General features: G+C 39.0%; 2 long non-coding RNA genes across 3 annotated transcripts; one reads left to right on the forward strand and one right to left on the reverse strand.

Moving 5' to 3' along the window:
- The first annotated feature begins 26719 nt into the window (after nt 1–26719).
- Nucleotides 26720–226330, forward strand: LOC101095820. Of its 2 annotated transcripts, XR_006596421.1 has the most exons (5): nt 26720–27454; nt 39616–39902; nt 202302–202349; nt 213706–213848; nt 225755–226330. It is a non-coding gene; the product is annotated as an uncharacterized LOC101095820 (long non-coding RNA). The 2 variants fall into 2 exon arrangements; XR_006596420.1 differs by lacking the exons at nt 202302–202349; nt 213706–213848; nt 225755–226330 and adding exons at nt 115453–115639; nt 115721–117260 and having other exon boundaries at nt 26729–27454.
- On the reverse strand, nt 98777–134293 carry LOC109498779. Its single transcript, XR_002155679.3, has 4 exons — nt 134108–134293; nt 116611–116670; nt 101084–101196; nt 98777–99385 (listed from the first exon to the last, which is right to left on the reverse strand). It is a non-coding gene; the product is annotated as an uncharacterized LOC109498779 (long non-coding RNA).
- Nucleotides 226331–288358: the final 62028 nt, after the last annotated feature.

Below are 288358 nucleotides of genomic sequence, written 5' to 3' on the forward strand. Positions count from 1 at the left end.
TTGTATCTATGTTAGTTTCTCTGTGCTCATGGGAAAAATAGAGAAATATCACTTCAAAACCTGATGGAGGGCGCCTGGGTGGCTCAGTCGGTTGAGCATCCGACTTCAGCTCAGGTCATGATCTCATGGTTCGTGAGTTCGAGCCCCGTCTTGGGCTCTGTGCTGACAGCTCGGAGCCTGGAGCCTACTTCGGATTCTGTGTCTCCCTCTCTCTCTGCCCCTTTCCTGCTCATGCTCTGTCTCTCTCTGTCTCTCAAAAATGAATAAACGTTTAAAAAAATTAAAAAATAAAAAACCTGATGGAAAAGGAAATTAAATTCTTAGCCCTGAGGCCAGTGAAATTGTGTACTGTCATCTTCACCATCCCAGAAAGATCCAAACACTTTAGGAAACAGGATCACAGCTGAAGTGATGATTTTTTATTTACCTTCCTTCTTGTGACAGACTGCAATGCATCAATTTATTCCTGCACTTTCTGTGCATCTTTGCCTTTTGTGATACAGTACTTTGCTCCATTCTGAGAGCCCCTTCCACAAGTAATGTCTGCCAGGGGATACATAATACTGTACAAAATGGAACAAGTTATAGAAACAGGTCATATAAAATTTCAGAACCTTGTTGAGGTGGAGAAGTCACTAAATTGGAGACACCATGACTCTGAAATCCAAGGGTTCCAGAGTGTTGATGAAACTGGGGTTATGCTTTGTATAGTATATGATGGTGGCTGGGGATTGGCTGCTAAGTGAACCTATTCTTTATGTTTAAGGTAATAGCCACAGTACTATCACCTAACACTAAATAAAAAGAAGTAGGATATGCTGGCACACTTGGGTGGCTCAGTCAGTTGAGTGGCTGACTTCAACTCAGGTCATGATCTCCTAGTCTGTGAGTCAGAGCCCCGTGTTGGGCTGTGCGCTGACAGTGGGGAGCCTGCTTGGGATTCTCTCTCTCTCCCTTTCTCTCTGCCCCTCCCCCACTCATGCTTTCTCTCTCAAAGTAAATAAAGGTTTTTGTTTTTTTTTTTTAAAAAGAAGTAACATGTGCCACATTTAGAGATGACGGTGTCATCCCTGGTTGTGGCTAACTCAGTGATAGTGTTAGAAACAGAGTTTGGTAAGAAGGAAAGGAAATTATGGAATAATGGAGTGTTTTCCCCCAGCTACTCCCCAGTGAAAACTTAGAGCATATTCTTGGCTAAATGGTTCAACCTTATGAATTTCTTCAAAGGAATTTACAGTTTAAGTACATGAAAAAAATTCCAATGACTTAATTAAAAAAATGAGAGTTCTTCCACCCCACAAAGGAAGGGAGATCTTCTAATACCAAAATAAAAAACAGAAACAAAAATAAGCCCTCTCTAGAAATGACCTCAGTGGACAGCTTGGCATAAATAATAGTTAAGTGGTTGCCAAACACCTATGACATGTCTTAGTAACTTTTAATTATTATAAGGATCTTCCATATATTCTAGGCTTTATAAGCTGAACTCCAAACAATATAAACTAAGAGGAAAAAATAATCCTGTTGCATAACACAAGGGTTATACTTTCTAACATCTTTCAATGTCAGTGTGGTTCAGGTTACTTGAGTTTTAGCTAAATCTGTATAAGAATGACTTTCTAAAAAATTAATGTGGAAATTAGCTATATTTTAAGTCAAAAAAGCAAGTTTCCAAAACCTGCCTTAACCTATGAAGATTTGAGCTGTCTGAGATAGTAGGAGATGAGGAGAGGCTGAATGGTTTGCTCTGAGACCTGTGAAAAAGAGGAAAGATCCAAATCTCAAAGCAGTACACTTTTGGGCATTAAATTTTTTTTTAAAAGTTTATTTATTTATTTTGAGAGAGAGAGAGAGAGAGGGATTGAAAACACATGCGTTGAGTGTGGGTGCAGGGGAGGGGCAGGGAGAGGGGGAGAGAGAATTCGAAGCAGGCTCTGTGCTGTCAGTGCAAAGCCTGATATGGGGCTTCAACCCACAAACTGTGAGATCATGACCTGACCCAAAATCAGGAGTCAGAGACTAAACTGGCTGAACCAATGAGGCACCCCCACTTTTGCACATTCTGATAGGATCTTTCAGTGCAGTACAAAGAAGGATTTTCTATTAGGATATTTAGAAAATCTAAGAGATGGATCTATTCAGCTCTTCAACATTTGAAAAACCCCGTTTCCTCCCACAAATGATGTAGTCTTCTGTAGGCAAAACATTTTGAGAAAATGTTTCTGTGTATGAACTTTCAAAGCTATTTTCTGAGCTGTTAAGCATTTTTGTTTTGTATTGAGCACTTTGTTATAAAGAGTAAATCGCTTGGAAAATAGATGATTCCTTTTCATCGTCTTACTTTTAGTGTGAATGGAAAAGATGGCTTTCAGCTTTCACTAGTTAGGCATTAATAGTGTCACTCTTCCTGGCTTTTTCTCTCACCCATTTTCTTTATTTATCTATGGGGAGGGTTTGTTTCATTGCATGATTTATGTCTTTCTGTAGAAACCGTTTCTGTTGAAACTGACAGGAATGAAACCTTCTAAAGCTTTACTGTGTTCTCCTCTAGGAACTGCTGGTGGGTAAAATAACATTTTATTCTCCAAATATAAAACCAGCTTTGGTAGGTGGGGATAGGGTCATACCGTCTCTAGCAGGAAATCACTTGCAAAGCCAACTTAATCTTAGAACCATGAGGGTGAAAGAATCTTCAAGTGTCTCCTAATCTGTCTCCTATGTTCTGGTAGGACACTGTGTAAGCAGCCTCCCCCACCCCCAACCCATTTAGTCTTATTTTACTTCTTCTTGTCTCCTTTTCTCCTTTCTTCTCCTTATCGGGGTCTTCCTATTCTCTTCTTCCATTTTGTTGCCCCTTCCCATCTCCCCATGGAACTTTTCAGGCTCTTTCCAGATCACTCCCGAGTTAGTTCAAGGGAGAGGCCCCCAGCTCAGAGGTCACAAGATTTATACTTGGAGCAGGTAGGAATAAGTCCAAAGGAGTCTATGGGTTGACCCATACTCTGGTCAATTCCAATTCAAGAACCAAATCTCATGCACTTATACAGGTGTCTTAAGGAAATCACAGTTTGTGGTATGAATGAGGATCAGGCTGGGACCCAAGTCATCTTTGGAAGAAACTCACCTGGCCACCCTGACCACCCCTGACATTTCTGGGTCCGTATTTCTATTAGTTCACTTACTCAGAAGGTGGTCACATGAGCCCTCAGGGGTTTGTTCTTTCTTTATTGACTCAACTGTTTCTATCTTAGTGCTGCCAAATACAGCACCACTAGAAATTAGCACTTTATTTATTTATTTATTTTTTGAAATTTATTGTCAAATTGGTTTCCATACAACACCAAGTGCTCATCCCAATGGAATTAGCACTTTAAAAACCTTTTTTTTTTAATTGTTAGTGGTCACTGAGGAGTAATTTCTTAGAGATTTTCTCTCTTAGAATAATATTTCTTGTACACAAACACACTACAGTGATTCCTCTTTATGGGGGATGGACTCATCCTCCTAGATTCTGGGAGTGTTGCCAGAAGACAGCCTTCAGACTTCAGCATCCTGTGGAAATGACCCATGGATGTTCTTGGGGGAAGGCTGTTCTTGAGGGTAGGATGTTATTGGGGGTAGGCTGTTCTTGGGGGAGGATGTTCTTGGGTGGAGGCTGTTCTTGGGGGTAGGCTATTCTTGTGGGGAGGCTGTTCTTGGGGGGAGGCTATTCTTGGGGGTAGGCTGTTCTTGGGGGTAGCCTGTTCTATTGACCAGTTTCTAAGGGAATAGAAGGCTGGGCATACTTGCTGCAATGAAAGCCAGTCCTGAAAGGTCATCCCAGCTCCATTGTATCCCTAGGGTGTGGCTGAGGCCTTTGTTGAGGCTGCATCATAGCTCAGTTACTCTCTGCTCAGTTCTGCTCCCTTCCCCTCCCTTCCTCAGGGGTTGAATCCAAGAGCTTTCACTAATAAACTTAATGTATAATAATCTCTGTTTCAGAGCCTGCTTCCAGGGGAGCCAATTGTAAAAATTCTCCTTTTCTAGTGTTACTGGGAAGACAATTACAAACAAAAACTAAAAAACTAAAAAAATTCTCTCATAAGTTGCTAATGTAACAATACTTTACACATCTTCTTTGGTTGGGCCACAAAAATGAATAGGTAGGAGGATCCCAAACAACTGGGTAGAGGAAGAGATTTAAACTTTCTCACCAAAGGGGTGCCTGTGTGGCTCAGTTTTTATAGCTCAGAGCCTATAGCCTGTTTTGGATTCTCTGTCTCCCTCTCTGTCAGCCCCTACCCCCTCACGCTTTGTCTGTCTCTCTCTCAAAAATAAATAAAACATTAAAAAATTTTAACTTTCTCACCAAAAAGAGGTTTATGGAATGGATCCAACACCAAGATAGCAACATTGGAGGCAGCTACCTGCAGGACTGAGGGCACAGCCTATAAAGATTGCCTCAGTTTGAATTCTTGCTCTGCCATTTACTAACTGTGTCTATGTGTCACATTCCCCTCATTGTAACATGAGGATAATAGTACTTACCCTATGTTGTTGGAGACTGAATATACAAATTGGCCAATATACAGTGGCCAAATCATATATAAAAATAGAACTGTGACCCACTATCCATAGCAATCGGTCCAGGAAACCAACCCATTATCTACTGGAAACAGCCCAGGAAGCCAGCCTACTATCTATAGGTCAGACTTATGGGAAATCAGACCACTCTTTCTAGAAAATAATGCCGTAGGCCAAACAACAAGCCCTGTAACAACTGGCTCAAAACAGCCAGGACTTGATTAATAACTGATAGCTTCCCTAGTTTTTGTCTGTTTCCAGCTTAGGACCACCCAGAGAAAGCCAAACGTACTTCCTAGCCAATCCCATAGGATGCCCTGAGTCCAGTTAGTTTTCCTACAGCCTCCTCATGCCAACAGCCTCCAGTAATGGCACATTTGAGGCTTTCCTCTTTCCCACACCTCTGCCTTTGAGTCTCCACAAAATGCAAGTGATGGTGGCTGATCTCTTGCCACATATAGCAAGCTCTGAAAAAATAACTTCTGCTTGTTCCCATTTTGGTGGTCTTTCTTTACGTCACAGGTTTGACACCGGCTTTGTACCGCAGTGCCCACAGTGGCCCTTTGTGTCCTGCTGTTGGAGGCTTGTTGAGTCCATGAGGACGCAGTGTCAGTCCTGAGTCTGAACTCTGCTGTGTTGAGTTCCTTGACTATTTTTTCTCAGTTTGGAACTGGGTTTTGTTCTAGGTTCCCATTTTTGGGGGCATCATTGGTGGAGACAGGCCTTTCCTTTTCTTTTTTTTCATGTTATTTATTTATTTATTTTTTGAGAGAGAGAGAGAGAGAGAGAGAGAGAGCACATGAGTTGGAGGGGGGCAGAGAGAGGAGAGAGAGAATCCTAAGCAGTCCCTGTGCTGTCAGTGCAGAGCCTGACACAGGGCTTGATTTCACAAACTGTGAGATCCTGACCTGAGCTGAAATCAAGAGTCAAAGGCTTAACCAACTGGGCCACCCAGGCGCTGCCCACCCCCCGGCCATTAGTTTGCATCACTTTTTGCTGTCTTTTGCATTGCTGTTTTGTGTGTACTATCTCAAAGTCATAAAAAAAAAAAAAAAGAGTCATGGAGTAGAATACAGACATAGTAGAATACAGACATAAGCTTGTTTGTTTGAATCTTTGAATCTACCTCAAAGACTTTGCAGGTCTAACTGTACTAGCATCTCTTCGGGCAAACTTTGCTGTGAGTCACCAATAAAACTGGATGAAGTTTTCCTTACATGTTAGTTTTCTGTCCATAGAGCTTGGCTTTCATGAAGAGAGCATTGTCTGGTTTTCCACCAGGGGTGGAAGGGGGTAGGAATGGGGGTGCTGATGGTCAGGTCTGCTTTCAGAGGCAGCCAACCTAAGGTTGGGAAACTGAGGCACACAGTGCACAAGCATTAGATTCCTGCTGACCATTGTCACATTTCTTGAGGTTGTCTACGTCTAAATTCTCTCCTCTACCAGGAAAAATGCCTACATTTTATATGTACTCTTATTACAATCCTAATTCTCGTGCCTGTCTTTCGAAATGGCATAACTTCACGAAGGCTAATTCGGACCTTCAGTGGCCACTCAGGGTAACATTTGATTTGAACAAAATTGTTCATTTGAAAGATACCTTAGAAAAGAAAGAGAAAAAGATTTCATAGGCCAAATGGGCAGGGTTTTCTGACTGGTAGGCCGTTGCCTACAAACAAAATTCTGAGTCAAAAATTGCTTGATTAAAAGATTCTTTGACCAATGCTAACAAGCAGTTGGGCAAATGTTAACAAGAACAAGCTAGACTAATTCCTCTGGCAAACTCTCTCCCTCCTGTTCTTCCATTGCCTCCATCTATCCAGCTCTCCATCTTCCCCCTTATTCTTCTGATGAGAAATCTCTCTTTCTAAGTCTTTTGTTGATGCTTTTGCAACACAAGGATGCTAGGCTCCTTGTGTGACTTTGTGGTTCCTCATGCAGTGTAAATATTACTCCTGACTGAGAACACAAAAGAATTTTCAGTCAGCCAATTAACCTCTTATAAGATACTATTACTCCTTACAACTCTACCACTCAATTTCTGCCACTCTCCTGCACCTACCAGAGGAGGGGGAGCCTCATGATTGTCTTGCCTCAGTTAGGGAACTCAATGTACCTCCCTCAGATTTTCTAGAAACTCTTTTTGAAAATACTAACCTAATATCATTTGCTGATGAATCATACCTCAAAATGAAACCAAGCAGGATGTACAGTCACTAATCGAAGACTTCAGTCCTTGATCTGCAGTAAAATTGGTCCATATGAAATAACTTATTGCACTCACTAGAGCTTGTCAACTAGCCAAAGACCAGAGAGTCAACATATGTACTGATAGCAAGTGTGCTGTTGAAGTAGTAAATGACTTTGAGATGCTTTGGAAACAAAGAGCATTTCTCATCTCTGCTGGAACCCCCAATAAAAATAGATAGTAAGGTGAAGAACTTTTAGATGCACCCCTATTTCCTAGAGAGTTGGCTATTATAAAGGTTGAGACCTATGTAAAAAGATAATATGGAAGCTAATGGAAATGTTCTAGAAGATCACTATACCAAACAAGCTGCTGTAACCAAAGTTATGATCCTGTTTAAACCTTCAAAGGATAAATCTCTTGAGGGATTCAAAGTAGTCATTATAGATATCAACATTTAGTCCCTGATTTTGAAAGAAAAAGATTAGAAAAAATCTGGTTGTACCCTTCACTCAGATAATCTCTGGTGTTCTCAAGATAGCTGCTTAGTAGCACCAAATGGCTTTAAATGGATATTAGCTAAGTTTCTCCACTAAACAACTCATCACAGAACAGACAAATTGGTTAGTATCTTCAATCAACATTGATAGGGAAACTCTAAAAAAGATGCCATAGAGTATTTTTGGGTCATGTGTCACCTGTTGACAGCATAATCCTGGAAAAACTGCAAACATAGGACATAGTTAGGAACCAAAACCTCAAGGTGCCTTGAACACTTTCAGATGGATTTTATCCAGCTTATACTCACCATGGGATTCAGATATGTTTTAGTTATTATATGCCTATTTTCAGAAAGGGTTGAATCATAATCTTGACAAAAAGTTATAGCCCTTACAATCGTTAAAAAACTGCTGGGTTTTAAGTTTCCAAGCTAAGACTTCCTACTTTCATATCAAGTGATTGAGGCACACACTTTATGGGAACCATCATAAAAGAACTCTGTAAGGCATTAACCCTTGCTCAAAAACTACACTGTCCTGTGGCACCTGGGTGGCTCAGTCCATTGAGCGTCTGACTCTTGATTTCAGCTCAGGTCATGATCTCATGGTTAGTGAGTTTGAGCCCTGCATTGGGCTCTGCACTGACAATGCAGAGCCTGCTTGGGATTCTCTCTCTCTGCCCCTCCCCTGCTTGTGTGTTTGCTCTCTCTCTCAAAATAAATAAATACACTTATAAAAAAACCCTACACCTACCACTTACAGTCTCAATCTGGAAAGACTGAAAGGACCAATGGTGTCCTTAAAATCAGTGAATTTTCAGAAACTCTTTAGCTCCTTGGCCAAAAGTATTCCCACCAGTCCTTATGGCCATGCAGTCCACTCTCTCAGGGACACATTTGTTATCCACCTATGAATTAGTAACTGGAAAGTCTGTGCATTTAGGATTTCATCTCCATCACTAGGCTCTGCCCTGCTGCATGCAGATATGGCAAAATATTACAAAGGATTCATGCACGATACCAGGTTCTATCACCAACAGTTTAAAGCCGCCTTTCCCACAACACTTTCCTAAATAATCTCTTCATGATTTTTAACCAGGAGATTTCAACTATTGGAAGAGACCTCAGAGAAAAACTGCTTTTGAAACTTGCTGGAAGGGACCCTATCAACATTAACAATGAAGACAGCAGTGAAACTCCAGGGAGTTAATCCTTGGGTCCATGTTTCACAACTAAAACAGAAATTCAGAATTCCACACAATTGGAACGTTACTCCAATAGGGTAAGTCAAACTGAGGATTGTAGAAACAGTTGATCTTCAGAGGTAGACAGCTGACCCAAGACCTTCAGAACAAGCAGATGACAATTTATATTGGGAAGATTCTGCCCAAGATGTTGGACCAAGACCTCTATCTAATTCCTGTTTTATCTGCTTACTTATAATAATTCTCATTTTATATAGATCCTTGTTCTTTTCCACTCATAATGACCCTTTTTTTTTCTTCCCTCTTTATTATAATTGTTAGGTCAGGACATATTCATATCAACACCATTCTTAGATTATCCAAACAATAACCACTGCCCTCAATCTTATTGACTCCTGGACATGCTATCCATCATCAGACCCTGTGATAAAAACCTCTGGACAATTCTGGTTTCATCAAATGAGACCATAGTGATTTTTAGCTGATCGCATTTCCACTTGTATCTTCATGGACAACTGACCTTAAATTAACAGTAACTTTGATATACTCATATATGTCAGATAAAGAAACCATAATTACAATCTATTGGTCAGACCCTAGGTAATTCTAACTTTGAATACAACAAACTTCACCAGGCAATGGGCCAAATACCACCTAGAAGAGACTAACAGAGATCCAAGTATGTAATCCAACTAATGGAAGGTCTTGGTTCCAAGCTCATGTCATGAATGACTCATTTTTTCCCCTGTATATCCATGAACTCCTACTCTATAGTACTTCCTTATGGCCAGGACATCTGGTCTTGTTTGCCTTTAGACTAGCACCTCATACACTTTAGGAATAGTATTCTGAGACTTGTTAGAGATCTAAATTCTAGAAGTTACCAAGTTTGGATTCTGACCTGAGCTTCAAAATGAGGTCACTCTTGATTATTCAGGCATACTACATTGGGGAATTACTCACTCCTTGTTTATGTAAATAATCAGAGCAGTGTTCCCATTGGTGGGAATCACACAAAGACTGTAGGAAACCTGTTGCTAACTCTGGCAGAAGTTATTAAGGACACTGTCTCTGCCCTAGATAGAATACAGATCAGTCTCAACACAATGGCATATGTCATGATGAGTGATTGCATTGCTCTAGATTTCTTGTTGACTAGTCATGGTGGTGTCTGTGACATTGCTAATACTTCTTGTACTTGGGAAACAGGCAAGGTAGAACAGGATGTACATAGTAATATACATTGAGGAGAAAGTTATTTGACTTTCTATGTCCTATGGGAATTGTTTTCTTGGCCTGGATTGAGCAATTGGGATTCCTGGTTTTGAAGCAGCTTATATGGATTATTAATTGTTCTTGCTTTTGTCATAGTGGTCATGATGCTGTTTCACTGCATTCTATCCAGATTCTTAAATGTTTTTATGCAGCTTCTCTCTCACAGATGATCACCATGATATAACAACAAAAAGGTCAAGAAGATCTTGCAATACAGTTGACTGTGAAGGCAAATAGATAGTTTGAGTAATAAAGAGATTGGTGGTGACAGAGGGGTTACCAGGAGTAGGTATGATTCCAGTTTAGTTTCACTAAGTGGCCCTGAAATTTCTTTTCACTTTCTGTCATATTGCTGTGCTATTATATTGGTAGAAGTGGGTTTCTGATTTTGTTACCTATGATCTGTGTAGCTTAATCTAAGCCAGAAAATCTGGCTTAATTAGAAATGTGGGCTGTGCATAGACACTACTGGCAATGGGAGAGGATGACTATGGTGGCTGACTTGGGGTTCTGGTAGACTGGCCTTGGTTTTACATTATCATGGATCCTAGAAAAATAGACAGTGGCATCAGAGTGTTCCTACAAGGTCCCAGGATAGGCCTCTATTGTCTTCTTAATTTCCCTAGATCCTGAGGTCCTTAGTTCTGATAACTGGGACCCTGCATCACCAAGGAGGATAAAATTTAGTGACATCTTGGAGTTCAGGATCCTGTTCTGGGCTTCAGAGTATGTCTGGTGACTTGGAGCTATACTTGGACTTATTTTTCAGAAACTACTCATCAGAAAACAGGAGCCTTCTTACCATGAGCCTGGCCTATTGCCAATAATCTTGTTCAATGTTACTTACTCCTAGGTAACTACCCCTTGGATTTGGCATCTCTATTTTGGTAAAAAAGGAAGAAGACCTAGTGAACCTAGTTGCACACTGGTTGGAGAATATAACATCTTACACAACCAACCCAATAGCAGGCCAGCTAGCATCGAGGTTAGACTCTGAAATGAAGGCATTAGGACTTGGCTTTCAGTCTGTGTAGTCAACAAGGTAGCTCTTGGGGAAAGGGAGACCAATCCTTCACTGAAACGAGATTAACTGGTGCTGAAAAAAACAACTCTAAGAGTATGTAAACACTTACTAGTTGAAGAAAGAGAGTGTAGGAACACATTTCTAATGAACAGGGATTGGAAGGAGATACTTAGAAGTAGCTTCAAAGGGTGACATTTTGGCTTGAAAATTGAGGAATCAGGGTGGGGTTTGACAGTGAAGAGGCTAGGTTCTAAGATGTAGCCAAATGTCTTTAAGAACCACCATCCATTGGGAATGAGCCTTTCCTCAGAGAGGCCTACAGGAGTGTCCAGTGATGTAGAATCAGCTTGTAGTGATTCCATAAAAGAAAGTTTTGTGGTGGGGAGCCGGGGTGGCTCAGTCAGATAAGTGACCAAATTCGGCTCAGGTCATGATCTCTGGGCTCATGAGTTTGAGCCCTGCATTGGGCTCTCTGCTGTCAGTGCAAAGCCTGCTTCAGATCCTCTGTCTCCCTCTCTGTTTGCCCCTCCCCCACTGTCCGTTTGTCTCTCACTCTCTCTCTCTCTCTCAAAAAAAAAAACATTTAAAAAGAAAAGAAAGCTTTGTAGCAAATTAGAAGAGACATTTTAAGAGAAAAGAAACTGCTAGTGACAGCTGATAGCAAAGTTGGAGACAGAAGGACTATTTCATATAACCGGTGACTCTAAGTCATCAAGAATGCCAAAGAGTAGCATGCAGAACATTGGGAAAGTATATAAACTCTATACTACATTTGTTTATATTTATTTAGAAAGATATTTTGGAATCAGGTGTATATACATCAGGGTTCTCCAGAGAAACAGAACCAGTAGAAACAGAACCACACACAGTGCGCACGTGCGCATGCACACACACACACACACACACACACACACACACACACACCATTCATTCATTCATTCATTCATTCATTTATTCCAGGAATTGGTTTACATGGTTATGGAGACCAAGAAATCCCACCATCTGCCATCTGCAACTGGAGAACAAGGAAATTTGGTGTGTAATTCACTCTGAGTCCAAAGGCTTGAGGACTGGAGGTGCTGATGGTGTTGAAGTCCTGGAATCTGAAGGCCTGAGAACCAGGAGCTCTGACATCAGGGGGCAGAAGAAATTGAGGTCCCAGTTCAAGAAGAGAAGAAGGAATTCTCCCTTTCTTCATCTTTTTGTTCCATTTATGTCTCCAATGATTGGATGATGCCTACCCATATTGGCGAGGACAGATCTCTGTACTCAATCTACTGATTGAAATGCTAGGCTCTTCCATAAACACCCTCACAGGAATGCCCAGTATTTTATCAGCTACCTGGGCACTTAGGCCAGTCAACATGACCCATAAGATTCACCATCACAAAGTGGTTTATAACAAATATGTGCTGAACAAGATATGTTAAATGGGCTATTACAAAGATTCAGTAGAGCTGCTTATTATATCTTTCAAAGCAAGCTAGCTGTCACATTGTCACAAGCAATTCAGTGTAAGCCATCCTATGAGGACTCAAAATGATGTGGTCCTGGTGTTTAGTTCTTTGATTGTCAGGAAGGAATAGTCAGGGGCACCTGGGTGGCTCAGTCGATCAAGTGTCCAACTCTCAGTTTCGGCTCAGGTCATGATTTTGTAGTTTTGTGAGTTTGAGCCCCATGTCCGGCTCTGAGCTGACAGCACAGAGCCTGCTTAGGATTCTTTCTCTTCTCTCTCTGTGCTTTTTAATCACCATTGGATGGCAGAATTGTGAGATTATACTCCTTCAGAAGTCCTAGATGGATAATACTCTGTGTCGTAAACAGTTGAGTTGGATGTAGCCAAATGTCATGGTTAGAAAACTCCAAGTTTTTTGTTTTTTTCTTTTCATGAATGAGCACAGATTTTATTTTACTTATTCTATTTTATTTTTATAAAATAAAGAAGTAGGAGGTTTTCCAAACCAAAACAAATGGGATAATGAATTCTAAGTTTTTATAGAAGATAGCATGGTCATGATATCATTAGGCTTTCCAATTTAAACAGAAGAAAAAAAGGCATATAAATTTAGGTAATATTAGTTTTTGGTGAATCCTTCAGTTTAGAGTGATTGTATTATATACCCCTCAGCAACCAAAGAGACTCATAATGTGGGATATTTAGGCAAAGGATTAGATGACATCTACAAAAACCTCAGATTTTGATTTTGAATAGTTGATCTTGAATAATAACCTTCAGAGAGCAATTAGTTAGCAGGGTCAGGTGTATATTATAGCCACCCCTGGTCAGTGGCATTAAAGTGCCATAATTCACGAGAAAAGTATTTATTTTCCTTTCCATTTTTAAAAAACACAGGCATTTGTACTGATGCTTTAACATCTGAAACAAAATAAAAATCATAAAAGCTAAACGGATTGCCTACTTAAGGGAATCTTCATGAATAAAAGGGTTTCTCTTTAAAAAAAGGTCATAGACTATACTCTTCATGTTGAAACTGTTAGACTAATTTTAAGGATTGGGTTCTACCATTAAAAATGGTTATTTAATAATTTTTAAGAAAGGTACTCTTTCTTTGGTGTTCTATTATAATGATTATTAAATTAAAGAATAATAAAACCGTATATAAGCTAGAATATTTGACAAGCTCCAATTGCTTCTCACCCTAACTTCTATTTTTGACTTTTACTATCCCTTTTGTTATTTACCATCATATTTCCATATAGCATATTTATATCACTATTTGTTGACCTCCCCCTCCCTAATTTCTACTTGTTAGGTAAGTACTTAGTACTTTTTTTTTTTTAATTTTTTTTTCAACGTTTATTTATTTTTGGGACAGAGAGAGACAGAGCATGAACGGGGGAGGGGCAGAGAGAGAGGGAGACACAGAATCGGAAACAGGCTCCAGGCTCTGAGCCATCAGCCCAGAGCCTGACGCGGGGCTCGAACTCACGGACCGTGAGATCGTGACCTGGCTGAAGTCGGACGGTTAACCGACTGCGCCACCCAGGCGCCCCAGTACTTAGTACTTTTATACTCCCCTACACATATAATACCCCATGCTACTAATATTATCACATATGACAAATATTTAAGTTTATTTTATTACGACTTTGTACATATCCATAGATGAGCATGTAGTGTACTACAATTTCATTTACTTTAAAAACATGTTTATTTATTTTTTTGAGAGAGAGAATATGTGTACAAGCAGGCCGGGGAGGGTCAGAGAGACAAGAAGAGAGAGAATCCCAAGCAGCCTCTGTGCTGTGCAGAGCCTGACTTGGGGCTCAATCCCATGAACCATGAGATCATGACCTGAGGTGAAATCAAGAGTCTGATGCTGAACCGACTGAGCCACCCAGGTACCCCTCATTTACTTTTTTGTACAGCTTTAGGTTTTCATGTATTAGATATAGCATTTATTATCAAATTTCGAGCTTTTTTATTGACCTATTTAGTTTAGTCCCAAACTGCATCTGTCAGAACTATAAATTTCATCACAATACACTCTAACACACAGGTCATGTTTTCTTTTTTCTTCTCTTTTCTTTTCTTTTCTTTTCTTTTCTTTTCTTTTCTTTTCTTTTCTTTTCCTTTCTTTTCTTTTCCTTTCTTTTCTCCCTTCCCTTCCCTTCCCTTCCCTTCCCTTCCCTTCCCTTCCCTTCCCTTCCCTTCCCTTCCCTTCCCTTCCCTTCCCTTCCCTTCCCTTCCCTTCCCTTCTTCTTTCTTTCCCTCCCTCCATTCCTCTGTCCCTTCTTCCCTCTCCCTCTAGCTACCCCCACCTTCTCTCTCTCTCTCTTCCCCCCACCCCCATCCCCACTTGGTAACTTTCTGTAGCCCTGAGATCTGCCACAATCTGGATAGATTGTCTCCAAGAGGATTTTTGAATATTGGTTTTCCTTTTACTATCATCTTGGAAATTCTTTTTGCCTCTTTCCTGTGTTGAATTACATGACTTCCTCTTTCTTAGTTTACTCCCATACTTGGTCAAGCACATTCTCTAGAAACTTCTAGATAAAGGATTCACATCACATTAATTTCTTGAGATTCTGAATGTTTGAACATGTTTTCATTCCACTATTATATTTCAGTGGTTTCAACTATGTATTAATCTGTTCAGGATGCCATAACAGAATACCACAAACGTAGTGGTTTAAACAGCATTTATTTTATCACAGTTCTGGAGGCTAGAAGTCCAAGATCAAGGTTCCAGCTGATTCTGTTTTTGGTGAGAACTCTTCCTGGTGTAGATAGCTGCCTCCTTGCTGTGTCCTCATAAGGCCTTTCTTTGGTAAGTATGGAAAGGGAGAAAGAGAGCTCTCTAGTGTCTCTTCTTGTAAGGACACTAATCCGATCAGATCAGGTCCCACCCTTGTGACCTCATTTAAAAGCGGCTCTATCTCTAACAGTCACAATGGGGATAAGAGCTTCAATGTATGAATTAAAAAAAATTTTTTTAACACTTATTTATTTATTATTGAGAGACAGAGACAGAGCATGAGCAGGGGAGGGGCAGACGCAGAATCTGAAGCGGGCTCCAGGCTCTGAGCTGTCAGCACAGAGCCCGACGTGGGACTCGAACCTACAAACCACGAGATCATGACCTGAGCCAAAATCATACGCTTAACCGACTGAGCCACCCAGGTGCCCCATTCAGTGTATGAATTTTGATGGTTCACAAACATTCAGTCCACAGCAAACTATATATATGTTTTTTCTACATTAGGAATACTTTTTCCTAAAAAATTTGAGGGCAATTTTCCACTATCTTCTAGCTTCCAGTGTTGTTGAGAAATCTGAAATCATTTTCATTACTGAACTCTTTTGTCTTTCTGGAAACTTTTAAGATCTTCTCTTTACCCCTAGGCTTCTGAAATTGCACGATGATGTGTTTTGTGTGTTTTCTCATTCACTGTGTTGGGCACTTAGTAGATATTTTCAATTGAGAAGTTCATACTCTTAAGTTCTGGAATATTAAAACACTTTTTCTTAGGTAATTTCTTCTCTATTTCTTTCTTAAAATGAGCTTCTATTTCTCTGATTTAGACCTGATCTGTTCATTTTCTTACTAAATTTTATTTCCCATATCATTTTCTTTTTATTCCCAATCTGTCTATTGAGTTTTTGTATCTGTGTATATAGCCCTGAGGCAAGGCAGTGTAGGTATATTGATTTTCCTACTATAGAAAGGCAACTACTTCTGATTATATTTAATAAGAATGAGAAAAAAATTACTAAGTGCATGCTACTTGTCAGCGGCTATGTTAATTTGCTTCAGTGATGATATTGATTTGCAGTAGTGATTGGCTTTTACTATTTGCTACTATTTGTGATAATCTGTAGCCATCTTTGTGCTCTATCTGGCTGTTGCATTGGGCAAATACAAGTGTTAAGCGGTGTGTTAAGAATATCATCCCCTGGTAGCTGAAGTAGTCAAATTCATAGAAACAGAAAGTAAGATGGTGGTTGCCAGGAGCTGGGGGTAAGGAGAAATGGGGAATTGTTTAATGGGTATAGAGTTTAAGTTTTGCAAGATGAAAAGTTTCTGGGGATCTTTTACACAAGAATGTGAATACCCTTAACACTACTGAACTATATACTTAAAGATGAGTAAATTTTATGTTATTTTTTTTTTTACCACATTTTTTAAAAAGTAAAAAAAAAAAGGTGGGGTGGAGGGAGGAGCCTGGGTGCTCAGTGGTTGAGCCTTCAACTTTGTCTCAGGTCATGATCTTGTATTCATGGGTTCATGTCAGCCCCTGTGCTGACAGCTCAGAGCCTGGAGCCTGCTTCAGATTCTATGTGTGTGTGTGTGTGTGTGTCTCTCTCTCTGCCTGTCCCCTGCTCACACTTTGTCTCTCTCTCAAAAATAAATAAACATTAAAAAAAAGTATGAAAACAACAACAACAAAAAAAGTAAAAAAAAAACCACCATGAATTATCATCTCTGCATTTCTCAATTATTTGATGGTGTCTTGGAAACGGCTGAGGCAGTTCCAAAGGCTTCCATTCTGCCCTGCCCACACAAATAGCCCATACTTCAAAGGCCAGGGAACTAAGGTGGAGATTCTAACAGTTATTAAATATATCTATTCCCACTCTACATTCTGCAATTAGGGGATAACCATAGATAGAGTGGGTCTCTCTGGTCCCATTTGGACCCACGGGGTGATCCACTGGGCCAAGACTCCATTTATCTCTTGACCTTGTTAAGATTCCACTCTGCTGGTGAATCACAGTGGTATATTGGATCTCTGGAGAATAGGGTCACTTCAGAGCCAGTATCTACTAACTCCAGAAGATCTGGTGTTTCACCTTCCCCAGTGTCCAGCTTAACTGGCTGTCGGCATCTCTGGGAAAACCTTGAAGGATGATTTATGAATAGATATCTGTGACTGTATTGCAGGATCCTCTCCCAAAGTTCTTGCTCAATCAAAGAGTTCTGGATCTGTGAACTTATTTAGGTGTGGGAACTAGTTAAGAGACCGTGAACCCCTTACTGCAGCAATTTGAGTTAGGTGTCTGCCTAGCAGACCTGGAATTTTTCCACATGTAAATGCCAAGTGGCATCCTTTGTAGACTTTATTTCTGGAGATTTCGTGTTCAATTAGATGATCTTACAGAGTCCTGTGAGTCTAAACCTTCTGATAACAACTTGGTCCTTATGGCTGATTGCAATTGTGCCCACCTTGTTCTTGCTGGTGAGGACTACCACCTGTGCTCTCTGTTCGCCGATCTCATCATTTCCACTGAAACCAGGGGGTGTAGTTCCCTTGCTGCATCTCCCCTGTTGTTGGTAGAGGACAGCCATCACAGAGATTTTCCAAGATGTTGGTTACCACTCTTCCTCACAAATAAATATCTTCCCTTCTCATTTATAAATATCTTAATTTCTTAATGTCTTAGTGGAGGGAGCATCCTCAGTTCCTTCTAGAGGGTGAGATTAAGTTAGGGGTGGCTGAGTAGGTGGGTTAAAATAGATCTGGTCCAACATTTCCATCTCATTGAAATTTTGGATTCCTTCTTCCATAGCAAGCCAGAGAATTTGGGGGATTTTAACCTTATCAACTGCTTGTCACTGTTGAGTCTAGGCTTCAATGAACCGGTCCAGTAGGGTGTTAACACTACTCCTGGGTGCTGAAGCCAATTCATTTAATTCTAATTCCTGCACAAGTGTACCCATGTCAATAAATTGGTCCAATCAAGCTTTATGTTTCAGTTTCTCTGGTATCACACTCTTCAAATCACTTGCATGTGTGCTTTTCAGAATCCTGAGATAGACATTTCACTCCTTTGGCTTGGCTCTATTAGTATTGAACTCCCATCATGAACTTGGAGGCAAGAAAATGTTAATGGGCTGGATCCCATTAACCTTGGAGAATAAGCATCCATTAAAATTTTTTTTAAATATTTTATTTATTTTTGAGAGAGAGAGGGAGAGAGAGAATGAGTGGGGGAGGGGTAGAAAGAGAGGGAGACACAGAATCCGAGGCAGGCCTCAGGCTCTGTGCTGTCAGCCAGAGCTCGACATGGGGCTCCAACTCATGAACCATGAGATCATGACCTGGGCCAAAGTCATACACTCAACTGACTGAGCCACCCAGGTGCCCCTATAAGCACCCATTTTTAAAGCACGTGTTCCAGATACAGTCACTGAAAACTTTTTCTCTCTTAGAAGGTTGCATCCCACAAATGGAAAGTGGGGGAGGGGTTGGCTTTACTGTTAAGGAAGGTTCAGAAAGATCTGGGGTTCAAAGCTTTCAGCCTCATTTCTAACTACTCAAACCACCCCTTCCCATATCTCAGGTTCTCACTTCTTTACCACCAGCCAATACCCCTGTGTTGGTGAAGAGATATGGCGGAGCTGATCATTTAGTAAGTTTTATAACTTACACCTCCTAAAATTAGGCCTGCTCTTGGTCCTCAGCCACATCTTCTATATGACTGTAAGATAAAGGACTCCTCAAATTCTGCTGTAGAATCTTCCCAATTTTCCACTGGTGTTTTGAGTTGGACAGTCACAATTTCTTGTTTTCTGTATATATGTTCTCCAGGGCCACCAGGATCCAGCTGGCTCTCCAGTCTTTATAACCCCCCTCCTCCAAATTTGATAAGCACTTATTATTGTCATAGCAGTGATATGTCCTAGAATTAGTTTTTTTCTCAGTAACTTGCCTGTAGTACCTCCCATGCCTTGTAATAATTTGAGTAATTGTGTTGTCAACCATGCCAGGGATTACTTGAATCCCATTTTGTCTTAACAGAAAAGTTATCTGTGAACTTTTCAGATCACAGAATTCTATTCTAAAGTCTTTTTCCTAGGTCCACTCCAGGCACCAATTACTACATCAGTCGGGGTCCTGTCAGAAAACAAATGGTATGCTCAAAGTAGTTATTTTGAAGAGGATTTGATAAGGGACTGTTTATAAAAGTGTAGGTGAGGTTTAAGGAAACCATAGAGGATAAAGTGGTACTGTGGATTAGTAATTGTGGGGAGCCAATACCACTCTGGTCTGAGGAGGCAAGGGGCAGAAGTGGTTACTGGGACTGGAGAAAGAAGCTCTGTGGAGAAAGCTTCCAGATAGAGGCTTTGATGTTTGGGAGGAGGAGGCAGGCAAGTCAAAGCAAACTGGAAGGGAGGGAAATGAGGGGGAAGGGAGAGAATAAATCCCTCAAGTTCTTTCCTCTCACCTCAGATCTCTCCTCGGTGTCTTCCATTGGCCAGATGCAACTGGAAGCCAGCGAGCAAAGGACCCCATTGATGTAGCGTCTTCAGTAAACCTCCTTCTGGTAAACAATGCTGGGAGAAAGGTTGACAGTACATATAAGAAGGCAAATAGCAGGCATTCAGCATAGGCATTAACTGTAACATAGTCTAAATACTGGCCTGCCTAGCAGGAATCAGCCTAGTTTCTCTCAGATCTGTGATACGTACATGCTATTCTGTATTATCTGGTTTAATGAATGTGTATAAACTTTACGAAGAATTTTCTATTTAAGTTGATGTATGTCTCTTGAAGAAAGTCCTATTAGAAAGTAGGGGTCCCATTTCTTAAGAGTTCCATAAAGCCTCATTTATTGCTCTTAATATAGAAATAATTTCCAATGTAAAAATAATCTTTTACTCTTTGAAATATTTAAAAAATCACAATGAAAAGGCATTTTACTTCAATTTAATAACCCAGGGGCTTCTTAGCATTCAATAACAAAAATTCAACTGAACAAATTTTAAAGATCTAATTGGATTTCTTAATTGATTCATGAATTGGGCAGTATTCCATCTGGCAAGTAGAAGAGAGCTCCAAAGGGCTACAGAGAAGGAAAGATTTTTAAAGGTAGAGAGGAAGTAATCAGTAATCAGGCGATGGGGATAGAGAGAAGAGACAAGTTTTAAAGATATTAAAATGCTTTGATCGTTAGGCCTTTAGGACTGGACTGAGGGAAGCGAGCTGGAATGGTGCCCAGCTTCTCCCTTGGGAGAGCAGTTGTATGGTAGTAGTTTAACCAAGAGAGGGATTGCTGCAGGTGTTGGAGGACTGGGTTGAGAGATACTCAGTTCTGTGTAAACTGAGTTTAGAGGTACTTCTGAGACACTCAGGTAGTGATGTAGAGACAGGCTTTGGAACATGGTGGGGAGGACTTTGGGAATTCAGGAGTAAGTTCCAACCTGAAGATGAAGATTTGGGTTTGGGGTTGTTCCCATGACGTGGATAGAGGTGGTGATAATTCTAATTTTCTTTAGAAATGTTCTAGCAATAAGACAAACCAGAAAAATCATGCATCTCAGGAGAGGGGAGATAATGTTCTACTTCTGCTGAGGAGACAAAAGGGGTTGGAAGAGTAGACTTTGATAGGTTACGAGGGGCATGGTCAACTGGCTCACAGTTTTTGTCTTGGGCTGGCTCAGATGGTGGTTCCTGAATAAATGAAGTCTCAGGGGGCACTGAGCTGCCCCCCACCGGGTTCAGTGTGACTCATTCTCTGTGACAGCTGGGTATTAGGAAGTGCTGGCCACCTGCCTCCCTCAAGGGCTGTAATTAGCTCAGGCTTTTCTGCCTTTTGTCATGTTAAATGGTGCCTGCCTCTGCTTAACTTTCAGGAGGTTTGCACTTAATCCGGGAGAGAAAAGAGTGACTCACTCCCCCTTTCCAGGCTGCTCTTAGAGAACTCAAGCTTTCTTCAGTAGACCCCAAGGGAACCTCTCCAGGATCAGTAGGAAATTTATCTTTATTCCTTTCAAACTAGTTCCCATTTCCTGGTGAGAAGCAGCCCTCTGCCTGCTTAATGCTTGATTTGGAGGGGTCCTGTATGGATTTCTCCTGTTAGCTAGGGCTCTTCCTTCCCCGTGTAGTATACAGGTCTCTCAGAGCTTGGTAAGTAGCTGAGCTTCACATCTTTCAAACTCACCGATTGTTTGATAGCCTGTTTATATCCATCCACCCTCCAAATGCTCCCACGGTAATGGCCATGGAGGAATGGAATGAGAAGAGAATCTGTCTGCAGAACAAACGTCCATTTCAGTGACCACTCAAGGTCACCAGAAGGTTCGCTTCCCAAGGGCTTTGGGACTTCTCTTTCCATGGATGTACACTTTGGTCTCTGAGTTGATTTACTAGAAAAGCCTTCACCAGATGTGATGCTGAAAGGCCATCTGCTCTAAGGTTTAACGTGCTGTATGCCTTCCGGGAACAGAATTTGTGATCTGTAACAATACTCTGTTTGAGGTCACCTTCAGCTACCCTGGTTGTCCTAACAGAGCAGCAGAACAGTGAAAACAATAACTTTGTCCCTTAGGAGGTGATCTAAAATAGTTTTAAAGGACATTTACAGTTAAAAAGTTTTAACCTGGACAGCTTTCCTAAGGAGCTTTTTAAGATGCCATGGAAAGAAATGAGTGGGGAATCCAGAACTTTCCTTTTTTTAGCTTCTTGGAGCAAGAAGATGGGGATCTACCCTTCAGGCCTTTCATTGTTTCCCTGTAGCTCAGAAGGGCTGGCATTTCCGCTAGTGGAGTGTTGCTATGATAGAACTTTCCAGAGGAAGCTCCTGTTGTATCTTTACATGCAAGAAGTAGAATTTCCTATGTTTTCTTATACCCAAAATTCCTCAATATTTTCTCTGAAATGACTGCCAGCACCAGCAGATGTGATAGAAGTGGATTTTCCTTTGTGGTCAGAAGCTCTGGTTCATGATTCATCCCTATGTTTTTGGATATTAAAAGCAGACTTGAGTTTAATAAAATATCTTAAATAACCATGGAAATTTACCAAAGATGTAAATTAGGGGTGTGATTATATCTTAAATTATAGGTCTCTGTTTAAAAAAAAAAAAGTTTCTCTTGTGAGACTGTTGCAGGATTTTTTATCTCAATACCCGGGATTCACTGTCTCGCTGCTTCGAAGAATGAAGAGGTGGACACAGAATGCGCAGCAGGCAAAAGTTTATTAGAGTACCAGATCAGAAAGTAAGAACAGTATGAAAACTCTCTTTACAGAAAAGGGACATTCGAAAGTGAATGTCCGTGGACTATAGGCAAGGGTCCTTGTTTTATAAGGTTCTGGTCAGCACCCTCTTCTGTTCCCCCTTGTTGCCTCTCAGGTTCTCCCCTTATTGGCCGGATAATTCTAGGTGCTGGGTTGTACATTCCTGATTGGTTCGACTCCCCTGTTTGAGGAGTCAGACTGGTCATACTATCTTATGTATAATGTAAGTTTTAGGGTTTACTTGTTTTAGTTAGATATTTTGATTTTCAAATTCCTGAGGGGAATGTGAGGGCAAGTAGGCGGTGTCTGTTACATTCTTAAGAGGGACCTTACCCCTGAGGGTCAAATGCTCCTCCCAGCATTGTTTCAAAATATGTGTTTTTTTTCCACCCAGGACCTCAGATCCTAACCTTTCCCTCTCTGCCTATTTTATCCTATCTTTCCCTATTATAAGACCCCCTAATAGGGCTTAATTATTTGAAATTTGATTTGCACACATTCAGATATATCTAACATACAAAGAGTTACTTCAGTTTTGATACATATCTTGTTAAAAGATCAAGTATGTACTTTTAAGCCAAAAAAAACAAAAACAAAAAAAAGAGAAAGAAAGAAAGAAAGAAAGAAAGAAAGAAAGAAAGAAAGAAAGAAAGAAAGAAAGAAAGAAAGAAAGAAAGAAAGAAAAAGAAAAGTGGTCCATCTATTTGTTGATTCTAAGGGCATCGATTATCCAAATATTAACTTCATTGTTTTATGCCCAATCCTTTGATATCTAAGACACATTTTATGCCAACCAATTTGTTAGCTAACAAGTTGTAAATGAAATTACTTTTCCAATAAAAGTTAAAACTATGATGTTTTTTTTTGTAAGCAGTCTTAAAGATCCAACTTACCATGTCGGGTTGACTTAACAGGAGGCAGCTGAAGCAAAGCACTAGGTGTATTCGCCGTGCTCTGCACTGGGTGAGGGCGAATGCCTGGCAGGGTCCCACCAATATCTGTGTGTCAGTCACACACATGGAAAGAACTGAGTTACAGGAAGGCACCCGGCAGGACAAAGATCGTGGTTGCCTTTCCCATCTCATGACAGTCACTTCTCTGCAACTAAATGGGGAATAAGGAAAGTGTTGAGTTTGTGGCTTGATCTGCTGTTTGGTAAGAGTTGGTGGAAGATTGCTTCGTGTGTTTTGGCTCTCCACATGGTTGTGTGACTTGATATGCAGGTTTGTTGCTCTCAGGAGCTATCAGAGTATGTTCCACATTTTTCCTTTTCCTGCCTCACAGGGCAAGCTTCCATGTGAAGACTCCCTTCTAGCAGGTGTCCTTTAGATATGACTTCATCTCCCCATGGAGGGAGACTTTATATTTGTCTTGGAGTTCCCATTCGAGTCCTAGAAAAACTCTGAAAGGAGTCTAAAGCTAATGGAAATCTCTTCTCTTGAGAAGTTTTGGTTATAAGAAGTCATCTAGGACAATAAGTAGAAGAGACATTGATTACATCGAAAAAATATAGTCTGATTAAAAAAAATTTTTTTGACATTTTATTTTTGAGACAGAGAGACAGAGTATGAGTGGGGGAGGGGCAGAGAGAGAGAGGGAGACACAGAATACAAACCAGGCTCCAGGCTCTGAGCTGTCAGCACAGACCCCCGTGCAGGTTTTGAACTCGTGAACCCTGAGATCATGACCTGGGCCAAAGTCAGACGCTTAACAGACTGAGCCACTCAGACACCCCTACAGTCTGATTTATTGATGAAGAAGAGAGAACTTTGACTTGAGTATTCGGCGAGGTTAAAAAAAAAAAGTACTCAGTGTAGCCAGTATTGTAAAAAGAAATAGAATAAATAATATTTGATAAATTGGGCAATAAATTGGGCGTGTTTATCAGGAGCTAAAATGTTGATTGGCACTGTGTAACTATATAGATGAAATTGTTGGTGGCATTTAAATATTTTGCAGCTGTGTGTATGTGTGACTGAGTGTGCAGGCACACGTGTCTGTGTGTGCATGGTGCATATGGTGGGTAGAATTGAGCATATAGGTTAAAAAAAAGCCATTGGGTTTTCTCCCTTAGAAACTGTGGATGTGATGAAGAACTGATTTATTTTTCACTTTTCAGTGGTGGTGCACAAATTTTCTTCAAACATGATCCAGTTTCTACTTGCTATTCTTATAAAGAATTAAGGTTTAATTCCTAATCTTAGGTGGTGGGTAAGTGGGTCATTAACCCTGCTGTTGAATGGAGTCAGACTCACCAGCAGCCCCTTGACAGGTTTTCTCCCTTACAGCCCCTTTGATGTCCTGAACTGACAGTGTGCTGTGTGTGTTCAGGACTCACATTTTGCAATGTAGTGACACCTGATCATTTATTGAAGGTGAGAGTATTCTCATGAAGGTAGTGGTGTTTGAAAGTCTAAGGAAGCCGAGATCAGTCCTAGGAGCCCTCTGGAATTAGTGCCGCTCATTTATGGTGTGAATAGAATCCAGCTGCACGAAGGCACTGACTGTGGGCTGCAAAGTGAAGGGTGGTGATGGGACCAAAGACAACAGTCAGACCCAGCAATGCGCAGGAACCTAAGAGAGAAAAGCAGAGTTTTGAAAGAAATTATTAACCTACTGAAAGCAAAAAGGAAAAGCCTCCACAAATGGTAGCTTCCTGGGGCATGTGGGAGGTGAAACAATGGGCACAGCTCCCTGCTTTCCGCAGGGTCAAGGCTGTCCCTTGGCAGACTGGTGGTGGGGATGACGATGAACCAGGTCTGGGGCCACCTGCCTGTACGAGCCTCCTGCCTCTTTGGAGAACTTTGAATCCTTGGGGGTCTCAGGCTGCTTGTGGGGTGCCCAGGGTTCTGTTGATATGTACCAATATTGGGACAAGATTCATGCTCCAACATTTCCTCCTTCAAACGCAAAATTTACTAATCTAAAGACATCTCTGTTTTGAAAGTCTGCAAACTGCTCTAGGATGGGGCAACCAGTAAGTTAATTCTTCTAATATGTTAATTACCTCACCATTTACATTCTTTCCACAAACACACTATCTCAGCACAGTCAAAAGGCATGCTTCATTTTATAAAGACTTGAGAATAACTCTTCCAGCAACATGGAGCTGGAGGAGATGTTGGAGATAGGTCAAATCCAATCCTCCCATTTTATAATCAAGGCAAGAGAGACTCTTGAATTGAAACCACCCTATAGAGTCATACAACCATTTACTGTCTGGGCAGAAACCAAATCCTGGCCTCTTGACTCTGCATCATATGTGGTGAGAATCAGAGCCACAATAGCATACAAGCAAGGGATTTTTGTGGTTTTTTGTTAGCGTATGGGTACTTTCCAAATCACCGAGCCCCTGCTACGTGTAGGACGCTGTGCTTGGAGCTGGTAATAAAAGAGGGGTAAGATTTTGATCCCAATTTAAAAATTTTTTTTTTCAACGTTTATTTATTTTTGGGATAGAGAGAGACAGAGCATGAACGGGGGAGGGGCAGAGAGAGAGGGAGACACAGAATTGGAAACAGGCTCCAGGCTCTGAGCCTCAGCCCAGAGCCCGATGCGGGGCTTGAACTCACAGACCGCGAGATCGTGACCTGGCTGAAGTCGGACACTTAACCGACTGCGCCACCCAGGCGCCCCAGATTTTGATCCCAATTTAGAGGAGAGACAGTAGAATATACTTAAGAAATCATTCACATGATATAGAATATATCTTAAGAAATATATACTTAAGAAATCATTCACATGAAATAGATCTAGGGAATAGATCTATTTTGATGTGTGGAGCAAAGAATTACTCCTGAAAAACTGGGTCTCATACTGTTGCATCCACACGACTCCTGAAACAGAATGCTACGGGCACCAGTGACAGTCACAACAAAGTTTATTACAATGAGAGGCAAGGCCGACTGATCGGGACCAACACTCTTGATAAGAGTGCGGCCCCGAACAGCCGGGGTACAGAGTTTTTATAACCGATCACATCGTTTTATCATCACCTGGGAACAGAACAAAGGAACAGGTTCCAGATGAGTTAGAAACAGTTGCCTAATGAGGTGTTTACTTTAGACTTTCTGCCTCTAAGTTGCAACCAGTGGATCTCCTTGACCCTGCCTCTGATGCTCTTTTCTTTGAACTTTTGTTTCCTTAATTGGTGAAGCCTAATTTACAAGGGTATGAGGCATAGTTTACCAGAGCAAAGCAAGGCTGTTAACTCTTAACCTTCAGTGTCAACACAAAGCTGTTATTTTTCAAGCTAAGCATTAGCCCTACACTACAATTTAACCCTTACAATACAACTCATATTTCCCTTAATTTTCGTTACCTCTGCATTTTACAAGTCAAATGTTATAAATTCAAGGGTCCACAAAGTGTGCTTGTTGCCTCTTTTTTTTTTCTCCCTGAGGGTGATAATGAACTAATTTAAATAATTCTAAACCCTGACACTCCGAAGAAAATTGAAGGGCCTGTACCTGGAATACAGGTATCTCTAAGATTCAGGTTGTCCCAAAACTTAAGGAGGAATAGAATTGGTAAAATCGGGTTTTAGGCTTGACTGCAGAATAGGAACACTTGAGAAGTAAAAGGAAAATGAAGAAAATGCCAATTGAGCTGGAGGAAGAAAAGAATTTCCTTGGGAGAAAGACTGAAATCTTAGAGATCAGGCAAGACAGATCTGAAATATGTGGGCTCTGTGTTCCTTTTGGGACTGGACTTGGGAAGGGGGGATCTTATGATGATTAATAGATTGTTGAGTTGTTTGAGGAGCATGCCAGCTAAGTATGAAGATGATGGGAACACAAGGCTCAAATGGAAAGTGGACATTAAAAGTCTTTAAAATATGTGGAATGGACGCCGAGGGTGGGGGAAGAGAATTTCAGGTCATATCCGGATGCATGCAGGGACCACCTTGCAAATTTCCCTATTTTGCTACCTTGGAGGAGGTCGTTCGGAGGATGTGACCTTTGCTTGACCCATGGGCTGGACCCATGCAGCCAGAGGCTCCTCCCACCTCCTGGGCCCTTGGAAAGTACATTCTGCCCGCCGCCCCCACCCACAGCTGTTTGCAAACAGCCCTCAGAGAGTAATGTGTTATTGAAATCACCTGGGCGCTACACGTGACTGAACCCAGTTAAGGCCTCTATATAAACTCCTAAGAAGGCAGTAGGGGGTTGGGTGGAGATTTAGTTAGCTTGTGGCTGCCCAAGTGATCCTCACAGGTAAGTTCTCCCGTTTGTCACCTGCCACTTACCAATCTGGCATGTTCGGGCTCTTTCCTCAGTTTCTCCCTGCCTTCTGACGGAGGTGGGGGCGGGGGCAGTTTCACGTTTCGCCAGGGAAGCACCTCAAGTTTTGAATCCACATGTTTGAAGACAGGAGTGTCTTCCACGTCCTTGCGGGGGGGTTACGGTGTGCACAGGTGAATTAGATTTCCGAGAACGAGGACGTGGAATATCACGATTACTTTTGTGATGGCATATTTCTCCTAATGTGATTCTGGGTTGTTGTAAATACTGGGTTTTGAGAAGATGGTTCAGTTAGGAGTAACTATGGTAGGGGCTGGTCATCTGTGTTTTCTACATTTTTTTTGGTGCCTGGGGCTCTAAGGGTTGGCGTCGTTATCTTTTCCTGTTTACCCTGACTTTTTGGGCGAGTAGTTGAAGGGAGAGATCTGGGTTTTGTGAATTCAGCTTGGGAGGTGAGGAGGGAGCCCATTCTGTGAAAGTTAGGCTGTGGCTATGAAAGCAGGAGCCTGACTCTACCCGGGCCTTGTGGTGAGATTCTCTAAGACTAAGCGGAACAAGTTTGGGGATTAATTTTTTTTCAGCTGCACTCTACAGGAGGATTTTATTTCCAGAGTCCACTTTCTCTCTGGATATTTACTATTTGAGGGAGTTCTTATTGTCTAAATTTGGTGCCTGTTTATATTGCTGCTGAAGGATTTGGGGATTTAAGCATGTCCTCTGTGCCCCTTGACCACTGTCTTGGGAAGCTGTGTTAGTGCGGCGGGGCATAATTTGAGATGAGAAATAGGGAATGAATTTTGGTTCAGGGTGCAGTTTGGCCTTGAAGTTAATGTAATATATATTCAGTGTTGGCCATCTCGGAGCCTTTAGGTACGAAAATCTTGTCCGCATGAGCCCAAAGGAGATACATAAGGAGCAGTAATAGGTGTAGGCAGAGAGGTCTCATGAAAGCGGAAGCAAAACTGTCCTGGGGCACCTGGGTGGCTCAGTTAAGCGTCAAACTTCGGCTCAGGTCCTGATCTCGCGGTTTGTGGGTTCAAGCCCTGCATCAGAGCCTGGAGCCTGCCTCAGATTCTGTGTCTCCCTCTCCGCCCCCCCCCCCCCATTCTCTTTCTCTCTCTCTCTCTCTCTCTCTCTGTCAAAAAAAAAAAAAAAAACAACCCATAAAACTGCCCTGATATCCTGTGGGTTTTCTTCCTTGAGAGAGCCAGGTATCTAATTCATGTGGACCTGGCTGTTCAGTGATGAGGTTTTTGCGGGGATTGTGGGGTTCGTGGCATCCAGAGCCGACAGCAGAGAAAGAATTCTTGAAGACGTCTTCGGTGCAAAATGGCGATTTTATTAAAGCATGGGGACAGGACCCTCGGGCAGAAAGACCTGCCCCGGGACTATGGGGAGAGACTGATTATATACTGTGGACTTGGGGGAGGTAAGGTCCAAGGGAAGTTTCCAGAGGGATTTCCATATGCTAAAGAAGACTCCCAGGATACTGGAGGCCTAGCTGTTGTCAAGCTAAGGTTGTTTTTCCCTCTAACAGAGCATTAGCATTAAGACAGCAGCGAGTTCCTGGAGAAACTTTTGCTCTGCCAGCCTCAAGTAGCTGTCGATGGGCTGCAGGTTATAAGGAAATTCAATTTTATCTGCCATTTCCTTCTGCCTTTTTTTTCCCCACATAACCAGCTCTGTGGGAAAAGGTTAAAGGGTGTGTGTGTGTGTGTGTGTGCGCGCGCGCGCGCACGACAGAGGAGACGACAGAGGAGTGAGGAGACGACAGAGGAGTGAGGAGACGACAGAGGAGTGAGGAGACGACAGAGGAGTGAGGAGACGACAGAGGAGTGAGGAGACGACAGAGGAGTGAGGAGACGACAGAGGAGTGAGGAGACGACAGAGGAGTGAGGAGACGACAGAGGAGTGAGGAGACGACAGAGGAGTGAGGAGACAGAATATGGTGCTGCTAAGGAGGTGTTGGTGGTGAAGGGAAGGCTTCTTTGTTATTATTTTTGGATGTTGTGAAGGGAATTTCTCCCCCATGATTTCTGCTTTCAGGGAGGGGCTAACCTATCTGCCTCTCTGTCAGGAGAGGGTTAAGTGTGTCAGAGGTCACTGCTCCTGCATGGCATGGTTTCTTGTCCCCTCTTCTTAGAACACCTTCCCTTCAGGCACTGTGTTTCTTAGCTTCACAATTTGGTTTCTCTGCTCTGGGTTTCACCTGATTCTTTTTAACTTCTTGTTAAGTCAGTAGGTAATCTAGTCAGGTCAGGCCTCCTCTAGGGCCATCACGGATTGTTCAGAGGTGATTATTAAAACTGGTAATTTGCGGGGCACCTGGGTGGGTCAGTTGGTTAAGCGTCTGATTTTGGCTCAGGTCACGATATCACAGTTTATGAGTTTGAGCCCTGCGTCGGGCTCTGTGCTCACAGCACAGCTTGGAGCCTGGAGCCTGCTTCAGATTCTGTGTCTCCCTCTTTCTTCCCTTCCCCTGTTTGTGCATGCTCTCTCTCTCTCCAACAAACATTAACAAAATATGCCAAAAGAAAGGGCATATTCTCTGATCTTTGCCCAAGAAAGCCCCCACTGTTATGTTTTTAATTAAAATTTAAAATTTTTCTGTAGTAAAATTAATCTTTTCCTTAGGCCTTCTAGATTTTGTATTCTGTTAAGTGTTTTCCACCTTGACATATCTACAAGTGTTGGTGTGTGCATATGTATTGTATGTATATATACCTATATAGATATCCTACATATATTCTCTACATTCATTTCATTCTTTGGTCTACCTTCTATTGTTGTCAGGAATATTCTGTTTGCTTTCTCAAATTTGCCTAGCTACATTGTCTCATGCACCAAAAAACTGCAAAAAATAAGAATTTGTAGAGTTGATTGGGCAGCAGTATGGAGAATGGATTGGAGGGATGCAGAAGGGACATGAATGGGGATTAAAAAATCAGGGCTGTAGTGATGCAGCAGCAACAGAAGAAAAGGGGAGCTTGGAGGTATGGTCACGTGGTAACCTGGCCTGACTTAGTGACCGTTGGGTGTGAGCATGTGGGACAAGCAGCAGCAATGGTGGGTGGAGGTTGGCAAAACTGGAAGTTTTTGGATGGGCACCTATATGCTGAGACTTTGGGGGGTGGGATACTGGGAGCGAGGGGAGTACACTGACCTTTGTACAATTCTACCCACAAGCTCCACTGTCCATCTGTTTCTATCCCCGTCTCAACAAGAAAGTCCAAGAAAAACCCACTTTAGTTTCAAGTAACTATTGTCTTGGAGGTAGAAGTTGTAATTAGCAGTGATTGAAGCTGGAGAAAAGCAAGTGGTCTAGTCTCTAATCACCCGAAGTACAGCATGCGGTGTGTTTCTGCAATTTCTGTGTTAGCCACTGGGTGGCGAGCTCGGTTCACAGAAACCCACATCAGCGCAACAGAAGTTTCTTGTTCTTTACCGTTGACAAAAAGACTCTGTTGTAGCAGCCAGCATTGGCTGCTATAGAAATGAGAGGATAGAAACTTACAAAAAATTCTTTTTATTGAATAATCAATTTGAGCATTTACTGCTTTATGTGTGCCTTACAAAAGCTTATTGCTTTTTTTTTTTTTTATTCTCTGTTCCTCCAGGACACTTGATTTGAGAAAGCAATCAATAAAGATTAGTTTAGACAACCAGCTGCCACAATGACATAGTGATAAAATTCTGTTCCTTAATGAGACAAGATGTTTTTTATTCCAAGACCATACATATCTAATGTACCCCTTGGTCCTTGCTATGGAACGAATTGTGTTTCTCCCCTATCCCCGTCAATGTAACTATATTTGGCGGTAGAGCTTTTAGGAAGTAATTAAGGTCATAAGGGTAGGGTCCCAATCCTATACTACTCTTGGTCTTAAGATAATTGAATGTTTCAGGATTTTTATAATCAGTAATATTAGGGAGTTGAAGTTTTAAGATAGACAAATAGTATATTTTTCTCATTTTTTTCCCCCAACAGTCTTAAACAAAACAACCCCCCCAAAACTTTTATATATATTTTACATATGTTTGTTAAATTTTCATGTAAGAAATGATTGGGTTCTCACTTGCATTAGAGAAAATTTGACAATCTATGCAAAATTCCTTTCCCAATTTTCTCCTATGTTTGCTAAAATCACTTAACTGGGGAGAAGACCATTGAATCTGCAGTTTAGAATGAGACCCAAGAGTACATATTTCTGGAAAGTTAAAGTATTGCCTTAAATCCATCCCAAGGTGTCAAAGATGGTTTCTTTTATATGCATATCTTTCAGGAAAGCAGAGTCTAAGTGGTAGTAATAAAGAAAAGGGGAAAGGTGAGGAAAAGTGTAGAGGACGAAGGCGAGAAAATAAGACAAACTTTGCCCTTTGGGAACTAACAAGGTTCAGACCTGATCGGTAGACTCCGGATTTTGTGTTTGGTCACTTACAAAAAGCATACCCTCAAACCTGGACCATCCACGTTTTAACTTTAGATCAGAATTTGAGGTCAAGTTCTACACTTAAGCTTTTGGACAAGGTGCTTGCTGATCCTTCTTCCTGATCTGTAAGACTAGCTAATGTCTACTCATGGAGTTGCCCGGAACCCTAAGTACAAGGATGCCTACAAAGCCTCTAGGCTTGTGTGGTTGAGTTTGTGCTTGGGATTAGTTGGTGGGGGTTTGACATCATAGGAGTATAGCCTTTGGAAGGCAGACAGTCTGGCCTAAATCCAGCTTGGCTGCTGACGAGCTAGTCTGTTTGAACGATCTGCGTTATAAATTTCTTCATTTGCAAGCTGAACATCATAATACTTGCTGTTGTGAGGATAAGACCTGTTATTTGTGGTGAGGGCTGCTTAGTAGGGGTGCAAGCAGCAGCAGCTGAGAACTGTCCCCCATTATGCTTGGACCCTGTACTTGGTGCTTGGGGGAAGAAACCCTGGATAGATGGTGCAGAAGCTCTCTTCTGCTCAGGCCTCTGCACTTGCTTTCATACTGTCCTCCTCTGACTTAGACCTGATCACGCATTCTTGTGTTCCTTTGTCTATATCTAATGCAACATCTCTCAGTTTTTCAAGACCCAGGAGTCCTTTTGATAATTTTTTTTTTTAAGGACAACCTTCTTATTTTCAGACTTTGATTTACTTCCCCTCTGTCCAAACCCTACTCCCATCTAGGCATTACCTTTCAGGGGAAAATTTCCCATCTGGGAGGCTTACCATTGCCCAATGCAGAACTTCCTAGTCCTGGGCCAGGGCACTTGGGGCCTCTGGTGGCCTGTAGGGGTGGCAAGAAAATGATCCCCCCCTCCCAAAAGCCCCCACCCCCCGGAGCTGGGTGCTGGGTAGGGAACAATCCATCCCCCTTATTTCCAGGTGAAGTCTCCTATTAATCCTACCAGTTCCCTTTCAAACATCCATTCTCTAGGGGCCCTTTGCTAACTATTGCCCTTGAGGTTGGCAGAATTCCAAGGTGACCTCTAGTGACCCGTACTCTTGTATAATCTACTCCTGGAGTGTGGGCAAACCTGTGACTATGATAAGGTATTGCTCCGGCGACCGCATTACATGGTACTTTTATACGGCAATGGGGTAGGGATTTTGCAAATGTAATTAAGGTCCCTAATTAGTTGATTTTTGAGTTAATCAAAAGGGAGATTATCTTGGGTGGGCCTGGCCTGATGAGGTAGCCTTTAAAAGTGACAAGTAGCAGGCATTCTCCTGCCAGCTTTGGAGAAGCCAACAACTGTGCTGTGAACTGCTGAAGCAGTGAAGAAATAGCCAGGATGGTGCAAGAAAATGTAGAGAGAGGAATGTGCAGCATTTTCAGGAGGAAGCAGCCAACTACTTCAGAGAAGTGAGTTGAGACCAGGGCTGAGAAACCCACATTTTATTACCTGGCGAGCAGGTGGTCAGGGTGTATTTGGTGGAACGACGTGGATAAAATCAGGTTGTGGGGATGTGAATAGTGAATGCAAGACCATGAGTAGATCAAGTGCAGGTGCATCTTCCAAGTAGCTCTGCTAGGGAAGGAGAGGAAGGGGGGCAGTAGTAGTGGGGGCCCTAGGATGACCACAACATGGTTTTCATAATGGGACATGCTGAGAAATGTCGATGCTACTGGGAAGGACAAAACCGTGAGAAAGCAGAGAGAAGGGCACTTCATGGCATGATGTTCCCAAGGAGGTAATCCCGAACAAAGACGGAGACCTTTTTCTGTGGGTAGGAGTGGGCTAGCTCTTCCCCTGTGCTTGGAAGGAAAGCTGTATTAGGTTTAGGGGCAGATGAGTTTGAAAGGGGGAGTGATTGGTTGGGCAGGATAGGAAGAAGCATTTTTACTGATGATCTCTACTTTCTCTGAAGTAGGAAGCAAAGTCATCCACCCATGAGATGGTGACTGTTTGGTTTGTGGAGAGCAGGGAATTAAAAATAAAAATCTTTAAAATTTCATGATCGGGGCGCCTGGGTGGCTCAGTCGGTTAAGCATACGATTTTGGCTCAGGTCATGATCTCATAGTCTGTAGGTTCGATCCCTGCCTTGGGCTCTGTGCTGATAGCTCAGAGCCTAGAGCCTGCTTCAGATTTCCCTTGCTCTCTGCCCATCTCTCCCCCCTCCCCCCCACTCAAAAACAAACATAAAAAATTTTTTTTAAATTTCATTATAACACATACAGAAAAGTGCATAAGTCCTAACTATACTGACCAATAACTTATTAGAGTGTGAATTCAACGATGTAACCACCACCCATTTAAAGACCTAGCGTATTACAGCAGCCCAGAAGCCCTTCCCATGCCCCTACTAAGCAACAAATGCTGCTTCCTAAAGGAACTACCAATTGACATCTAACACCAGATGAATTTTGCCTTTTTTTTTTTTTTTTTTTTTTTGGTACTTTATCTGACTGGAATTATATGGTATCTGTTGTTTGACACGTGATTTCTTGTACTCAACATTGTGTTTGTAAGATACATCCATGTTGTTGGATACTGAAGTAATTAATTTGCATTGCCATCTAGTATTCCGTTTACAAATATATCACAATTTGTCTTTTCTAATGTTGATAGACATTTGGATTATCTTCACTACCACAAATACAGACTACATACCTTTTGGTGTACATTTAATGCTTTTGTGTTTTAATAGAAATATAGGAGTGGAATTATTGTATATTATACATGTGTTCAGCTTTCAAAAATACTGCCTGGGGGGAGGTGCATGAGTGGTTCAGTCTGTTGAGCATCTGACTCTTGGTTTTGGCTCAAGTTATGATCTCACTAATTGTGAGTTTGAGCCCCACACTGGGCTCTGCACTGACAGTGTGGAGCCTGCTTGGGATTCCCTTTTTCCCCACTCCCTCTGTCCCTATCCTGCTTGTTTGCTTTCTCTCCCTCAAAATAAATAAAACTAAAAAAAAAAAAAAAACCTGCCTGGTGAGGAAAGATCTAGCAGCATTCCTGCAATCATTTTTCTGCCTTTAGTGGGGATGCCTGGGAAAGAAAGAAAAGAGAAAAAAAGACCCAGGTAAATGCTCTCGTAAACATGCTAATGAAAGACTTGCAAATACACTGATGGTATTTACTCTTGTGAGAATTCTTATCTAGGGAATGCTTTTTAGCAGTATGTCATTGAATAGTTTAGATTGCTTTTTGCAAATAAACCTGGTATATGTGTCCTTAATGGGATAGGATTTCCAAGAAAATAGTACCTAAGCTATTGAATCATCAGAATATAAAATACTGATGTTCCACAACTGAAATAGCTCCCGTTTGTGATGGCCTTCTGCGCTGCTCTCAGCCTCCTAACATGACAAGGAAGAATGTGGACAGTGGTGTTGGTGATCACCAATCTGTTCTTGCTTTGCTTGTGTCTCACAATTACCCTTCTCCTTGGCAATTATCTGTTGTTACAGAGGAAGCTCTCTGATTCTTCTAAATATGATTGGACTGTCAGATTCTTTGTGTTTTCTCACTACCAAACAATATTCTACGTGATTGCTCCAATTTATCCTTCCAGTAGCATGCAGGACCGTTCTAATTGCTTCCATTCTTGGTAACACTTGGCAATGCCAGTCTTTTTATTTTAGACAATCTGGAGTGTGTGTAGTTTCTTTGACTTTGTTTATTCTTTCTCAAAGTTGCCTCAACTAATACTTTGATTTCCATCTAAATTATAAAAGCAGCTTATCAATTTCCATGACAAATCTGCCTAAATTTTGATTGAGATAGTATTAAATCTATGCACAAATGTGGAAGAAAGGCCCCTGTTTCCACTACTTAGTGTTGTAAGTTGAATTGTGTTCCTCCAAAAGTTAGGTTGGAGTCCTAACCCCAATACTTATGAATATGATCTTATTTAGAAATGAATCTTTGCAGATGTAATTAACTTACAATGAGGTCAGATTTGATCAGGGTGGGCCTTAAATTCATTGACTGATATCCTTTTAAGGATCCCATAATCTTCAGATTTCTTTCTTATCAGATATATATTCAATAATGACTATAAATTCCTTTCTAAGTACAGATTTAGCCATGTTACATATTTTTACAATATGTTTATACCTTCATTTTCATTTGCTGATTTCCTATGTCTTGGACTCATGGGTGATTTTGAAATACATTGTTTAATTTTAAAAATAAGGATAGTTTCTAGTTGTATTTCTGTAGTTGAGTCCTCATTGAATTTCATTGTGATCAGAGAACATATCTTAAGTGGTTCTTTGGAATTTATTGAGACTTGCTCTGTGGTCTGACATGTGGTTTATCTTGGTAAATATTCTATATATACTTGGAATGAATGTGTCTTTGTGGTTCCTAGGGTTGGTGTTCTATATAAGTAGATCACTTTGTTTTTCAAGTTTCTTTTTTTTCTGTTTAATGGATTTTTTTTTTCCTTTGGTCTGCTTATTCTATCAACTATTCAGAAAGGTATGTTAAACTCTTCCAGTATCACTGTGAGTTTGTGTATTTTTCCTTTTTATTTTATTTTATAGAGTGTGTATGAGCAGGGGAGAGGGGCAGAAGGAGAGAGAGACAGAGACAGAGAAGGAACTTTAAGCAGGCTCTACACTCAGCATGGAGCCCTATGTGGGGCCTGATCCTATAACCCTGGTATCATGACCTGAGCTGAAATCAAGAGTCAGAGGCTGAACCAACACCAAGGCATCCCTATCTGTCCTTCTGATTTTGTTAACACTTATTTCATTTTTAGGTTATATTGGTAAATGTATATACGTTTAAAATTGTTCTAACTTTGTGACAAAATGGTACTTCTATCATTATGAAATGTCCCTCCTCATCTTAGAATAATGCTTCTTGCCAAAAAGTTTACTTTGTGTGATATTAGTATAGGTACACAAACTCTTTTGGTTAGTGTTTTGTATAGTGTATCTTTTTTCAGTTTTTTACTTCAGGCCTTTTGTATTTAAGGCATGTCTTCTGTAAAAAATACAGAATTGGGGTGCCTCGGTGGCTCAGTCGGTTGAGCATCTGACTTCGGCTCAGGTCATGATCTCACAACTTGTGAGTTTGTGCCCTGCGTCGGGCTCTGTGCTGATAGCTCAGAGCCTAGAGCCTGCTTTCGGATTCTGTGTCTCCCTCTCTCTCTGCCCCTAACCCACTCGCATTCTGTCTCCGTCTCTCTCAAAAATAAATAAACATTAATAAAATTTAAAACAAATACAGAATTGAGTTTAATTCTTTGTTTTTCAAATCTATCAATGTTTGCCTCTTAATTGGACTATTTAGTCAGGCTAATTTATTGTAATTACTTAAATATTTGTCTTTAAATCTATTATAGTCTTTTATATTTTTCCAATCCCTTTTAAGTTTTTTTCTCTTTCAATTGCTCTTCCTCTTTTGTAGATCTGGTGCTAAGTTCTCTGTTTTTGATGATGGATTTATTGAATTTTTACCTTTGAAAGGTATTTTTATTGTATATAGAATTTTAAAGTACTTTGAGGATATTATTCCATTATCTGCTGGCTTTCATTATTTCTTTTGAAAAGTTTTTGCAAGTCTTTGTATTTTGAAAGTAATCTTTAATGTTTTTATATTGGCTGCTTTAAAAATGTTTTTTTTTTTTAAACCTTTGATTTTTAGCAGTTTTAGTTCTGTAAATAGGTACATCTTACTCTGATGTACCCCAATAAGATCTTCCTGGTATTTATCCTATTTGGTATTTGTAATATCTTTTGAATCTGTGGTTTGATGTCTTTTATTTTTAGAAAATTTGTAGCAGTATCACTCTAAATATTGCTTTATTCCCATTCTCTCCCCCCCCCCCCCCCAGGAGCCTAATTACATGTGTTATGTATTTTTTGTACTCCTTTGGTCTTAAACTGTTGAGATTTTTTCTTTTTTTTTTTCTGATTCATTTCAGATATTTCTTTTTTAAAACGTGTGTGTGTGTGTGTGTGTGTGTGTGTGTGTGTGTGTGTCAGTTTTAAGTTCACAGCAAAATTGAGCGGAAGGCAGATTTCCCATATATCCCTTTGCCCCTACGAATGCATGGCCTCCTCCATTATCAACAACCTGAACTAGAGTGGTACATTTGTTACACTGATGTATCTACAATGACACATCATTATGTGACACACTTAAAGTCTATAGTTTACTTTAGGGTTCACTCTTGGTGTTGTATGGGTTTAGACAAATGTATGACATCTGTGCATCTTCTAGTATCATGCAAAGTATTTTCACTGCCCTAAAAATCCTGTGTTTTACCTATTTACCCTCTAACCCCATCCCATTCCCTAGCAACCACTCATCTTTTTACTTTCTCCATAGTTTTGCCTCTTCTGGAATGTCATATAGTTGGTATAATATGTATGGAGACTTCTCAGATTGTTTTTCATTTTGGCAACTATGCATTTAAGTTACCTGCATGTTTTTTTTTCATGGCTTGATAGCTAATTTCTTCCTAGCACTGAATATTCCATTGTCTGGGTGTGCCACGTTTTATCTGTTTACCTACTGGAAAACATTTTGTGGCTTCTAAGTTTTGGCAACTATGAAGAAAGCTGCTGTAAACGTACATGTGCATGTTTTTATGTGCATATAAGTCTTCAATTCCTTTGAGTAAATATCAAGGAGCACAATTACTGGGTTGTATGGTAAGAGTATGTTTGATTTTGTAAGAAACCACCAAACTGTCTTCTAAAGTGGCTGTACAATTTTGCTTTCCCACCTGTTGCTCCACGCCCTTGCCAGCACTTGATGTCATTGTTCCAGATTTTGGCCACTCTAATGAGTGTGTAGTCCTACCTCATTGTTTTAATTTGCATTTCTCTGATGATCTATGTAGAGTATCTTTTCATATGCTTATTTGCCATCTGTCTATATATATATATATATATATATACACACACACACATTTTTTTTTTTTTTTTTTTTTTTTTTTGCTGAGGTGCTGTTAAGCTCTTTGGCCCATTTTTAATTGAAGTTGTTTTTATTGCGTTTTAAAAATTCTTCGTATATTTTAATGTTCATTTTTGAGAGAGACTGAGTGTGAGCAGGGGAGGGGCAGAGAGGAAGACACAATCCGAAGCAGGCTCCGGGATCCCACCCATCAGCACAGAGCCCAACGCAGGGCTTGAACCCACAAACCATAAGATCATGACCTGAGCCGAAGTTGGATGCTTAACTTACTGAGCCCTCATGTACCCCTATCAGAAATGTCTTTTATAAATATTTTCTTCCGGTCTATGGTCTGTCTTCTCATTTCCTTGCTGGTGTCTTGCATGGAGCATAAGTTTTTAATTTTAATGAAGTCCAGCTCATCAGTTATTTTTCATGGATCATGGCTTTGGTGTTGTATCTAAGTCCTTATTCCCGTATCTGAGATCCTCTAGGTTTTCTCCTATTTTGTCTTCTACGAGTTTTATAGTTTTGCATTTAACATGTAGACATAGGATCCATTTTGAGTGAATTTTTGTGAAAAGTATATAAAGTCTATGCTTAGATTTATTTATTTGTATGTGGATATTTAGTTGTTCCAGCACCATTTGTTGAAAAGACTTTGTTGGGGCTGAATGATGAGCAGGGTCAAGTATGCACGTACGGGCTGTGGGTACTGAGACTGGCATGGGTGGGACCTGCATCCCAGTGAATGGCTTGGGTGGTGTTTTCTGTTCTCTTCCCTGTGCAGCTGTAGCTGGGCCTTGACTGACCCAGCCCGACTGTGGCTTCAGCTTTGGAAGAGTTACAGGAAGGTCTAGAAGAGGTGAAAGTGCTGCTGGAAAAGGCCCCTAGAAAAAGAGTACTTGATGCTCTTATGGCTGAAAAATCCAAGATTGAGGCAAAAATCAAGAACAAGATCCAGCAGAAATGAGAGAAAAGCAGAACTTCTTGACTATGAAAAGCCAGATGCTATGATTGCCCCTATTACAATGGGCTACACAGTGAAAATCAGTAATTACCAATGGGATCAGTCAGGTAAGTTTGTGAAAATCTACATTACCTTAACGGGAGTTCATCAAATCCCCACTGAGAATGTGTAGGTGCATTTCACAGAGAGGTCATCTGATCTCTTGGTAAAGAAACTAAATGGGAAGAGCTTTACTCCATGATTGTGAACAATCTCTTAAAACCCATCTCTGGGGGCGCCTGGGTGGCGCAGTCGGTTAAGCGTCCGACTTCAGCCAGGTCACGATCTCGCGGTCCGTGGGTTCGAGCCCCGCGTCGGGCTCTGGGCTGATGGCTCAGAGCCTGGAGCCTGTTTACGATTCTGTGTCTCCTTCTCTCTCTGCCCCTCTCCTGTTCATGCTCTGTCTCTCTCTGTCCCAAAAATAAATAAAGGTTGAAAAAAAAAAAAACAAAACAAACCCATCTCTGGAAGGCAGTTCAAAAAAAAGTTAAGAAAGAAAGCTGAAAACATGTGGTGGGACTACCTGACTCAGGTTGAAAAAGAATGTAAAGAAAAAGAAAAGCCCTGCTATGACACTGAAAACAGATCCTAGTGAGGGATTGATGAATGTTCTAAAGAAACTTACGAAGATGGAGATATGAAGTGAACCATTACTAAAGACTGGGTGGAATCAAGAGAAAAACAAGCCAAAGGAGACACAGAATTTTGAGACTTGAAAGTCATTTTGGGGACTGTGATGTGGAAATACTGACCCTTCCAGTGAGGAACTGTTAGTGAGCTGCAGAGATAAATTTGACAGATAACTACTTACATAGCCTTCTTCTAAGTAAAGGCAATGAATTCTTCCATTTCCTACTGGAGGATTTATTTAAATATGCTTATTAAACACTTCCCCCAAAGGTGATTTCCTTAGTAATCTGGGCATTTCGTTCAAAGAAGGATACTGTGTTCTTGTGTGAAATGTAAAAAAGCAAGTCTTGCCTAATAATAATGCCACATTGTGTGTGTTTTTGTTCAACTAAGAGGTAGAAAACAAAAGTTCTTGTTTGCCTGTAAGTTCCTGACATCACCACCCACCAATGTAAGAATAAGTAAAAATAAAGCCTGGATTTTTGCATAAAAAAACACAAAACTTTTTTTTTTTCCCCCACTGTATTGCCTTTGCTACTTTGTTAAAATATCAGTTAAATATATTTCTGTGGGCCTATATCAGGGCTCTCTATTCTGTTACTTATTTTTTAAAGTTATTTTGTTAATGCCACGCTTACTTGGTTACTGTAGCTTTATAGTAAATTTTGACATTGGGTAATGTCAGTCCTTCAGCTTTGTTCTTTTTCATTATTGTTTTGACTCTTCTGGATCTTTTATCTCTCCATAAACTTTAAAATCAGCCTGTCCACAAAATGCTGAAATTTTGTTTGGGATGATGTTGCATCTATAGACAAAGTTGGGAAGAACTGATGATACTGAGTCTTCATATCCACTGGATATTTTCTTTTGAATTATCTTCTTGACCTTATTCTATTTTAGGTTGACTAATTCTGTGTTTTTCAGTTTCTAAATTTCTATTTTTTTTTTTTAAATCCTCTTCAGCTGTGAAATTTTCCATTTTGCTTTTTTATATTGAATGCATCAGCCAGGGCTATTTTAAATTTTATGTCTGATAAGTTCAGTGTCTGGATTTCCTATGAGTCTGTTTTGTTGTCTTAATTTTCACCAAAATTTCACCACCCTTAATTTTCAGGTAATTCTTATCTTTTTGATGCCTTTTAATTTTAGATTAAATGTTATATATAGTATATAAAAAATAATAATGAGCAGATGAGGCTCTGGACTGTGTTCTCTTTCTCCAGTGATGATTTACTTTTGCTCCCGGAGGACAGTGAGATCAGGGACTGATTACCTCAACTTAGATACTGAGATATGTCAAAGCTAAGCATCAGTCTTTGTGAGGACAGGCTTCTATTGACTCTCTCAGAAGAGGGAGGTATCTTCACTTACCCTCAAGAGTAAATGGCCTGAATGTGCTCATTTCTGAATCATTTACCTTTGACTTAATACTATTCATGGGGCACTTGGGTGGCTCAGTTGGGTAAGCGCCCAACTCTTTAGTTTCAGCTTGGGTCATGATCTCATGGTTGGTGGGTTCAAGCCCTGCATTGGGCTTCTGCTGATGTTGCAGAGTCTGCTTGGGATTCTCTCTCTCCCTCTCTGCCCCTCCCCTACTCTATCTCCATCTCAAAAATGAATAAATATACTACTCAAAAAGTGGTTTAGGTCTAGTTGACCTTAACCAATTAACTGTGGCAAAGGTAAGGGGACCACTGTCCCCAATTGTGAAATCACAGTTGGATTTCATCCCTGGAAGTGGGCTGACTCCACTTTTCCAACTATTGCATGGTAGAAAGGATCAGGGAGAGAACTACAGTTTGTTACACATGCTGAACCGTAAAGACCATTAAACCAAGAGGTGGGAAATCTGAGTTCTAGGCTTGACTTTACTAGTGATTTTAATACATAGGCTTAGATGAGGTATATGGTCTTTAAACTTGAAAGTTTCAGTAAAGTGAAGGAGTAGGATTCTGTTCCATACAGATATGCCTCTATTTTTAGTGTGGGCCAAATGGGATCTCATTTCACTTCAGAGGAATAGCCTACTTGTTATTTGAACTTCTGTATAAGATTTCACTTGATTAAAGAGCTTCTCAGCTAAAGAAATGTTGAAAAACTATCTTTAGTTTTATTCTTTTATAGATGAAAGTTAATAGTCCAAGTGTATTTTTTACCTGTTCTTAAGTTTTTAAAACAAACTTTAATTACAGCCCTATTTAATCTCCTTATAAAAAGACAATGACCACAAATTACATTTTAAGGGGAAACATATAAAACCAGAAACTTTATGATGCTACAATGTAATACGTCCAGGTTTTCCAGGAACATGACATTATAAATGTGTACTCTCATGAAATATAATGAGTGATTAAAATCTTTACATCCTACAATTATAAAACATTAGCACTTAGTTGATTTGAAGGGGTGTGGTAGGTAGAATTCTAATATGGCTCCCAAGATTCCTGGACCCTGTTGTACATACAACTTCTCTCAACTGTTGAATCAAGCACTAATGTTGGTGGTGCTTACAGAGATTTTCCAAATGTAACTAAGGTAGGTCACAAATTAAATGACGTTAAAATGGATAGTTTATTAGGTGGAGCTGATGTAATCACATTGCCCATTTAGTGAGCTTAAGAAAATTTTTTTTAATGCTTATTTATTTTTGAGACCATGCGAGAGAGTGCAAGTGGTGGAGGAGCAGACAGACACAGAATCTGAAGCGGGCTCCAAGCTCTGAGTTATCCAAGCTCCAAGCACAGAGCCCGATGCGGGGCTTGAACTCACAAACTGTGAGATCATGACCTGAGTTGAAATCAGATGCCTAACGACTGAGTCATTCAGGCACCCCATTTTAGTGAGCTTTTAAAATCTGAGCCTATAGGTTAGAGACTGAGGAAGTCAAAGATTTGAAGCATGAGGGAGATTCGTTGTGCAATAACTTCTTTATTGCTAACTTGAAGGTATGAGGGACTACGTGGCAAGGAATGCAGGTGGATTGTAGGAGCTGAGAATAGCTTCTGGCTGACAGCCAGCAAGGAAACCAGGACTTCAGTCTTAGAACCACAAGAAACTGAATTCTGTCACAACCATGTGGGCTTGAAAGATGTTATCAGCCTGGTAGGGCTGCCATAACAGGATGCCACAGACTGGGTGTCTTAAATGACAGAAAAGTATTTCCTTATGGTTCTGGAAATGATGATGTTGGCAGGGTTAGTTTCTGGTGAGGTCTCTTTTCCTGGCCTGCAGATGGCTGCCTTCTCATTGTTTCTTCATATGGGCATTTGGGATAGTGAGGGGCGGAGGGCAGAGAGCAACTGAGAGGTTCCTGTTGCCTCTTCCTCTTAGAAGAACACCAGCCCTATCAGATGAGGACTGTACCCTATGATAGCATTTAAGCTTAATTACCTCCCTAAAGTTTCATTCTTCAAATACAGTCACACCGGGGGTGAGAACTTCAATGTAGGAATTCTTTGGGGACAAAGTTGAGTCTATAACAGAGGAAGACTCTGACCTCTAGGTTAGAAAAAAAACAGTCCAGGCTGACATCTTGGTCTCAGCCTAGTGACACTATGAGCTTTGCTAGGCCTGGACTTGTAGCTTCCAGAAATGGTGAGGTAGTAAACCTGTGTTTAAAGTCACTGAGTTTGTGGAGGGGCGCCTGGGTGGCTCAGTCGGTTTAAGCGTCTGACTTCAGCTCAGGTTATGATCTCGTGATCCGTGAGTTTGAGCCCCATGTCGGGCTCTGTGCTGACTGCTCAGAGCCTGGAGCCTGTTTCAGATTCTGTGTCTTCCTCTGTCTCTGACCCTCCCCTGTTCATGCTCTGTGTCTCTCTGTCTCAAAAATAAATAAACGTTAAAAAAAAATTAAAAAAAAATAAAGTCACTGAGTTTGTGGTAATTTGTTATAAAGCAATAGAAAACTGGGGCACCCAGGTGGCTGAGGCAGTTAAGCATCCGACTTTTGCTTTAGGCTCAGGTCATGATCTCGGAGTGTGGTGAGTTTGAGCTCCACACTAGGCTCTGTGTTGACAGCAAGGAGCCTGCTTGGGATTCTCTCTCTCCCTCTCTCTCTCTGTCCCTCTCCCACTTGTGCCATCTCTGTCTCTCTGAAAATAAATAAAACTAGGGGCACCTAGAAATTCTAGGCTAATCTCATTTTATTTATGAAGAAAACTGTACCTAAAGAAGTGCAGAGTAAAGCAATTGTGGAAGTTTACTCTGCCAGTTAGAGCTGGTGGGAGACCGGCACTTCCCAGGAAGCTCAGTTTAGACCTCTTTCCACTCTAGTGTTTACTTCTTGACCTCCTGCTGATATAGCCAGTGAGGCTTTATTCTAAAAAAAATAACACTTTTGCCTCAAACTTCCTTTGTTGTGTCTCCCAGAACTATGTACAGGTCACTAATCAGGATTTCTGTTCTGTGTCTTTGGTAATCCCTTTTATCACTTCACTCCCGACTTCTAGAAAGGTCTTCCTTCTGGTTCACTTATGTTCAGGGTTTATGTAAATATGGTGTGAAGACCATCTCTATTTGATGCACCTTTGGTGCTTGCTAAAGGTGCCAAGTCCTGACCCTGTTCCCGAGAGATTTGGCTTCAGTAGGTGTCGTGGATGCACAGACACAGTTACATCCTTTGTGCTGCAGCGTGTGCCCTTCCCTACTTGTTGGCTCTTCAGAGGAGAGTGAAAACATCTGTTCATCATTCTATGCATAATAAGCCATAGCATAATTTTGATTACCTCATTCCCACAAGACGCCGGTGAGATGGATTTATCTTATCATTGGAGAGTGTCCAATGTTAGGAACCTTCTATTCTTCCCTCAGCATTCAGCTTGTTCTTCCCAGGCTGTCACCATCCCCTCTTTCCCTTTGTTCTGCTTGCTGTCACCAAACCCATTACCGCCAAAAAAAAAAAAAGAACGATTATTAGGAACCCTCTAGCTGATCCCCCATGATTAAAGGTCTTCAGGGTTTTCATATAGATGGTTTGCTTTTGGAGTGCTGGTAATATCAGTAGATTTGTGTTATAGACTGTAATCAAGGTTTAGACTTGATGTCTTTCTTGGGTGCTGGGGGGAAAAGACAGTACAATATTTTGTTAGAAATGAAAGTTACTACTATCCCCTGTTCCCCACTCCAACCTTAAGGTGGTTGCTTCTGAGTCCCTGGTGTGAGTGATAGGAAACTTCTGCTTTCCTTATGTGGTTCTCCGGTCATCTAGGTGTGATTGCTCTTAATACTTATATTCCCTTTTGTCAGGGTGCTTACTGTCTATTTGAGCAGATGGTCACACAAAGTTCATTGGCCCATTCTACATATTCTGCAAGAGATTTATGATTCTTGGGGATCTGAACGCCGTAATATGCTTTGGAGTAAATGAGCAGGAGGATTATTCTATGGGATATTCTTTAGGTAAAGATACACACATTTAAAATGGCCAAGTCCTTAGAAAATAACTTTTAATATTGAATGGTAGGGTAGGATTATGATCTGGGTGAAACTTAAAAATATCTAATCTGTAAGCCAGCCTTATGGGGCATAGAATAATTCATTTCTGTTTACAGCTGCATCCAAAAGTGGATAGTCTGGACTGGCTGATAAGTTACAAGGTCTTCTTTTCACTGTGGGCATAGTTGTCCCAGACTGTCTGTTCACATGGTTGACCTTTGGAGATAAAGGGTCAAGAAGAATTCAGTGGATTAAGGTATTTGCAAATTCTAGTGATGTTCTGAAACGCCAGGAAATAAAAAAATATACTGCAGGCTCTCAGTTGCTCTGTGGTGCAAACTTACTGCAACCCGAACCTCTGCCAACTTAAATCTGTTATGCCACAGGCCATCAAAAGTGCCTTTACCAGGAGACTGGCCAGGTTAGCTGGGGTTCCAGCCATTGAGTGGAACAAAGGGGAGAATGAAGTCTATTCCTGAGAATGTACTCTTGTTTGACCAGTGTTTCTAGATCTTTTTTTCAAGAGAAGTAAACAATCTGATTTTTGTGAGATTTATTGGTTTTAACTGTTTGCAACTAATCTGATTTTTAGAAATACTGGGTACCCATCAAAATACATCTGTGAGCAGGCTTTGCACTTTTAGGCCTCCAATGTGCAATCCAATTACTCTAGTTCTTCATAAAAGTAAAGAAAGTATCTGGAGAAGGTGTCCTGCCTTGAGAGAGATTCAGTGACAACTTAGAAACTATGTCTCATCACCTGAGTTTATTTTTATTAGCTCTATGGAAATGGCTTCAGCTGGTTTGAGCTAGAGTGTCATTAAGTCAGTTAAAAAACAAAATCCTCTACTCCTCCCCTCTCCCCAAACTATAGGCCTTTTATCTTATTAATCATTTCTCAAATGTATGTTACTGTGGTGGATGCTGTGATGTACCAACCATATCCCTGTTCTGGACTGAAGCACTCATTCCCCTAGCTGCCAGGAGTGCTGGCTTGTCACAGCTCACAGCTGCATCTCTTTGGGGGTTTCAGGCTGAAGGTAGATGCTTCACCAAAAGTGACACCTTCTCCTGTAGGTGGGGGACAGGGGCAGCAGACTGAATTCAGTGACTGGTCAATGCAGGGGTACAAAGGCCTGGACAACTTGTTGCAACTTGGGATAAGTCTGAAAGTCCAACCCGGGTCTAGAGCTCCTCACAGGATTGGCAAGGCCTCTGGTGAGAAGTTTTGTATGTCGGAACTGATGATAGGAGATGCTGTTACAGAACTGTCCTTGACGGGGGCTAGGTGGGCCCTGCTTAACCATCTGAAACAAGATGAGGGCCATTATTGTAAGGAGCAGTGGGGTTGGAGCGGTAGTGAGGTGGGCCTGAACTTCAGAGAGCTATGGAGATGGTTTCTAGCACACAGTGTTATTGGGGTCCAAGTAGATGATGACGATTAACAAGAGCATTACAGACTTGATACTATTAAGAGAAATTAGGGATGGATGATCAAGAGGCTGATCCCAATTAACCAAATAAAATGTCACTATCCTTACCCAATTTTTGGACTGAGTCAAGTCTCAGACACAGAAGCCATTGCCTGAAGGTGATTCCCCTGAGGGAAAATGTTGAAGTGCTATGACAAGTGTAAACGTTAAGGAATTTCTCCATTCTCTTTCATAGGGATGATGGCTGTTTACTCAGGTAACCCAATACTGGGGAAACCCCAGAAAAACCCTAGGAAATATTTGAAACTAATTAAAAATGAAAATACAACACATTGGAAGATGCAGCTGATGTCATGTATAGAGGGAATGTTTTAGCTTTAAATGTTTACATTTGAAAATTAGAAAGGTTCTATTGGAATGGACATACTTGGAAGTTGGTAGCACTCTCCTGTTGTTTCTTGGCCTATGGTTAAGAGCTGTCATGTGGGGGAAGCCTAAAAAACTGTCCTACGTCTTGGCCAAGAGAGTAAATAAAAACACAATATTACAACCTAGAGTTGTTTCTGATATTAATGCCTTTCTCCAAACTTAAAAAAGGCAGAAATGGTCTTCATCAAATCCTCATTTAGTTCACCAGTCTTGTTTTTTAATTAATTTTTTTTAACATTTATTTATTTTTGAGACAGCATGAATGGGGGAGGGGCAGAGAGAGAGGGAGACACAGAATCAGAAGCAGGCTCCAGGCTCTGAGCCATCAGCCCAGAGCCCGACGCGGGGCTCGAACTCTCAGACCGCGAGATTGTGACCTGAGCTGAAGTCGGATGCTTAACCGACTGAGCCACCCAGGTGCCCCTAGTTCACCAGTCTTGACAATGAAATGGTTTCTGGCAGATGATCATGGACTACTGCAGATACAATCAAGTAGTAGCATCAGTTGTGGTGGCTTTGCCAGACATACTTCTTGCTAGAGCAGATTAACACAGCCTCAGAACTATGTATGCAGCCATCAATATGGTGAATGTCTTTTCATCCTTATCAAGAAAAGGATCAGAATCAGTTTTCACTCATGTGGACTAGATAACAGTATATATTTGTGATCTTGCCACAGGACTATGCTAACTCTCCTTCCATCTGTTATAATGCAGTATGAAGGGACTTAGGCTATCTGGACACCATGCAGAACTTCACATCGGTTCCTTATGTTAATAAGTTTATTAGGCAGAATGGGAAATGGGTAGCAAGTACATGGGAAGGCACATGAATTCCAGGGGTGGAGATAAACCCTATTTGTTGACACTGGGGAATGAAGTCAATATGCAAAGAGAAGTGTAGAAAAGCAGAACCAAAAGGAAGAATAAAGTAGAGGAAGAGGAGGGCTGTGGAGGAAAGAAACATGAGTATGCCTTGTCTACTCTTGGACTTTCTAATCGTGTGAGTCATTGAGTCAGTTTGGTCTAGAGCTTGATTGAGTTGAAGTTTTCTCACCTGCAACCATTGATGCTCATGACAGTCTGAAGAAATTCATTTTCGTAGAATTAAAATGAAGACACATTCTGGTATTTTTTTCTTTAGGGTATGTATCTTAGAGACTTTACAGCATTTTCAAATGATGTGGACCCATATCCCTTTCTCTCCATTTCACCCTGTTACTGAGAAGAGAAAATGAAGCAATCTCCTTTATACAGATCTCATGCTTTCTCATGCTTTCATTTTTATAGACTAGGAGAAATCTCAGTAGAAAACTGGCTCTGATACCTAATTGTTAGAATAATTGGCTCTGAAATAATTTTTGCTAACAGTTTAGTAAGCATTATCCTATATATAAAAATTATGGCCTAAGCAATTGAGCAAATCAACTTATTGAATTACATAGGAGTATGCACAGTTTATTTTAGAGGGTTCATCAGCAAGACCTTTTTTTTTTTTTTTTAATTTCTTTGGTGGCAGGAGTAGAATTTAGTGATTAATCACAGGTAAAACCCAGTGTTCATCTCAAAAGTGCCCTCTTAATACCCATCACCCATTTAGCCCATGCCCCCACCCACCTCCCCTCCACCAACAGTCTGTCCTCTGTAGTTGTCTCTTATGGTTTACCTTCTTCTGTTTTTATTTTATTTTTCCTTCCCTTCCCCTATGTTCATCTATGTTGTGTTTAAGTTACACATATGAATAGAAATCATACGGTATTTGTCTTTCTTTAATTGATTTATTTCACTTAGCATTGATACTAGTTTCATCCATGTTGCAAATGGCAAGATTTCATTCTTTTTGATCACTGAGTAATATTCCATTGTGTGTGTGTGTGTGTGTGTGTGTGTGTGTATTATATATAATATATATACATTATATACCATTTTTTCTGTATCCATTCATCAGGTGAGACATGTGGGCTTTTTCCATACTTTGGCTATTGTTTACAGTACTGCTGTAAACATTGGGGTGCATGTTCCCTTTTGAATCAGCATTTTTGTATCCTTTGGATAAATACCTAGGAGTGCAATTGTTGGTCGTAGGGTAGGTCTATTTTTAATTTTTTGAGGAACCTCCATACTGTTTTCCAGAGTAGCTGCACCAGTTTGCTTTCCCACCAACAGTGCAAAAGGGTTCTCTTTTCTCTGCATCCTTGCCAACATTTGTTTCCTGAGTTGCTAATTTTAGCCATTGACAGATGTCAGGTGGTCTCTCACTGTGGTTTTGATTTGTATTTCCCTGATGATGAGTGGTATTGAGCATCTTTTCATGTGTCTGTTCGCCATCTGAGTGTTGTCTTTGGAAAAGTGTGTATTAATGTCTTCTGCCCATATCTTCACTGGATCATTTGTTTTTTTAGGTGTTGAGTTTGATAAGTTCTTTATAGATTTTGGATACTAACCCTTTATCTGATACGTTGTTAGCAAATATCTTCTCCCATTCCATCCATTGCCTTGTAGTTTTGTTGATTGTTTCCTTTGCAGTACAGAAGCCTTTTATCTTGATGAGGTTCCAGTAGTTCATCTTTGCTTTTGTTTCCCTTGCTTCTGGAGACACATCTAGTAAGAAGTTCCTGTGGCTGAGGTCGAAGAGGTTGCTGCCTGTTTTCTCCTGTAGGATTTTGGTGGTTTCCTGTCTCACAATTAGGTCTTTCATCCATTTTGAGTTTCCTTTTCTGTATGGGGTAAGAAAGTGGTCCAATTTCATTCTTCTGTTTGCTGCTGTCCAGTTTTTCCAACGCCATTTTCTGAAGAGACTGTCTTTATTCCATTGGATATTCTTTTCTCCTTTGTCAAAGATTAGTTGGCCATACATTTGTGGGTCCATTTCTGGGTTCTCTATTCTGTTCCATTGGTCTATGTGTCTGTTTTTGTGCCACTTTGCTGTCTTTTTTTTTTTTTCAACGTTTTTATTTATTTTTGGGACAGAGAGAGACAGAGCATGAATGGGGGAGGGCAGAGAGAGAGGGAGACACAGAATCGGAAACAGGCTCCAGGCTCTGAGCCATCAGCCCAGAGCCTGACGCGGGGCTCGAACTCCCGGACCGCGAGATCGTGACCTGGCTGAAGTTGGACGCTTAACCGACTGCGCCACCCAGGCGCCCCGATGTGCCACTTTGCTGTCTTGATGGTTAAAACTTTGTAATACAGCTTGAATTCTGGAATTGTGATACTTCCAGCTTTGGTTTTCTTTTTCAACATTACTTTGGCTCTTAGGGGTCTTTTATGGTTCCATACAAATTTTAGCATTGTTCTAGCCCTGTGAAGAATGCTGGTGTTATTTTGATTAGGGATGGCATTTAATGTGTAGATTGCTTTGGGTAGTATACACATTTTAATGATATTCTTCCAATCCATGAGATATTTTTCCATTCTTAAAGTTAGATGCATTATGAATACTGTATAGAAATTTATTTCTCTTTTGTTGAAAAGAGCACTTGGTAATACTTGCTTTAAACGTTTTCTGGGTTAATATTATTGTGGCTAATCTCTAAGGCAATAACCAGTTAGCAGTAACAGTGAGAAAAAGATTCTGTTCACAATAGTAATAAAAGGGAGAAAAAGTCTATGAATAACAATAAAATGAAATGTGGGAATCTCTATGGAGTAAATTATAAAACTCAACTGAGATATAATAGAATTGTGACAATGTAGATATAAAATGTTCTTGAAGGGAAGCAGGATTTATGTGAAAATGTCAATTCTTTCCAAATTTCAGTTTTAATGTAATAAAAATTCCAACAGGATGTTTTTTCCTTGAAAATTGCCAAAATATCTTTTTAACATCATGTGGAAGAACATACATATGAGAAGAACAGCACTAAAAAATGCTGGAAAAAAATATAATGAGGCAGAAGCAACCTTCCCTGGATTCTACTGAAAATGTTAGCATCTCTTATAAAACTATAGCAATTAGATCTGCATGGTACTGGTAGATAAATGAATCAATAGATAATTTAGAAAAATAACTTGATGCAAATAAGATTTAATGCCTGAAAAGGAGGCAAAACAAATCAATAATAAAGGGTAGGATTATTAATTACATCTAAAATTAGAAAATGTTTTCAAGTTTTCTGTTACTAAATGACCATCTATTTTCTGATGGATTAAAACACTAAATGTCAACAAAACATGAAAATGATCGAAATATAGATGAATGTTATCTGATCCAGGGATGGGAAAGGATTTGTTAGCCTAGAGGCAATGAAAGAGAAGACTAAATAGACTTGACTTCTCACATAAAAATGATCTTAAAAAGCCCACATTTTTTCTACTTAAAAATATAAAACAAAACAATACACAGTAAAAGGCATGCAACACATCGGGAAAGCATTTTTAACAAAAAAACCTAAGGTAATATATTTGGCATACAGAGATATATATTAAGACTAAAACTTAGAAAAGGAGGAAAAGAAACTTTTCTAAGAAACATAAAACAAAAAAAAACCCTTTAGGGCACCTGGGTGACTCAGTCGGTTAAGCATCCGACTTCAGCTCAGGTTACAATCTCACTGTCCGTGAGTTTGAGCCCCGTGTCAGGCTCTGGGCTGATGGCTCAGAGCCTGGAGCCTGCTTCTGATTCTGTGTCTCCCTCTGTCTGCCCTTCTCCCGTTCATGCTCTGTCTCAAAAATAAATAAACCTTAAAAAAAAAACATATTAAAAAAACCCTTTAATTTCAAAAAGAATGAAATTAATACAAAAAGAATGAGGTACTGTTTTATGTGTACACAGTCAACTCTTGAACAACATGAGTTTGAACTGTGAGGGTCCACTTACATGTGGATTTTTTTTGGATAAATACAGCACAGTACTGTCAATGTATTTTTCTCATGATTTCCTTACCATTTTCTCTTCTTTTACTTTATTGTAAAACTATAGTGTATAATATATACACAAAATAGGTGTTAATCAGTTATGTTATCAGTATTATGGTCAACAGTAGGCTGTTAGTCATTACTTTTTTTTTTTAATGTTTTTCTTACAGTGGGAGAGGGAGAGGGAAAGCTGGGGAGGGGCAGAGGGAGAGGGAGAGGGAAAGCTGGGGAGGGGCAGAGGGAGAGGGAGAGGGAAAGCTGGGGAGGGGCAGAGGGAGAGGGAGACAGAATCCTGAAGTAGGCTCCAGGCTCTGAGCTTTCAGCACAGAGCCCAACATGGGGCTCAAACTCACAAACCGTGAGATCATGACATAAGCTGAAGTTGAACGCTTACCCGACTGAGCCACCCAGGTGCCAGTGTCATTAACATTATTATTATTATTTATTTATTTATTTTTTACAGAATAAAAAGTTATGCATAGATTTTCGACTGCATGGAGGGTTGGTACCCCTAACTCTGGCATTGTTCAACTCTAGTTATCAAACAGCAAATGTCTAATGCTTGAGCACACTTGCTCTGAGTATAAATTTGTAATTAACTTCCTATATTAGATTATATATATGGAAAGCCCCCAAACTACTAATATTGTGTGACTTGGCACCTTGAGTTCTCAGAATCTTTCCTAAGGAAATGATCCAAAGTGCAGAAGAATTATGTGCATGCAGTGAAACAATTTTAATATCCAATGAATGGGAAATAACTAAGGTAAATTGTTTTGCGTTCATATCGTGAGATGATTGGCCATTTAAATTACGCTTATAAAGAAGTTTTATTGCTTGTGTTACAATGAAATGTGAATAAATTAATATGCATATTTAAATACATTAGATAATTTCAGTGATACAATCATGGAAATGCACCAGAACTTTAGCTCTGGTAATCTTTTGATAGTTGGATTAGGAATGAATTACAAAAATTCTTCTTTCTGTATAGACCATGGGTACTTGATTGAAAAATAAGCTTTAAATAAAATTTTTTTAAGCTATAAACTCATCAGGTATCTATAGCATGGGACTATCTGGAGCTTTCTGTTTGGAGGTCTGGGGTTCTATGACTCCATCGTAGATTTAAGGGGCTTTTTGTTTTAAACCCCAAAATACCAGCAATAAAAACCAATTTCTGGAGGCATGGTTGAAATGGAGAGGGCTTTAAGAATTGAAGTGGGGTGTGGAGGTGAGAAGAGATGGCCTGAGCTGAGGAAGTGGATGGGATAGAAGGAAGAGTGGTAAGTGCAAGTGGGTGCACCTGCCTTGTGCTGCCTCTCAGCACTTTGGAGATCAAGGATCCCAGGGAAAGAAGGCTGGCCTGAAAGGGAAGTTGATATATACGAGATCCATACAGTAAGGAAGGTATAACTCTTGAGCTAAATTTTATGCTTGGTGAACAGAAAGTGGACTCAGAAATATTTTTAGGCTAGGGTTATCCCCAAGTTGATGGGAATGATGCTCACTAGTAATGACACTCCTCTACTCTTTTCTTATAATCACTGCAAATCCTTGCATGGGCTTTAGAATGGGCCATGCTGAGGTAGGGCATACTCCTCCGGGGAGAAGACTGGTGGGCAATAGGGCAGTAGGGTGGGTATTTAACTTCACTGATGTGTGGAAAAGAGGTGTCCCTTAAGTTGGGAAGAAAGGTCTCATTGCAGATACACATTTCATTACTTAAAAATCACTTATTTCTGGGACACAAAATTATAAAAAACACCAGATAACTTGTGAAAAGCAATAGATTCAACATACGTACATAATGGGATAATTCAAATAATAATATATGAAGGTGTGGAATAGAAACAAAATATCCTTTCCCATTTCACGCACCGTCTCTCTAAAGGTTACCACTTAGCCTTTTGTCCATCCTATCAGAAAAAATTTTATGCATATACTAGTATGTTTATGCATTTATTCAATAAGTATTCATTGAATGATTTCTCTGTACCAGGCATCACTTTATTTTTATTGAGTATAGTTGACATGCAATGTTACGTTAGTTGCTGGTGTAAGACTCAGTAATTTGACAAGTTTATATATCCTATGTTCACCACAAGTATAGTTACTGTCTGTCTCATTACGTTGCTATTAAAATACCATTGACTGTTTTCCTTATGCTCTACTTTTTATTCTCGTGACTTATTCCAAAACTGGGAAGACCATATTTCCCTTTCCCCTTCACCCATTTTGCCCAAACTCTCAACTCCCTCCCCTCTGGCAACCATCAGTCTGTTCTCTGTAGTTCTGATTCTGCCTTTTTTTTTTTATGTTTATTTATTTTTGAGACCAAGACCGAGCATGAACAGGGGAGGGTCAGAGAGAGAGAGAGGGAGACACAGAATCCGAAGCAGGTTCCAGGCTCTGAGCCGTCAGCACAGAGCCTGACATGGGGCTTGAACTCCCGGACCGTGATATCTTGAGCTGAAGTCAGATGATTAACCGACTGAGCCACCCAGGTGCCCCTGCCTTTTGTTTGTTTATTCATTTTTTATATTCCGTTTGTGAGTAGAATCTTATGGTATTTGTTTTTCTCAGTCTGACTTATTTCACTTAGCATAATGTTCCCTAGGTCCATCAAAGTTGTCTCAAGTGGCACAATCATCCTTTTTTTATAGCTGTGTAATATTCCGTTGTTTATAAACCACAATTTCTTTACCCATTTGCCCATTTTTTTAAAAGTTTATTTATTTTGAGAGAGAGGGAGAGTGCGTGCACAAGCAGGGGAGGGCAGAGAGAGGAGAGAGAGAATCCAAAGAAATCTGTGCTCACAGTATGGAGCCTGATATGGGTCTGGAATTCCTAAATTGTGAGATCGTGACCTGAGCCTTAATCAAGTCTAATGTTTAACTGACTGAGCCACCCAGGTGTCCTATCCATTTGTCTATTGATGAACATTTAAATTACTTCTGTGTTTTGGTTACTGTATATAATGCTGCTGCAATAAACATAAGGGTGAATGCACCTTTTTGAGTTAGTGTTTTAGTTTTCCCTGGGTAAATAACAAATAGTGGAATTATTGCATCTTATGGTATTTTTATTTTTAATTTTTTGAGGAACCTCCATACTGTTTTCCACAGTGGTTGTACCAATTAAACTCCCACCAACAGTGTACGGAAGTTTGTTTTCTTCATCTCCTTGTTAACACTTGTTTCTCTTCTTCTTGATTTTAGCCATTCTAACAGGTATAACGTGATATCTCATTGTGGTTTTGATTTGCATTTCCCTGACGATTAGTGATGTTGAGCATCTTTTCATGTGTCTCTTACCATCTGTATGTCTTTGGAAAAATGTCTACTTAGGTCTTCTGCCTGTTTTAAAATTGGATTGTTTGCTTTTTTGGTGTTGAGTTATATGCTTTTTTTTTTTTAAGTTTATTTTTTTTTAACGTTTATTTATTTTTGGGACAGAGAGAGACAGAGCATGAGTGGGGGAGGGGCAGAGAGAGAGGGAGACACAGAATCCGAAACAGGCTCCAGGCTCTGAGCCATCAGCCCAGAGCCTGACGTGGGGCTCGAACTCACAGACCGCGAGATCGTGACCTGGCTGAAGTCAGACGCTTAACCGACTGCGCCACCCAGGCGCCCCTAAAGTTTATTTATTTTTAAGAGAGAGTGAATGAGTTGGGGAGGTGCAGAGAGAGAGGGAGACAGAGGATCTGAAACGGGCTCAGTGCTGACAGCAGAGAGCCCAAAGTGGGGCTCAAACTCCCCAACTTTGAGATCGTGACCTGAGCCAAAGTCGGATGCTTAACTGACTAAGCCATTGAGGTACCCTTGTATGATTTCTTCATATATTTTGGATATTAAACCCTTATTGGGTATATCATTTTCAAATATCTTCCATTCATCAGATTGTCTTTTATTTTTTTGGGTGGTTTACTTTGCTGTGCAAAAGCAGTTGATTTTGATGTAGTCCCAATAGTTTATTTTTGCTTTTGTTTCCCTTGCCTTAGGAGTTGTATCTAGAAATATGTTGCTATGGCTGATGTAAGAGAAAATCGTGCCTATGTTATCTTTTAGGATTTTTAGGTTTCAGGTCTCATGTTTAGGTCTTTAATCCATTTTCAGTATGTGTGTGTATGGTGTTAGAAGGTAGTCCAGTTTCGTTTTTTCAGATAGATCCATCCAGTTTTCCCAGCACCATTTACTGAAAAGACCATCTTTTCCCCATTGTATATTCTTGCCTCCTTTGTCCTAGATTGACCATATAAATGTGTTTATTTCTGAGGTCTTTATCCTGTTCTACTGAACTATGTGCCTATTTTTGTACCAGTACCATACTGTTCTGCTTCCTACAGCTTTGTAGTATATCTTGAAATCTGCAATTGTGATACCTCCATCTTTATTCTTTCTCAGGATTGTTTTGGCTATTCAGGGTCTTCTGTGGTTCCATACAAATTTTAGTCCTATTTATTCTAGTTTTGCAAAACATGCTGCTGCTATTTTGATAGGGATTGCATTGAATCTATAGTAGCTTTGGGTAATATGGGCATTTTGATCATATTCTTCCAATGCATGAACACGGACTATCTTTCCATTTGTGTCCTCTTCAATTTCTTTCATCAGTATTTTTTTTTGAACTTTATTTCAAGAGAGAAAGAGAGCATGAGTCGGGGAGGGGAAGGGAGAGAGGAAGACACAGAATCCGACGCCATCTCCAGGCTCTGAGCTGTCAGCACAGACCCCACCACAGCCCGACATGGGGCTTGAACTCACTAGCCATGAGATCATGACCTGAGCCGAAGTCAGACGCCCAACCGACTGAGGGTAGGTCTATTTTGAATTTTTTGAGGAACCTCCATACTTTTTCCAGAGTGGCTGAACCAGCTTGCATTCCCACCAGCAGTGCAAAAGTTCCTCTCTTTCTGTGCATCCTCACCAGCATCTGTTGTTTCCTGAGTTATTAATTTTAGCTATTCTGACAGGTGTGAGATTTGTATCTGCCTGATGATGAGTGATGTTGAGCATTTTTTCATGTGTCTGTTAGCCATCTGGATGTCTTCTTTGGAAAATGTCTATTCATATCTTCTGCCCATTTCTTCATTGTATTATTTGTTTTTCTGGGTGTTAATTTTGAGAAGTTCTTTATAGATTTTGGATACTAACTCTTTATCCAATGTCATTTGCAAATATCTTCTCCTATTTTGTTAGTTGCATTGTAGTTTTGCTGATTGTTTCCCTCACTGTGCAGAAGCTTTTCATCTTGATGAGGTCCCAATAGTTCATTTTTGCTTTTATTTCCTTTGCCTCCAGAGACATGTCAGGTAAGAAGTTGCCATGGCTCCGTGGGTTCGAGCCCCGCGTCGGGCTCTGGGCTGATGGCTCAGAGCCTGGAGCCTGTTTCCGATTCTGTGTCTCCCTCTCTCTCTGCCCCTCCCCCGTTCATGCTCTGTCTCTCTCTGTCCCAAAAATAAATAAACGTTGAAAAAAAAAATTAAGAAAAAAAAAAAAAAAAAAAAAGAAGTTGCCATGGCTGAGGTCACAGGTTGCTGCTTGTTTTCTCCTCTAGGATTTTGATGGTTTCCTCACATTTAGGTCTTCATCCACTTTGAGTTTATTTTGTTTATGGTATAAGAAAGTAGTCCAGTTTCATTCTGCATGTCACTCTATTTTCCCAACACCATTTGCTGAAAAGACTGTCTTTTTTCCACTGGGTGTTTTTTCTGCTTCCTCCAAGATTAGTTGGCTATACATTTGTGGGTCCCATTCTGGGTTCTCTATTCTCTTCCATTGACGTATGTCTGTTTTTGTGCCAATACCATACTGTCTTGATGATTAAAACTTTGTAATACAGCTTGAAGTCTGGAATTGTGATTCCAGCTCCAGCTTTGGTTTTCTTTTTCAGCATTGCTTTGAATATTCAGGGTCTTTCCTGGTTTCATAAAAATTTCAGGATTGTTTATTTTAGCTCTGTGAAGAATGCTGGTGTTATTTTGGGAGATTGCATTGAATGTATAGATTGCTTTGGGTAGTATTGGTAGTATTGACATTTTAACAATATTTATTCTTGCAGTCCATGAGCATGGAATGTTTTTCCATTTCGTTGTGTCTTCTTCAATGTCTTTCATAAGTTTTCTATAGTTTCCAGCATACATATCTTTTCTCTCCTTGGTTAGGTTTACTCCTAGGTTATCTTATGGTTTTTGGTGCTACTGTAAATGGGATCAATTCCTTGATTTCTCTTTCTACTGCTTCATTATTGGTGTATAGTAATGCAACCAATTTCTGTACATTGATTTTTATATCCTGCAACTTTGCTGAACTCATGTACTACTTCTAGCAGTTTTTTGGTGGACTCTTTAGGGTTGGTTTTTTTTTTAATGTAGAGTATCAGGTCATCTGTTAAGAGTGGAAGTTTGACTTCTTCTTTGCCAATTTGTTTGCCTTTTATCTCTTTTTGTTGTCTGATTGCTGAGGCTAGGATTTCCAGTACTATGTTGGACAGTAGTGGTGACAGTGGACATCCCTGTCATGTTTCTGACCTTTGGGGGAGAGCTCTTAGTTTTTTCCCATTGAGGATGATATTAGCTGTGAGCCTTTCATATATGGGTTTTATGATGTTGAGATATGTTCCTTCTACCCCTACTTTCTTAAGGGTTTTTATCAAGAAAGAGTGCTTTATTTTGTCCAATGCTTTTTCTTCATCTATATTGACAGGATCATATGGTTCTTATCCTTTCTTTTATTAATATGGTATATCACATTGATTTTGCAAATGTTGAACCAGCCATGCAGCCCAGGAATAAATCCTACTTGATCATGGTGAATAATTCTTTTAGTGTATTGTTGAATTTGATTTGCTAGTATATTGTTGAAAATTTTTGCATCCAGGTTCATCTGGAATATTCTGTAACTCTCCTTTTTAGGGGGTTCTTCATCTGGTTTTGGAATCAAGGTAATGCCTCATAGAGTAAGTTTAAAAGCTTTCCTTCCATTTCTCTTTTTTGGAACAGCTTCAGAAGAATAGGTATTAACTGTGCTTTAAAGGTCTGGTAGAATTCCCCTGGGAAGCCATCTGGCCTAGAGCTCTTATTTGTTAGGAGATTTTTGATAACTGATTCAATTTCTTTGCTGGTTATGGGTCTACTCAAAGTTTCTATTCCTGTTTGGGTTTTGGTAGTGTGTGTCTAGGAATTTGTCCATTTCTTCCAGATTGTCCACTTTGTTGACATATACTGTTTTCATAGTATTGTCTAATAATTGTATTTCTGTGGTGTTGGTTGTGCTCTTCCATTAATGATTTTATCTATTTGGGTCCTCTCTCTTTTTGAGAAGTCTGGCCAGGGGTTTATCAATTTTGATTATTCTTTCACAAAACCAGCTTTTAGTTTCATTTATCTGTTTTACTGTTTTTGTTTTTTGTTTTTTTTTGTTTATCATTTACTTCTCATTTGTTTATTTTTAGACAGACAGCGAGTGGGGGAGGGGCAGAGAGAGAGGGAGACACATAATCTGAAACAGGCTCAAGGCTCTGAGCTGTCAGCACAGAGCCCGAAGTGGGGCTTGAACCCACGAACTGTGAGATCATGACCTGAGCCACCCAGGTGCCCTGTACTACTCTAATTTTTATTTCCCTTTTCTGCTGGTTTTGGGCTTGACATGTGACTCCTTTTCTAGCTCCTTTAGGTTGTAAGGTTACATGTGTATATGGAACCTTTTTTGTTTCTTGAGATAGGCCTGAATCCCAGAGATAGCCTTGTATCCCAAAGGGTTTAGACTGTCCGGTTTTCATTTTGTTGGCTTTCATGTTTTCTTTCTTTTTTTTTTTTTAATTTCTTCTTTAATTTCCTTGTTAACCCATCCATTTTTCAGTAATAGGTTCTTTAACCTCCATCTTTGAGGGCTTTCCAAATTTTTTCTTGTGGCTGATTTCAAGTTTTGTAGTGTTGTAATCTGAAAATATGCATGCTATGATCTTGATCGTTTTATGCCTGTTGGAGGCTGATTTGTGGTCCCATATGTGATTTATTCTGGAGAATGTTCCATGTGAACTTGAAGGATCTGTATTCTGCTTTAGGATGAAATGTTCTGACTATATCCTTTAAGTCCATCTGGTCCAGTGTGTCATTCAAAGCCATTGTTTCCTTGTTGATTTTCTGTTTAGGTAATCTGTCCATTGTTGTAAGTGGAGTATTAAGGTCTCCTACTATAATGGTATTATTATCAATGAATTTGTTTGTGATTGATTTATATGCATCTTGGTTGGGGGCATAAATATTTTTAATTGTTAGATCTTCTTGATGGATAGACTCTTTAATTATGATATAATGTCTTCCTTTGTCTCTTGTTAAGGTCTTTGTTTTAAAATCTAGCTTGTCTGATATAGGTATGGGCACTCTGGCTTTCTTTTGACCTCTATTAGCATGATAGATGGTTCTCCATCCCCTCACTTTCAGTGAATCTCCTGTAGGCAGCAAATAGATGGATCTTGTTGTGTTTTTTGTTTTTGTTCTTTTTTTAAATCCATTCTGTTATCCTGTGTCTTTTGATTGGAGCATGTAGTCCATTTACATTCAGTGTGATTTTTGAAATATGAGAATTTAGTGGCATTGTGTTACCTGTAGAGTTGGAATTTCTGGTGATGTTCTCTGGTCCTTTGTAGTCTTTGCTGCTTTCTACTCAAAGGGTTCCCCCCCCTCCATTAAAATTTCTTGCAGGGTCTGATTAGTGGTCACAAACTCCTTTAGTTTTTGTTTGTCTGGGAAAGTCTTAATCTCTCCTGTTCTGATGACAGCCTCCCTGGATAAAGAATTCTTGGCTGCGTATTTTCTATTTAGCACATTGAATATTTCCTGTCACTCCCTTCTGGCCTGCCAAGTTTCCATGGACAGGTCTGCTATTAACCTTATGTGTCTACCTTTGTAGGTTAAGGACCTTTTGTTCCTAGCTGCTTTCAGAATTCTCTTTATCTTTGTATTCTGCAAGTTTCACTATGATATGTTGTCATGTTGACCTGTTTTTGTTGATTTTGAAGGGAGTTCTTTGTGCCTCTTGGACTGGGATGATTCTTTCCTTCCCCCAGGTTAGGGAGGTTCTCAGCTATAATTTTATCAAATAAACCTTGTGACCTTTTTTCTGGCTCTTCACCTGGGACTCCTATGATACAGATACTGTTTTGTTTCATGGAGTCACTTAGTTCTCTAAGTCTCCCCTTGTGATCTAGTAATTTACTTTCCCTCTTTTTTCCATAATTACCATATATTATTTTCCATAATTTAATTTTCTATTTCACCTATTCTCTTTTCTGCTTCTTCAGTCCTTGCAGTCACTATATCTAGCTTATTTTGCGTCTCAGTTACATTTTAAAATTCATCCTGACCAGCTCTTTGATCTCTGGTGTCTTCTATGCTTTTTGTTCAAGCTCACGTAGTAGTATTATGACTGTTACTCTGAATTCTTGTTCAGATATATTGTTTATATCTGTTTTGGGCAAGTCCCTGGCTGTGATTTATTCCTGACCTTTCTTTTGGGGAGAATTGCTGTGTCTTGTCATTTTGGCTCAGTTTCTGTCTTTTGTATATTTTAAAAGCTTGTTATGCGTCCTGCATCTGAGAGTACTTCTGTATTAAAAAGGGGTCATCCACTGTCTAGGGCCTGGCACTTCAAGAAGTGTTTCTGGTATATGCTGTTAAACCTTGCTGTTGCATTTTGGCTGTTCTTTCCCACCGGTCAGTCCTCTACAGAGCTCCTCCTTGCTTGCAGTAGTGAAGTGTTTGGACCTAAGTGTGCTGTGCTGTGGTTTGATTTGTTTGTTGAAGTAACACTGGAAAAAAGGAAAAAGGGGTGAACTCTGATCTCATAAAAAGAGGGACAGAAAGGGGACAAAAGAAAAGCAAATAGAGAATCATAAAACTATAAGACTTATTCCAAGGAAAAAGGAGAATAAAGAAAAACAAGGAAGAGAAAAAAAGAATAAAAAGAATAAAAAAGCCTGATTCAGAAAGAAAAAAAAAGATAAAAGATAAAATGAAATGACAAAAAAACAAATCAGAAACTATGAGCCTGATTCCACAAGAAAGGAAAAAAAAGAAAAAAGAGTTGTCCGTTTGTGTCTGGGTGGTGCTGGCTGTGCTGGTCTGGGAAAGAGGCTGGCTGTGTAGGCTCAGAGGCAGTCTTGCCCTAGTAAATAAGCATTTGCCAGGGATACAGGGGCAGGGTTTGGTGTATGTATGTCCTGCCCCCTTGGGGCCCACTGTGCTGTTTTCTGGAGTCTCACTTTGCTGGTGTGGGGGGAATAATGGCATCACTCCAATCTCTCATCCCCAGACTGGGGATCTGAACCCCAGCTGTTCAGGCAGTCCTCGTAGAATAGCAAGCGCTGTCAGTTCACCCTGTGGCACAACTATCCTGCACCGTCTCATTGGTGCACATGGCTAGGATTTAAAATCTAAGATCTTAAAGGACCTGCCACTTGCTACATGGCTGGGATTCAAAACCCACCCTTAAAAGACCCTGCATGGCGTGGATCCACTCACCTCCTCTGGATAGAGCCTCTCCACCCTGTTGATGAAGGCCTTTAGCTGGTGCCTGTGGTCTTTTGTCCTTGGGGAGAAAATAAACTCCCTTCCAAAAGTACTCCAGAAAGGGGATTGTTCTCTCCTAGTGTATCCCGGAGATTGCTATACCACACTATGCACTCCCTCCCCCTCCCCAGGAGTGTGCTTCTCTGGAGAAAGTTGGGTATTTCCAGAATCCCCAAGTTTGACCTCCACACGCTGTTCATAAAAACTGGGACACCCAGTACTTATTGCTCTCCAGTTTGTTGTCCAGAGAGGTTTCCCTCTGCTAACTCAGTGCCCCACTATCTTAACCCCCAACGCCCCCTCCCCTGCCCCGCTCTTTCTCCCTTTTGTCTCTCCATGGAAGGAGTTTACTTCCCTCCAGGGGTCCTTGGTTTTTTTCTCCCCCAACTCACATCCATGCACCTCACTCCTGCCAACCTGTCTCCCTCCAACTATGGAGAACCTTCTGCCACTCCACAGATCAATTTCCTGGGTGTTCCAAGTAATCTGACCTCAATCCAGCTGTGTTTGAGGGATGTGGGAAGTCCAGGATCCCCCTCCTTCTCTGCCATCTTAACTACTTCAAGCATTTATACTCAATTTTCTTTACTTTTGTCCTTTCTATACTTTGTTTTCTTAACTGAGCTTTTCATAGGAACTATTTTTATCTTAGGCTTCTTCCTTGAGAGACTACTTCACAGAAGGGGTCTTTTTATTAGCATTTTCATGGGATAGAAATAATCCACACTCTGTGTCCACTAACTTCTCTCCAAACCTCCTTTCACATCAATTTTTCCCATCTAGTTGCTTACAAGTCCCTTACCATCTGGCCAAACCATCAGCTATTTCCCATGAATTGGGAATTTTCATACCTCAGACCATCTTCCAATCTTGACCAGTATGGTAACATGATCCTGGAAATTCTGATTTACTCATATATTTCAGAGCTCTCTGTAAATCAGGGAAAAATACTTTCTTCATCAACTTAACATAGGGACCTCCTTATGAGGTCATAAGGGTGTGTTAATGGCAACATGGCAGAGCAGTGTGAGTAAGTACACTAGGAATGGAAAGCAAACTCCTATATTTTATGCCTTAACATCTATTCGAATTCAATCCCATTTATGCTTCTTACTTTTGATTATAGAATCCTACTGGGTGCTCTACTCTTTATGGCTTAGGGGATTAGCTAATACCTAACTCAGGAGGGGTCATTCTAGTCGCATATTAATTTGATGTCCCATGGTCAAGCACTGATTCTCTCCCAAGGTCTGGTAGCTACTCAAAAGTTTTAATCAAAAGCATACTTACTTGATAAAACTCTATGGGATTTTGCTGTGATTGTTCTACTGGTACTTGCTACAATCTTCACACAGTGTCCTGGTGGACTATGCACATTTGAAAACTGTTGAATTTGCTAGGCCAAAAGTTCATTTGCTCTGCAACTGGATGGCTAGAGAGCCTTCTCTTGCTCTGAGCCCACTCATTGATGACTCAATAAGTGTAGGCCATCCAAATATGGTATATATTTTACATATAATACAAGTGGGACACAAAAATTGATCAGTGATGCATTGGTGAGATTAACATACAGCAATTTGTCTTATATATTAGAGATGATAGCCTAGTATGGCTCAGACCATTGGACTCCTAGGAACTTAGCCCCTGAATTGGATTTATTTCTCATCTGCTGGCATGCATGTATCTGGGTACCTGATACTTCTCACCAGGTCCAATCAGCATGAGATCATCAGTGTACTAGACCATCGGAATGTCATGTGGGATTGTGAAGCAATTTTAGAGGATGAAATAGCACTGTGTCAGTTTTGAAAATTAGGTTAAAGGGGCTTTGATCTATCATTATGAAGAGACCACATTTGGAACAGGATCTCCAATTAAAGTCCTCACCTGTTTTAGTTTGCAGTGATTCAGTGCTGTCTTCCAAGATCCAATGGTCTTCTGGCATAGACCAGGTGGTGAGTCAAATGGCTAATATAAATCACCAATTCTGTATTTCTAAGTTATTCCTGATAACATTAAACTCATAATTTTTCATAAGGAGATATATATGGTATTACTTTTGATAGTATTTTGATAAGGATTGGGGACCAGGGGCTTCCACTTTGCCTTTTTTAGCATAATAATTCTTACTCAATGGGTCAGGAAGCTAATGTGGATGTTCTGTCAGTTACTGAGTATATCTATTCAACAATATGCCTAGAAACTAGAAAAATATCTCTGTGATAGGTCCAGCATTCCATTGGACTATGTGGGGACTTGTCATAACTGTATTTGCTACATGACTTCCATGAACTCCTACCATGATCTCAGTATTGCACTAAGTAAGTTCTAGGTTCACAGGGTTAGCCTTTGGTCAGAACCAGTGGATAGGAAGACTCAGCTTCATAAAGGTGTCAGTAATGACCCATATATAGGTGACCGTACTGATGGTTAAAGGTTCTCCATTGCAGTGCCAGTAAATCCTGTTGGTTCAATTGTCTATCAACATGGAAAAATGGATTTTGACCCTTAGCTAACATAATGCACAAAAGCAAATTCCAGGTGAATTCATAGATCTTGACATGAAAGGTAAAACAATAATGTTCTTAGAAAAAATAGAATTTTTATAATCTGAGCAGAGGATATCTAGGACAGACTTCTGAGTGGTACACAAATACAGATACAGAAAGGGCCAAGCATAAAGGAAAAATTGATAATTGGGCCATATTAAAATGAAGTGAGTGTTTAAAAGAAGGATTTAGAAAGTGAAAGGGAAAGCCTCAAATGGGACTCATGTCCACAATGAGAACACCTACAAATGAATAAGAAAAAGAAAAAATAACCAACAGAAAATGAGTAAAGATGTGAACTCAAAAGAGCATGTCTAACTTCGAAGAAACACATGAAATGTTGGTCAAATTCACTAGCCATTACAGAAATGCAAATTAAAATCACAATGTAATACACACATATACATGTCAGAATGACTAAATTGGAAGAGACTAAGGATCAAATGTTAAGGATGTGGGGCAATTTGAATTGTCATAAAAATTTTTTTTAATGTTTATTGAGACACACACACACACACACAGACACACAATTATTGAGAGATAGTGTAAGTAGGGGAGGGGCAGAGAGAAGGGGAGACACAGAATCTGAAGCAGGCTACAGGCTCTGAGCTGTCAGCATACAGCTCGATGTGGGTCTCGAACTTGCAAACCATAAGATCGTGACTTGAGCCAAAGTCACTCAACCGACTGAGTCACCCAGGTCCCCCAATTGTACTTCTGATAGGACTGTAAATTGGTATGACTACTTTGGAAATTGTTTGATAGTATCTACTAACATTGAATATAAACATACTTTATGGTCCAGTAGTTGCCATGTAACCTCCAAAATGCATGTATGTTTTCATCAAAAGACATGAAAATATTAGTAATAAAAATAAATAAAAATAATGAAAACTGGTGAGCAGATAACATCCCAGTGAATTCTTAGAGTGGAACACTAACTCCCATTGATCCATCCATGTCCTCATTTCATCCCGTTACATTTTCATCATGTTTTTTTAAAAAAATGTTTAGGGGCGCCTGGGTGGCGCAGTCGGTTAAGCGTCCGACTTCAGCCAGGTCACGATCTCACGGTCCGTGAGTTCGAGCCCCACGTCGGGCTCTGGGCTGATGGCTCAGAGCCTGGAGCCTGTTTCCGATTCTGTGTCTCCCTCTCTCTCTGTCCCTCCCCTGTTCATGCTCTGTCTCTCTCTGTCCCAAAAATAAATAAATAAACGTTGAAAAAAAATTAAAAAAAAATGTTTATTTTTGTGTGAGAGAGAGAGCATGCATGGCAGAGAGAGGGAGAGAGAATCCCAAGCAGGCTCTGTGCTGTCAGTGCAGAGCTCTACATGGGGCTCAAACCCACAAACTGAGATCATTACCTGAGCCAAAATCAAGAGTTGGATGCTCAACTGACTGAACCACCCAGGCCACCCCTGTTTTCATCACACTTCAAATTTCTTATTTTGACCTGTTCTCTCCATATAGCAATACTCTCTTAGAGTGGAAATTAAAAAACCAAACAAACCAAAAAAGAACAAGAACTGAGAATGCTAAATAGTTGCCTAAAGTTTCCTGCTGGATTCTACACAGAACTTCCAGATATTTGCTCTTCATCTGATCTTTCAGAAGGATAGTTTCTTTCTCTGCTTTGCTATATTCCTTCTTATAGTCTTCATGCTAGTTGTTGTTAACTGTCAAATGTGCTGACTTTTTTCATATTTCACTTTATGTTGACAGATAGAGATGGCACTTGCCCCCAGTCTGTGCATGTGACTTAATGGTTAAATTCCCCTCAAGGATCTAATAGATAATCATGTATATGTTCTCCTTTACCATGAAGGTATCCAAAACCCACTGCTCTGGTGTTTGATACTTTGCACCATGCACCATACATGATATGCTGCAAGTCCCAGAGTATACAAGTACCACCACCAAATTTCTTGTTTGTACCCATTCTTTCCTGCTCTCTCCCTTGACACGAGCATGGAGTGTAGCCAGTAGAACTTTGAAAAACTTATGTTCACGACTATCACTCTATAGCATGTATTCATAAGCTTTCTACTTTGTGGCTTTAGAATGATCATTTTTTAGCCTTTTTTCTCTATCATGAGTCGTAGCAGGTAGTTTTCCTTGGGGCACCATTTTTATAATCACTTTACGAATGTTGCTTCATCTAGAAGGTGAACAGCGAACTATAAAGCTATTTTGAGATGTGGGAGCTTGGCTGTCAGCTGTGCTCACTCATTATTTAAATGACTCATTTCAGTTCACCTATTTTACAAAGCATGCAATACAAATTTGTGCTTCAGTAAACTTTTAAGTTTTAGAATTTCAAGAGTTTACTTGTTTGGATGTTGACATATTAATTAGATTTTTCCTTAGTGATCTATCACTCAAATCTACAGTGGTACTTAGTGGAATTCTAAGATCATTCATGAATAAAATGGACAGGTACTTTGAAGTATAGGAGACCAAATGAAGACTAGATCCTTGGTAGAAAATTATAACCATAATTTCTCTCAGGATCTGGTTTACTTACGTTCCATGCAATTTCTTTGATTCACCTTTGTTAAGTGCTATGTCTTTAAAGCTGTTTTCCATCTCTGCTTAGACGAAGGATCAGCATGTTTGCTGTTCTTCACTTTTAGAGCTTGATCTCAGGCCTCAGAGGAGACTTGGTCTACATGATCTCCTATTCTGACATACTTTGTAAGGGAAAATATGGCCGGACCTAGGAGTAGCTATGAAATAAAGTATGTCTTCATTGCCCTCAAATGTGTTTATGGTGCCAGGCACTGTTTCTTTCCCTTCCCATCTTTTTCAGTAAGTACAACTTATCATGAGATAACTCTACCAGGAGTACTGAGCCATTTTGATGGTTGAGTATTAAGGGAAGAGCACAGTGATCATCTGCTAATGGAACTGATGTTAAAGGGGTTGATTCTAGCTTGCTAGGTTGCAGTTTATGAAATAAAATGGTTAACATGATCAGAGCACTTCTGCTTTTTAATTTATAGATACATTATTAAAAGAAACTTCTGAAAAATGGTAAGTACATTAAGATTTTCAGGGGCCCCTGGGTGGCTTAGTTGGTTAAGTGTCTGACTTGAGCTCAGGTCATAATCTCATGGCTTGTGAGTTCAAGCCCCGCGTCAGGCTCTGTGCTGACAGCTTGGAGTCAGGAGTCTGCTTTAGATTCTGTGTCTCCCTCTCTATCTGCCCCTCCCCTGCTTGAGCTCTGTCTCATAAACAAACATTAAAAAAAATTAAAAAAAATTACCAATTCACCATGCCTTAAGCCAGATGTTGGCAAACTTTTTCTATGAAAATCCAGATAATATACATTTTAGTCTTTACGTGTCATATAGTCTCTGCCAAAACTACTCTGCAGAGGTAGCATGAAAGCAACCGTAGACCGTATGTAAACAAATGGATGTGACAGAGTTCCAATAAAACTTTATTTACAAAACACGTTGTAGTTTGCCAACCCTTCCTTTAAGCCCAAGGTTACCTATTTCCTTGGGTTCTAGTTTTATTTCTCCCAAGTTGTTCTAGTTTCTCTAAAGAGAAATAGTATAAGAAAACACAGTAAGTATTCCATAGCATAGGGATGTAATGAAACATAACATTGTGAAACTTTAGGCCTTTTAAAAAGTTATTCTGGTATTGAGTCTAAATCTTAACTTTTGAATGAAAGTTATTTCTATGACTACATTTCAAGTCCCTGTATATGACTTCTGGAACTGAAGACAGTACATTCTCAAGGGAGGACAGATGCCCCCAAATTGTACTCACCATCTGGTCAAACACAGTGGGAACCAATTGTCTTTGAGGGCAAGGTGTGAACACCTGTTCTTCTTACAGATTGAGGATTTACTGTTTCAGGTCTACAAAGGTGTATTTGCCTACAGCTATGCAGTTAAGCCTATTTTTATAGCTTGAGCAAATACATCCAGTTGGGCTATGGTCGGTTGATTTATGACTCAAGAATGCTAAATTCCCATGTTGGAATCTGACCAAAAGTTACATTGTTCTGTACACTGCCTGCTGCTTCCTACACAGATAATTACCAGAGGCTAATTTACAGATGCCAGTGGGAACGGAAATAGAGTGAATGGCTGCCCACAGAGCTAGGAATTGGATTTTATCAGGAGTCATGGAGAAGCACGTTTGTTCTCCGAGAAGAAAATAAGTCCAGAAAAGTGACTAGTTAAGAAATAAGACAGCAAACTGAATTATCCAAAGGGCAGTGCAGTATTTAAGCATTGCTTTGGAGTTAGACAACCTGAATTTAAATCCTTACTGTTCCACTTCATAGGTGAAATCTTGGCTGAGTTACTTAAATTCATTACATCTCAATTCCTCACTCACTTGCAACATCAATGTAATAGTAGAATCTGTTTCAAAGGTGTGAGGATTAAATAAAATAAATACATATAGAACATTTAGGTCACTATCTGAAGCATGGTAAATTATCAATAAATGTTATCAATTATATTCTAATTAATGTCTCCCATCTAGTGTTTATTCTGTCTAATATGAATAAACATTTTTATCTTATTTACTCATGGAGATTTCAAGAGTAATTGAATGCTTGCCTTTTTACAATAGAAAACTGAGATCCATGAATTTAAGCAAATTGCCCAAAATTAGAGATTGATGGAACCAGAATTAAAATCCACCCACTGATCCTCTTGATAATATAGAATTTTGCAAATTTGAGCTTCTCCAGAGGGTGCACTGATCATTTTTGCCTCAGTTTAGTTCATATGCTAATCCACCAATCTTAGCATCAAAATCAAATGTATAAATGGAGTAACCTTTGGCAAATTATATCCCTCTCAGTTTTTCTTTTATAAAATGAGCAGGATGGTATATAGAGACAATCCCTATGATTTTTTCCAATTCTGGAATTCTAAATCTAAAGGTTTTATAGAGAAACTCATCACTTAGGTGAACAGCTAGAGTCATGGAAATAGGTAGCTATGGCTAACCAAAGGCATCATCTTCATGAGGGCACTGATAATGAGAATTCAAGATGGACTCAGGATAGCAACTATCACCAAGACTGAGGTTTCTTACACCTGCAGAAGGTCCTTGCTATTGTATTTGATGGCCAGCACAGACTACCCTGGAATTTGCATCATGCTGCCCTAAGGGATGGATGAGGAATTTTAGAACTTTAGAACTTTATGTATATAATGAATTGACTATGTAGACAGTAAAGCATGTAAATAAGTGCTTTTAAAAAAGTGAATAATTAAGCAGATTTATTTTTATCTTAGTTTAAGAACCTATGTGACATAATTTCTAACAATGAAAATGATGTGACTTAGAATTCACTTTACACACAAAGTCCACTTATTTTGCTAGTTACATCTCTCTGTGTTCAGGGAATTTAAACAGCACTACTTCATGTTTTAGGAGGAATTTAGTGATGGAGCTGTGAGGCCAACCCAGTTTCCTAAATTCCAATGTGATTCTCAAATCACTACATTAAGATAATCTTTTTAAAAATAGCATGGGGAGGGGTGCCTGGGTGGCTCAGTCTGTTAAGCACCTGACTTCAGTTCAGGTCATGATCTCACGGTTTGTGGGTTCAAGCCCCTCATTGGGCTCTGTGCTGACAGTTCAGAACCTGGAGCCCCCTTAGGATTCTGTGTCTCCCTTTCTCTGTCTGCTCCTGCCCTGCTCACACACACTCTCTCTCACTCTCTCTCTCAAAAATAAATCAACAATAAAAAGTTTTTAAAATAGCATGGGGAAAACAACACAAGTATTTAGAAAGACTCTTACAGAGCTGTTCAGAATTGTTAGAGCTGGATATTCATGAATTTAAATGATAACTGTATAATCTAATATGTAAGTAATGTTGCTGCTACTTATAAGAGCCACCTGGGTGGCTCAGGTCTGACTTTGGCTCAGATGATGATCTCGTGGTTTATGAGTTTGAGCCCCACCTCAAGCTGTGTGCTGACCGCTTAGAGCCTGGCGCCTGCTTTGGATTCTGTGTCTCCTTCTCTGTCTGCCCCTCCCCCACTTGCACTCTTTCTCTCAAAAATGAATAAATATTGAATTTCATAATCAAAGTTTGGGATAAACATATTCCTTGATACACTTCAACACATTTTTGATAGATTTATATTTTCTGAGTAATTATCTCAAAAGAAAGGCAATTATAACATGGCATACATTATTCTATAAAATAAGGTGTGTAAGTAACCTGAATTAGGCAGTTGATACCCAAGTTATGATTGTCTATATTGGAGCTTGTCACATTTAGGAAATCAGACTTGTATTTGATTTTGTTCCTTGCCCTTTTATTGTGTGACCTTCAGTAGAGTACTTGACCCATCTAAGCCTCAGTTTCCCTATTGTGAAATACAGGTGGTAACTGTGCCTCTTTCATAGGTGGTGTTGAAAGAATTGACATAATTACGTGGAATCTGTTAAGCGCACTGTTTACCAAGTGTTTTGTGTCTTTAATGGCTGCTTAGCTTTTGGAGAAAGCTCTAGAGCTCCCTGTTTCCAGCTGCCTTTGTGTAGGGAGGGGAGGGGGCTCTGTAGCCTATTTCTGCCCACTCTGTTTGTGACAGCCAGAAGCCAGGGAGCAGTGAGCAGGGGATTGTCATAAGTATGCAGGTATAGTGAGTCCTTAAATTCACTAATCAAAAATTTTCAAGTTTGTACCTTGAAATGAGATGCCGTTTATTTGCTTTTCATTAGGTGTAGAATTTACTTCTTGCCTTTGGTGGATATTTTCAACCATCTCCATTTACCCATCTCTTTTTAATTACTCTGAATCTCTGACTAATCTCAGTAGAGATATGTATTAGAAAATTAAATCTGATGGAAATGATTTACCTTTTTGGAATTCAAGCTATAGAGAATTCCTTATAGATTTTTAACCTTCTGGAAGAAAAACTAATATGAACCACTGATTAGAAGCTCAATGTATTTTTGTCTATTTATATAAAGAAAGATAACTGTTTTTGAAACTTTTCTGCTTTGGAAATTTGGATTCAATAATTATGTATTCAATTAACTTACCTACTATGACAGGGATAAATTACTGTTTTAATTTTTATAGAGAACTTGAGATAAACTTGTAGTCCTTGGGAATTCATTTAAATGTGTCATTTCATTATATGGCGGTGAAACTCCATTTTGGTAGTAGATGAGAACATCTCTCATTCATCCTCAGAATTGGCAAAAATGTACGTAAGACAAATATAAGGTGATAAAAAGAAAATTATTTCAAGTTATTTGAAATAGATGTGAAAACTGTTTATAGTTAATATATACAACACAACTGAGTTAATATGTATGGGAAGTTAGAACAACGTCTGACGTATAATATGTGCTTAATATATTCTAGGTGATACTGTTGTTAAAGCAGAATATAATTAAAAATAGTAGAATAAGTAAAGGGTTTTTTTAAAATGTGGGTAACATACTTTTAATTTGACTATTTTTTTACGTTTATTTGTTTAGTTTGAGAGAGAGCAAAAGCAGGAGAGGGGCAGAAAGTGAAGGAGAGAGAAAGAATCCCAAGCAGGGTCAGCACTGTCCTCCCAGAGCCTGACGCGGGTCTTGAATTCCCAAACTGTGAGATTGTGACCTGAGCTGAAGTCAAGAGTTGGATGCTTAACCGACTGAGCCACCCAGAAGGGCCCCTCAGCTTGTTCTTTGATAACACTTAGCAACAGGTGCTATTAGAATAAAAAAAAATTAGGGTCCTAATTTACTGAGTGCAAGTGCTGGCATACTTACAGGGTTTGATATTTTTTTTTCATTTGATTAAGGAAATGAGCATGTATCTTCTATCTTTCAGAGAATTAATAAGCCATGGGGACCTCAAAGGACAGCAAGTACATTCTGCTCGCCAATATAATAGGTTATTTATTAAGTGTAATTGTAGTTGACAGACTTATTGAATCCATACATCAGGAATGTTTTCCATGTTTAAGAATTTTGACTTTCTATCTAGTACATGGTTAATATAAAATAGTTTCTTTTCCTAACACAATGTTATGCTTGGCATTAATATGCAGGGAAGCGACAAACCTTGTAGTAGTGATTCTTAACATTTAGATAATGCTTCAGAGTCTACAAAGTGCCATCAGCCCTGTTACCCATTTTCATGAGACAGGCTGTATGATTTCCATTTTAGCTGTGATTCAGAGAAGTTGCTCACCCGGGATCACTCCAGAGGCAAAACCCTGAGATGATGGCTCTTTCTACCTCATTCATTACAACATAATGGCAGTCACTGTGCCTTTGTTTGGATGCGTGACTGCCACACCTAAAAATAAGTAACAGCTTCAAATAGTCTCATCTCATTCTGTGATTTTTACCTAATGTATATATGTATTTTTTCTGTACTTACCAGTTGAAACCACAGGGCAAATACTTCTGAGGATGGAAGAATGAAAGCTTAGTGGAATAAAGAGCAGTGCCCACTACCTCCCCCTCCCCCCTTTAAAGAATGTGATTGCTCTCCTGTAGCTATATACATTGGCATCCATGTAGATTTTATTTTTTAAACTTCTCACACAGGCAAGTCAGGAGATCTGTTCTTGGCCTCTTAGCAGTGAATTAGGCCCTTAGTTCATTTACTCTAAGAGTCTGATGCTAGAATTGTCACCTGTGTTGAGGACAGTCATTCAGTCAGTTGGTACACTGAAAAGCTTGCTCTCCCCTTCTTCCACTAGCTATGGTTGCACTCTCAATTTTGCAGAAAATCAAGCCAAAGTACAGGAAGTTTGGTAGAATTGTTGAAGATGAGTGGCAGAGTCCAGAAAAACTTAGTGATCTTATTACTTTTCTCTAATATAAGCCACAGCTCAGGAAAGCAGAGTCTCTGAGTCAAGAAGTTCTAGAAATTCTTTATTTTGCATAGCTTCCTCCACCCTTTTCACAATAGGTGGGTCCTTCTAGAGGCTCAATGTTTTTTCCTTATTTCTTTGACACTACTTCCTAACTCCTTATACTATATTAAAGTCTTTTATTCATATTTGCCATTGACTTGATTTAAAAAAAATAGATCAATTGTTTGGTAGAATTTACCCCATTTTGGTTTCTTCTTCTCTTTGTGGTGTCTTTTTTGGTGTGTGTGTGTGCTAAAACCAGGATCTTTGTGGTATCATTTAACTTTATCTGTTGTCCTTTGTATTTTCTTTTTTTTTTTTAATTTTTTTTTAGTGTTTATTTTTGAGACACAGACAGAGCATGAATGGGGGAGGGGCAGAGAGAGAGGGAGACACAGAATCGGAAGCAGGCTCCAGGCTCTGAGCCATCAGCCCAGAGCCCGACGCGGGGCTCGAACTCACAAACCGTGAGATCGTGACCGGAGCTGAAGTCGGACGCTCAACCGACTGAGCCACCCAGGCGCCCCTGTATTTTCTTTTTTAATTGAGGGGGGGAATCTTAGATGGGCTCCACGCTCAGAATGGAGCTTGATCCCACCACCCTGGGATCATGACCTGAGCTGAAATCAAGAGTTGGACCCTCAACTGAGCCACCCAGGCACCCCGTCCCTTGTGTTTTCTAATAGGAGTTAGAAAGGATTAGAAAGGATTGATAAGATTCAAGTTTAGCTTTTTGCGCAAGAATACTACATAGGTGGTTCTGTGTGCTTCCAATTGCATTGTATCAGTAGCCACATGATGTCTGGCTATTCCTGTTTGAACCTTTATTCAGCCTGAGTCAGCAAGTAGCTAGCTGACACTTTGGACTTCACCATTTGCTACCCACATGCCAGCTGAAGTGAGGCATGAGCCATGGTAACCAGAGATTTCAAGTGAAATCTCCACTGCCAAATGTGCTTTCAAAAAGGATTTGAGGAGCCTTAAATGAAAGAGGAACCAGATAATTAGGATGGCAAAATATTATAGAGGATGGAGAGAGGGAAAAAAAAATGATTGGAAGTCACAGTGGGTCATGAAGATTGAAAAGCAGATGGAAGCTGAGGAGTCAGCTTATGACAAGGAAGCTACTTGTGTTCTTCAGCAAATGAGCATGCCTCTAAGTCTCCTGTTGAGATGATCCCAGAGGCTTATCTGCTTCCTCAGCTGTTGGTTTTAATTCCACAAACCTTTACTGAAAGCCTAGATATTCAGAGAATCTACTAGGTTTCATGGGCCACTTATGAAGATGAACAAGGCAGTTTCTATCCCTTAAGATGCCCATAATTTACTGACATGACACATACAAAGTTGCTTTAATCTAGGTTGGATGGTGTCAAGTGCTGTAAGAGATGTGCCTATGTCAAAGCTATGGGAGGTAAGTGGAAGGAATTATTAATTTCTGACAGCTAGGGTAAGGAATTCCTCAGAGGATATGGCATTTGAATTGGATTTGAAGAAGATAAATGGGTTTCACTGGGTAGAAGAGAAAGGGAATTGTAGTCTGCAGAAATCACTTGAACAAGATCCAGAAGTATTTAAAATTTTTTTTTTAATGTTTGTTTATTTTTGAGACAGAGACAGAGCATGAACGGGGGAGGGGCAGAGAGAGAGGGAGACACAGAATTGGAAGCAGGCTCCAGGCTCTGAGCCATCAGCCCAGAGCCGGATGTGGGGCTCGAACTCACGGACCGCGAGATCGTGACCTGAGCTGAAGTCGGACGCTTAACCGACTGAGCCACCCAGGCGCCCCTGCAGAAGTATTTTAAAGTGTACAGCGTTTTCAAGGAATAGCAGGAGTTTCAGTCTTAAGAAACACACATTGCATATCAGGACAGGCATAATCTCATTTTATTGTGCTTTGTGGGTGGATGTTTTTACAAATTGAAGGTTTGTGGCAGCCCTGTGTTGAGCAAGTCTATTGGTGCCATTCTTCCAACGGCATTTTCTCACTTGGCGTCTCTGGATCACATTTTGGTAATTATCACAGTATTTCAAACTTTTTCATTATTATATTAGGGTGATCTGTGCTCAGTGATTTTTTTTAAAATTTTTTGTAACACTTATTTATTTTTGAGAGACAGAGATAGAGTACGAGTGGGAGCAGGGTAGAGGGAGAGGGAGACACAGAATCCAAAGCAGGCTCCAGACTGAGTTGTCAGCACAGAACCTGATGTGGAGCTTGAACTCATGAACTATGAAATCATGACCTCAGCTGAAGTCGGATGCTTAACCGACTGAGCTACCCAGGGGCCCCTGTGCTCAGTGATTTTTGATGTCACTATTGTAATTGTTTTGGGGCACCATGAACCATGCCCATATAAGATGGCGAACTTAATTGGTAAGTATTGTGTGTGTTCTGATTGCTCCATTGTTCCCCCACCTGTCTCCTCTTTGGGCCTCCCTGTTCCCTGAGACACTATAATACTGTAATAATGCCAATTAATAACCCTACAATGGCTTTTAAAGGAAAAGTCACATGTCTCTCACTTAAACTTTAAAAAAACCAAACTATTTAAAATTTTTTTCTTTATAGCTCTACACCCAACATGGGGCTTGAACTCAGAATCCTGAGACCAAGAGTAACATACTTTGCCAACTGAGCCAGCTAGGTGCCCCACATCTCTCACTTTAAATCAAAAGCTAGAGGGGCGCCTGGGTGGCGTAGTTGGTTAAGCGTCCGACTTCAGCCAGGTCACGATCTCGCGGTCCGTGAGTTCGAGCCCCGTGTCGGGCTCTGGGCTGATGGCTCAGAGCCTGGAGCCTGTTTCCGATTCTGTGTCTCCCTCTCTCTCTGCCCCTCCCCCATTCATGCTCTGTCTCTCTCTGTCCCAAAAATAAACGTTGAAAAAAAAAATTTTAAATCAAAAGCTAGAAATTATTAAGCTTAGAGGGGAAGGCAAGTGAAAAGCCTAGATAGGCTGAAAGCTAGGCCTCTTGCACCAGGCCAACCTATGACTGAATGAAAAGCTTTCTTTTCCTTTCTCGTTTCATCTCTTCTCTCTCTTCTTTCCTTCCTTTCTCTTTTTTTTTTTTTTTTTTTTTAGTTTAAATTTTAGTTAACATGCAGTGCAATGTTGGTTTCAGGAGTAGAATTCAGTGATTCATCACTTAGCATATAACACCCAGTGCTTATCACAACAAGTGCCCTCCTTAATACCCACCACCCATGTACCCCCCCCCCCCCAGTTCTCTGTCCTTAAGAGTCTCTTGTGGTTTGTTTCCCTTTCTTCTCTTCCCCCATCTTCCCATATGTTCATCTATTTTGTTTCTTAAATTCCACATATGAGTGAAATTATAAGGTGTTTGTCTTTCTCTAACTGATTTTTGCCTGGCATAGTACATTCCAGCTCCGTCCACATTGTTGCAAATGGCAAGATTCATTCTTTTGTATGGCTGAGTAATATTCCATTGTATATATGTTGTAAACCACATCTTTTGTTGTTTTTGAGAGAGAGAATGTGCAAGCATGAGTGAGGGAGGCACAGAGGGTGAGAGGGAGAGAGAGAATTCTAAGCAGGCTCCATGCCCAGTGCACACCCCAACTTGGGGGTTGATCCCATGATCGTGAGATCATGACCTGAGCCAAAATCAAAAGTCGGACGCTTAACCCACTGAACCACCCAGTCACCCCATTGATTTTCATTTTAGAAAGAGCACTCTGATCGCTGAGATTGGACTCAATGGAAGTGAGAGTGGAAGTGGTGAGGCCAGGGAGGAAGTTATTATAAGTGATGATTGGTGCTGTGGGTCAGGGAGGTGGTGATGGAAGAGGTAAAAAGTGGTTAACATCTAGATGTGTTTTGAAGGTAGAGCTAGTTGGACTTGTTAATGGAGTAGGTGTGGTAGTGATGGGGTGAATGAGATGTCTGAGGCCAAAGCACATGAATAAAGGTGATACCATTTGTTGCGAGGATGGAAACTAATGGCAGATGGGAGAAGTCTGGTGGTAGGAAGCTCGGGTATGTGGCAGGGATTTGAAAATTTAGGACTGGAATGCAGGAGAACAGTCAAGTCTAGAGAGCTGGGTTTCCCAGTAATCTCCCAAGAGATCAGAATACTTGAGGATTGTCTTCTAAAAAAGAATTGGAAGATTAGCCATGGGATGAAAAGTACCCAGGTGGAAATGTACATAAAAGCCTTGGCAGAAAAAAAGACAAAGGGCATTTTCCACTCTGCAGTCACTCCTATTCCTACAACAGGAGTGCTGCCTGCAGGAATTAGGCAAAAGAATCCTGGTGCTGCCTGTTCAGTGCTTTCTGAAAGACTGAATGAGGAAACCACAGCAAGTAGGGAGATGGAACCAGCACTGAGGGAGATTCCAGTTCGACTGAAATAGAGATGGGAAGGAGTTTCTGGCCAGTTACGGGATTCAATGCATGCGGTGATGTCCCAGAAAACACTTGCAGGTTGTACCTAGAAGCACATGCCCCTAAGAGCCTTTTTGTTGTGGGAAAGGAATAAAGAATTGTTATAAACCAGGTAATTGGGTTTTGCAGATCAGGTGTCTAAGTGGAGTCTCTTCATGTAATATGTGATATTGTTAATATTTTGGATCAACTAAACTTTTTATAATTTCTAAAAAAAAAATACTGTTTTTCATGTTTCCCATGCACACACACGTGCCACCTATGAAACTGATTTCCTGAGGGAATTCATAATAAATTGCAGGAATTACAATGTTATACACCATAAAGGATATCTGAAGTCTAAGGCTGGATGATAGTATATAGAGAAAAGGGCTGAAAATAAAAATATCAGTGATGGCCACAATTATAAGTTGATAGAGCACAAACTAGAGACCGGATATGAGTAAGAGCAAATATTGTAGGAATTGTACCAGTAAAGTTTGACATTAAAATTAGAGTCCTGGGGCCACCTGGGTGGCTCAGTCAGCTGAGTGACTCTTGATTTTGGCTCAGGTCATGATCCCAGGGTTGCAGGATCAGGTCCCATGTTGGGCTCTGTGCAGATTCTCTCTCTCCCTCTCTCTCTGCCCCCTCTTCCATTTGCACTCTCTCTAAAATTAAAAAAAATATAGTCCTGGAGTTAGCTGAAATTACTGTGGTGATCATTTTGCCATACATAAAAATACTGAATCATTATGTTGCATACCTGAAACTTAAGTAATACCATATGTCAATTACAGTGCAATAAAAAAAGACAAGTACTTAATGAACTTTATTCCCCTTTCTTCTTTACATTTCATTGTTTCTCTTTCCCTCAAAATGCCTTAAATAATGAATAGAATATAAAAATAAGGAAAAAAATAAAATTATAATCCTCAACTTTTTATTCTTAACAAACTTCTTTATTTTGATGTGTCTTAGGCACCTTAAATTCAAAATCAAAATGAAAATGTTAACAATTTCATCAATACCCCCAATCCTATTCCTCATCTTAGATGGCGCCAGGCAGTTGCTTGTGGCACAAACCCAGTGGTCAACCTTATTTCCTTTCCTATCTCCCACATTCTGTCTGTCACCAGTGCAGGTGCTTTTCCCTCCAAATACTTCTCCTCAGCCTACTCTCTTCTTCTCTTCTTCTGTCACCCCTCCAGTCCAAGCCATCCACTTAAGCTAATGCATCAGGTGCCTAACTGGTTCAGGGCATCATTCTCAAAAACCAGGGACCATTTGGCAATGTCTGAAGACAGTTGTGATTGTCACAACTGGGGACAGGGGTGCCACTGGAATTTGGTAGGTAGAGACCTGGGATACTGGTAATCATTTTACAATGCACAGGGCAGCCCCACAACAAAGAATTATCTGGCTCAAATTGTCAGCGATGCCACTGTTGAGAAAGCATGGGAAGGAGACCTCCACTCTTACCTTCTGCCTTTTCTCCTGATAAAATTTCTCCAAAGCAGTATGTGTAATCTCAAAAATAAATATATATGCTTATTGTTATATTAAAATGAGACCTTTCTGTCCATCACTGAAACCCAAAATGGACAACCATTTTATACCCAAATGACAAATCCTATTTAAAAAGCCTGATATTCCAGTTAATTAATGATTGTTTCAGTAGTTAACATTAGGAAAACATTGGCTATCTTACATTAGTAAGAAATTTTCTCTGCATTAATTTCTCTATAGTGTGGCTGTGTACCTGCCCTTGTTAATTTCTTTTATAGCCATGATGTTTTCTACATTTAAGAATATGCTCACTATCAGGTACCTGGGTGGCTCAGTCGGTTAAGCATCTGACTTCAGCTCAGGTCATGATCTCACAGTTTTTGGGTTCGAGTCCTGCATTGGGCTCTGTGCTGACAGCTCAGAACTGGGAGCTTGCTTCAGATTCTGTCTCTTTCTCTCTCTCTGTCTCTCTTGATTTCTCAAAAATAAACATTAAAAAAAATGCTCACTACTAGAACCTGCATATATGATATTCTGTGTATAGTAATTAATCAATGTAAAAATCCCAGCAAAACAGTAAATGCCAAGGAAATAAAAACAGTAGAAACAATATCACACTCACTATACAAATTGACACGATGGAGGGAACAATAAATGAAATAACCACTGTTACAGACTACTGCTGAAACCAGCTATACACAAATACTCCAAAAGGAGCATTGAAAATAACACAGCAAGTTGTATCATTGTAAAGTTAACGGCATCATGGCTCTCCTCTTCTGATGAGATGTATGTGCTCCAGCTCCCAGTAGATGGGGGAAAAAATGACTCTTCATCTGAGGTAGGATTTCAGATGGAAGTCCAAATATAGTTTCTCGTAACTGAATTGGACATAGTAGGGTATGATCATATTAAATTTATGTTGATTTTATATTAAACAATATAACAGTGAACCTAATCATGCCATGTCTGCTTAACATCCTTCAGTGGTTTTCTTTATCCTTTGTATCAAGCTTAAATTCTTGAATGCAGCTTAGAAAGCTATGCAAGGTCTGATCTCAACACATGCCCTTTCCTCCCTCTTTAGAATTTGACCTTTTTGAACTTCTTTCAGATCCTTTTACGTGTAATGCTCTTTCATCCTTTAATCTCTGCTACTTTGCATGTGCTGTTTGTTCTGTCTGGAACATTCTTCTCCATCCCACCCCTCTACTTCCCTGGCATGCTTTTCTAATTCCCTTACCCCACTTACTTTCAGAGTTAGAGTGGGAACTGTTGTGTTGGAAGTGTTGAAAATTCTAAATATTTAAGTGAGTCTCATTGAAGTTTCCAAGAAGATACAACCTCCCTCCCCCCCCCCCCCAAATTGACAAAAACCAAACAGAACTATTAGAAGCAAGGTAATTAGTATTTTATCAGTATTTGTGTGTGCTGTGCGCCATTACTACTGATTTTTGACCAGGATGCAGTATTCCTCCTCTGTTATCCGCTGACCTTCATAGGACAACTGTACTATGCTGGTGTACACCTGAATTGAGGCCCCACAAACTATCGTTAATAGAAAATTAAAAGGAATCGATAAGAAAGCAGAGGAATGCACCACTGGGAAGGTAGAATCCAGAATAGACTTTAAGCCCTTGAGCATTCCCTGTGATATTCTTGATCATTCTCTAATATTTCCATAAAATTACCTAGGTATTATCACTTTCTTTGTAGGATACTACATACCATAGTTTGAGTCTAGTTATGCTGTTATCATCTCCAAGGTGTATCATTTTAAAAACCAGCTTTGCCAAGGTTGAATATAATTTTCATCCTGAGGATAATGCTTTGACCTTCTCTTTGTAAGAGAAAATGTAAAAATCATCTTAATGCTTAGTGATGGGGAGACTGTGTGCCGACTCTCCCTGTGATATCAGGAAGTCCATTTTGGCTCAGTTTGAATTCTGGTTTCCAACAGGGCTGTGCCCTTGCTCTGTAAGTCCTCGGAAGTTTTAGCTGATACTATTAGGGAGTAAAATATCATAATTTATCAAACTGTCAATGAATGCTTTCCTTAAATATAAGAGGAGCTTTATGACCAAATGGCAACACTGTTTGAATTGTATTTTATTTGAACAGCAGGTCCATATTTATGCATGGAATATTATACTGTATATATAAATTATGGTGTCTAAGTAGATACAGAAGCATTCTAGAGGTTAGCAATTTAGAAAGTAAATCCTTGCTGTGTTGTCAGAGAGGAGCATCTCAAGATTCTTAAAATTCTGAAGGATCTACGTAGACATTTGAAAGTGAAAAAGAAGCAGTATTAGAGATTGTGTATATTACTCAATGTGGAAGGTAATTTTAACTGGAAAATGACTGTTGTACCCTCATCCTTAAGGACGTTCACCAACAATCCTTACCACCTTCCAAGAACATTCCAGGCACTTTTTAAAAAATTTTATTTATTTTTGATTTATTTGATGTAATTTATTGTCAAATTAACTTACGTACAACAACCAGTGCTCATCCCAACATCTAGGCACTTACTTCAGACATAGATAGATGATTTGATTCAGCCAATGGAAAGAGAGTAGAACTGATGAGGGTCTTTTCTAGGCAGAAGCCTGTTAGAACCATAGTCAGATTTTCCAAATGCCTTTATCCATTCTCCATCTACTGGTGATATTCCAGATGATGGAGGCTCCATCAATCTACATCCCTTAGTGAGGATGAGATATGTAGGATTAAAACTCTATCATATTGAGCCATATGACTGTGGGTGGGTCTTTTTTTTTTTTTTGTCACAGTAGTGTAAAATAGCCTATTCTGACTAATAAAGTAGGCTATTGTTACCTTACCTAGGTTGAAAAAAAAATCAGAATATCAGACTACATTTGATTTTTTTGGAATTGTCACCACTTTTTTATGAGGCCATGGGGAGAGTGTATGAGGGAGCAGGCAATCAAATATTACAGAACTATCATTTTATATATGCCAGCTATAACTAAATTGAATAAAGAGTTAAGAATTTTGTTTGCAATTCTACTAGATAACTATATTAACCCAACTTAATTGCTTAACATAATCATACATTTATTATTTGCCTATAGCTTTCCATGTGTTTGACACCTACATCTTGAAACTTCCAGGCTATTTGGATGGATGGATGGATATCTATCTATCTTCAAACTCCTAAAATATGTTAGCTCCTTCGAGATAGACTACAGAATGACTATAGTAGAAATTATAAAAGACTAGTTACAAATTACCAAATTCTCTCGAATCTTAAAATATGTTGCTTAAGGATTTTTTATATTCTGATTTATATTATTAATTGAAAAAATTATGCTTGGTTACTTAGCTAGATGGTCAGTGTTTTTGAGGGCAAAGACTTGTCTTAAATAGATACTTAAGAGATTCTGGCCTGTAGAATGTACTCTGAAATGTTCTGAATATTTGAATGTGCATAGAACTAAATGAATTGGCAAGTGATAAGTCATGCCATGTGAATGGTGACCCAGAAAACTGTATTGAAATGACAATGTTGATAAACTGACTTCTCTTTCTGGAATACAGGTATAGCATGAATCTACATTTAGGGAGATGGCTAGTTATTGGGAGCTTATTTGGACTAAGCTCTCATTTTGATTGTGGAGAACACATTTCTGTTTAAAACTGTGATTAGAAGTGGTAGATTTGTTAATTAAAGGACCTCCCATTCCACTAAGGGGAATATTGCTTTTTGTAGGATATATATAGGGCACACCATACAAGCTTGATTAATTGTAGAGTGTCTTCTTGGAATTTGAATCTCGGTTGGTGTGTTAAAATACTATTTTTGTCAGAAAATGATGTTCATAGTACCCTTTACTGATATAAATTTATATTAGGTAAAAGTAAAAAGAAATTACTGTGTGTCTGTGCTGTTAGGAAAGGACAGAAATTAATCTGAGGTAGGAAATTAGGAGAAAGATTCAAAGGGCTAAGCCTGCATTTGCCCTAATTATCTATTTATTCTTGGTGGTCTAGAATGCTTTTTTAATAGTCGTATTTGTGGAAAACAAAAGATAAAGTATAGGACTAGGTTATGACATTTGATTGGAGATCTTCTCCCTCTCCCCCTATGTGCTGGAACACACACACACACAATAGAGCTAAGTTTCTAGAATTGACAGTTTTAGTGATAAAGCAGAAAAACAAAACTCATCCCGCAGAGGGAGATAGTGGATATACATGTCTGTCTGAGCTTTGGATCTAAGCAAGTGAGAAAATGAAAAAAAATCTCATTGGAGCTCAGGACTAGAATTCATACTATTTGTATGGTTCCCAAAACTCTAAAGTGGAAATCTAGTTTAAAGTTGGTCCTGTGTTCCTAGTATTTTATGTCCTTGTTAGCAGTAAATACAGTTAAGCATCTGACTTTTGATATTGGCTCAGGTCATGATCTCCTAGTTGATGAGATCAAGCCTTGCATGGGGCTCTGCACTGACAGTGTGGAGCCTGCTTGGAATTCTCTCTGCCCTCCCCCACTGCCCCTTCTCTCAAAAGAAATAAACTTAAAAAAAAAAAAACCCAGTAAATACAAATCCTACATAAAACAATATAACATTACCTGAGACCTCAAAGAATTTCCATAGAAAGGATTCCATGAAGCATATACTCATGATAAAAAAATTTACCAAATAGGAAAAAAGCCCCTTTATCAGTTGAAACAGAAAACCATTGAACCAGTCCTGAAATGACTATGGATCTTAGAATTATAAAATACTGTGTTTAATGTTTACAGTAATAAGGATTATATGGACATATAATATGAGGAACAATACCATCAAACTTTCCAAGTAGATGGAAAAAAGTAAAACTTAAAAAACATGGAAAATATAATAATTGAAATTAGAAATTAATTTGGCTAGACTATATAGCAGATTAGACATAAAGAATTAAACTTGAAAGAAAACTGAAGAAATTCTATTGATTCAGTTCTAAGAAACAGGTGGAAAATATGACTTAATTAAGAGAAATGAAGTATAGAATGGGAAGGTCAACATGGAATATAATTAGTTATAGAAGAAGAGAATAGAGAGGATAGGTGGCTGGATAATATAAAAAGAGATACTGGTATAGAATTTTCTAGAATCTAAGAACGAGTTAGATCCTTATATTCACAGGGCCATAAATATTTAAGCAGGATAAACACAAAAAAATTCACATCTGGTTACATCATAGTAAATCTGAAGTAAAATATCAAAGTCAAGAATAAGGTAAAAAAAAAAAAAAAAGAGGCTAGGAAGAAATAGAAGTTATTTCCAAAGGAGAACAACAAGTAGACTGACACAATAGAATTATAACTTGAAAGTACTGAGGGAACAGTTAACCTAGATTCTGTGCCTACCAAAAATATCTTTCAAGAAAGAGAAATATGGGGCGCCTGGGTGGCGCAGTCGGTTAAGCGTCCGACTTCAGCCAGGTCACGATCTCGCGGTCTGTGAGTTCGAGCCCCGCGTCGGGCTCTGGGCTGATGGCTCAGAGCCTGGAGCCTGCTTCCGATTCTGTGTCTCCCTCTCTCTCTGCCCCTCCCCCGTTCATGCTCTGTCTCTCTCTGTCCCAGAAATAAATAAACGTTGAAAAAAAAAATTAAAAAAAAAAAAAAAAAAAAAGAAAGAGAAATAAAGACAACAGACTTTTAGTAGAGGAACTTCTGAAAAATACATTTCAGAAGGAGAAAGATGATATGGAAGAAAGTTAAGAGATATAAAGAATGGGGTGTGAATCACACAAGTCTTTTTTATTTCTTCATATTCCTGTGGCTCTACCTCCTTCCCAGACCCTCAGTCATGTGCTCTGCGTCAACAACTACCACATCCTATGGGTCTCTCTCTGGCTTGTTCATTTCCACTGCTTGGGGACAGCTAATGACTTAGCCTCCTTGTCTGCTGTTGGGCCACCAAGCTAACCAACTGTGTACCCGGTGTCTTTGACTATGTTGTCACTTTCAGACTTGAGTGTGATTCCACATGGTAAAGTGTGGGATTTCCACCCCTAAGGTGCCACTGGGGGACCAAATGAGAATATTGGAATTGTAGGAAGAATTAATTTCCTATATGTTAAAACTTAACTACTTTAAATAGGAGGTATAAGGCAGGCAAGTATGTAAATTTTCTCTCCTCCTTTTCTTTCATGTACTGCTCCAAGGGATGGTTCCTTTTTATAGCCTGGAAGGTTGTACAAAATCATAAAAATTATCAAAATAAGTTAGAAAACATAATTAGAAAAATTAGAGTTTATGGGGTTAAAAATGGAAATCCGATTAAATCTTAGACAACAGCCAAAATTGTTGTGATTGAAAAACAAACTTAGAAGATTCTGGTCTTGTTTAATATTGGTTAACATTGGACTTTATAAATTTAATCAGGAATATTAAAATTTCCAGAGTAACCAATAAAAAGGATATGGTGGAATAATTTTAAAGAAGTAGAGAAAAAGGGAAACAAGCAATATTAAAATGCCTAGTCTAAAATCCACAGCTAATATCGTCCTCACTGGGGAAAATTTTCACCTACAGTCAGAAACAAGACAGGGATGTCCTCTCTCACCACTGTTATTTCACATAATCCTGAAAGTTCTAGCCACGGCAATCAGACAGCAATAAGAAATAGAAATCCTCCAAATCAGCAAGGAAGAAGAAAAACTCACTATTTGCAGATGACATGATAATCTGTATAGAAAACCCAAAAGACTCCACTAAAAAATTGCTAGAACTGATCCACAAATTCAGTAAAGCTATAGGATATAAAAACGTATAGAAATCTGTTGCATTTCTTTTTTTTATTTTCTCAAGCAATTTTTTTTAACGTTTTTCTCAAGCAATTTTAATATTTCCGGGTGATAACTCCATTTGTGTTCAAATTATTCTTTAATGACAGTGAAGACAAAGGTGAATGTTAGAACATTTTCTAGGCAAATAATCCTAAATTCTGAATAATGAAGATTTTATTATACTTTCCTACCCTCTAGGGAAAATGCAAGTGATATGCAAAATGTTTCTTCCAGTGAACAGGAGTTACTTCTATATTTTAAAATTATTTTAAGTTTCCCAGAGGAAACCATGTCCTGGTAATGTTAATTCTTTTCTTTTTTTCCCCTTTCCTTTCTTCCCCCCCCCCCCCCTTTTCTCTCCTCTTTAATATTTACATCCAAGTTAGTTAGCATAGAGTGCAATCATGATTTCAGGAGTAGAATCCAATGATTTATCCCCTATGTATAGCACCCAGTGTTCATCCCAACAAGTGTCCTCCTTAATGCCCTTTGCCCTTTTAGCCCACCTTGCTCCCACATCTCCTCCAGCAACCCTCAGTTCTCTGTATTTGAGTCTCTTATGTTTTGTCCCCCTCCCTGTTTTTATACTATTTTTGCTTCTCTTATGTTCATCTCTTTTGTATCTTAAATTCCACATATGAGTGAAGTCATGATATTTCTTTCTCTAATTTTGCTTAGCATAATACATTCTAGTTCCATCCACGTTGTTGCAAATGGAAAGATTTCATTCTTTTTGATTGCTGAATAATACTCCATTGCATATATATACCAATCTTTATTTATCTCTCAGTGGATATTTGGGCTCTTTCCATACTTTGGCTATGGTCATTAGCCACTCTTTCAGAGTGGCTGGACCAGTTTGCATTCCCACCAGCAAAATCTGTTGCATTTCTATACATGAATGATGAAGCAGCAGAAAGAGAAATTGAGGAATCAATACCTTTTACAATTGTACCAAAAACCATAAGATACCTAGGAATAAACCTAACCAAAGAGGTAAAAGACCTATACTCCAAAAACAATAAAGCACTGATGAAAGAAATTGAAGATGACATAAAGAAATGGAAAGACATTCTATGCTCATGGATTGGAAGAACAAATATTTCTAGAATGTCTATATTACTCAAAGCAATCTACACAGTTAATGCAATCCCTATCAAAATACCACTAGCATTTTTCACAGAGCTTGAACAAACAATCCTAAAATTTGAATGTAACCACAAAAGACCTCAAATAGCAAAAGCAATCTTGAAAAAGGAAAGCAAACCTGGAAGCTTCACAACTCTGCACTTTATATTACAAAGCTTGTAGGGATCAAGACAGTATGGTACTGGCACAGAAGCAGACACGTAGATCAATGGAACAGAACATAATACCCAGAGATGAATCTACTATAACTATATGGTCAATTAATTTTCAACACAACAGGAAAGAATATCCAAAAGAAAAAAGACAGTCTCTTGAACAAGTGGTGCTGGGAAAACTGGATGGCCACATTCAGAAGAATGAAACTAGGTCACTTTCTTTTACAGCGTAAACACAAATTCAAAATGGATGAAAGACCTGAATGTAAGCTAGGAAACCATCAAAATCCTAGAGGGGAGAACACAGGCAGTAACCTCTTTGACATCAACTATAGCAACTTCTTACTAGATAGTTTCCTGAGGCAAGGGAAGCAAAAGCAAAAATAAACTATTGGGACTCGATCAAGATAAAAAGCTTCTACACAGCGAAGGAGACAATCAGCAAAACTACAAGGCAACCTACCAAGTGGGAGAAGATATTTTGAAGTGTCATATCTGATAAAAGGTTAGTATCCAAAGTCTATAAAGAATAAAACTCAACACTCAAAAAAAAACAAATAATTCAATTAAATGGGCAGAAGACATGAATAGACATTTTTCCAAAGAAGACCTATAGATGGCCAACAGACATGAAGAGATGCTCAACATCACTTATCGGGGAAATGGAAATCAAAACTATAATATCACATCTGTCAGGATGGCTAAAATCAACAACACAAGAAACAAGTTTTGGCGAGGATATGGAGAAAAGGGAACCCTTTTGCACTGTTTGTGGAAATGAGAACTGGTGCAACCACTGTAGGAAATAGGATGGAGTTTCCTCAAAAAGTTAAAAATAGAAATACCCTATGATCCAGCAATTGAACTGCTAGATAATTACTCAAAGGATACAAAAATATGAATTCAAAGGGATGCACCCTGATGTTTATAGCAGCATTATCAACAATAACCAGTGATGGAAAGAGCCCAAATAGCCATCAACTGATGAATGGGTAAAGAAGATGTGGCGTATATATATAATGGAATATCAGCCACGCAAAAGAATTAACTATTGCCATTTGCAATGACATGGATGGAGCTAAAGAGTATAATGCTAAGTGAAATCAGTCAGAGAAAGACAAACAGCATATAATTTCACTCGTGTGGAATTTAAGAAAACAAAATGATCATAGAAAAAAAAAGAGCGGCAAACCAAGAAACAGGCTCTTCACTATAGAGAAAAAAACTGAATGTAGAGAAATGGGTTAAATAGGTGATGGGGATTAAAGAGGGCACTTGTGATGAGCACCGGGTGTTTTATGTAAGTGTTGAATCACTAAATTGTACACTTGAAATTAATATTACACTGTATGTTTGTATAACTAACTGGAATTTAAAAACTTAAATTCCAAAAAGCATGAAAAAAAATAAAAGCCCTATTTTATCCAAATAAAGGCAAGAAGGGGAAAGAAGAAAGCATGGCAAATAGAAAATACAAAATAAGATGTGTTATCTGTAATCACAACCACATAAGTGGAAAATCTACACCTAAAAGACAAAAGGCCTGGGGCACCTGGGTGGCTCCGTTAAGCCTCCCACTTCAGCTCAGGTCATTATCTCACAGCTAATGAGTTCGAGCCCCGCATTGGGCTCTGTGCTGACAGCTTGGAGCCTGGAGCCTGCTTCAGATTCTGTGTCTCCCTCTCTCTCTATCCCTAACCCACTCATATTCTATCTCAGTCTCAAAAATAAATAAACATTAAAAAAAAAAAAGGCAAAAGGCCTTAGGCATGAAAACATTGAAAACTGAAGTATATGCTATTTATGAAAACATAACAAAACCGTAAAGACTCAGGTTGAAGGTCAGAGTTAGGAAAAGATAGTGTCACTCCAATAGTGCCCCCTTGTTACACTGACATAACTGTATTAACATCTGACAAAGTAGATTTTTATCGTATAAAGCATTTTTGGAGACAAAGAGGATCACCACTGATGAAAGTTTCAAATCATCATGAAGATGCAACATTATAAACTTGACTGCTTCTAATAACATACTTTTGAAATACATAAACCAAATTTACACTGTATAAATAGAGATTGGAAAAACCTGCATCGTGAGAGATTTTAACACATCTCTCTTTGTAACTGTTAAGCAGGCAATTTGAGCAGCATAATTGTTCTTTAACAATTCACTGATTTAACAATTCAACAAACTTTAACATGTCAATGGTTTAAAACAATACACATTTATTTCTTGTTTCAATAAGTAGTCTAACAGGTGAGCCTAATTGGTAGGAAGGTGTTATGTGGCCTGTGGGAGTCCTAAGTAACATGGTCCTTCAGGGACCCCGGACAGTAGATAGTCTTAACTCACCATCTCCAAGATCATCCTGAGTATCAGACTCTAGCCAGTAGATAGAGAAAGAAAGCATGGAAGAGCACATGGGAAATTTATATAAAAGAGCCTAAAAGTGGCTTGTTTTTTTTTCCATTCTTATTTCATTTGCCAGAGCTGAAATGTATGGCTATCCCTAACTGCATAAAAGGCTGAGAAATATAAGTTCATCTAAGTATACGATCGATATTTTTAAAAGACAAGTTGCATTTTTATGAAAAGTTAAAAATGTAGAAAATCTTAACATAATAGCAACAGGAATGTGTAGTATTAGGAACAGTTCCTATAAAAGGTATACAAATTGTGGGAAGACTTACAGAAGACCTGAATAAATGGAAAGAAATATGTTCATGGATAGGAAGAGTTAGTAATCATAAAGATGTCCGATCTCCCCAAATTGGTCTAGATATTCAAAGCAATTAACTCAAATCCCCAGTAGGGATTTTTGTGGAATTTGACAAACTGGTTCTCATGTTTGTATGAAACAGCAAAGATGCTCCTTAAGATGAATGAGGTGGTGAGTGTGGGGTTGGGCGGGGGGGGGGGGGGGGGGGGGGGGTGTTGGTCCAGCAGAGAGTTAAGATTGACATATAGCTGCACTGATTAAAATAGTGTGGTATTGACAGCACATACAACAGATTTATGGAGTAGAATAGAAGGTCCAAAACCAGATCTAACTGTATTTGGAATCATTATTTATGACAGAAAAATACTGTACAAGATTTAGCAAAGATGAACTATTCAATAAATAGTGCTGGGAGAGTTACCCACGAAGGAGAACCGTGATAGGGATTTGTATATATGACCATGCATACACAAAGATTATTCTTACTAGATCAAAGACACACTGGGAAAGACAAATCTTTAAAGTGTTTAGAAGAAAATAGAGGAGAGTGTCTCTATGATCTCAGAGTAGGAAAGGATTTTTTAAAATAGACAAAAGTGCTAAATATGAAGGCTAACTTAGCCAAATTAACCAAGTTTAAACAAAGAAGCTCTGTTCATCAAAAGATGCCTAATGGAGATTCAAATATAAGTAATAAATTGAAAGAAGATACTTGCTGCACAGAACAATTTGCTCAGATCCAAAGTTTATGGATGCGGTCTATGATTTAGTAAGCAAAGATGGTCTGCCAGAAAAATGGGCAAAAGACCAGTCTAGGGACTACACAGGAGAATCAATACAGACAATATGAAAAAAATTAATGTCCTAGTATGTTTATACCAATTGTTAGAACTCAGGAGAAAGTAGAAATGTGAGGCTTTAGCTTTCTTTGTAAAAATGTTTTTCAGTCTTGTAGACTATCATCCCTCTATTCTTTACTAGCCATCTTCATTGTTCTGATCTACTGCTTAGCATGACAGCCTGGTAAGTAAAATGTAATTTTAAAAGTCTCAAGTGGGTTTGCTTCCTTTCTTGGGATATAGTACTGCTTCAGACACTACTTGCGTCAGTTCCCTGATTTTTGCCTTTATGTCAGTTGAATGAGTCATGCTGTTCAGTTCAATGGACAAAAAAAGAAATTGATCCCTTTGTTCAAAAATCATCAAGTTTATAATTGTTTATCTTGAACTATCTGATTTTTAACAATAAGGAGACTTAGGTTAAGAGAATTATTTGGTTTAGTCTATTAATTCATGCCTCTGGCCTTTAATATACTCAGTTATATTATTATTCCTGGAAACCAGTTTTCTGTGTACTATTTATCATTTTCTATATGTGAATAATCTGTTCACTTTCCCCCAAATACTTAAAGTTTTGACACAAGCCTAACACCATCGTAGTCTCTTAGGTTTTATTGTTAAGGGCAAAAATTCAGATTTACCTATGAGAAGAAATAATGTTTGTATACTTGCTTACTCAGAGAGTTGAGATGCTCTGGAGTACCTCATCGTTTTTGCGTGAGGACCTTGGAATAGAGGAAATCCCCTGCCTCCCAGAGAGATTTATTAGTTCCAGAGAGGAAAGGTATATATTGCCACCTACATTCTCAAGAGGAATACTGCTAATGTTTAATTATTTTCAAGGGGAAAGTGTAGTGAGGTCATGAAGTTTGTGAAAGGATAAAAGCACTGTAGTGCACGATTTATAGTCAAAATTGGATATAGGTTCGTTTTCCTTTGTGTTTTATATCCTGTGATTTCTGCCATTCACAAGTTCTATTTTCTGGCTCTTTTTCTGACTCATCATTCATTCAGGTTTCAACACGTTTTTAAAGCACAATTACATGCCAAGTCTCTGGGTGCTTGTGGTACATGAGTGAACAAAACTAACAAACATCCTTGTCTTCATGGAGCTTGAATTCCAATGGTGGAAGACTGGCAGTAAACAATACACATAACAAATAAGTGAATTAAATGGAATATTGGAAATTGCTGTGTACCATAGAGGAAAGGAATAGGGTAGGATGAGGGACACTTGATTGTTGACTAGAGGGTAACTATAATCTTTTTTTTTTTAATTTTTTTACATTTATTTTTGAGAGAGAGAGACAGCGCACAAGCAGGGGAGGGACAGAGAGAGAGGGAGACACAGAATCTGAAGCAGTCTCCAGGCTCTGAGCTGTCAGCGCAGAGCCCAATGCGGGGCTTGAACTCACAGACTGGGAGATCATGACCTGAGCTGAAATCGGGCGCTCAACCGACTGAGCCACCCAGGCGCCTCTAGAGGGTAACTATAATCTTAAATAGGGTTTTCAGGTTAGGCTTTCACAGGAAGGGACATCTGAGCAGAAATTAAAGGCAGCAAGGGAGTATGTCAGGCTGATATTTGAAAAGAGTGTTTTAGACAGAAGGAATAATCAGTGCAAAGGCCCAGGGCAGGAGCATGCTTGGTATACAGAGTGACAACAAAGAGGACAGAGTGGCTGGAGTGGAGTGAGTACAGGGGAAAGTGATAGGACATGGATTCTGAGAGTTGATGGCAGGGAGTGGAGGGAGGCAAGTTCTTAGAGCTTTGAAGGCTATCAACATAACAAGCATTTTTCTCTAAGTTATGCATCTGTGTGCCCTACATGGTGAGCACAGACTGCTAGGGAGCAAATGAGCAAGGAGAGAGCCCAGTTAAGGCACTGTTGTGTTGCCAAGCAGAGATGTTCCTGACTGAGACCAGGGGCAACAGTGGAAGGAATGTAAGTAGACAGCATTTAAGAGAAAGAAGTCAAGCATGACCTCAAGGTTTTGGGTCTGAGCAGTGTAAGAATGTTGTCAGGGACAGAAATCATGATGACTGCATACAGAGCAGGTTTTGTGGGATGGGAGAAAACCAAGAGTTTGGTTTTGAATATTTAAAACTTGTGCTATTAGAAATTTATGTGGAGTTAAAAAGGTGTGGGCTAGAGATGTATATGGAGGACCTGCCGTATACTGATAACATTTAAAGCTGGGAGTCTGAGAGGCCCAAGGGAGTGAGTAAGAATAGTAAAGAGGTGATAAAGTGCCTGGGGCATTCCAGGGTTAGGAGGTAAGGGTGACCAAGGGCAACTAGCAGAAGAGATGGAGACAGAAGGCAAAGCTAGTAGGACAGAACTTAAGAGAATGTGCGAATCTGGTAACCAAGTGAAGAAAGTATATCAAGGTAGAGGGTTAACTCCATTGTTTTAAAACTGCTGAGAAGTCAAGTGTGTAGAAGACTGGGAATGGGGCTTTGGTTTAGTAGAGCGGAGGTTCTGGTGACCTGATACATAAGGGCTGTATCATTGGTGCAATGGGCATTGAAAGCCTGATGGAGGTGGGTTGCAGAAAAATGGGAGAGGAGTTGGAGATAGTGAAATAGGTAGAAGTATAGACAACTCTTTTGAAGAGTTGGCAAAGAAATATGCAGCTGGCAGGGGAAAATTTGGGGGCTGTTTTTGTTTGTGATTAAGAAGAAAGAAATAAGAGTAGCCAAAGAGAATAATCCAATAGAGAGGAAAAAGTTGATGATAGAGGAAAAAAGAGAAGGGTTTTCATTGCCCTTTTCAGTTTCTTTTTCTACCATGAATTTTACTCTCTCATCTCCTCAGGTCATCTCTCCATAAAATGCATTTGTTGCTTGGCATATCTGCCCAACACAGACTTTGGAATGTCACCCATCAGCACCTCTGTTCATTAATAGAGCAAAAATGATTTAAATTGTAAAAAGAATCTATGAAAAACTGACAGCGGGTAATGAATGAAGCACTCAGATTTTAACAGTCGAATTTTGATTAAACACGAATGCGTACATTTTAAGGATTTAGAGTTTGGAGTTTACAATAAAATTCTAGAAAGAAAACATGAAAAAATAACAAGGTTGTATTCTCTGATGTTCTAGGGAGGTTTAGAAGGGCCTGGAAGAGTCTGCCTTATCTGGCCAAATGGAGAACAATAATTTGCTATAGTGTAGAAGTCACCTTCAATGCTGGTGGTTTCTGTGGTTGTTAGTTACCAGAAATTGGAGATGGAATTCACCCTCTATAGAAGATGCCTGAGAACGGAGAAAACGCATGAAATCTTTGAATACATCATTGCTTTGTAGCCTCTTCTGTGACCTTCAAGAAGTCATTTAACCTTCTTAACAATCCATCATATTCACTCCTAGATTTGAGTTCTCTATGCTATCACATTCCTGTTTGATTTCACATACTAATAGTGCTTGAAAGTTTGCCTTCCTTAAGACATTGTCTTGTAATTATGGCAGGGCTTTGGGTATAGGATATACAGTGTTTAAGCCTTTTGATAAAATGTAAAAAGCCTCACAGCTATTTTAACACATTTTTGCATGGGTGTGGGGATTTCTTGCCTTTTTTGTTCCCCTCCTCTTAAAGAAAATGAAAAATGACTTCAAGATGAGATCTTGACTATGGAAGAGTGGCTACTCAGTGACCACGTATAGAGGAGATGACTAGAAATACGTACTTTGGAGCTTAAAAAAAATCCTAATTTCCATACTGCTTTCAGTTTAAACATCTCAAAGTCTCAGAGCATTAACCATTTCCTGGTGCTATTTTGTACCTATTAGGAATACAGTTTCAATTCTTTTTATTTTTTTAAAGTTTATTTCTTTGAGAGAGAAAGCACAAGTGGGGGATGGGCAGAGAGAAAGAGAGACAGAATTCCAAGCTGGGTCTGTGCCATCAGTGCAGAGCCCAATGTGGGGTTCAGACTTACCAACTGTGCGATCATGACCTGAGCCAAGATCAAGAGTCATATGCTTAACTCAACCTGCGTTGAGATACCCAGGTGCCCTAACACCTTGCATTCTAAAGGAAGCTTAGAAGTTCTGATTGAAGAACAAAGACATAAAAAATATAAAGAAATGACAATAACTTGTACTGATAGCTGTTGTTAACATTATGTTTGTGAAAATAAGTTAAATGAAGCAACATCTATTCCTTGGTGATTTTTTTACTGTTCACATATGCTGGGAAGTCTGAGGACCTTTAATAACCTTCAATGCTTACTGATTCAGATGCTTATAATTTGATACCAGTGAAGTGTGCATCACTAGAGAAACCAGCAGCAAAGCCATAAAACCTTTGATTTACATCTTGGGGCTATCTGGAGTGAAATTGCTTTTCCTTTGTGGGCTGCACTCAGAAAGAGACCTCATCATTGGTGGGAAAGCGATTTGAGCTTTATGGTTTCCAAGGAAGATCAATTTTCATTTATTAATAATATCTCATTATGTGGTCCTTAAGTGAAGGATAAATAATTCTTGCTGTATCATGGGTATTACATGGTACTTTTAAGTGCTTTTGTTAAGTGCTTTCTCATTTAGTTAGAGACAGAGCAAAGTAGCTGCTGAAGAATCCTCATTTTAAAACCTGGCTATAAGTTATTGCTCTCCTGTAGTTTTTTTGGGCATATGCTTAGGGAAAAGGTGATGGCTAATGAAAAATATAATTATGTTCTCTTTCCTTGGCTAGGAAGCACAGGTGTGCACACTTTCTGGTAAGCCTGATTCTTAAAAACAAAAGAGCTTTGTGGCAACACAATTGATTAAAGGAAAGTACGGAGGATGATGACCTTTGTACAATGACAGAGAAAGATGAAATTGGTTTGAAGTTAAAAAAAAGAAAAAAAATAGATTCATTAGACAGTCTGAGGTTTCTATGGAAGGTGACTTTTTCCTTTCCTAATGATTAAAAAAATTCTTAGGAATTCTAAGAAATGGTTCAGTTATTGGTGATATGGTTACCAAGTTTTAGGGAATCTCAAAGACACAAAGGGAGAACTAACTGATTCCTTGTGGTTTCTACTAGCCGAGTGATCTAGTTTAGAAAACCAGACATAGGAAGATAGTATAACTAACTTTACAGAAGTCTAGAAAAAATGGATAATTAAAGAGCAGCCTGGGTTTAATCTTCATGTTGTATATGAGGATTGAGATTTCCTTTTTGTTGCCCTGCATGATCCTGAAAGTTTAGTTATCCAAGCTCAGGGTGGCAACTTGAAGTGAAAATTGGTGTCTGCCTTTACTGGGAAGGTTTCTGAGGTCAGTTTCAAGGGAAGAAAGGCCTTGGTTGATTAGTGATGCCAGGAGGGAAGGGTAATGGCAGTGTAGTGTGTCCACCATCCAAGTGCTAGATAAGAGGTTGGCAAGCTTTTTCTATAAAAGGCCAGATAGTAAATATTTTAGACTTTGTAGGGCATGCAGGCACTCACTCAGCACTGCCACTGTAGTGTGCAAGCAGCTATAGACAATATAAAAATGAAAACAATTGAGAGTGATTGTGTTCCAATAAAACTTTATTTACAAAAACAGGCAGCAGACCAGATTTAGCCTATGAGCAGTAGTTTGCTGATGCCTCTTGAGTAGACTATTGACCAAGACCTACCTGAATCAGAGTGGCTAGCTCCCAGCTAATGCCATTGTATTTCTCTAGACACTCTAATCTTTGTGTAAATGCTTCACCCACTGTAGAATCTATTGTGCTTCCACTTAGATTGTCTGGCAACACACTTTCTCAAGGGTAAATGCTGCAGGGGAAGAAAGCTGTGTTACAGTAAATTCTGATGCTTTGTCAAAGGAAGTATTTCGGCAGCACAACTCGAAATGCATGTGCTCACCTTGGCTACATTGGAAGCAAATTTCTGGGGGAACTGTCAGAGCATAAAATTAGGTCGATTGAGAAGGAATGCAAGCCCCAAGGTATGGCTAAACTGAGACAGCAGGATGAAGAAAATTAACAGTGGGATAACTTACGAGCTTTAAAAGTACAATATTTTTCATAGGATCAGTGCCTCCTGAGAATGATATTTTATGCAGTTTATTCAATCTTTATTGCTTGAGTAGATTAGAAACTCATCCTGTACAACCTGAATGAAATATCTCCAATTACAATATCTTCTATTATTATGCCTCCCAGATCCTGCCAAGTCACACCTGCACAGGCCTGACTCTGAACAGAGTGCCATTGTGAGTGTACTTTCTAGAAAGGAAGCTTTAATCCATTCCTAGTCAAAAGGAAATTCTAGTTTCCTGCCAAGATAATAGTACGTTTTGGCCTAAGTGTAAGCCAAGTCGGTAAGGTCCTATGTTATAAGACTTGAGCAATGTAGGCTCACCTATTGAAAAAATGATTCCTCTAAAATTTACTTAAATGCTTGAACTTTCTAAATTTATAGTTAGTCTTGAAAGCTCTGTATCTCAAATATGCAAAACAAAGGCATTGAGTAAAAGGGAAAAGAAAGATGCTTTGGGAAAAATTAGAAAAACATTTTTTAAATGTTTTATTTATTTTTGAGAAAGAGAGAGTACAAACGGGGGAGGGGCAGAAAGAGAGGGAGACACAGAATCCAAAGAAAGCTCCAGGCTCTGAGCTGTCAGCACAGAGCCCGACATGGGGCTTGAACTTGTGAACCGGGCAGAAGTCGAATACTCAACTGACTGAGCCACCCATGTGCCCCAAGAAAAAATTTTTTAATTTTAGCAGAGACAATGGAAATAATAATATGGCTATGAATTAGGCATGTCAGTCACAAGAAAGATGCTGAGGTTCTTTTTGAAATGGGGACAACTTCCAATTTCATGATGAATCTGATTCAAGTTCAGTGTTCCTATTTTTATGGATTCATCTTTCCAGTTTCAGTAATTCACAGTTGTGAAATAGAAATCCTTTCCCATTTGAAGTGAAGGATATATTTGGAACTAATACAGAGAACAGTACATAGTAAAAGGAGGTAGAGGGAATCAAATGCCATGGAAATATGGCAGAACTCAATTTTTTACATCCTAACTCAGATGCACACAAAGATACTGTCCTTTATATGTTTACAGTTGGGGATGGTGGGAAAATGCCACCCTTCTTTTGCTACTGGTAGATCAAAAACTGTAAAGCTATCCCTATTGGCCTTCAGCCAGTTTCAAGTCGACTTTGCTTTGTTTCTCTTCTCCAAAAAAATCTCCCGTCTTCTTTTCCAACTTAGCATAAGGAGCAGAGAATCCTTAGAGCCTGTAGAGAGAGGACTCATTGGTACAGGTACTGTCCTTCTTTGCTGAATTCTCCTGATATTTGGTTGACCTCTGGTCTCTCAGTTTTGGCATCTGTCTTTATTTCATCCTCCACTAAAGCGACTTTGGGGCTAATTGTTACTTGAGGTCTGTATTCTCTTTGTGGTTAGAAATCCCCTACTCTGCCCCATCCAACTGTTGCTATAAGCCTATCTTGGTTCTTGTTTGGATAAAGCTTCTGAGTCCTAACCAGGCCCCATTTTTAGCTCCTGATGTGTAGGCCCTCCCCTCCTTGCTTCAACATGGGAGTAACCATTTCCCATAGGCCTTGCCTATGCATGCCAAGTTGATATTTCTGTTCTGATGCAGCTGCATCAGCCTAGAGGCACTCTGAAAGGTGCTCTCCTCCCAAGAAACCAAATGTGAACTAGGGAAAAAGCCCCTCTCCTTGACCTCTCCCAACCTCTTTGGAGATGCTGCATTCTTAGAGGCCTCCTTGATTCAGGTCTTAGAGCAACGGCTCTAGATATGAGATCGTTGAGGGTCCTTGGCATAAAGGATCCTCATGTCCACTCTGAAGTCTCTCTTTCTACTGAGATTTCTGTTCCTCCCACTGACTCCTACAAAGGGGCTGCCCTATGTCCTCCTGAACATCACAGCAAGCTGTTGTGGTCCTTGTAGACTTAGAGTGACCAACTATCTTGGTTCACCTGGGACCGAAATGGTTTTAGAACTGAAAGTCCAGTATCCTAGGAAACCTCTTGATCCTGGGCAAACACTGAATGTTGCTTACCCTGCCTTTGACAAATTAACTTCATGGCCAAGCTTTAGTGGCCAAAAAGCTTTAGGGGAAGGAAAAATAGATTCTCAGAAAAAAAGCCACATCAAAAGTATACAACTACAAAATATTTTTCTTCACTATAGAAATAATGGTAGAAAGTTTGTTTCTATTACACCTAGCAACTAATTTGTTGAAAAGGAGCTGGTGTCCCGGCAGAAGTAGAAACTGGCCAGAAACCAATTTGTGGAAAGTTAAGTGGCTGCCACATTTGTAAAAACCTCTTTCTCATTGTAGAAGTTTTTGGTCCAGAAAGCTAATCATATTCAAATTTTTGAGCAACTTGAGTCATTTCAGAGCATATTTACTGCAATGTAACTTTTAATCTGAGTCCTGAAATAAATTTCAAACTTGGACGTGCAAGTGGATATTTTCATTGTGTTAAAGCAATATCCATTCGGTTTATATTATAATGTTTGAAGTTGAATTAAAAAATGAGGATAGGATTGGAAACTATCAGCAGATTACTAAAACTATGCTTGATTTTAGGCTGTCAAAGGAATGCCAGGTAGCTTAACCTGGGTGTGGGCATGATAGCTCTTGTTAGCAGGAGGCAGGCAGCCTGAGATGGGCCTGTGTTGGAAGGGTCCAAGAGGCAGCAAAAAGGGACCACTACACCAGGCCTGTCCATGTCTTAAAGGCACATCCCAAGCCAGTGATGATTCAGGTGACAGACAGCTTTGAAGTTTCTAAGGGGGCAGTAGCTATATTCCAATAAGTAGGTTTAGGGGAAGCCCAGGAGAGAGGACATGGAGACAGAGGAGGATGATGGGCTAGGTGGACAGCTGTTGAGCAGCAGAGGGCTAGCCTTAGGGTAACAGGGCAGAGTTGAAAGACCAGCAGAAGTAAGAAGTCAGTTACCTCAACAGAAGTTTGATTCAGGAGCGGGCGTACGGGAGCAGAAGAGATCATCCAAGGGACCACTTAGCCCAGTGACCTTTAGTGGAGCTGTTAACACTGGGTGTCATCAGAAGCTGTAAAGACCAAGGGAGTCAAGTGGGTGGTTGTGCTACAGCTAACAGAACATTACACTACCTATGTTCAACTGTAGTTTGGCCCCTGGGACCAGATGAGCCTTCAGCCTGGGACAACCTGGAGGAGCAGGGAAGATACAGGCAGGTAAATAAGATTAGGGACATAGCTGCCTGCTCAAGTGCTATTTTATTACATTGCCTTACAGGTTGCCTACTGCCAACAAAAACCTTCTTTCATCAGAGTATTAAATTGAAGTATGATTATAAGAGCAGGAAGGGATTCATTTATTTACATGTTCATTTTTAATATTTATTGATTCTCTAGTAACTGCCTGTATTGGATTCTGGGGATCCAGTGGTGAAAAAATGAGACCAAGTCAAAGAAAGAGTTGGATTCTTGAAAGAGGAATCAGAAAACTATACAGATATTTGTGGAGCTGGAATAGGAGAGTCAGAGAGGGTGTAGAAGCACATTGGAGGGCATCCGATTAATCCAGGCTGGGAGGGCTTTCAGCTAGTATAACCTTCTCATTTTATAGTGGGAGAGAGAAAAGATTACATAAGTTATTTTGTGTCACTTAAAATATCAAGGCTTATGTCCTCTGTGGCAAGAATGTTATCGTCTAGGTGATCCTAGGTACTTGGTTAAGCAAAGCCTTGCCCGAGCTCTTGTAGGACCAGTGGCCCCACATCCTTCCTCCACATGGTGAGACCATACTTGGTCTCACCTCCTCTCAAGACTCCAGGTGATGGGAACACAGGCATGCGACTCCCATGAGTGGTTGGCATTAAGTTCCGATTATTTCTCCATTTGCAAGGCTGCTGTCTTGTTTGCCCTTACAAGATGGTTGAATTCCAGGGTGGCCACCAACCCCTCCTGGAGCACAGCCCATTACATGTCCCGGCCTCCACATACCTCTCTGTGGGATTCTGACAACTTAGAGGACTGTATGCCTCATCTGACTCACCTGCTTGGGAGTTTCCCTGAGACTGTCGCTTCACCCCTGCCCTGCATAATGTTGTGCTGTTTGCTTTCATCTGTCCTGCCAAGCTTTCTTTTGAATCTGCCATGTGATGAGGTTTTGGGGGTGATCGTGGGGTTCATGGCATCCAGAGCTGATGGCCAAGAAAGAATTCTTGAAGACGTCTTTGGTGCAAAAAGGTGATTTTATTAAAGCACAGGGACAGGACCTGTGGGCAGGAAGAGCTGCCCTGGGGACCATGAGGAGAGACTGGTTATGTACTATGGAGTTGGGGGAGGTAAAGTCCATGGGAAGTTTCTACTGGGATTTTCATATGCTAAAGAAGAGTCCCAGGATAGTGGAGGCCTAACTATTGTCAAGCTAAGGTTGTTTTTCCCTCTAGCAACCTGGAGAAGCGTTTTACTCTACCAGCCTCAAATATTTGTCAGTGGGCTGCAGGTTATAAGGAAATTGGGTTCTATCTGCCATTTCTGTCTGCCTTTGTTTTCTACATTACCATGCATTCAACACATGTTCAGGATAAACCTCTGAATGGGTGCAAAACAAAACCAGTACAAATCAAGAATTTGATAGGCAATGCTCAGTGCCATACAGAGTCTGAAAAGTAGGTTTGTGGCCCTACTTCCATGTGGTAATCCCCATTAGGAAATTAAATAACCTTACAGAGTATTCACTAAGTGTTCTGGTCACCTCGGGTGAAAAGAAAAAGTAAAATATGTAACACTCTCTTGGAGTGCAAAAACTATTTGGTGGAACAACTGTGCAGTACTGGGAAGTGGAGATCTGTGATTAAATTTCAGTTCTGCCCCTCTGAGTTTGGGTTAGTCACTTAACCTTTTAACATTTTTAAAAATTGGCTAATACTAAGGATACTTTAGAGTTGTGGTAATTGAATAAAAAGGAAACTCGCTGAGCACAACACAGAGCCTGGAATAGTACTGATGCTCTGTAAATGTTTACCAAGTTGAGTAGTGCTAACACGTATGCATTAATAGGGAAGAACCCCAAAGAGCACGCAAAACAGCATATAATCAAGTGCTAAATTGTGTGGAACACAATGGAGGAAGTCATGGAGGCTTATTCACAAGTGGGCTTGATGAAAAATTAGCTGTCACATTGGGGTAATGAATTTCACATGGACTCAGTCACAGGCTGTAGCCGGCCGGTTAGATGCTGAATCTGTAATTTTACATCAGATGGAAAGTATTTACGTTTTTCTGATTTTAAAAACAACATAGACATGTTGTAGAAAATATGAGAGATATAGAAATGTTTTAAAATCAAATCAACTGTAAAATTCATTTCTAGAGTTAACCTTATTAATATTTAAAGAATATATCCATAGATGCTTTTTTATATCATGCTTGTGTTTAACTTTGTGTGGTGAGAAATTTCTCCTTTAAAATTTTTTTTTGAAATACTGTGTTTTTAATAGATACAAAACCCAGTAATTCATTTCTGGGTGTACTACATTGTTTTAATTATTCTTTTGATCTGTCAGAAAATTTCCTTTTTTTATTTGCAGTTAGCAATTCTGAGGTTCAATCTTTGCTGTTATTTGAGATTATTTCCTTAGAACAGAGTCCTGGAGGGGCACCTGGGTGGCATAGCTGGTTAAGCATCTGACCTTGGCTGAGGTCGTGATCTCATGGTTGGTGAGCTTGAACCCCGCTTTGGGCTCTGTATTTCTCTCCCTCTCTGCCCCTGGTGGGATTCTCTCTCTCTCCCTCTCTGTATGCTTCGCCCTCACTTGTGGTCTCTCTTTCTCACCAAAACAAACTTAAAAGACCAGAGTCCTAGAGGTGGAATTGAATGATCAAGTCAAAGTGTATGAACATTTTAAGGTTCTTAATATGGATTTCCAAATTCGTTTCCAGGAAAGTTGTACCAGTGCATTTCTATCAGGCACAATTCATGAGCAAGCCCATCTCGCACATCCTCATGCAAGAGTATAATTAGTATTTAAAAATATTTTAAAAAAATGTTTATTTTTGAGAGAGAGAGGGGGAGGGAGGGAGAATATGAGCAGGGGAGGGGTGGAGAGAGAGGGAGGCACAGAATACCAAGCAGCCTCTAGGCTCTGAGCTGTCAGCACAGAACCTGACACGGGGCTCGAACCCACCATGAGATCATGACCTGACTGAAGTTGGATGCTTAACTGACTGAGCCACACAAGTGCCACAATACAGTTTTGGGTTTTTTAAAAAATTTTCACATAGTCCAAACTTTTTTCCCTTAGTGATATTTTCTCATGCTTATGTTTCTTTGTCTCATTATCACTTAAATACTTGTCTTTAATTCCAAAATTTTAAAAAAACAGTTATTTTTTAAGAAATAACTTTTTAGGGGCGCCTGGGTGGCGCAGTTGGTTAAGCGTCCGACTTCAGCCAGGTCATGATCTCGCGGTCCGTGAGTTCGAGCCCCGCATCGGGCTCTGGGCTGATGGCTCAGAGCCTGGAGCCTGTTTCCGATTCTGTGTCTCCCTCTCTTTCTGCCCCTCCCCCGTTCATGCTCTGTCTCTCTCTGTCCCAAAAATAAATAAACGTTGAAAAAAAAAATTAAAAAAAAAAAGAAATAACTTTTTAAACAGATATTAAAGAGACAATAGATGTAATGTGGCCTTGTTAAGAATACATGCATAAATCTTTTTTTTTCTTTTCAAATTTTTATTTAAATTCTAGTTAGTTAACATAGAGTGCAGTATTGGTTTCAGGAGTAGAATTTAGTGATTAATGTTACTATGTATAGAAATGTAGTCTAAGATAAGTCACCATTTCAGATAAGTAAAGAAAGATTTGTCAATAAATATTTTAGGCAATCTAGTTCTTTATTGTTTTACTTACATGTTTTTCTTATTGCTATTATCCTTGTTTCTGTTTTCAGTTTTGTGTATGGACTCTATTTCCTTGCTTGTGTTTTCTCTAGTATTTTTGATCTACATAGTTTACGTTTTTACTAGTGTTTAAATTTAGCTTTCAAAGGCATACTTTGCTCTGTGTTTTTTATTGATAAACCATGAAATGTTACCTTTTGAGACTTTTCCACTCAAGGCAAGTTTATATTTCGTTTTCTTCAGCTGTATGTGGAATTCATTTTGTAATTTAGGATTTTTTCAGTTTTATTTTTATCAGTCTTTTCCTTATATTTTAGACATAATATAGAAAATCTACATTACTGTGTAGATGTTTATGTAATCCAAAATGTATATATTTGCACACACACTATATATATCCATACAAATAGTTATGCTATTGACAGTGATCATTTCCAAAGCAGCTTTATAATCGTTATTTAAACTTACTTTAAAACAGGAACATGGGCATTTATTTTCTCTTTTCATTTTCTTTACCCATGAAGAATAACTTGGCTAGGGAAGAATTTTATAGATTAAAATGTTTGCCTGCCAAAATCATGTTGCATTGCTCTGTTGAAATCCAGTATTTCAGAGAAGTCTAAGGCCAACTTGATTTTTGTTTTCAGATTACTTTTTTTCTAAAAAATCTGGATGCTTGAAATAGTTCCCCCTATAAACCAATAATCATGTACTATCTGGATGTGGCTCATTTTCTCATTAATTTTTCTTAAATATGTGGTAGACTTTTCCTACCATTATATTTTCTTTCAGAGCTGTTGATATGCCCTGGGATATGTAGAGTTCTTATGATATCTCTAATTCTCATGTTTAATAGTAAGTTTCTGGGAGCTTCTATTGCAGGATTGTAGATATCTGGTTGCAGCTTCCTGTTTGGGTAGGAAACTTTACCTCAAAGCTTTCAAGCACGTTTCCCAACAGGACAGGGATAGGTACTTGGACAGAGCAGGAAACTGAGGCAGAGTCCAGTGGAAGTCTCAGCTCCTGAATTGTCTAATCTTCCTTCACTCAGGAAGGAGTAGGCAGGCACTGGGGGCAGACACAAACTGGTGGTCTCTGTGTGGGTGTGGGCAGGGCATGAAAGCAGGGAATAGGAGTTAGTTTCCCAGATGGGGGCAGATCAGGGACAGGGAAAGATCCAAGGTCCAGTTCAAAGGAATCAGTGGAGGCCAAGAATGAGATCTCAAGAAAAAGTTTGGCATAAAGAGCAGATAATAAGGACTAATAAGAAAGGCAGAACCCACCCCATACTATCTGGATTAGAAGTATGTGTGGCCAGCAGAACTTTATATGATGATGGAAATGTTTTATATCTACACTATTTAATATGATAGCCACTATTCACTGTGGCTATTGAGTACTGAAGAACTGGATTTTAAAATTAATTTAATTTCAATAGCCTCATGCAGATAGTGGCTACAGTACTGAACAATGCAGCTCCAGAGAAGCTTCTTCTGACTAGGAAGGGAGCCATGGGAGGCTGCAGGGTTAACTCCAATAGTATCAACTTCCTAAACAGTGAAAGTTCATCCCAGGGTTGGCAATGGATTGACTGTAAGCCTTGTTATTTGATATTGGGAAGTACTATCACTTTCTGTGTCTTCATAGATACTTTGGTGGAAATTTGGGAAGCACTGCATGGAGGTGTGAAATATATATAATGTGAAATACCATTTTAGAGCATAAGTGTATCATATTCTTCTCCCTTTTTTCCCCCTGCTTGCCTGTGTGCCTGTCATCACTTTGTAAACAATGGTAACAATCCTTAAGCCAGGGTTTAAAAAAATCACTTTTTATTCTACTTCCTTCTCTTTGGGGCCCTTTGGAACCATATTTTATTCATACAAAAATGAGTGTTGAGCTGTTTATGGCAGGCGGGTGGGGTGGCACATAGAGAAGAAATACGTTCTTTCAAATTCTTAGGTCAGAGCTTATCTTAGCCATTTTACAGTAGTATCTTCCTTAAAGATGCTTTAACATGAAAGAAAATTAGAATGTCTGTGTTTTCCATGTCAGGAATGATTTTTTAGGGTAGTGACTATAACAGATTAAGCCAGTAATTGATTAACTGGTTAGTAATCAATAAACATGGTGAGTTTTTGCTTTATGTATGTCTATGTGCTACTTTGCAAGAGAAAACGATAATGTGATGGGATGTACAGTGTGGAGGATGCTTTAGGGATTTTTGAGTTAAAATAAAGGTCCAAGAAAGATAAAAATTAGTACTTGCTTATGTATTAAGTATATTTACTTTGTGGAAAAGAATGTAATTAGATGAAATTTGGAAAGCCCTAGAAAAACTGGGACATGGTTTTTATGTGCACTGACAGTTTTTACCTTAGAGAAGGTGGTATTCTAGCTAAGGAAATAAGATATTTACAAAAATGTAGGTAGCCTGCCCAAGGAGCAATACTGAGCACCAACAGATTACAGTAATTAAAAAAAATTTTTTTTAAATGTTTGTTTTTGAGAAACAGAGCACAATCGAGGGGGGAGCAGAGAGAGAGGGAGACACAGAATCCAAAGCAGTCTCCAGGCTCTGAGCTGTCAGCACAGAGCCTGACATGGGGCTCGAACTCAAAAACCATGAGATCATGACCTGAGCTGAAATCAGATGCTTAACCGACTGAGCCACCCAGGTGCCTCAATATTACAGTCATTTGTTTTTAATTAAAAATTGATTTTTGAGACTTTCTACAAAGACACAAAAACTTCTGCAGTACTCCTTCACCTTCTCTTCTTTATGATCGTATCTTACAGCTTTAATATTTCCTTTATAAGAGTAGGATCTAGGGTAAATCAGAATGAATGATAATGTGTGTTGTATCTACTACATGCCAGGCACTGGGCTAGGTGCTGGTCAGGGGCAGAAATGCCCTTCACCTAGACAACACTGCAAAAACATAATGGATTTACACTTGACACAAGTAATTTCTGCTGCAGAAAGAGAATAAAGTGTGACAGAATCCAGAGGGGGCTTTCAGTCACAACAGAGGTAATGTGCTACTACTATGAAGTGCAAGTGGAAAGCTTTTGCATTATTTTTAAGTCCTTGGAAGACCTTCATTTTATTTTTTCTGCTTTTTGCCTTGGTAAACCTTAGCATCAGATTGAAGGAATTTTATGTTTTAAGAAAAGAGTGAATGAAAGGAAGGGAGACCATAAAAAGTCAACCACTCCAGTCTCCCCTCCCCCGCCACCATGACATGGGCTGTTGATGATGGAACATTTGAAAAGTTTTGCGTTGACTGTGGCTTTTTCTGGGCTGCCAGGTAATGGCATCTCTAAAGATCTTTGGAAACCATTTGGATACAGTAAGATTTTGAAAAAACAATCTCGCTAACCAATACTTTTTTTTTTTTCCAATGTTGATTTGTCCATGGATCCATGTGTTTACTCTTGAGCACCCTTGAGGGAGAGTTTAGGTTATTTATAAGACAATAGAAGTACGGAGCAGAAGAGCACAGATCAAATGGCCTCTGAAAGGAGTTGCAGTGAAGTCCTGAGCTTTATTCTGTACAACCTCAGCACCTGCTAGCTTTGGTTACTTGAGATTCCCTGTATTTCTTTAATTTCTTTTTTTCAGTTATGATGGAGAGAGGAATGCAATCCACTGGCTTGCTTCTACATAAAGATAAAGAATGGTATAACTCTAAATAGATTAAGGTGATTGGTTTAGGGTGAACATGTGGCAGGGTTGGTAAATGCTGTGGTGGGCAGGAGTAAGGGGGACGACCCCTCATGCATTAAAGACTGGGAAAAAATGTAATAACATGAATTAATTGCAAAGGTTCTGAGATGAAAGTTGACAGCTGGATCCTATTCTCAGTCCTAGGATTAATTCTGTGAGTCTGGTCCAAGTCATAGTAACTTGTCACGTCTCTGGTGCATTAGGGTGTGAAATAGAGTTTTTGGACATGCTACTCCATTTTCCTGTTAACACTTGATTTTTTTCTTCTGGCTTTAACTGGTCTCACTCAAAATCCTCTGCTTTCCAAAGCAGTGTTAAAGGTTCACTCTACTAGAGTGGCCCTTATTGAACTACCTAGGGGTATCCATAGGCTGACCAGGGAACTATGAGCAGGCTTTCATTTGGAGGTTTCTTCTCAGAGATAAGAATTGTTACCTGACACAAATAGGCTTGATCTCTCAAAAATTGGAACCCAATTAGTCCACAGGGAAGTTATTAGTTGATCATAGTTGCTGAAGCTGAAATGGCTGGTGATCATGCTGGTGTGTGGTCTTTCCTTAAGGTGTTTTTTTAAAACCAAAAGAATCTAATCTAGATTAAGCAACATAAAGATATAGCAAAGGTTGATTTGATTTCTTATCCTTTGGTTTTTGTATTGATTGAGGAAATTGTTGGCTCACATCTTTTTCCTTTATGCAGTATTCCCTAGAGCAGCATTTCTCAATGTTTTTTTATTTCATTTTTTTTTTTTAATTTTTTCCAACGTTTATTTATTTTTTTTTGGGGACAGAGACAGAGCATGAACGGGGGAGGGGCAGAGAGAGAGGGAGACACAGAATCGGAAACAGGCTCCAGGCTCCGAGCCACAGCCCAGAGCCTGACGCGGGGCTCGAACTCACGGACCGCGAGATCGTGACCTGGCTGAAGTCGGACGCTTAACCGACTGCGCCACCCAGGCGCCCCTCATTTATTTTTAAAATTTACTTCCAAATTAGTTAGCATATAGTGCAACAATGATTTCAGGGGTTGATTTCTTAATGCCCCTTATGCGTTTAGCCCATCCCCCCTCCCACAACCCCTCCAGTAACCCTCTGTTCTCCATATTTGAGTCTCTTATGTTTCATCCCCCTCCTTGTTTTTATTTTATTTTTGCTTCGTTCTCCTATGTTCAGCTGTTTTGTATCTTAAAGTCCTCATATGAGTGAAGTCATATGATATTTGTCTGTCTTTGACTCATTTTGCTTAGCATAATATGCTTTAGTTCCATCCATGTAGTTGCAAATGGCAAGATTTCCTTCTTTTTGATTACTGAGTAATACTCCATCATATACATATACCACATCTTCTTTATCCATTCATCTGTTGATGGACATTTGGGCTCTTTCCATACTTTGGCTATTCTTGATAGTGCTGCTATAAACATTGGGGTACATGTGTCCCTTCGAAACAGCACACCTGTATCCCTTGGATAAATACCTAGCAGTGCAATTGCTGGGTTGTAGGGTAGTTCTGTTTTTAATTTTTGAGGAATCTCCATAATGTTTTACAGAGTAGCTGCACCAGTTTACATTCCCACCAGCAGTGCAAAAGAGATCGTCTTTCTCTGCATCCCTGCCAACATCTGTTGTTGCCTGAATTATTCATGTTAGCCATTCTGACAGGTGTAAGGTGGTATCTTATTGTGGTTTTGATTTGTATTTCCCTGATGAGTGATGTGGAGCATGTTTTCACGTGTTGGTTGGCCATCTGGATGTCTTCTTTGGAGAAGTGTCTATTCATGTCTTCTGCCCATTTCTTCACTGGATTATTTGTTTTTTGGGTGTGGAGTTTGATAAGTTCTTTATAGATTTTGGATACTAATCCTTTATATGATCGTTTGCAAGTATCTTCTATTTTGTTGGTTGCCTTGTAGTTTTGCTGATTGTTTCCTTTGCTGTGCGGAAGCTTTTTTTTTTTTTTTTTTTTTTTTTTTTTGATGAGGTCCCAGTAGTTCATTTTTGCTTTTGTTTCCTTTGCCTCTGGAGATGTGTTGAGTAAGAAGTTGCTGTGGCCAAGGTTAAAGAGGTTTTTGCCTGCTTTCTCCTCAAGGATTTTGATGGCTTCCTGTCTCACATTTAGGTCTTTCATCCATTTTGAGTTTATTTTTGTGTATGGGGTAAGAAAGTGGTCCAGGTTCATTCTTCATGTCGCTGTGCAGTTTTCCCAGCACCACTTGCTAAAGAGACTGTCTTTATTCCATTGGATATTCTTTCCTGCTTTGTCAAAGATTAGTTGGCCATACATTTGTGGGTCCATTTCTGGGTTCTCTGTTCCATTTATCTGAGTGTCTGTTTTTCTGCCAGTACCATACTTTCTTGATGATTACAGCTTTGTAATACAGCTTGAAGTCCTGGATTGTGATGTCTTCAGCTTTGGTTTTCTTTTTCAAGATTGCTTTGGCTATTCAGGGTCGTTTCTGGTTCCGTACAAATTTTAGGATTGTTTGTTCTAGCTCTGTGAAGAATGCTTGGTATTATTTTGATAGGTGTTGCATTGAATATGTAGACTGCTTTGGGCAGTATTGACATTTTAATAATATTCTTTATATCCAGGAGCATGGAATATTTTTCCAATTTTTTGTGTCTTCTTCCATTTCTTTCATAAGCTTTCTATAGTTTTCACTATATACATCTTTCACCTCTTTGGTTAGATTTATTCCTAGGTATTTTAAGGTTTTTGATGCAAGTGTAAATGGGATCAGTTCCTTGATTTCTCTTTCTGTTGCTTCATTAGTGGTATATAGGAATGCAACTGATTGCTGTGCATTGATTTTATATCCTGCAACTTTGCTGAATTCATGGATCAGTTCTAGCAGTTTTTTGGTGGACTCTTTAGAGTATCATGTCATATGTGAAGAGTGAAAGTTTTGGCCTCCTCCTGGGCAATTTGGATGCCTTTTATTTCTTCGTGTTGTCTGATTGCTGAGGCTAAGACTTTCTATACTCTGTTGAACAACATCCCTGTCTCGTTCCTGACCTTTGGGGGAAAAGCTCTGTTTTTCCCCATTGAGGATGATACTAGCATTGGGTCTTTCATATATGGCTTTAATGATCTTCAGGCATGATCCTTCTATCCCCACTTTCGTGAGGGTTTTTATCAATAAAGGATGCTGTATTTTGTCAAATGCTTTCTCTGCATGTATTGAGAGGATCATGTGATTCTTTTCCTTTCTTTTATTGATGTGATGAATCACACTGATAGTTTTGCAGATATTGAACCAGCCCTGCCTCCCAGGTATAAATCCCATTTGTTTGTGATGAATAATTGTTTTTAATGTATTGTTGGATCCGGTTGCTAATACCATGTTGAGGATTTTTGCATGAATGTTCATCAGGGAAATTGGTCTATAGTTCTCCTTTTCAGTGGAGTCTTTTTCTGGTTTTGGAATCAAGGTAATGCTGGCTTCATAGAAAGAGTTTGGACGTTTTCCTTCCATTTCTATTTTTTGGAATAGTTTCAAGAGAATAGGTGTTAACTCTTCTTTAGATGTTTGGTAGAATTCCCCTGGAAAGCCATCTGGCCCTGGACTCTCGTTTTTTGGGGATATTTTTGATTACTAATTCAACTTCTTTACTGGTTATGGGTCTGTTCAAATTTTCTATTTCTTCCTGTTTCAGTTTTGGTCGTTTATATGTTTCTAGGAATTTGTCCATTTCTTCCATATTACCTATTTTATTGGTATATAATTGCTTATAATATTCTCTTATTATTGTTTGTATTTCTGCTGTGTTGGTTGTGATCTCTCCTCTTTCATTCTCGATTTTATTTATTTGGGTCCTTTGCTCTTTATTTTTGATCAAACTGGCTAGAGGTTTATCAATTTTGTTAATTCTTTCAAAGAACCAGCTCTGGTTTCATAGATCTGTTCTGTTTGGTTTTTTTGTTTTGGTTTTGGTTTCAATAGCATTGATTTCTCCTGTAGTCTTTATTATTTCCTGTTTTCTGCTGGTTTTGGGTTTTATTTGCTGTTTTTTCCCCATCTTTTTAAGGTGAAAGGTTAGGTTGTGTATCTGAGACCTTTCTTTCTTCTTTGAGACGGCCTGGATTGCTATATACTTTCTTCTTATAATTACCTTTGCTGCATCCCAGAGGTTTTAGGCTTTAGTTTTATCATTTTCATTGGCTCCATGTACTTTTTAATTTTCTCTTTAACTTCTTGGTTAGCCCATTCATTCTTTAGTAGGATGTTCTTTAGTATCCAAGTATTTGTTATCTTTCCAAATTTTTTCTTGTGGTTGATTTTGAATCATAGTGTTGTGGTCTGAAAATATACACTGTGTGATCTTGATCTTTTTGTACTTGTTGAGGGCTGATTTCTGTCTCAGTATGTGATCTATTCTGGAGAACATCCATGTGCATTGGAGAAGAATGTGTATTCAGCTGCTTTAGGGTGAAGTGTTGTGAATATATCTGTTAAGTCCACCTGGTGGTCCAGTGTGCTCATTCAAAACCATTGTTTCCTTGTTGATTTTCTGTTTAGATGATACTGTAAGTGGGGTGTTGAAGTACCCTACTATTATGGTATTATTATCAATGAGTTTCTTTATGTTTGTGATTTATTTATATATTTGGGTGCTAACACATTTGGAGCATAGTGTTTGCAATTGTTAGGTCTTGGTGGATAGACCCCTTAGTTATATAATGCCCTTCTGCATCTGTTATAGTTTTTAAAATCTAGATTGTCTGATATAAGTATGGCTACTCTGGCTTTCTTTTGTCAGCCATTAGCATGATAGATGGTTCTCCATCCCCTTACTTTCAATCTGAAGGTGTCTTTAGGTCTAAAGTGGGTCTCTTGTAAACACCATATAGATGGATCTTGTTTTCTTACCTATTCTTTTACCCTGTGTCTTTTGATTGGAGCATTTAGTCCATCGACGTTTAGAGTGAGTACTGAAAGATAAGAATTTATTGCCATTATGATGCTTGTAGAGTTGGAGTTTCTGGTGGTGTTCTCTGGTCCTTTCTAATCTTTGTTGCTTTTGGTCTCCCCCTCCCCCATCTTTTGTCCCTTAGAGAGTCCCTCTTAAAATTTCTTGCAGGGCTGGTTTAGTGGTCACAAACTCCTTTAATTTTTGTTTGGGAAACTTTTTATCTCTCCTTTTATTTTGAATGACAGCCTTGCTGAGTAGAGAATTCTTGGCTGCATATTTTTCTGATTCAGCACATTGAATGTATCCTGCCACTCGTTTCTGGCCTGCCAAGTTTCTGTGGATAGGTCTGTTGCAAACCTGATCTGTCTTCCCTTGTAGGTTAAGGACTTTTTTTCCCCCTGTTGCTTTCATGATTCTTTCCTTGCCTGAGTATTTTGTGAATTTGATAACGATATGCCTTGTTGATGGTCGGTTTTTTTTGAATCTAATGGGAATCCTCTGTGCTTCCTGGAATTTGATGTCTGTGTCTTTCCCCAGGTTAGGAAAGTTTTCTGCTGTGATTTGCTCACATAACCATTCTACCCCTTTTTCTCTCTCTTCATCTTCTGGGACCCCTACGATTCTGAAGTTGTTCTTTTTTAATGAGTCACTGATTTCTCTAAGTCTTAAATCATGATATTTTGCCTTAGTCTCCCTCTTTTTTCTGCTTCATTATTCTCCATAAATTTGTCCTCTATACTGCTGATTTCCTGCTCTGCCTTATCCATCCTTGCTGACGTGGCATCTATTCAAGATTGCAGCTTAGTTAAAGCATTTTTTATTTCATCCTGACTAGATTTTACTTCTTTTATCTCTGCAGAAAGGCATTCTGATCTATTTTCAACCCCAGCTAGTATTCTTATCATGATTCTAAATTCTGGTTCAAACATCTTACTTGTATCTGTGTTGACTAAGTCTCTAGTTGTCATTTCTTGCTGTTCTTTGTTTTGCGGAGAACTCTGCCATTTCGTCATTTTGAAGGAAGAAAAGGAATTAATAAGGAAAAAAAAATTAAATTATAAAATTAAAAATAACCCTGTGAAAATCGAATAAATGATGCTAGATCCTAGGTGTGTTTTGGTCTGGTTGTTGAAAGGAGATTGATAGATGAGAGAAAAAAGGAAAACGTTTGAATATTTGAAAAAATGAATACAATGAAATAGAATAAAATGAAATGGAAGTAAAATAGAATTAGAAAAATTTTCAAGTAAAAATACAGTAGAAGAAAATTAAAAATATTTTTAATAAAAATTGAAAAAGAAAATAAATGTTTTCTTTCTGTATTCAAGAAAAAGGAAATGAAAAAATTGAGAAGATGGACCAGCAAACAGACTGAAATACGATTGAAATTATATTGTTTTCCCCTACAAGTCAAACTTTGAAGCACTTTATAGTCCATCAACTAAGCAGGTGGAGAGACTTGTGTTTCTGAAGAGAGAGGTTGGCCCAGGTGCGGGGGCTTAGTGTAACAGCTTCATTCTCCACTTGATGGCGCTAGTTAGCTTACTGGAGTGGATTGTTAACCATGCTTGTAGGTGTGTATGCGCATGCATGGGAGGGGTGAACATGGTGTAACCCAGCTACCCAGTTTTTAGTATTGGAACTCTGTTCTCCCTGATCAGCAGTCATTACCTGTCCTTTGTCTCCGGCTTCTGTCCACTCCCTGCTTTACACTGTCTGTGACCAAGCCATCAGGTTGCCAGGTAGCACCTCCCTTATCTTAGATGCAGCAGTGTTTCCCAACCCTTCGCTTTTCAGGGACTGCGGCTTTGACCCACTAGACCTTCTGGAAGAGGGTTTCACCGAGCAATGGCCGGGAGCTGGTCACACCCAGGAAGGTTTGCAGGACTGTGCTGCTGCTGATGCCCAGAAATCGCAGCTGAGTGCCAGCCCGCCCCAGAAAAAGTTCATGTGATTCAGTAGCAGCAGCTTTTCAGGGATTATGGTAAGTCACAACACACATCTGGCACCAGGCTTCCCCCTTAATGTCCTTGTTCCAGCACCAATGAATGTGGTTGTTCTCCAGGGTCCGCTGGAACCTTTGCCTTTGGGGGTGGCCGCACGGCCTCTACCGAATGTCCTCCCAGCAGGGGAACTACCTCTCCCCATGTGCCCTGTGGACTCCCAGACTTCACTCTCTGATCCTGGGGATTTACCATTCTCACCAGACCACCACCAGGTATTGAACTGTGGAGTTTGACTCTGTGCTCCCCATGTTTATGAGTCTTAATGGAATTTAAACCCTTTCCTTTGTCCCTTTTTCATTCAGTCCCTGCAGCTGTTTCCACTTTTCCACTTCTCTCCAGCTGCTTTTGGGGAGGGGGTGGGTGCTTTTCCCCGTACTCCCCCCGCCCTGTGCCATCTCCATATTTTTTCCACACGCATAAGCGGCTCCCTGCTCTTGTGGCTTCTCTCTCCCCCAGTTCCCCTCTCCCCACTGGGTACCTGCTGAGTTCTCTGGTTCAGGTTGTACAGATTGTTGTGTTAATCCTCAAATCCATTTTCTAAGTGTGCAGGATGGTTTAGTGTTGATCTGGCTGTATTTCATGGATGTGAGATGCAAAAAAAACTTCCATGCTGTTCTGCCATCTTGGTGCCTCCTCTCAACATTTTTAATCTCAGCATTTCTTTATACTCTTCAAAGTTATTAAGGTCCCCAAAAAACTTTTGTTCACATAGGTTTTATCAGTGTTTACCATATTCAATTGAAAATGATCATAGACAAATATTTGTTTTGTTGTTAATGTGTTTAAACACAATAAACCCATTATGTTAATATAAAAAACATTTTCTTTAGGCCAAAATCCATACTCTCTAGAACAGAAAAGTTCTAGTGAGTAGAGCAGCATCATTTATTTTTGCATATTTTTAAAGTGTCTGATAACAAGAGACGACTAGATTCTCACATATACATACTCAGTCTGTTATCATATGTTCCTTGATTGAAGTATGTGAAGAAAACCCGGCTTTACATACCTTGAAGGTAGAAAAAAAAGGAGAATTTGAATCTTTTCAGATAGTTGTAGATATTCTCCTCTAATACTATGCCAAAGTTTGATAAGTAGCAGTTTCTTAAAAATTAGTTGCAAAATAGACTGTAAAACTGTTATCAAAGGACTTTTTGTAGTGTTTTATTAAAATCCATTACATTTGAAATATAGCTTTCCCCATATATAATTTTGTAAACTTATGTCTTGGTCATTTGGAAACTGCTGGTTCATTGAGTTATAATGCTGGTTCATTGAACTGCTGGTTCATTGATTTTCGAAACGTTGACATGATTCATCTTAAAATATGAAAAGTCACATTTATTAACATCAACAGAAAAGTCTTTAAATATTGGAAAGTGTCAAGGTTATTATGTTGGACATGTTTTCCATAATTCCTGTTTTTGCTGGAAAGCTAATATTTTATCATTAGCAACAAATATAGTCTGTTTTCCTCAAAGTGGTGGGCTTACTTTATGTTTGAGAGAAAATGTTTTGCAAAATACTTTCTTTTTCTTCCAAGTTTTAAAATTCCACTTTGTCTTTCTTTGACTTATTTCATTTAGCGTAATATCTCTAGCTTCATCCACATCATTGCAAATGGCAAGATTTCATTTTTTTTATGGATTTTTCATTCTGTATATACACAGTATTCCATTGTGTATATATACAACATCTTCTTTGTCCATTCATCAGTCGATGGACATTTGGGCACTTTCCATAATTTGGCTATTGTAGATAATGCTGCTATAAACATTAAAGTGCATGTATCCCTTTGGATCAGTATTTTTGTGTTCTTCAGGTAAATATGTAGTAGTGCAATTGCTAGATCATAGGTAGTTCTATTTTTAACTTTTTGAGGAAACTCCATTGTGTTGTCTAGAGTGGCTACACCAGTTACATTCCCACCAACAGTGTAAGAGGGTTCCCTTTTCTCTATATCCTCTACTTAAGTTCAAACGATCATTTTTTGCCTGTCAGTTCTTCCCAGTAAATACATTCCAGAAAGAAGTAGCTGGTTTATGTTGCAACTCAATTTCACATGTGCTTTTCCTGAAGACAACCAGTGAATTAGATATGCTGCAGAAGAGCTTTATAGGAATCTCCTATGTTGGGGGAAGTTATATCCCAAATGTAATGGATTTTAATATAACAGTACAAAAAGTCCATCGATACAGTTAAAGCAGAGTTTCAAAGGGAATACTCAAGGGTTGAGATTTAGTAAGATTATGGGGTGCCTGGGTGGCTCTGTTGGTTAGGGCATCTGACTTCAGCTCAGGTCAAGATCTCATGGTTCATGGATTCGAGCCCTGTGTCGAGCTCTGTGCTGACAGTTCAGAGCCTGGAGCCTGTTTCAGGTTCTATGTCTCCCTCTCTCTGCCCTTCCCCTGCTCGCTCTCTGTCTCTCTGTCTCTCTGTCTCTCTGTCTCTCAAAAATAAACATTACAAAAATAAAAAGTAAGAATAAGATTAAGAATATAGCTTCCCTGAGGACATTCTTAAGTGGAATGTGGAATTGGCTTTTTTTTTTCCTTATAAATACATGTTGGTGAACAATACAATGATACTGATACAGTTTGGTGGTACTTGTTGCTTTCATTGTAAACCAGCACTGTTATCTACCACTATTTGTGTATGCAATGCAAATATCAACACAATGAGAAAAGCAAATAATGCCTTAGTATTATTGTAAAAATAGTTTTGACTCTGGATTCCTTGTAAGTATTTCCCAGAATTCATGCAGACCTCTGGGCTCTGTGGGCCATACTTTGAGCATAGTTACCCTAGATGATAAGAATAGGTTTTAGCACACTGGTCCTTAAGCTTTTGTGTTTTATCACATGTTCAATTACCATGGATTGAATAGCAAAAGTGAGGGTGTTAAAAAGCAAACGCTTTTTTTTTTTAAAAGCATATTTTTGAAAAGTTAAAAGAGATTCTAAGAGACTAAATACACTTCCTTGAGGATTTTGTTTTGGTCTTTACCCTAAACTCTTATTGTGTAATTTTAAGTCAATATCATGTCAAGTGTCCCATAGTTAAGGAATATGGCATTGTGTACTTAGGAGAAAGATTATCTCCCAATGAGATAAACAGAATCAGCTTCAAACAAATATGTGTATTTCAGATTCATGCAATTTATGCTTTGGAGGATTAGAAGAAGAGAACTACAGAATTACAAAAACTGTGACTTTGTGCTATAGAAGTATTACTAGAAAAAGTAAATGATTAGAATAAATTGGTAAATAGGGAGTCTACGAGGGAAGGAGATGATGATGGAGTAGGAGGACCCCAGGCTCCCCTTGATCCACATATACAACCAGATAACTATCAAATCATTCTAAATAACACTGGAAATCGACCTGAAGACTAACAGAACCCTCCAGAACTAAACAGAAGAGGCCACATTGAAGAAGGTAGAAAGTGTGGAGACATAGTTTAGGAGAGAAACAGATCCTGGCTACTATGGAGGGAAGGGAGCCGTAGTCATGGAGAAGCACAAGAGAGTGGAGCACACAGGAGAAAGCAAAAGAACATTTCTACATAGCCATTGGCTGGCTGAATTTCCTAAGTTTTTGCTGCCAGTGGGGTTTAAAGTCTGGAGTTTTAAAGGCCAGTGGGTTTGGCTGGGATAGAGCCTAGAGGACACTGCACTGCTTTTGGAGAGAAGGTAGGCAAACAACCTTGGGGGAATACAATCTGGGAACAGTGATTTGAAGAATGCTTGGGGCACACAGTGTGGAAAGTATTTGCTCCTCAGAGAGCCTGTTCCCAGGAGAGAGCATTCATGGAGATTACTCTCTGGGAACAAATGAGGTTGCATCCTTTTCCTTCCCTACTCCTCTGAATAAACACAAAACTCCCTGTGGGAAGCAGTGAAATGCCAACACTTGCTGCCTAATTTACTTACACTACACTTACACCCTGTGCTCTGGTGGAATTGCCTTTTCTAGTTATGTTTACTTCAGTCCCAACCTGGTGGACCCTTTCCCCAGAAGACCAGCACAAACCTTCACCCACACTGCATCTCTTGACTAGAGAGTTTTGCAGGGCCTCAGTTCTCGTGGAGGTGATGACAGGCCTCATTTCACAAGCAGACCAGAGCACACCTAGTTAATGCTTGCCTCATTCAGGCCAAGGACCAAACACTGCCTACAGTCGGTAAGGAGAGCCTCTGCAGACAACTGGCCAGAAGAATAAAGCAGTCATGGGGCGTCTGGGTGGCTCAGTTGGTTAGACGTCCAGTTTCAGCTCCGGTCATGATCTCGTGGTTCATGAGTTCAAGACCTGTGTTGGGCTCTGTGCTGACAGCTCAGAGCCTGGAGCCTGCTTCAGATTCTGTGTCTCCCTCTCTCTCTGCCCTTCCCCTGCTCACACTCTTTCTCTCAAAAATGAATAAACATTAAAAAAAAAAAGTATAAAGCAGTAAGAACACAATAGTGAAGTGCATGCAGCATACACCAAACACACTTCCTGAAGTATCACTCCATGAACACGACATGGCCTCTTCTTCATAAGGCTATTACTTTCAGGAACAGGAAACGACTGGCTTTTCTAACAAACAGAAGAAAACAGAGACTTAGACAAAATGCCAAGAGAGGAGTTTATTCCAAATGAAAGAACAAGATAAAGCCACAAGCAGAAATCTAAGTGAGACATATATAAGTAACATGCCTAATGGAGAATTTAAAGCAATGTTCATAAGGATACTCACTGGCACTTAGAAAAGAACAGAAGTCCTATCAGGGAGATCCTTACCACAGAGATAAGAGATAAAAAAGAATCAGAGATGAAGAGTGCAATAAATGAGATTAGAGAAATGCTTGTGGGGTGCCTGTCTGGTTCAGTCAAACATCCACCTTCGGCTGAGGTCATGATCTTGCAGTTGGTGAGTTTGAGCCCTGCATTGGGCTCTGGGCTGACAGCTCAGAGCCTGGAGCCTGTTTCATATTCTGTGTCTCCCTCTCTCTGCCCCTCCCCTGCTCATGCTCTCTCTCTTAGAAATAAAAAATAAACATTAAAAATAATTTTAAAGAAAAGAAAAATGCTTGATACAATGAACAGTAGGCTGAAAGAAGCAGAGTAATGACTTAATGACCTAGAAGACAGTAATAGAAGGCAATGAAGCTGAACAAAAGAGAGAGTTCTGCAGAATGAGAATAGACTTAGGGAACTCAGTGACTCTGTCAAACAATAACCATTGTATTGTAGGAGTCCCAGGAGAAAAAGAGTGAGAAAAGGGGGCAGAAAATTTATTTGACCACTAAACTGTCCTGCAAGAAATATTAAAAGGGGACACATTGAGTGGAAAGAAGAGATCAAAAGTCAGAGTATAAAGGCAGGAAACACAAAAGCATCAAAAATGAATATTTCTGTAGAAAATCAGTCAAGGTACTCACAAAAGATATAAAATATAGCAACATATTCCTAAAATGTGAATAGAGGAGAAAAGAATGTGTTCAAAATTAAATGACCATCAACTTAATATAGACTGCCTTTTACAGAAGAGGTTATATACAAACCTAATGGTAACTATATATCAAGGGCTAGTAATAAACATGCAAATAATATAAAGAAATCCAAATACATCACTAAAGAAAATCAGCAAAAAGTAAAAGACAAGATCAGAGAAAATCTCCAGAAACAACAAAACAAGTAATAAAATGGCAATGAATACATATGTATCAATAGTTACCTTAAATGTCAGTGGACTGAATTACTTTAAATGTTAGTGGACTGAATGCCACAATAAAAGACGTAGGGCATCAGGGTAGATGATAAAACAAGACCCATTTATATGTTGCTTAGAGGACACTCACGTTAGGCCTAAGGACACCTGCAGAATGAAAGGGACTGGATAGAGAAATGTTTGTCATGCAAATGAATGTCTAAAGAAAGCCAGAGTAGCGATACTTATATCAGACTAGACTTAAAGACTGTAACAGGTAAAGGAGGACACTATATAATAATGGAAGGACAATTGAACCAGAAGACCTAACAATTGTAAATATTTATGCACCCAATATGAGAGCACTCAAATATATAAAACAATAACAAACATAAAAGGACTAATCAATAGTAATGGAATAATAGGGGACTTTAACACCCCATTTACACCAATGGACACATCCTTCACACAGGAAATACAGAAACAGTGGCTTTGAATGTTAAACTGGACCAGATGGATTTAAGAGATATATTCAGAATATTCCATCTTAAAACAACAGAATACACATTCTTTTCAAGTGCACTTAGAACATTCTTCAGAATAGATCACATATTAGGCCATATAACAGGCCTTAACAAATACAAGAAGAGTGAAGTCATAGCATGCACCTTTTCTGACCACAGTGCTATGAAACTGGAAGTCAACCACAAGGAAAAGTATGGAAAGACCTCAATGTATTGAGGTTAAACAACATGCTGTTAAATAATGAATGGATCAACCAAGAAGCAAAAGAAGCTATAAAAAATTACATGGAAACAATTGAAAGTGAAAACACAATAGTCCAAAACCTTTAGTATGCAGCAAAAGTGGTCCTAAGAGGGAAGTAAATAGCAGTACAAGCTTCTCTCAAGAAGCAAGAAAAAGCTCAAGTTAACAACCTAACCTTACACCTTAAAGGAGCTAGAAAAAGAACAAATGAAGTCTAAAGCCAGAAGAAGGAAGGAAATAATAAAGATTAAAGTAGAAATAAATGATATAGAAACTAAAAACACAATAGAACAGATCAATGACACCAGAATCTGGTTCTTTTAAAAAAGTAATAAAATTGATTAACCTCTAGCCTGGCCTATCAAAAGGAAAAGAGAAAAGACACAAATAACACTGCAAATGAGAGAGGAAAAGTAAAAACACCACAGAAATACAAACAGTTTTAACAGAATATTACAAAAAAGTGTAAGCCTAAAAATTGGACAATCTGTTAGAGATGGATAAATTCCTAGAGACATATAAATTACCAAAGCTTAGGAAGAAATAGAATACTTGCAGATACCGATAACCAGCAAAGAAATTGAACCAGTAATCAAAAAACTCTCATCAAACAAAAATCCATGGCCAGATGGCTTCACAAGGGAATTCTACCAAACATTTAAAGAAGAGTTAATACTTACTTTTCTCAAATTATTCCAGAAAGTATAAAAGGAAGGAAAACTTCCAAATTCATTTGATGAGGCCAGCATTACCCTGATACCAAACCAGATAAAGACACCACAAAAAAGGAGAACTACAGGCCAATATCTCTTGTAAAGAAAGGTGCAAAAATCCTCAACAAAATATTAGCAAACTGGGGCACCTGGGTGGCTCAGTCAGTTAAGTATCCAACTCTTGAATTTGGCTCAGGTCATGATCTCACAGTACATGAGTTCTAGCCCTGCATCAGGCTCCACATTGGAGCCTGCTTGGGATTCTCTCTCTCCCACTTCCTCTGCCTCTCCACTCTCTTTTTCAAAATAAAAAAATAAAAAATAACCCACAAAATACTAGCAAACTAAATCCAACAATATTTTTTAAAAACTCATTCACTATGATCATGTAGAATTTATTCCTGGGTTGCCAGGGTGGTTCAATAATCACCAATCAGTGTGATACACCACATTAATAAAAGAATAAGAACCATATGATCGTTTCAACAGATGCAGAAAAAACATTTGACAAAGTAAAACATCTGTTCATGATAAAAAACCTTCAACAAAGTAGGTTTAGAGGGAACATACATCAATGTAATAAAGGCCATATATGAAACACTAAAGCTAATATAATTCTAAATGGGGAAAAACTGAGAGCTTTTTCCTCTATGGTAAGAAACAAGACAGGAATGTCCTCTCTCACCACTTTTATTCAATATAGTATTGGAAGTTCTGGCCACAGCAATCAGACAGTGAAAAGAGATGAGGCATACAAGTAAGAAGTCAAGTTTTCACTATTTGCAGGTGAGATGATACTCTATATGGAAAACCCAGGGACATCTGGGTGGCTCAGTCGCTTAAGCATTCAACTTCTGCTCATTCAAACTTCTTGCAGTTTGTGAGTTCAATCCCTGCATTGGGCTCTGTCCTGAGAGCTCAGAGCCTGGAGCTTGCTTCAGATTCTGTATCTCCTACTCTCTCTGCCCCTTCCCAGCTCACACTCTGTCTCTGTCTCTCTCAAAAATAAATATTAAAAAAACAAAACCCAAAGATTCCACCAAACAATTGGCTAGAACTGATAAGTAAAGTTACAGGATCCAAAATCAATGTATAAAAATTGGTTTTATTTCTATACACCAATAATAAAGGAATAGAGAAAATAAGGAGTTAGTCCCATTTACAACTGCACCAAAAAGCATAAGATACTTAGGAATAAATCTAACCAAACAGGTGAAAGACCTGTGCTCTAAAAACTATGAAACACTAATGAAAGAAATTGCATATGACCCAAAGAAATGGAAAGACATTCTAGACTCATGGATTGGAGGAATAGATATTAAAACGTCTATAGTACCCAAACCAGTTTACACATTTAATTCAATCCCTATCAAAATACAGCATTTTTACCGAGTTAGAAAAAACATTCCTAAAATTTGTATGGAATCACAAAAGACCCCAAAGAGCCAAAGCAGTCTTGAAAAAGAAAAGCAAAGTTGGAGGCTTCACAATTCTGGACTTCAAATTATATTATAAAGCTTTAGTGACCAAGACCATATGGTACCAGCACAAAAACAGATACATAGATCGATGGAACAGAATAGAAAACCCAGAAATGAGCCCACAATTGTATGCTCAATTAATCTTCAACAAAATGGGAAGGAATATACTGTGGGAAAAAGATAGTCTCTTCAACAAATGGTGTTGGGAAAACTGGACCACTTTCTTTGACCATACACACAAAACAACCTCAAAATGGTTTAAAGACCTAAATGTGAGACCTGAAACCGTAATAATCCTAGAAGAGAACACAGGCAGTAACTTCTTTTGCATTGGCCATAGCAACTTCTTTCTAAATATGTCTCCTGAGGCAAGGGAAACAAAAGCCAAAATAAACTCCTGGGACTTCATCAAAATAAAAACTTCAGCACAGTGAAGAAAATAGTCAACAAAACTAAAAGGAAACCTATGGAATAGGAGAAGGTATTTGCAAATGACATACCTGCTAAATGGTAAGTATCCAAAATATATAAAGAATTTATCAAACTCAACACCCAAAAACCAAATAATCCAATTAAAAAATGGGCAGAAGGCATGAATAGACACTTTTCCCAAAGGAGACATACAGATGGCCAACAGACACATGAAAAGATGCTCAACATTACTTATTGGGGAAATATAAATCAAAACTACAATGAGATACCTCCTTACGCTGTCAGAATGGCTAAAATTAAGATACAACAGGTTTTGGCGAGGATGTGGGTTAAGGGGAATCCTCTTGCACTGTTGGTGGGAATGCTAACTGGTGGAGCCACTGTTGAAAACAGTATGGAGTTTCCTCAGAAAGTTAAAAATAGAACTACTCTATGATCCAGCAATGGCACTACTATTTATTTACAAAGAATATAAAAATACTAATTCAAAGGGATACGTGCATTCTGGTGTTTATAACAGCATTATCTACAGTAGCCAAATTAGGGAAACAGCCCAAATGTCTATCGCTTGACGAATGGATAAAGAATATGTGGTGTATATATACACAATGGAATATTACTCTGCCATATAGAAGAATGCAGTTTTGCCATTTGCAGTGGTGTGAAATGGAGCTAGAGAGTATCATGCTAGGTAAAATAAGTTAAAGAAAAATGTCATATGATTTCACTCGTGTAATTTAAGAAAATGCAAATGAGCAAAGGAGAAAAAAGGGAGCAAACCAAGAAACAGACTCTTAACTATAGAGAACAAATTGATGGTTACCAGAAGGGAGGTGGGGGGGGGATGGGTTAACTAGGTGATGGGGGATTAAGGAGTACCCTTGTTGTGATGAGCACCAGGTGTTGTATGGAAGTGTTGAGTCACTATACTCTTGATACTCATAGTACACTGTATGTTAACTAACTGCAATTAAAAATAAATTTTAAAAAAAGCGGTAACAGTACAGTGAGAGAAAAAAAAGTGCTCTAAATTCTGTGAGGTCTTAAATACTGAGAATAAACTATAAAAATCTGGATGGTAGTTAAGATTTGGAGGGAAAGGAAGAATAACTTAAGTTCATTAATTAATGCATGCTGGTTAAACTATGTTAGCAAAAAAGAAGGCTTTTTAAATTTTTTTTTTTTCAACGTTTATTTATTTTTGGGACAGAGAGAGACAGAGCATGAATGGGGGAGGGGCAGAGAGAGAGGGAGACACAGGATCGGAAACAGGCTCCAGGCTCCGAGCCATCAGCCCAGAGCCCGACGCGGGGCTCGAACTCACGGACCGCGAGATCATGACCTGGCTGAAGTCGGACGCTTAACCGACTGCGCCACCCAGGCGCCCCAAAAGAAGGCTTTTTAATAAAGCATTATGAGAATATGCCAATAGAGCAGTGTATTCATTAGAAAAATGTCAAATATGTGGAGAATGTTGAAATTCTATTTAAAAGACTGACTTTAATGTTTGTATTGAGTCTAGACTTCAAAAATGGTCATTTTTGTGTGTTTTTTAAATAAGATCCTTGAAGTGACATTCATCCTATGAAAACAGTACATTGACTTTATTTTTAGAACTTCCCCAAACTGTGATGTGTGACATTCATACAAAATTTTCTCTACACTCACTCTGAAAATAGAAGATATTTTCAGAAAAATCTTGTTTATTTTATTGATTTTGAGAGAGAGAGAGATTGTGCTTGAGTTGGGGAGGGGCAGAGAGAGAAGGAGAGACAATCCCAAGCACACTCCATGCTGTCAGTGCAGAGCCCAATGCAGGGCTCAGTCCCATGACCATGAAATCATGACCTGAGCCAAAATCAAGAGTTGGCCTGCTCAACAAACTGAGCCACTCAGGTGCCCCAGAAAAATCTTATTTCATATTTTATGTGAGAATACTGCAGCATATGTGTATCCTTTGCACAACAGTAAAGTTTAATTTTTAAATCCTTTTTCCAACATAGCTCTATATAATTTATTCTTTTCTATCCAAAACAACTGCCATAGTCCACAATGGCTTCTGTATCTCTTAAGTATTTCTCACACCGCTAGAGGCTATGGGACACAATACAGCCTGGAAAGAATGATATGGTGGAATATACTAATAGATTTTTACATGAAAAAATTAAGTTATATGTATGTCAATTCATAGGATAAAAAAATATAAATATACACACATCACAATGTTAATAGTGGCTTTCTCTTGAGTGTTGCAAAGGTGGTGGCAGAGGTTTACAGTCGCAGGTGCACTCTTTACTCTTATTTCTGTGATATTTTTTCCCATTAACTCTATTCCCTCAAAACTCGAGGAAAAGACACACACTTATTCAAAACAAAAGATAGGGCACCTGGGGATCTCGTGGCTTGTGAGTTCGAGCCCCGTGTTGAGCTCTCTGTTGACAGCTCAGAGCCTGGAGCCTCCTTCAGATTCTGTGTCTCCTTCTCTCTCTGCCCCTCCCCTGTTCATGCTCTGTCTCTCTTTCTCTCAACAATAGATAAACATTAAAAAATATAAAAAACAAAAGTAATATATTGCATTTTGTTTATAGTAGAAAGTTTGGAAAGCTGGAAGTTACAGGGAAGAAAACAAAAATCTTAAGTTAGAAAAATAAGACATAAAAATAACTAGAATTCAAGGTAGAGCCCTACATTAATTAGTATTCAAGTAACATAGTTTGGCATCTAAAACCAGTTCTAGCTATAAGGTTAGAAATAACCTTGTACCACCTTATAATTATGGTGTCAGGCCCAAATTTTGCTCCAAGATTATTTTGTTGTCCTTATGAATGAATAAAGGTATAAAGTCAGGATAGAAAAGACATATGCTCAGAGAGATTTCAATTTATACTACTGATAAACTTCTTTTTTATCTTGATTCAGGGGGATACTACCCTGACCATTTGTAAATTGTCAATACTGCCTGATTTGAGAATCTCAGCCTTATTGAACACTGTCTTCCTCACAGGCAGGGTGTGGGAGAAAGCCATGGATAATATGTGCTCTGAAAAGACTTTGCACAGAAGTTGGAGAAGAAAGCACCTCTGAGTATTATTTGCCAAATGATCTTAATAAAGTCTCCCATAGAAGAGTTGTCTGGTCTACTCCAAAGTGAGGCATGTCAGGCATAAATAGAAAATTCAAGCATTGGAAGATCCTGGGTCTAGCCTGGGAGATTTTATTCACCCAAGAGACAGATTTTCAGTTCCCTGTCAAACTGTGGAGGGAAGTGGGGCTAATTTCTCAGAATACTTTGTGACTACAGTGATCATATATTCCAGTTTTCTCAGGACAGTCGTAGTTAGCTCCTGTTTTCTTGGCATAATTGTTAACAGTTTTCTCTTTTACTCTCGGAAGTGTCCTAAAAGATCAATCCTGGCATTCTTCTTATGGCTGAACTGCTGGGTAAAATATATTGGATGTGGCAGACTATTGATTGGTTTGCAAAACAGTCATTTTCAACTGTCTTTTCTTTTATCATCTTCTATTAGAGAAGCCTAGTGACTTTTGTAGCCTTCTTACAGCTGGAATTGGTCATGTTACACAGTTTTGGCCAATGAGAGAGCTCTCTGGGAAAGTTCAAAAATCTATTGATACTGACTTCTTCTCTTCATATTTTGAGGGTGGACGTAATATCTGGAGTCACCTTTAAACTGAGTGAAAGGCCAAGAATATCTCAGAGACTCAAGCCCTAACAGTGTTGGCCCCACTGATCCTATACCAGCAGTCAGCTAATCTGAGAACAAATTAGAGCTCTATTTGTTTCAGTTTCTTTTAGTTGGATTTTGTTACTTGCAGCTAAAGTCATTCCCACTATGCATGGTGCTTTCTTTTCTTTTTTTCACTTTAGATGAGTCAGTTGTGCTAAACCTGGGAATCATCCTCTTCTTGGCATGCAGCTTACTGCCCTTTGGTGATGGCAAGTCAACCATTTGAATAGCTCTCATTCACGGGTACTCAATGCAAATGCCGAAACACAACAAGAGTGTGTAGAGTGAAGATGCAAGAACTGGGGCGCAGGTGGGGTGGGCAACAAGTTTGTCTTCTTTCATCAGAGGTAGCTCTTACTTTGGAAATGTAACATTTATTTTCTGAGAACTCTAAGGACTCTGCATTTGGCAAGGACTGTTCATTTTTCATCTTCTCCACTAATGTCTTAAGGGAGGGAAAAGATAAATCTGAATGTCATCAGGATACATATGGAGCTGAGGGCCACAGTTACTAATTAAGTCCTCTCTGAAGACCCACTTGAATGTCTTGGCACAGGAGATAAACAGACTATCTAAAGATATCTTTTCCTAGCAGTCGAAAGACCCCAGATCACTTTGTGTTCACGAGGGTGGTAGAAGGGGGCTAAGATATTTATACAGTCCCTCCCACATAGTGATGGCTGGATGGCAAGGTCCTGGTTCTCTGATAATAACTACTTTAATGGGTTAGGTATTTTATTGCAGTGCAACTGAGGGAACAGAATTCCAATCAGAGCAAGCCCTGAAGCAATTTAAGTGTTGCAAACTAACCCCAAATAGAATTCACTTGAACCTTGCCAGAAATCAGAATGTCATTTTCTTAAAGCTTAAAGGGAGAGCAAAGTAATTTGGGAAACACACAATCCTTTGAAATGTTCTCTTTTGCCTTCCTGGGGTTTATATCTCCACTGAGTCTAACAGGGTGGTAATTTCAAAAAATCTATTTTATCCTATGTTTTTTTCTAAAGAGTTCCCTCTACCTCTTACTACCGTGAGAACCCCACAGGAAATTGTCAGTGCTTTTCCTGAGTGTGGTTCTGCCTCTACCTGTTCCTGCCAAAATTAAGCCAAAATGATTCCAGAAGCCATCTGTGAGAATAGATAAGAGTGCCTTTCCGTTTACATCAGACAGCTGGATTCTGGCTTTGATGATTGGTCAGCAAAAGAGTCAAAATAGCAAAAACAGAACTCCGATTTTTGTCAAGTTTTTATTTTATATCTATCTATCTATCTATCTATCTATATTTAGTTATTTATTTTACCTGAGGATAGATGGACAGGGAGAGAGAGAATTCTACATTTTTGGCAGGAAAAGTACTTTAATCTAGATACCTAGTTTATTTCCCTAGGGAAACAAGTTCACATCAGTAAATGGCCTATTTTTCCATGAAATTTGTGCTAAAAAAATGGATGTAAGTCTCTAAAAAATTTTATTTTATTTTTATTTATTTATTTTTTTATGAAACTTATTGACAAATTGGTTTCCATACAACACCCAGTGCTCATCCCAAAAGGTGCCCTCCTCAATACCCATCACCCACCCTCTCCTCCCTCCCACCCCCCATCAACCCTCAGTTTGTTCTCAGTTTTTAAGAGTCTCTTATGCTTTGGCTCTCTCCCACTCTAACCTGTTTGTTTTTTTTTTTCCTTCCCCTCCCCCATGGGTTCCTGTTAAGTTTCTCAGGATCCACATAAGAGTGAAACCATATGGTATCTGTCTTTCTCTGTATGGCTTATTTCACTTAGCATCACACTCTCCAGTTCCATCCACGTTGCTACAAAAGGCCATATTTCATTTTTTCTCATTGCCACGTAATATTCCATTGTGTATATAAACCACAATTTCTTTATCCATTCATCAGTTGATGGACATTTAGGCTCTTTCCATAATTTGGCTATTGTTGAGAGTGCTGCTATGAACATTGGGGTACAAGTGGCCCTATGCATCAGTACTCCTGTATCCCTTGGATAAATTCCTAGCAGTGCTATTGCTGGGTCATAGGGTAGGTCTATTTTTAATTTTCTGAGGAACCTCCACACTGCTTTCCAGAGCGGCTGCACCAATTTGCATTCCCACCAACAGTGCAAGAGGGTTCCCGTTTCTCCACATCCTCTCCAGCATCTAGAGTCTCCTGATTTGTTCATTTTGGCCACTCTGACTGGCGTGAGGTGATACCTGAGTGTGGTTTTGATTTGTATTTCCCTGATAAGGAGCGACGCTGAACATCTTTTCATGTGCCTGTTGGCCATCCGGATGTCTTCTTTAGAGAAGTGTCTATTCATGTTTTCTGCCCATTTCTTCACTGGGTTATTTGTTTTTCGGGTGTGGAGTTTGGTGAGCTCTTTATAGATTTTGGATACTAGCCCTTTGTCCGATATGTCATTTGCGAATATCTTTTCCCATTCCGTTGGTTGCCTTTTAGTTTTGTTGGTTGTTTCCTTTGCTGTGCAGAAGCTTTTTATCTTCATAAGGTCCCAGTAATTCACTTTTGCTTTTAATTCCCTTGCCTTTGGGGATGTGTCGAGTAAGAGATTGCTACGGCTGAGGTCAGAGAGGTCTTTTCCTGCTTTCTCCTCTAAGGTTTTGATGGTTTCCTGTCTCACATTTAGGTCCTTTATCCATTTTGAGTTTATTTTTGTGAATGGTGTGAGAAAGTGGTCTAGTTTCAACCTTCTGCATGTTGCTGTCCAGTTCTCCCAGCGCCATTTGTTAAAGAGGCTGTCTTTTTTCCATTGGATGTTCTTTCCTGCTTTGTCAAAGATGAGTTGGCCATACGTTTGTGGGTCTAGTTCTGGGGTTTCTATTCTATTCCATTGGTCTATGTGTCTGTTTTTGTGCCATCTAAAAAATTTTAAATCTGGTCATGGAGGATGCAGCCTTTCTCTCTCAATCTTTCACTAGCTTACTTTTCAGGAAAAGTTAACAATAACTGAATTTTAAAATTTGATTTACATGCCTACGCAGCGTATTCCTATGAGAGTCTGTCTTTCTGCTTGGTTAAAGTAGAATGAAACATTTATGATTTTGGATATTCTCTGTTTAGGCTAAGGGGATGGTGGTAGACTGCTCTGCATACATTGTAGACTGCTAGCCCATGAAGATTAAACATGAAATTCGCTGGGCAATATCTAGTTAAATGCCAGAATGGAGCAGGTCAATCATGAGGGTAAAATCACATCCTGTTTCAGAGATAGGTTCAATGGAGATGGGAAGTAAATTATTCCAGTTTTGCTCCAGGATAAAAACAAACATTTATTTCATTGATTTTTGTAGAGTAGAGGTGGTATATCCACAGTGTTTCCAGTTTTTACAGCAAATTTCTAACATTAGCTGCCTAGCTATAAAGTCTCTGGTTATTGGAGTGTAATCTCTAGATGGCAGATGGAGTTCTATTAGGTTATCATTGTGACATCAATAAATAATGACACAATTTCCCAATAAAAAGGATCCATTTGGTAAAAATTTCCATCAATGCTATATTCTTGCTCTCTGCAGACCTGAAAATTACCCATTTGTTTATATTAAATCTGATTTGTATGATTGCAAGGAGGGTAGGCATCTTCCTCAAATTGTAGATAGAGGGACAAGGAATGTGAGTTGAAATAGAAACTAAATTCTCTTAGTATAGGTAGACACAATTAAGTTTCCTATCAGCTTATCTCCCAATGTACTTGACTTTATTTCTCTGTTATCTGAATTCCTAAAGGAAGTTAGGGTTAGGTAGAAGATAGGTTGAGTTGCTTAATGATAATGAAAGATAAGACTTACTGGTGGATGGTAGAGGAAGAGGTCAAAAGATTCAAAGAAGTAGGAATGTGACAGTAGACTAGAAACCCCAACACCTGATAGTGTTTTGCATGAAAGTCTGGAAGACACTTAGTTTTCCTAGGTGATAATGAATGTGCTCATGGGAGGGCTACCAGAATCACTGAGAAGCTTCAAAGCTCTGTAGAACAGGCTAATAGAAGATGCTGTTATAGAACCGAGCTCCTGATAGGAAAGGTGATGAAAATCTGAAACATTAGAATCTAGGTGGCAAGCAGTTTAACCACAAGTAGAAAGATACAGACAATTATCACAATAAGTGACAAAATCAGAATGGCAGCCAGAGGTCTCAATCTGCAGAGAGCTATGGACATGCTGAATGGGATACAGTATTCCTAGAGGCAAGAAAGATGGGCAGTCAATAAGGATACTACTTAATGTAAACAATCAAACCAAGGACAGGTGATCAGGAATCTTAGGGCAATAGTCCAAACAAAAGTCATGATCCACTGCTTAGTTTTTGGATCTAGGCCAGTTCTCAGACTCCATATCCATTGATTGAAGGACAGGCCAGTGCCCTATGAGGAAGGACCCTGCAACACCATGCTACAGTTAATCAGTAGTAATTCTCTACATCTTTCCTCAAATGGACGTAAAGACATTTACTAGGATATCTTGCATTGGAGAAAGGAGAATACCTGGGTTTTTGAGGATTGTTGTACCATTTCATTGGTATGTGGGGACCCAAAGTGCCACCATGATTCCTAGTGGGCGGTAAATGGAATCTTGGCTCAGGACTGGCTTACTGTGAGTCCACCTGGTCCATGGGCCTACAATGGATGCTATTTCTTTGATTCCCCAATATATAATTGGAAGGGACAGACTTGGCAGTTGGCAGAACACTCATATTGGTTCCTGAACCTGTGACGTGAGAGATCTCATAGAAAGGGAAGGCCAGTTCAAAGTCTCTAAATCTTGTCCTTCCTCCAAACTCTCTATCCTAGGCCCAGCTAGAAAATAAAAATAAATACCGTGTCCTGTGGGGAAGATTAATGCCATTTGTTTAAATACTTACTGCAAGGGTGGTGGTCCCTCCCAAAGCCCCATTTAGTTCACTAGTGTGACCACTATAGAAACTATAGTTTTCATACTAAATGACAGTCACCTACTGCAAAAAACCAACTGGTAGCCTCAATTGCAGCTGCTCTGCCTCTCTCCCTTTCGCCTTTCCTCCTCCTTTCTTTTCCTTCCTTCCCTTTTCTCTTTCTCTTTCTCTTTTTTCTTTTTTCTTCTCTCTTTTTCTTTTTCTTCACCCCCATCCCTTTCTTTCTGCAGAATAACACATCCTCTGGCATGTAACAGGCAACCATTTATCTAGCATATGTATTATTTTCCAACCCTCTTCAAAAGGAGGCTGACAAGCAGTTTGCATTCCCATGAGATGGAGAATAGTATATATTTAGTTGGGATCTTCCCACAGGTCAATGTTCACTCTTCGACTTTGAGTCACGATGTAGTTTGAAGGAACCTGAATGATCTGGACATCTGTAGAACATCAAATTCATCCACATACTGATGACATGGTAACTGAAGCAGATAAGAAGTGACAAGTACTTAAGACACATGTGTTCCAGAGGGTATGTGATGAACCTATGAAAATCCAGGGGCTCTCAGGGAAGTTTGTAGGGATCTGAAGTTTGGGGGGCATACTATCACATCTAATTCAAAATAAAACATATTATCTCACAGCTCCCACTAAGAAAGAAGCACAATGCTTGGTAAACCTCTCTGACTTCTGGAGACAGTACATACCATATTTGAGAATACTGCTACATTCCTTTTAATGAAGAGAAACTGCAGCAGGCTCTAGGCTATGATGTAAACAGTTCTGCCCCTCATCCGTTCAGCCTGGCCAATCCTATAGTCCTAAAACTATCTGTGGTGGGAAAGACACTGTATAGTTTATAGCAAGCTCCAAAGAAGAGATGCCATGTAGAATTCTAGGCCTCTAGAACAGTAGCGTGTAATAGAACTTACTGTGACACCGAGATGTTCTATGCAATATGGTGGCTACTAGCCACATACACTACCAAGCACTTGAAGTGTGGCTAGTGTTATTTCATCGATCTTTCTGTCTTTTCAGTTAATTTTATTTTTAAATTTTTTTTTTGGATTTTAAAATATTTTAAAATAAAATTTCAAAACAAGAGGAACAGACAACAGTAGTAGTTGCCTGGGGATAAGAGAAAGGGACTCAGGTGGGCATAGAGGAATATTTGGGGTGATGGAACTGTCCTGTATATTGATAGTTTACACAACCAACAGATTAGACATTAAAGGATGATTTTACTAGTTGTAAATTATAACTCAATTTTGAAAAAAAGAGACAAGAGCCAAAAATTTACCCTATGTGGAAAAAAATAGTATTTAGTTTTCTCTCTCTCTCTCTCAGCCATCAGCCCAGAGCCCGACACGGGGCTCGAACTCACGGACCGTGAGATCGTGACCTGAGCTGAAGTCGGACCCTTAACCGACTGAGCCACCCAGGCGCCCCTCAAACTAGTTGTTTAACAAGAACTAATTTCCTAACAGGCATCTATGAATTTACGCACGTTTAGCGGCTCCTCAAAATGTATCCGTAAATTAAAAACAATTACTATGGGCATAAACAAAGGAACAATAAAATGAGATTTTCTGTATATAAACATTTTTAAATGTTTTAAAGAAAAAATACGCTTAGGCAGAGGTAATACTTTTTTTGTATTTGATTTAATTAACATGCAATTTTTCTCTAGCAATAAAAATGTTAGAAATGCTTTTTTAATTTTTTTAAGTTAAAAAATTTTTTTAAATGTTTATTTATTATTGAGACATAGAGCATGAGCATGGAAGGGGCAGAGAGAGGGGGAGAGATAGAGTCTGAAGCAGGCTCCAGGCTCCGAGCTGTCAGCACAGAGCTGGATGCAGGGTGTGAACTCACAAACCTCGAAATGATGACTCCAGCCGAAGCCGGTCCCTTAACTGACTGAGCCAGTCAGGCGCCCTGATTTTTTGTTGTTGTTTATTTTAAGGGAGGGGCGGGGCAGAGAGAGAGGGAGAGAGAATCCCAAGCAGGCTCCATGCTGTCAGCGCAGAGCCCAATGGGGAGCTCCATCTCATTAACCACGGGATCATGACCTGAGCCTAAAACAAGAGTCAGAGGCAGAGGCTTAACCGACTCAGCCACCCAAGTGCCCCCAGAAATGCTTATTTTTAAATTTCACAAAAATCTCAGGTAATAAACAAGGCATTAGAACAAAAGATGGCTCCAAAACTAGTTCTTTAAGGCATTTACTATAAAAATACATATAGTTTTTAATAAAGAAAAACGTTTCTTTATAGTTAAAAAAATACAATATTTGGACAAGCGTCAGGTTTTCTTGAAATAGAAAAAATCAAATGTAACATACTACCCATAAGCTACATACTTAGCTCAAACTAGTTTTTTTTTTTTAAATTTTGTTTTTTTTAACGTTTATTTATTTTTGAGACAGAGAGAGACAGAGCATGAACAGGGGAGGGGCAGAGAGAGAGAGGGAGACACAGAATCAGAAGCAGGCTCCAGGCTCTGAGCCATCAGCCCAGAGCCCGACACGGGGCTCGAACTCACGGACCGTGAGATCATGACCTGAGCTGAAGTCGGACCCTTAACCGACTGAGCCACCCAGGCGCCCCTCAAACTAGTTGTTTAACAAGAACTAATTTCCTAACAGGCATCTATGAATTTACACACATTTAGCGGCTCCTCAAAATGTATCCGTAAATTAAAAAGTTAAACAACATCGTCTTTGTCTTTACAGCTTACAGCTGCACCTGCACATCTGACAGTGCCCAACTGCACAGGCAGCTCTCTTGGTAACCCCACTGCAGCATGGGCTCGTGAGAGAGGCTGCTGTCTGGGTTACTTTCCTTCTGGCCATTTATGGTGTGGGTGGGCACATCAGGTGCTGGCTCTCAGCCTGGAAGGAATATGATGTGCTTCAAGTCTCCGAAAAGTGAGGCGTTTAAAGTTGCACAGTGCTATGCTTCCTTCAAAGCTGTGGTGCCAATCCAGGGAGGTCCTCAGCCGGCTCATTTTTAAAATACTTCTGTTTTTGTTTAGGATTCTGCTTCATCTCCATGCTTGCATCATTGTTGTCATTCTCTTCTTTGTCTTGCCTTTAAGCTTTTACAGATATTTACTAGCTGAAATCATCTATGGTAATAAATCTGCAAGAAACTAAAAAGTTTCCCATTCCTCTGTAGTGTTTGAGAAATCACTGAGTGCTTCCTTTTCTTTTCCACCACCATGTCTGTAGCAATGGGTGGCTAGATAGAGAACAGAGTTCCGTAGCCTTGGCGGTGAGCACCAGCAACTCCTGGTTGATGGTGGGCCCTGGCGGGAGCTCTTCATGATACCTGGATGTGGGACACGCGCTGCTACTCCCGGCACTCATCTCTGCAGCAATCTCGTCCACAGTCTTCTTGTGCGTCCCGCGTGTGAGACCAGCACTGAGGTTGTAGGCTCATTTTACTTACTCTTAATTAATTTAATTTAAGCTTAAGTCATCACATGTGGTCAGTGACCATCATATTGGGCAATACAGTTCTAGAGGAAGTCCATTTCCTCTGCAGCACAGATTTATACCATTCAGAAAGCAGTTCCTGCATGCTGGTGGGATCTGATAGAGATAGAGTATCTGACCATGGGCGGTAAGTGACTGTGTTGCTGGCACTCATCTTCAGTACCTGCATACTCTCACCTGTTGAGTCATAAATTTGGCTGGGCCCAGCAGTACTCTGTTATAAAATGGTGGAAGTGGTCCATCCCAGTTTGGGTGTGAGAAGGGCTAGTGGACATGAGTTAGCTGCATAGGTAGATAGCCTAGACCACTGAATGCCTTCTGCTACTGTTGCACTGATGCCTCTTCTTCAGCTCAGACCCATAGCTACTTGGTGTGTACCTTTGGAAGCAATCATAGATGATGATGAAGACTGATGTAAATTTATTAGGTTAGCTTTGTGTGTCAGTATGATCTGACAATAGACTGATGATGCTCTACAACCCTACTGAGGAGTGACTTTGATCCATATCAGTGAGGAAAATCTTCCCAATGGGCAAAGCCCCAGGTTGTGCAGGTGGTCATCCACTTTGTGTTGAAGGGCATATGCCAAGGTAAGACTGTACATGCATTCATGAGCAGAAACAAATAATCTGCTAGTTGTCATGGCCCTGTAAGGAAAAAATATTGGAGAATAAGGGACAAGGATAACTGAGGAAGGATGTGAATGGGCTGATTGAAATAGTAATGAAGTGTGAAAACTTGTTTTTTCCTACCACAGAGCATCAACCACAGACCTGGCACTGATAACCAGGTAGATAGGATGCTTTGATCATTTAAAGTCAGTCAGCCTCTTTCATTGGCTCCAATGACACTGGCAAATTGAATACATTACTAGAGTCTAACACTGTGGAAGAGATGGAGGCTATGCATGGGGTCCAACAACATCGGCTACCAGGGTTGACTGCTGTTGCCAAATCGCCAACTGCCAGCAACAGAGACATGGCTGTTTTGTACCATCATCCTTCAAGAAAACTAATCAAATATGAGGTTGCAAGTTCACTACTTTGGATTTCTATCCAAGAAAGAGCAATGATTCATCTTGATTAGGATTAACACACATTCTGGATATGTGTTTGACTTTCCTTGCTGCAGAGCTCCAGACAGCATTGCTTTCCAGGGTCTTACAGAATATTTAGTCCAATGATATGGGATCCATATAATATTGCCTTAGACCAAGAGACCAACTTTAGGGCAAAGGAGGTAGGGAAGTGGGCTTATGACCATGGAATACACTGGCCATATCATATACTGTGTCACCTAGAAGCTTTTTACCGAATAGAGTCACAGAATGGTCTCTTGGAGACACAGTTGAGGTGCCTACTTGGAGATGACTCCTTTAGAAGATAAGGCACTATTTTCCAGGATATGGTATGTACATCCTAAATAATAATTATCTGGTATCATACCCCCAATAGGTATAATACATGAGTCAGGGAATCATGGGATAGGTGTAGGAATGGCTTCACTTATCAACCCCGATTCACTTGGAAAATTTACATTTCCTGCCTTCACATTTATAGGCTTTGTAGGTATAGAGATTTTTTTTTTTTTTAAGTAATCTCTACATTCATTGTGGGGCTGCAACTCACAGTCCTGAGATCAAGAGTCAGGAGCTCCTAGAGATCTTGGTTTTCAGAAGAAGGATGCTTACTACCAAGGGGCACCCAGTAAGATTTCCACTGGTCTCTGAGTTGTGTTTTGTTCATTGGGTTCCTTATGCCTGGAGATTATTAGGCAAGGATAGGAGTCACCATAAAGGCAGAATAATTGACTGTGCTGGTTATCAATATATTGCTTCTTACATCCAAATCCACCTTTGGTCACCTTACTTATTATACTTCAGGTAGACATTAAATATTTCTCCTTTGTTGGCCAGCCAAGTTTGTTAGTAGAGGGTGCTAGAGGAAACCTGTAGAAGGAAAGGGCTCCTTTTTCTAATTCCTATGTGATTTCCCTTTCTTCTTAATCCTGACCTATGGCCTAGACTCTCCTGGTGGCACCTAGTGACATTCACCCCCAGTGAGTTCCATATCACATTGTGTTCCTGGGAAAGTTTTGTGGGCATCCCACCCTGATATTCTCCCTATAGGTAACTTACTGGTAAGTTCTGCCAGTTCCCCAGCTGAGTTCAGCACCCCTTGCAGGCAGCTTTCCAGCAAGTATCATTGTTGTCACATTGGTGGGAGGCTTCCTGCTTGGCAGTCCTGGTTTGCAGCACCTCAGTGAACTTCTCCACCCCCTCCAGTGGGCTAAAGCCACACCCACTCCACTGCTCTCTCATTCTCTGCCTTGGGGGCTGGGGCATCACTCCCCTTTTTTTCATTCTTTGGGTGCTCTGCCTCAGTCCTAGAGGTGGTGGCTTTGCACCATATCTACTATTTCTGCATTCTTTAAAGTTCTTTTTAGCCCTTGGAAGCCAATTATGTTATTCCAATTCCATGCTAGTATTTGGTAATTATGTTAAACTTTTTAAATTCAACTTGCTCGTGTTTTTTCTGTCTTCTGACTGGATTCTTACCATAAAAGAACTGAAGGCTACTGCTACACAAGTGGGGCAGAGATGAATACATTCAGCATTCAGATGATCTGTTGGGTCTTCTCTTGAAGCTCCTGTGTCCAGTTGCAGTAGTAAGCGGACAAGTAGAGTGCCCATAGCCAGAGAACTGCCTGGTAACCAAGTTCTCAGGCTCCTCAGGAAAGAGACCCCGGGCAGTCTGAGCAGGCAAACTGGCTTGACCAGTAATTCTGCTGGCTAAAGGAGAGGCGAGCCAAGATTGGCTGAAAGAGAAGAGGGATGATGACTGTTAGTTGTGGCTTTAAGACCAACGGCAACATCAGAGTTTATCACATTAAACCTCTCTTGTCATCTTCCTCGATAAGGAAGACCAACCAGAGCCCTGGAGATGGAATTTCCCGATGGGTGGACTTCCACAAGAAGAGGGGGATGAGGGTATAAAGTGTGCACTGTGGTGGATACTGTAGTGTTCTGTGTGGATCCCCTCTTGGGGAATGAGATGTTTATCCTTCAGATGTGGGAAGTGACAACTGCTGACATACAGCTCACAGCTTATCACTTGCCGGGAGTTGTTCTCAGCCACGAATTATCTTCCTCATCAAGGTTTATGCTCCATATCAGTGTTGACCAGCAAGCAATTACTGGTGGTTACAAGGTGACAAAAGCCCAGACCCCTTGCTTCTATCTGGGACACATGTGTAGGGCCATCCTAGTTCCATGTCTTTGTTTAAGACAAGCTAAGTCATGAGCTGCATTCTCAGTATGAGTCAGCTTCTCCCTTGGCCCATTCCTGCCTTCCTCATTTCCTTACAGGTGCATCTCTCTTGAGATCACTTCCCAGTAAACCTGCATGCATGTTTCCATCTCAGATTCTGTATCTAGAGAACCCAATCTAACACATGTTTTAATGTTCTCCATGTATGATCTCTTTTTCTAGGAAGAAGATTTGAAATTGTCCATGGCAATGTTTTTCCCCCAGATTCTCAAAATTTATTAGTTATTTGGAAAATAATGCGTAAGAACATTTGTCTCTGAGGTGTGAAGAAATGCTCCCATGGTCATTTGCTCAAGAGGAGTGTTTCTGGGTTACAGCTCTGGGGAAGATCAAAGCTTATTTTGGTTTCAGTCATTGGTCATCTGAGGGATGACTAGAATTTAACCATCACAGTGGTTAAAATAATGTATAGTGTGACTTATGGGCAGTAAGAAGATATGCTGACGTCATCAAGCAGCATTGTGTGTCTGATAGAAGCTTGTTTGGTCTCCAGTAAGTGCTGTCTCATCCAACTCACTTGCCCATGTATTTGATGTCAGGAATATGAAGCTGGGGAGCCATTTTCAAGTCACACATTACGGACAGTGTATTTGCTACTAGTGCTATAACAGCACCACCCTTACGGGTGTGACACGTTATATTAGTGGATTCTGTGGGTCAGTAATTTGGACAGAGCGTGTATGCTTTCTAGGCCTGGTCCACACCATATTCTGTATGGTACTCTACATTTTCTTCCCCAGTGTTCCAGGGGATGGCAACAGCCAGGACAATCTGGAAGGCTGTATAAGAGTTTTGGAAGGCGGCAGAGCCTGTGTCTGTCTGGGTCCTTGTGTGACTAGAGGGAGTGGAGTTCTCTCCTGGCAACAAGTGGATTTTATGTGCGTGAGAAATAAGCATTTATTGTGAGATTTTGGAATTTGTAGGTTAGAATAGCCAATGTTGATTTCACGGCACTAATTCCTATACCAAGTAGTGTTCTGTTGTAATAAAAACTTAAAGTGACGTTAGCAGTTAAGTGGTGAGAAAATATCAGAAACAGAAACACTGGAGTCTTGTCTTATACAGTGACAGTGTTTTTGTTAAATCATGAGCCTGAGGAAACTTGACATCAGGTCCTGTGACTACTGAGACTCTAGCTCCAGGGTACAAGACCAAAAAGCAATATGTTAGGAGTGTGTATGGGTTGTAATTGGTTGCCACTAGCAAGACTTTGCAAGGAAGAGATGAGCTCAGGGAAGAATTGGCTTGTTTGGAAGGAAAGATTGAAGGGAATAGAGAAAGCCCAGAAATCAAACATTTCTCAGAAGGTTGCAAAAATTTGACTCTGCTGGACCCCAAAACAGTAAAAGTAAGATAGAAATGTTTTGAGTAACAGAGATCCATTAAAAATCAGCCTTAGGTAAAAAAAAAAATATTTCCATAATAGCCATCATTTGCATATCTGAAAAGTCACTAATGTGCTATGCTAAATTTAACTAAATTGATTATTAACCTTGAGATACCTGTAGTGGTATAAAGAACTGCCAGAAGCAATGAAATTTGAATTTCATAAAAACACAACCCAGATCAAATTTTTAGGCAAATTTTTAGGCAAATTTTTAGTCCCCATATGACTAAGCAAACCATGGTGGTTGCTTAGCAGTGGTGATGGTGGTGATTTTTTCCCTCACTTAACCAAAAGAAATACATGAGTTATACCCTCATTTATTGAGCACTTCCTATGAGGATGGTGTAATCCTAATGAGACCCAAATTGGGTGCCCAACAGCAGAAGTGACACAGAGCCAAAATACAAAGTAAAAACATTAAAAACTGCCAAAAGAGAGATAGCAAATGTTCTAGGATTTCAGAAGAAGTTGAAACAACTGCCAGCTGACATATTTATAAAAGACTCATGTCAAGCAGAGCATTTGACCTGGTAGGACTAGGTAGGACTTTGATATATACAAACAGTGGTGGGCAAGGACATTGTAGGTGAGTAGCAAGGCAGGGTGAAAGACTTGAACTGTGAAAGTGTCCTCTTGGCCTGAGATGGATTTAGGGAAGATTTAAAAGATATGCTAGACATTTGAGGACCCAGGATTTGACATTGAGAGTGTATTCAGGCATATGTTAATGTGGGTGATGAGGGACTATAAGGCAAGCTGAGGGGCAAGCACAAGCTAGAATACACCTCCCTCACACCCCCAGCAAGGTGGAATCTGTGTGATATTCCTCAGACACTCCTACTGCCCAAGGACAAAGGAAAGGGAAAATAAATAGTTGACTGATAGAGATCACAGTCATGCAGGACATGAGTCTCCATCAGTTTAGAAATATCTTAGTAAATTACAAGAAAAAGGCAATCTTATCAATAGCCTGATCTCCAGAAACCTATGGACTCAGTTTCCCGGAGCCCTAATACACCTTCTCCTCCACAGTGATGTAGGGAACACAGGCAAGAACGAAATGGCAGGTAAAATTAAATTTCTTTATAACCTGCAGCCCATTGACAAATACAGAGTATACCATTTCTCCAGGAACCCCCTACTGTCCTAATGTTAATGCCTTACTGGAGGGAAAACAACCTTAGCTTGACAATAGCAAGCCCCCTGGCATCTCAGGAGTCTTCTTTAGCATATCAAAGTCCTTCTGGAGGCCTCCCTTTTGTCTTTACCTCCCTCAACTCCATAGTATATAACTAGTTACAACCCCAGTGCAGCTCTTCCTGTCCCTGTGCTTTAATAAAATCACTTTTTTACACCAAAGACCTCTTCAAATATTCTTTCTTGGCCATCAGCTCCAAACCCCGCCATCACTACAAAGCCCCATCAGCGGATACTTTCCAACATTATCAGTTATATTATGTGTATTAGGCATATGGTTAGAACTATGGTAGCAGAATGTAACATCATTTGCAGAAAGAATAAAATGGAGAGAGGAGACCTGTTTGGAGATCATCACAATAATCTTGACAATGAGAAGGCAAAGGACTAACATATGCATTACAAGAGAGATTGGCTCAGAAAATGCCTGAATATAAGAGAGGAGAGGATAGGTTCAAGATGTAGGAGGGAGAATTTGAAAGCCTTGATTTCTCTGTCTGTCCATACTTATGCAAAGATAAGAATGCACTGGCTTTTATAAAGTAAGAATTTTGTGAACCCCAAAATGCTGATGAGTTATAACCTCTCTCAGTGACGGTAAGGAATAAAGTGTTAAAAAAAATATTTATAATCTGTTGCACACAGAGGCACTATAAAGAAGGAGCCAGGTAGGGCAAACATCTGAAGATTAAGTGTATTTTGCTGTCTTAGTTTAAAAGTCGCTAAGTTAGATGATAGTTAAGGAGAATCAGACATGTGTGTACATATTATATGTAATATAATGTAATGTATATATGTAATGTATATTACATATAATATATACACACATACAGTTAACTACTTATGATGTAGAAAACAAAGGCAGAAGGAAGTGGCAGATAAAATTAAATTTCCTTATAACCTGCAGCCCATTGACAAATACTTGAGGCAGGCAGTATATAACTTTTCTCCAGGAACTCCCTACTGTCTTAATGCAAATGATTTGCCAGAGGGAAAAACAACATGAGCTTGACAATAGCTAGGCCTCCAGAATCCTGGGAGTCTTCTTTAGCATATGGAAATCCCTTTGGAAACTTCCCCTGGACTTTACCTCCCCCAGCTGCCAAGTATATAAACAGTCTCTCCTTACCATCCTGGTGCAGTGCTTCCTACCCACGGGTCCTGTCCCCGTGCTTTAATAAAATCACCTTTTTTTTTTGCACTGAACAGTCTCAAGAATTCTTTCTGGGCCATCGGCTCTGGAAGCCGCCACTATTCCAAAACCCCATCACTTACATTTCTAAGTCATGGTTGCTATAGGAAATTATGATTGTTCACTTTACAGTTATTAAATTGTTTTTCACCAGCAAAGTGCTACTGGCTACTGTCAGCTTAGGGCGAGCAGGGGACCCCAGGGGGTAGAAATCCACAGATGTGGTCTGGGCCCATCACCAGCAACTGAACCAAGCTGGCCACTGGCAGATAAGATCTAATTCCCATATACTCATAAATCAAAGACCCCACCCTACTGTGGTAAGACTTGGAGGTAGCGACAATCACAAGAGGTGTCCTGCCCATGAAGTGGAATGCTTAGACAGTGAGAAAGAAAGAAAGAAAGCAAAAACTACCAAGGCCAATATAACCTTAATATGCAAACTGGACTAGGGCAGCTAAAAAGGAAAAATACACAGGCTCAATTATTCATGTAAATGAAAAAAATCCTAAATGAAATCTTAGTAAATTAAATCCTTAAATAAGCTATTATTAAATAAAATTCAGTGCTAGTAAGAAAATCAGAGCTATACTATATTGATTAAAGTGAAGTTAAATTGTTAGACAAAAAAGGCCTCTGTGATTTAAAGAGCAGGGAGATGTACTCCTGTTTTATGTGAATGCTGCAGGGTGGGTGCCCCAGGTTAGCCAGCCGCATCACATGTTCCTTCAGGGATCCAGGTTTCATCAATGGTGTGGCTTCATTATCTGTTAGGATAGTGTATTTCAAACTTTAGTGGCAATCGGAATCACCTTGAGAGCTTTAAAAAATCCAGCCTGGGGCGCCTGGGTGGCGCAGTCGGTTAAGCGTCCGACTTCAGCCAGGTCACGATCTCGCGGTCCGTGAATTCGAGCCCCGCGTCGGGCTCTGGGCTGATGGCTCAGAGCCTGGAGCCTGTTTCCGATTCTGTGTCTCCCTCTCTCTCTGCCCCTCCCCCGTTCATGCTCTCTCTCTCTCTCTCTGTCCCAAAAATAAATAAACGTTGAAAAAAAAATTAAAAAAAATAAAAAATAAAAAATAAAAAATAAAAAATCCAGCCTGCTGGGTCCCCCCGCAGATTTTCTGGTTTAGTAGGTTTTGAGTAGGGCCTGAGAATTTGCCTTGTCAAATAAAAGTTCCCACGTGATGATGATGATGATGACAATGAGGTTTTGGAATGGTGGGGGTTCAGAGCTGATGGACAAGAAAGATTTCTTGAAGACATCTTTGGTGCAAAAAGGTGATTTCATTAGAGCATGGGGACAGGACCCGTGGGCAGAAAGAGCCACACTGGGCTTGTGTAGAGTGACTGGCTATATGCTATGGAGTTGGGGAGGTAAAGACAAAAGGGAGGCCTCCAGAAAGACTTTGATATGCTAAAGGGACTCCTAAGATACCTAAGGCCTTGCTATTGTCAAACTAAGTCTGTTCTTCTAGTAAGGCATTAACATTAGGACAATAGGGGGTTCCAGGAGCAATGGTATACTCTGTATTTGTCAATGGGCTGCAGGTTATAAAGAAATTTAATTTTACCTGCCATTTCGTTCTTGCCTGTGTTCCCCACATCACTGTGGAGGAGAAGGTGATATTAGGGCTCCGGGAAACTGAGTCCATAGGTTTCTGGAGATCAGGCTATTGATAAGATTGCCTTTTTCTTGTAATTTACTAAGATATTTCTAAACTGATGGAGACTCATGTCCTGCATGACTGTGATCTCTATCAGTCAACTATTTTTCTTTCCTTTCCTTTGTTCTTGGGCAGCAGGGGTGTCTGAGGAATACCACACCGATCCCATCTGTGTGTGGGGGTGTGTGTGCTAGCTTGTCCATTGCCCTCAGCAGCTTGCCTCATGCTCCCTCATCAATGATGCTACTAATATGGGACCATACTTTTACTGAAACCTCGTTATCAGTAGCATGGTTTATCAAATGGGTCACCAAGAGTTCCAGGTCACAGAAAAGGTGAAAAAGAATATGGGTATGTCCAATTACTATCTTAAGGTAAAGGGAGTTGCATGCATGCATCAATTTCCCTTTCATTTTACTGGTAATAGCCTAGTCACCCAGGTATGTCTAACTCAAGTTGGTCTGGAAAATGTGGTCTGTAGACAGTGGGGTGCTGGGAAAAATCTCTTCTGATTCTGTATTTAGTGGTATTGCACTCCTGGCTTGAAATTGACCATGGCGTAAATATGGCGTAGAAACTGGCAAATGCTACATATCAGGGCTCTCCCCAGTGTAAAGGCCAGTTAAACATTTACCAGCACTCTACTGTTTTTATTCAGTCACCACATTTAATTTCAACTCTATTATGGGGGACATAGGGGAGATAAATTTTGGTGGACAATTAGCTTCTGCCACAATGACCAAGTAGGTTTTATTCTAAAAATGTGAAGATAAATATCCACTAAATAAATGATCTACATAGAAAAATCTATTAAAATTATAGGTTAAATTGATGTCATTAATTCCATGTGGTTATCTCAATAGATGGTAGAAAAGGTACCTGATAAAATTTAACACACTTAGATGATAATTCAATGAGCAAACAGGAGCAAGAATCTTGATAGTGTTGAGGAATAAAAACTTTTCTTCTACTCTCTTAGGTGAAGTAATTGAGGGCCTGCAAATGAAACTGACAAAAGACAAAGCAAGAGAAGAAACAAAGTCTATCCATGCATCCACATAAATGGGAGCTCATAAAAAATGTAGCTCAAAATGACAGTAAGAATTTGGGGCTTATATGCCATCTTGATGGGGGAAGGGGAAGTACACTTAAGGGAAAACAAATGACTTTTAGGAAAGATAAATAGGCCTCTAGGAGAATAGGTAGGAGATATGATCGTTTTGTGATAATTGCCTATTTAGGCAATTTCTTATCTCAGTGCTGATACCTTATCTCCTGTGATGGGAGTTAAGCTTCCCTGGTTGCAGTTCCTGGGGAAGGGCTTTATGACCATTGACTCCTTTTGGGAGGCTCTGCTTTTAGGCTTTAAGAGGAGCTCAGAAAAAAACTCTTCCTGCATCTGTTGATTCTAAAATGTCATCAGCTCAAAATAATCCTTATGCACAGTGGTATGTTCTGGATCCCTTCAAGAGTCTCTCTATATAGAAAACCTGCAGCAAACATAAGGATACATCTGTTTTTAAAAAGTTTTGGCCTAAAAATGACACATTCCACTTCTGTTCATATTCCATTTACTAGCGTTTAGTCACATGGGTAAATCTAACTGCAAGAGAGGCTGGGAAATGTTATTCTGGAATATTGATACAAGAAAACTGCTAGCAGTCTCTGCCATATCCTCTTACCTTGCTTATGTTTCTCCATGGTACTTATCACCACTCGACACACATATTTACTTGTTAATTTGTTTATTGTGTGCCCTCTTTACTAGAATGTAACTTCTACAAGGGCAGATAACTTTATTCGGTAATTAATGTATCTGTAGCCTAGCAGAGTGCCTGGAATATGGTAAATATTCAGATATTGATTTAATGACTATATTGAATGACTATAACAGATATATATCAAAAATTAATGCAAAGCCTCATCCTTCAACAAAGAGGACTCTAAGTATTGATTCCCCAGCTGACTGAGAGAATGGTGGTGCCAGGTACAATCATAGGAGAGAAGGAGAAAGTTGAAGTTTTTTAATAAACGCGAATTTCTGGTGTGGTCAATCAGATAGGTGTAGGCTCAGATGGGTTAGTTGGAAAAGCACAAGCCTAGAGCTGGGTCCATAGAATTGGTTATTACATGCATCATTGTTAAAGCTGTCAGAGAGGATGAGATTGTCAAGGAGGAGGTATACAAAGAGGAAAGCAGAAGCCATGGAGAAAGGGAGGGATGAGAACCTTGTCAGAGGAGGCAGAGATTGTGTGGTTCTAGAGATAAGTGAATAAGCAGAGTAGTGAAGAATCAAGGAATCCATAAGCGAGAGAATTTCAAGACCTATGGCATCTTTATTAAGGTCTGTAGAGAGTTTTGAGAAAGCAGAAGAGAAATTGAAAGGGATCTGGAGACACATCATCTAGCCGTGTGATCAGGAAGACCAAGAGACCATAGATGTGGGTGAAGACTCTTGGACCCATCGTCCTGTGTTACTGTAAAAAAAAAAAAAAAATGACCACAGGGGTGCCTGGGTGGCTCAGTCAGTTAAGCCCCCAACTTCGGCTCAGGTCATGATCTCACGGTTCATGGATTTGAGCCCTGTGTCGGTTTCTGTGCTGATGGTTCAGAGCCTGCTTCGGATTCTGTGTCTCCCCGTCTCTCTGCCCCTCCCCTGTGTGTGCTTGGTCTCTCTCTCTCTCTCTCTCTCTCTCTCTCTCTCTCTCTCTCTCTCTCAAAAATAAATAAACATTTACAAAAATTAAAAATATCACAAACTTTGTAGCTTAATAGAACACACATTTATTCTCTTACTGTTCTGGAAGTCAGAAATCTGAAGTGGGTTTCATGGGGCTGAAATAAGGTGTTAGCAGGGCCATGTTACCTCCAGATTCTGTAGGAGGGAATCTGTTTCTTTTCCTTTTTGAGCTTCTAGAGCTGCATTCCTTGGTCTCTGTCTTCAGGGTCAGTGGAGTGGTGTCTTCAAATCTCTCTCTTTGTACCACTTTCACATTGCCTTCTTCCCTTCCATCTTGAGATCTCTGTCTACATCCCTCTTATAACAATACTTGTAATTATGTTTAGGGTCCACCTGGATAATCCAGAATAATTACCCTATCTCAAGATCCTTTAATTATATCTGTAAAGTTCTTATTACCATGTACAGTAGCAATCACAGTTTCTAGGGATGAGGACCTGGGTATTTTTGGGGAGACATCATTCAGCCTACCATCTTCTCCTTTGCCTGGCTTACTCTTACGAAAGGTCATTGAGGGAACTGCTCAGCAGAATGTTTCGAGGCAAAAATGGGAAGAAGTTTAAAGTTGAGAAAGAGGAGATCTCAAGGAAACCCTTTTTGGCAGGGATTGGGGGGTATCGAATGGAATAAGGCAGGAAGGGTAACCGTTTCATGCTGCAGAAGACCACAGTGTGTTTGTAGACAGAAGACAAGGAGCCAGTAGGGCTCTCACTGAACAAGAGACTCAATCGTTACTCCCTTCTCAAATGTAATCATGTGAACAGGGGTCATGTTTATTTTGTTCACCAGTACATTCTAAGCACTACAGGCACTGCTTAATATATAGTATGCACTCAATAAAAATGTGTAGAATGAATGAATCATTTATGAAGCAGTAGTGTAGACCTTTGTGCTCATTCTGAAGAACTAAAGAAACCACAGAAATCTGCTTTCAGCTGGTCTGACACCATACTGACAAAGTACAAAAAAAGTTATGAGTGCCAAAATGTACTTCTCAAAGTCCAGAGCTACTCAAATACCTACATAAATGTTATGGTTTTCAACCTTCCAGAGAGGTTGGGAACTTGTTAGAAAGCTTTTTCTACTGCGTCATCTGTGGTGTCTCTTTTCTTTTCAGTTATGCTACATATTTTCTATACCCTGATAAGTTCAGAGAAATCTTTCGTAAACTAATTTTTTTTTATAATGTTTGTGTAAAGGTTGGAGCATTTATTCTGTCATAAGGAGGACCTGAGTAGGTTTGAGTGGGACCTTAGAACTACTATCTTTGAGGCATCTTAGCAAGTTCCTTTATCTCTCTGAACCTCAGGTTCCTCATCTGTAAGTGGGGATGATGATAATATCTACCGTAAAGAGTTGTGATGATTGAATGAGTTAATGCATTAAAAGTGCTCAGAACTCAGCAAACTCTCAGTACACATCAGTATCTGTTGTTTTTACTACCATCACCACCACCGTCGGCTTTTTGGCTCATGTCCCATGTAAGTGCATGAAAGCGTTCTCGAAAGATCACTTTGTGCAACTTGGAAGTCATATAAACTTAGTTTTACAACATCAAAGGTGAAGTTAAATCCTTCATAATGAAATCTGGGTTTAGCCACCAATTTGGCAGTTAGTAAGTAATTTTACTTCTGTGAGCTTTATTGGCAAAATGAAGGGCTGGTGATTTCCAAGGTCTTTCCAGCTTTATTTTTCTCTGACTGTATTCACTGGACTCCTCTCTGTGGGGGGAGGACTTGTGACTTTTGTTTACTATTATTACTAAAACCTAGCATTAGTACTCAGCACTTTGTAGGACCTCAATAAATACTTGTTGCATAAATGAATAGCATAGTTGCGTCAAAGTCCATCTAATGAAGGGAACCATGGACTGGGTTATTATTTTTACTACAAAGTGGATTTTTATGACTTGGGCTATGCTTTTGAGTTTTCTGTTCATCTTTATAAAAGAGGAGGGTAATGCTACCAAAATAACACCAGAAGGCAGGCATGGGGTGAAAATTAATCAATCTATTCTAATTGAGTCTTTGGGCAAAAATGCTAGGTCAAGGTTAATAACAACCAGGAGTATTTTTCAGATAATGATTATAAATTAGCATTTAATGGTGTTTGCAAATGAGATATATATTCACAAATATAACAACTTAATACTTGAAAACTTAAAACCTGAAAAAGTTTATTAACATACTATGGTATTAGCGGTCTTAATGGCAGTGAAGGAGAAGGAATATTTCCATACTTGGATGAAAGGTAAAGGCTGGAAGGAGAGGACATTAACTGTATGAAGTGAGAGAGAGGGGGGTAGGCATGCAAAAGAATGGATGGTAGGCAACAACACTACAGTGAAACCCTGCCCACTAGTGAACTATCAGAAATACTTGATATGGGTCTGAGCTTTCTCTACTCACATAGGATAGGATATTGAGTAATTTTTTAAGAAGTAACAAAGTTGTTAATGATCCCCAAATGCTGGATGATGTGAGACAAACAAAACTATGGTACCTATCCATGAAATTCAATATAGTAAACCTTCATTGATGGACAACTATCATGGTTTGAATGTTTACACTGCAAAGCAGGCATTACTATATCCATTTAATGATGAGAAAATTGTAGTTCTAAGAGTTGAACAATTACATTTATTTTGAAAGGCAAAGGGCTTAACTGTGCATGTGTTTTGCCAAATGCCAAATCCTAAAACGTTCCCAGTAAGGTATGGGGTCTTCTTAGGTTCCATTTGTTCTGATAGTACAACTCCGTGGGAGACTGAATTTGCCATGGAAAGCTCACAAACTACCTCTAATTTCAATATTTCAAGGTCCAATACTATTGCTAGGAGTAATGACCAGTGATAAGATTAGGGATATCATAGCTCTAAAATATGTCAGTTAATATGTTGTTGTTAAGGGACATTCTAACAGAGCTTAGAACTATTTTTCTTTCTATTCATCATTATTTGTTTTTCTATGTAGGAATTATATTTAGTGTTATCTTTTTTTACTTATATTTTTGTGTCCTATTTTTATTGCTAGAAAAAGGTAGGGAATAGATTTTAAAATGAGGAAAAGTTTTGATGGTTTATGAATAATATAGAACAGAATATCTGAAATAAAGATAATTGCAAGATCTATGATTTTTGTTCTTAATTCAAACAGATGTTTCCTAAACCAAGTGTGATTGATGACTGGAAATATATACCTCTCCCACATCAGTATTTTTTTCCTTTACTTAAACATGAAAACTGAACTTCTTAAATTATCTTCTAGAAATTCTAGATTTGGATTTTTGAGGCTAGCATTCCCTTTCATGGTGACTGCCTGACTAATCAAGCCCCGAAATAATGTCCTCAATAATTAGTTAATTGTGGCACACTCAAGGCATTTGCAGGGCAGTTGAGACACTCTGCTCATTTTAAGGGTGAAACATGTTGACTGTGTTTCTTCTATATGTATGTATGTATGTACATTTATATATATATGTATATATTTATATATATATTTAAATATATATGTATATATTTATATATTATATATATATATATATATATAATTTATTGTCAAATTGGTTTCTATACAACACCCAGTGCTCATCCCAACAGGTACCCTCCTCAATGCCCATCACCCACTTTCCCCTCCCTACCCCCCCCATCAACCCTCAGTTCTCAGTATTTAAGAGTCTCTTATGGTTTGCCTCTTCCTCTCTAACTTTTTTTTCCCCTTCCCCTCCCCCATGGTCTTCTGTTAAGTTTCTCAGGATCCACATATGAGTAAAAACATATGGTATCCGTTTTTATCTGCCTGACTTATTTCACTTAGCATAATACCGTCCAGTTACATCCACATTGCTGCAAATGGCCAGATTTCATTCTTTCTTACTGCAAAGTAGTATTCCATTTTATAGATAAACCACATCTTTATCCATTCATCAGTTGATGGGCATTTAGGTTCTTTGCATAATTTGGCTATCGTTGAAAGTGCTGCTATAAACATTGGGGTACATGTGCCCCTATGCATCAGGACTCCTGTATCCCTTGGTTAAATTCCTAGCAGTGCTATTGCTGGGTCATAGGCTAGATCTATTTTTAATTTTTTGAGGAACCTCCACACTGTTTTCCAGAGCGGCTGCACCAGTTTGCATTCCCACCAACAGTGCAAGAGACTTCCCGTCTCTCCACATCCTCGCCAGCATCAACAGTCTCCTGATTTGTTCATTTTAGCCACTCTGACCGGCGTGAGGTGGTATCTGAGTGTGGTTTTGATTTGTATTTCCCTGATGAGAAGTGACATTGAGCATCTTTTCATGTGTCTGTTGGCCATCTGGATGTCTTGTTTTTGACTGTGTTTCTAATTAAGCAGTTAAAGGTTCATTCTTTCACGGACTATTTTTATCTTACTAGGAACTTTTTTTTAAGTTGGTTTATTTTTGAGAGAGAAAGGACACAAGTGAGGGAGGGGCTGAGTGAGAGAGGGAGGGAGACACAGAATCCATAACAATCTCCAGGCTATGAGCCATCAGGGCAGCGCCTGATGCAGAGCTCAGACTCACAAACTGTGAGATCATTACCTGAGATGAATTTGGATGCTTAACCAACTAAGACACCCAGGAGCCCCTAGCTTACTAGGAATTTTATTTCCAAAGGCTGGATAAAAAATGAGTGCAACCTAGTAGTTCCTGTATTTTTCCCCTGTACTAGTTTCTTTTCCAAGTTCTCATTTGAATTCTAAAGTGAGTAAAGATTATAATTAAATATTTTTTAAAAAGTCATAAAAAACAAGAAAATACAAATAAACATTGCATTTCTGGATGGCAAAGAAATACTGTAGTTTGGAAACAAAAGATGATATAAAGAGAAATACTGACAAATCGGACAAAACAAGCTTTATGTATCTTTTGCCTTTTTCTCCCAAATTTATTGGTGTGTAAGTGAAATGTATATATTTCAAGTGTAAATCTGATCAGTTTTGACATGTATACACTGTAGAATTCATCGACATAATAAAAATAATAAATATTTACATCATCTCTGCAAGTTTCCTTGGGACACTTTGTAATAAATCTCTCCCTCTACCTACATTATCAAACACAGATTTGATTTCTCTTAGTATAGATAAGTTTATGTTGTTAGAATTTTTATAAATGGAATCATATAGCATGTACACTTTTTTGCCTGATTTTTTTTAAATGAGAACAATGATTTTGAGATTCATCCACACTGTTGTATGTATCAATAGTTACTTCATTTTTTTGTTACTTAATAACATTCTACTCAATGAATATATCATAGTTTGCTTATGTATTGTCAATGGACATTTGGATTGTGTCCAGTCTTTGACTATTACAAATAAAGCTGCCTTTGTGGACATATATTTTAACTTCTCTAGGGTAAATATCTTGGTAAGTGTATGTTTAATACATTAACAAACTGATAAATTGTTTTCCAAAGTATTGTAGAAGTTTACCTTACCATTAGTAGTGTATGGTACTACTAACTAACATCCTCACTAACACTTGGTATCATCTGGCTTCTTAATTTTAGCCAATCTAATGGGTAGATAGTGGTATCTTTTAATTTTGTAAAAAGTGTTTGTTTATTTATTTATTTATTTATTTTGAGAGAGAGCACGAGCAAGGGAGGGGCAAAGAGAGAGGGAGACACAGAATCTGAAGCAGGCTCCAGGCTCTGAGCTGTCAGCCCAGACACTGATGTGGGGCTTGAATTTACAAACTATGAGATCATGACCTGAGCCAAAGTTGGATGCTCAACCAAATCAGCCACCCAGGCGTCCCCAGTAGTGGTATCTTAATGTGGTTTTAATTTGCATTTTCCTGATGAATGATGTTTAGCATCCTTTCACGTATTTATTGGCCATTTGTATATTTTCTTTTATAAAATGCCTGTTCAATTCATTTACCCAGTTGTTTTTTCTCCACGAATAATTGTATTATCTACAAATAGGGAAATTTTTATGTCTTCCTTTCAGAGATTTATGCTTTTTATTATTTTTTTCCTGCTTAATTGCAATGGTTAAGACCTCTAGTACAATGTAGACCAGATGTGATGAAAGCAAGCATGGTAGCCTTGTTCTTAATCTCATAGGGATGTTATTCAGTATTTTACTATTAAGTGTGATGTTGGCTATAGGTTTTTGTAGATGTCCTTTAGCAAGTTGAAAATTCCTGTAATTCTAGTTTCCAGAGAGATTTCATCATGAATGACTATTGAATTTTCTCAATTTTTCTGTATCTGTTTATTAAGGTGGTTTGCTTTATCTAAAGAGAGATTGTCCTTTGTCCCAGCTCCTGGAAAGTAGCCTTTAAATCCTTGAAGTATTTTGAGTGATTGGAATGTCTTTGTTACTAATGGTGTCTTTGTTACTGATATTTTGTGCTGATGAGGTGACTCAGGGTAGGGGCTGGCCAGAAAGACCAACCATGTGAGTAGGGGACTGTGATTTGCAGCCATGTGGTATCAGCTCAACCTCTGGGGAAGGAAGTAGAGCATCACACATCAACTACATGGGGGATGATTTAATCAATTGTATCTATGTAATGAAGCCCCAGTAAAAACTCTGGAAACCAAAGTTCAGGTGAAGTCCCTGAGTTGATAATATTTTCATGCTTATTACTATACATCAATGCTGGGAGTGTAATGTATCCCTGAGGATGATAGAGGTTCTGTCTATGGAGTCCTTTCAGACTTTGTCCTATGCATCTCTTCATTTGGCTGGTTCTAATTAGTATCCTTTTGCAGTAATGAAATTGTAATAGTAAATATAGAACTTTCCTGAGTTCTGTGAGTCATTCTAGTGAATTATGAAACCTGAGGGAGTCCATGGGGACCCTCAAATTTGTAGTCAGGGAATCTGAAGTGAGAGCAACTCTGGAGAGCCTGAAACTTGTGGCCAATATCTGAAATGAGGGCAATCTTGCAGGGACTGCTCTCTCAGACTTTTCAGTTTGCGAGACTTACTGCAATTGGTGTTAGAAGTCTTGGGCAGACTTGCCAGTTTGGAGGACTGTGCCCTTGACCTTGTGTTTGCCTAATTGTAGCTAACATCTATTAAAATGATTTTGTAGCTTTTTTCCCTCCTTTATGCCATTAGTAAAATTATATTAATTACATTCATTAATTTTTTGACTGTTAACTTTCCACTCTGGGATAAAACCTACTTGATAATCATGCATTATTTTTATATAGTAATAGATTTATCTATCTATATAGATAGCTATATATAGCTAATATTTTGGTAAGGATGTTTGCATCTATATTCATGAGAGGTATTGGTAATGTTTTGGTTTGGCTTTGGTATTAAGAGTATGCTGGTTTCACCAAATTTGCTGGACAGCAGCCCCTCTTCTTGTAATATCTGAAAAAGTTACTTTAAGATTGATATTATTTATTTCTTGAATGTTTGATATCATTTAACAGGGAAATCATCTGGCCTTACAGTTTTCATTTTTGGTAATGTTTTGATAGCAAATTCAATTTCTCTAATGGTTACAGATATATTCAGGTTTTCTGTTTTTTTTTTTTTCCATAGGCCAATTTATTAGTTGTATATTTCAGAACATTTGTCCATTTCATGTAATCTGTCATATTTGTTGGCCTGTTTTGTTCTTAGAATTCTGTTATGCTTTTAACATTTGTAGGATCTGTGATGGTAAAATATTTCTGATATTTGTGAATTTTTTTCTCCCTTTAATTTCCTATTAGTCTAGGTAGGAGGTTGTCAATTTTGTTGATCCTTCCAAAGAACCAGCTTTGGGTTTTTCTAGTTTTCTCTATTTGTCTTTGATTTTTATTTCATTGATTTCTATCCTTTTTAAAAATTATTTTTTTTCAAGAATTTTTAATTGTAATTATCATAAGGGATGGGTGGTTGTGGTCTTTTGCTCTTACAATGGAGCCAAAAGTTTTTAATTGGATTTTAAGTAGGCCTTTAACTGAAAGACTGCATCATAATGCATCATTAAGTATTTTCATAATAGTTTTATTGTTATATAATTTCACAAGCATATAATATACCCCCCAAATATGTATTTAATGGTTTTAATGTATGCGTAGAGTTGTGTAACCCTCACCATAATCAATTTTAGGACATTTTTATTACCCCAACAAGAAACTTTCAAAAGTCACTCTCGGGGCGCCTGGGTGGCGCAGTGGGTTAAGCGACCGACTTCAGCCAGGTCACGATCTCGCGGTCCGTGAGTTCGAGCCCCGCGTCGGGCTCAGGGCTGATGGCTCAGAGCCTGGAGCCTGTTTCCGATTCTGTGTCTCCCTCTCTCTCTGCCCCTCCCCCGTTCATGCTCTGTCTCTCTCTCTCCCAAAAATAAATAAACGTTGAAAAAAAAATAATCAAAAGTCACTCTCATTTTTGAAAGATACTTTCTTTGGATATGAGATTCTTCTTTTTCTTTGAGTACTTTGAATATGTTATTCCACTTCTTCTTGCCTACATTGCTCTTGATGTTAAATCAGCTGTTAATATTTTGAGGGCTCCTTGTATGTGATTATGTGATGAGTCATTTTCCTCTTGCTGCTTTCAAAACATTCTCTTCTTGCGGTATTTTTTTCTTTTTGTTTTTGTTTTTTGCAGTACAATTAACATACAGTGTTATATTAGTTTCACTTGTATACTATAATGACTCTGTAATACTATACATTATTTTGTGCTCATCATAAGCGTACTCTTAATCCCCTTTATGTATTATTCCAGTACTGGGTGTTTACCCAAAGAAAACAAAAGCACTAATCTGAAAAGATATATACACCTATGTATTTATTGCAGCATTATTTACAATAGCCAAGATATGGAAATAACCCAAGTATCCATTCATAGATGAATGGATAAAGAAGATATTGTGAGTGTATACATAATGGAATCAGTATTTTTCTAATAATGTGTCCAGGTGTGGCTATCTTTGTTATTATGTTACTTGAAGTTTGTTGAACTTCTTGCATATATAGGTTAATGTTTCTCATCAATTTAGGATGTTTTCAGCCATTATTTCTTCTCCTCCTTACTTTGTCTTCTCCAGTATTCCCATTATGTGTATGTTAGTGTGCTTAATGCTGCTTTACATTTTTCTACATCTCTGTTCATTTGTCCTGATTCTTTTTTCCTTTGTTTTTTGGGAGGATTGATTGTTTCTATTGACTTCAAGTATGCAATTCTTTCTTCTGCTAGTTCAAATATACTGTTGCACACTATTGGTTTTTCTTATCTCAATTATTGTAGTTTTTCAATCCAGAATTTCTATTTAGCTCTTTTATTTAAAGTAATTTTTTATTTCTTTATTGATAATCTCTATTTAATAATACATTGTCATCATAGCTACTGTTACTCCAAGCATGGTTTCCTTTAATTCTTTAAACATATTTATAATGATTGCTCTGAAATCTGTTAAATCTGACATCTGTGACCCTGTAAAGCAATTTCTGTTATCTGTTTCTCTGTTATGTGGGTCACACTTTTCTGGTTCTTTGCAGGTCTCATAATTTTTTTGTTGAAAATTGGACATTTTAAGTAACATGTAAGTAACATTTAGACACAGACTTCCTTTTCATTTGTGGGGCTTCTTTTTGTTGTTTGCTCATTTGTTTCGTAACTTGGCTGGACTTTCTTAGTGGCATCTATTTCCCTTGTAGTATAAAGCCTCTGATGTTGCACTTCAGAGATGTGTAGTTTTGGCATGAGCACAGTCATCCTGGGATGACAGTGGTTTTATTAGGACTCTCTTTGACTTTCTCTTCCTGATTTCTCTGTTAATCTATCTGTCTCTGTTGGTATCACAAACAGCTGTTAGTTTCCACTGAGTTATGGCTGACGTCTTTATTGTGTTCGTCGGTGCCCTGGGGCATAAATTGCTCTATGATCTGATCCAATTAAATATGGCTTGGAGTATTTTTTGAGGCCAGATTTGAGGCTTGTTGTGTTCCCATGGTGGCTCTTCTTAGCTGTTTCTTTTTCTGGTGCTCTCTGGTAAACTAGCTGGACCTATAGCTTAGTTGGTTGCTCACATAGTGCTGCAAACCTTGTCTTAATTGCTTATACCAAAATATCCATAGATTTTGAGACCTTGAAGTCCCCACTCTGCTTCAAATAACATCAGTTACTTTGGGGACAACTTCAGAGTTCTCTGTTCTTGTTGACTGCATTCTTGTTGACTGGGAAGAATCTCTAAATCATTCCTCCAGAGCAGGGGGTAGGGGCAGTGGCGTAACATATTATGACCAGGATGCTCATTGGGACAGTAGCTTCTAGTCTTCTTTGCTTGCCTCTGCTTTATGAATGAGCTGGGCTAAGGGTGATTGGGGACACAGTATTTTGGACCTGTTAAGTTTGTGAGTGTGAGTAGGGGCTGGATGGAGGAAGGATGCCCTTGGCCTCTTGCCTGCGCGACCAGGAATTTAGCCTCTGCGATTTGGAGTTGAGGTGATGAGAAATGTTCCTCCTAATGAGATACTATATCTCTTTATTGGAAATTGAGGGAGAAAGAGTTTGTCTTTTTGGCCATATTTATCCGCCATTAAACTATTGTTTCTTGTTTTTTTGTTTTGTTTTGTTTTTGAAAGAGAGAGAGAGAGAATGAATAAGAGTGGGAGAGGAGAATAGAGAGGGAGACACAGAATCCGAAGCAGCCTCTAGGCTTTTAGTTGTCAGCACAGAGCCTGACGCAGGGATCGAACTCACAAACCGTGAGATCATAACCAGAGCTGAAATCGGACCTTCAACTAACTGAGCCACCCAGGTGTCCCTCCATCATTAAGCTATTAATCTTCACTGGCACACAGGGTGAGATGGAACAGTGCAAGTGCCTCAGATTCTTATTGTTCTACCAAGGATTAGATTTTTGAAGTTGATTTTTATTTATTTTTAAAAATTTTAATGTTTATTTATTTTTGAGGGAGAGGTAGTGTGAGTGGGGAAGGTGCGGTGGGGGGAGGGACAAAGGATCCAAAGTGGGCCCCATGCTGACAGTGGACAGCCCAATGCAAAGCTTGAACTCATAGACCATGAGATCATGATTTGAGCCAAAGTTGGATGCTTAACTGAGCCACCCAGGTGCCCCTGAAGTAGATTTTCAAAAATAAATATTGCCGTGTACCTTAGAGCAAGTTCAAAGACTTTAAATGTTGTTTTGCAAAGATTTTTTTTAGACCAGATATAGTTGTTTCACTGGGGAGTTGGTCTATGGACACCTCATGTCGCCATTCCAGAAGTGACCTCCCAGTATCTATTTTTTTAATGTTTTATTTGTTTCTGAAAGAGAGAGAGTGAACAAGTGGGGAAGGAGCAGGGGGTGGTGGGGACCGAGGATACAAAGCTGACTGTGTTGACAGGGTCAAGCCTGATGTGGGGCTCAAACTCACGAACTGTGATATCATGACCTGAGCCAAAATTGGACGTTCAACCAACTGAGCCACCTAGGTGCCCCATCAATAACTTTTTTTTTTTTATTATATCCTATATGTTCTTGATTTGGCTAGGCAAGTTGAGGGTGATAGAGAATTCATTTAAAATATACATTTGTATAGCATATTAAGTAGCTAGGGTATGAGACTGACATATATGAATGAATAGAAATAGTTCAAGATAATATATAACTAAATGTGAAGCTAAGTATGGTAAATTATAATTATCAGTAAAGATAGACCCATAGCGGATGAAGGGTTAAAGAAAACCTCATGGTGAAGATGGAAATTTAGTACAGTCTTTGAGGTTGTACATAATTTGATAGGTAGAAGTGGTGAATAGGAAATGCAAAAGGGAATTACCCTGAATAAAGGCAGTGGAAAAAGAGTATATGGCACATACTTACAGCCCAGCTAGAACATAGGATGCATGTGGATACAGTGTAGTTCAGTAGAAAGAGCACTGGCCTCAGTACCACTAAACCTCCTGGCTTCAAATCCCATTCTACCTCTATGTCTATGAGGGTCCTGGCAATTTTAGGGATGGTTGAAGTGTACTAGTTAGAAAAGGTAAAGAATACTGAGGTGAGCCATAGCATGGAGCCACTACTGCATATGAAGGGGCAAGGAAAGGGAATGGTTGTGAGAAACCAGAAGAAGCTGTGGTTCTAGCTGTGACCATAGGAAAGTGCTTCATGACAGACAGGAAGTTGGGACCTGCACTTCCTGCCTTCACTTTTGAACTTCAGTAGAGGAAGACAGCTACCATCGACCTGTGGTATTGAGATAAGAGAGCCAGGGGGATGACCTATAATTTCCTTTTTATCTCCCATTTTCTTAATGTAGCTGGAAGTCAGAGGACAAAGAAAATGTGTTTATATGGTCCATGGAGATCACTTGCCCCGGATGCACAGCAAGGTGGAGAAGGGTGGAGAATGTGTTTGGAGGGCGATGGAAATATCTAGAACAGCACTCACTAGTTAGATGACCTTTAGCAAACCGTTTACCCACTTGGATATTCACTCTTCCCAACTATATAATTATAAACTATTAGGATAACAGTGTTTTACGCTGGAGAAAACCAAGAGGCAAAGTTAAGGATAAAGTTGAACTATTCTTCAAGAGTCTGAGACTTTTAAAAGTTGTGGAATAACTATTGTCATAAGAAGAGCAGCATTAGCCTGTAGAGATAGTGTGGACTTTATAATCTCTGTTTCCTTCAGCCTTGTGAGTTATTTTATGTGATAGGTTATTACTTGAACTTAAAGGTATTTAATGTGTGGGGTGCCTGGGTGGCTCAGTCAGTTAAGCATCTGACTTCAGCTGTAGGTCATGATCTTGTGGTTTGTGGGTTCGAGCCCCACGTCGGGCTCTGTGCTGACAGCTCAGAGCCTGTTTCGGATTCTCTGTCTCCTTCTCTCTCTGCACCTCCCCTGCTCATGCCCTGTCTCTCTTTGTCTAAAAAATAAACATTAAAACAAATTTTTTAAGGTATTTAATGCATGGTGATAGCTATTTCCTTTCTTATAAAGCATGTATCAGTATCCAGGAGTAAATAAGTCCTTCGTTGATTTACTTTGGTAAAGAGAGATAGGGTGCATTTGTGAAAATTTTGGACAATATTTTTTTCATATGCTAATTTTTTTGGAACTCTGTAGTTACACCAAATGGGGAGGAGCTATGTGAGAAAGTGAAGGGACTTGTAGAGGCGATGCAGGTGATACTGTGTCTTTGCCAGCAGATAATAGTGACAGTTTTAAAGGATGGGGACTTCCTGGCTGTTTTTCTGGTCAAGTGATTTATATGATCACTGCAGTCCACTCAGGAGTCACAATCCATCCCACACCGCAGGTGTGGTAGTCACCATTACTGAAGCAGTCAATAGCAGTCAAGTGCAATAGTCATTTGGGCTTCCATGTACCTTGCTTCAGTTGGCTCTTCATCACAATCAACCACAGGTGGTAATGCGATTAACTGTGATGCCACTGCATGCCACGGATTACTAGTATCTTGTTACCCCTTGGCAAGCTGTTCAGCACTGGGCTTAAGCTCAAAAAGATGCCCAAACTAATGACCAAATCTCAACTTTAATGGTCTGTCTCCTGGGACTACGTCTGTCATTGTCCCATTAGGAAACACAGTAACTGGAACAGGGAAAGTTAAATAAAAAAGATTATTAATTACAATAAGAGATTACCTACAAAGGAATCAAAAGATACTCTAAGGAATATAGGAATAGTACATCTAGGGAACAGTTACTACCGCTACGGCTGAGTTAGATCATCTGAGGAAAGAAGAACGTTTGAAACATACACGCTTCCTCAGGCTGAGATGACAGGAGAAGGTGTGAGTGTGGCCCACTGAGTGGCAGGAAAATCTTTCTCAGATGCCATGTCAGCAGAACTTCCTGGAAAGGTGTCCTGTATGGTACTGGGAAAAGCCCTTTGTTGGGCGATGCTGTACTGGTAACATTAGCTGAGAAACCACTCTCTGGCATACCTGGTAAAGACAGCCAGGGAGGTTCTGTACCCTGGAACCTGCTGGAAAGATGTCCATGGGGGTGGTGCACTAGTTAGTGGCATTCCACTTTATTAGGGAGAGGTGTCCATGGAGAGGTCCCACTGAAACTTGCTGGGAGTGAACACCACTGGGTGTCCCCCATGTTCATGCGACAGGTGCAAGCCCACAAGACCCTGTTGGTCCCCTCCTTCCTTCCTTCCTTCCTTCCTTCCTTCCTTCCTTCCTTCCTTCCTTCCACCTCCCATCCCACCCCATCTCTCTTCTCTTTTAGCCCTGACTCCTTTGTACTCCTTTAACCGAAGACAGTTTCTTCAGAAGACTAAGAACATTTCTGTGAGTCTGGCCATTTATCTATCAGTTTCCTATGGACATATCAAAATGACGGTTTCAAGTATGAAAGGTAGAGTTGGCTTGTAGTTAGCTTATCTCATATCAGCTGATGGGAAATGGGGCTAACAAAATAGAATGATGTTTTGCATTACGAGATTAGTTTGTCTCTGCTGTATGTTCTTTGGATCATGTTTTCTTACTTGAATTTACATATAAAATGCACTATTTCTACACTGAAATTTGCATACATGAAAAGAACACAAAGCTAGGAGACACAATAGCTGGCTTCTGCCACCAAATAGCATTATAATCCTAAGCAAAGAAACTTCCTATGGACTTCAGTTTTCTTGTTATTCAAATAGAAATAACTTTCGCACATTTACTTATTTATTTATTAATTCTGTCAACAGTTTTTGAGTGCTTATTTTGCGCCAGCCGTCGAGCTAGGCCTGGAGATTTGTAGCCTACGTGACACATTATCCTTCTCCTCAGGGAGCTAGTGCATAGTCCTGAAAATGAAATGTAATGTCCTATTGTAGAGAGTTCTCATAAAGATCAAATGAGATAATGGAATATAAGCACTTTGAAAAAGATGAAAAATCACTCTTCAAATGTAAGGGGTTGTACTAATATCGATATCACTGTTGTCATAACCCCGGGATGGCAATTATCTTCTGTAGCTTTTTATTCAATGGAATTTGGCTAAGAGAAAGATGTAAGTGATTCAGGTAAGATTGGAGAATTTGTATTCCTAAAGAATGTTTCCCATAAATTGACAATCATTAAAATTAACCTGCAAAGTTAATTATGGTGTCTGACATGGATGGCTTTCAGCTTTTGCAGTTATGTTCTTGACCAGATGAGGTCTTCCTTTTATTAGTTTATGAGTCACAGGGCAAGCATGGATGTTGTACTGTGAATACTAAATCAGGATCAGGGAGCTGGAGTTGCTTCTAGACTTGAAAAAAAAAACCTTGCTGGCATATTTATTTTTGCTGTTTATCATGAACGAAGGCACCCTTTCTGGCTCCTCATGGTGCAGCCAACCTCTCTGTGGACCCTGGTGCTGCTGTACCCAGGTTCCTTTCATCTTTGATGTTTCGGCTTCTAGAGTTCTGACAGGCTGCCAGATCTCCTTCATTAGTTCTTGTTCTTCTCTCCTTGTGCACATATGTGCCCTCTCTCTCTTTCTCCGTTATCAAGGTCTCATCAGCTCTCTGGGACGAGGATTGCATCATCCTTACCATAAGACTATCCAGAGCTTTGGCTGTAACCGCTCATGTCCTTACCATTCCCTTCAACCAAGGAGAAGAGTGACAGATTGCTTGCTGAGCATGTTACAGTGGCTGTTGCCTAATGATTGCTATAAATTTTGATAATAATAATAGCAGTCATAAATAATATAAAACAATAGCACGGCAGCAGCTGGTATTCATGCTGCTCAGCCTCTTATTTAAAGAATTAAAAAAAATAGCTGAGGAGACGTGTAAGATTTTGAATCACATGGTGCCACTTGGCCACAAGGACTTGACAGCAGTAATGAGTGGGGTGTTTCTTGAAGGGCAGACACAAAGACAGGGACAGCTGCTTTGGAGAGTTACCCATCCTGCATCAGAACTGTATGAGTAAGAAAGAAATCTGCGTGGGGTGCCTGGGTGGCTCAGTTGGTTGAGCATCTGACTTTGGCTCAGGTCATGATCTAATGGGTGACCATGATTTGTGGGTTCAAGCCCTGCGTCGGGGTCTGTGCTGACAGCTCAGAGCCTGGAGCCTGCTTCGGATTCTGTGTCTACCTCTCTCTCTCTGTCCTTCCCCCACTTGTACTCTGCCTCTCTCTCAAAAATACACAAACATAAAAAAAGAAAGGAAGAAAGAAATGTGCGTTGTGTTTGGCCACTGAGATTTGGGGTTTTGTTTGTTATGTTAGTGTGGTATAACCTATCCTGACTAATATATATCACTCCTACCTCTGCTGTTAATTTTTCTCATAAGCTAATCACTGGAGATGCCATGGCCACGTTGTCTCTGTCAAAAACATTTGTCATTCATTGCGCTTTTATCAAATAGGTGTATTTGGAGACATTTTGCAGACATTTTATAAGTAAATTTAGAGGCCTCAGGGGAGTTACACACGTTCTAAAGTCCAAATGGAAGGTTATTGTACTGAAAATGTTAAGGAGCTGTCCAATTCCTATCCAAAGTTTTTTCCTATGAATCCTACAAAAGAAAAATCTTATCTCTCTCTTGCATTTCAGAAACAAAGCCTATTGATCATGAAGCATGACTTACAGGTTTAGTATTTATCATTTACTTAAATTTAACCAGCATAAAATATAAAGCTATTATACATCATAAATGCTATTTAGCATTGTTATCTAAATCAAGTCTTTATAATAGGGTAAACCAAACATTAGTGTGTTTATTTTTATACCTATGGTGCTTCATTTAGATTCTTGATTGTGAGCAACAGAAACTATTTCTGCACCTAATCAGGTGAACCCATGTCATTATATGGTCACCAGGGGTGGGGAAAAAGGAGAAATCCTTCATCTTTCAGAGAGGAAAATGGCACTGTGCCCCACCAACTCTGCACCCAATGGAGTGGGAGAATTTCCTGAAAATGGGAGCTAACTAACCAGCAAACAATTAAAACTGCCAACAAATGCCCACTTTTCTTAGCCAACTAGAATACATGTGAAAAGCTTAGATTCCCTAATATAGCAAATGGAGGAACAATTCTTCCTTAATTATCACTCAATGAATATGTAAGCGTGGTATTAAAATATAAGATAACTGTTTTTCAGATTTTATGTTAGCAGTGGGATTTTTTTTCTCAAACAGAATCCTTTCCAGAACTCTAATGCAGCAAATAGAAATGGTCTGGTGAAGCAAAGCAGGGGGGCCAGATCTTCCCTTTCTGGTTTCCAGTGGCCGTAAGATGCCTTGTCAGAACCCTAGGACTCCTGGGCCATTGTTTGAAAACTAGTCATTAGAATGACTTTTTTGAATCAGATCTTGGATTTCTGATGCAAGCCTTTTAACACACCCCCACTTTGTACCCCCAACTTGTGCTGGATGAAACTAAAAAATAAAGAGAAAAAGCAAAGTCAAAGAACCCGAAACAAGTCAGAAAGCAAAACTCAAACCTGTGTTTTTATCTATTCAGAATGGCAGTGGACCAAAAAAGATAAAAGAATAAACCCTAAGTCAAAGCAATTTTCTGTTAAGATTACAAGATAGCTTCTTCTCTTTTGCATGTCAATTACAATTTGGATTTATGATCTGTGATAGGATGATCGATCATTCTTAACTGCATTTTGTAGGTGGTAGCCACTGCCTATATGGGTGCTGGGCTTGACGTCACCCAGTGTTATGTCATTTCTGGCAAACTCCACTTGGATGTGCTTTGAATGATTTTGTTGTTCTTCTCTTTGCTAAGCTGATGTGTGGTCCACCTCAGGCATGAATCATGATCAAGCTACTGACCCTTTTGGGGATCATCATTTTCTGTGGTCACGGGAGGTTAAGGAGATATTCTCAATCTATTCATCCTTCCTGACCCTACTTTTCTAGGGGGAAGAATGAAAATGTAAGACAGAGCAAAGGAGAGCCTGACAATGTGAAGGAGGAGGGGGAGAAGGCCATGGTGGGATATCAGGCATGTCTGGGGCTACAGCATTTGCTAAGGACAGTCACAAATACACATTTCAAAATCTCTCTGGCCCAGAATTTCCCATTCAGCTAAAAGGATAAATGCACTAAGTATCTGGCAAATTTGCTTCGGGACTACCCAGGAAACCTCCCCAGTACTGATGTTCAGCTGCTTCTCAGGTCCCAGGCTGCTTTCCATTGCAGGAGATATGAGTGCTTTGCTCAGCAAAGTCTGGTTACTTCTTAGGACCTGTGGATCTACCAATATAACCAAAGACAGTGAGTGACCAGGTTTTACCTCCTTCCTTCTCTATTCCTGAAAATGTGAGACCAGGTCTTATCTGCAGGTAGTTGAGTTCAAAGATGAACCCAAAACTCACAAGTGAGGAAATGACGGTGTGAGATAGAAAAGACAGAAAGTCCATTAAGGGCATAGTCAGAGGTGGGTTACTACTGTGGGCAGTTAGGGCTCGATCTCTGGGTCCCTCAAGAAATTGTGTGTCCCATGAATTGGAAGCTGAAACATTGATCCACTAATTTCTGCCTCCTCTCGGGTGAAAGTTGACTCCAGCAGTGATAACCCCATACTTCTGGTTGTAACTGAGTGGACCAGAGTAAGTTCTCTTGGTGTCAAGGGAAGTCCTTTGGCTGAGGAGACCCAGGAGCTAAATAGGAAGCTGTCAACAGGTGAAGCATCATCTACCCACACCTACAGCTAAATTCAGCTAGGTCAAAGGGTGTGGGCTGAGGTACTAACAGTGGCTGCTACAGCCTTGCACCTAGAAATGGGCCTGGGACTAGTCCCTAAATAATAGGGGGAATTAAGAAATATTTATTAAATTAAGCAACATGAAGATATTTTATTATAATCTAGACCAAAGCAGTTTAAAACTAGGTGATCAGTTGATAGGACAGAAGTTATTGAAGAGGGGGCACCTGGGTGGCTCAGTGGGTTAAATCAAGAGCTGACTCTTTATTTCAGCTCAGGTCATGATCTCATGGTCATGAGATCAAGCCCCATGTCAGGCTCTGCATGGAGCATGGAGCCTGCTTGGGATTCTCTCTCTCTTTCTGTCCCTCCCTTGCTTGTGAGTGCGTGCGCTCTCTCTCTCTCAAAATAAAACTTTTAAAAAAGAAGCACAGAAAAAGGCACAGAGAAAGAAAAAAATAAGAACAGAAAGTGAATTTATTTAGGTTGAAAAGATTTGTTTGTTCTGAATATATTTATTGAGCATCTCTTATGTTCCAGGAACTGCTCTAAGTTGCAGGGGTTAGAAAAGAGCATAAATATCACAAACTTTTATGCCTTCATGAATTTTCTTTTTTAGTAGAAGAGAGAAAGATTATTCATAAGATACATAAGATACATTATAGTGTGTTTGATGATTGTGAGTACTAACGAGGACAATATGGCAGAGGAGGGGACTAGGAGGTATGGGGCTGAGGAAAATTTCCGATTTTAAATAGGCTGGGCAAGGTGGGCTCACTAAGAAGGTGACTGAAGTAGGGGAGGGATCCTTGAAGTTATCTATGGGGAAACATTCCAGACATAGGAGCAGCAGGTACTAGTGTCTGAAGCAGGAACATGTCTCTGGGGAGGAAAAATAATTTTCCCTCTACCCTTCTGAGTTCTAGGCTGAGATGTCTGTAATAAAACATAGATTAACAAGAGAAAAACAAGCAGACCCCAGGAAAAATGAGTAGCCCAAAGAGGTGACTTTAGAATTCAGGCTTAAATACCCTCTTAATAGGGAAGTAGGGGTATAGACCTGTTAGGAGAGAGTCAGTGATTTTTAGGAAGATGAATGGGCTCTTGGAGGAAAATAGGTGGGAGGTATGAGAGCTTGTGACAGAGCTTATCTGGGTGAAGTGTTGACCTGTAGTCTCCTTATCTGTGATGAAACTCCCCAGGAGGGGATTTATGATAAGTGAGTTCCTTTTGGAAGATCTGTCTCTAGGCACATAAGGGAAGTTTAGAGAAAGCCTCTTCCTGCATTTGCTGTTTTTCAGGTGCCTACAGCTTACAGTAACCAGTACACCAATGTGTGGTACATTATGCAGTGGCCTGTCCTGAGATCCTACCGTCATATTTTGGGAGTGGCATATTTCTACTACCCTTCTCCTGTCAAGTTACGGGAGTAGCAAAGGAAGTCCATGTGGCTGAAGCAGCTGAGCACGAGTCAGAATAGAAGGGGGTGGGGTCAGAGAGGAAATCTTAGATTACCTACACTAAGCTGGGGTCAAACTTACAGGGCCTCCTATGCCTTTTTAAAAATTTACATTTTTAAATATAATAAGCCACTGGAAGGTTTTGAACTAAAGAGACTAAAGAATGTGATGAGACTAAAGAAAAAAAGGTGGGAGTGTAGAAATCACTGGACCTCTCAGGGAAATGACAAATGATTACGTGGACATGATAGCATTTTATTAAAACCTCCCATCTTGGCTTCTTTACATTACTCTCCATGAGGGAAGATTTTTTTTTTTTAAATTTTAAAAATGTTTTTATTTATTTTTGAGACAGAGACAGAGCATGAGCAGGGGAGGGGCAGGGAGAGAGGGAGACACAGAATCTCCAGGCTCTGAGCGGTCAGCACAGAGCCTGACATGGGGCTCGAACTCATGGACTTTGAGAACATGGCCTGAGCCGAAGTCAGACGCTTAACCAACTGAGCCACCCAGGCACCCCCATGAGGGAAGATTTTATACAGGGGTTTACTGCACACCCGCTTCCTGCCTGGATGGAAGACCCAAAGATACCTGGGTGTGGATTTCTCCCACCAGCTTCTATGAACATTTTTACTTTAAGAGGCGTTTTTCAGATTAAAAGACATAACAAACATCTTCAATCATTATTTGGATGTAGTGAAATAAATCTATAGAGATTTCTCACCTTCAGAGAATCTTGGAAGAACTGTGAAACATGTTGTCTGAATTCACTCGATCTTTGCTGAGAAATCGATACTTTGAAATTTTGTTGTCATGCGTATTGGTTAGGTTGTAAGCAATAGGATCTGACTTAATTCACACAATGTGTGGTGGCCCACAGCTCACAGAGAAGTAGTAGTTGAAAAATGGCCTTTGAAGGTATTGGGAAGTCCAGGAGAACCAGATAGCAGGAATAAATGAAGAGTGTCAGAGACACCACTGCTGCTGGGTTGAATCAACTCTAATCACTTGTTTTTCTACCCATCCTTGCAAAAAGTTCCCTGAAAATTCCAAGTCCTGACCAATGATCTCTGGCTTTATTGGGACCATGTGCAGTTGGCTAGAGGAAGACAGCATGATTGACCACACACAATAAATGAAAGGCAATCCCTCCAAAGGATACCTGGATACTTAGCCAGGCTTCTCTAGAGAAATAGAACTGGTACAATAGATATAGATATTGGTATGTAGATCTATATGAGGAGATTTACTATAGGAATTGGCTCATGTGGTTATAGAGGTCAAGAAGTCTGCAATCTAAAGAATAAGGACAGGTAGTGATGTACTTAGGAGGAGAATGAGGGAATTGATGGTATGAGTCCTGGTCTGAGTCTGACAGCCTGAGAACTAGGAACCATGATGTCTGAAGGTGGGAGAAGATGGATGTCTCAGCTCAAGCAGAGAGAGCAAATTCAATCTTCCTTTGCCTTTTTGTTCTTTTTGGGCCCTCAACGGTTCGGATAGTGCCCACTGCCACTGGATATGCCCTCTGCTTACTCAGCTCACCAGTTCAAATGCTAATGTCTTCCAGAAACATCTTCCACAGATACACCCAGAAATACTGTTTTATCGGCTCTGGTCATCCCTTAGTCCAGTCAGGTTGACACATGGTACCATCCTAGTACTGTCACTAGAGAGAGATGAAATAGATGCTGAGCAGGCCCAGACAACAGATGTCCACTAGAGTCTATGTATGGAGCACCCACTAGCTATATGTGGTTATTTAAATTTAAGTTAAAATTAAGTAAAAGTCAAGAAAATTAAAAATTCAATTCCTCTGTTGTAGTAGACACATTTCAAATGTTCCAGTCCCATTTGGCTAGTGGCTTCTGTTGGATAGCACATATATAGAACATTTCTATAGACATAGAAAGCTCTTTTGGACAGCCCTGGTGTATATAGTGATAGTAATAAACCTGTGTTAATCTTTAAGTACTTTATATTAATTTTCAATACCCTCTCACTTTCATTGCATTATTTAACTCCCATTTCTGCCTTTTGATGTAGTAGAGAGTATAATATCATTTCAAGAAAAAACTGAGGCAGGAAAGGTTGAGTGACTAGCAGTAAAGATCACCCAGCCAGTACAAGGTCACATAGCCAATAGTGGCACTAGGGCCACCTGTCTCCCAGCATAGGGACCCTCATACTGATCCTAATGTAGAAGCTCAGATACTGCATAATTTGGTGTGAAGTCACTTCTCAAGCTATTAGAACACAGGAACAGTCATTTTTGTTGTCACAGTTTGAGTCATTGTAAATTTCCCCATCAAAGAAATAACCATGCAACTCTAGCAAGTTATCTTTTATGGGGGGCTTTTAAAGTCTCCTGAACTAAAGGGAACTATATACCCATAACATAAATATGAGGATGGATTGACAGGAAATACTTTATCACAGACTGGAGAAAAATGGGGGAAAGAAATCCCCCCAGGCTGCCTTCCTACAGTGACATGGATCCTGGAAGTATGATGTCCCAGAGCATGCACTGAGTCGTGTCGCCCCGGGCCCTTGGGTCTTGTAATTGTTGGGAGTAGACACTTTCCCAGGGGTGTGATTTAAGATGGAACTTGTAGGCTTATAAAGCTTAAGCTCTTATCACCACACTGCAGAGCCCTTATAATGCAATTATAAAGACATTAGACTTGTTTCTATAAGCTGTACATAAGTTCAGGCCCTCTGAGTTGTGGGACCTGGGGCAAGACTCTGAGTGTGATCTCATTCCCCTTATGTCTAAATGTTTCAAAGTTACAAATCAAGAATGGCCCAAGGCCTGAACCATGGTCCCACTTGGCTCAGTGGGTGTCTCCTTTCATAATTTCTTGAAGGTCTACAGTGAGAGGAGCCTCGCCCTCCAGACCATCCCTGCTACCTAGGAATCTAAGTGGTCCCAGATCTGCTGGGTCAGAGAGTGGAGGGGGTTGGGGGGAGTGAGCTGGGTCTAGCTCAGCTAGGCCTTGGAGGTGATCCTTGGGGGTGACCAGACACTCCTCCATCTGGGGCAGACTGACTTAGTCAAGTGCCTCAAGGACCCAGGTGCAGTTCTTTGCCTCCACAAGTTGCTTGTCTGATTAAGGGTTTCCAAAAAGTTCTAGGCAGTTTTCAAACAAAACTTCTGGAGCAAATGAAGGGAGCAAACTTCTTACGTTGGAAATACAGCTGTCCAGACATCCACTTCAGGGTGATTCGGAACAGTCACTTTTTCTCATTTCCCTGGGACAGGAGCTGCCTTTTCTTTGCTCCCTTATGTGTCCTTACCCCAACACACATTCATCAGCTGTCGGTCTACCACCCTCTGGCCTGCCGGACCTCCTTATCCTCTGTCCCTCTCCCATAAATTCTTTTGCTCACTAAATACTGAACTTGCAAAAAATTTCTTATAAGGCCAAACCAAACAAAGGATGTAACAATCACCTGGTATTTCAGAGTTTGTATTATGTGGCACCTGGGGGAAGGACCACTTCAGCTCTCTTTGGTCCAAGGGCTGAATTGCTCAAAAGCTGTTTCATTGCATTAAAATATATTGCAGGACACTTTAGTCTATCCGTGACTTGTCATTTTGTAGTAAATACAGTTTTATTCTTGTTAAAACGGTGCCCTGTCTTCATTTGAGAATGAAGATCCTGCTCCCTACTAAGCTACGTTCTAGACATCAGCCAGGGCACCTCTGATTGCTACCTGCCTGTAGCTCAGCCTAACTGTAGGCAAAGTGGCAGAGAGGAGAAGACCAGCACTCCTGAAAGGAGGGGCTTGTAGCCTAACCCCAGTTCTGGCAGTTGCCATTCTGACAGGCCAATTCCATCTGCACAGCATGGCCCTGACACCATTCACCACCTTTACTTCAGGATAATTTAAAGTTCAGCTGTTCAGATAGGCTGATCTTAGAGACCATGGGGTCCACTGCTGTATTTATCAGAGGAAGTGAATGAAGTCTGAAGGTCACGCAGCTAGTTAGCAGCAATTTGAACCCTCTTGTCAGATTGTCTGTTGCCAAGTGTCTTAGCTCAGGCTGCTAGACTAAAATTCCCCAGAACGTGTGGCTTAAGCAACAGATATTTATTTCTCACAGTTCTGAAGGCTGGGAAGCCTGAGATCAGGATGCCAGCACAGTCAGGTTCTGGTGAAGGCCCTCTCCTGGCTTACAGTCTCCTCACTGTGCCCTCCAATAGCAAGAGAGAGAGGGCTCTGGTCTCTTCCTCCTCATATAAGCACACTGATCCCATCAGTGTGGCTACACCCTCATGACCTCATCAAAATCTAATTGCCTCCCAAAGGCCCCACCTGCAGATACTATCACACTGGGACTAGAGCCTCAACATTCAGTCTGGAACACCAAGTCAGTCTTGATTCTAGTCTACCACGTGGCTGAATACACCCTGACTCAAGCCTTTGAATATTAACTTCTAACCATAGCCTTTATCATTTTATCACAATAATTTTTTGAATTATAAATGCGATGCAAACTTTTAGTAGAAAATAGGAAAAAAATGAAAATAAAACAGTATCACCAACTAGAGATTAATAATTGGTTTATTTTCTTCCAAACACATATGTATGTATAAATATATACATCCATAACATTTTTAACAGCAAACTTAGATTCGTAATGTAGTTTTTTTTTAAATTTTTTTTCATAATGTAGTTTTTTAACATCCTACTTTTTTACTTTAAAAAGTCTTTCCCATTCCCTTAAAGTGTATTTTTTGCTTTCTCTCTTTTTAATGTTTTTGTCTATCTGCATCATCTGCATTTATGTATTGTATTATTTGGAAGATATGTGTTTACTTTTAATCTTTTCAGTTTGTAACTTCAAATTTTTAAATGCATTTTTATTTTTCTAGTTAAATGCATTTTATTTTCTAGAAATACTGTATTTTTAGTTCTACCTACATTAGATGAATTTAGTACATCTTTCCTTTCAGTACTGCTTTATGAGAAAATCTTGGTTTTGAGGGCTTTATGATGCTGTGATTATTGTTAAAAAATGGATATATGGACATAGGAAATTATTAAGCATGTAAACCATTCATTTTGTCACAGAAAATTTAAATTGGCAATTTTTCCACATCATACTAATTGTTTCCACAAGGTGGAAATACAGAGGATTGGCCTGGGTCCTGGATTGCATCATCCTCAATCAGCCCCCAATGTTCTTACAGGTTCTCATGGGAAACTCTTCCCATTATTAGTCTAAAGCTTTAGATTCTAATACCTGTCGAGAATCTTGGCCCCAGTCTAGCCCACATGGAGCTGGGGCCCTATTTTGTCCCCTGTCTTTTGGCCATGTCCGGAACAGACCTCCCTCGTTCCGATTCCAGGCCAACGCCACAGGAAGATAAATCCTTGAGGAAGTGCATCAAGTGAATGAACATTTGTCCCTAATGCCTAGGGCTCTTGATCTCTGTCAACCATTTCAGACCTCTTTTCTGCTTGGTTCCTTACTTGTTTCTGCTTGGGCAAGATACATGAATTTAGGACAGAGATTCTCAACTCATGTGCTACATTAACTGCTGCATTATGAGCCTTTGATTTATTTTGGCTACAACTTCAGATACATTTGAAAGGTTGCTGTTCATTGAGTGAATCACTAAGCTAAGCAGGACATATAATGGGCATGAATGTTAGCACCTTATCAAACTGGTGCCAGAAAAGGATTAGGCATTTAGTGGAGCGTGTGAGGATTTTGCCACTTTGCCGCCACTGCCGCCGCCTCCTCCTCCTTCTTCTTCTTCTTCTTTTTTCTTTTCTTTTTTTTTTTTTTTTTTTTTTTTTTTTGAGAGAGAGAGAGAGAGTGAGCACATGCAAACGAGCTGGGGAGAGGGGCAGAGGTAGAGAGAATCCTAAGCAGGTTCCACACTAAGCGTGGAGCCTGAGATGGGGCTTGATCCCACAATCCTGGGATCATGACCTGAGCTGAAATCAAGAGTCAGATGCTCAACCGACTGAGCCAGGTGCCCCATGAGGACTTTGTCTTCTGACAGTGTGGTTCTGGCTGTAAAGAGGATTTTAAAAAGTAACATAGTATTGAAGTGTGACCATGTGAATAGTTCAATAACTAGATGCTTTCAAAGAGCATGAGATATTATTCTCTAATAGTATTTGTGTTATAATTATTCCTGGCTTGTTTAGCGTTGGTGTTTTTGGAGTGCCAAAAATTACAGCATTCAAAAAAACAAGGTTGAGAACTACTGATGTGGAAGCTTTTTACTGTTGCCAGAGACCATAGCCAAGACTTCCTATTGTCTGGGAAAAAGGATGGTCAGAGAAAATAGCCAACCAAAAGAGAGAAAAATAAATTTAAGATTTCAGTTTTGCTAGCATACCAGGAAATCCACTTAAGTTGTTCTGATTCTACTGCTTTAAACAGAACTCTCCCATCAATAGGTTATCTGTGATAGTAAAATTTCCATGTTTTGGAAAAACATTTATTCACCTACCATGCAAATTGCCTTCTCTTGTGGAATTCATGATAGGGAACTACAAGCATACAGACTTTACTGAGGAGCCTTTCCTTCCATTATTGGTCATTATTTATAGCTTCCCAATGGATTTTTTTCCAACTCTATTAACTCCTGTGTTCTCAGATCTCCAATCTTCAATTAATTGTGGGTTCTTTCCACAATTATAGATTTTAACTCTCTTGTGGGTGGTACAGTACCCCACATTTGTTGTGACCTTGCATTTCCCAGCTCCAAACTCTTCTCTTTTCTGTATGTCTTCAGACCAGCAGACTTGGAAGTTCTTATCACTGCTTTTGCTTTTTGTGTGTCTCTAAGAGTGTGTCCCTGTGGGTCTTGTAAGAGGTGATCTGTCTTCTCCCATCCTCTTCAAAACTTTACCATTCTTCTACCTGAAGTCCCCAGGCCCTTATTTCCAGAAGGGTCTATTTCTCAGTAACTTTGAGTAACATGGCATTCTCTTAGCTGTGTCTGAGAAACAGATTGTAGAGGAAGAGAGGATTTAGAATATTGACAACCCACAAGTGCCAGATGTTATCAGGTAAAAAAAAAAATATGCTCACCCAAATTCTGGATTCTGATATACAAGCCTAACTAGTTCCATAAGACCAGTCATCACTGACCCCATGAAGAGGTTGCCCACAGGCCACGTAACTGGACTCCTTGGTTTCTAGTGGCATAAGACAATTGAGCCACAGATTGTGCTTCTCAATTATTTCCATTGGTCAGAGAGCTAGTAAAAAAATCATTTTCAATTCTTTAGTTTTAGGATCTCAGTGATAATTCCTGGCCCCTAGTGAGTCTGGGTAGAATTTTGCCCTGCTCATAGTAAAAGCAATGTCGTTCACCCAGTGCAAGATTTGTGATCTCTTATTTTTTAGATACTCACATTATACAACAGTAGTCACCTAGATAGATAACTATTTGTTTTGCTGGTCTCTTTGCTCACTTAGAAGTCTGCACATAATTCTTTCTAAGAGTATGGAAGATTATCGTTTGATATTCTTAGTTTCCAATGTTGTTGTGATTTAGTGTCTTTTTTTTTTTTTTTTTAAACCTTCAGCAACTTGTAAGCAGAAAAGTCAGGAACTGTGAGCCACCTGCTATCTTAATTTGACATCTGGTCTCACTGCTTTCAACTTCCTCTACTTCAAAGCACTTTTACAAGTGAATCACTGTTGTTATTTGTGTTTTTGACTGGAAGAAACTTAGACAACCTGGCTTAAAACAAGCAAAGCATGCTTAGTACATGCTACTCGGTCAAAATCAAATAAACAACTTTGTAAGGATTGGGTTATATTTTCCATAGCTAGGGAATCTGGGAAACAACTATATAGCTCATTCATCCGGGTAGTTTGAGAACAACTCCATTAGGGCAAGTAACGTGAATGAACAAATAATAACCAGCTGCATTTTAAACCCTACTTTCTCTGAAGGTAACCTCTCAAGAGGTTACTTTCTTCTTCAGCCCAGGATCTGACATCACTTCTACACTAAAGTGAAGATGAAATATCTTCAGATCATTAACACAAATAAATTCCTATTAATGTATAGCAGTCTACTTTCAATTACCCATTGGTGAAGGGAGATAGAGTCATTGAAACAGCACTATAGATCTCCATTTTAAACAAAAGTTGCAACCTTTTTTTCAGAATTATCTTAAAAGCTGTCTTACTGCTATGAAATAAATCTTTCTTTCATTTCTCCCTCTTCTTTTGGATCTGCTAAGGAGTAGTGAAATAGACCAAATGGAAACAGCAGAAGTGAGAAAAAAAAAGGATTAGGAGATAAAAGAAATCTGTTTCTTTGGCATTCTTTAAAATGCAGAGCAGTTCCTGGCATAGAATAGATGCTCAATAAATGTTTGTCTCATTAAATATATGTCCCAAATCTTCAGAATAAGAATTTGGGTTCTTTTGTTTTGCCTGAACACAGGAGCTTTTACTTCTAGAAAATTTGATTGGCTAGAGGAGAAAACTTTAAATGCATTGAAGGAAAAAGTAACTGGTGATATGTTGCTTATAACTGGAGGCTAGTACAAGTCAACCTCATGATAGGGCTAAGGGAGGGACATTACTTGGAAGGGCCAGCTGGTATTGATGATAGATAAGGACAATGAAATAGTAACCAAACAGGTCAGTCAAGCAAGAGGATGGACTCCATTTGGCTGGAGCCAGCAGATAGACACTGTTAGACATAAACCTTGTCTACCTTTCAGATTTTCTCCAATCCTCCTTTTCTCTTTATGTGTTGGTGTCACACATGTGCTGACTAGCCTGTCTATTTCTAGATGTGAATGGAAGAACACATTCTGGATGTTAGGACTTGGTTTTGAGATTTCAGGGGACTGGATGACACAACCCAGAAGTGTGTTTGAAGAGAGAAGCTTCCTGCATGTAAACTTGACCAAAGAGAAATAGGAGATGGGACTCTTCCCTGCCTCCTTCCTTCCAAGGATTGCTCCAAGATGACATTCCTTTTTGCATTTTTTCTTGACAAGTCCTGTGTGCTGGGCAAACATTGCTGCTGCCTGGCCAGTGCTACTTTTTCTCCTCTGACATTCACTGGTCTGGTTTTTCATTTCCCAGCTCAAGGATCAGCCTTTGAATTCTTTTTTCAGGCTTTGCTCCCTAAAGGATTAGTATAAAAAAGTTGAGTACCCTAAAGCTTCCACATTCTGGCTCCTTTTCTGAACTCTTTCCTTTTAGTATTTCTGGCTCTAATCCAATGACATAAAGAAAGAAGTCCTTCCTTCCTCAAAGATCATGCTCTTCTCTTAACTTTGTATCTCTAAATAACTAATACTTATTAAAGTAGGGAAAATATTTCTCTAAGGAAATATGTGTGTATGTTGGGGGAGGGGTGTATAAATTGTATCCTGAACAGCATAATTTCCTGTTTGCATGTGAGAGCTGTTGGACAATATCAAGTATTCTAACATACGTGGAATTGGAATCCAAGAAGGAGAAACGAGAGATAGTCCAGAAAAAAATGGCTGAAGAAATAATGGTGAGAATTTTCCAAAATAAATGACAGAAACCAAACCACAGGTCCAAGAGTCTCAGAGAACACACACACACACACACACAATACTGCCCCCTTATCTAAATATACACACCTATCCACATCATAATGAGACTACTGAAAACAGAAGACAAAGACAAAATTCTTAAAGGCAGAACAAAAAGGAGCATCACATATAGAGGAACAAAGATACAGAGAACAAACAATTACAGTGAACTTCTCAGAAACTATGCAAGCCAGAAAGTAATGGAGGAACATCTTTAAAGTATTGAAAGAAAAATCTCTGTTAATTCTCTTCCCCTGAAAATGCATTTCAAAAAATAAAGGAAAAATAGCATTGCTTTTTTTTTTCAGACAAGAGGAAATTCATCTCTAGAAGACCTGCTCCATAAGAAGTAGTAACATATATTCTTTATGCAGAGACAATGAGAGAGAATGGCAACTTGGACTTACACAAAGAAATGAACATGGAAAATGGAAGTAATGATGGTAAACTTAAATTTATTATTTAAAAATTTAGGGGCACCTGGGTGTCTCAGTCAGTTAAGCGTCTGACTTAGGCTTAGGTCGTGATCTCACAGTTTGTGAGTTTGAGCCCCACGTTGGGTTCTATGCTAACAGCTCAGAGCCTGGAGCCTGATTTGGATTCTGTGTCTCCCTCTCTTTGCCATCCCCCACTACTCCCCTTTCTCAAAGGTAAACATTAAACATTTTTTCAAAAAAATTTAAAAATTGCTATAAAGCAGTGTTTTTCAACCAGGGGATATATCCTTTTCTCATCCCTCAGGGACTCTGGCATTATCTGGAGACATTTTTGGTTTTACCATTGGGGTGGTGTTACTGATATGTAGTGGGCAGAGGTTAGGAATACTTTTAAACATTTTACAGTGCACAGGAAAGCCTCACACAACAACTATCCAGTCCAAAATGTTAATGTGGCTGAGGTGGAGTAAACCTTGTTTTGAAAGATAACTGTCTAAGGCAAAAAAAAAAAAAAATAGTAACAGTGCACTGTGTGTTTATAGCATACGTAAGTGTAGAAGGTACAACAGCAATAGTACAAATTATGGGAGAGAGGGAATGAGACTACAGTATTGTAATGTCCTTATACCACACAGGAAGTAATATTCAAGGTAGACTCTGTTAATTAAAGATGTATATTTAAATTGTTTTAATGTTTCTTTTTGAGAGAGAGAGAGAGAGAGAGAGAGAGAGAGGGCACGAATAGGGGAGGGGCAGAGAGAGACGGAGACACTGAATCCAAAGCAGACTCCAGGCTCTGAGCTGTTGGCATAGAGCCTGATGCAGGGCTCGAACTCATGAGCCATGAGATCGTGACCTGAGCTGAAGTTGGATGCTTAACGGACTCAGCGACTCAGGCGCCCTTAAAGATGTATATTTTAAAACCTATGACAACCTCTCAAAAATAATGGGGATAAGTGGAATCACAAAATACACTCAATTAATAAAGAATAAAGCTGAAAAGGAGAGAAAAATTACAGAACAGATGGGACATGTTTGCAAGATGGTAGATCTGAATCCAGCCATTTCAACCATCACATATCACAACCATCACCAATCACATTTTATCAGCCTTCCATTACCTTCATATTAAAACTAAACAAAGACATTATAAGAAGAGAAGAACTTTATGTTAAATCCCTCATGAACATAGACACAATTATCCTCAACAAAATATTATCAAATTGACCCTAGCAATATTTAAGAAAATGATACTGTATAATCAACTGGGGTTTATCCCGGGCATGCAATACTTGTTCAATACTGAAAAAAAATTCATCTATGTAACTGAACATGTGAATAGTTTAAGGAGAAAAACCACATGGTTATATAAATAGATGTAGAAAAAATATTTGACAAAATTCATCATCTGTTCTTGATAAAAAGTCTCAGCAAACTAGTAATAGGCAAAAGGGCATATATAAAAAACCCCACAGCTAACATTATTCTTAAGGATGATAGACTGAATTCTTACCCTGTAAAATCAAGAACAAAGGAAGAATGTCATTCTCACCACTTTTTTAATTTAGTACTAGATGTCTCAGCCAGAACAATAAAGTAATAACAAGAAATAAAAGTTATACAGATTGAAGGAGGAAAGAAAACTTGTCCCTATATGTGGATACCATGCTTATTTATAAAATCTCAAGGAACTTGCAAAAAGGTTTCTAGAACTAAGTGTATAAAAATTGTAGGATACAAAGTCAACACACAAAAATTAGCTGTATTTCTATATGCTAGCAATAATCAATTAGGAACCATAATTTAAAAATGATATCACTTTCAAGACAGTATGTACTGGCACAAAAAAGAACACATAGAACAATGGAACAGAATTAGAAGACCCAGAAGTGAACCTGCAACTATATGGTCAATTAATTTTCAACGAAGCAGGAAAGTATATCCAATAGGACAAAGTCTCTAAAACAAATGGTGTTGGGAGAACTGGACAGCAATATGCAAAAGAATGAAACTGGACCACTTTCTTACACCATACACAAAAATAAATTCAAAATGGATGAAAGACCTAAATGTGAGATAGGAAATCATTAAAATCCTAGAGGGAAACACAGGCAGTAACCTCTCTGACATTGGCTGTAGCAACTTCTTACTAGATATGTCTCCTGAGACAAAGGAAACAAAAACAAAAATGAACTATTGGGACTTCATCAGAATAAAAAAGTTCTGCACAATGAAGGAAACAGTCAACAAAACTAGAAGGCAACCTATGGCCTTGTTAATTTTAATGGATAAAATTAAGAACACTGGAAACAACAGGCATTGGTGAGGATGCAGAGAAAGGGGAATCCTCTTGCACTGCTGGTGGGAATGCAAACTGGTAAAGCCACTCTGGAAAAAATATAGAGGTTCCTCAAAAAATTAAAAGTAGAACTACCCTATGGCCCAGTAATTATACTGCTACCTATTTACCCAAAGGATACAAAAATAATTCAAAGGGACACATGAACCCTGATGTTTATAGCAGCATTATTATCTATAATAGCCAAATTTTGGAAAGAGCCCAGATGTCCAGCGATTGATGAATCAGTAAAGAAGATATGGTGTGTGTGTGTGTGTATGTGTGTATTATATGTATACAATGGAATATTACTCAAGCATAATAAAGTATGAAATCTTTCTATTTTCAATGATGTGGATGGAGCTAGAGAGTATCATGCTAAGTGAAACAAGTCAGAGAAGGACAAATACCATATGATTTCACTCATGTGGAATTTAAGAAAGAAAAAAAATGATCAAAAGGGGGAAAAAGAGGGAGAGGCAATTCAAGAAACAGACTCAACTATAGAGAACAAGCTGAAAGTATTGAGGTGGTGGTGGTGGTGAGGGAATGGGTTAAACAGGTGATGGGGATTAAGGAGGGCATTTGTGATGAGCACCGGGTGTTGTATGCAAGTGCTAAGTCACTAAATTCTATCCTTGAAACTAATATTTCACTGTATGTTAACTAGCTGGAATTTAAATATAAAATCTTGGAAGAAAAAAATAAATAAAAATGATATCTCTTACTAAAGCTCCAATAAAATGAAATACTTAGGTATAAATCTAAGAAAACGTATAAAATCCATTCTTGAAGCCTATAAAACACTGATGAAAGAAATAAAAGAAAACCTAAATAAATGGAGAGACATATTGTGCTCATGATTGGAAGATTCAACATAGTAAAGATGTCAGTTCTCCCTCAAATGATCTATAGATTTAATGAAATACTAGTCACAATCCCAGCAGGATTTTTTCTGCAGATATAGAGAAGCTGATTCTAAAATTTATATGTAAAGACCATGCAACTAAAATAGCTAAAATGATTTTGAATAAGAAGAATAAAATTAGACGAATCTTGTGACCAAATTTTAAGACAATAATTATAGTGACGTATTAGATACGTAAATCAATGAAACAAAAATAGAGCTACACAAATACGGCCGTTTGATTTTGGTTAAAGTGTAAAAGCAATTCAGTGGAGAAAGGATGGTCTTTTCAACAAATTGTGTTGGAAACACTTTTCGTTCACATGCAAGAAAAGGAAATTTTACACCAGGAGAATTAATTCAAGTGGATCATAGATCTAAAGGTGAAACTTAAAACTATAAAACTTTTAAAAGAAAATATAGGGGGCTCCTGGGAGACTCAGTTGGTTACATGTCTGACTTTGGCTCAGGTCATGATCTTGCGGTTCCTGAGTTTGAGCCCTGCATTGGTCTCTGTGCTGACAGCTCAGAGCCTGGAACCTCCTTCAGATTCTGTGTCTCCCTCTCTCTCTCTGCCCTCTCCCCCTTACACTCGCTTGCTCTCTCAAGAGTAAATTTTTTTTTTTAAAGAAGAAAATGTAGGACTACAGGATCCCCTTTTCCCTGTTGTTCTTTTCAGAGGGAAGTATTTTCTCTCATACACCATTGCTGTGATGGTCAGGCTAGCTCAAGCCTAGCAGCTTCCTGACTGGGGCTTGCCTTAGCACCAAGCAGGGAGAATAAAAAGAGGAAAAAATTGGGTATTCCCACATTCTCCATCCCAGAGGGGGCCCTCTTCCCAATCTTGTAATTAGAGAGAGAGGGTTTCTCTTGGAGCTTTTTCTTTCCACACTTGCTGTGCAGTCACAGGACTCAGGTTGCCCCGGGGCCTCAGCTGGGATGTATGGAATGGAAAAAGCCAGGAAATTTGCCACCGTCTGGGTTGGTTTTCAGGATTTGATTTCCCTCACAAGTATGCCTCTTATTTATTATTTACTTGTCAGAGTTCCAAGAGGCTTTCTTTATGTGTCTTGTCCAAAGACTTCTAATTTCTGAGGTAGATAGGATAGAATGTTCTTATTTCATCTCCGTGGAACTGGAACCACTAATTCTGCCCTCTGTTTTTTTTTTTTTGTTTGTTTGTTTTTTTTAAAACCTAAGAAGTCAGTTTCATTTTGCTGGTGATTGGTAAGAAGTGTGAACCAGCACCGAGATCTATATACGGAGACATAAGGGGGCATTTACTTGAGGCTTCAGGGAGAGTGCTTTCTCCTTGATAAAGAGAGAGCGTCATGGAGATGTTCCACTCTTCTTGTCTGCCATTGGATGCTGTTGTATAATGGTGCCTGGAATCATGGCTGCTATCTTGCATTTCTGAAAGAAAAGCTAAAAAATTATACAGAAGCCAAATTGCAACCAACACACGTCGTGGGGCAAATAAGCTGGACCTGGGACATTTATTTACGTGGGATCATAAATTCCTAATTTTGAGTTGATAGCTTAGTTACTGATTAAAAGATTTGACATGTAGGAAAAGACTGATGTTATATTTTAGAACTGTAAATCCAAAAAATGAATATATAGCTTCAAAAGAAGTATGGATTATAATAGAATTATTCTTGATTCTTTTGTGGACTTGGGGCTATGTTACAATTCTATTCTTTATGTTCCTTTATTCACTATTCAAAAATATTAATAGGGTCCACATTACATGCCAGAAATTTGTTCTGGATACTTACAGTACTAAGATAAGCTAGAAATAATTGCTGCTTTTCAGTGGCTTACAGTCCACTAGGGGCTACAGATGTATAAAAGCAAATGCTGTGGTTAAAATGCAGAGGGATATAAACTAATACTGTATATGGAAATATACCAAATTATTTAGGAGCATAAAAGAGCTATTTTTGTGGTATAGTTTTTCTGTTTTCTGATAATGTATTTTTCTCATATTTGAGTACATTACATTTGTTTCAGTTTTAGATTATTGGGTAGTATACTATGCTTTAGGTTTGATGATGTGAAATTTTGAGGGAATATTTGCTGTTTAGAAATGAGCCCATGATGGACCCTGTATATTGCCTCCTATAGTGTTAAAGTCTTCACAATGAGTTTCGACTATTAACTCAAAGCCAACTCAAATTCTTGTGTATCTAACTTCTTTAAGTGGAGCTCAAATAAGCATATTTTCAGCCATTTACAGCCTGCCGACTTTGCATGCCCTGCAAAACTGCACCCAGCATCTGCTAGCTGTAGATAAAGCCAACCATGTGGTTAGAAAAGACCCCAAACTGCAGCTGCCCTTTTGAGCTCTCTGACCCAGAGACCTCCCACTTTGCTGCCGGGCAGTATCACCTAGTCACATCTGGCCCCTCATCGATTCTCCCCTCCCTTGTCCTGTTCCCCTTCTGGGAAGTGGCCCCACTCCACTGACTTTGGAAGGTCACCTGCTGTGAAAAACTTTCCCTCCTCTGCAGCACTGTATCTTGTGGTCCTGTTTTTGCCTTGATAAGCCCACAGATCCTCAAACTTACCACGTTTCTCTATTATTTTTATTTTCGTGTTCCTTTTTAAAGGCGTACTCTTTGCAGTTCTCTTCTTTGTATATCCACTGGGCAAATCCTCTCGTTCTTCCTCTCCTTCTGCCCCCAACTCTCCTCCGTGAGTCCTTCCATGACCTCATTTTCTGATAATGCAATCTGCTGTCCTTCCTCATCTCCCTGCATTTCCCAATCTCCCTATTTTGTTATATTTCATTATTTCTCTAGTACTTGTCACCTTCTAATATGCTTTACTCGTGTTTAATGTTTATTGTATGGCACACTCTGTTAGAATATTATTTCCTCAGAATTTGAAGATTTGTTTCATTGTCACTTTTAGTGTTGCTGATGACAGAACAAGATGATTCTTATTCCCTTTTAGGTAACCCGGTTTTGCCCTCAATAGCTTTAAAACAATTTTTTTTAATGTTTGTTTATTTTTGAGAGAGAAGAAAGAGAGCACAAGCGGGGGAGAGGCAGCGAGAGAAGGAGACACAGAATCAGAAGAAGGCTCCAGGCTCTGAGCTGTCAGCACAGAGCCTGACATGGGGCTCGAACCCACAAACTGAGATCATGACCTGAACCGAAGTCAGACACTTAACCAGCTGAGCCACCCAAGTGCCCTGCCCCTCCCCCTAGTAGCGTTTAGATTGTTTTCTTTATCTAGCGGAGTTCTGAATTGCACGGCGTTTTTTATAGATAGTCTTGTTCTTTCTTCCTGCTTGGTACTTAGTAAGAATTTCATTCTGAAGACTTGCATCTTTTTTCAGTTGTGGAAGTTTCCCGTATGTATACACACATACACATAATAATACAGCATGCACATACACATACATATCATTCCTATGTGTAAATACGATACAAAACACACATATATATCATACATACATGCATCATTTTCTCTCCATGTGACTATAATGTATATCCCCATCCACATGCCTATAAAATTCTGTGTATATTATGTATACTTCTTTCCTCCCTGCCATTGTAGAGCTTATAGATCTATTTCCCATGCAACTCAAGCCTTATCTCATATTTTTCACCTCTTTTTGGTTGTGTTTATTTTTTTTAATGCTTTATGGAAGAATTCTTTAGTTCAGTTTGATTTTATCTATTATACTATTTTGCCTATCTGTTGAGTTTTAAAATTCATATTTTTAATTTCTTGGATCTCTATTTGTGATAGTTTCATAGAACCCTTGTCTTATTTCTCTGAGGGTATTAACAGTCCTTATTTATTTATTTTTTTAAAATTTTTTTTTTCAACGTTTATTTATTTTTGGGACAGAGAGAGACAGAGCATGAATGGGGGAGGGGCAGAGAGAGGGAGACATAGAATCGGAAACAGGTTCCAGGCTCTGAGCCATCAGCCCAGAGCCTGACGCAGGGCTCGAACTCACGGACCGCAAGATCGTGACCTGGCTGAAGCCGGACGCTTAACCGACTGCGCCACCCAGGCGCCCCTAACAGTCCTCATTTAACAAGTTTCTTTTCCTTTGTGTTTTGGGCTATTTGTTGAGTTTGGCTCTTTTCTTTTATGGGTATTGATTTTCCTCAAATATTCAGTGATTCTTATTTAGTTGCTCATTTTTATTTGAGATTCTCTTTTTTGTTTTTTGTTTTTTTTTTGCCTATTTGTGGCTTTGCAAACAGAAACCTGTACTCAGGTGTTTGGGGGAAGATGGGGTGTGTAGCCAGGTAGGTTGTGTGTGGCCATAATCTCAGGTGTAGTCACTCAGGGATTATGAGTTATGGTGGAGTGTGGTCATACTCGCTGACTGAGCCAAACTTGAGTCCTGGATCTCCTCGTGAGCTGTGCTCATGACTTTTACTCAAACCAGAGCCATTTGCTTCCTTTCCATTCTCTTCTTCCATTGTTGTCTATGTGGAAGTTTAGCATTACTTTGCTCTCTGCTCCTCTGTTTTCAGTTCCAACATTTCTACTCAGACTGTGATTCTCAACTTTGCACACTGGAATCATCTGGGTAGCTTTATAAACCACTGAAGACTTTGTCCTACCCCAGAGATCTTGATTTATTTGGTCTGGGGAGCAGCTTGGCCATGGGGATGTTTTTAAAGTTCCCCGGCTGATTCTAATTTACAGCCAAGGTTGCTAACCATGTTGCAGGGAAATGGTGTCCTGCAGATCTTCCACGTAAGTGTAGAAAAAGGTTCTTAATGTTTATCCTGGGGCAGAAACCTTTCTTATCTGTTGCTCATTGAGAAGCAGGTAGGAAGGAGACTGTCTATATGGCACTTTATGACACATCTCTTTAATTCATCATCTTGTTAGTCTCACAGCCCCTTCTTTTTTGGCTTCTGTTGACTTTAACCTAACTTAAAGTATTTAGAATTGCTTTATGTCCATGGTTGTTTTTATTTTTTCTTAGTTGTTTTCTGCTAGAGTTTCTCTGTCCTTTTACTCTGCTGTCAGTGATGCTTCATTTCTCAAGATTTTTCAAAATTTCTGGTCAACTCATTAACACTATGGGTTTTTCATCACTGTTGTAAATGTTTTAAAAATTATTTTTCTTTTTATTTTGGTGGATTTGAAGAGGACTGGATAGATCATGTTCAAAATTCTATCAAATGTATTCTGTCTTCCAGTTTCACTCCCTGTCTTTTCTCCCTAATAGATCTATAAAATGAGGAAAGAGATGTTTTACAATCTTGCACAGTAATTCTATTTTTGTTTTACATAATTTGCTCCTTTTATACAAAGCATAAAGGTTCATGGTTATTACAAATTTTATGTAGATTTTGCCTTTTATGAATATAAAATGGCCCTCTTTTCCATGGGAACCTTTTTGCCATATATTAAATTTTGTTTGAAATAAAAAGGGTCACACTGCTGTCTTTTTAATTTTATTTATCTTATAAGCCTTTTTTTAGCCTTTAAAAACATTTCTTGTCAAGTTAATATGCTTCTTTGAGCTTAAACAGCGTATGACCAGATTTTGAAAATCTTTTTTTAATGAGGAATTGAAATAATTTAAATTATCATAACTTGTACACTTGGTCTGGCCTCTGTCATCTTGTTTTATATGTTTATATTTTATTCTTTCTCATTTTTTTCTGGATTTATGTCTTCTACTTCTACTTCTACTTCTGGATTTATGTATTATGCTTTGTTTGATTTTACCTTTTTCCAATGTTCTGAGAGATAAACATCTCTCTTAAAATTTTTTTCTCTTGGCTTTTGGAAAATGATATTTAATCTATTATTACTCATTTTTTTTCAATCAGTTCTTATTTGTGAATAACTGAAACTGACTTGGGTTAAATTAGGTAGAAAAGGGATTTTTTCAGAAGGAAGAGGAGGTGTTCACAGAAATTTTTTTTTTAATGTTTATTCTTGAGAGAGACAGAGCATGAGCCAGGGAGGAGCAGAGAGAGGGAGACATAGAATCCGAAGCAGGTTCCAGGCTCTGAGCTGTTAGCACAGAGCCCGATGCGGGGCTCGAACCCACGAACCCGGAGATCATGACCTGAGCTGAAGTTGGATGCTTGGCCAGCTGAGCCACCCAGGCACCTGGAGGTGTTCACAAAATTGATGGGAAGGAGGACAGGCACACAGGAAGGATCCACTGGCACCCAGTCCACAGGGCAGGCCACACCCCAGAACCAGTAGCCTTCTGAATGCCTCTGCTGCTGGTACGTTCTCTGTGTTTCCTGAACACTCCCGCCACACACTTCCTCACTTACCTGTACTGCTACCCTTCAGGACACTAGACTCTCCAGCTGCCTCTGCCAGATAACTTCCGGGTGGCCTCTGCTTCTGGGCATTGTTTGCTTCACATTATTGTCCTAAACAGGAGCACATGCTGGGCTGAGCTTAGCTCTCCAGGCTATCACAGAGCTGAAAGATGTTTGAGAGGGAAAGTTCTGGACTTTTCTGCTCTGTGCAGAGGCAAGGTCCTGCTTACACCATTCACCATGTCCCAGAAATCTGGGATGATCCTCTTCAGTTTTATCAATGTCTCAGTATTTTGTAAATGATGACCAAACTAAAAAGTTAATTACTGCTGATACACACTTCATGAAATACAGGGGTAAAGAGAGAGGAAAGGAGGGGTGCCTGAGTGGCTCAGCCAGTTTAATTGGTTAAGCACTGGACTCTTGATATTGGCTCTGGTTGTGATCTCGTGGATGCAGTCTTCTGGTGGTGAAATTGAGCTCTGCATTGGGATCTGTGCTGAGAGTAGAGTCTGCTTGGGATTCTCTCTCTGCCCTTCCCCTTCTCATACCCTCTCTCTCTAAATAAACTTACAAAAAAAAGAGAGAGGAAAGGAAAACGAAGCTGGTTAAAATAAGGATAGAAATTATGATTTTTATTTCATTGGTTGGTCTTATGACTGTAGCTCAGCACTGTCCACTATGAGTTTCTGTAACCGCAGAAATGCTTTTTACCTTAATTGTTGAATACAGGAGCCACAAGCCACATGTGGTCAGGGAATACTTAAAATGTGGCTAGTGGAGCTGAGAAACTAATATTTCAATGTATTTGATTTGAATTAATTTAGATTTAGATAGCCATATGTGGCTGATGGCTACAACATTGTACAGCACAGCTATAGATAAAATTATGTTCCCTTTCCCTTCATCCATACCTGAGTGAATTATTTGGGCTCTTTCCCAGTCCAGCTCTTTGTCTAATTTCAGGATAACCCTGAAAGCTGGCTACTCTTGTCTGCATAGGGTTTAGTAGTCATCCACTTAAAACTGACCATGGAACATGTTAGGAAAGGGTTCAACTGTATTCTTCTTTATACTTATGGAGAAAGAGCATTCTTACTTGCTTTTTATCATTAGTGTCCATTACCAGGCAATACTGTAACAACTTACTTTACCTATTTATCCAGTGGCATAGGGAGGACAAATAGCCTGATAGTAATTTAACAGGATGGTTATCTCTTTCCTTGCAAACAAACATTCAATACTTGTGGATAACAGAGTTATGAGATGAGAATGTGTCAAGTTTTTGCAAGTCCATTATTCAATATAATTCTTGGAGGTACAACAACACCTGCCATCCATGCTAGATGTTCTGACTCTAGAACAAACAGCATTCATGATATCCTTAAGGACTACGCTCTAACCTGGCAAAGTATTGTCTCTCAGCTGGAGTGACTCAGTCTTCCACGGCTCACTACAGTGTTCTGTAAGCTCAGCTGTTTTCAGATGATGAGATACCAGTAGTTGTTTTATTGCTTTTTTCTTTCACTGCAAAGAGAGTTCCTTGCTGTGAAACAATGTTGTGTGGGACACCATGTTTTTTATAAGGCATTCATTAAGGGTAGTACTTGTACAAGTATAGGAAGGAGGGAAAACCAACCCAAATCTTAATAAGTAACATAAAATTGGTACCTTTACCAGAAAGTAAGTTTTCCAATATAGTTTACCTTGTACGAGGCAAATGGCTGGCACATGTGTATAGTATTATACTGGGGACTGAGGCTTGGTCTTCTAGCAGGATAGCTGAGCAAAGGATAGCTGGTCAGCCTTTGTAATGGGAAGTCCATATTGATGGACCCACACATAGTTTCATACATGCTACCATAAACTGGAGGTGCATTTAAGTGGGAAGAGGGGGCTGGCTGTCTACGTGATCATTGAATGGATCCTTGACAGTGGACACTCAGGCTGAATACAAATATCTGGGCCTTTCCTGAAACCCCTCTAGAATAACAAATGAAATTAGAGTTAAATCTGCTTAAGTTTTGATAATCTACTTTAATTCTCTAAGCCCCAGACATCTTCGGCAGGGTCTTCTTTCTCTCTTGCTTCCTAATATTACTACCATGCCTCTGGAATTTAGTGCCCAGTGTGGCCTCTGTCACCCTCAGATCTTCCAATTTTCTTTAAAATTAGGAAACTTTTTTTTTTTGCATCATCTTCTAACAGTCTCCCTGCTGCATAAAAAATGTGCCTTGCATGCTTCTCTGAGATGCTTCTATTCCCTTTGCTCATGAATATCTTGGGGTCTTTGTGAAGGGGGTGTCTTCAGGGAGCTATTAGAAGATGGAATGATGCAATGAAAAGGCAGGTTACCCATTCTAAAGGCTTTCAGCATTCCACTTTTCAAGCTCCTTGAATTTCTCCTACATCATACCAAAGGAATTTTGAGGTGTCTCAAATCCATTTGTTGAGCATCCACATGTGAGCCTAGAGTTTAGTTGACAAAATAGGCAAATAACTATGGAACCATTCAGATGCTTAAGCTATTATTACCAAGACTACAGAATGCCAGTAGTGATAACTATATTAATAAATACAGCCTGATCCAATGTCATCTTCCTTCTTTGTCCAAGTACTGTCTAAATCCATTTCCACATATATTCCTTATTAAAAAAAATCAATTTAAATAGGCAAAGTCCTGCAGTGTGTGGGTTGTGTTTGGAAGCAAGCATGTTCCTCCTCAGCTTGATTTTGACTTTGTAATTAGATCCCTAGGACATACTTAGATATGATTCATATGAAAGGCCTGGGGAACCTGAGGCAAGGGAAATACACCATTTTTTAAATAATGTGTGCAGAGCTATATCAAACCAGACACTGAGTGTTCTTCTGTCTGGCAAAGAAGGGTTGCCGTAAGTGAACGATTCTGAGTAAAGAGTTCTCTAAATAGTTCCACCTGTCACCATTCCAGGTCTTGAGACTGCAGAATTTCTTGACCTATGCTTTAATTTTACATAAAAGAGATAGTGACACTGAGAATTCAACCAATAACTGTATTTACAGCTTTTGGGAGCAAACTGTGTTTTGTGTTTTATGACCTTTATATCACAGCCACAGGAAATAAGAGATTCTTTTAACACAGTAACAGAATATCTCTAAGTTTCATAAGAGTCTTAATCCAAAAAGTTAGATTGTCATTCTCTTTCTTGACCCCATTAGGTGCCACCTGAAGCCATTTTAAACTGTCCCTTCTTTGTGTCAGTTTCTGCAGATTTGAAGTTCTGAGAAGGTGCAAATGATTGCCTCAGTCCACAAGGTAGCCGTTACATTCTAGAGAGAGCCAACAACTTGCCTTCACATCTCCTGCCGTGGGAGGTAAACTCCTATTTCTTCCCGCATATGGATTTCCTAAGCACAGAGAAAATGGCTTAGTTGTTGGAAATCTAAAAAAAAATTCAACTACTTTTATTTATGAAAGTTAGGAACAAAACACTATTTCTGGTCTCCCCTGTAAACCATGAAGAACACTAATTATTACTGTTCTTTACTTTGTCTCCTCCTTTCCTAAATCTGGGTTTAAAATCAAAACTGTTACTACTGAGTTGTTATGTTTTTAAAAAACTAATTTCCTTTAAGGATATATTTGGATATTTCTATTAATTTTAAAAACAAATTTCAGAGTTTCTGAGTGTGTAAGTGGTTTCAAAGCATATGGTGATTGTTTTATTACACAACTTCTCTTCTCCAAGCAGTACATTTAATTAACCTTTCAGTCAGTACCAATAAATCTGTAAGCAATTATTTTCAAGAAGGTTTTTTTTCCAACTTTTATTTTTTGAAAACTTCAATCCCATAGATATGCTGAAAGCATGCTCCAGGTGAATACCTAAATAAATTTCACCTTGATTCACCAAATTACCATATTTGCATTCTTTCTTTTTTTTAAAGTTTATTTATGAGAGACACAGACAGCATGAGTGGGGATGGGCAGAGAGAGAGGGAGACACAGAATCCAAAGGAGGCTCCAGGCTCTGACCTGTCAGCACAGAGCTTGACCTGGGGCTTGAATTTGCAAACCACAAGATCATGACGTGAGTCTAAGTCAGATGCTTAACCGACTGAGCCACCCAGGCGATCCATGCGTTCTTTCTTTCTATATGTGTATGTACATATATGCACATAGATTTTTTTTCCTGAGCCATTTCAAAGTAAATTGGGTCATCATGATACTTTACTCCTAAATACTTAAGCATATGCATCCAGTTCGTGAGAAATGCAGTTCTTCTACGTCCATAAAATGATCACATTGGGTGCTATATGTGCTATATGTTCTGACCTCTCGGACATGATTCTGTTTGTGGTTTGATAGATTTTGATGTGGGTTAAAAAGGGTTTACCAGGGAGACCAACTTTTGACAAATACCATGAGAAGCGCCATGGACCTGCTCCCAAGTGAAACTGGTGAAAATTATTAAAACAATAACAACAACAGCAACAACAAAACAAACAACTATGTAAATTTTCTGAAAATGATCCTAAGGACATACAACTAATGAATAAACAGCTATTCAGTAACGTTCTATAAATATTCAGTAAAAAAAAAGGTGAACGTCTGTGGTATTTGGACCCAGATCCTTTTCTTCCTCCCCCTCGCTGCTCATTGAGAGGGAAACTCCATTCTGGACCAGTGCAGCCAAAACATAGGGCTTTTTTCCCCCCAAGCATCCAGTGAGAGGGCCTTACCTTTTGCTAAGTTCTGAATGAGTGTGGAGAGAGATGGGGGTTCCCTTCTTATGCCAGCCCTAACTCATAGAACAGAGCCTCTATCATAAGTGAGGCACCCCTGAAAGCACTGGGGCCTGATTTTCCTGTGTCCTAGTGTGTAAGGCAGTGGTTCTATGCTCAGAGGGTAAGCGGAGAAGTTGGGGTTTACTGCACAGTTGTGCATAGCGTACCTGCCAGATGCTTAGTTCCTAAAGTTGAGTCACTCAGAGAGAAACACATCACTGTCTCCACACCCAGTTCGAGGTCCCTGTGTCAAAGAAGAAACAGGTCATAAAAGAGATACCTCCTGGTCTCTTCCACAAGGGACTGATTTCATTTGAAGTAGAGCATGGAGAAGTTGGAGCATAAGGGAACTCTCAAAAACAGTGGAGGTTGGGTTGAAAGACAGTTGGGAAGAGAGTGGTAAATTCCATGATGATACAGCCTGTGAAATAAATACATTCCTAGATTAACAAAACCCGAGAGCATTTGAATGCAGCACACTCACCCTACAAGATACACTAAAGGGATTTCTTCAGGCTGAAAGTAAGTGACTCTAGATAGTAATTTGAATTCACACAAAAAAACAAAGAGCAACAGTAAAGGTGAGCAGGTAATTACAAAATATAGTGTAACTGCCTATGTCTTCTCTTTTATTACCTGATTTAAGAAGCAATTGTACAAAATATGTGTGTAATGTATTCTTGGGCCTATAACATGTAGAAATGTGATATATTTGTCTGTAATAGCGCAAAAGAAGTGAGTGGGAGCAGAGGCCTTTTGGGCTAGGTAAATTATTCCAGATGGTAATTTGAACCCAAAATACAATGGAGAAAACCAGAAATGATAAACAGGAAGGCTAATATAATAAGACTAAAAATATAGATTTCCTTCCTTTCTTCTCTCAGCTCTTTCAGAAGACCCCAGATCATATAAAGTAATAATTATAATATTGAGTTGTTGAGTTTGTCATATTGACAGATGTAATATGTATAGCAATAACACAACCAAAAGTAGGAAAATTCAAAGAGCTGTATAAGAGTGACATTTCTATATTATACTGAAATTAGTATAAATTTGAAGTTGATTCTCATAAAGCATATATGAAAACCTATGGCAACCACTAAAGAAATAATTACAGTGAAAAAATTTAAAACATTTAAATGTATCATTAGAAAATATCTGCTTAATGCAAAAGAAATCCAGTAAAGGAAAACTAGAGGAAGAAAAAGACATGAGATTCGTTGAAAACAAAAAGTAAAATGATGAATATAAATCTAACTGTATAATAACAGTACATGTGAATGGAATAGGTAATCCAATCAAAAAAATAAGACTGGATAAAAAGCAAGGTCCAACTATGTACTATCTAAAGGAAACACACTTTAGATTCAAAGACATAAAGAGATTGAAACTAAATGGGTAGAAAAAGATCTATTACGCAAATAGCAGCCATAAGAAAGGTTGAGTAGCCATACAAGTATCAGATAGAATAGACTTTTTAATTTTTATCTTTTTAATGCTTGGTTATTTCTAAGAGAGAGAGAAACAGAGTGTGAGCGGGAGAGGGGCAGAGAGGGAGACACAGAGTCCGAAGCAGGCTCCAGGCTGTGAGCTATCAGCACATAGCCCGATGTGGAGCTCGAACTCATGAACCGCGAGATCATGACCTGAGCCGAGGTTGGACTCTTACCCAACTGAGCCACGCAGGCACCCCATCAGATAGAATAGACTTTAAAAAAACAAACTAAAATGTTACTAGAGAGAAAGTGGGGGATTTTATAGGGATGAAAGGCTCAATCTATCAGGAAAGTACAATAGTTAACAAAAGTGTTTCATCGGTTTTGAGAATTTTTTTTTTCCAATATCTGATTAAATATGGCTTTTAACCCATTTTCTCTCTTTCTTCTGGGACTTCACTTATTTTATTAGGTCTTCATGAGTCCCATTTGTGTCTAGCTCTCTTTTCTGTGTTTTCCATTCTTCCACCCTCCCACCCCCTGCCCCATTTCTGCTTTAGTTTGATTATTTTCTATTGATGTGTTTTCCATGTGACAGATCTTATATTCTGCTGTGTTACAATGTGTTATTGAACCTAGCTAACAAATTCTTTTAGATAGGCTTTTTATGTTTTAATTTTTGTTTTTTTTTAGTTCTAGAATTTCCATCTGATCCTTCTTTACTTTATAGTTTAAATGTATTGATGAATTACCTATTTTAAACCTCTCCATTTTCCTCTAGTTTCTTGGACATATTAATCATTGTCATTTTTGAGGCTACTGATTGGCTCACTTGGTTGAGCATCCGACTTTAGCTCTGGTCATGATCTCGTGGTTCATGAGTTCAAGCCCCATGTTGGGCTCATGTTGTCAGAATGGAGCCCACTTCTGATTCTCTGTTCTCCTCTTTCTCTGCCCCCCCCCCAACATGCTCTCTCTCAAAAATAAATAAAAACATTTTAAAAAAGTAAACATAGTCATTTTAAAATCCTTGTTGTCTGACTCTAAAATTGGGATCACCCTGGGGTGGCTGGGTGGCTCAGTCGGTTAAGTGTCCAACTTCAACTCAGGTTATGATCTCATGGTTCCTGGGTTTGAGCCCTGTGTTGGGCTCTGTGCTGACTGCTTGCTCAGAGCCTGGAGGCTGCTTCAGATTCTGTGTCTCCTTCTCTTTCTACCCCTCCCTTGCTTGCGTTCTGTCTCCCAAAAATAAATAAATGTAAAAAAAAAAAATTAAAAAAAAATTGGGATTACCCTGTAGGTCTGTTTCTATTAGTCACTTTTCTCTTACTCTTTGACAAATGAAGGGATATTTGAATGAATGGCAGACACTGTTAGGTAAAAGAAATGTAGAGGCTTCAGATTTCTGGGAGGCTTACTCCTCCTCTGGACAGAGTGGTGATGAATTGCCTTAATTCAACAAGGAAATGTGATGAGTCATGGCTTTGTAAAAGCTAGGTTATCTCTGGCTGAAGCCTGGCCCTGCATATTTTCATCTAGAATTCTGGTATTTTTTTTTTTAATTTTTTTTTCAACGTTTATTTATTTTTGGGACAGAGAGAGACAGAGCATGAACGGGGGAGGGGCAGAGAGAGAGGGAGACACAGAATCGGAAACAGGCTCCAGGCTCCGAGCCATCAGCCCAGAGCCTGACGCGGGCCTCGAACTCACGGACCGCGAGACCGTGACCTGGCTGAAGTCGGACGCTTAACCGACTGCGCCACCCAGGCGCCCCTAGAATTCTGGCATTTTTTTAGGGGGCACTCTTTTTTTGTGGGTCTCAAATTCTAATCTTTGTGTTATGAGACTGACAAAAGAGCTTGTTTTGCTCTTCAGGGGTTTTCTACTTATGTTTTTGTCTCTTGGCACATAATGCTTGAGCGTTCACTACCCGTTTGGGGGGAAAAGCCTGCCAATGCTTGACACTTCCCCAGTTTCCCTAAAACTCTTCTGATTTATCCTTCCTCTGCAGTAGCACTACCCCAGGTGTTGCACTGGGATCTTCAAGAGCCTCATCTTTTGCCTGTATTCAAATCCCCCAGGGTAAAAGCAACTGCAGAAGCCAGTAAACTTCTCTGTTCCTTTCTTTCTAGAATATTAGTTCATTTAATTCTTGTTGCCTCAGAAACTCTCTTCTGCTTTCAAAATACAGCTTTTGTGTTCCATCTGGATTTTCTAGCTCTAGATGGTAGCACAGGTCTTTGGACAAATGTTACTGCCTACCTGGAAGTGAGAGAATCTTTATATAGTACGTATTTTTTTTTAATGTTTATTTATTTTTGAGAGAGAGAGAGAGAGAGAGCATGAGTGGAGGAGGAGCAGAGAAAGAGGGAGAGGATCCCAAGTAGGCTCTGGGCTGTCAGTAGAGCAGTTCAGAGTCTGACGTGGGGCTTGAACTCAGGAACTGTGAGATCAAGACCTGAGCTGAAGTCAGATGCTCAACTGACTGAGCCAGTCAGGTGCCCCAGTATGTATTTTAGAATATCTTTCTGCTTATTCATGCTTGAGTTGCAGTGTAGCTGATTTCAGAATTTTGGGCACATACTATTTTTGAAGCTACAAATATAATCTCATTTTGTTACCATTTTGGCATTTAGAGTTTGATGAGAGTGATTTTTATTCCTTTGTGAATAAACCCATTTAAAAAAATCTGTTTTTAAAGATTTATTTATCTCAGTGAAGATAATATATACTTTTCTAAGATGTCTCTTTATGTGAGTCTCTTTTTAGACTTTTCTTTTCAACTTTGAACAGTTTGTGATAAGCTCTTTACACTAAGTTCCCTTGACAGTTGAATGAGGTGTTTTTCAGTTGAGCTTTAGTTTTGGCTTTTTTTCTAGTTGCTGTGATTGTTGTGGGGTCTTCCTAAGAATTCCTGAAACTTTTATCTTCAATCCCTATTTCCTTTATTCTTATTTTTATCTTCTCCATCAACCTTTTTTTTTTTTTTTTTCATTTTGGATCTTTGTATTGTATTTTGAAAAATTTGTTATTTCTATTTGACTAGAGTTTTCCAAGTTTAGTCTTAGGATTCATTGACTCAATTTGCATTTAAATCCTAATACTGTGATTTATCTTCCATTATATTATACTACATTGTGTCTTTTTCCTTCTTTTCTATTTATATTAGTTTTTCTTTTTTTTTTTATCTGGATTTATGCTATTGTTTCATACAAGTCATGGATTCTACTAAGTATGACAAACTGATATTTAAATTTTTTTCTCTTTCCTTTAGCAAATCATTTTCAGCGATTTGTTATACTTGTATAATTTGGGGGTGATCTTTACTTTCATTGCAGTATTTTAAAAATAAACTTTATCAAGGTATAGTTTACATTTGTTAAAATATATTCATTTTAAATGAGCACTTCATTGGCTTTGTCTGTTGTATATGTCCATAAATCCAACACCACAATTAAGAAATGGAATCCTTACACTTCCCTAAAAACTCTTTGTATTTTTCTTTTGTAGTCAGTACCCTTTACATCTATCTTATGGAATCACTGATTTGATTTATATCACTATAGATTAGTTTTGTTTATTCAAGAATTTCATAAAAATTGAATAATCTTGTATGTACTTTTCTTCCTAGCTACTTTTGCCCAGGCTATCATTTAAAAAATTCATTCATGTTACATATATCAATAGTTTGCTTCTTTTTATCACTGAGTATCCACTGTGTGCATGTAATACAATATGTTTGTCTGTTCTTGCTATTAATGGAATATTCACATTCCCCCTCCAAATTGATGTGTTGAAACCCTAATCCCATTGTGGTGGTATTTGGAGATGGGGCCTGTGGCGGGTGATTAGGTTTAGATGACGTCATTAGAATGGGGTTCCTATAATGTAAGAAGAGGTAGAGACCAGAACTCTCTATCATGTTAGGATATATAGCAAGAAAGTGACTATGGCTATCTGTAAGTAAGGAAGAGGGCCCTCACCAAAAACTGGACCATGCTGGCCATCTGCATTTGGAATTCTCAACCTCCAAAACTCTAAGAAATAAATTTGTTTAGGCAACCTAGTCTATACTATTATGTTATAGCAGCCTGAGCAGAGTAAGACATTTCTCCTAGTGATGGATGCTTGAGTTGTTTCCAGTTTGCAGCCATTATGAATAAAATTGCTCCAAGCGTTCATATATCAGCTTCCTTTTGTTCATGTTAACTTTTTAAGTCCTTGTACGTATTTATAATCACTATTATAAAGTCCCTACCTGCTTATTCAGTCATTTCTGTCTTTTCCTTGTCCATTTTTGCTAAGTGACTTTTCTCTTGGATAGGGTGACATTTTTCTGTTCTACAGGTGGCATAATTTTCATTTAGATGTTGGATTTTGCTGAGTGTCTGGACCCCCACCCTCTGCCTTCCTTTAAAGATTTTGAAATTTTTCTATGTCATGAAGTTAATTTACTTTCTAGATCATCTTCATACTCTTAAGATTTATTTCTGGGTTTTTGTAGTGTATGCAAGATCACCTTTACTCTGGGGCTGTTTTAGCCTTACCCCTAGGTATGGACTTTCTGCAGTCTCTGCAAGTGCTCCTGTAGTTCGGCTTTCTCATTTCCAGTGGGTGTTTTCTCCTGGATACTTTTCTTCACCCAGCTTCCTCATCTCCCCCTTGCACATTGTAGGTCACCATATAGGCAAAGACTCAGGGAAGCTTTTCTGCAGCGTTCTGCAGTTCCCTGTCTACAGAATTCCTCTTCAGTGCTTCATACCACATGAATGAGCTGCCCCAACCTCCTTCAACTCTGATCTCCATTTCCTCAGCTCACAGAGACTGCTCATCTCTGCCTCGTTTTCCTTTCCTTCTTCCAAAGTCCAACAAACGTCTCCAGGTGGAAAGCTGCAGAATCATAGGGCTCACCTCTTGTGTTTCCCTTCCTCCGGAGAACACAATCCTGGGATGCTGGTTATGCAATGTCTGACAATAGTTGTTACATATATCGTGTCCAGACTTCTAGAGGTTTATGATAGGAAACCTAGTCTGGTACCAGTACTTCATCATGTCTGAAAGCAAAAGTCTTATTGTAGTATTTTCAGGAGGTATTTTTAAATTAAAAATTTTATCTAATTATTTTAAAACAAGAAGAAATTATTAATTTTCACGATTTTTTTTGCAGTCCAAGTAAATGATTTGCTGTGGTGCCACTCTTTGTTCTTTTGAAGAATGGCTAAAACCTCTTCTCATATAAATAGTTACACAGCAAATTGATTGTACCACCCTTAGTGAAAGTCTCAGTGATTACTTGTCTTGCAGAGAATATTTCTGGGCTTGACTACATGAAATATTATAATCCACAGATCCAGAGCTTTGGCATTATGAATAAATCTTGCGTGAAGCTCTGTGGGTCCCAGAATGTCAGGGATCTTCCTCTTTTTATTCAGAGGGAAATTTTCATTGCTCTTCTTTCAGAGCTATGAAGTAAGACTTTCCCTTTCTCTCTTTCTGAATAATGTGTCTGAAGATGTTATATCTGATATTGCTTCAGCAAATTTGGCCTCATGACAGTAGGTAGAAGGATAGGAGAGATTCATCAGTGATGCATCACGGCAAATCACCGTTGCACTGAAGAATCAAAGTAACCCTGAAATGCATACACTCTTTATATTTTTGAAGTTACAGTAGTCATTTTCCTATATTTGTTGTTTAAAGCATTTTGAATTTTCTGTTACTTGCTGTTGGGAAAGGCTGTTTTCTGCATGTGATCTTTCAACACCCAGACACATAAGTATGGGCCTTGAGCCTGAGACACTTCCTTACCAAGAGATAAAGAGCCCATACAGCCCGTGCCAGGCTTACTGCCTTGTGTGGGAATATCCCTGTTTCTAGCTCAGTATATACTCCTTTGTTCTGTTTAAGCATGTATGTCGATGGCCTTCAGGCATGCCCTCAGCTTCTGTCAGTGTTTCAGACTCCACATGGGAAGGGTGAGGTCCTTGCATTGCAGTATGAGAAGGGTACGTGTAGGTAAATTGCCCTGCATTAGCTACCGTGAGCGACCCATGATTAAACCTAGTATTGCTTTGTCTCTTCTCTATGTAAGTAAAACATTGTTTCATCCAATGCTTGACTGCATTGGGTCTTCCTTGGGAAGTCTGGTACCAGATACAATGTGTACGAGCATTTGGAATCCTCTCTTGGGATTGGTGACTGGGACATGATGTTCTGTTGGACAAGCGCAAACAAAAGGCATCCTAACAATCAGAATATTTAGTTGGGTTAAACACTCCTATTGCAGTTTACCGCTGCTAATTCCCCCTTCCTCTTCTATTAAAATTCTTGCCTGGCTGCTTTTTAAAATATCTGACTAGATGGATAAGAATTTAGTGATCCTTTACTATGTATCAAGTACTTTTCCAACCACTGTACATGTATTGAATCATTCAGTCCTCAAAATGACCTAATAAAAGTTAATGCTACTATTATCCCCCTTTACAGTTTAGGAAGCTGTGAGCTTTCCCAAAGTTGCATTGATTGCCAGTAGGTGTGGAGTCAGGATTTGAACGTAGGCTCTCTGTTTCCAAAGGCTGAGGTTTTAACCACAACGCTACTCTATGAAATGCTTGCTTTTGTTGATTCACTATATTGTGGATATACTCTCACAACAGTATTACCAATTGCTTCAGTGCATTCAGTCATTTGGGTATTATGCTGTATTTAATTTACACCCCCACTTTGTGCATTTTTTTTCAATTTTTTTTCTTTCAATTAGTGACCTGCCATGTATATCATTATATATTATTTTAGAAAGTCTCTGTAATTATTTCTTTTCTTTTTAAAATTTTTTTAATGTTTATTCATTTTTGAAAGACAGAGACAGAGCACAGGCAGGGGTGGGGCAGAGAGAGAAGGGGACACAGAATCTGAAGCAGGCTCCAGGCTCTGAGCTGTCAGTACAGAGCCCAACACAGGGCTCGAACTCACAAACTGCGAGATCACTACCTGAGCGAAGTCGGACACTCAACCGACTGAGCCACCCAGGCGCCCCTTGAAGCAGGAAATCTTGAACTAATGGCCAGTATATTTTAAGTTGAAAATCACAAAGTTGGACTCCAAAAAATATTTATCAATTTATATTTCTACCAGGAGTATATCTTCTTTGATATTTAAGCACAAAGTTTGGGAAGCATTGCCATTTAAACTAGAAATACCTTTAATTGGTTTTTCATATGGATTTTTCTGTTTCTAATTACTTTATTTCTCAAGGTGATTTCCCCCCCCCCTTGTATAGTACCTATGAGAATTGTATATTTTTAACATAGATTTGAGGTTTTGTTTTGTTTTTTGAAAGAGACAAAGCGCGTGTGTGGCAGGGGAGGGGCAGAGAGAGAATCTTAAGCAGGCTCCACGCTCAGTGCAGAGCTCAGTGGTGGGCTCAATTCCTGGACTGTGAGATCATGACTGAGCTGAAATCAAGAGTCAGACACTCAACCGACTGAGCTACCCAGGTGCCCCCATATAATTTGAATTTTAAAGGATTATTCTGTGAACTTGCCGTGTATTTAAGTTTTTTTTTTTTTTTCCTGAGACCATGAGACCTCACTAAAATTTTCACTTGATAGGGACATTAATGAGGGAAGTAATTACTTAGATATTGTGGTTGAAAATGCTGTTAGAAAGTAAAAAAGGTTTTGGGGCTGGAATCACTTAATTTGGCAACTAACTTAGATCTCATTAACTAGTTTCCTGTTTTCTTACTTTTTGTAAGTTTAGATATCATAGTGACATTTAAACTCATGTTCATAAAGAAAAGCAACTGAACAAGTCCAAATAGTTTATACTATTATTAATAATAGCATGGTTTAAGTTAAGGGATTTTTTTTTTTTTTTTTTTTTTACTGACATTTCATCCTGTTTTCACAGATATATTGCCACGTAAGGACTTCTCTTTCATACCGGTGGTGAAGTTGGCTCAGTTAACAGTTTTAAAAACTAATACCTGTGATCACAGAATTGATTCTTACCTAAACTAACAAATTTCCCCAAACTGTTTATGGATTACTAAGACAATATTTTCTTCTTTATTTTCAGCTGTTAGAAAGCAAGCTTTAGGGTGAAGTAGAACCAGCATAAATGAAGGTAACTACAAAGTTAATATTGATTATGCCTTTTTCCCTACCTGTCTTTTAGATTGTTTCTTTGCATGTCTCATATCTCTTGTCCCTGCTTATGCAAGGTACTCTCTCTTGCTTTAGGCTTCTCACTGTTTTGAGACATAAAAGGGAACATCAAAGCCTTTTATCATGTGAATTTCAGATCTAAGTGTACACTGATAATATTGAAGGACTCAATGTCACACCAGGCTTGTGAGTTTAGTTCAGCAGTGCCCTTCATTTGTACTGATCGTAACATTTCATCCCTGCCTGAATCTCAGATGATAACTACTGATGAGAGACTTTGGATTCATCGTTGGAGTCAGAAAATCCCAGATAGTGTCTTTTCTTGGGATATTTTATTCTCCTTTTTGAAAACATTCTGAGCAAACATACTTTTCTGGAAATATGATGCCTAGGAATGTAGATCACACTGGGAAAAATCAAAATGAATAGTAGAAAGCTCTAGTCACATTGTGCTTTTGTGCTATTAGATTGTATATAAGGTTATTTACTTCTTAAGGTGAAGAAATAAGCTAGTCAAAAAATAGCTCTCTTTGTCTCAAACTGATGAACTTTAGGGGCACCTGGGTGGCTCAGTTGGTTATGCATCCGACTTCGGCTCAGGTCATGATCTCACAGCTTGTGAATTCAAGCCCCACATGGGGCTCTGTGCTGACAGCTCAAAATCTGGAGCCTGCTTTGGATTCTGTGCCTCTCTTTGCCCCTCCCCCACTCGTGCTCTGTCTCTTTCTCCATCTGTCTCTCAAAAATAAACATTAAAAAAATGGATGAACTTTAAAGTTTGAGATGCTCTAGTCAAATATCTTGCTTCAGAAGGTGTTGTTTATATTCCAGTCATTTTTACTATTATTCGTATTGTATATATTTCATGTTTTTAGAAATGAAAGTGTTATTGGTTATATTCTTTTAACACTTATCAATGCTGATGCAAAACTAGCCAAGGTGTGATATCTTTACAAATTAAGTTCTAAATTAAAAAAGCAAGAGGTCTGTGTTTTTGAACTTTCCCAAGGGAGTATTCTTAGGTAATTTATTCATTTACTGTTCCTTATAAAGACTGAAAGTTTTCTCTGTTTATAATTTGTTGTCATATTTGCAGGATTAGGGAAGTTGCCCCAAATCTTCCCTTACTTCTGACATTAACTGTAAGTTTGGGGCTACCCAAGAACATCTGCAGAGTTGATAATTTGCTAGAAAGATTCACAGGACTTGCTGAAAACTGTTAGACTCATGCTTAGAGTTTATCACAGCGAAAAGAAACATACTAAATGCAGTCAAGGAAAGAGACACATGGGACAGAGTACAGGAGAGCTCACAATGCGGCGCTGCTGGTTGTCCTCTCCCAACAGAGTCATGGCAGCATTAGCTCCACCTAGGATGATCAGTAACATTAGGCACAGAACATTGTCAGCTGTGTGTATGTTGTTATGTGTTCCTCTGGAACATTGAGCCTTGGTGTCTAGGGTTTTTAATGGGGCTTGGTTATGTAGACATGGTTGACTAACCTCAATTTCAGCTCCTCTGGAGGTTGGGCTGATACCATATTACCCAAAGCCTGCACAACAAGTCACAAGGCTGGACTGTTGGTAGTTGCTGGGGTTCAGATAAACAAGGACACTCTTATCAGTGAGGACATGCCAATGGCTTAGAGCTTGCTTCCCAGGAGTCAAGGGCAGAGGCAAGACCACTCATTGGGCAAGGTTAAATTTTTTTTACTACATGCTCATCAAATTTAACAGCTATCTTTTCAAACACTTGAATGGATAGTGAAGGATGCTTCCCATATATTAGGGGTAGGAATAGTGTGTGTCATTTCAGGAAGGTGACAGGGGTGTGGTTTGTGTGTAGGTTAGGATGAGTCAGCTGCTGTTTGGACCTGTAGGTAGTTTTGAGGCCACCAACAGAAGCATTTATCCTTTGGCCAATACTAGGGTGGTTGCCATCAAAGGTCAAGAGCCTACAGCATGCCTACATTATTCATAAGACAATAAAAGAAACCTTTCTGAAAGCATATTAGAGTAAATTCTATGGATAGGGTAGCATATTTGCTTAAGAATTAAGAAAAAAGTAATATCAGTTTTATATTCCACTTAAGCGTATTTCCATTTGTTTGAGAAAACACCTCCATTATTTAGCTATGAATCAACTTTTTGAGTGAACAGTGAAGGATCAGATAGACAAATGTGTTCCTAAAGTTTTTATGGGTAGAATTCTACAACAGAGACCTGTTTGTTCCTCACAGTTTTTTCTGGTTCTGCGAATATTTTATGTCATCTCTCTCAGAGCTTCTCTCTCCTATTAGATGAGAAGACGTACACCAGGCCGTGTCCTGCAGTCTTAGCCATCTTGATTCAGCACAGCTCCATCCTTCCAGTTGCTCAGGCCAAAAACCTTTAGTTATTATTGCTGCATAATAAATCACTATAGCCTTACTGAATTAAAACAAGACCCACAATTCTATAGATCAGAAATCTGGGCATGGTATGTATGTACTGTCTGCTCAGGGTCTCACAAGGCCAACAAACTCAAGCTACATTTTCATCCACAGAATGGAGTTTTCTCCCAAGCTCATTCAAGTGGTTGACAGAATTTGGTTACTTGTGGTTATAGAACTGAAGCCATTTTCTTGTTGGATATTTGCCCTAGTTTACTCAGTCTGAGCTCTTAGAGGCCTTTCTCAAGTCCTAACCATGTGGTGCTCTTACAAGATGGCAGTTTACTTCTTCTGCCTGGTATTTTCTAGTCTGTTAAGATGGACTTTTTATATAATGTCACATAATTACTATAGTGACTATCCAGTTATCTTTGTCATTTAATGCAACCTAATCAAATGAATAATTGTCCATCATATTCATGGTTCCTGTCCACACTCAAGATGTGGAGATTATTCAGGGTTTATATACCAGGAGGTGGGAATCTGAGAGTCATCTTAGAATTCTTTCTCATCTTTGTATTGTATTATTTAATTAAATAATCACATGTTGCTGGAAGACCAACTTTGAAAGAAAATAATTTAGGAAGTAAAAATAAGCCAGAGACTTGAAGCATCCAAAATTTGTAGAGGAAAGAAAATTTTAAAGTTCAGTGTATCCAAAAAGTTAGGAAAGGAGAAAACAGGAAACAAATAAATTGCATGGTTAAAAAACAAAATAAGATGGTAGAAATAAATTCATATCTATCAATAACACCACAGTGTTCGTTATCAAACCTGCTATGAATAGGAAGAGATTCTTTCACTGGATAATAGAATGCAATCCAGGGGCACCTGGGTGGCTCAGTAGGTTGAGCATCTGATTTCGGTTCAGGTCATTCTCTCAAGGTTCATGAGTTCAAGCCTCGCATTGGGCTTGCTGCTGTCAGTCAGCACAGAGCCTGCTTCAGATCCTCTGTCCACAACCCCCACCCCCCACCCCCCACCCCCCCACCCTTCCCCTGCTCACGCTCTCTCTCTCAAAAATAAATAAAACATTAAAAAAAAATGCAGTCCAATTACATGCAGTTTAAAAAGTTCCCCTGAAACATAATGATAGGGAAAGGTTTATCCACCAATTAATTGAGCTAATGTTTATGCAAGATGGTTTCTAAAGACTTTCAGCAAATCCAAGTCCCTTCCCTCATGAAGTTCACATTATAGTGGGGGGTGTTGATAATGAATACACCATATAATATGTTAGGGAGTGATCAGTACTACGAAGCATAGAGCAGAATAAAGGGATATAGTGTAGTTTGGTGGGTGGGAGGGCCCCCACCTTTCAGATGGGCTGTTCAAGGATACCTGTGTGAGATAATGGGATCTGAATGGCTTGAGAGAATGAACCATGTGGGTATCTGAAAGCACAGTGAACATAGAGACCTTGAGATGGGATTGTGCTTTGTGTGTTTGAGTAGCAGCAGGTTGGTAATGTGGCAGAAGCAGAAAAGGCAAAGGAGGAGGTGCTGGGGGGAGAGAATGGCAGGGGCAGATCATGTAGGCTTTAAATGAAAAAGAAATGGCTGGAGAAATTTATTGAGCACTTATTTTGTACCATACTTAGTACTTAGTTGTAGAAATACTCATTGTAGACAGCACATACAGGTCTTGTTTTCTTGAATCTTTTGCTGAATCTTCTGTGAAATATCATAGTCATAAAACCATAACAGTACCTTGCCCTCTTTGAAAATGGTGGGTTTGCTCAAGCTCACCCAGGGCCATGAAAACTACTAAATTCTTTATTTCTTTCCCTCCATCTTCTTTCAAAACTATGATCTTTTGTTTCCTGTTTCTAGAGTTACAATTAATTAATCACTTTATTTTCTTGTGTTGAGAACTTTCAGGACTTTTTCTTTTGGCAACTTTCAGGTGTGCACCACAATGTTATTAAGTATAGTCATCATGCTGTGACTTACATCCCCTTGACATATTTATTTTATAATAGGAAATTTGTGCCTCTTGACCCCTTTCACCCATTTTGCCTATCCCCAGCTGTCCTGCCTCTTAGGAACCACCATTCTGTTCTTTTTATCTGTGATGTGTGTTTTGTTTGTTTTTTAGATCCCATATAGAAATGAAGTCATACGATATTTGTCTTTCTCTGATTTATTTCACTTAGCACAATTCTCTCAAGGTTCATCCATATTGTTGCAAATGGCAAGAATGCATTCTTTTTTGTGGCTCAGTAGTATTCCATTGTGTATATATCCCACATCTTCTTTATTCATTCATCAATCAGTGGACACTGAGGTTGTTTCCATATCTTGGCTATTGTAAATAATGCAACAATGAGCATAGGAGTAATTACAGTTCTAATTAAAGTTTTTGTTCAGATAAATATCCAGTAGTGGAATTGTTAGGTCTTATGGTATTTTTATTTTTAATTTTTTGAGGAACTTCCAAACTGTTTTCCATGGTGGCTGCACCAATTTACATTCCTTCAAACTGTGAATGAGGTTCCTTCTTTTCCACAGCCTTGCCAACACTTTTTTGATAATAGTTATTCTAACATGTATAAGGTGATATCCATTGTGGGTTTGATGTACATTTTCTTGATGATTAGCAATATTGACAATTTTTCATGTGTCTGTTGGCCATTTGTCTTCTTTGGAAAAATGTCTATTGAAATCCTTTGCCCTGTTTTATTTTTTATTTTTTATTTTTTTTATTTTTTTCAATGTTTATTTAATTTGGGACAGAGAAAGAGCATGAACAGGGGAGGGACAGAGAGAGAGGGAGATACAGAATCAGAAACAGGCTCCAGGCTCTGAGCCATCAGCCCAGAGCCTGACACAGGGCTCGAACTCACGGACCGCGAGATCATGACCTGGCTGAAGTCAGATGCTTAACCGACTGTGCCACCGAGGCGCCCCTTTGCCCTGTTTTAAATTGGATTGTTTGGGTTTTTTTCCTTTTGAGTTTATGAGTTTTTATTCTTATTTTTTACCTTTTAACTTTACTTTTTAATTTTTAAAAAATATTTCCAATGTTTACTTATTTTTGAGAGAGAGAGGGAGTGAGCAAGTGGAGGAAGGGCAGAGAGAAGGGGAGACACAGAATCTGATGCAGGGCTCGAACTCATGAACCATGAGATCATGACTTGAGCTGAAGTTGGACACTTAGCTGACTGAGCCACCCAAGTGCCCCCCCCTTTTAACTTTTATTTTTAAATTCAAGTAAAACATACAGTGTTATATTAGTTTATTTTGGATTATTAATCCCTTGGATTATTAATCCCTTACCAGATACATGATTTCCAAATATTTTTTCCCACTCAGTAGAGTGCCTTTTCATTTGTTAATGGTTTCCTTTCCTGTTTGTGTGGAAGCTTTTTATTTTGGTGACATTTCTTTTGTTTATTTTTGCTTTTGTTGCCTTTGTTTTTGGAGTCGGATCCAAAAAATCATTGCCAAGACTGATGTCAAGGAGCTTACTATCTATGTTTTCTTCTAGGAGTTTTATGGTTTCACATCTTACATTCAAGTCTTTAATCCATTTTGAGTTAATATTTGTATGTGGTGCAAGATAGTAGTCTAATTTCATTCTCTTGCATGTGGCTGTCAAATTTTCCACTACCATTGATTGAAGAGACTGTCTCCCCCCGCCATTGTATTTAGACAGAGCGAAAGAGAGAGGGAGAGAGAGAGCGCCCCTGAATGGGGGAGAGGGGCAGGAGGAGATGGAGAGAATCTTAAGCAGGCTTCATGCTCAGCACAGAGCCCAACGTGGGGCTTGATCTCATGACTGTGAGATCATGACCTGAGCCAAAATCAAGAGTCAGACACTCAACTGACTGAGCCACCCAACTTCTTGGTATGTTGCATTTCCATTTTTTGTTTGTGTCAAGATATTTTTTGATCCCATCATTGATCAATTGGTTGTCTGGTAGCATGGTGTTTAATTTTGACATATTTGTGATTTTTCCAGTTTTTTTACTGAAGTACACATACAGTGCTATATTAGTTTCAGGTGTACAAAATAACGATTCAACAATCCTATTACTCAGCGTTCAGCACAGTAACTCTTCTCTCAGTCTTCTTTATGTAATTCAGCATCCCCCTTCCTACGCCTGCCCTCTAGCAACTACCAGCTTGTTCTCTGTATTTAAGAATCTGTTTTTTTTTTTGTTTGTTTCTTTTTTCTTTCTTCATTTTTTTTTCTTAAATTCCATATATGAGTGAAATCATATGGTATTTGTCTTTGTGTGACTGACTTATTTCACTTAGCATTATACCCTCTAGGTGCATCCATGTTTGCAAATGGCAAGATATTCTTTTTTATGGTTGACTAATATTCTATTGCATATATACACCCCTCATCTTCTCTATTCATTCATCTATGGATGGCCCCTTAGGTTGTTTACACATCTTGGCTATTGTAAATAATACTGAAATAAACATAGGGGTGCATATGTCTTTTTGAATTAGTGTTTTCATATTTTTTGGGTATAAATACCCAGTAGGGAAATTACTGGGTCATATGGTAATTCTATTTTTGATTTTTGGAGGAAACTTTATACTGTTTTCCACAGTGATTGTGCCAATTTGCATTCCCACCAACAGTGCATGAGGGTTCATTTTTATCCACATTCTTCCCAACACTTGTTATTTTTTTATATTTTGATTGTAGCCACTCTGACAGTGGAACATGGTATTTCATTGTGGCTTCTTCTTATAGTTGATTTCTAGTTTCATATCATTGTGGTTGGGAAAGATGGTTGATGTGATTTCAGTCTTCATAAATGCATTGAGACTTATTTTGTGGCCTAACATCTGACCTATCCTGGGGAATTTTCCATGGGCACTTGAAAAGAATATGTATTCTGCTTTTGGATGGAATATTCTCTGTATATCTACTAAGTCCATATGGTTTAATGTATCCTTTAAGACCAGTGTTTTCTTGTTGATTTTATGTCTGGATGATCTACCCATTGATGTAAGCAGGCATTATAGTCTTCTCTTATTATTGTATTACTGTCAATTTCTTGCTTTTTTTCTGTTCATATTTGCTTTATGTATTTAGGTACTCTTATGTTGGGTGCATAAATATTTACAAATTTTGTATTATTTTATTGGATTAACCCCTTTGTAATTATGCAATACCCTTCCTTGTCTTTTATTACAGTCTTGGTTTTAAAGTGTGTTTTGTCCAAGTGTAGCTGCTTCAGTTTTCTTTTGGTTTCCATTTGCATGGAACATCTTTTTCTGTCCCTTCACTTACAGTCTGTTTTCTATGTTTTAAGTGGGACATCTACCTCTCCCAGTCTTGGGGGAGTGGTTTTGTGTAGGAGATAAAGCTTGTTGTTCAACATTTTTGGTTGTTTCTTGAACTTTTGTGGTGGTCTAAGCAGTCTGATTTATTTTTGATCTGTCCTGGGTGTTGCAAGTCAACGGAGACCTGTCTGCGTTTCAAAGGGAGGGTCTTAGCACCTAGTTTCAGGCTGATTGGAAACCATACCCTCAGGTTGCACCTTTTAAAATATGCCAAAATATGTAGTCCTGTAGGATCTTAAACCCTGTTGGCCTCTCCTCCACGTTATCTGGAGGTGTTCCTAGGTGACAGTTGCAAAAATCAGGGCTCCAGAGGAGTGTATAAGCTCCTTTCTGGGAGGTACCAGCAAGCTGTAGTGAGGCCAAGGGAAAGTACAAAGATGATGTACCTGGGCCTACCTACATTCCCTGAGAGAACCTCCATAGGTTCTAGATTTGTGGCAAACCTTAAGCCTGCTTCTCAGGATAAAACTCCAGGACATGTAAGTAGGCCTTTTTCCCAGGAAGGCTGGGGTGTTTTCAGTCTGCTATCTGTGTCGTGTCCTGGAGGTGGGAGCCTGCCAAGAACTCTCTGATTGTTACAGTCCTCTGGGACGTTGGAACAAAAACCACCTAATCACCAGAGCCAGGTGATTTAGGAGAGGCCCTTTTGTGGTTTGTGCACACCTGTAGGCTTCTGTGAGGTAGGTGGGGAGTGCAGGAACTGTTTGGCTTTAGCAGATCATCGGGAGAGTGAATGAATTGTGTGCACCTGCTGGCACTAATGTACAGAAAGTGCAGAAATGATGCCAGCCAGCACCTCCATTCTCAGGGGTCCTGACAGGCTCTTGCCCCTCTGGCAGACACTTTAAGGATCTCCTTCACAAGTAGGCTAGGGATCTTTCAAACGGCTGCTTTGTGCTGTGCCCCAAGGCAATTGAGTCTGCATGTAAGCACTTTAAGAGAGGTATATTATTTCCCTAGAGTATTTTGGGCTTCCTAGATGTAAGCCCCATTGTTTTTCAAAGTCAGATGTTTTGGGGTCTCATCACCCTGATGCAGATCTCAAGGGTTGAGGTGACTGGTTGGTGGCCAAATCCCTTGTTCCTCAGGAAGAGGCTCCCACATTTGGAGATCCCTTCTGACGATGGGTCCCTGCACGGGCAGGGCGGGGGGGGGGGGGGGGGTGGGGGGGTGGGGGTGGTGGGGAGGTGGGGGTGGGGGATGGGATTCTGTCAAGACTGCATCTCTGCCTTTGCTACCCATCCCACCATGGCCCTTTTGTCCTTTGTTGTTAGAAAGCTGCTCCATATGTAGCTGTCAGTTTGGTATGTCCATGGGAGGAGATAAGTTTAGGATCTTCCTAAACTTGCCAACTTGGACCATCCCCTCAAGAATTAAATTTGAAATATTTCATGGCTGGGCAATTTTTGGCCTGTCTTTTGTGATGAATCACTGACCATTCAACAATACAACAACTTCTGGCTATTTTGTGTTCCCCAGCAGCAAGTTTGCCAAACAGCACTTTGCATGACAAACCACATTTTATCTATGTGCATCTGAGCTTTCTAAATAATCTTTGCAAAGCATCTATTTATACCGCAAAGTTTCCAAATGTTTGTTTCAATTGTTGAGGGGAAAAGTATTGGTTTGGAGGGCAGTAGAATTGGTCATTTTCGCTACCCATTTTGCATGTGTTTCACTCCATTAAGTCTAGGCTTGTGACATTTAGAAAAGGATTTATTTGTCACAATTCAACTGCAAAGAGGACATTCCCTTGTGAGTGTTTTTGAAAATGTATGGCAACCCCTCCAGTGCTTCATTTGGCTGTGTAGAGATTGCCAAAACCCATTGCTTTCAGATTTTTGCTGAATGCATTCAGCAGGACACCTTCTCTTTATTACTGAGCATTTAAAACTCATGAGAAAAAATGGAAGGTCCTGGAGTGGAGGTTCTATGCAGGTGTGGGGAGGAGGCCCTAGATAGAAGCAAGATTCTTCTCCCAATTTGGGGTCAAAGCAAGTGACAACTAATAAGACAGAAAACATATTTATGCTTGGTATCCTATGTTTGATCTATTTTATTAGATATATTGAGTCATGTTTGTAAGTAGGTAGAGAAAAATCAAGCTCTCTCTGTGTGTGTGTGTGTGTGTGTGTGTGTGTGTGTGTGTGTGTGTTTACTTAGAGATAGCTTTTGTAATGGGGGATTTTCCTCATTCTTCCCATTAGTAACTGGGAGAGGAGACTGCTTCTTCTATGATTCTGAAGGTATTTTTTGTTTTGTTTGTTTATTTTTCCTGTAGAGTTCAATTAGGTTAACTTTGCCCTTCCCTCATTCTATCCTGATGAGCAAATTAGATTAAGTGTAATTAGTAACTAGGTTAATTGTGTATGTTCTTTTCAACTCATCTTCTTGGGAGGGAGGAAGCCCTGATCTGGCAAATGTTCTCCTCTGCTCTCTCTTCCCACCAGACTATGCCTACCCTATATGGTAGGGCCACATGTGTGTCTGATGATGGAATTCAGTGAACATGTCTTCCAACCCTGCTGTTTCCCTATAAAGGTTGATAATTCATTTCCATCTACAGTCTCTTATATTTCAAATTGTTCAGAACCCTGTTTGGGAAGAAGGTTGATATTTATTGGTGCCACCTCAGAGACTTCAACTGCAACCCAAAGGGCCGTTCTGTGGATGTAGAATGCAAAAATCCAGTTATCCACCATCACTACACGAGAGAGACTCAAGTTCAAGCCAATAAGCAAAAATGACAAATTGCACTAATGATTTATCACTGTAAACAATGTCTGCATAAGAGTCTGGCAATATCAATGTAACTAACAGAAAGCTGGTCAGCATTAAACCTATAGAAATGTCTGACCAAAAGAAACCCATATGCCAGTGATAGGGACTCTGATCTCTTTCTGAGAAAAAAACAGACTAATGTGTCTCTTCCTTTTAAATGATTTACTGTGATATTGCCTCAGCAATGAACAGTCCCATGTAACAATTGTTCTCTTAGCTTTCAACTTCCAGAACAGTAGTTGTAATCATTAAGCCTTACTTTGTGTGTGTGTGTGTGCACATGTGTATGTGTATGTTTTAATTCCAGTATAATTAATGTACAATGTTATATTAGTGTCAGGTGTACAATATAGTGGTGATTCAGCAATTCTATACATTATTCAGTGCTCATCATGATAAGTGTACTCAATCTCCTTCATCTATTTCATCCAACTTCCTCACCACCTCTCCTCTGGTGACTATCAGCTTGTTCCTTATAGTTAATCATTGTAGTTTTGATTTGCATTTCCCTGATGATGAGTGATATTGAGCATCTTTTCATGTGTCTGTTGGCCATCTGGATGTCTTCTTTGCAGAAATGTCTGTTCATGTCTTTTGTTCATTTTAATCAGATGATTTGTGTTGTGGGGTTTTCCGTTGTGTAAGTTATTTATATATTTTGGACTAACACCTTATTGGATATATCATTTGTAAGTATTTTCCCCCATTCAATAGGTTATTTTTTTGTTGTTGTTGAGATACATAGATACATACCTAGTAAAATGGAATAAACCAACAAGGCACTTTTTTTACAGAATATATAGTTGTCAATTGAATGGCTGTCTGAATGAGGTTGAGTGGTAAAGACAGATGGAAACCATAGTGACCTGAGGCCGGCTGGTGAAGACTTGGTTGTTGGTGGTTAATGGATGTGACATGTGAATGAACTGGACATGGGGTGAGTAACACAGTAAATATATGAGTTTTCTTATCTACATTCAAGAAGTTGTGTGTTTGGTTTTCTCTTGTGCTCAAGACACCAGAAATTGGTCTGTTTTCCCAAATCCACTGAAGAATAATGTTTACATTTGCAGTATCTTTATTCTAGAGAGTTGTATTCCCCTGATCAAGATACACATTGCTGATTTCTCCCTTGTTCAGCCTGTGAAATTACGGTCAGCCAGGTGGTCATCCTGACTTATTTTACTCGTTACACAAGTAGCATTAACAGAAATGAATGCCTAGCCTTTCAGTTTATGCAGTACAGATGTTGGCTAGTTAAGCTTGCCTATAAATCATATTTTTTCCATAAACTTCAGCATATTCTATTTAGAGTGAGAAACTAATAGAGTTAACCTCTTAACATGCATTAAATCCAGGGTGGTTTCAATTTTTAGCCTGATCAGAGTTTTATCTTTATCTTAATAGCTTCATTGAAGCACAGACAGATATTGAAAAATTCTATGTGCCTTATAAAAATGAACATTCCAAAAGACTTCTGATTTGCTGAATGCAAACAGCATAAAGACTTGGCTCATTAGATATCAGCCTTCTGTTTTGAACAATGCTTATAGTGAAGTGATACAAAATAAATGGATACATATCCAGACTGTGTGGTTTAATATTCTAGTTCTTACTTAACTCTTGGATTGGGGTCCTATTGAATTTTGAAGTGTTGATGGAGAAATTGTATTGATGCAGCTTGGAATGAACAGGTGCAGAAAAGTTTTAATAGGAAGGACTTCTATCTTTATTTCTATAAAAACATACCCCCAGGAAAAAGGATCAGGGTCTATTAAGCTAATCACCATTTCCAGACTGTGAGAAGAAAATAGGGCATTATTTTTTAATTTTTTTTTTTTTGCCACAATGATTAGTTTAAGCTCTCACACTCTGGGTTTCTGAGATGTGGTGTCTGTTTCCATGGGAACAGCAGTGGCAGGCAGCCCCTGAGTTGTCAGGCGCTTCTAATAACCTGGGGGAGCTCCTGTCTGAGTGCTGAGTACTGGCCAACTTCTTCCTCTAGAATCTTTGGTCATTTAGTACAAGTGACTTCTGAGCCTATAGAGATAACTTGAGATATAGGTTGTTAAAATACTTAAGTTCTGTTGAAATGAGTTATTTTGAAATCATATAGCATATATAAAATATGAGTTATATTGAAATATATAGCATATATATAAATAGTACACATAGCATATATATAAATAGTATATATAAAATATAAATAGTATAAAATATAAAATATATGATATATGATACATATATTATATAAATATGTAATTTTTATGGAAAATTATTTCGAAAAAAATGATTTAAGGAAGACCATATAGTGCAAACAGAGCTCCTGCCCTTGAGAAACTTAAAATTTATCAGATAGTCAAGTTTCCTATATTCCATGCTCAAAATGTAGGATCTTAGAATATATAGGGAATGTTCTAACCACATGCACTTTCTTTATTCCTGATGTGAGCTTCTGCTCTGAACTCTGTTTATTCTACTGAGAACTGGGATATATAAGATAGAAACAAATGTAAATATCTCTGCTTTAAGTCCTTAAGTGTCTCAAGTCTGGGAAAGTCCTTGAGTGGCTAGAACTTTGAGTTCTCTCCTCTAAGCCTTACCCGGGCACTCCTGTTGCTAAGAAGGAAAGCTGTCTCCCCCAGCGTGCCCCTCAAACACATCTTGACCCTAAAGAGCCTCTCAGAACTCCTCATCAAAAGCCCTAATAACACTTTGCACCGCGAAGACTCTTTAGATTTTACAGTACTCTCATGTAGAACCCCCACACATCCATTTAGATATTAATAGTGAGGACCTGCTATGTGCCAGGCTCTGTGCTAAGAGTGTGGTAGAGACGAAGTGTGCCTTCATGAAGTTTAGAATTTAGTGGGGGAAAAGCTATTACAGAAGCAGACACACAACTCATTACACAATAGAAGGACCCGGTGTATTAGGAGATTTCAGGCATGAGATCTGATTTATAATGGGCGTAAGTTTCTTAGGAATTATTCCTACAACCAAGATACAAATACTGAGTCTGAAATGTGTGGGTGGAACAGATTAGGGAGATGATGTCTCCTGGTTTATGGCCTTTCCCCAATTTGTCTCACTTCTTTCTGCCTTTGCTGTCACCTCTGTTGGATATCTTTATGGTGGCCCTTTAGTGCTCTTTCACCACTTTTTGTCATTAATTGCTTAATATATTCCTCTTTGAGGAAGGTGAGGACAGTGGGGAGAGTCTGGCAGCAGCATATAGGCATCCAGCAAGAAAATAACAATCCAAGGGCATCCATCCGCACATCAAACGAACAGCACAGGTGACAAGGATAGGTGAGGTCAGTGGGTTGAGGTGGCTAAGGAGGGCTTCATGAGAGAAGGACTTGGGCTGGGCCAAGAAATTTCTTCTGCACCCAGATTCATGCTCTGAGCCAGCAGCTGCCAAGCCCACAGCCCTTCTAGCTGAACTTTCTTCTAGAGAGTGGCAAGGTAAATGTGGTGTTGAGGGTAGCCTGGCTACTGGTCACTGACTGAGAAATCATCAGATGATCCCTGGCAGGTGCATGGCAAGTAATACACTTAATCACATTTTTCCGTGGTAAGTCATTGCATGTGCCACCGGAGAGGATTAGCTCAGCCTGGGAGCTAGCCAGTGTCCCTCCACTTGTCCACACTGATTAACAATTTATGCTGGGTGAGGAGAAATTAATTTTTACCTCATTCATTTTATTGCTTGTGAAATCATGGCAGTGACTGTGGACTTTTTGTTTAAACATTTATATTTGTAGGTATTTTTATGTTATCACAAACTCTATTAAATGAACAGGTACATTTTAAATGCTAACATACAGTTGTTAATGAATTAATAATCCTGTGTCTCCAGAAGCCAGATATCTGTTAGAATTAGCTATATAAGCACATGACTCATGAATCCAGGTATTCAGTATTAGAGCTTGGGAATCATCATTTCCATTGGGCTGAGGATTAGCACTGGGAACAAGTTTTCCTTTTTTTCCTTCTTTCTTTCTTTTCCTTTATTTATTTAATAACATGTGCCCTGCTAAATGCTAGAGTACTTGAAGGATGTGAAGGATATATATATATATATATATATATATATATGTGTGTGTGTGTGTGTGTACATATATATATACACACACATACATGTATCTCCTATATGTAATTTTATATACTTGATATCTCTCTATATAATGTATTTAGCATAATATGTAAATATATGTAACATAAGTATGCATTATTAGTTGTAATAGATATCTATCATCTATTTATAGAAAGACCTCTATATTAACAAGTTAATAAGCAATAGTAATTTAGTGATAAGTGTTATATTGGGGCACACACAGGTGTATAGGGGTATAGGAAGGAAGGTTCTCTGGGATCATGCCATTGAAGTGGAGTTCAGAGGGAGATGTAGGTATTAGCTGATGATCTCTGTGTATGAGAAGGCTGGAGAAGACATGAAGTAGATGGTATTTGGGCTAGGGGGAGAATTATATGCCAAGTGTCAAAGGCAAAGGAAAGTATATATTCTTTAACTGTTTATCAGTCAGGATTGAGTTAGGAAGCTGACTATAAATGAGTATTTTAAACAGAGGATACTTGGCATAGAGAATTGGTTTCACAGGTATTAGAGTTCTAAAAGAGCAAAAAATGTGACATTGAGGTGGTTCAGAATTAGAAATCACAACCTGTGAGGTTGGTACAAGAGAGTAAAGCAAGCCAGAACCTAGAACATGCAGGGAGAGGGCTGCAGTTTGGAGGGACCCACTTGGTCCTGATGTAGTATCTGTTTTATATGTTGCTGGATTCACTTTGCTAATAATTTATAGAGGATATTTTATGGATTTTTCTGAGGGACATTAGCTTGTAATTTCCTTTGCTTGTCAGATTTTGAATGAGGTTAAGCTGGTTTCATAAAATGAGTTGGGAAGTTTTCCTCCTGTTTTTGGAAAGCGTTCAGAGGAATGGTATTATTTCTTCCTTAAATGTATTATGGAATTCATCAGTGAAGTCACATAGGCCTGGAATTTTCTTTGTGGGAATGCTTTTGATTAATAACTCAATTTTGCTAATAGATAACAAACTAATATATTTATTATTATTTATATGCATTTTGGTAAATATTGCTGTTCAAAGAATTTACCCATTTTTTTTTAAACATTTTTTTTTAATGTTTAGTCCTGAGAGAGAGAGAGAGAGACAGAGCTTGAGCAGGGAATGGGCAGAGAGAGACAGAGGGAGACACAGAATCTGAAGCAGACTCCAAGCTCTGAGCTATCAGCACAGAGCCCAATGCAGGGCTCAAACTCACGAACCACAAGATCATGACCTGAGCCGAAGTCAATGCTTAACCCACTGAGCCACCCAGGTGCCCAAGAATTTACCCATTTAATCTGTGTTGTCAAATTTATTAGCATGAGGTTGCTTCCAATATTTCCTTATTATAATTCTAATATCTAACATTTGTAATAAAGTCCCTTCTTTTATTAATAATGTTGGTTATTTGTATTCTTTTTCCTTAACTGATCTTACTAGGGTTGTGTCACTTTTATTAATCTTTTCAAAGAAGCAACTTCTGGCTTTGTTGATTTTTCTCTATTGTATGTCTACTTTTTACTTACTGATTTTTGCTGTTATTTTTGCTACTTGCTTCTCTCTACTTCCTATAGGTTTAATACTGCTATCTTTAGCTACATTCTTGAGTTAGATGCTTAAATCATTTGTTCTGTTTTTCCCCTCAAATGTCTATTTAAAGATAAAAAGTTTCCCATAGGTACTTCTTTAGCTGCATGGCACATGCTATTATCGCCCCTACTTCATTTTAATTCAGTTTAATTCCAGTGTGCTCAGAGAATATATTTGGTATGATTACAGTTCTTTGAAATTTGTTGAGACTTACTTTAGGACCTAGTATCTATTTTGGTAAATGTTCATATGGATTTGAAAAGCATTCATTTCTTATCCAGATTTATTGAGATATAACTAACACATAACATTGTGTAAGTTAGGGTATACAACTTGCTGATTTGATAAACTCATATACTGCAAAAATGATTACCACCATAGTGTTCGCTAACACCTCTATCACTTCACATAATCACCACTTCTTTTTTTGTAATGAGAACATCTAAAATCTGGTCTCCTAGAAAATATAGTATTATTAGCTATAATCACCATGCTATACATTACATCCACAGAACTTATTCATCATGTAACTGGAAGTTTGTACTCTTTTACCAATCCTTTGACCTCCTCATTTCCAACATGACCCATCTCCTGGTAACCACCATTCTATTACCTGTTTATTTGAGTTTGGCTTTTTTAGATTCCACATTTTGTTTTCCTTTGTCTAATTTATTTCACTTGGCACAATGCCCTCAAGGTCCATCCTTGTTGTCACAAATAGCAGGATTTTCTTCTTTCTCATGGCTGACTAACATTCCATTGTGAGTATACAACATCTTTTTTAGCCATTTATCTATTGACAGATACAGGTTATTTTGATATCCTTCTTGGCTGTAGTGAAAAATGCTGCAGTGAACATGGGAATACTGATATCTTTTTGAGGTTGTGTTTTCATTTTCTTTGGATATATGCCTAGCAGTGGAATTGCTGGGTGTGGTAGTTCTATTTTTAAATTTTTGAAGAACCTCTGTGCTGTTTTCCATAGTAGCTGTACCAATTTACATTCCCATCAACAGGTCACAGGGGTTTTCTTTTTCCACATCCTCTCAAGCACTTGTTATTTCTTGTCTTTCTTTTTTTTTTACTTAAATTTTTTTTAACGTTTATTTATTATTGAGAAACAGAGAGCATGAGCATGGGAGGGGCAGAGAGAAGGGGAGACACAGAATCCGAAGCAGGCTCCAGGCTCTGAGCTGTCAGCACAGAGCCCAATGCGGGGCTCGAACTCACGGACCGCGAGATCATGACCTGAGCTGAAGTAGGATGCTTAACCCATTGAGCCATTCAGGTGCCCCTTCTTGTCTTTCTGATGATGGCCAGTCTAACAGGTGTGAGGTGATTTCTCACTGTGGTTTTGATTTACATTTTCCTAATGATTAGTATAGTCAAGTGTCTTTTCCAGTTTGGGACAGTTCTCTGTCATATTTCTTTAAATATGCTTTCTGCCCCCTTTTGCACTGTTCTCCTTCTGGGAGTGCAATAATTTGTACATGTTAGTTTTGATGGTATCCCATAGATCATGTAGACTTTCTTCACTCTTTGATTCTTTTTTGTTTTTGTTGCTCTGATATTTTCAATTGATCTTTCTTCCAGCTCACTTGTTTTTCCTCTGCTTGGTCAGTATGCTGTTGAAACTCTCTGTTGTTTAGTCATTGTATTCTTAGTCATTCTTTTGTTTAGTCATTGTATTCTTCAGCTCCAAGATTTCTGTATTTTTTCCCCAGTGTTTTCTCTATCTTTGTTGTTAAACTTCTCATTTTGTTTTTGTATTATTTTCCTCAAATCATTAAATTGTATCTATGTTTTCTTACAGTTCATTGAGCATCAGTAGAACAATTATTTTGAATTGTCAGGCAATTTCCTGCAGCTTCATTTCTTTGGGCTCAGCTACTGCAAGTTAACTCTATTCCTTTCATGGAGTCATGCTTCTCTGATTCTTAATAATCCATATAGCCTTTCTTAGGTGTTTTACACATTTGAAGAAGCAGTCACGTCTTCCAAACCTCAAGGACTCACTTAGGAAAGGGAAGATTTTTACTTGTGGGTGGAAGCATGTGGGATCATGCTAAGATATTGGGTCTAGTGGTACAGGTCACTCAGTGTGTGGTGGCACTGGATCTGAGAGGTGAGATGTCTCTCTTTTTAAAAATATTTATTTATTTTGAGGGAAAGAAAGAGAGTGCATGCATGAGTGAGTGAGCTGGGGAGGGGCAGAGAGAGAGGGAGAAAGAGAATCCCAAGCAGGCTCCATGCTCAGTGTGGAGTCCAACACGGGGCTCGATCTCATGACCGTGAGATCACAACTTGAGTTGATATCAAGAGTCAGATGCTCAATCAACGGAGCCACCCAATTGCCCTTGGTGTGACATCTCTTTGGGTCAGGCCACTGAGGTCTACGGCATCAATAACTCTGTAGTCCTTTGTGAGTACTTTGTGGTGTTTGCCATGGCTGTAAGTGCTGTGGTCTCCTCAGTGGTGCCTTCAGGTCCAGTAGTTAGGGACCAGAACAGGTAGTAATAGTGGCCAGATCCTGTGGTAAGCACATACTTTGCTGTGGACACCAGCAGGTACCTGTGTAGAGGCAGGGACCAGTTGTAGACACATGTTATGATGGGGGCCAGGGCAGGCAGCGAGAGCAGGGCCAACTATGGGCACTGAGAGCTGTTGGGGGCAGTCGCCCCTGGGCATGAACATTGTGAAGAGCATCAGGCCAGTGATATGCAAACACACAGCCCTCTATGCTGAGTGCTTGCACATTGATGGGGGTCTAGGATGATGTCAGCTTGTACAGGTACAGGGGCTGGGACTGGCTGCTGGGCCATTTCTGGGGTTGCAGCAGGGACTAGAAGGAGGGAGTAGGGAGAGAATAAGGAAGGCTGGCATCAGCAAAAGAGAATACCTGTATGGCCAAGGCTGGTGAAATCTGCTGGGGTCCATGGCGTCGGTGCTGGCTGTTGTTCTCTTCAGTGACAAAAGTTGCTGTATGTGTTTATAGAGCAAGGTGATTGTTCCTGCTGCATGGCTGCTACTGGTAGTCCCTGCTTTTCTTCCTTATTCTTAGACATTTCTATACACCTCAGGTTTTCTGATCTGGGTGGTTGAAATTGAAGCATGGTGCCCCACAAGCCTGGGGAAGCTGATTGCTCAGTCTGATCTTCCTCTCCCTGTTAGGGAATCTCTTTCTAGCTGGGGAGTTCCTTTTTGATGCTAAGCAGTGCTGGCTTAGGGAAGGGGATGATGCAGGCAAAATGAAGCTGTCCTCCTCCTCTTTTTGTGTGACTATTCTCAGATTTTTCATTCTATTGTGTGTCCTAAATTTCTTGAGTGGAGTCCAGAACTCTGGTTTTGCTCATGATTAGCTGTTTAATTGTTGTTCTTTGTGGGGTGTCAGGGGCTGGGGTCTCTACCACCTTGGTAATGTTACTTGAAAAGTATTCATTCTTCAATTGTTAGATTATCTATTATCTTAGGTCAAATTGGCTAATTATATTGTTGAAATCTTTTATGTTCTTGCTGAATTTTTGTATTTATGTATTTTGGAGCTAAATTCATGTATATATTGTTTCTTTTTTTAATGTTTATTTATTTTTGAGAGACAGCATAAGCAGGGGAGGGGCAGAGAGAATTGGAAGCAGGCTCCAAGCTTTTGAGCTGTCAGCAAAGGCCATGTGGGGCTCAAACTCACCCGACTGTGAGGCCGTGACCTGAGTCAGCCACTTAACTGACTGAGCCACCCAGGCACCCCTAAATTCATGTATATTTAAACTGTGTTATTAACTGTATACAAATTCAGATTGTGCTTTCCTTTTTAATTTCTGTTGTGTCACAAAAGTATTGCGTTTTCTCTAGCATTACTTCTTTCTTTCTATTTTGACTGACAAATAATATAACTTTAATGAACCAAAACTCAAAGACGTCTTACATACCAGGATTAACAAATGATATAGCCCATGGACTGGCCAAATCTAGCTAATTTTTGCCAATACAGTTTTATTGGAACATAGTTACACCCATTGGTTTATTTATGGTCTTTGTGGCTGGTTTATAGTACAGTTGAGTACTTGCAACTGAGTCTATATGGCTCACAAAGCCAAAAACATTGATCACCTGACCCCAATTCAAAAAGTCCATAGACCACTGCAATATACAAAGAACAAGCTTATTAGAATTTTTTTTTTTAATTTAAGCTTATTTATTTATTTATTTATTAATTATTTATTTTGAGAGAGACACAGAATGCAAGAGAGGGAGGGGCAGAGAGAGAGGCAGAAAGAGAATCCCAAGCGGACTCTGCATTGTCAGCACAGAGGCTGATGCAGAGCTCAAACTGATGAACTGTGAGACCATGACCTGAGTTGAAGTTGGCTGCTTAACCAACTAAGCCACCCAGGTGCCCCACGGTTATGGATTTTTTGAAGCATTTACCTTGGTTTGGATTTACTGTGTGTGTGTTTTTTAAATCTGTTGTGATATTTTTCATCAGTTTTCAGTATTTACAGCTTTTTTTTTTCTGCTTCATTCTTGCTCTTCTCTCTTTTTGGGGCTTTCTCTCTCTCTCTTATTTTACCTGATTCCCACACTTTATTCTTAAGTTTGCCCTCCCCCCTTTTCTTTCTACTATTTTCTTTCTCTCTTTTTCAGTTTGGATTTTTTCTATTGATTTGTCTTGTAATTCGTTTGTATCTTCCTCATATGCCATTTAGCGCAAACAATGAAATTTAAATACCAGATATTGTATTTTTTAGTTCTAGAAAAATGTGTCTACTTGTTTCTTTTTTACAGATTCAAATTCTTCATACTTTTGTCATATTTTTATCTATCTCTTCTTTATATTCTTTCACATTCCCATAAAAGATTAAATATTTATTTCCCAGCTTTATTGGGATGTAATTGACACATAACATTTTCTAAGTTTAAGATGTACAACATGGTGATTTGATACATTTATATGTTGCAAAATGATTAGCACTATAACATTAGCTATATACCTCTATCACATCATATAATTATCATTATTTTTTTGTCGTAAGAACATTTAAGGTTTATTCTCTTAACAACTTTAGAGTATATAATACATTATTGTTAATTATAATCACAATGCTGTGCATTAGATTCTCAGAACTCATTTATCTTCTAATCTGAAGTTTATACCCTTTGACAAACATCTCTCTATCCCTTTCCTTTCCCCCCAGCTGCTGGTAACTACCATTCTATTATTTCTACAAGTTCATTATTTTTAGATTCCACATATAAGTGAGATAATACAGTATTTGTCTTTCTTTGTATGACTTATTTCACTTATCATAATACCCTCACTGTTTATGCATATTGTCACAAATAGCAGGATATCTTTTTTCTCATTGCTGAATAATATTCCAGTATGTGTATGTGTGTGTGTGTGTGTGTGTGTCTGTCTGTCTTTTTGTCTCACATTTTCTTTATTCATTCATCCACTGATAGACACCTTGTTTCCATATCTTAACTACTGTGAATAATGCTGCAAAAACATGGAGTGCAAATACCTCTTTGAGGTTCCACTTTCATTTCCATGGATATATACCCAAAGGTGGGCTTGCTGAATCATAAGGTAGTTCTATTTTAAAGTTTTTGAGTAACTTCCAAACTGGTTTACATTCCCATCAATTTACATTTCCTTCAGCAGTGCGCTAGGATCCTTTTTTCTCCTCATCCTCATCAATACTTGTTACCTCCTGTATTCTTGATGACAACAATTTTAACAGCTGTGAGGTGACGTCTCATTGTGGTTTTGATTTTCATTTCTCTGATGATAGGTGATGATGAACATCTCATGTACCTGTTGGCCATTTATATGTTTTCTTTGGGAAAAATATCTATTTAGTCCTAAGCCCATTTTTTAATTGGATTGATTTTTTGTTACTAATTTGTGTGAATTCTTTAAGTGTTTTGCATATTAATCTCTTATCAGAAATGTGGCTTGCAAATATTTTCTCCCATTCTGTAGGTTGCCTTTACAGGTTGTTGATTGCCTCATAAAAGTATATTTTAAGTTTTTGTTTATTGTGATTAATATCTGAATTGTCTTCTCTTTTTTTTCTGTTTACTTGAAGTTACATTTCTCTAACTCTTCCCATATGTAGCAAAGTTTTGTAGTATGACAATATGAGTTAAAGAACCACAGAGGCTGTAGATGATGCTATTTTCCATTAAAGAAAGTGCTCACTTTATTCTGTTAGGTAAATAGCTTGAAGGGCACATCACTTCAGTCTAGTCATGGATGATCTATGTTGGGATTGGGTTAGAGTTTTTCTAAGATCTAGTTTACCTGTGGTTTATCCCTGGGTTAAATCGTTTGTGTGCCTCTGTCTCCTTGGTGTTAACGTATTAGGAGGATTCAGTTCTGACCATGGGTGTTTTGAGCATAGCTCTTTAAAAGGTTCTTGCCCTATACAGCTTCAAAATCTTGTAAATGTCTTAAGGGCAACAAGATAAGTCGTAGAATATACTCTTACCATACTTTTAATCCAAAGAACCAAGAGATTGTGAAAGGTTTTCCTCTGCCTTTCCAGCTTAGCCCCTCCAGTCTTGCATGCTGCCTCAGAACTCCAGAACTGATGCTTCCTAAAAACCGATCTTCTATCTAGGGCTTCTCTAGTTTCTAATACAAGTGAAGCTTCAAAATTTACAACTTTTTTTTTTCCTTGATAGAATTCGTCTCCAGAGGCCAGCCTTGATCCTCATGCCTGTTTTGGAACTATTAAGTACCTCAGGAAAGAAAATGGCTGGTGGTTGCCATCTCTCCAAGGAAAGGCTCTTTGGATTCTGAAATTTTAGTTCCAGTCCTTATTGATTCCACACTGTTACAATATTCTTATTTAAAAAAAAATTTAGTTTAGTTATTTATTTATTTTGAGAGAGAGAGAGAGAGAGAGAGAGAGAGAGAGAGAGAGAGAGAATATGCACAAGTGGGGGAGGGGCAGAGAAAAGGAGAGACAGAATCCTAAGCAGGCTCCACACTGTCAGTGCAGAGCCCGATATGGGGCTCAAACTCAGGAACTGCGAGACCATTACCCAAGCTGAGCTCAAGAGTGGGACACTTAACCACTTGTACCACCTAGACCTCCCTATGATGTTTTAAACATGTCATTTTTTGTAATTTATTTGTTTTTTCTTCCCTAGTTGCAAAGAGGAACACTGACCTGCCATAACCTACTGCATCTTTCCTGGAGGTGAAGTTCATTTTCTGTCAAAGAGAAAAAGGCAAGTAAATTCCACAATCTATAAATCCAGTAAGTTTATTTTGGATACCAAGCAAAATCTAGATCATAGTATTTATAAGGCAGATGGAGAAGTTATTATAAAGGGGGCATCATAAAATATATCTAATACAGGGTCATTGAGAATATATTATCACTAAGTAGGTCCATTTCTTTTTTTTTGTCAAGGTTATAGGAAAAATAGTTATAGGCTATCTGAAATTTAGGAAGACATTTGACAGAGTTTTTTTATGATATCCTTGTTGTCAAGATGAAGAAATGTGAGGTTGATGCTAATACATTTAGATGGATTTGCACAGTTAAAGGATCATACCCTGTGACTCTGGATGACTTTCTGAAGAGATCGGTGTGAGTTTGAAGAAATGTTTCTGTGAATACAGCACAAAGCTTGTTATCAAGAGCACTCAGTGGTTTTAAAAAAATTCTTTTTTTTCAACGTTTATTTTTGAGAGACAGACAGACCAAGTGTGAGCAGGAGAGGGGCAGAGAGAGAGGGAGACACAGAATCTGAAGCTGGCTCCAGGCTCTTAGCTGTCAGCACAGAGCCTGATGTAGGGCTCAAACCCATGAACCATGAGATCACAACCTGAGCCAAAGTTCAACACTTAACCAACTGAGCCATTCAGGTGCCCCTCTATAGGTTTAACAAAAAAAAATTTTTAATGTTTATTTATTTTTGAGAGAGAGAGCGTGAGTGGGGGAGGGTCAGAGAGATGGGGGAGACACAGAATCTGAAGCAGGCTCCAGGCTCTGAGCTGTCAGCACAGAGTCAGATATGGGGCTCAAACTCACAAATGGCAAGATCATGACCTGAGGCAAAGTCAGATGCTTAACTGACTGAGCCACCCAGGCTCCCCCAAGATCACCTGGTAGATTTTAATCAATGAATTTGATGAAGACAAAGATAGCACACAGATTCTGTAAAATCAGAGTGAATTCCAGTAAACTGGAAGAACCAAAATAATTCCAGCAGGCTTCAACAAATAAAGCCTAATGGGTACAAATGTAATATCCTACATTTGAGTAAAATAAAAACTGTTAAAATTCAGGCTAAGAGAGACATGGTTTAACAGAAATACATGTTTAAAAATCACGTGGGGCGCTTGGGTGGCTCAGTCGGTTAAGCGTCCGACTTCGGCTCGGGTCATGATCTCGCGGCCCGTGAGTTCGAGCCCCGCGTCAGGCTCTGGGCTGATGGCTCAGAGCCTGGAGCCTGTTTCTGATTCTGTGTCTCCCTCTCTCTGACCCTCCCCCGTTCATGCTCTGTCTCTCTCTGTCCCAAAAATAAATAAACATTAAAAAAAAATAAAAAAAAATAACTTGGGAATTGTTGTTGGCGTGAACTCAGAATGAGTCAATGGTGTGATATGCTGCCAAAAAGGCCAGTGTGATTTAGGGCAGCATTTAGTAGAATATAAGGTGCAGAGTGAGGCAGCTGATGAATCCGCTGTACTGACTATTCCTTGGACATATGCTGTTGTCATATGTTCTGAGCATCATAGTTTCAGAGGGGAGCATATCTGAAACTCACCCAGAGGAGAGTAGTCAGGATATAAAGGTGGGGAACATAAAGACAAAAACAGTTGAAAGATACAAGAGTGTCTTACTTTGGGAAGAAAAGGTTTGGGGAGATAGGAGAGTTGTCTTCAAATGCATTTGATTGTTTTGTCTTTGAGGTTAGAAGTAGAACAGAAACAGAAAAAGGTTGTATTTCTAACATGAAGCACTTTTTCAAAATAGTTTTACAGGTGTCTGAATTTTGAATCAGGCTGCTTAGCGTAGTCGTGAATATCAAAGACTTCTGAATCAGGAAAAATCAGACACTTTGTCCTTTAAAAGCTCTGTGATTTTTTTTTTTTAATAAGCTCTGTGATTTTACCTCATCTTTCAGACTCTCAGTTTCTTTAATTCTAGAATGGGAACAATAATAATAATAATAGTACCATGTTTATAGCTATTAGAAGATTACAGGAAATAACTCAGATGAAGTGCTTGCCATGGTGTATGGCACATTTTACATGCCCAATATACGTGCAGCGTACTAAAGTACTGAGATGTGGTAAGAAAAAGAAGAAAACAAACACCACCTCTTATATTGGTCATGGTTTGACTTCAGGAAGTTGGAAACCAAGTTCCAACTCAGAAATTAGACTTACTGCCTGAAATGTAGGTACCAGGGAAACAGACTTTATCTGATGTTACCTGTAAGTCTACAGACCATGAAAGCTAATTCTAGAAAACTCCTCAGGTGTTATTTTTACATAGGTCTTGTGCTTGGATAAACTCATACAGTGAGTCCATGAAACGTTCCTTCTTGTGATCAGTGTTTACAGAATGGCACGCATGTATGCAAATTTGCATCCTGCATTTTAGTATATACCCCATTTAAAATAACTTACCACTTTTTTTCCTCAAAGTATATCATGACACACACACATATAACATATAAGATGTGGTTGGAAACTACAAGCAGAGTTTATGTTGCACAGTCTTGCTTAGACAGTCACAATCACTTTTTGTAAGAAGCATGGCTCAAAAGTACTGTGAGGTACCATTTTACACTTGTCAGCAAAGATTAATATGATCTTATATCCTCTGAAAAGGATACAAAGCAGTGGTAAGTTGAAATTCTGGTGGGAGTGTCAACTGATATTGATATAACCACTGTGGACATTCATTTTGTAATATCTATTAAAATTGAAGAGGAACACACTCTCTGACTCAGCAAAGTGTGTGTGCAGAAAAAGAAACTGATAGAATGTCCCTTATAACATTTGATCTAAATGTTCACCAAATGGAGATAGAATAAATAAGTTATGATTTAGTCATCTGAATGAAGACTATACCACAATAAGATGAGTAAACTGGAAATACATTTGTAAACATGGATAAATTAAAAAAAAAAACATTGAGTGAAAATACCCTTTGTGGAATGATGTGTACAATATGATTCCACTTATACAGAGATTTAACCATAAAGCATTATTAAATAACGTGTATCGTTATAAATATGGAACCAATATATACAGCCATTCATGATGTTTGTTTTGGAGGAAAGTAAGTAGAAGAAGGGGGAGGGATAAAAGGGGGGGCTTAATTCTTTTTGTAGTATTTTCTAAAAGGTAATTCTAAAGCAAATGTGGAATAAAGTTAATATTTGATAAAGCAGGGTTTTAAGTACATAGGAGTTCATTATATTGTTCTTTTCTTATCTGTATGTTTAATATATGTCAGAAAACTTTTTTTTTTAAGAGAAAAAAAGCTCTCTTTTCCATGCCCTTGCTCATTTTTCTTAAAATGGCTATGAGAAGTCCTAGGGGCCCATTGGGTGGGCCAAGAAAAAGAAAGAAAGGAAAATCGAGGTCAAAGTGCTATCTAGCAGTTATAAGTACTCAAAGGTCACTTACATATCTAGTGTGGTTTTAAGTAATACAATCGCATCATGTGTTAAGATTCAGAAAGCCTGGGGTGCCTGGGTGGCTCAGCCAGTTGAGTGTCCTACTTCAGCTCAGATCATGATCTCAATATTCAGAGTTTGAGCCCTGCTTGGGGGCTCTGTGCTGATAGCTCAGAGCCTGGAGCCTGCTTCGGATTCTATGTCTCCCTCTCTCTGCCCCTTTCCCTCTCACACTCTGTCTCTGTCTGTCTGTCTCTCTCTCTCAAAAATAAGTAAACATTTTTTAAAAAATTTTAAAAGATTCAGAAAGCCTGATGCTGTTCACAGGGAGAGGTTTAATTAAGAATAAGTTTCTGTTGGGGAGGGGCATGAATGATACCTACAGACAAAGGCACAAGGAATGTCTCAGTGGGGGGAGCTTCTGAGGAGGGCCGTGGCAAGCGGGGGTCAGGGTACAAACACTGTGCACTTGGGGAGGTGAATAAAGGTGGTATTAAAGAAGGAATTGCAGATAAGAAAGGCAGGAAGGCCCAATTTGGCAACTTCACACTTTTCCTTGGAGTAATGTGATAAAAACTACTCTAGAAAATCCAACTATCCAAACACAAACACTTGGGAGTGTGGCTTAATGATTAACAAAGCCCATACTACTTTGATCAGTAGAATTGGGCTTGCCCAGATGTCCAGATAGCAACTTGGTCTTTTCTCCCCAGGGTCCTACTGAGCAGAGAGGGGATCCTATTCTGTGCTCTCAGGCAGCTAGTGGAGTGAATGCATTCCTGAAGTCAGGGGCTGCAGTTTAATTAGAATCCTTCTTCTGGCTTTTAGTGAGTGACCTTCATTCACTGTCTAGTGTCCTGGGGGAACAATGTTCCGTATTGAGGAAGAAATTGCCCTCTTTTACATGTATGAAAGGTTTTTGTATTTGAAACAATCGGTCTTGTATGTTTGTGTGTGTCTGAAGCCGAGTGGTCTTGAGGGCTCACGGTCAGTAGATCTTGTCATATAAAAGCATCATGAGTTCTTAAAAAATGCTATCTAAAAATTAAACTTTTCCTTGGAGTGCCTGGGTGGCTTAGTTGGTTAAGCATCTGACTCTTGGTTTTAGCTCAGGTGATGATCCTACAACTTTCGAGTTTGAGCCCCACGTTGGTGCGGAGCCCCTGCTTGGGGTTCTCTGTCTCACTCTCTCTCTGTCTCTGTCTCTCAAAAATAAATAAACGTTAAAAAAAAATAAAAATTAGAATTAAACTTCGCCTTAAGTGGTAATGCTAGAGAAAGAAGCTTGGGAATTTAAAGCAGGATTGGGAAGCTTTAGAGTTTAGATGTTTTTCCAGTTTGTATATTGTATGTATGTTAATGTTTAAGGAGGAATGGAAGAATTAGGAGAACATGAAGAGAGCTACAGAGTTGAGGGGGAGTGAAGCTGTGCAAACAATGATAGTGTTGGAAAAGGCTCCATCGTTCCCTGACATGGGTAGAGGTTTATGCTGTAAAGAATCCCCATGCCATTATTTCTTTTTCTGCTTTAAAGAAAATTTATAGCTTCTTTTGTTTAGCCTGTACTGCCTTCTCCTGGTTGGTCTTGGATTAGCAGCAAGATACAACCAAAATAAAGCTTGTGTGAATGAATCCAGGTGTAACACAGATGCTGGGTGCCAGATTACTCTGTCTGTCCCTCGCTATTTGCTACAATGCTGGTAATATATCCAGGCACCAAGGTGCTGCCTTAGAACATGGTGGTCTTGTTTCATGACTCTTGTCTTTGTGATCCCATGTGTATATTAATAAAATGTCTACTCCAAAATTGAAGAGGGCACATGTGTGCAAACTGAGGTGTCTATGAGTTGCTTACTTCTAAAACACAGAGTTATACAGAATGTTAGGCTCTATTAATATATTTAAGCTTGTGAAGGGACATTTCTTGTGTGCCCTCAGAGTGGATTCTAATTTTTTATCTATGACTTGGCAGGAGGGAAGTGAAGAGGCTAAAACTGTAGTCTCCAGAATCACAAAGAAAAGAAACCAAAAAAAAGGTTATTAGTCCTTTCTCAGTGAGAATTATCCTGCTTAATTGTCAGACAGATTTTGATATTCTGAGAATTACACCTATAAAGTGAAAGAAAAGGGAGAGACTGAGAAAAAAAGAAGCAGAAAGAAAAAACTATTGTATAGCTTTATACATGCACGTGAACACACACATATTTATAACTATTTGTGTCTATATAAAAATGTAAATGTAAATTTACATGTAATGTAAATGTAAAATGTAAATGTAAACTTATATAAATATATAAATATATATAAATATATATATATAAATATATAATATATAATATTATATATATATATATATATATATATATATATATATATATATATATATATATATAAATTGTACCATGTAGGCAATCTACCTGTGAGGAACTTAAAAGATGGAAAGAATTAGGAAATGCTGACACAAAGAAAAATATTGGGGATGAGGAGTGGGGTTGAGGTTGTCTCTAGCCTTTTGTTAGAGCATCCATGCAGTCAGTTACAAGTGCATTAGAGCGAGTGCATGGATGTGGCTGGCCATGAATGAAAGTCTGTGTCCAAATAGTGGAAGCTTGAAAGCTTGAGCCAAGCCAAGAATAAAAAGCAGGTTGTGGCCAACTACACAAACTGAGGTAGAGTAGGAGCTAAGTAAACACTAGGAAAAACCGAAGTGGAAGTCAGAAAGCCAATGTACTTGTCATATGGGGAAGAAGCCAGTGGAACAGCAGAGAAATCAATCTGGTTCAAATCCCAAAGAAGACTTGAAGTCACAGTGGGAGGAAAAAGTGCACACACTGGGGTGAGGCAGCATTTAACTTCATAGTTTCTTGTATTTCCAAGTGACCCAAGTGACTTTTAATTCCTAGCCCCTTCATGCACAAAGGTTCCACTCCTGGAGAGCCTAAAGCAACCAATGGCTCCAAAGGAATGTTGCAGGTAAGATATTAGCTGTTCTACTGAGGTAAGATTGCTGATAAATATGTGTACATTATATTGTAGGAGTGTGTGTGTGTGTGTGTGTGTGTGTGTGTGTGTGTGTGTGTATAAAATCATTATATCCAAGTAAAAGGTTGGATCACTTTGGTTTGTTTTGGTTTCTTTTAAGTAGTTATTTTGTATTTAAAGTCTTAGAAAAGAACTCCACTCATGTACTTTCAAACCAGAAATAAAGGTAGGTAAACTAGGAATAAACAATAGAGGCATAATAAGATAAGGTCCCCAGGATCAAATCTCAAACCTGGTGGCTCAACAGTCTGATATCTTTGCTAAGAATTGGTTTATGATCAGAGACTATTTCCACCAAATAAATGATAAGGACAAAAAGATCACCAAAGACACTCTAGAGCAATATGATTACCTATTTTTCCTTAAAATACAAAGATATAGGGAAGACTCATCTCTAGTTTGGTTTAAACGAAGCCTAGAACTCAGTAAATATTAGCTGACAATGATGACCTGAAAATCTTTTTGATTGTTCCAGACATAACAAACCAAACCTCATAGCCTTTCTTAGAGACAAAATGAAAGCTACAATAACTAATGAAGAAAAGTCAAGCCAAACAATGAAAAAATGATCCCAAAGTACATGACCAAGCAGGTGGTTTCAGTTTGAGTAGGAATATTTGGTAGCTAGGAGCAAGATGAAAATGGAGTATTAGCAATTGTCATTTTCCTTCATAGTTAAGATACGAGAAACCAGTGAGATATTCCATAGCCAGAGAAGGCACAGCCTCTAATTCTAAGAGCCAATTTATTTTACTCTAATTGGAGAGGTTGGAAAGACTTGAGCTTGTTATTTTAAATGTCTTTTGCTATTAAACTGTGGTTAGGAAATCTGCTCAGCCAAAATGATGCTAAAAGAGCATTAAGTTTATGAGTCACGAAAGCCAGAATGATTCCAATTAGTTTCCTGCACTTTAGCATGATAGAAGTCTTTAATATACAATGGGACACTGCTTTAAAATTGATACAAGACAGGAGATCAGGATCTTGGCTTTTCTCCCACCTTGATTATCGACCAAGTATAAGGTTAGATGAGCTATTGTGTTGATTTATTTGAAAGATTCTTCTTCTGTAGAATGAGGTTAACAATGGGCACATTTGGGTCTCCAGGGGCCACAGAGCTGGTTATTGTCTCTTCAGAGTGAAGTCTTTTTGTGTAAGCAGCAGGAATGAAAGCAATGCAGATCTGACTTCCTCTTAGGCCCTTATTCAACTTTCCCTCTTCCCTCCCTCCCACCCTTCCTTTCTTCCTCCATCCCCACCCAATATTCCTAATCCTCCTCCTCCTCCTCCTCCCATTTTTACCTTTCAAAATTATCTACAAAATGCAGTTTAACCTAATTCCATCTGGCCCCAATATTCTAAGTGGGAAATGGCATCATAGGCTATGGAAGGCTCATGCCTTAAAGCATTAATTTGTTCAAATTAAATACTTACATGCATGGATTTCCGGGAGCCCTGGAGGTTATTAACAGTCTGTACCCTCAAGGTTTTTCCATTTGTTTTTTTTTTTTCCCTGTCCCACATATTATTCCACAGCATTCAGAAAAGAGCCTTGTATCACTTGTGAAGCATCAGTCAAGCGCCCAGGAGAGTATCTGGCTACTAGGCCAATGAGTCTTACATAGTACTTCTCTTAACAGAAAATTTAAAAGGCAAAGGATTTTCTTAGATTTCTGTCATCAGAGTGGAGGAAATGGCAACTTTAAAAAAGAAAACTTTTAACGTTTATTTATTTTTGAGGGGGGGGGGAGGGAGGAAGGGGTGGAGAGAGAGGGAGACACTGAATCTGAAGCAGGCTCCAGGCTCCAGCTGTCAGCACTGAGCCCACAAAACCCCGACACAGGGCTAGAACTCACAAACTGTGAGATCATAACCTGAGCTGAAGTCAGATGCTTAACTGACTGAATTACCCAGGAGCCCTGGAAATACATTTTTTAATGTGCTTTTTGCGCCAACTGTAAAAGCAATATATATTCATTTAATGAAATGTGTACAATGCAAAATAGTACAAAAAGGCAGAAAAGACCATTATAATCTCACAACTGAGGGAAAACCCTTCTTGATCTTATGTCATGTTTCCTTCCAGTTTTTAAAATAATTTTCATCTTTTGGGGGCACCTGGCTGTCTCAGTCGGTTACGTGTCTGACTCTTGATTTAGGCTCAGGTCATGATCTCACTGTTCATGGGTTCAAGCCCCGTGTTGGGCTCTGCACTGACAGTGAGAAGCCTGCTTGGGATTCCCTTTGTCTTCCCCCCCACCCCTCTCAAAATAAATAAATAAGATCATTTTCGTTTTTTGGATAGAATCATACACTACACACTGGTATCTTGCTTTTGTCACTTTATATTATATATCAAACATTTTTCCTGTTACTAAAAATTTTTAGGGGCGCCTGGGTGGCGCAGTCGGTTAAGCGTCCGACTTCAGCCAGGTCACGATCTCGCGGTCCGTGAGTTTGAGCCCCGCGTTGGCCTCCGGGCTGATGGCTCAGAGCCTGGAGCCTGTTTCCGATTCTGTGTCTCCCTCTCTCTCTGCCCCTCCCCTGTTCATGCTCTGTCTCTCTCTGTCCCAAAAATAAATAAACGTTGAAAAAAAAAATTAAAAAAAAAATTTTTAGTAAATTTTATTTTTAGAGATAGTAAATAATTCCACCATGTAGATGGTTCATAATTTACTTATCCATTTTCTAATTCTGAATATTTAGATTGTTTTTATTTTTATATTATAAAAAACTAACCATTTTTATGCGTATATCTTGTGACATTACTGAGACTCCTATCTGTAAATGCAGACTTACTTGAATCAAAATTTATAAATATTAAGACTTTTGATACATGTTATCAAACTGCTCTTAAGAAAGGTAGAAACATCTATTTGAGATGTATTAACACCATGGTTTTTCACTGGTGTATTAATTTACAATTTTATTATTTCTAAAGTTGAATGTATGTTTTTTTGTTTTCTTATATTTATTGGATCTTTTCATTTCTTCTTTTGTGAATTGCCTATTTGTATTCCTGACCCAATTTTCCTTTGGGTGTTCAACTTGTTCTATTAATTTTGTAAGTCATTTATTTATCAGAGATAATATACTTGTTAAATACATATTTGTCTCAAATACGTATTGCCTCAGTTTGTTGTAACTTTGATTGTTTTGGATTTTTAAAATAGTTTTTGTGGTTGCCTATAGACAAATAAAAATTTACATATGTATGTAGTTGTCCTTACAAAGCCCTCCTCCAGCCCGGTGTTTGGCAATCATTAATCTAAAACTATTGACTTAAAAATAAAATGTTTATTTTGAGAGAGTAAGAGATCACATGTGCATGAGTGTGAGTGCATGCGAGCAGGGGAGGGACACAGAGAGAGAGGGAGAGATACACGGAGGGAGAGAGGGAATCCCAAGCAGGCTCAGCACTCTCAGTGCGAAACCCCATACAGGGCTCAGTCTCCCGAATTGTGAGATCATGACCTGAGCCAAAATCAAGAGCTAGATGCTTAACAGACTGAGCCACCCAGGCACCCCTAAGAGTATTGACTTTCGAGAAGAATGTTATGGCTTGATGTCTTAGATGGATATTCTTCTTTATATTACTAAAGTATTATTCTGTAGTTGGTTTTCAAGAATTTTATTAGGAAAAGAGATTATTTGGCCCCATGCCTTTCTAGCATATTTGGAGATGCTTATATAGTTTTTCTTTTTTGACTTAATGATGTGGTGATTCAAGGTAATAGATTTCTCTATGTTGAAACATCTCGGCATTCTTAGAGTATACCTTTGCTTAATCACGATTCTTTATTCTTTTAATATTGTTTGTATTTGATTTGCCAGTATTTTAATCTAAGATTTTCCTAGATATCCACAAGGAAATTGATCTGTAGTTGCTTTGTCAGATTTTAATATCTGGATAAGGAATATGTTTGTTCCATAAAGTGATTTGAGAAGACAGCCACATTTTTCTATGGTCTATAATTATTTTCTCCTTAAAATTTTTGATTGATGAAACAATTAGGTCAGGTATCCTTGGAGGGATGGATCAGGGGACAATTTTATACCTTTTCCACACCTTCCAGTTTCTTCTGCAAATAATATTTTCAGGCTTCAATATCTTTTGGAGTTGGTTTTATTAATTATATTTTCCTCCCCCACCACCAGCCCCCTGCTCCACTTTATTTATTGGTGCTTTCAGCAATATTGATTACCTGTTTTGTACCAGACACTATTTGTGGTCAGAACAGTAGGAAGAACAAAGGAAGACAGAGGTGAACTGGACATAAAGAGTTCTCATTGCAGTTCTGGTTCCTTGGGACATGGACTCAGAGGAACCTTTGACATTTGTGTGTGGAGTACACTGTGAATGTGGGTGCCAGCAACTGGGCAGAAGGAGGAATGAACTGTGATATAGTGGCAACAGAGGCTTCAGCTGATGCTCTAGGGTGCTCTAGGGCTGGGATGGCTCTTCAGAGTTTCCCCACTTGACCAGTCATCACATGCATGTGCTGCCCCCAGGAAGGGAAGTGTGACTTTGGGTGAGGGGGCTCCTTTGGGCCTTGCACAAATCCAGCTCCTGGACATGGCCTCCATATGCATTCATGTTCTTGGCAGTGGGTGAGATGGGTGCCCCACTCCTGAAGGCGGAGGTGGGGGGTCTCCTCCTTGATTCTATATTGATTGATGGTTACAACTGCAGCATTATTTGTACTGTTTAAGAATCCTCCTGTTTACTGTGATTTTGTCCCATTGACCATCCAATGTTTTGTTGTCTTTTCAGCCATTCTCTCTTTCTCTCTCCCTCCCCATCCTAGTCCCACCCCCTGCTTATCCTGCTTGGAGGTTTGTCTATTTTATCAGTATTTTGGAAGAACTGTCCAAAATTAGATTTATTTATCAATTTTACTAGATGCTGTATCTTTAAGATCTTCTTTTGTGTTTGTTATTTTTTTTCCCTACTTCATTTTATTATTTCCCTCATATCTAGAGTTGAAAGCTTAGCTTATTTAATCACTTCACTTTTAATAAGAAATATGTTAAAAACAAATTTTCCTCTGAGTGCATTTTAGACAGTATTCTTTACATTTGTATAAGTATAGTTTTCACTATTATTTTTACATTGTGTACCCATCTCATTTCCTCCTCAGCCTTGAGAGTACTTTAGGAGGAAATTCTAAAATGTCAAAGTAATTCTTTTTCTGCTTTATTTTGCCACAGCCAGAGGAAGTGATTTGTAATATTTCCAAAGCTGGAGATTTCTTAGGATTTTCTCTATAGCATAATATGCTGAATTGACTACTGCCCTCTCAAAATTCATGTTATTAGGGACCTCAGAGTGTTACCTTCTTTGCAAACAGGGTCTTTGCAGGTACAATTAGTTAATATGAACTCAGATTAAGATAAGCCCTACATCCAATGACTAGTGTCCTTATAAGCAGACCAGGAAACACAGAGACACATAGGTAAGAAGGCCAGGTGAAGACAGGAGCAGAGATTGGAATGATTAACTAATAGCTATGGGATGCCAGGGAATGTCACAAATACTGGCAACCACCAGAACCTAGGAGAAGGCAAGGGAGAATACTCTCCTAGAGCCTTTAGAGATATGCTAGAGGCTCTTGCTAATATTATTTTTAATACTTCCCTTAAATGTGTAATAATTTTTTTCTTATACACAATGGTACAATATTATTTTGATGCTTAACACTTAATGGAAATTGTATTTTTATTAGTGGTTATTATGGTTAGTAGTGGTATATGGTAGTTGTATTATTTTACATACTATCATTATCCTATACTTTTGTCTCACGTAGTATTTACTTAGAATTACTTTTATCTGCCTTTAATATTTGACCATAGGTAGCTTTTTTGACAAAAATGCTCTGCCTGTTTGTAAAAAAAAAAAAAAAAAATCATCTCAATATGTTTTGGTTGCTTCTATTTTATATGTAAGAGTTCACTCCCCATCTCCCCAATTTTGTAACCAAATAGACTATTTGTCTTTTTATTGGGAAGCTCATATAATGTTCATTTACCTAATACCAGGGTCATAGCTGACATATTTGCTATAGTTGGTGTTAATTCTGTTTGTTTTTTGATACCTTAATAGAAATGCCTCCCTAGAAGTTTCTTTCATTTTCTATCTATTGTCCTTGCTTTTATACTGTCAAATGTTTTGAGAAGTCTATATTTCCGTCCAGGAAATTCAAAAGTTTCCTCAAATTATGTTTAATATGTGATACTTGAAGGGTTTTCTTTTGGGTCCTCCTCTTTGACATATGAAATCTAGGACACCTTTCTTTTCTCCAATTCCACAGCATCCACTACCTTCTCTGAGTTCTCAGTCTTCTATACTGATGCTCCTGTATTTTAGACATTACTAATTGTACTCACATTATTTTTTAAATATCATATATATTCTCTTTGAGGACGTATTTTGCTTTACAACTTTATATCCAGACTTAAAATTAGACTTCTTAGACTTAATATCTCTTTTTAACAGGCCTTAAGGGACCCTATTAGCTTTGTTCTCTTGGTCAGTTGGAGTGCTTCAAGGAATTTCTTTAGAGATGTGTGTTTTCTGAGTCTTTTTGCATGGCTGAAATGCTTTATATTTTGAACTTCAATGATAGCTTGAATTTTGCGTAATTTAGTCCTGACATTTAATATTGCAGAAGAGAAGTAAGAGATTAGGCTGATTTTTATTTTTCTGTAAGAGGTGGTGGGTGGTGGGAGGTGGGAAAGAGGTAAGAGGTGGTTAAATGAATTCTATCATTATCATTGTTCTTGCTGTTCTAAAATGCTATCACGAAATTGTTAGGTGTAACATTACTTTGATTTTTCTTGGAAAATAGTAGCCTCTTTTGATTTGCATATACTGGACTTCTGTATGTTTAGAAACATTTTCTTCTACTGGGTTGCTGTTACATTTTCTTCCTTTTGTTCGAGGTTCTTCTCCAGAGACAACTATTTCTTTCTATGAGACATCTCTCATAGAAAGTACCATATGATGTCACCTTTCTTTTCATCTTTTATGTTGTCCATATTCTCTACAATTATTTTAATCTGCTTATAGTTTTCTTTTGCATGCTGACATGTCTTTTTGAGTTTGGCTTTCACCTTTTTACCTTGAATTTTTCCATCTATTCTTAGTCTACTGCCCTCCATGTGGGGTTTAGTTAATTGTTTGTATTTTGTGGTTAGTTTCTTGAATGTTTCTGATTGTTTTTAAAAAGGTTTTATTTTTGAGACAGAAAGAAAGTGCGAGAGAGTAAGCTGGGGAAGGGCAGGGGGTTGGTGGGGAGAGAGGATCTGAAGCAGGCTCCACCCTGACCTCAATAAGCCTGAGACAGGGCTCGAACCCAAGAACCATGAGACCATGATCTGAGCCAAAGTTGGATGCTTAACCAACTGAGCCACCCACATGCCCCTCTGATTGCTTATTGAAAAATCCCTCAGTAAATCCTTATAATGGGCCTATGAAAAAGATATATAAATTATTCTCATAGATGATGAAACTGAGGAACAGACTAGATAAGTAAAGTGCCGTAGGTCACACAGATAGTACTTGATAAGAGTTGGGGTTGAATTCAGAGCAGACTGATTACAGAGCCCTTGTCTTGGCCACGGTCTGATTTTGCTTCTCTACTATTAGAGATACTATAACACATGACTTAAGTATAAGTTATATGGAGATAGAATGGGCGTAAAGGTAGATCTACAAAAGAGTTTAAGAGTTTTGAGCATAATATAGTGATTCAATTTGTTAAATGTCCAGAGCAAAAGTGTAAAAATTGATAGAACATTCAAGACAGGGAAATGCTGGAATTAAGATTCAAAAGTCTTTGAAACAAAAGTTTCACTTTTAATTTGCCTGGTGGGCCTGTGTTTCCTACATGTGAGATGTTTTAAGTTTCTGGAGCCCAAAGGGTAAGATAGAGAATTCAGCTCAGGGTTGGGTTATGGGAAGTTGAACTAGCAGGGAAGAAAAAGATCCCGTAAGAAGCTCTGGGAAGAGCTTTTCTATCTAACGAGGTTAAAACTATTGGCTGCTATGTGAGTGAATACAGATTTGAGGAAAAATATATGCCCGGTGTTTATTTCTTTTCAGTTCAAGATTCCAGTGCTCTGTGGTGAAAATAACACATGTCTGCACTGAAGGGGCAGTCAAATGTAAAAGTCATTAATGCCTCTGGAGTGTGTGTGTGTGTCTGTTAAGCAGTGGTAGGAACTCAAGAAGAAAGCTTTGTGGAGTGTTTTACTTCACCTTATTCTATGTATTAAGAAATATGGAGAAGGCTACAAGCATATTTTGTCTTGTAGGTAATAACAATGTAATTCCCTTAGACTGGAATGAGGAACACTTGGCATGAGGAACACTTAAAAAAGAAATATTTAGTCTATTGGAGCCCATAATCTGATTAGGACTAATTATATTACCAGTATAAATATAAACGATCATATCATTAGAAACTATAATTGCCTAATAATGACTTGTACTCATGCAGTGATTTTTGTTAAATCTGAGTTCCAGCTATAGGATTATTCTGCCAAATCTAGAGACAGAATTTAGCGTCAATTACAGTCAAGTCAGTGGCTCTTATTTTTTGGTGGCCCTGAGTAAACTTACCAGTACCATTTCTTCATGAATGGGGGGCCCTGGATTCCTGGCATTCTTATGCTATGTATATTTTATAACAGCCCACTAAAAATTTGGGCACTTTTTCATTCAAATTAAGCTATCCATAGATGAGTACTAAAGGGAAATGACAATAGAGGGATATTAGCATGGAAATTATATTACTCTTCAACATTGTCACAAGGGCCAATTAAAAGAAACTTTTTGAAGATTGAAATTAATCCCCTCACCACTTCAGTAACATACAAACAAACAAGCAAACAAAAACAAAATAAACAAAACCCAGGGACAGGATATTTTTTAGGAATCATACACAAAACTAACAGAGGCACCAAATGTCCTGACAATTTTCTAGCAAGCTCCTCACTAACATGCTGCTCCCCACGAGACCTCTTTTATCTCATCTGCCTCTATTTTTTTATTTGTATGTTTCCTGGAGGAATGTCTTAGAGATCTTATTTGGGAGACCAGATGTACGGGAGTATTTATTCCTCAGTGAGTGAGTTGTTTGGTAGTACAAGAAACAGGGGGAATAGTTAATTTCTGTCTTTGGAAAATTTGATGGCTAGCAGCCAATCCTTATAGAGAGGAAACAAATGACGTATAGTAAGTCCTGTTTGGAAGACTGCAATTCCCCCATTTTCCTGGTCTATTTATAATATTTTAGTGCTTCCACAGTGACCAAAATGAGACTGGGTCCATAGGAGCCTGACTGCTTGGAGGCATTCTTTGTTCCCAGGTTTTAGGTGTATGAGTTGTTAAAAGAAGACTCCCTGAGGATCTTCCATAATAAGCCCAATTTGGAGGACATCCAGGATGAACCCATACATCGAATTCTGAATTAGAATGGGTAACATTATAGCAAAACTCCAGAGTATTTCCTAGAACATTAAATATTTTTGTCTGGCAGTCACATCGACAAAACCCCAATCTCATTCCAGCGTGATAAAGCTATTTTTGCAGTTGATTACCATGCCAAATATTTTCATTCCTACATGCTCAGTTCCTTTCCTTTCCCACTATTTGTAAACTGCTGGGGAGGTGTGTTAACAACATTGGATTTCAGTGTCACATGAAGTGTAATTAAGGATGGTAGGAGGCAGGAGTTGGGGGAAGGTTGCTTTGTATGTACACTTTTTAAACTCCACTTTTACTTTTTAAAAAATTCTTTTTATTTATTTTTAAGTGTTTAGTTTTTGGGAGAGAGAAAGAGAATGGGAGCAGCGAGGGGTAGAGAGAGAATCTCAAGCAGGCTCCATGCTCAGCATGGAACTTGTCATGGGGCTTGGTCCCACAATCACGAGATCATGACCTGAGCAGATATCAAGAGTCAGACGCTTAACCAACTGAGCCACCCAGGCACCCCTAAAATGCTTTTTAAAGAGGTAGATAAGTGTATGAGTTTGGGCTCTAAGTTAAATATTGTTTGAACTCCCATGATTCTGTGGTTGTGTTTTATCAGGTAAATGGTGAATTAGTTACCAAGGGTTGCTATAATGAGGTACCACCAACTAGGTAGCTTAAAACAACAGAAAGTTATCCTCTCAGAGTTTTGGAAGCGAGAGGTCTGAAATCAAGGTGGCTAGGGCCATATTCTTCCTGAAGGCTCTAGGGGAGAAGCCTTCCTGGCCTCCTTCCAGTTTCCAGGAGCTGCCAGCCATCCTTGGTGTACTTTGGCTTATAGATAAATCACTCAGGCTTGCCTCTTTCCTCACATAGCTGTTTCCTCAGTGTCCAAACTTCCCTCTTCATATAAGGAAACTGTTCATAAATTGGGACCCATCCTAATCCAGTATGGCACCATCCTCACGTGATGACATCTGCTGGGATCCTGTTTCCAAATAAGGTCGCATTGTAAGATAGTGGGAGTTAGGACTTCAACATATTTTTGCGGGGGAGGGGGATACAATTCAATAACAAACAGCAAAAGGGAATGTTTTAGGTTTGAATTTGCTCAGAGAAGGGTCCCTGAGCGTTGTGAGATAGTTATCCATCATATTTAGCACTTTTCCCTAGAAGCCTCAGAGAGGTCAGGATGGATGGGCCTGTTTTGCCTTTAAGGTAGGCTGCTGCCCTCTCCCATCATGAAATCCAACACTTTCTAGTTGAGAAATGTGTTAGCCCAGAGTCTTCAATAAGTTGCAGAGTTCACACAGCTGATGCTGAATGGCTGAGAGTGAAGTCCACTGTTGATTGACTCCTGGCCTAGGACTCTTCTGTTAATGCTAACGGGGTGAGCACTGGGTGCACAACAGATCTGCTGATGACCCAGGAGAGCAATGACAGCTTGGGATGCGTCTTATCACACTGTGAATTGATGAAGTTTCTCTTAGTCCACTTTGTGGCTAGGCACCTCAAATGCTTCTCTGAAAGAGGTCACATATAAACAAGACAAATAAAACAAAAGCTCAGGCTGTTATCTCTCGTTTGGGACATGTACATTTTAACGGAACAGACTGGGCTCCATCCCAAACCTGAGGAATCAGTCTCCAAATGAGTCTTGAGATAATCTATATTTTAGAGCACACCAGGTAACTCACATGATAAGGCATGTTTGGGAAATACTGGAATAGAGGAATCCTGACTTCTGAAACAGTTAAGGAGCAGTATTTCGTGCAGGGATTTTAGGTAAGAATCAGGTAGGATGTTGGGGGTGGGGGTGGGGAAAGTGGAAAATTAATTATTCAGTGCCCTCCAAGGATTGCCAGAGTCAGATACATAATTCTCTTTGTGCTGAGTTTGAGGCCTGGTGTGTCTGCCTTAGGAGGGATCCAAAAGAAGCAAGTTCTCTGGGCTCACAGTTCTTGCATCCCTCTTAGGAGAAGAGGAATATATTTAGGTCTGCTTATTAAGTACAGAGCCTGGGGTTTTTGGAGATTGGAGGACCAATTTCATATTGAGGGAGGTTATCAGAGAAAATTCTAGCCTGCCTTTTCTCCTTAGTTATATTACCTGCAGTCAGTGGTTACGCACTCTCTTTTTGTAAAGAGTTGCTCATTATTTGTTTTGTACCTAAAGTTATAATCTAGTGTCTGTGACAGCACATTTGATTGCTTTTAAACTAAGGTGATAGGAAAGGCAAAGAAATGACTAGGGGAAAAAATCTGGAGAACAGATGACAAGATAACAGTGTTTTTGATTCTCTCAAAATAAACTTAGTATTGAAAAATGATCCAAAATCATTTGCTTGAAAACCACACTTACTTTTGAGTAATATTTTTGTGAGATATTTTAAAATCTATTTTTCTTTGAAGGCTGGTATTCTGAAATTGAATTTGAAGTCTACTTAATACCAAAGCATGACATATTTTCTTTTGCCAGGCTTTCTTGTATTTTCTCTTCTGTTTAATTTTTACAAATTTAATTTTCATTATTTCTGCATCTTCAAGATAGAAATCCCTGTGATTGGTATCTGAATGGGATCCCTAGTAAATAGTGATGCCTTTTCCTTTATTGTTTCCTTTTCTTTATAGCTGCTGCCCTTCTTCAGTTTCATCCCATTTAATAACATTTATTAAGGGTCTCCTACATGCCAGCACTGTGCTGGGGCTGACGCATGAGGTGCTCTGCTAAGGAGCACCAGGTCGTGAATGAGAAGGACCTGGAAAGGGATCATGTCAATGTGTTATGAAAGTGACATGTTGTGCACTTTGTTAGGATGCTAGGGGAGCACAGATAAGACCGGTTGGCCATAGTTGGGGGGCCCAGGATGCTTACTGGAACCAATTACACTTGAGCTGAAACATGAAGTATGGGTGTGGGTTAGGTAGACAAGTGGTTGGGTGGAACATTTCACCTATACCCGCTATAGGGAAGAGAAAAGCTTCCTCTACCTTCTTAGGTTCAGTGGTTAGGCCTGAAACAAACAAACAAACAAACAAACAAAAACAAAACAAAAAACCAAAAACAACTAAAAAAGACAGATTAACAAGACAAAAATAGAATTTATTAACATGTGCACTGTGTTTACATGTCAGAGAACTCAATGATGAGAAACTCAAAGGAGTGGTTAGAATTTGGGCTCATACAATCTTCACAAAGAACAATTAATTTGTAGAGAAGTGATGAGACAAAGGAAGAACGTTCTAGGCTTCGAGGGGCAGCAAAACTGTGGGAAGGTTACTACATGGGGGTGACTAATGAAGTAAAATTTGTGTCTGTCCATGTCCCCACTGAGTTTCTGTCTTCTTTATGGCCATGAAGCTTCCCTGCAAGAGGAAAGTTATGGCAACCCTCATTTGGCAGAAGTTTCTCTTCTTAGATAAGGGAAGCTCTGGGAAGACTTCTTTCTGTATCTGTCAATTCTTTTTTTTTTTTTAAGTTTATTTTTTATTTGTCTTGAGAGAGAGAGAGAGCACAAGCAGGGGAGGGGCAGAGAGAGAGAGAGAGGAGAGAGAAGAGAGAGAGAGAATCCCAAGCAGGCCCCATGCTGTCAGCATGGAGCCCAACGTGGGGCTCAAACTCATGAGCTGTGAGCTCATGACCGAGCCAAAACCAAGAGTTGGATGCTTAACCAGCTGAGCCACCCAGGCACCCCTGTATCTGTTAATTCTCATTTGCCTCCTTTTCAAAATAATTCTTACACCCACGTGGCATATTTTGGGGTGGCATATTGTGATTTCCTACATCACATGCTCCACCTTGGAATTCATGCTGCAATGGATAATCTGTTCCTGTATAAGCCACACCCTCCACTGATTACATTCCATCCTATCCTCTTACTTTTTCAGAGACTTTGGTCCTGCAGTTGATCCTTCTCCATCCTGCAGTAGCAATTCATACTACCTGCTGGGTCTTCTGCATAAGAATGCAAATATGGCGCAATATCTCCTTTCTTTCAAGACAAAACAAAACTTTCTTGACCCACATCTTCCCCTAGCTACTGTCTCATTTTTCTGCTTCTTCTTGCAGCCAAACTCCTTTTTATACTTGATACTTATACTTTTTATACTTTTATACTGACACTGATACTAATACAGTGTCACCAACTACCTCCCATAAGGCCAAAGTGAATGGTCAATTCTCAGTATCAACTTACTTAGCATCAGACGTTGCTGTAGTAGATCACATTTTGTATATATATTCTTTCCTCATCTTCCAGGATGTCATGTACTCCTGGTTTTTTATCCCGAGGCTCATGATGACCACTGAAAATCAGTCTTTTTTTTTTTTTTCTTTTTTTTTCTGATTTTACCTTCTGTTCTGATCTGAATGTGCAGTCTTGGCCTTCTCTATTTTATTTATTTTTTTAAGTGAAGATTTTTAAAAATTTAAATGTTCATCTATGAGAGAGTGAGTGTGAGTGGGGAGGGACAAAGAGAGGAGGACAGAGGATCCAAAGCCGGCTCAATGCTGACAGCAGAAATCCCGATGTGGGGCTTGAACTCAGGAACCACGAGATCATGACTGAGCTGAAGTTGGACACTCATCTGACTGTGCCACTCTATTTATACTTATCTCAGTAACTGAATAAATACCGTCTCTGATGACAAACAAATATATATCTCTAGATGGTAGTGTGCTAGTTAATACTTAGTAACCAGCTCTCTAGGGAAAATAAAGCTCAAATTTGAAGCATTTGCCAATTACCGTGGTGTAAATACTCCCACCATGACAGATTTCAAGCTCCCTCCGTGATGACGCTGAATGGGGATTTGGGAAGAAATGTGAAGACACATAGATGTAAATAATCTCAAGAGTGTAGATCATAGCAAAATGTAGTAAAGTAACTAGAAAGCCATGAGTTTTGAGTATATATTACCTATGTTTTTAATATAATTTAATTATAAGTTGATCTTAATTTTTTTAATTTAAATTTATTTTTTATTTAAATTCAAGTTAGTTAGCACACAGTGTAGTCTTGGTTTCAGGAGTAGAACCCAGTGATTCATCTCTTACATGAGACACCCAGTGCTCATCCCCACAAGTGCCTGTCACCCATTTCCCATTTACCCCATCCCTCCACCCAGCTCCCCTTCAGCAACTCTTAGTTTGTTCTCTGTATTTAAGAGTCTCTTATGGTTTGCCTCTCTCTCTGTTTTTATCTTATTTTTCCTTCCTTTCCTATATGTTCATCTGTTGTGTTTCTTAAATTCCAGATAGGAGTGAAATAATATGAAGTTTGTCTTTCTCTGACTGACTTATTTTACTTAGCATAATACACTCTAGTTCCATGCACATTGTTGCAAATGGCAAGATTTCATTCATTAGTCTGGTTTCTCTTCAGATCATATAAATCTTTTGCCTTTTAATTTAATTTTTAAAAGTGGTTGTGTTTAACACCTGGTTTACAAAATTCTTTGAGAATTGGTATGAGTCCGCTTCTACACAGTGTTGTCTGGAGCCTCGTGATTTTTTTGGGCTCATCATCTGTGAGGTGCTGTCGACTACTGCCTGCCTTATGTGGCCACCTTGGCTCAACCATAGGCTTCTCAGAATTAAAATGTCACAAGTAAACCTCTGGGCTTAAAATCCCAGATTTTAAAATCCTCCTAGTTCTAACAAACCAAAAGCTTAGAAATTTCATCCTTGAAATTTCTTTCTCACTTACACCCCATTGTCAAATCTAAGGTAATTTCCATGGGTATTACTTTAAAACATATCCCAGTTGTGACTTTGTATCACATCCACAGCTCCCATTCAAGTTCAAGTCCACCCTCCTCCCCTACCCAGAGTACTAATAGACTTCCGAGTGTCTTGCTTCAACTCTTTCCCTACAGTCTTGTCACTTCACAGGGGAGAGAATATAAATGTGATCATCGTATTCCAGTGCTGAAAACTTCCACCTACCGTTCTCTGCATTATATAGTGTGCTTCCCGAACCCTGTTTTGGTAGATGAAAACTTCATGCTCCCATGTGAAGTTGGTCTCTCTCCTGTTCTATTGGAACCTCTCCCTGTTCACTTACTCAAGCACAGTGCTCTGGTAATTATGTGATGTCTAATATTATCATTTTTCCTCTCTACAACATTAGCTTCACCAGCCTACAAACAAACAAACAAAATAACATAAAGCAAAAGCAAAAGCAAGCAGTGGCCAACTTTCTTGTTTATTTCAGTGTTGCCATAGGAATTGGCAATGATCCCTGGGACTATGTTTCTCTTCAGCTCATGTCGACAAGGTTCCCAAGACTTCTGTTCTCTGGGGAAAATGATTTGGGAGTTTGTGTCTGAATGGAATTTCCCTGGGATTGTGTCCTAGAGTGGACTTGTGACTTCAAATATCATAATGGCCTTTGTGGCAATGCCATCTCCGGGAAAAAGTTTGCTAATGTGAGTCTTATTTTAGAGACTAGGCCTTGGTATCTTGTCCATGCTATAGCTTTGGGTTCCCAGCCTTCTCATTTTCCTTTTTAAGATGATTGGTTAAGAGGCAAGGACATGGTCTTTGGCAAGGTGTAAGGTGGCAGGCAGCAGGCTGGGTCTAGGAAAGGCAAAACCAGCAAGATCACCATTGCTGAGGGTGGGCAAGTGTGATCAGTTTGATATTACTTTCAGTCTTAACTCACAAAACCATTCCATTTGGTGGCTAAGTAGGGCTTCTCAATCTTGTCCATTGTAATCTTCATTATGTATTTGATACAATTCTTTGGATTCCATATTTCCTTTCCCTTCTCAAAATCTAGTTAGACTTCAAAGTTCAGGTTATAATTTTTTTAATTATATAATGAAAGCTTTGTAACTGTTGTTTTATTGATTACCACTCGAGAGGTAGCTAAAAGAGATATTAACTTTCCTATTTTATTATCCCCAAATCAGAAAAAATTTAATTACATATAAATACATATAAATTACATATAAATACATAAAAATGTTTCTGGTGGACAGTGCTGTTTCAGACTATGCTAGAATTGTTTCTTTCCTAGGAATAGGATTGTCTTTTAGGGTGTGTTTACATACAAGGTAGAAAAGCTATGTAACCATGGGCCACACCACAAGTACCTTCAAATCCTTTGAAGCAATGTGAGACTTTTATTTTTGAAATAAAAGTTAAACTATACCACCTCCAAACTGTATTTCTCTCTCTCAGAGCCTAGACTTCTCTATTCATTTGCATACCAGACCTCTCCCCCTGGATATCTAACAGACTCATCTGAACTTTCACTTGTGCTCCCTCCCCCTCAAACCTGCTCCAAACCTTTGTTCTTTCCCATATTAGTGAATGAGGACTCCTTTATAGCTATACTGGTCTTTTTGCTGTTCCTCAGACATGCCACACATCCTTCCTTAGGCCTGTATGCATGGCTGTTCTCTTAGTATGGAATGCTCTCTATCCAGACTTTATCATGGCTCATTCTCTCAATTCCTCCTAGTTTTTGTCAAATATCACCTTCTTGGTAAGGCCTACCCTGACCACCCTATTTAAGATCATAGCTATTCCCCAAACTTTTTTCCAGTTTTTTTTACCCTACTTCTTTCAACACACTGCATAATTTACTTTATCCTTTATTTTCTTCTCTCCCATAGAAAGGAAGCTCAGTGAGGAAAGGAATTTTTTTCATTTTTTGCTTATTGCTGTATCTCCAGTGCACAGAACACTGCTCAGTAAAAGTAGACACAGTAAATATTTGTTGAGCTGAATGAATGAATGAATGAGTGATTTTTTCTTATAAACTAAAATAAAATTCAAACATGTATTACAAAGGCCTACATGATCTGACTTTGACATCCTCTGACCTCACTTCCTACATGCCTCTGTTGGTTCACTCCAGTTCTTTTTGCTGTTCTCTGTTTTTTTTTTTTTTTTAATTTTTTTTTCAACGTTTTTATTTATTTTTGGGACAGAGAGAGACAGAGCATGAACGGGGGAGGGGCAGAGAGAGAGAGGGAGACACAGAATCGGAAACAGGCTCCAGGCTCCGAGCCATGAGCCCAGAGCCCGACACGGGGCTCGAACCCACGGACCGCGAGATGGTGACCTGGCTGAAGTCGGACGCTTAACCGACTGCGCCACCCAGGCGCCCCTGCTGTTCTCTGTTTTATTAAGGCAGTTCCTGCCTCAGCCTTTACACTGGTTGTTACCTTTGGCTATGACTGGTGTATTACCTCCTCAAAGTGGCCTGCTCCAGTATTCCTATCTAAAATGGAGCCCCTCCTCTTCATTAAATGCTATCGAACCCTGCTTCATTTTTCTTCACTGTACTTATCACTTACTGAAATTACATTATTTATTTATATGTTTACTTATTTACTTGTACACTTGTTTTTACCTTTTTCCCTAATAGATTGTAAATGTAGTAAGGTCAGGGATTTAGTCTTTCTTACACATGAGGTCTGACACAAAGTCTACTTAGTGAAGGCGTGAATGCATTAATACATGAATTAATACATAAACACAGAAAACAGAACTATAGAGAAATGGATGTAATAAGTTAGAGCAGTCTGATATGGACTGAACATTTGTGTCCCTTCCAAATTCATGTGTTGAACCCTGCCCCCCAATGTGATGGTGTTAGGAAGTGGGGCCTTTGGGATGTGATTAGGATTAGATGAGGTCATGAGCAGGGCGCCCTCATGAATGGGATGAGTGCCCTTATATAAGTCATGGGAAAGCTTGCCTCCTGTCTGTGCTCTCTGCCATCTGAGGATACAACATGAAGTTGGCAGTCTGCAACCCGGAAAAGGCTCTCCCAAGTAACTTGACTATGCCTGGCACCCTGATCTTGATTTCCAGCCTCTAGCACTGTGAGAAATAAATTTCCATCATTCATAAGGCAGCCGTTCTGTGGTATTTCATCATAACGGCCTGAGCTGTCTGGGACACAGTCTCTGAGGGGAAGTGCAAAGAAGTTTGTATTGTATTCCTAAGCACATGGGGACAACCGATTCCTGCTAAAGAGAAAATGGACATAGCCAAATATATAGCTTAGTTATGTACTGTGACAAAGACAAGACTGAAAGAAGGAAGGATAATGCACTGTTTCATTGCCAGGGGAATAAGAGCTTTAATAAAGGTGAAGTGTTTTAGTGGGAATAAAGAAGAGTGGCTAGTGTTGAGAAGTATTTAGGAGTTAAATGACAGAAGTTGGTAGAATATGGAGGATGAGGAAGCAGGACAGGTCCAGAGGAACAACAAATTCTGATATGGCAGCCATGTTTACAGCTGGGTCATTACCTGAGATAAAGAATAGAGTAGGGGGCAGAAGGTGGTGAATTGGACTTTAGAAGTATTGAGCTGTTGGGGTATCTGGGTGGCTCAGCCAGTTAAGCGTGTGACTTCAGCTCAGGTCATGACCTCACAGTTCATGGGTTTGAGCCCCACATCGGTCTCTGTGCTGACAGCTCAGAGCCTGGAGCCTGCTTCGAATTCTGTTATCCTCTCTGTCTGCCCCTCCTCCACTCATGCGTGCTCGTTCTCTCTCTCTCTCTCTCTCAAAAATAAACATTAAAAAAATAATAGAAATGTTGAGTTGTTGGTGCCCAATTATTATTTCTGTGGTAATGTAGCTCAGGAAATAAGCTAGGGTTTAGTCATCAGCATTTATCGGTGGTTTCTTAACACATAAAAATGTATACAATTATCTATACAAAGATGTGAAACAAAGGGTATTCGGCCTTTGTTATTGTGGCACATTTTCAACAATTAAAATTTCTGGCAGTGTACATATATTTTTAAAAAGAGATACTGGCCTGTAGCCCTCTTTTTTTTGTAGTGTTTTTATCTGGTTTTGGTATCCCATAGTGCTGTCCTCATTGAATGAATTTGGAAGTTTTCCTGCCTGTTCCATTTGTTGCAATAGCTGGAGAAGAATAGATATTAATTCTTGTTTAAATGTTTGGTAGAATTCACCTGTGAATTCTAAGAGGGGACGGGTCTGATGGAGAATGAGGGGGTAGGGCATGTGGTGTTAGCAAGGTTTTTGCAAGTTTGCTGTGGGAGGGCACCTGCAGTGGCCTGGGAAAACTCCCGCCGAGGGTGGGTTGGAGGGTGTGGGCTCACAGAAGAGGGCAGGGGTCAGGTTAGTAAGCTAGGTGGAGTGTTTGCACTACCCTGCTTCCTACATGTGTCCCTGAATCTAAGCTGGAGCATGGGACAGGTGAATGGTGCCCGTCAGCTCTTTTGTTCTTGGAGTGGTGTCCCCAGGATCCCTGCCTCTCCAGTGCAAGTTTTGAGATTAGTAAAAAGATCTTCCTGTGTACTTCAGGCGATTTTCAAACCACTGCTCCCACATTGTATCTCCAAGGGGCATGCTGTTGTGCTCCTCTTTACGGGTGGGAACACATTTTCCTATCCCTTTCCTGCTCTCCCAGAGCCAGGCCTGCTGAGTTTTGAAGTTCTAGATGTTAAGCCACATGATTGTAGAAATTCTCAAAGTTAACCCCCTTCTGGGTTTTTAAAAAAATTCTTTTTCAATGTTTATTTATTTTTGAGAGAGAGTGAGGTGGGAAGGGGCAGAGAGAAAGGGAGACACAGAGTCTGAAGCAGGCTCCAGGCTCTGAGCTGTCAGCACAGAGCCCGACGTGGGGCTTGAACCCACAAACCGTGAGATCATGACCTGAGCTGAAGTTGGATGCTTAACCAACTGAGCCACCCAGGTGTAGCCCTAAACCCCTTCTGTTTTTAAGGCTAAATATTATGGGCATTCATCTTCCCGGTGCAGGTCCCCAATGTTTGAGGTACTGGGCATGGAGAGTTCCCCTCTCCCTTCTCTGTGCCTATGGCATCCCTCCCTCCCATGGATGGTCCCCTGGGTCAGTTTGGCTCCTGACCACGTCTCAACCTTTCCTACCTTTTTTTTAAAAATTTTTTTTTTCAACGTTTATTTATTTTTGGGATAGAGAGAGACAGAGCATGAACGGGGGAGGGGCAGGGAGAGAGGGAGACACAGAATCGGAAACAGGCTCCAGGCTCTGAGCCATCAGCCCAGAGCCCGACGCGGGGCTCGAACTCACGGACCGCAAGATCGTGACCTGGCTGAAGTCGGACGCTTAACCGACTGCGCCACCCAGGCGCCCCAACCTTTCCTACCTTTTTGATGTGGCCTCTTTTCTATACTTAGCTGCAGAGAATCTGTTCTGCCAGTCTGTGGGTCATTTTCTGGGTTTTTTATACTGAGAGGGGTGTTATCCAGGTGTATCTATGGGAAGAAGTAAGCTTGGGATCCTCCTACTCTGCCATTTTCAGAAGTCCTCAGAATTTATCTGTAAATACATTTTTTTTTACAGTCTGTGTAAGAACCTTCCAACAGTGTACTTCTCAGTTCCTTACCACTTTTTGTGATCTTGTTTTTTGTCTTTTACTTCTTTAAATCCCACAAGTAGATTGCTCTTATTGTTTGAAACAGTTACCTTTTAGAAAAGACAGCCTGCAAGTTTTAGTGATGTCTTAAGCTTTAGTAACATAATATAAATGCTTCAAATTGACAAAAAAGACATTTCAAAGATTAAGAACTTAAAGTGTCAATGTGATTCTTGTTAAAATTCAATATAACCATCATCTGTGCTACTCATTATTTTAGCCTGATTTGGAATTTGAAAAAATTTTTTACTATCTGCTGCTCAGTAATCAAAATGGTCAGTGACCATTTGTAATCTCAGACTTAAAAACATTCAAAGAAAATGTTTTGGTAGCTACATGATATCTACGTGGTAATTATGGAGTGATCTAATGAAATTATCTTTTCTTTATGGGACCTCTAGAAAAAGCCTAATGAAAATTAATCAGGTGATTGAGATGGCCAAATGGGACACCTCTTCTACCCATTTATCTAGAAATGGTCATATACAAAAAATAAAAAATAAAAAATTCACAAACCTAAATAAGCATTCAAATTTAAATCAATACACTTTCAAAGGAGTCATTTGTAAGTGTGTAACACTTATACTTGTGAAATTATTGAAGCTTAATACTGCTCTAAGAGTTTTGTGATGCCATGTGTATGTAATAAAGATACTATTTTAAATGGTACAAAATAACCCCCCCCCCCCAAAAAAAACCTTGCTTTCTGTGGGGAATTCAAATCTTTATGTAATACCAGTATAAGCTTGAAAGTCACAGAAATGGTGGTTTCCCATTCAGTTTGCCTATTTGGTCTATGCAGAAGACGGTCATAAAGGATAATAGTGGATTATCATAAACTTAGGTGTGAGCCTGCATTGTAGGTATACTTACAATTATGGTTTTGTTGCTGGAATAAATCAACACATTTCTAAGCACCTGGTATATGGCTATTGATCTAGTGAATGCTTGGTCTATTTATTCCTATTAGTAAGCAGTATACCCTCACTGTCATATACCTTAGGACTACTCTTCAGCCCTGTGGCATTAGGTAGTCTTCAGTGACCTTGATCCCTTCTTCATTCTACAGGATATCACACTGCTCTAGAAGTCTTAGTTTCCAAGGAGAAATATTGCTACCAGGAGATACGGCAATGGTTTTTTAAAATTTATAGGCAAAGAATGGGTTACTACATTGGCTGGGATGAGTGATAATGATTATTAGGGAAAACTTGATTGTGACTATGTTGCAGCAGTAAGGAGGAAAACGGCTGAGAGGAGATCTCTTGGGGTGCTTCTTAATACTCTCAAACCCTGGGATTAAGGTCAATATAAAGCTATAGCAATGAATACTGGCATTATTACTAAGGTCCAGAACCTTCCAGGATTAAAAGTTTGGGTCACCCTATTGGGCAAGGGACCAGTTAGCTGAGGCGCTTACTAAGGGCAAAGAGAATATGGAATGGATAGTAGAAGAAAGAAGTAATAAATATCAGCTATGGCTAATTGTAGAAATAGGAACTATAACAATTATGTGCATTTCCTTCTATTTTTTAAAAAAATTTAAAGAAAAAGGTTATTCATTTCTTATTTCTGAGAGAGAGAGAGCGCACAAGCTGGGTAGGAGCAGAGACAGAGAAGGAAACACAGAATCAAAAATAGGCTCCAGGCTCTGAGCTTTCAGCACAGAGCCCAATGTGAGGCTCGAACCCACAAACTGGGAGATGATGACCTGAGCTGAAGTCGGACACTTAACCGACTGAGCCACCCAGGTGCCCCTCCTTCTACTTTTGATATAAATATCAAAAACCATTTCTTTTTTCTTTTTTCTTTTTACCTTCTACTATCTGACATAAATTGTGTTAATAATAACATATCTCATATGGTAATTATGAGTGGATAATTACCATAGTGGACTATTACCCAGCCATCAAGAGGAATGAAATCTTTACATTTGCAACAACACGGGTGGAACTAGAATGTATTATGCTAAGCAAAATAAGTCAGACAAAGACAAATACCACATGATTTTACTCGTGAAATTTAGGAAACAAAACAGATGAACACATGGAAAGGGAAAAAAAATAGAGAAGGAACAAACCGTTAAGAGATGGAGAGTTGAGAACAAACTGAGGGTTGATGGAGGGAGGTGGGCAGGGAATGGGCCAAATGAGTGATAGGTATTAAGGAGGGCACTTGTGATGAGCCCTGGATGTTGTATGTAAGTGATGAATCACTAAATTCTCCTGAAACCAATACTACACTGTATGTTAACTATCTAGAATTTAAGTAAAAATTGAGAAAAAAAATTAAAAACGACATGAAAGATTCTCTAAGGGAAAAAATAATAACTTATATCTCAGTTTTAAGTTACAAAAGATCAAAGGGGGAGAGGGACTGTGACTTAGAAGAGGAATAGCTCTCATCCAAAGATGGATAAAGGACTTTGCATCCTCTTTTGGAGAGAAAATCAATGTGACTTTCCATTGTATAAGGTACAGTTGCATTATGATTTGCATTATGTTGCTGGTTTTTGTTTAACTTGGAAGTTTAGTATGATTGAAAGAGGTATATATGGACAAGGAATGGATTGTGTTCATTTCAGAATTTCCTTCAGTTCTTAAATAACTTGGGCCACAAAAGACACTTTGCATTTGAATTGGAAAAATAGAGGTAAAAGGAGAGCCATCTTAATTGAGTAACTTTTTAAATGTTTGAACAGTTGGTTATAGGGTAAGAGGTACTATTGTGGTTCGCCTGTGTGTGTTGTGTGGCAGCAGTGGGTCCTAGGGTCATGGTTTCTTTTGCTCCTCCTGGATCCTCCTTTTTGACCAGGTGCATGTTTAGCCCATGATGAAGGCACCTGTTTCTCCAGCAAGGCACTCCCACCATCAAAATGGAAGGTTGCAGGTCAGCCTCATAGCTTGCCTTCCTGCTTTATGTTCATCCTTATTTTTCTTCTTAATGCTGATACTGCAGACTTCATCCTTCAGCGGAAGACACACGAGCAACTTACCGTGGAACCAGCTCCCATAATTGCACATGGTCAAATCTCTATAATAACACATTTCTGGTCAAACTGACTGATAATGTTGTTTGATGCATTACCCAAAATGTATTTTCATGACAAGAAATTCACATTTCTTTGACATACACATCGTTTATAAACTGATTTCCGAATCTCCAGTACTGAAAATAGTAACTTTAGTGTTCCTGCGTTTGTTTGTTTTGTTTTTGTTTTTGTTTTTGTTTTTGGTTTGTTTTGTTTTGTTTACCTTACAGCAATAAGAGACACTTAGGGTTTGGGATTATGTGACCACACTATAAGATATAGTGCCAAACAGGCTTTGGATAAAGAAGCTGCTAAGGCCAACAAGGCCCAGAAGATTAAGAGTAAAAATGTAAAAGTTAATATGGAAAAAGATAATGTGAAAGGATATGGATGTTTCATTTCATCTTCTCTCCATATTAAAAAAAAAAATCCCTCTTACTGCACCAGTTTCTTTTCACTGGCCTTTGGCAGGGGCTCTGGGATCATCTGGTATAAGTCCATAATTTTCAGGTGAGAGCGCCAGGCAGGACAGTAAAGGGCCTGTGGTCAAATACGCCATAGTGAGGAGTCCTGTTGACTCTCCATTTCTCAAACAGGACAGGAAGCTGCTGAAACAAAAGCATCGGAAGCCCATACTTTATCAAAATACAATTTGAGTTTGTGGTGAGGAAGACAAGAATAATAAACAGTGATTTCATAAAGTTAAAGTAGAGAATTCTGACTCCCATCAGTGATACAGTTAATAGAAATTCACCCAAAAGGCATGTCTTTTGTAGGTTGATGGGTCATGAGAGAGAAGATAGGAGATCGATCATAAGGGAAAGTAAGAAAGCCAACCTTTTAGATGACGAATTATGAGTATTCTTTAACTTTTTCTTTTAAAAAGATTAGGTTTTCTGTTTCATGTGCTTACATGCAGTCTCTATTTTTCTTTGTACACACACATAGGAAATGACTTAAGGATTTATATCCTTTGTAGTTTTACTAAGACTGAAAATCAGATTTTGAGATCACTTTTATTTGAGCTCGTAGTTCACAATTTTGAACTCTGTCTCTTTCAGAATTTTTACTCTGATTGTTTTAGTAAGGGCTTTAATTGGTCATACTCTGTTTTGTTTTATTAACTTTGATTTTAATGTCTACAGAAATGTATTATTATATAGTCTTTTCAAATGCTAACTTTATTATGTATCAGTTTGTAGGAGATTTACAAAATGACTCCAGAAAAACCTGGCAGCAAATTCTTCATTCATTGGCAACCTTAAATGTAAATTTATTGGGCCAAAATAATAATTCCTTATCTGATCTTAAGTCTTGGCTCTGAATAAAGTAGATTATTTACAACTAATAAGTAAATAGTATGAACATTCCTTTTAAAAGGTGCTTGTAGTCCATCCAGCTGGGATCATATCAAGTATAGGAAAAAAGTTAATATAGGAATGTAGATTGCAGTCATGAGTAGGAAAGAAAAAGTAGGCTGCACAACTGGGCATCCTCAAAGAACAGAGTATGGTATGTTCATGATGGTGGAGGGCGGAGAGCAATAGTAACTTTTGGATGTATCACAGAACATTAATTATATGCAAAACAATATATTATTTCATATATAGAAGTATGAATGTTGTAAATAGTGTGTTACTAGCTTGAATTTAATGAAGGGACTTAATGGAAGAATTGAACTAGAAAATATATATTAAATACAATTTATGTGTCAGACATTATGCTACTTACATATTTCACATAATCATTATAAAAATGTGATACATTACCATGGACTGGAAATAGTCATTAGCTGAAGAATAATAGTTTAATGAAAAGACTAGAAGAATTGAACCAGATGGGGTATTCAGAGAAGAAAAACTTCATGGAATAATTTAAGTGGTAATTTGAAGGAAGAAGATAAAATAGTTTTCCCAAGAGAAAATATCTGGAAATATAGAATAAGGTAATTCAAAATCTGGAAAGCAGAGACTTTGCTTGCTTGCCTGCTTGCTTTATTTATTTATTTATTTATTTATTTATTTATTTATTTATTAAAATTTTTTTAAATGTTTATTTATTTTTGAGAGGGAGAGAGAGGCAGAGTGCAAGCAGGGCAGGGGCGGAAAGAGAGGGAGACACGTAATCTGAAGCAGGCTCCAGGCTCAGAGCAGTCTGCACAGAGCCTGATATGGGGCTCAAACCCATGGACCGTGAGATCATGACCTGAGCTGGAGTCGGACACTTACCCGGCTAAGCCACCTAGGTGTCCGCCACCCCCCCCCTCGCCACCTTTTGTTTTTTACACTTGATCTTAGCCAAAAGGCCGAGAAGCAATCACCTTTTGTTTTTTAAATTGCAGGGACTTTGTTTTAGTACGGAGAAGTAAATAGATACGTATTTATGGATTATGGCTGGTAGAATATACACTGTGACCAGAGCAGAGCTACAAGAGGGAGGTACAGGTACTTCTGGGATGTTTGAACAGATGCAACAATACAAGTTCTTAAATTTTCCTGGTCAAACAATCTTATATTTATAGATTCACATTACTGTTGTAAAATAACCAAAATCCATAGGATTTTTTTTCAAGTTTATTTATTTTGAGAGAGTAAGAGAGAGCACAAGCAGGGGAGGAGCAGAGAGAGAGGAGAGAGAATCCCAAGCAGGCTCCATGCTGTCGTGCAGAGCCCAATGCTAGGCTCAATCCCATGAACTGTGAGATCATGACCTGAGTCAAAGTCAAGAGTCAGATGCTTGACTGACTAGCTACTCAGGCACCCCACTGTAAGATCACTTCTTAAGCAAGTTATTGAGGGTTATTAAAAATTGGTGAAAAATTAGCCTATTTCACAATTTCTTGAGGTTTTTGACTTTTCTCCTAGGTTTCATGAAATTGCCACGCATCATTGAAAAACTACTTGTGTACATGGGCACATATTTATTGCTTGAATTCCCATAAAAGTATAAAATCATCAAAATGTTAGGTTAATTTAGCATCAAATATAATCTACCACTTAATTAAATAAGTAAAATCTTACAATTATCTTAGTAGATGGAGAAAGACTTCTCCATTCATTAATGGTAGAAATTCTTAGCAAGTTCAAAGCTTAGAAGGAAACTTCCTCAACCTGAAAAAGATTTTTATGGAAAACCGATAGCAAACATTACAATTAATGAGTAAATAGTATGAACATTCCTTTTTTTTTTTAACGTTTTTATTTATTTTTGAGACAGAGACAAAGCATGAATGGGGAGGGGCAGAGAGAGAGGGAGACACAGAGTCGGAAACAGGCTCCAGGCTCTGAGCCATCAGCCCAGAGCCTGACGCGGGGCTCGAACTCCCGGACCGCGAGATCGTGACCTGGCTGAAGTCGGACGCTTAACCGACTGAGCCACCCAGGTGCCCCTGAACATTCCTTTTAAAATAAAAACAAGACACAGATGGTTACCACATGCATTTTTTATTTTTCTTCCTCCTTCTTCCTTTTCTTCTCCTCTCCCTCCCTCCTATTTCTCATTTCCTTCTTCTTTTTTCTCTTTTTTCTCTTTCTAGCTCTCCAAGTCTTTCTCTTTTTTCTTTTTCAGTATTGTATTGGAGTTCTGAGATTGTCCAAGAAGACAAGAAATCAAAGCCATTGGAATATGAAAATAAGACATATTTGTAATTATTTATAGATGATATAATTACATAGAAAATCCCTAATAATATATAAATTATTACAAACATACAATAACATACAGATTATCAGAATTAATAAGAATGTTTAGCAATAATACAATATTGGATATAACAACAGTATTTAAACCCAACTGCATATCTATACACAAAGACAAATAATTAGAAAATATATGAAAAAAAGATACCATTTACAAGAGCAATAAAAATACTGTCAGAATAATAAATCAAATAAAGATATACAGTACCTCAATGAAGAAAATCTAGAAAACTTAGATAGTTTAAAGAACACCTAACTAAATGAAGAGATACATCATGTTTATTGGTAGAAAGACCAATTATATAAAGGTCTTAACTCCTTGTATATTTATATTTTTTTTCAGTGCAATTCGATAGCTATTCCAAACATTAATTTTCACCTAATTAAATAAGATAATTCTAAAATGTATGTGGAAGAACTAAGGGACAAGAATAGTCAACACATACCTAAAGAAACAAAATAAAAGGGCTTATTATAACACTTCAGTAATTAAGAATGAATGGATATGTAGATCAATGAAATAGAATACAAAGTTTAGAAATTAACTCATTTAGGAAAATGAAACATTTGGGGAGGTGGCATTGCAGATTACTGAGAAAATAACTGTTTCATTAAGTCACTTGGGGCAATTCATTATTTATCTGGAAAAAAATATAACTGGATATCTACCTCATGCCATATATGAAATTCAATTCCAGGCATGATTAGCACTTAAATATGAAAAACAAAACTTTAAAAATTTTAGAGAATATATATCTAAGAATATTTTAGTAGGGAAGAATTTCTTCAGCAATCACATTATAGCATTGTCTCAAAATGAAAAGATTGATACATTTTACTCAATAAAGACCTTCTGTTCATTCAAAGAGACCTTAAATAATGTATAAAATACGAGCACCAAATTGGATGGTGACATTTGTAACACTTATAACTAACTGAGGATTAATATCCAGAATATATAAATAACTCCTACATTTCAATAGAAAAAGACAGGGATGTATGAAGGAAGTGGCAGACATATTAGTCATCCAAAACTGGTTGTTTTTTGGACCATATGTATATTATTTTTATCCCTTAAAAATGCTTTATTGAGATATAATTCACATAACATGCAATTCACCCATTTGAAGCATACAATCCAGTGGTTTTTAGTATATCCACAGTTGCGTAACCATTGCCACAATATATTTTAGAACGTTATTATCCCCCAGAAAGAAAGCTGATACTCTCATTTCACCCGTCTCCATCTCCAATACCCCCATCCTGATGCAATCACTATTCTTTCTGTCTCTGTAGATTTGCTTGTTTGGGAAATTTCATTTAAAAAGGACCATACAATAATATGTGGTCTTTTGTGCCTGATTCCTTTAATGTAGCATAATATTTTCACTGTGCTGTAGTGTATATCAGTAGTTCATTCTTATTTATTGATGAAAAATATTCCATTGTATAGATATATCTCATTTTTCCATTCATCCCTTGCTGGACCCTTGATTGTTTCCACATTTTGGCTGCTCTTGTATGTAGCAATGTACATGTTTTTGTGTGAATATATCCTTTTATTTCTATTGGGTCTATACCTATATGGAGGAGTAGAGATCATATGGTAACTCTGTATTTAATCTGAGGAGCTGCCAGAGTGTTTTCCAAAGTGACTTCGCCATCTTATATTCCCACCAGCAGGACTCTGATTTCTCCACATCCTCATGGATACTTGTTATTATCTATCCTTCTGATTATGGCCATCCTAGGAGATGTGAAATGGTATCTCACTAGGGTTTTGATTTGCATTTCCCTGGTGGCTAAGGATGTTGAACATCTTTTTGTGGGTTTTTTGGCCATTTGTATATCTTCTTTGGTGAAATATACATTCTTTTCAAATGTAGACTATTTACTAATATAAATTTTTAGGACAGGCAGTAAATATGAGGAAAAGAAAATTTTAAAGTTCGTGAAGACAGTTCCTTAGCTTAACTATGAATGGCAGTAGAGAAAGGAAATAACTCAAAGAACATGACTGTTGAAGACAAGACAAATAGTTTGATTCAGTGTTTGTTTTTAGTGCCACTGTGGTAATTCTAGACTGCGGACAGTTTGAGTGGGAAGAGTGAGGGAGGTGCAGTGAGGGACAGTAATGGGGACAATGAACCTGGGGCCGGATTGAGTTTATTGCAAAATAGAGGAGAATGATTGAATGAAAGAGAATTACTTTGTCTGGTTTAATGTTGGAAATAGGGCCTTGTAGGTACAAAAGGAAAGCACAGAGGCCTTTGGGTAAGCAGACTTACTCCCCTTGTCAATCAATGGCACTTTTTCCTTCCTTCTTACCCAGAGACCTTACTGCTCCACATTCCAAGGAACAAGCTAAAAAAAAAAAAAAAAAAAGAAAAGAAAAGAAAAAGGAAAAAAAAGAAAAAACACCCAAATAGTTGGGGAAAAAAATCACGTAATTCACAAAAAGCCCCTCAAGATTGTTTATGTAAACACAGTTTCAACGAAACCACTTCCCTCTTTTAAACACACAAAAAGACCTTATTAAAAATGAGTTACTTTAAGAAACCCATGCATGAATTATATGAAGAACTGAATCAATGAAGGGTGAAATTAAAAGAAATGTATCCAAATAAAGCTATCTAGTATAAGTGAGAAGAAATATGGTTCAAATTCTAAGTTTTATAAAAATTATCTTTATATTATAATACAACTATCAAAATGATCTCAGTTGGGGTTTTGTTCTTGTTTTTTAATGTTTTAGCATATGAAGATAAAGAGGAATTTGATTTACATGTACAGGGGAAATCCAAGCTAGGGGAAGTACAGTGTGACCTTCAGTAGATACATGTGCACGTGCTGGTATTAAGCTGTGGCCTAATTCCAGCCCCATCCTTGTATCTTCTATCTGTGACGCTGGATCTGGGACTCTGAATCATGTTTCTCTTTTGCCTGTCAGGTTCTGCCACTTGGGGGGTGGTAGTGGCCTGCAGCAAGGCTGAAGGAGGAAGAAGTGCATTCACTTCTTCCTGTTTGCTTCATCTTTTCAGTGAGGTCCGCAACTGTTTTTCATCCCAGCAGTGATGGTTTTTCCAGTAGCAACCAATGGTTTCAGTTTGTTGTTTTGAAGACATTTCTAGAACTAGTCTTCCTACATTCCTTTTACGACACCAGCATTAGCCAGCAACCACCCTATCCAGAGCAGTCTGAGCTCCAGCTCTAAGAAGTCACTCAAGCTTCTAAGCTGTAATAATTCTAACCTCTTGACTTTGTTCTCTCTGTCCTAGGAGTGCTAGATGCTTTCGACAGTTGCATCGCCCATGATATTTTAGTACAATTGACCCTTGAACAACATGGGAGTTAGAAGTGAAAACCGTACCTCCTCAGTTGAAAATCTGTACATAATTTTGACTACCCCAAAACTTAACTACTAAAAGCCTCCTGTTGAATGGAAGACTTACCCATAACATAAGTAGTCGGTTAACACATATTTTGTACGTTTTATGTATTATATACTGTATTCTTATAATAAAGTAAGCTAGAAAATGTCATTAAGAAAATCATTTGGGGGCGCCTGGGTGGCGCAGTCGGTTAAGCGTCCGACTTCAGCCAGGTCACGATCTCGCGGTCCGTGAGTTGGAGCCCCGCGTCAGGCTCTGGGCTGATGGCTCGGAGCCTGGAGCCTGTTTCCGATTCTGCGTCTCCCTTTCTCTCTGCCCCTCTCCCGTTCATGCTCTGTCTCTCTCTGTCCCAAAAATAAATAAAAAAAAAACGTTGAAAAAAAAATTAAAAAAAAAATCATTTGGAAGAGAAATAGATTTATAGTATTGTACTGAAAGAAAAAAACCCCTGCATATAAGTGGACATCTGCAGTTCAAACATGTTCTATTCAAGGGTCAACTGTATTCTCTCTTCTACCTTTTCCGTTCTTCAATATCTGGCTAGTTCACAATTCTTTGTATTAAATTATCTCCACAAAAGTGACTATTGTGGCTTCCATTTCATATCTTAAGTGGATCCTTACTGAATGACTATATATGCATTCATTCAGTTTCCCAGAACATAATGAGAGAGAGAGAGAGACAGAGAGAAAGAGAGAGAGATAATATTATTTAACACACTTTGGTATGAAGTTAGAAGTTTTGTTTGTATGTTTGTCAGTGAAAATTACCCTTACTTGCCTTTCCTAGTACTGTGTTTTTCTGATTTTAATATTAGTATTATGTTAGCTTTACAGAATGAGTTAGGAAGCTTATTATGGTTTTTTATAAAATTAATTAAATTACTTAAATTAAGTAATTAATTTTTTAAAGAAGTTTTTATTTATTTTTGAGAGAGAGCGAGTGAGCAGGGGAAAAGCAGAGAGGGAGGAAGAGAGAGAATCCCAAGCAGGTTCTGCACCGGCAACGTGAAGCCCGATCATGACCTGAGCCGAAACCAAGAGTCAGATGCTTAACCGACTGAGCCACCCAAGCACCCCAATTACTTAATTTTTATTAAGACTTTTTTTTTTGGAGCAGTTCAAAGTTCACAGCAAAATTAAGTGGAAGGTACAGAGCTTTCTCATGTAACTCCTGTCCTCACATACGCAGTCTCCCCTTTATCAACATTCCCCATCAGATCTGTACACTTGTTACAGTAGATGAACCTGCATTGACATGCCATAATCACCTAAAATCCATAGTTTACCTCATGGTTCCCTCTTGGTGTTGCTCATTGTATGGGTTTGGACAAATGTTCAGTGACATGTATCAATATGGGATCATACAGAGAATTTTCACTGCCCTGAAAGTCCTCTGTGCTCCACCTATTTATCCTTCCTCCTCCCCAACACGGATCTTCTTACTGTTTTGCCTTTTCCAGAATGTCATATAAGTGGAATCACACAGTTAGTAGACTTTTCAGATTGAATTCCTTCATTTCTTATGGTTCTTGAAATAATTTGTATAAATTGGAATTATCTGTCCCTTAAAGGTATATGAAATTCATGTGTAATTCACCTGGGTCTTGTACAGTTTTTAAGTTGCTCTTTTGACATTCCAATTTCTTAATCTTTTTATATCTATTTTTTCTTGAGCCAATTTTGAGAATTTTTATTTTCTTAAAATAGTGTCCATTTTCATCTAGATAAGTGTAGTATCTTTTTTTTTTTTCAACATTTATTTATTTTTGGGACAGAGAGAGACAGAGCATGAACAGGGGAGGGGCAGAGAGAGAGGGAGACACAGAATCGGAAACAGGCTCCAGACTCTGAGCCATCAGCCCAGAGCCTGACGCGGGGCTCGAACTCACGGACCGCGAGATCGTGACCTGGCTGAAGTCGGACGCTTAACCGACTGCGCCACCCAGGCGCCCCAAGTGTAGTATCTTTTATAAATGTTTAAACTTATCTGATTCTAGTTCATTCACAAAATTGTTAATTTACATTATATTTTGAAATATTTCCCAAATACTTAAAAATGGTCCATCTTTGCAAAAAAAAATCACCTGTTGGTTTCATCGATAAACTTTTTTCCCTTTTTTTTTCTTTTTTCTCTTTTTTTTTTCTTTTTTAAGTAGGCTCTATGCCCAGCATGGGACTCAAACTCACAACCCTGAGATCAAAGGTCACATACTTTACTGACTGAGCCAGTCAGGCACCCCTATCAATAAGCTTATTTTCTAATTTTATTAGTGCCTTTATAAAAAAAAAAAAAACCTCTACTGATTCTGCCCAATTTTCTGATAGTTTTCTTAGTTAATTGAAAGTTTAGTTCAACAGTTTTCCATTTTTCTTATTAATTTCACTTTGGTGTAATGCTGTGGGTGTGCCCTTTTTTTTTTCATTCCTGTGCTCCCAGTAGTTCTATACAGGTCATAATTTTCATTCCATTTCCCATTTGACCTAAGAGTAATTTTGAATGTGATCAACTATTTCCAATTATTTAATTGATTTTGGTGGGAGGGCTGTGCTACCATTTTTTGGTTGAGATTATTAATTTACATTTTTTCTTGTACTACTCTTGGTGGGTGGTTATGATTTCCACTTTTGAGAATTTGTTGGAATTTTCTTTGTGGCTTAATACACAGTGAATTTTTGTTAATGTGTCTTTGAAAAAAAGTATGGAATGTTGTGTATAATATTTTATATGTCCCAATTTAAAGTTTTTTGTCTCCTTGTTTGTCAGTTTTTTTAGACAGCTTTGTTAAGCATCTTCCTTTTAAGGTATTTTTATTACTCATATCTATTTTTTTACACAAATTCCAAAGTTTTTTTTTTAGCTACTTATCAATTTGTAACTATTGTGTTTTCTTAGTGGAGTCTTCCTTTAATTAAGGAAGCATTGAATATTTTTGTATTAACTTTTCCTTTGTCTTATATTCTTGTTACAATTTGCCTAATGTGTATTTTTCCATACTATACTTTAGGTTTTTCTGTGTGCTTTCATTCTATGGATATATATGATAAACAGTTTACAGAGAGCTTTATTTTTTCAACCTAATCCATGAGTTGCTGTCTTTTAATAGATGAGTTTAATCCTGGCATATGTATTATACCTAATGATTCATTTAACTTTTTCATGCAGTTTCATTTTGTTTTCTATTTATCTTGTTATATATTTCTCTTTACCTCCTTTATAGGCTTTTGTAAGATTGAAGACTTTTTTTCCCTTCTTTTTCCCTCACTCTAATGTTTTGGAAGACGATTCTATTCTGAGTAATTATGCCTAAATTTCTATCATAGAAACATGTATTTCTCACGTAAAGTTTGATGATTCAGAATTTCAGTCTTCCTCATTAATCAGACAGGTACCTGCTCACGTTTCTTCTTTTTATATAGTTTGGAATTTTAGTTTGATTGTTATTGCAGTTTTATTGTCATATCCCATCAGCACATTTAGACAACTCTAAATGTGCTTTTGTTGCTCAACATTACTCTTCGAATCTCACTATTTTTTTCTGGTATTTTTTATCTTTTTCCCTTTTCTTTTTCTTTTTTTCCCCTCTCTCTGCATCTTCCAGACATTTTTTTCAAACAGCATTTGTAGGTGATAAATCATGTCAGTCTGTCTCCTTCTGTAACTTCTATAGATTGGAAATTCTGTATTTATCCATGTGGTTAGTTGGTATTTCTACAGTCAAAATTTCAATCTCCTTGGCTTCTTGTTGATTTTTAGGATAAAATACTCTCTTGTATATTTTGGGGAATATTATCTATAATGATCAGAAGTCCTGTCCTACTCAGACTATAAGTTTTTTTTTCTTTGCATGTAAAGTTTTTCTCTTTGTTAAATTTCATATTGCCCTTTCATGGTGTTGGCTTTCTTTAACTATTTGATGATTCTTTCGTATCTTTATAACTGAAAGTCTCTATTAAACTCAGAAAAGACTGCTTCTTTTTCTCCAGCCTGCTTGATGGGAGGGACAAGGCCAGTTTTTGTGATAAGAAGTAGAGGGAATCTGTGTCCCCCCAAGGCTCACTATTCTCTTGGGTGTTGGCAGGTGCCTGAGACACCACTCTGTCCTTCCATTATCATCTGTCACTCACGCTCACCTAAAGGAGGATTTTCTTGTTTCTATTGCCTGGTCCCTGGGCAGGTTGAGGGGAGCAGTACAGAGGAGGATGATAAGTATGTTTTGGACCTTTTTCTGCTTCTAGTATCTGCCACCTTCAAATGGGGGGCCCTGGTGCTTCTCTTGTCTTTGCAGGTTCCCTCTCTCCTCTCAATTGTATCTTGGGCTCTGGCTTCCTTCTTCAGTCCAGTCCTTTGTGTTCTGCCTTATGTGGGGGGTTTCGTGATGTCTCCCTTCTTTGTTTTCTACTGTTGGGGTGGATTCTGTGTGTGTGTGTGTGTGTGTGTGTGTGTGTGTGTGTGTGTGTCTGTGTGTGTGTGTCTGTGTGTGTGTGTGTCTGTGTGTGTGTGTGTCTGTGTGTGTGTGTGTGTGTGTGTGTGTGTGTGTGTGTGTGTATTTTCTGGCTTGTAAAGGGATTTTTGCCAGAAGGGGAGGCAGCACGTATGCTCAGCCCACCATCATGAGCTGGTATCACCCTTCCCTTCTTAAGACAGTTTTCTTCAGGCAGAAAGAGCAAAAGTCGGTGGTCTGTTCAACATCCTACTTATATTGTTTTGTGCTTGGCTTTGCTTTTGTTTTTTAACTACAAGTCATAAAGCAGAAGGGTGGTAGCCAGAATTAATCAGCTAGCAGCTATGTAGGGCTATAGTTTTTAGTTATGTTTAGACATTCTGTATTTTCATTTTATGTTCTCACAGTCTAGAAAATGTAAGATAAATCTAGGGCTATATCTGTGTATTTCAGAATATTGAAATGGAGACTAGGTATTGGACAGTTTTCACATTGTCTGCCAACTGGAATGTATTCTTTCCTGTCATTCAACCAAATGAAAATGCAAGACAACAAAAATATTTTTGCAGGGAAGGTAGACCCATCCAGGCAATGTTTTTAAAGTATGAGATCTAATTTGTTTGCATTTTATTTTCTTCCAAATCTACCCCTAAGTTATATTAAAGTTGATATAGATGTTCACTAATGATCTCAAGTGAACTTTGCTGATTAGGCTTAAATAGAAAGGCTCCATGTGATGATTGGGAAGTCTTGTTGAAGAAAGCTGCAATATTGGCTAGTTTGTTGGCGTGGACTTTACAAAAAGTACCCACGGAATATAATAGAGGATTTTGTTGTGTTCAGTGGTCTAGCAAGAAAAATTCACACAACTTTTTCTGGGCTGATCCTCTGACATATCAAAATTTAAATAACCTATGAAGCACTGGTGGGTGTGTGCTTTTATTCTAGGAACCTTAATAGATTGTTAAGTGGGTGTTTGCCTCCCCACACACCCACTTCAGATCTTCATTGTCACATGCGACTCTTTTCTCTTCCAATTTTAAAAATCCTTCAGAGATAAGATATTAGATAATACTCATTTCAAAGCTTAATATCCCATGCAACTGGCATTATTTCCAACACCACTTCTCAATATTTTATGCTACAGGATAAACTTAGTCCTTCTTTTCTTTCCTAGGTGGGTAGTAATAATAATAATAATAATAATAATAATAATAATAACAACAACTACTACTTTTTGGGAATTACTTCTCTACTTATAAATATCTTTGTAAATATGATAACGCACATGGAAGGTATTTATAAACCATAAAGCACTATTCAAAAATATTAATATCTGATGCTGATGTCATTGGTATATCATGTCAACAGCATCATTGATTTTAGGGACTTTGGATAATACAAGTAATGACAAAGTTTGTATGTATGTGTCACTCTCCCTTTCTCTTTTGGTAAGTATATGGGTCTTTCAAATATTGGGAACTGAAATAAAAGCTTTTTCTTGGACTTTGCTTCTGAGCCTTTCAATAAACAAGTTGATGGTTTCATGTTCCGGCTGGCATGAAGATAAGGTGTTGGCATGGCACATCAAAGAGAGTAAGATATAGGTAAGTTTGATGAATATGAGGAAATAACTAAATGAGAATCAATTGCAATAGTCTTGTGATTAGCAAACACTCTTTTCTGAGGAGCTTGGAACTTCTCAGAGAAAATCAGCTATTTAGCATGGAGTAGTCTGCACTCTTTACACTGTCATAGCCATTAGTCTGAATCTGTCATGTGTCCTCTTCCTTATCTATGACTGGTATCATAGTAGCTCTACCTTTTTGAAAAGCTTCTCATAACAACACATTATAGATTACAAAATCATGGGAGCTCCAAGGGACTTCAGTGTTAATCTAATACTCTTACTTTCCTAAAAAGGAAGCAATCTCAAGTGAATGAGTGATTTATCCCAAGCCAAAAAGCTAGTTGAGGATTTTTGAATTGGAAGAGACTTTTTAGTTATTTAAATATTTTAGTAAATCAGAAGTCTTTGACAATATGTCTGGCAATCATTTTGAGATCTTTCTATGCTAAGAAATTGACTGCTTTTCAGAGCAGAACAGTCTATTTTTGGACCACTCTAATTGTTAGGCAGTCATTGCTTGTAATGAATTGGCCCCTGGGTTCCTGTGACTTCTATACCTTGACTCTACTAGAGGTGGATTCCCCAGAAAGCAGACTCTCGGAAAGAAATTAGCATGCAGGAGGTTTATTAGGGAATGCCTTTGGTATCAACATTTGTTTGAAGGAAGGGACAACTGTCAGACAGATGTCAATCTGCAGCACAGTTTCAATGGACTACCCCTCCTGATGTGGCAAGGAATTTAGAAGATGCAGTGACCTGCAATCTGTCTCGAGTTGGAATGAGGTTGCCAAGCCTTTAAGCCTCTATCTATGTCATTTAGTTATTGAATGCCCTGGGATTCGGCGTGTGGTCTTGGTAAAGCAGATTTCTTTTGTTGAGGCAATCCCAAATGGGGCTGACATCTAAGGACTGTTTGTTGGTGGTACTACCAGTGGCTAAACAGAATTCCTTCATTTCTGAAAGGGAGTCTGGGTGGCACCTTATAGCATTCACCACAAATGATAAATTTTGGCATTACCTTATGAATTCCTACTAAAAAGTATCCCTGTTGCCATTGATTGTGATTGTGTTTATCTATAGAGAAATTTAGGGGAAATGGATATATTAATCTTAAATTCTCTAATTCATTAATATGTTATGCTTTTTTAATTTAAGTCTTCTTTAATTTCAGTTAGCGATTTTTTTGGTGGATATATAAGAAATCATTGCCAAATCCAAGGGCATGAAGATATGTACCTGTTTTCTTCTAAAAGTTCCTTTATCTTTCATTTTCATTTTTTAATGTTTATTTTTGAGAGAGACAGAGACAGAGAGCCAGCAGGGGAAGACAGAGGGAAAGGGAGGCACAGGCAGGAGACACAACCTCTGAAGCAGGCTCCTAGTTCTGAGCTGTCAGTACAGAGCCCAACTCAGGGCTGGAACCCACAGACTGTGAGATCATGACCTGAGCCAAAGTTGGATGCTCAACCAACTGAGCCAGCCAGGCACCCCTCAGTTAGCAGTATTTTGTAGTTTTCAGCATACAAGCCTTAAATACATTTGCACACACTTGTCCTTAAATATGTGATGAATTTTGATGCTATTATAAATGGTGTATTTAATTTTTCATTTAAAAATATTTATCACTAAAGAATATCCAATGGAAAAAAAGTCTCTTCAACAAATGATGTTGAGAAAACTGGAAAGCAACCTGCAAAAGAATGAAACTAGACCACTTTCTTACTTGGTATACAAACTTAAAATGGATTAAAGACCAAAATATGAGACCTGAGGTCATAAAAATCCTAGAGGAGAACACAGACAGTAACTTCTTTGGCATCAGCTGTAGCAGATTTTTTCTAGATATGTCTTCTAAGGCAAGGGAAACAAAAGCAAAAATAAACTATTGGGACTTCATAAAAAAAAAATACTTCTGCACAGCAAAGGAAACCATCAACAAAACTAAAAGGCAACATATAGAATGGGAGAAGATATTTGCAAATGACATTATCCAATAAAGGCTTAGTATCCAAAATATATAAAAATTTATAAAGTTCAACACCCCAAAACCAAATAATCCAATTAAAAATGGGCAGAAGACATGAACAGACATTTCTCCAAAGAAGACATACAGATGGCCAACAGACACATGAAAAGATACTCATCATTGCTTACCAGCAGGGAACTGCAAATCAAAACTACAATGAGATACTACCTCACAAATCAGAAAGGCTAAAATCAAAAACACAAGAAACCACAGATGTTGATGAGGATGTGGAGAAAGGAGAAACCTCTTATACTGTTGGTGTGAATGCAAGCTGGCACAGCCACTGTGAAAAACAGTAAGGAGATTCCTCAGAAAGTCAAACATAGAACTACCCTATGATCCAGCAATTGCATTACTGGATATTTACCCAAAGAATAAAAAAAACCCCACCAATTCAAAGGGATATATGCATCCCTATGTTTACGGCAGTATTATTTACAACAATTAAGATATGGAAGCAGCCCAAGTATCCATCAATTGATAAATGGATAAAGAATATGTGATACACACACACATACACGCGTGCGTGCGCACACACACACACACACACACACACACACTGGAATATGATTCAGCTATAAAAAAATAAAATCTTACCATTTACAATGATTTGAATGGAGTTAGAGAGTATAATGCTAAATGAAATAAGTCAGTCAGAGAAAGACAAATATCACATGATTTCATTCATATGTGGAATTTAAGAAACAAAACAAATGAGCAAAGGGGAAAAAAAAGAGACAAACCAGAACACAGACTTTTACTGATGGTTACCAGAGGGGAGGTGAGTGGGATGGGGGATGGTGATGGGCATGAAGGAATGCACCTGTCAGTGATGAGCACTGGATGATTAAAATAAAAACTTTAAAAGAATATTTATTGCTAGTGTATAGAAATACAATTGTTGATTTTTGTGTGTTGGTCTTATATTCTTACACTTTGCTAAACTCACTTATGAGCATAGTGGATTTTTCAGTAAATTCCTTACACTTGTCTATGTTCATGATCATATTGTCTATGAATAGAGATAGTTTCGCTTCTTCATTTCTAGTTTGTATGTCTTTATTCCCTTTCGTTGCCATATTTCAATGCCTAGGAGCTGCAATATTATGTGGAATAGAAGTGCTGAGAGCACATATTCTTCCCATGGTCTGAGTCCAGTTGAATAGCATTCAGTTTCTCATTAAGATGTTAGTAAATTAGGGGCACCTTGGTTGGCTCAGTCAGTTAAGTGTCTGACTTCATCTCAGGTCATGATCTCACTGTTCATTGGTTCGAGCCCCTCATTTGGCTCTGTGCCTACAGCTCAGAGCCTGGAGCCTGCTTTGGATCCTGTGTCTCCCTCTCTCTCCTCCCCTCCCATGCTTTGCTCTGTCTCTGTCTCTCTGTCTCTCAGAAATAAACATTAAAAAAATAAAGATGTTAGTAAATTATAGTAGGTAAATTAATATTTCTAGAATAGCAACATGAAAAATAGGCCTTGAGTCAACTGCTAGTTACAGCCCTGTACTCACTTTATCTGCATCATTACTGGGTACAACAGGATTTGGAACAATTTGTAAATAATTGCTTACTTCCTAGCTTTGAAAGAGAGCTTGTTTCACAACCTTATGGAAACTTTTTCCCAAAGTGATGATGAAATAACTAGTTCTTTAGCATGTAGAAGAAGCATAATGTCCTGCAAAAACAATCATGTTGAGGAAAATTAAGTCCATCAGATGTTTATCACTGATGTTCATGCTGAGAGGTTCATGCTTCAAGTAGTCTTCAAACAAGCTTGTCTGGGATCAATCCTTTTTGGCTGACTCCCTTTGGAGAGGATGTTGACATTTAACATTAAATTCATGAACATATCTCATATTTATATAATATTCAAAGGCCAGCCACTGCTGCACGAAAAAAGCATGAGCGTATTCATGGACTGATTCCTCCACCACCTCCTCTCAACCCATTCCCTGCTTATAGAGGAAGTCAACTTCCTCTGAAAAGTTCCCTCAGCTCATCCGGAACTTTTCAGAATGGTCTCTCGATTGTGCCCAGCAATGATACTGCTCACTTTACAGGCATACTTCATTTTATTGTGCTTCACTTTATTGCATTTTGCAGACATTGTGTTTTTTTTTTTTTTTATAAGCAGGTTTGTGGCAGCCCCATGCTGAGCAGATCTCTTGGCGCCATTTTCCAACAGCGTTTGCTCATTTTGTGTCTCTGTGCCACAGCGTGGTAATTCTCAAAACATTTCAAATATTTTTATCATCATACTTTACATGATGATTCTGTGATCAGTAATCTTTGATTATCACTTTTATGATTGTTTTGGGGCTACATGAACTGTGCCTGTATAAGACAAACTTAATCTGTTCGGAGTGTTCTGACTGCTCCACTGACTGGTCATTCTCCATCTCGCTGTCTGTCCTCAGGCTCCCTGTTCTCTGAAACTTAACGATATTGAAATGAGGTCAGTTAATAACCCTGTCCTGGCCTCTAAGTGTTTAAGTGAAAGGAAGAGACACATGCCTCTCACTTTAAATCAGAAGCTACAAATTATTAAGTTTAGTGAGAAACGCTTGGCAAAAGCTGAAATAGGCCCAGAGCTAGGCCTCTTGCACCAAACAGCTAGACAAGTTGTGAATGCAAAGGAAGAGTTCTTGAAGGAAATTAAAAGTGCCACTCCACTGAACACATGAAAGATAAGAAACCAAAACTGCCTTCTTGCTGATGTGGAGAGAGTTTTAGTGGTCTGGATACAATATCAAACCAGCTACAACATTCCCTTGGGCCAGAGCCTAATCCAGAGCACAGCCATAACTCTCTTCGGTTCTACAAAGGCTGAGAAAGGTGAGGAAGCTGCAGAAGAAAAGTTGGAAGGTAGCAGAGGTTGGTTCATGAGGTTTAAGGAAAGGAGCCATCTCCATAACATAAAACTACAAAGTGAAGCAGTGAGTGCTGATGTAGAAGCTGCAGCAAGTTATCCAGAAGATCCAGCTGAGATAATTCATGAAGGTGGCTAAACTCAACAATAGATATTCAATGTAGATGAAACAGCCTTCTACTTGAAGAAAATACCATCTAAGACTTACATAGCTAGAGAAGCTAGTGCCTCCCTTCAAAGCTTCAATGGTCAGGTCAACTTTCTTGTTAGGAGCTAACACAACTGGTAACTTTAAGTTGAAGCCAGTGCTCATTGACCATTCTGAAAATCTAGAAGTCCTTAAGAATTGTTCTAAATCCACTCTTCCTGTACTCTGTCAATGGAACAACAAAGCCTGGATGACAGTACATCTGTTTACAACATGGTTTACTGAATATTTTAAGCCCACTGTTGAAACTTGCTCAGATAAAAAGATTTCTTTCAAAATATGACTGCTCATTGATAATCTACCTGGTCAAGAGCTCTAACAGAGATGTGCAATGAGATTAATATTGTCTTCATGCCTGTTAAAAGAATATCCGTTCTTCAACCCATAGATGAAGGAGTAATTTTGACTTTCAAGTCTTATTAAGAAATATATTTCATAAGGCTACAGCTCCCATAGATATTGATTCCTCTGATTGATCTGGGAAGTGTAAATTGAAAACTTTCTGGAAAGGATTCACCATTCTAGATGCCACTAAGAACATTTGTGGCATGAGAAGAACATTTTTTCATGGGAGGAGGTCAAAATATCAACACAGGAGTTTGGAAGAAGTTGATTTCAACCCCCATGGAGGAGTCTGAGGGGTTCCAGACTTCAGTGGAGGAAGTCACTGCAGATGTGGTGGAAACAGCAAGAGAACTAGGATTAGAAGGAAAGCCTGAAGATGGGATTGAACTGTTGGAATCTCATGATCAAACTTGATTGGATGAGCAGTTGCTTCTTGCGGATGAACAAAGAAGGTTGTTCTTGAGATGGAATCTACTTCTGGTGAAGTTGCTGTGAAGACCATTGAAATGACAACAAAGGATTTAGAATATGATGTAAATTTAGTTGATGAAGCAGCAGCTGGGTTTGAGAAGATTGGCTCCATTTTTGAAAGAATTTCTGTGGGTAAAATGATATCAATAGCATTGCATGCTGCAGAGAAATCATTCATGATGGGAAGGGTCAATGGATGTGACAAAACTTCATTGTCTCATTTTAGGAGATGACCACAACTACCCCAGCCTTCAGCCACCATGATCATTCAACAGACATCAGCTATGAGGCAGGACCCTCCACCAGCAAAAAAAATTACGTCTCACTGAAGGCCGATGATGGTTAGCATATTTTTAGCAATCGAGTATATTTTAATTAAGGTATGTACATTTTTTGAGACATAATTCTGTTGCACACTTAATAGACTACAGTTATGTTTATGTAACTTTTATATGCACTGGGAAACCAAAAAAAGTCATTTAACTCACTTTATTGCCATATTCGCTTTATGGTGGTGGTCTTGGAACCACGCCTGTCAGATTTCCGAGATGTGCCTGTGCTACTTCTGCCTTCTCACTTAGCTCTCACTTGGTTGTGCTGGTCCTGCCCTCCCTGTGAATTTTGTTGTTTCTGTTGTGGGTACGGTGCACTGATGTTCCCGAAGCACAGTCCTTCAGGTGCTCTCTCTGTGAAAGGTTGCCCTTTATGCCCTCCAGCCTCGTAGTTCCTGAATTCAGCCCCTTCAGCATGTCACTGTCACCCTTCCCTTCACCAGGGCATGTGAAGAGGAGACTGGGAAATTTCTTTATCTCTTCTCTGTCTTCACCATTTTTCTGACCTCCTCATACCACAAACAAGCAAACCAAAAAACGCATTTTCTTCCTTTGCTCAAAACATTAAAACCACCATGCATATTATTGCACACAAAAGGATACCTGTCAGGGACACCTACAAGCCAATGACAAACACATTTGTCCTCAGTTGGAAACCTGGCAACACAACACTGCCTCCATTGACTACAGTCAGCCAGTTGAGTGTTTCTGTTTGCAAAATCAATCTCAGGATCATTTCCTGAAGATTCAGAGAGCATTCCTGTGGGGGACACTGGAATGAATATGGATCAAAAGCAGAAATGGCATCTTCTCAATGCATTGTATTTAGAACAGCTTGTACTTCAGAGGCCTTTTGTTTTGCCTTCATTTTTTCAAATTAATGAAGATCCAGCTCATTTTCCAGGACTAAATATTTGTTCACTATATTTAAACAAATAAATACTGGGTGCCTGGCAATTAGCAGTGGACATTTGACTGCAAATGGAAGGGAGCTGATTGTGACACGGTGTGGAGATGAGGAGTCTTCGATTTAATCCTGCACCCAGATTCCCAGACAGTAAAAAATAACACCCTCTCTAGAAACCCAAAGCTGTACATTCATAGGTCTGTACAGGACCAGAGGTAGCACGGGATGTTACTACTTGGAGTCACTTGATTTAATCGCCAATTCCAAGAATGGTATTTAGAGGATGATTGAGAACATGAGCATCTTATTAATATCAAACATGTTCCTTCCCTGCCTTGCTGCTGAGCCCTTCACTCTCCAGCACACTCAGATATTTTCCTGTGTCTCATTTTCACTAAATTTGAAAAACAAAAGCTGGAACAAACACCATCTCATTATTTAATCATAATTTCTTAAATAAATACCATAGTTATTACTCCTATTTAGAATAACCAGGAGTATAATTATGCCTCCTTCCAAAGAGATAGATTTTCATTTACAAGAAAATTTTTGGAAATCCTCTGCTCATTTATCAAGCTGGAAGTTTTGATGAATAAATCAGAATAAAAAATGGTTTTTTTTTTAGTTTGCTTTAACTCTGTGAAAATTTAATGAACTGATCTGGCTCATAAGGTATGTAAACATGAATATATGTATTTCATTCTTCATAAAATTTTGGCAACAACGCAGATACAAAAGGCTTAATTCACTCTTTCTTTGCTGCCTCAATTAGAGACTTTAAGCCTATTCCTTCAAGCTGCCACTGCATGAGTCATATCAGGAAATATGAGGAAATCAACATCCTGAAATAACTTGAACTGGGGTTTGGTTAATGGTAAGATGGAGCGGTATCTCACAAAATGAAAGCCTTTTATTAACTGAAGAAAAGAAAACCACTATCGGGCTAGAACTCTTTAAGGAGCTTGAGAAGGATAGCTTCCCCACTTTGGTTGTGGATGTGTCCATGCTGAGAAAAACTGACTCTGCCTAGATCAGATGGCAGGACCTGCTCATTTCCTGCATTTGCTATCACTAACATTTCATTCCCAATTTCATATCTGCTGATTGGTTTCATATCCTCCTCCCTCTTCTCTTCCTGTTAAAATTGGAGCCATTTTTCAAGATTTAGTTCAGGTCTTCCCTCTGAAGCCTTTTCTGATCCTCCCGGCTTGATTGAATGTCTTCTTCCTCTTACCTCCAAATAGCATTTCTAATCTGTACTAGTCATTTGACCCTTAATCATATGCTACTTAATATATAGTTCATTGCATTTTCAAACCTATTTGTCTGATCTCCTCAGCTAGATTAAAAAGTCTTTTAAGGCAGGGCTGTTGCTTTATGCTTATATGGCCCAATGGCTTGTACAAGGGAAACTGTTATGTGTTCATCATCTGGAAACATAGGCCATAATCCTTTTGCACCAGGAGGCCTAGTTTCATTGGGATATAAATGTATCCATGAGGTCTATTCTAATTCATGCTGTTATAGATATGGTCCTGTGGTTAGGCAAACCTAAGTGCAAATCCTAGATCCACCACTTACTAAATGTGAATGTGGACAAGTTTCTTAATTTCTTTAAGCATCAATTTGCTCACCTGGAAAAAAAGGAAATAAAATTGTTGGAAGGAGGAAATTAGATAATGTCTATGAAGCACTTAGCATGGTTCCTGGCATGTAATCAGCACTAAATAATGGCAATTTACTATTAGAAGTGGCATTGGTGTTGAAGCATGGTGACTGCACAGGTCAGTGAGGAAGGAGGGTTGCTTGGGGAGTTGTGGAGCTCATCAGCCAGTGGTCAGAACTCACAGTGTCAACACAGTGGGGTGAACTCACACTTAATGTTAGTCACTGTCAGGGAGGGAGGCAAAGTGTAAATGATCCCCATACCAGCATGAGTTCCTAGCAGTACCAATGCTAGAAGTTCAGCATCTGACCAGTACTGGCTTGGGGTGGTCTTTTTTGTTTGGATTAAGGCTTTGGACAGCATCTGGAATTTCTGAAACAGGACCCGTTTTTCTGAAAAAGCAGAGTGGGGAAGGGATGGGCAGGGATTCAGGTGCCTAGTCAAGCAGATAAGGGTTTACTATTTTGTTTAATGGTAATACTACTTCTTCCAGCAACTGCCTGAAGTGTTTCTTTCTCTCCCTCTTGTTTGTAAAGTGATCCATCATCATTATTCCCCTTTTATCTTCATTCTTTCCACCAAGCCAGTGGAGAGGGCTTCCTTTCCCACAGCTCCACCCAAATATCTCCCACCTAGACCATTAATGACCTTATTTCTGGTTCCATGGACTCATCCTTCATCACTCAACAGCTTTGGACTCAATTAATTATGTTCTTATTCCTGAATTTTTGGCTGCTGTCAGACTCTTCAAACTCTCTTGGTATTTCTTTTTCCTTGTCTTCTCCTGCACAGTATTTTTCCAGGTTCTTCTCTCCTGATCTGTTTGTATTTCTCAACATTCTTAGTCCCTTTAATTTCTAACTCTGCACATTGTGCTGTAATGATCTTGCCTTACCCTACCAAGTAATGCTCTCGAGTTCACTAACCACCTTTGTCTGAAGGCTTCTAAACCCTAGTGTTAGTCCACATCTTTTCCCTGAGCTCTGACCTATAAGTCCAGTTGACTACCAGCCATCTCCAACAGTATTCAAAACATAGCACTTCACTTCCCAGCTCTCCAGAGTTTTCTTTCTCCCATGTTCCTTCTTTCGGGGAACAAAATCACCACCCACTCTGTTGTTATTCAAGTTAAACAAACGTGCATCCTCCTTGACATCTCATTTCCTATATCTGATTAACCACCATATTCCAACTCAAGCTTCCAGAACCTATATTTTCCTTCTGGGTAGATATGTCTTGTTTTGTCTTCCATCTGCAAATATATGGATTAGAGTGCTTACTTAAAAACTATTCTTTTGTTTTTCTTTCCATTTACCTGTAACCACATAGCTAAATCGATTTTGCCACTTTCCTTTATGTGTGGATTTAGAGAATGTACCCACAAAAGAGCTTCAGTGTATTGATAGTATATAATCAGAGACTCTAATTTTTTTCCCATGGTAAGCCAAATCTATTGTTTGTTAATAACAGTAAATAATGGTAAATAAACTGGACATCATTTGTGTTACAGGCACTGGTGTGCAAGTTGATTATAATCCCAATTATCTGTGGAGATTATACCAGTACTATTTGCAGTACTATGACTCAAAGTATTGCTCACAATAAATTTTTATGTTTATTGATATAGAAATTGCATATAATTTAGTAAGTCAAATAGTGTTACAAGCTTATAATGAGAATGTCAGGCAGAGCACTGGATTTCAATGCCAAAAGTGGAGTACCCCACACCAGTTACCGAGCCCAGGGGAGGACTCCCGACCCTTCTGCCCCCTGCCTCTTGGTATCAGAGTTGCCAGGGAAAACATAATGCAGTAAAGCACTAGATAGAACGATGCTTTCCTCATACAGGGGAGAGATGGGCCAAGACTCAGCCTCAGTAGTGCACTGTGTGGTCATGTTATCTCTTGGTGAGGAAGTGTTCCAGGCTCAGGGTTTATTTGTATGCAATGGATTGGGGGTCAAAAGATTACACATGTGAGACTGCCTTCCCCAACAAAAGCAACATCCCTTGAACTCGGTCCTCCAAAACTCAATTTTTCACTTCCCAGAGGTAACCATTTTCCGCTTCTTCAGTGGTTTCTTCTAGTGTTGCCTCTATGTATCTAAAAATGCTTATGCTGTGAATTCTTGATTTTAAGCTTCAGGTTTTATTTATTGATGACTTATTTTGAGAGTTTTGCTTTCTCATCTCCTTCCTGCTTCCCTGTCCCCCTGATTACTAATATATATTTGTATCATAATCCTCCTAATATATTTGTATCATAATCCTCCTAATATATTTGTATCATAATTTCCATTTTATTTTAAGCTTATTCATTTTTGAGAGGGGAGGTAAAGAGAGAGGGGGGCAGAGAATCTGAAGCAGGCTCATGCTATCAGCAATACAAAGCGGGGCTCAAATTAACAAACTGTGAGATCATGACCTGAGCCAAAGTCATAGGCATAACTAACTGAGCCACCTAGGCACCCCCATTATTTCCATTTTGTTTATTTATTTAAAAAACTAAATTTTGTTAACGTTTATTTTTGAGACAGAGAGAGACAGAGCATGAACGGGGGAGGGGCAGAGAGAGAGGGATTCAGAAGCAGGCTCCAGGCTCTGAGCCATCAGCCCAGAGCCCAATGCGGGGCTCAAACTCACGGACTGCGAGATCGTGACCTGAGCTGAAGTCGGATGCTTAACCGACTGAGCCACCCAGGCACCCCTATTTATTTATTACAAAAAAATTTTAATGTTTATTTTTGGAAGAGAGAAAAAGAGACAGAGTGTGAGTGGGGGAAGGGCAGAGAGAAAGAGCGAGACATAGAATCAGAAGCAGGCTCCAGGGTACGAGCTGTCAGCCCAGAGCCTGATGCAGGGACTCGAGCTCACAAACTGGGAGACCATGACCTGAGTTGAAGTCAGACGTTAACCAACTGAGACACCGAGGTGTCCCCATAATTTCCATTTTGAATGAACGCTTAGAATTTTTATTATTGTGACTATGGTATAGCAGAGCCCTGTAATGTACTATATTATGTTTTCTTTTTGCTGCAAGTGTTTTTGTTTTCCCTGGTGTTAAATTTTCTTATTTTAATAGGTTTTCTTTTTATCTGTTACTAAATCAACCAAATGCTTTGCACGAGAACTATAAACATCTCGGCTGCCTGCATGGCTCAGTCAGTTGAGCTCCCAGCTCTTCATTTCTGCTCAGAAGGATCTCATGGTTCCTGTATTCAAGACCCACATTGCATCTGGCTCTGAGCTGACAGCATGAAGCCCGCTTCAGATTCTCTGTTTCCCTTTCTCTCTGCCCCTTCCCCGCTTGAGTTCTCTCTCAAAAATAAATAAACATTAAAAATTAAAAAAAAAAAAGGACTATAAACAACTTCTCACCTGGTCAGGTTCATTTTTTTTCTTGCAGAATTCCTTGTGGAACCCTCTCTCCTACTCTAATTTTAACTGGTTACATTCTAAGCCTGCCCCAGAGCTGTTTTCGTGGGCACTTCCCTTCACTATTTTGGGGAATTCTCTCTGTCTTTCTCTCTCTCTCTCTCTATTTTTTTTTAATATTTATTCTTGAGAGAGAGAGAGAGAGACAGAACGCAAGCAGGGGAAGATCAGAGAGAGGGAGACAAAGAATCCGAAGCAGGCTCCAGGCTCCAAACTGTCAGCACAGAGCCTGACATGGGGCTTGAAACCACAAACCGTGAGATCATGACCCAAGCCAAAGTCAGATGCTCAACCAACTGAGCCACCCAGGCACCGCTCTCTGCCTTTCTTTTTGATGCATTTTAGGATTACTGGATTTCTTGATAACTGTTTCTTAGATTACACTTCATTTTGGTGAAGCACATTCTCCAACAGCTTTCTGAAAATGGAGTCAAAGAAAATAATATTTTGGAGGGACTTGAATGACTGAAACTATGCATTCTATTATCATATTTGATTAATAGTTTTGCATGATATTGAATTTTAAATAAAAAATTATTTTCTCCCTGCAATTCCAAGGTACTTTCTCATTTTTTCTATTTCTAGTGTTGCTTCTGAGAAGTTTAATGATTCTTGGATTCCTAATTTTCATAGATGATTTTTTTTTTCTCTGAAACTTTGAGATCTTTCTCTTTGATATTCTGAAGTTTCACTATAATGTGCTGTGGTGTGAGTCTTTCTCATTTGCTTTTGTGAGCCCTGAGAGGGCCATTTAAATCTGGAAACTCACATCCTCATTCTGGAAAATATTTTTATATTATTTCTTTCATAATTTTTTTCTCCTCTGTTTTCTTACTATTCTTGGTCTTTTTATTCTATCTTCTAGGTTATGTTTTAAATTTTATTTTTCAACCTATCTCTTAATTTTTTAACATTTGCTGTTATATTTTTAATTTCAAAGGATCTTTTTTCACTCACTCATTCATTCATTCATCAGCACCATTGAACCATCACGATATGCCAGAGACCCTTATAGGTGCTAAAGATAAGCACAATTCTCTGCCATTGAGGACCTTATCTTCTCAGGGCTGAAGCCAGACAGGGATTGTAAATACCAAGAGATGAGTGGTGCCATATTTTAAAAAGGAGAGTCAGGGTTTTTAAGCAGAAATTTAAGGGAGATACAGATATTTTTATTTTCTGAAATCTTTTTTTTAAATATAGTCATCTTTTTTTTTTTTAATTTTTTTTTTTCAACGTTTATTTATTTTTGGGACAGAGAGAGACAGAGCATGAACGGGGGAGGGGCAGAGAGAGAGAGAGAGACACAGAATCGGAAACAGGCTCCAGGCTCTGAGCCATCAGCCCAGAGCCCGACGCGGGGCTCGAACTCACAGACCGCGAGATCGTGACCTGGCCGAAGTTGGACGCTCAACCGACTGCGCCACCCAGGCGCCCCTATAGTCATCTTTTCTAATTTTTTTAAATGTTTTATTTTTGAGAGTGAGCATGAGCAGGGGAGGGGCAGAAAGAGAGGGAGACACAGAATCTGAAGCAGGCTCCATGCTCCGAGCTGTCAACACAGCCTGACGTGGGGCTCAAACCCAGAAACCATGAGATTATGACCTGAGCCTAAGTTGGACACTTGAGCCACCCAGATGCCCTATAGTCAGTCATCTCTTCTAATTCAAGGGTGTGATTTTTTCCCCCTCATCACTTTCTTTCTTTTTTTTTTTTTTCAACGTTTATTTATTTTTGGGACAGAGAGAGACAGAGCATGAACGGGGAAGGGGCAGAGAGAGAGGGAGACATAGAGAGAGACAGAGCATGAACGGGGAAGGGGCAGAGAGAGAGGGAGACACAGAATCGGAAACAGGCTCCAGGCTCTGAGCCATCAGCCCAGAGGCCAACGCGGGGCTTGAACTCACGGACCGCGAGATCGTGACCTGGCTGAAGTCGGACCCTTAACCGACTGCGCCACCCAGGCGCCCCTCCCCCTCATCACTTTCAAGATATTTACTATAGACTTTTTTGAAGTTTTCTTTTGGCCTTTACATATTCTAATTTCTCTTTCCTATGATTTCTATAATTTCACCCCCCCCCCCAGCTTTTTTAAAATTTGGTCTTTCATTTGGAAGGCCTGCCACAATGTTTGATGATTCTTGGCTGTTTATCGTATTTATCAATGAGGTATGAAAACTGAATTGGAAGCACTATGTATATGTATGCGTCATGAAGATGGGTTGGTTTGTCAACTGTTGGGCCTTATCATGGATTAGGTGGACATGTAACTATTTTTTTAAGCTCTTTTTCTTGAACTGGCTAGTTTCTCCGAAGGGAGCTTTCTCCTGCTGAGACATAGGTACCTTATTGCCAACACTCTGGGGCCAAGTCAGTATGTGGATTGTCGCTTAGTTTCCCTATATCTGATGGAGATTCTCTGTCACCTGCAGCTGTACCTACTGTCCTGGAGTCCAGAGCCTCTATAGTTCTATCTCTCCAGAGAAGAGTCTCCAGTTTTCTGTCAGTGTGGGGGAGGGACAGCTATCTGGCATTGTGGGTTTGAGAAGAAAATTACTGGTGTATAACTGATTTTTATACGTAGCCTGACTTTTGACCAGTACTCTGTTGTCAGCCCCAACCCACACTCCTGTCTTGAGAATTATGGTTACTTCGTGGCTCTAGTTCCTGAACTGCTCAAGTGTTCTGAACCATGAGAGACTTTGCTCCCTTTTGACAGCTACCCCTCCCTGCAAAGCTACTGGGATTTTACTTGTCTCTTCTCTACTAATTTAATCACCATTCATCCATCCACACTTCATCTTCCAATATTATGTCAACATTTTTCATCTACTGTTATTTCAGGACTCCTGTTTTTTGATTCATATGTTTGTACCTGTTCCTTTTACTTTACCTTTAATGGAGTTTGGTTAGGGAGAAAAGACTAATCTGTACTTTGAACAGGGCTCAACTTCCCTGTTGAACTAGAAGTCTGTAATTAATGATTTAATTCAAATTGCTTGAAAACCTTCTTGCATATGTTAAGTAAGCTTTCTCCTTTGGAATGAGAATGGTATTTCATTCTCTATAAATCCTTCAAAATAATTTAATGATTAAGAAAATAGACACATTTCCTTAATATTTCTATATTTGGTTAAATGCTGAAGCTATATATTAGTATTTGCTTGGATCATATTTAAATTGGCTTATTAGGTTCTATTTCAACATTTTGATAATTTGGTTTTCTCTTATTAGAAAGTTTTTTGAATTTAAGGTATTAAGGGTATATTAAGATGTGACTTTTAAGTCTAACATTAAAAAGACAAAACAAAACACATTGTTGTAGCAAATGTTATCAGAATTAGCCAAACATTTATATGAAACAAAAAGAAAGAACTCTCTTAGGTTGTCTCCTCTTCTATAATATCTCCTTTCTTCAAATTTATCCTATAATAATAATCTTAAAAAGGTGAAGCTGGATCATGTAATCTTCTAGTTTGAAAATCTTCCCATGGTCCACAGGATGAATATCACCTTTCATTTTCTCCTTGCTTTCGATCCATGCACTTTGTAGCAACCATTGCTAATGATTTCATATTTCTCAGAAACTTTTCACGTAACGAATGTCAATAAGTATTCATTTATTTGGATGCAATAGTAAATGGACTAAGATGGCCTTTGAATGTTCATGGCTGTTTTTAGTTCTGCTGCCTTATTCTCCTGGTGTATTTTTATCTTCTGTGCTAGCAGTAATATTGTTCAGATTTTAAGAAAACAATTCTTTTTTTCTTGTCCTTGTTGGGTCAGTGTACAGACTTTGGTGGGAAGGAAGATTTTACTAGTCAAATGGCTCATAAATAGTTGAAATCTGAGCTCTTCTGCTAGATCCCAAGTCTTTCCATGATCCTGAGAGGACCAAAAAAGTAATGATTGATTTTGCTGAATTTGAAATGTTTCTTTCATATATTTTTCATGTCTTTTTTGCTGCTTATTATAAAATCACATTTTTCATTATTTTAAAATCATCATTATTTCATGCTTCCTTCTGTGTGATTACCCTTGGAATTAGCAATGAGTAGTAGCAGGAGGGACACAGAAGGAAATGGATCATGGTGCTTAAATTGAGAAGAGTGTAAGCAGAGGAGAGAGGAAATGAAACCTAGGAGAATTGGTGGGCAGTCTCAGAAGGAAAGGGATGAGTAGGGAATGAGGACTTCTGAACTGGAAAAGGCAAGTTACCAGCCAAGGAAATCTGGCTCCAGAGAACAATTTATTTTAATGTGCTTCCCTTTTGCTATTTCCTTAACTCAGTAATACTTGGCTTTTCACTGTTACTATGGAGGCATGGTAAGGAAACATAAACTTACTGGTATAAAACAAGAAAAAGCTTATTTATGTGGCAGAAAGACTGGAAAGATCACATTTATTTTCTTCTTACTTTAAGCTCTAATTCCCCATGATGCTTTCCTATGCCCAGAATATTTATTAAGAAAAAAACTTTCGTGATGACATGACAGTGTCATATCGACATTCGGAATTAAATGATCAGTGGGTAATATAAAAAAGGCCAGCGTATGGTAAATTTTGTAATATTTTAAGTCACATTGATGAGACACTTGATAAGAACACAATTTGCTTTCATTCTGGCATCATCGTTTGTTTTGAGTAAAGCTGGAAAACAAATAACATAATTTGCATAATGAAACCATTGAGAGTAAACCTCTGTCATTCATCAGAGGTATCTGTACCATTTTGACTTACAGTTTAAATTCATTCACGTTTATTTCTCTTCTTACCCCAACTAAACAATGCTTCTGATTTATTCTTGCCAGTTAGTGTCATATAAAGTGTTCCACTAGGAGAAGAAACGATTTGTCAAGCAGAAACTATATTAAGTGAAACATTCTCTCTGATATGTTTTTAATTTGTTTTATTCCCATTTTGCTATTCTAATTTTCCCACCTGCCACTGGAGATAAGGGGCGGTTTCATTCTTATTCTCTTGGCTCACTAAGGCCATATGCTCATATCATCAAGGAGGGTCCACCTATCTCCAGCAGGAGGAATGGAAGTCAGCTCAGGAAGGGGGACCCTGCAGTGGGTCTCAGCCAAGAGGTCTGACCATCCACGAATCTGTTACTAGGCTTGGAGGCTCTTTATCTACATTGTTCCAGTGGCTGTGGGAAACTGTAAGAGAAGCACAAAACAGTGTTCTTCTCTAGGCTGATGAAACCTAGTGCTAATTTGGGCTCCTCTGAATACTTTATGTGCATCCTTTATCTTCTTACTCTTCTTTCCTTCCACCTGCCACACGAGTTTTAAATATAGGATACAGGGACCCGCAAGAAGCCCTTGGGTAGAATTCAAGTGGTCTGTAAAAATTCCATCTTTTTAATTATTAATCACTAGCTGAAATTTAACAGTTCCTTCAATTATATATGTGGGCACAAACCACAGTGGTGTTAAGAATATCTGTGACCTTATCACCAATAGAAATTACAGATATTCTCATATCACACTGCAGCTGTTGCAGATCTCTGGAAATGCCATTGATGCTTTGTCACTATTTTAAAATTAGAGTAGTTATTAGACCTGCAGACAGAGTTTGTTATTAAATATATTAGTATAGAAGCACATGCTATCATTAAATCATGATTTTTTTCTTTTGATATATTATAATTGTATTTTAATTATTGTCCTTTGTAAACCTAGGCATTTCCTTTTGTATATTAAAAACATTGGCCTGAGAAGTGGTCCATAGACTTCACCAGCTAGCCAGAGGGGCATGAACACACACAAAAAAAGGTAAAGAATCCTCCTTGGTTAACAGATTTGGTACTTCCTTTATTCCTTCATACTTTCAACAGAAAAAGAGGGGGAAAATGAAAAGAAGTTAAATTTATAGGTTTTATTTCAAATATTAAATTGGGAGCAGTTAACTGCATAGAGGCTTCTGAGTTATCAGAGGCTCTACATTTTTCCTTTATATATTCATTATGTTGCTAGTTGAGTTATCCAGTAACTGACCTTCACTATCTTGACAAATCTGTCTGCTGTTGTTTATCAGTCTTTTTTTTAATCTGTTATCTTGTAACCTTGGGATACCACTTGACATCCCAGCCTCACTTTTCTTCATTTGCTGGATGCAGGTAATAGTACCTTGTTTGGCTTGTTGTTGTCATTGTGTGTTTATGTGTGAGGGTTATTTTCCTGGCTCATTTTCAGATCTTAAAAATTATTGAATGAATTTAATCGAGTAAGAATATGATTACAGACAACTTGAAAACTATAAAGCATTATAGAAATATACAAATGCCATCAATTATATTATGGATTTTGTAGAATGCTGGGTAACTGACAAATTCTTAAAAGAAAATTCTTGTCAATGAACTGAAAAGTGCTATATCATTGTTGGGTAAGGCACAAAGCCTAAAAATATCAGAAGCAGCACCTTGTGCAATTTCTAAGGGGCGCATGGTACTTAGAAATGTTTTAGCTTTCTATTTTCCAGGATATAATGTACTACTGTCAATTTCCTGTTAAACACAGCTCTCCCCTGATTAATAGCATAGAACGTTTCCATAGTTAAGGTAGATGACTGAATGAAGGCGGGGGGGGGGGGGCGGTGAGGGCCATCAGCATCATTGGGTGCACCCATGATGGTGCTCCCAAGCCCATAGTTTCTTCCCCTTAGTTGCTGTCATTTGCCCTTGCAGAGCTGAGAACATATTACGCCGGTAGAGTTAAGGAACATACTAGTTCATCCAT

Source organism: Felis catus, chromosome B1 (genome assembly GCF_018350175.1).
Source record: "Felis catus isolate Fca126 chromosome B1, F.catus_Fca126_mat1.0, whole genome shotgun sequence".
Lineage (NCBI taxonomy): Eukaryota > Metazoa > Chordata > Mammalia > Carnivora > Felidae > Felis > Felis catus.